Source organism: Grampus griseus (assembly GCF_964374135.1).
Source record: "Grampus griseus genome assembly, chromosome: 3".
NCBI lineage: Eukaryota > Metazoa > Chordata > Mammalia > Artiodactyla > Delphinidae > Grampus > Grampus griseus.
The window spans coordinates 12,349,129-12,637,486 of NC_139019.1; the positions used below are offsets into that span (position 1 = coordinate 12,349,129).

General features: G+C 43.0%; 1 protein-coding gene across 1 annotated transcript; it reads right to left on the reverse strand.

The window, feature by feature from the left end:
- Positions 1 to 1,124: 1,124 nt before the first annotated feature.
- On the reverse strand, positions 1,125 to 143,452 carry ANKH (ANKH inorganic pyrophosphate transport regulator). Its single transcript, XM_082652475.1, has 12 exons — positions 143,059 to 143,452; positions 65,653 to 65,869; positions 56,641 to 56,759; positions 53,314 to 53,397; positions 46,390 to 46,560; positions 44,046 to 44,180; positions 41,835 to 41,927; positions 38,091 to 38,186; positions 6,291 to 6,420; positions 4,397 to 4,520; positions 3,659 to 3,758; positions 1,125 to 3,206 (listed from the first exon to the last, which is right to left on the reverse strand). The coding sequence occupies exons 1-12, from the start codon at positions 143,152 to 143,154 to the stop codon at positions 3,093 to 3,095; spliced, it is 1,479 nt and encodes a 492-aa protein (XP_082508601.1). The 5' UTR covers positions 143,155 to 143,452; the 3' UTR covers positions 1,125 to 3,092.
- Between the last annotated feature and the right edge of the window lie 144,906 nt (positions 143,453 to 288,358).

Sequence of the window (288,358 nt, forward strand, 5' to 3'; positions counted from 1 at the left end):
CCTCCAGACGTTATTTGCTGGGAGGACTCGGGGAGTGAAAAACCAAGCGCTTTTACTACTGTCGTGAAGCCTGGCCCCATCCCATATACCCTAAACTATCACTATAAGTTTCCATTTCTGAGGGTACGGGCCACCCCTGGACAGTTTCAGAGCCAAACCAACTGCTGGTGCAAAACACATGTGCAAAACAAAGAAGATGGACTTTTGCACAAGACCAGCCTGAGGCAGGCAACGAGGGGGGCGTAAACCACAGTGACGTAAACCAGCGGCCTTTGTGCCCAAATGAAAGAGTCTCAAGTGAGGGCTTCCAGCTAACGTGCAAACCTCTGGACACGCCCTGAGCCGAGTGGCGGCCCTGGAGCAAGCCCAGCCTGCGTCCTCCGGCTCAGATCTTGGTGTCTCGCCCACGCCAGTGACACTGAGGTCCCGCTCAGAGCCCACAGCAGCTGCGTTGAGAATGACCTCGCCTGTGCCCCTCAGAAAGCAGAGAGGCCACGTGACAAGCCGCTCTTGACCTGAGCTGGCCCAGAGAAGGCCCTCGGGATGGAGAGACCACTCCGAGCAGCCCAGACTTCTCAGCATCTAAATACAAGCAGCTTGATGCCCCCGTGGTTTTGGATCCCGTGTGTCTACGAGGCATGGGTCCACACTGCAAAAGTCACGTCTGGTCTTTCCACGGTCCTTGACCTGAGACCCTCCAGGCACGGCTCCCTAAATACTTCTGTCAGCTGAGCGACTCGCATGGAAAAAGAAACCTGGGTTGGAGGCACATTTCTTTGGGCGGCGAAGTCAAAGGGGTGCCCCCCCTCACGCTGAAAAGTGGGAAGGAGACCCATTCCTCTTCCTCTCCTGTCTGTGTTGGTTAGAACAGCTGCAGAAGAACCTGCCAGCAGTGGGGTTTGCTCTGGAGGTTAAGGTGTGTGCTTGTCAGCCCAAGCTGTGAAGTGACTTTAGCAGCCCAAGCGAATGAAGGAACCTGGGAGGAGAGGGCATATGGCTGGAGGAGAAAGGTTTTGGACATGTGCACCCTGTACAATCGGCAGCCCCGTCACGGTGGCCTGGGTCGGGGCTTGTTTCCTGTGTTTTCTGAAACTCTTAACAAAACACCCTGGCCCGTGACTCTTATCACCGAAGGTGTCTCTGAGGTTGTAATGCTGTGTTCTAATCGCATAATGAAGAGCCTAGCTGGTCTTCCCCGATTCGGAGGGAAAGAATTTGCTTTTTCAATTTACTCTTTAAGCTCCAACCCCACAAGCATGAAATACTAGTCACACATGTTAAAAAATACTGCTGTTTAATTTTCTAGTCATGTACTTTAAAAAAGCCGATACAATTAGATTTTTTCCCCCATCTTCTCAGATCTGCCCCTGAAACCACCCCAAAGCGATGCATCTTAATTCTCAGCGGAAAACCCGCTCAGAGGAAGCACATGAGGATTTGTCCCCCAGGGGTCACTGGGTGTCCAGACATGTGAACGAACCCTGTGATATTCATGGCTGACTCCGAGCCTTTACATTCTTTTTTCTATGAGGAACAATATGATTACACGGCACTGAAAGCAATAAACGCAAAAGGCTTGACGACTTCTTTCTTTTTTGCCCTTCTAGCATATATTTCCATTCCCACTATTGTCTACATCAGCTGACCCATTTATACCCCTGTTGCTCATAATGAAAAATAGTTCTCTTGTCATTTGCTGACCCTTACATTTATGTACAAATGACAGACTGTAAAATTGCTGCAAACAAGACACACTGTTCATCGATACAGTACGTTTCAACTGCAGGTATGTTGAGCACACGAGCTGTCACCGTATTGTATTAGAGACATTTTATTGAAAATGCGAAAATAGGAAATGTATCATAGCCTAAAATAAATTACATAACATATACAGTATATATTTATATCTTTAAAATATTTTTGTGTTTAGGTTCTTTCAGTCTAGGAATTTTGACTAAATCAAGAATTTAGTGAACTGTGTCCATATTTTTTTTAAAGAAAAAACCCGCTTTCCAAAACTTAGAAAAATATACTGCACTGAATGGATTTCAAATGTGTCATTTCAGGGAATATCACATAGTGACTTTGCTGTCGTTTATAAAATGTCTTGCTTTCTCGTGTGGTGTGAGAGGGGAGTACAGAAGTACACTCGGAATTACCTGTGCCGCACGGTTAGGACCAGGTCATAACTCTACTTTCAAAGTGATGATACAGCAACCTGGCATTAGAATGCTAGATTATGACTTAAAGCTTCAGTTCACTTTAAAAACTAAAACGTAAAGTTAGAATGCTCCGTCCGTTTCCCTTGCTCTAGTGCCATCTTCAGGAAAGGTGAGTGGAAAAACAAGCCTTCAGGGAAAGTCATGCCCAAGGACGCGGCAACCCGGAGATGTGCTTCGGGACAACTTTAACAAGGCAGCCCACGTACGTACAGGACAGGGCCTGAAAGTGAGCGCGCACTCAAACCTAGGAAGAGGCGAGGTGAAGTGCTATCGTTTGCATGTGTCAGTTTCTGCCCCCAAGGAACCTCACACCTTCCCACGGGAGATTATTTCCGGCTGTCCACCTGTCCAGCGCGTTCACACGTCGCATCCACGGTGCGGTGCCTCTGAGCCACATCTCTTGACAGTCACGTTACTGGGAAGCCGACCAAAGAAAGCCGAGCTGTCACCTATTGGTTCTCAAGAGCGATGCAAGGGGACAGGGTCAGTCTGTGGCCCGCCGGGCGGTGGTGTCTGAGGGGCGATGGACGGCACAGCCGCGGTCCTTTGGTTCCAAGGGGAGACTGTCCGAGGGGGTGGGGAGGCAACGTGGGCTACGAGGCAGCTATGTCTTCGGGGTTCTCACGGAGCGGGGGCATGAAGTCAGTCGTTTGGTTTGTTTCCACAAAGCAACGGCGAGACCGTTCTGCAGGTCCTCACATCAGCGTGGGCATACCCAGTATGCCAGAGTGGCCGTGAAACCGTAAGATCAAGGCCTCTTTCATTACCCAAGCGAAAACCAAAGACGAAAGCGGAACAAAACACGACGGGAGACCGGATGACGCTGAAGTGTCATCTCGGCCGTCCCTGCAGCGCCCGGGCGCCCGCGCCTCATTCGCGCCCCTCCTGCATCTCCACGGCGTCCGTGCCCTCCTCTGCTGGAGGTACGTCCGTCATCGCCGAGTCCTCCCCGTCGGCGGCCGACTCGTTTTCCATCTTCTTTTTCTAGACCAAAGCAGACTCATCAGCGCGGGGCTGGGGCAGGGACGCAGCGCAGCAGAGCCAAGAGCAGGGGGAGGCCACGGGCTCTCCGGGGACCCCTCGCCGCGGACTGGGATCTCGTTTATGGCTGGGGCGACCTCGCCGAGGCTGCATCTTAGGCCAGCATGTTGCTTACAGGGGGGTTACTCGGGAGTGGACTGTGTGCCTGGCTCTTGCGTTAAGCATTCGGGGTGCGGGTGAGGGGTGGGCGGATCCTGTCTCCCACCTCCCGACCCGCCCATCAGCTGATGGAGACCTGCCTTTGCCCGAGGACGCCACTTCCCTGCAGCCCCTGCCAGCGGGGGGCTGTGCCCTCCCCTCCCCTCCCCTCCATGGCCGTACGCAGACTGTGCAGACTCTGTCTCCTACACCTGGGGAGTGCCAGGCAGGTGCGCGGTTCTGTCTCCATCTCTCACCTGTTTCCGATAGACGTAGCATGCTGCTATGGCGACCATGGTGGATTCTCCCACAAACCCCGCGAGGAGGGAGCCCACGCCCAGGGTGGCTCCGTGTACCCTGGGGATGAGCACACAAAGGCCATTTGTCTGTTAAAGCCCCGCTGAGGCACAAAGAGAGTCAAAACCCAGCCAAAACCCAGGAGAGGTGTAGCCAACAGGGGGACCTGACGATCGCGTCCGAGATCTGCTGGTTAGGGCTGCAGCTAGTAAACGGGCCACCTGCAGGGGGAGGGGCCTGGAACTCCGGCCCGGCAGCTCTCACTCCTGCGTCAGGTCTCAGCTCAGCATCTCCTGGGGGAGGCGCACGGCTCCCGCTGGTGAGCCCCCAGCATCCCGCCCGTCCTCTCTGCACGGTGAGGTTTCCCAAGCCGTGGGACGGACCATGCCCCTTCCCCAAGGGACCGGGAGCCCCTGAGGACCAGGGCGACGCCCTTGCTCCCTTGTGTTTTTCCCCTTCCTGTGCCTGCCACGCCGTGATAGACGCTCAATGCGGTTTGTGGACGGGCCTGACCCCGAAAGTACTTTTCTAGAATGGATCTCGACAGCCTCCCGCCTGGGCCTGGGCAGCGAACCAAGGCATCCCCCGGCATTTCTGACTCTAGACGTGCTTGGGGATTTCCCAGGCAAGAGCAGATGTCACCTTCTGGACAGAGCGCGTAAGCGGCAGCAGGACCAGCAGGACCCCCGACCACGTACCCCAGGTAGGGCAGGACCACGAGGCTGGTGATGAGCACGATGATCCGCAGCACCGAGCTGGGGGCCAGGACGAACGTCTTCTTCAGGGTCATCAGCCACCCGGTGAGATGGGCCCTCACGGTGACTGAGGGGAGAGCCGAGGACTCGTCAGCAACGCCCCGCTTCTCCCGTCCTGCTGCTTCCAACCCCCAGAGACCCCGCAGCGCATCCAGGGTCCCTCGCTGCCATTGCCCTGCGCTGGTCACCTCGTCTTCCCGCCGGGGCTGCAGAACCCCCGCCTCTGGGCCTGGGGGAGCCCCGTGCCCACCTCGGCTCCCTCGCTTCACAGCCTTAGTGTCCAGAGAGTGGGCTGTAGGCAGCCCCTTTCGCCGCCGTGACCTCCATCCCTGGGGCATAGGGCTGCTGCCGGTCCCTCCCCCCCCCCGCCCCCGCCTAGCCTCAAGCTCTGATCACACTGGTCTAGAAAACTCAGAGAGAAGCGGCAACTTGATGGTGATCCAGGTTGACTCTGGGAGGAGAGGAGCTGGACCAGAAGCTGGGTTTCCCAGCCCGCAGGCTGGGGGAGGAGCAGAGGCGGGAGGCATGGGTGAGGAAGAGGGACGGGCATCCCTTCCCTGTTTCCTCCCCAGCATCCTGACCACTGGTCCTCAGCTGGCTCCCTCGTTTTCATAAAGGCCTCACAACATGTTCCCGGTACCCTGTCTCCCCGGTACCCTGTCTCCCCACCCTGACTTGTGAGCTTCCGGAGGGCAGGCAGGGCACCAGCCCCAGCTCCAAGGAGGGGCTCCAAGGACAGTGCGTCAAGTATTGACAGGCTGGTTTGGGGCACAGACACCCTGGGCGACATTTAGGTTTGATCTGAAACTGGGTGGGGTTTGGGGAAGAGGGAGGCTTAGCCCTTCATCCCGTGTGGGCGGCAGCAGGCATAGGCCTATCGAGGGGGAGGAAGTGCTCAATTCCTGGGGTGAAAGCTCATGTCCAGGGTACCTCTGGAGGAAGAATCTGCAGTCTTCCTGGTCTGACGCCGGGCTCTGCCCGCCCCAGGTGGAAGCATTGAATTTTTGAGACACAGACACTCACTTGTGTCTGGCCAAGGGAGAGGGTGAGGCCGCACGGGCGGGATGCTAACCTGATTGGCCCAAACCCAGCAGGTGGCGAAGACAGGTGGGGCCGGCTGTCTGCACGCCCCGGGGTCTGACAGGTGAGGAAAGACGAAAGGCGAGTCCCACCCCAGTCCTAGCTCTGGGACCTCCAGCGCCCGCTCAAGTCCAGGCTGGGGAGTCAACGACACGTGCCTTGATCTCCACCAAGTGCAGCCTCTTCCAGGTGGCGCCAAAGCTTGGCTCCCCCGGTGACCCCCACCCCACCCCCAAGGACCAGAGGGCACCCCAACAGTCTCCAGGGATGCCTGGCATCTCAGAGCAGGGGCAGCTCGTGGCCTGACTTGGGAACAGGCGCAGGGTGGCAGGTGTGCCATCGGCCCCGGCTTCGACCAGCTCCACGGCCCATTTCTGGCCTCGGCTCTGACTGGATTCTTCTTTTCTCCAGCAGTCCTTTGAGCCTCAAGGCAGGCACAGATTTGTGTAGCCATCACCGCAGTGAAGACACAGAACTGTTCTGCTGCCCCTGGAACTTCTCATGCTCTCCCTTTGGGCTCTTTTGACTGAGTTTGCAACCACTGTCCTTTAAGAAACAAATGACACCTGTTCGACTGGTTTCTCAAACTTTCAACTGACTGGATAATGTCTTCGCATCTTTTTAATCTACTGTGAAATTTGAAAACTTAAAAAAAAATTTTTTTTGGGGGGGGGACAGGACTGCAAACGTTTGCCAACAAAGAAGACTGAATCAGGCATGAGGGGAAATAGGAATTTTTCTTTCATTCTCTGTTTACCTGGAACCGGGAAGAAGGAGAAGATTCGCAAGGGAACGACGCAGAGTTCTGCGAAGGCGAAGTCCACGCCGATGATGTCTATCAAAATTTTCTCGGAAACGTTGGGAGTCCAGAACATCACAAAACAGAGCTGGGGGGAAGAAAGGCGGGAAGCGAGGTTGTTAGAAAAAGGTGTACGTAAGTGAGATGGGAAGGCAGGTGTCACGTGATCCCCGAGGAGCTAGGAGAGAGGGTGAACCTGCCCGATCGGGGGACTGGCACATGGGTCCTCGAGCTGCCTCCACCTTGCTCTGTTCTCACCTGACAACAAAGGCCCTGGCCCATTCGCCACACCTGCCCCAAAGGGAGCCTGGCAGCGAGGCCCATGTGACAGGCAGGCATCTGAGCGGGTAGCCGGGCCAGTGTGGAAGGCTTATCTAGGCTGCTGGACAGCTCAGTTAGTTCAGGGTGAGCATGTCTATTCATGTAATTTTTACATTAATTTTAACCAAACAATAAAAAGTGACCTGAAAGCATTTGGACGCAGGCAGAATTGCATTGAACCGGATCTGGGAGTAGGAGAAAAGGCGAGGGCAGGTTGGGAGAAAGCTATTGCGGGGACCAGTTCTTAGAGGCCTGACTTTTTAAGCTTTGTGTGTGTATAACCGATTGAAAAGCTGAATTTAAAAATGTAACGCTATAACTTTGGAAGAGAATGTCAGAAAAATGCCAGTTGCATAAAACACTTCTCTCCCTTTCTTAAGATGTAAGTGATTCTTCTCTAAAATGAAAGTGAATGCATTATAAAATGAATTGCATTCGTGTAAAAACAGAACACTGAAGTTTTAGACTATAACGACCTTTAGGTTTGGGGTAAATTAAGTTTCATGGAATTAGGCTGGTCCTGTTTACTATGTCATGTTGAAATATGTTAAAAAAATACCTTGGAGGGTCTGTTATAAATATGTTTCACTTTTATAAATGCAATGGAACTTTTATTCTATCTTGTATTTTCAGCATCTGGGAAGAGTATCCCACTTGATTTTCGAAGATGACAGATGTACCATCATTTAACCCTACTGCCTGATGCAAGTACTTACACCCCATCTCTGACATGAAGGGAAAAATACTTCCTAAGATCTAGCAACTCGGAGCTCGGAGGCTGTATTACCTAGTGTCCTGGACAAGTAGCCCTGCCATCTTTTCTCACTGCAAAGCTGCCAGCCTGAAATGGTGAGCTGTCACTCACGCCTACGGCCCAGGAATAGTGGCAATTTCATGATACGTTCACAACGACACTGAGCACAGCACTGGGACACGGTTCATTTTCTTGACAAGTAGATTGATCATCCCTCCCTTCAAATATTTTCCACAGCAGTAAAGCTGTAAAGAATTAAGATAAGTGAGCATTGCCCCAACTCTGGACTTGATTGTGCATCAGGACTAATGGAGGATAAGCTATCCTGGGTTTCCTCTCTGGCTGGAGGGAGCTCTCTAGGCTGCGTTCTGCTAAAAAAAAAAATAAACAACTTAAGCTTCCAGGAAAACCATCGGCAGGCTTTCCTTATTTTGTAGCCAGTGATTATCTGAATGTGAGATAATGCCTCCTGTTGCAATCTCTCTGTGCCTTGCGAAATCGCCCTGAAGTGCCTTTTAAATGACCACAAACCAAGGAAAAGGGAGCGTGTAATTGCATGTCCGAGAGGAAGGTGCGAGCAGGCACCGGTGGCAAAGGTCAGTCCTCCCTCTGGCTTCTCTGCACAGATAATGGTCACCTGGAGGCTCTCCACTGCCCTGGAGGAGAAGGTCAGTAACCTTTGGAGGTGTCCAACCTGAGGACGCAAGATAGCAAGTGCACCCAAATTACCGGAGACACTGACATAAATATCGAGTAACCAGGGCGGGTGACTACAGTTCTGGTCCCTTGAAAGCAAAACAGTAAGGCTCAGTGGATCTCTAATAGAGCTTCCCAGGAGGGAGGCTTGATATGTCATTTCTAAAAGTCGACAGTATGATTTAACTTGACACCACTAAGCCCCTCTGTTCTCCATCTGGTATCTGTCTGTGCCAAAGACACCCTACAGGCTCCTATCAAGGCCACATGCCACCGAGGTGCTTCTTCTCAGGTTTTCAGCCCCACGCACCTACAGCCTAGATTGGGTCTTTCTAGACCGGTGTCACTGAATGCTCTCAGTCTAGTCCGGGGCTTCAGCAATCACAGGTTTAAAGGGAAGAGATGCCACATGGATCGACACTTCCTTTCTTCTTCTCCCTGAAGTCTCTGAATTCGACCCTTTGCCTTTGCTATACTTCCACTATGAAAATGCTCCTTACCTTCCAGCACATTCTTTAAAAAAAAGGGACTTATTTCCAGCATCGCCCAGAAAGAAATACATGCAACTCAGAAGTAGGATTGGTGTTGGTTAAAAGATGCAATCCCTACATGCAGATCAAATTTTTCCAAGAAACATACTGACCCCTAGCATCATCATCAGATGAGATTTAACCAGTCTGTTTCAGAAAACAAGACGCTCTAGAAGCTAACCTAACAGAGACTATTTCAGGAAAAGTGTCTTTCTGAGGAGTTCACCCGGAGTAGTCTTGACTTAGAACATGCCCTCCTAGTTGACCGGGACATGCCGTTTTCCTCAAATATTTGCAGAGCCTAATGACATTGACTTTTCCACACCAGAACGCAAACCTCATGAGCTACTGACAGTGAACATGACTTGTTCCTGGGAGTAGCTGCAGGCTTGGGTTTTCTGCCGCTGAGCTTGCTGTCAACATTATCTCATGAGGAAGCAGCCAGCGAAGCACAACCACCCACTCCGTGCCCCGATCTTGGTGCTTCTATTTATTCTCCAATAAAAGGAACCAGCGGTCCTTGGAGAAATGGCTCACTCTAGGACTAGGGTGGGAACTATACAAGACCGTCAGCTTGGAACGATACATCGAAGGACACGGGAGTCCAGAAGAGAGAGCTCCCGCTGGCAAAGCTGGAGGAATCTGAGCAACAAAAAATGATGTAGTATTGAATTATGAGCCACAGCACAGAGCAAATACCCATGAGTCTATACTGATATATATAAACAGATAGGAATAGAATACTCCCCCCTTAGGGAGGTGGAGGCATAGCTCCCCACTCCTGGAGTGTGGGCTGATCACAGTAACTTCCTTCCAAAGAAGGACAAGATGGAAAAGGGGAAAACAACCTTCACGGTGGAGAAACCTGGCAAACATAATGGGCCAGGTGATCAAGGTAACATCATCAGTGATGTCATGTTGAGAGCATGTTCTCTTGAGGAGATGTGATGAGAACGGCCCTTTAACTATGTGGTTTTCCTCCCGAAAGCCCATATGCCCAGTCTAACCATGAGAAAAACCCCAGACAAACCCAAATTGAGTGACATTCTACATAGTGCCTCACCAGTATTCCTCGAAACTGACAAGGCCACAAAGACAAGCAGAGTCTGAGAAACTCTCACAGACCAGAGGAGGCTAAGGAGACAAGATGACTAACGGTAACGTGGCAGCACGGATGGGATCCTAGAACAGAGAAAGGACACGAGGAAAACGCTCATGAAATCTGAATGAACTGTGGAGTTTAGTTCACAATAACGTACTGGGGTTGGTTCCTTATTTGTGACAAATGTACCACAGAGGGGTAAGATGGAGTGTGGGGTGAAGGGTCCGTGCTATCTTCACAATGCTTCTGTAAATCTAAAATAATTCTAAAACCAAAAGGTTAAAAAAAAAAAAAAAAAAGAAGACCCATGACCCACTCCTCTTTTATTTGACAGACTGTGACTCTTTTTCTGAGGTCCAGGCACTGATCATGAAATTTTTACTTTGAATTTTGAGATACTTATTTGTTTTTCTTTTCCTTTCTTTCTTTTTTTTAAGAATCAGTGACTTGTTTGCTTGCATCATTTTAATCCATTTCTTGGGAAGATTCGGCATCTATGTCTATGACAACAATGACGGGGATATTAAAATAGCAAACACTATGTAGCACTTCTTATGGGCCGGGAACCGGAAGAAATGCTTTGTACATACTAAATCATTTCATCTTTACTTTCCTATGAGAGCTGTACTATTACTACCCACTTTACAGATGAAGAGACCAGGCACATAAAGTCTTCTTCACCTGCTCAAGACCACACAGCTAGCAAGTGGCCCAAACAGGACCCCTGCCTCTCTGGTTAAGCCCCCAAACACGTGATTAGCATGTCAGTGTTGTGGGCATGATTCCAGAGTAATTTTCAGGACAGGATCACTGCCACCTACCATCACAGACAAATTACAAATGTACATGATGATGAATGCACGTTGATTCATTCACAACATTTATCTGCCCCAATGCAGCTGGAGAATACCTGAGCTCCCCTGTGTATCTTTGTGGGGATAGAGGTATGGGTCTTACACCTGCAGCAGATCACAGTTTCCAGGTTGGGAGAGACAAGCGTGGTTTCTCCAATCTCAGATTCTCATGCATCCCTCTAGGGGTCTCCCCATTTGAACCCCTACCCTAGCTACTGATGAAAACAGAATCTACTTGAACTATTTACGTTGTTTTTGAAAGTTTAGGTAAATGAGAGTATCACGTTATTTAATACATTTATTAATAACATTTCTCCATCTATTCTTATTTACCCAGTGCATTATTCACCTATCTAGTCTAGATGAATTTTTGTTTGCTCTTCTTTCTCTAGTTCCTTTAGGTGTAAGTTTAGGTTGTTTATTTGAGATGTTTCTTGTTTCTTGAGGTAGGCTTGTATTGCTATAAACTTCCCTTAGAACTGCTTTTGCTGCATCCCATAGGTTTTGGATCGTCGTGTTTTCGTTGTCATTTGTCTGCAGGCATTTTTTGATTTCCTCTTTGATTTCTTCAGTGATCTCTTGGTTATTTAGTAACGTATTGTTTAGCCTCCATATGTTTGTGTTTTTTACATTTTTTTCCTTGTAATTTATTTCTAATCTCATAGTGTTGTGGTCGGAAAAGATGCTTGATATGATTTCAATTTTCTTAAATTTACCAAGGCTTGATTTGTGACCCAAGATGTGATCTATCCTGGAGAATGTTCCGTGTGGACTTGAGAAGAAAGTGTAATCTGCTGTTTTCAGATGGAATGTCCTATAAATATCAATTAAATCTATCTGGTCTATTGTGTCATTTAAAGCTTCTGTTTCCTTATTTATTTTCATTTTGGATGATCTGTCCATTGGTGTAAGTGAGGTGTTAAAGTCCCCCACTATTATTGTGTTACTGTCGATTTCCTCTTTTATAGCTGTTAGCATTTGCCTTATGTATTGAGGTGCTCCTATGTTGGGTGCATATATATTTATAACTGTTATATCTTCTTCTTGAATTGATCCCTTGATCATTATGTAGTGGCCTTCCTTGTAACATTCTTTATTTTAAAGTCTATTTTACCTGATATGAGTATTGCTACTCCAGCTTTCTTTTGATTTCCATTTGCATGGAATATCTTTTTCCATCCCCTCCCTTTCAGTCTATGTGTGTCCCTAGGTTTGTAGTGGGTCTCTTGTAGACAGCATATATATGGGTCTTGTTTTTGTATCCATTCAGCAAGCCTGTGTCTTTTGGTTGGAGCATTTAATAAATTCACGTTTTTTGTTTTTGTTTTTGTTTTTGCGGTACGCGGGCCTCTCACTGTTGTGGCCTCTCCCGTTGTGGAGCACAGGCTCCGGACATGCAGGCCCAGCAGCCATGGCTCACGGGCCCAGCCGCTCCGCAGCATGTGGGATCCTCCCGGACCGGGGCACGAACCCGTGTCCCTTGCATCGGCAGGCGGACTCTCAACCACTGTGCCACCAGGGAAGCCCAATAAATTCACGTTTAAGGTAATTATCGATATGCATGTTCCTAGGACCATTTTCTTAATTGTTTTGGGTTTGTTTTTGTAGGTCCGTTTCTTCTCTTGTGTTTCCCACTTAGAGAAGTTCCTTTAGCATTTGCTGTAGAGCTGGTTTGTTGGAGCTGAATTCTCTTAGCTTCTGCCTGTCTGTAAAGCTTTTGATTTCTCCGTCAAATCTGAATGAGACACTTGACAGGTAGAGTAATCTTGGTTGTAGGTTGTTCCCTTTCATCACTTTAAGTATATCATGCCACTCCCTTCTGGCTTGTAGAGTTTCTGCTGAGAAATCAGCTGTTAACCTTATGGAAGTTCCCTTGTATGTTATTTGTCGTTTTTCCCTTGTTGCTTTTAATAAATTTTCTTTGTCTTTAACTTTTGTCAATTTGATTACTATGTGTCCCGGCATGTTTCTCCTTGGGTTTATCCTGCCTGGGACTCTCTGTGCTTCCTGGACTTGGGTAGCTACTTCCTTTCCCATGTTAGGGAAGTTTTCGACTATAATCTCTTCAAATATTTTCTCTGGTCCTTTCTCTCTCTCTTCTTCTGGGACCCCTATAATGCGAATGTTGGTGCATTTCATGTTGCCCCAGAGGTCTCTTATGCTGTCTTCGTTTCTTTTCATTCTTTTTTCTTTATTCTGTTCCACAGCAGTGAATTCCACCATTCTGTCTTCCAGGTCACTTATCTGTTCTTCTGCCTCACTTATTCTGCTATTGATTCCTTCTAGCGTAGTCTTCATTTCAGTTATTGTATTGTTCATCTCTGTTTGTTCTTTAATTCTTCTAGGTCTTTGGTAAACATTTCTTGCATCTTCTTGATCTTTGCCTCCATTCTTTTTCTGAGGTCCTGGATCGTCTTCACTATCAATATTCTGAATTCTTTTTCTGGAAGATTGCCTATCTCCACTTCACTTATTTTTCTAAGGTTTCATCTTGTTCCTTCATCTGGTACACAGTCCTCTGCCTTTTCATTTTGTCTTTCTGTGAATGTTGTTTTCGTTCCACAGTCTGCAGGATTGTAGTTCTTCTTGCTTCTGCTGTCTCGAGATACCTATTTGTATTTCAAGATACATTCATCTCGAGTAGAGTGCAGACCACTCCAGACAAACCTTCTGTCTCCATGATCATTGGCTTCTTTTTTTAAAAAAAAAAAATCACGTTAGCCTGTGTAGAAACTAACCAAAGGGCTGCAGCCCTTTTATTCACAAGCTTAACATGAAGTTTCTGGTCAGCATATGTGTCACGGTCACATTTCTAATGAGGGTTTGGTTGGGCAAATCAATGAGTCATCTAACAGCTCCCTTAGAAGCAATCTGGTAGCAGGCTTCGGCTGTATGTAGTTGTTCTATATTGGGGGCAGTATTTAACCCTTCACTTCTAAATCCATGCAGTAGTCAGCTAAGTTCCGACACAGTTTTACCATGTACTGAGATTCCCAAATAGGATTAGAGTGTACAGCAAGGATGAAGGAAGCCCCAAAACTTACAGAAATAACACTTCGGGGCCTAAGATGTTACAGTCTGAATCACTGTGACTAGAACCACACCACAGGCATCTTTCCCAAGACCTTCCTCATCCACAGAGTCAGTCCCTGACTTGCCCTGGGACTGAGTCTCTTTCCCAAGGACTTGGGATTGGAATTTGAAGAAGCTAATTGTCTCCGTCAGCATCTGAACTCAGAGAACTTAGAAACCCAGCCACAGTGAGACAGCCGTTCCCGTGCATCCTGAGAGGACTCCGTTCCACGGAGGAACACTGCCAAGAACTCTGGTTTTGACTTAATTTCCAGAAGCTGTTGACCACACTTTTGAGGAACTCACAAATAATCAGCATTAGCATCAAGTCAAACATTCTGAACCCCTGCATTTAGAAGAAGTGAAATACATGCAGCTGTTCTGAATTAAAATAGCCAGCCCTGGGCATCAGTCTTATTTGGAGGTTTAACTTAGAAAGAAGGGATCAACTTATGTTTAATTAGTGTTAAGTCTCCACTGGGTAAACCAGTGGTAACCCTCAACAAGGCCGCCCACAAAGCGGTGGGTACAGGCTAGGCTCTGGACTGTGTGCTTGATGAGTGAGTTGACTTACATTCTGGTGCCAGCTCCTCAGTGCACCTCAGATGACCAGACCGCCAGCACACCTGGGGACCCAGGCTGAGGAGCCCAGGATCTGCACAAAATGCTCCCACCAGTGCCGGCCACGGCGAATGTGATCAACCTCAGCTATCATCACTGTAAAAGGTTTCCTGGAACCGCAATAAAATACCAACGGTGGGGTCATCTGCAGGTGTTGAGATTAGGGTTGATTTTATTTCCTCTTTGTACTTTTCCCTGTTTTACCACAAAGAGCGGGTCTTCTTTCTTCTGGTTCAGAAAATAATTTAGAATAAAAAGGGCCCCGTGAGTCTGTCTTCACAGATAAAGTCAACCTTCGTACGTGCCGATGACAGGGATGAAGCAGTCTTGCTTCAGAACGAGGGGCGGCTTTCAGAGGTGTCCGCCGGCTCGGTTTTCAAACCGCATCTAATGTCACTCCAGGCAGAGGGCACCCTGATTCGATTTACTTGAGGGTTGAGGTTGGAGGCAAAAGAAGGTGGACTCGATAGGATGCACACACGCCTGCCTCGCTTGAGTTTTCAGAGACCCGGGAATGCCATTTGGCCTTTTGGTTCTTAGCATCACGATATTGCGCTGTCTGCACATGTGTGGTGGGAGTGGAGGAGGGTAGGGATGGGGCAGGGGCATTTCCTGAAGGGTTTTGCAGGTCATGGTTGTGACTCTGGGAGCCTCGGGACTTTGTGGACTGGAGGAGTGACGCTATCGGACTGCTGTTTTGACAGGCTCTCCCAGGGCCGTGTGAGAACAGACTGTGGAGGTCGGGGGAGCCCTGTGGAGGAGAGGCTGCTGTAACAATCCAGGTGAGAGATGGCCTCGGACCAGGAGGTGAGAAACGCTCAAACCTGGAGGCGCCTGGAGTTAGGGTTCCAAGAGTGTGCTGAGGTGTCCCTGTGCAGTGTGAGAGGGTGTGATGTGATATGACTGAGCAAGCATCACTCTCCTTCAGGCTGGAGGCCTGGCTGCCCACGGGGGGCAGCCCCTCCCGGCCTGCGCTCTCCACAGTTACTCTCCTTGCTGGCGGCTGCCTGAACTAGATGGGGCTGTTTCTAAGAGCTTTCCTAGTGCCATCGGTGAGCTCGTGAGAAGTCACCACATCCCCAGCAGAATGACAGCATTTCATCAGGACTGACTCTTCAGAACCAGGGTGAGTCCCAGTGTTGAGGGAAAAAAAGTGCTGTTTTACTAGTGTGGAAATGCTCAAGCAGACCATGTGTGAAAAGGCTGACAAACCCAATTTCTGGGGAGCAGCATTAAAGGGGGTGACAGGAGCAAGCCTGTAGTAACCTCCAGAGGGAACGGGCTGCTGCCCCTCGGAGCTGCCGATCGGGGACCGCTGACCCATCCTCTGAAGGGGTGAACAGCCACGCGGGCATGAAAGCGAAGGGGCAGCACGGGAGGAGGCGACAGAGAAAAGCACTTCCGGGCGGGACAGAGTCATGGGTAGCACAGTGAGAATTACAACAGTGTACAGTGAAGAGATACATAAAAAGGGTGACTTCTGATGTAAGGTCAGGCAGAAGTTTCAGTAGGCTGAGACAGATGGAGTAAACCACCTCTGTTACTGAGAGAAACAGAGCTCGGTTTTCGGTTAAGCTAGGGAGCGTGGCAAAGCCTGGTACCGAGTGTTTAGGTACCACCTAATGTTCTCCGCGTGGCTTGCTGACAGTTACAATTATTATAAACATCTACCTGGAATATTTTCATAGGGGAGTTGACGTAACCATGAACGGTTACAGCACATTTTTGATAAAATATTATATTAACATTTTCAGATGTAATTTTAAAAATCAGCTTAAGAATATGAAAACTAAGTCATCCCTGTTATCATTTAGATTCAATGAAATTGCCGTATACACACTTAAGAGCAGTTGGTGCATTTTTCCCATGTAAGATGACTGAATTCTTGGTAAGAAACAAAGGGTTGATTGAAAGAAACAACACACTTCAAACAGCAGGGGGCGCCGTGCACCAAGGCCGCAGGTGGCACTCCAGTTGTGAACTCCCGCCCATCCCATCTATATCTGCAGAATGGTAATTCTTTCCTTACCTGATCTGAAGAATATTTAGAAAGTTCCAACCTTAGCTTATGTTTAGCCTTTACTTTTTTTGACTGCTAGTAGTCAAACTGGAACTTGCTAGAGGCTGCGTGTGTTGGGCGGGGTATAGAGAGTGATTATTTAATGGGTAGAGAGTTTCCGTTTCGCAAGTTGAAGAGTTCTGGGGATGGATGGTGAGGACAGGAGCACAACAATATAAATGTGCTGAACTGTACACTTACACACGGTTCAGGTGCTAAGTTATATGTGAGGTGTATTTTAGCACAATTTAAAAAAATAAAAAAAATTGGGGCTTCCCTGGTGGCCCAGCGGTTGAGAGTCCGCCTGCCGATGCAGGGGACGCGGGTTCGTGCCCTGGTCCGGGAAGATCCCACATGCCGCGGAGCGGCTGGGCCCGTGAGCCATGGCCGCTGAGCCTGCGCATCTGGAGCCTGTGCTCCGCAATGGGAGAGGCTGCAGCAGTGACAGGCCCACGTACCGCAAAAAAAAAAGAAAGGAACCTGCTTATAACAACACAATATGCACGTGCATTTGCTAATTGCTTTAAGAATTGCACGTGTGCACTGTTGGTGGGAATGTAAATTGGTGCAGCTACTATGGAGAACAGTATGGAGATTCCTCAAGAAACTAAAAATAGAGTTGCCACATGATCCAGCAATCCCACTCCTGGGCACATATCCAGACAAAACTATAATTTGAAAAGATACATGCACCCCAATGTTCATAACAGCAGTATTTGCAATAGCCAGGTCATGGAAACAACCTAAATGTCCATCGACAGATGAATGGATAAAGAAGATGTGGCACATATATACAATGGAATATTACTCAGCTATAAAAAAGAATGAAGTAATGCCATTTGCAGCAACATGGATGGACCTAGAGATGATCAGACTAAGTGAAGTAAGTCAGAAAGAGAAAGACAAATACCTTATGATATCACGTATATGTGGAATCTAAAGTATGACACAAATGCACTTATCTACGAAACAGAATCAGACTCACAGACGTAGAGAACAGGCTTGTGGTTGCCAAGCCAGGGCCAGCGGGAGGAGGGATGGATTGGGAGTTTGGGATTAGCAGATGCAAATGATTAACATCATTTATAGAATGGATAAGCAACAAGGTCCTACTGTGTAGCACAGGGAACTATATTCAATATCCTGTGATAAACCATAATGGAAAAGAACATAAAAAAGAATGTATATATAGGTATAACTGAATCACTTTGCTATAGAGTAGAAATCAACACATTATAAATCAACTATACTTCAATAAAATAACTTAAAAAAAGGAACGCACCTGTGGATTTGTACTGTCACTCTGTTATGAGGTAGAGAGTTGGGGGCCAGTCTCAATTGTTTTAATCTGCCCTGAACAAACCAATCGAACCCTCAAATCTACAACATATGATGACTTAAAACGCAAATGCTGGATGACTGAAGCTTTGGGGAGAAGTGTGAAGGGGGGCAGAGGCTCAGTGGGAAGGAACTAACTCTTATCAGTTATTTACTATATGCCAAGAGCCTTCCATAGGCTATGTCGTTTAATCCTTAACCCAGTCCCAGGGTCGTGGCTTTGCTTTGGGTCCTCTACTGAGGACAGCAGGACCCAGGGGGGCTGTGTGACTTTCCCCAGGTCAGCCCATTTGCAAAGGGCAGGGCCAGGATTTCAACCCCGGCCTTGGGGACTCAGAAGCCTTGCTCCCCCATGTCTCTGGGAAGCCTAAATGCGCCCAGCTGGCCCAGTGGCTCACGGTACACAGACAGCGTGAGGGACGCCAAATGAGAACGTCTTAAATTCAGCATCCTTGGTCCTTTTCCTTCCCCCACGCACAAGAGGTCCTTTTCTTCTCCCGGATAATGCGAACAATGAGAAGGCAGTCTCGGGGCATGGGGGTAGGGCAGCCCAGCAGAAACAAAGGCTCAAACAGGCCGTCCTTGCGGGAGACACAGGGCCAGCGTGGTACCACGCTCAGCGAAAGTCCGGTGGTGTCCGCCACCCTGATGGCTGAGGGACAGCTTGTGGGTCAGTTTAGCCACAGGAAGTGAGACTGGGTCACCCTCCTGAGCTGAGCTTCTAACTCTGAGCACAGGCTGAGGTCCTGTGGGATGGTGGGTTTCGCTGTTTCTCAGCTCAGATTTTGCCGCTGTCCAGCACACGACTGAAGGGCTCAGGGCTGAACGCTTTACTGAGATGCAGCTCTGACTGGTGGGACGTAACGAAGAAAAAGGGATTCTTGATGTGCTTGTTGGATGTTGACATATGTTGGACGCTGACATATGCTATACCATGAAGCAGCAACAGAGGAGAATCAGTGTGCCGACCAGATCACTCGAGATTGTCCATTATACACGGAAATGCAAGTAGGGGAGCTCATCCTGAACTGCAAGATGCAAAACTGATCCTTAAATGATGAAAAAGTCCTCTAACTGGGGGGAAACTGAGGCTGTGACAGGCAAGACTGGACGAGACTCCAGGCCTGTGACCTGCGCGCAGGGCGTTTTCTGGTGTTTTCTACCGGCAGTGCCTTAGCCAAGCTGCCCAGACCTCGCGGGGAGCAGGTGACCAGTGCTGACCTGGCAGGATTAGGGGCGCTATAAATACTGCCACTGTCAGTGACCTCGCTGTTTTTCAGAGGTGGTGGCCGTTCTGCGGGGAGGGGCAGAGTGGAGTCCCTCTGTTTGTATCTGTGGGATTTGTGCCTCCCGAGGACATACCTAGTGTGAGCCGCAGAAGAAGTGTTTTAAGATTAGCTGAACCTCCCCGAAAGGGATTATTTCAGTGTGTCACGGAGAAAGAAGCTGATGGTGCAGATTTTGTCGACTGCTTCTTTCTCTGATGGAAAGCCTTTTTGCTTTCTTTCCCTCTGGGAGGGCCCCTGTGAGGCCCTGAAGTTCTGAAGCTTTAGCACTAAAATGTTTTAAATACGAAACATCATCACCTTAACTTTTACGGTGGCCTCCACCCCTCGGATGACACGTATTTTCGCGCTGGCTTTGGCAAGATGGGACAGGCACCCGGGGGTGTTGCAATTCCGTGCCTGGCTTCTGGAGAGCACACACTCACCCCGTCCCTCTCCAGCCACCTGCAAGCTAGCCCCCCAGACGAGGATTAGCTCAGGAAGCTGGGGACCAAGACGAAGAACAGCCTCATTGGACGGAACTGTGACCGTCAAGGAGGAGATGGCCGTTCACGTGGGAGAGAGTGACCACGTTCTTGTTAAGCTCACAATGACCAGGGAAATTTAAAAAATGAAGTAAAGAAAAGAGATTTCAAAATTTACGGGAAAGAGGCAAGTAAGATCTGATAACACCAGAGATTCTGAAAGGAGCTGGAAACCTCTCAAAAGAGAAGGTTTCTCCCCCAACCCCTGCAACAAGCAGAAAAGAGAACAGAAGGCACCTGAAGACGTCAGGTGGTCCCCAGGCTGCTCTCGGGGGGAGGGAACACGGCAGCTGGGGAAGGGGGTACCGGCCATCCCCCTGCCTTCATTTGCTGGCTCACAGGCTCTCTCTTCCCCAGTTCCCGGGAGGTAAGCCTAGATAAAGTCTAAGAACTACCACCTTCAAGGGCTCACCATCTCGTGGATGAATAAGGACAGGAAGGCAAAAGCCCAGATAACGCTGAATGGCTGCGGGCGCTGAGATCCAGAGAAAGGGCTCTACAGAAATACACTCGAGGTAAGAAGAGGAAGAGGAAAGAACCAGTGGGGTCGAGGGTACATTCCAAGCCCCTCCTTTGAGTCTACCTTTTCCACGAAGGAGGGTCATCTTAAAATAAATGGGCAAACATGGTTAAAAGGAATTTGAAGACCGAAACTGATAAGAGGGAGTGAAGCATTTTGCCTGTGCAAGTCCCAGATCACTAACATCATCTGAAGTGAAAACACTCATTGGCGTGGCTGAGAAAGCCACGAAGTGGGGAGATACCAGGAACCTCGAGGTTGGCAAATCCCCAGAAGGTGGATTCGAGAAGGGGCCAGCCCCCGACTGTCATGAGAATATGGCCAACGGGGTCTCACTGTTGGCTAACAGTGCCATGTGGCTAAATGAAAAAGCCCATGTAGGCTCAGGCTGCATTAATAAAAACTATAAAGTCAAAACTGGACAATTCTAGTCCATTAGCCGAGGTCAGACCTGATTTGGCGTTTGTGTTCCACATTCTCAGAGGACGCTCACAAGCTGGAACAATTTCAAGGAGCACAACCTAAACCCCGCAGGGTCTGGAAGCCAAGCCTGTTAAAAAGGTCTGGAAACGGGCTTTGGCTGTTTGAAGGGCTGCCACGTGGAAGAGGGATCAGACGGACACTAAGGGCAGAGATGAGGATGACGCCTCACCAGCCCTTCGTCTGGGGACACTGCAGTCCATCTTCACAGCCTCCTTCCCGCCTCTCAGGGAGTCGGATCTTAGTTACTTCTAGAGTTCTGATTCTACAGTGACCTACTGATTCCCGCAGCAATCAGTTTGTTATTACGACAATGGGCTTCATACATGAATTCACTCGGAAAATAATTCCCGGGCGCCTGTCCTGGGCCAGCCACTGTGCCGGATGCTGGGCGTTTACAACGGCGAACACGGCAGAGATGACGCCAGCGCTCACGGAGACCCCGCTGGCTACAGAGCGCTGAGTCATGGTGGGGGATTTGGGGCATGACGGGGACAGCGGGGGCCTCAGGGGGTGGGAAGCGGCTGACAGTCCAAGTCACATACGCTGAACAAGGAGGCAGGGAGAGGGTTTCAGGCCAAAGGGACAACGTGAGCAGAGGCCTGGGCCGCGAGAACACACAACGGCCCCTCAGCTCTAAGTGCTCTGTGTGGCTGGAACGGGGGGCAGGACGTTGAGATGCGCCTTGCACTGCGCGTTTAGGGTTTGGGTTTCTGTCGCACAGAGAGCCCCTGGAAGGTCTCTATACCAGCCGCTCCATGAGGACTGGTTTGGAGGGGAAGTGTGTAGAGCCCCACTGGGGGCTATGGTCCCTGCTGAGCGGGAGCTGTAGAAGCAGAAACAGGGATGCGATGTGGGGAATGGAGGAGAGGGAGGTCCGAGGGGTATTCAGGGGGAGGCTAAGACCCGGCTCTGTCCCCAAGGGGAGGTCAGGGTGAGGAAGAAAGCCGAGCTGGGGTTGAGCCCAGGCTTCTGTCTCTGGCAACACCAAGCAGGCAGGAGTCCTTGCTAGTCACTGAAATAGGGAACAGAGAGGAGAAAAAGCCCAGGGCCACGAGCAGACCATTGAGTCCGCTTTGGGACAGGAGGAGCTGTCAGCGCCCGTGGGAAACCAGAGCGCATCTCTGGGCAGGAGGCAGTTAGATGTTTGCGCCTGAAGCTCAGGAGGGAGATGGGAGTCAAAGACGCTGATCTGGGAACCAGCCAGACACGGCGCCTGAAGCCACGACCTGCAGAGAGAGGGCTTAGGAGGGAGATGGACAGAGCGGGATGCTCACTCAGAGTGAGGAAGAGGGACGTTCTGCCAAGGAGCCTGTGCGGGAACACTCAGAAAGGAAGAGGGAAAAGTAGCCGGGGAGAGGGTCGCAGAAGCCACGGGAAATGAGCAAAGGATGCACACAACGGCAGCATCGAACACGGCAGGTGAGAACCGGACGGCGCCCGGGGGAGCTGCCACGTGAGCCCGCAGGGACCGGGGCAGGCTCTCTAGGGAGACAACAGGGAGTGGTGACAAGAACGCAGCCCACAGGAACGATCTAGGAAGGAAGTGGGGCCCTTCGCCCCTGAAGAAGGAGGCGGGGGGCTGCGGTGGGAACAGCAGATGGCACAGGTGGGGAGCACAGATGTGGCCAACAGCAGCGGGAAGGGTGGGCTTGAGGTGCTTTTGCGTAATTCTCTCAAGGAGCTTGGATGCCAAGGGGAGGAGAAACGTAGGGGGGCTGCTGGATAAAGCCATGATTTTTATGCTTTCTTTCTATTTTTTTTTGTTTTAATAAAGTTGGGAGATGAGCATATTGAAACATAGATAGGAAGGAGAGATTTGGGAGAAGTTGGCAGTGGGGACAGGGAGACACTGAGCACAAAGGATGGCTGAAGTCGTGCAGGCGAGTGCATGGAGGTACCACTCAGCCGGGGGCCGGGGGCTGGGGGGGATGTCCCTGCCTCCACGGCCGCGAGCGCACAGAGGACATCCTGCTTACTGTAAATGTGACCCCTCAATCCAAAGTAGCATCTCCCTCCTCCTCTTTCCTTTGACTTCATTTTTTTCTCCCAAGCAGCTGTGTTTCCCTGCAGAAGGCTGCATTACGGCCACCCAGAGGGATATCCCTTCCTAATGCCCAGAACGAGTATTCATTCCTTTATACGGTGGACAGAGGTGATTAAATTAAGGATCTTGAGATAAGATTGCTTGGGAATGTCTGGGTGGGCCCTAAATACCGTCACAAATGTCCTTATTATAGAAAAGGGAGGCACACAGAGGAGAAGGCGATGTGAAGACAGATTGGCGTGATTCGGCCAAGGAATGCCGGCCGCCACCAGCAGCTGGAAGAGGCAAGGAGTGGATTCTTTTCTAAAGCCACTGGAGAGAGTATGCCCCGCTAGCACCTCGATTTCAGCCCAGTGAACTGTATTTCGACTTCTGGCCTCCAGAACTAGGAGGGAATACATTTCTGATGTTCTAAGCCGTCAGGTTTGTGGTCATTTGTTACGGGAGCCACAGGAAACTAACGCACCGTCCAACACCATAGTGTATGTTAATTGCCTGTCTTCTCCGTGAGGTTATGAACCCCCCCTTAGAAAAGAGACTCCGTGTGTTAGTTTCACCATGGTAGCCCTGGGACCTGGTATGCAGCAGGGGCGCAAGCATTTGTTGAATGACTGCATGAACAAATATGCACGTGCCCCTTCTCTGGGGAGCTGTGCTGTAAACAGAGAAACCCTAGGCATCACCCGTCCCACTGAGAGTGTTCCATCGCCCACGCCCTAGACAAGTCTGGCAACGCATCCAAGCGTGCTTGAAAATCTTTCCTCACTGGCATTTCTAATATCTGGTTGGTGTGTACTGATGTATCAGATGTCTAAGCCAGAGGACTAAACATATCAATTTCTCTCTTTCAGCGCTCACTGAAGCTTGTGGGTAACGGACATTTCTGAATTAACAAGACGAACAAAGGCTGGAACGAACACTGTCAGCACCGGGGATTGGAGGCTTTAAACAGGAAGGGGTGATGGGACATCCAAAGAACTTTCCCAAGTTCTCGGGGGGGAAAACGCGCAATATGTGTCTCGTGTGTGGGTGGGGTCTGTCTAGAGAAGGTATGTATAAATCTATCAAGAAGCTGAATTTATTTTAAACACCAAAAGAAAAGAAATCCCACAGAAATTTGGAAGGGTATTATAGATATCACTAGAAAAAATCATAAAATTATTCACTGGCATCGAAAATACCAGTAGCCACCTATTTACAGATACAGCCATCCTTTCCTTACATGGAATCCCACGTGTCTGGGGACCAAGGAGGAAAGAGCCGGCATTCTTTGCTTCCAGCGTGCCAGGCGCTATATGCTAAGTTATTACCCCATTGCAAAGTCTTATAAGGTGGGTATTCTTCTCATGCCCACATGGCAGCTGGGGAAGCCCAGGCTTATAGTTTTCAGAGACCACCCAGCTGGTGAGTGGTAGGGTCAGGGTTTGAACCCAGGCCCTGGGGCCTCCAGGCCCACATCCACGAACACTGTGTTATGTGGCCCTGAATTCAAGCCTAAGCTACTCCCTCTCCTTTGGTTCTCTGATCCTTCCCAACCGACCCCTTTTAAATCAAAATCCGCAAACAGGGCAGGCAAGTGTCACTGAGAGCCCAGGGCCCTTGGCACCATGCCCAGCCCTGCATCTGAATCCATCTCCGGTTCACAGGGGCCGGCTCTCCCAACCTTCTTGTTTTTGTTTGTTCGGGTAAGGGCCGATTCATTCCTCGAGCCACATTGGTTAAGAGCCATCTCTGAGGGCGGATTAAAGGCGGGCCTTCAAAAACTGGCTGGTACCTGACGAATGATGAGCAAGTTTCCCGGGCACTATTATTTGCCACACGTGCTTTTTCTCAGTGTCACACGGTGGTTCTTTGAGGCTGGCCCTGGGCTCAGAAGGTTCAAAAAGACTCCGGAAATAATCTCACGGCACAACTCAAATCGTGTTTCCTTCACTGCCTGAACAAGTGGGCACTCCCATCCAGAGCTGGAAATGCAGTAAAACGCTTTAAGATAACATAAAGAACATTTTCAGTACAGGCCATGTATCAGTTAGCTAAGACTGACATTACTTCCCCGTTCACTCTCTTAGTCTGCCTACAGGTGCAGAAGACACCTAAGCGCTGGGAGAAGTAAAGCAGATATTAAATTCTCCACTTGCTGTTTCCGTAAGACATCTCTGTTCTTGTATTTCCAGCTTCTCCAGGTGAGAATCTGAACGTGGGGTTTGCTTAGAAATACTGTTCATGCAGGTCAGCACTGTCCCCGGATTTATGTGCTTAATGATGTCTTTGCTGATGGGGCTTTTAGCGGGTGAGGGTAGAGGGTGGTTGGTATCACAGCATCCAATAGAAGTACCAGTGTTTGATTTATGTTACCTTAATGTTTGGGGGAAATACCTCTGTGTAACCAGAATAATCCTTGATTGTTTTCTCTCTTGTTTCTGGGTCCAATGTTCTCTGGCTTCACTAAACACAAAATGATCACTTAGCGCACCTAACGGCGTTTTATGTCCTCACGTGCTGATTTCACTATGTCTATTCAGTGTTTCCTGAGATAATTTACAAAAAAAGTTTTAAGATATTTTACATGGGCTTTGCTGACTCCTTCATGTCTTATCAGCATAAATCAACAGGATATCAAAGTTCACCAGGAAGTTGCTTGTGTTCAGAGCCCAAAGCACCTGGGAGTGAGAGCAGACGCTGAAATCAGAAAACCAAGCGGCCACGAATATCACGGCCTCGTTTTCTCTACACGTCTCATCATGATTATTGTTGGGAGAGTCTGGACCACACATCTGACCATTACATACTGTAATGTACCCACCGGATAAGAAGAAAAATGCTCCCCTACTGCTTCTGTCTTTAAGCTGAGATGAATAAAAGTGATTTTTTAAAAAGCCATAGAGAGTCATAAAATACAGCTCCTGGAACTCTATGAATTGATCCCCACTGGGTTATCTTGAATATTGTGTGGAATGATTCCTGACTGCCTTCTCCCTCTGATAAATCTGCTTTTGCACCAGAAAACCCTTGGAGTGGAGCCTGTGAACCACATCCTCGATGTGAGGCTGGGGTCCGGCAGGCAGCACGGGGAATGTGTAGGACCCACGGGCCAATCGAGACTCTTCTGCAGGAGCTGGGGGAGAACACAGTTGTCTTCTCCCTGGTTCCCAAACCCCTTCAGGTGGCGGCTCTGCACCTGTTCTTTATAGAATACAGGTGTGTACTGACAGGTGCTGCTGAAACTAAGTAATTTTTATGGTTTTGTGCCAAATCAGATACTACCGTTGATGCAAGAAGCAGCAGAAGGGATCAAGGTTTTGAGACAGTTTGGGGGTATAAGTACAACTGGATAAAATACTAGCAACTTAATTGGTTCCTTGAAAATTGCGAACATGTTTCGGCTTTTCAGTGCTCGTGATGGTGGTTCTGCAGGGCCGGGGTGAGACGCATTGGATTGTTCAACTAATGGAAAGCAGAATAAAACCAAAAAGCAAAACAACCTAAATAGAAGGCTGGTACTTCTACTGGATGCTATGATGCCAACAACCACCCCCCCTCAAAAAAAAGCCCCATCAGCACGGACATAGCTAAGCACATAAATTTGGGGACAGTGCTGACCTGCACGAACAATATTTCTAAGCAAATCCTACACTCAGATTCTCACCTGGAGAAGCTGGAAACACAAGAATACAAATGTGTTATGGAAACGGTAAGTGGAGAATTTAAAAAGGAAGCAGATCAGTTGATTAGTTAGTTCTGGTCAATCAATCCACGTGGCCTTAAATGACAAGAGGACTCCGTTCTTTCGGGAACGTCAGTGTATGAGTTTGCTAGGGCTGCTGTAACAAAGTACAACAAACCGGGCAGCCTAACAATTTACTGTCTCACAGTCCTGGAGTGACAACAACATCAAGGTGTGGCAGGGCCACGCTCCCTCTGAAGGCGCCAGGGAAGAAGCTGCTCCAGGCCTCCCGGCTTCCGGCAGCATCACTCCAGTCTCCACGTACCGCCCCCCAACCCCCCGTGTGCGTGTCTGTGTCCACACCCCCCTCCTCTAAGAGCACCAGTCAGACTGGATAAGGGGTCCACCTGACTCACCCACCAGGACCTCATCAGAACCCTATTTCCAAATAAGGCCTCATTCTGAGGCACTGGGGCTAGAATGTCAATATAGGAATTTGGGGTGGACATAATTCACCCCATAATCATCAGAATAGAAGATTCGGGGTCGAGTGCAGAGTCGCACTTCCCCTTTTTACCACGCATTGACGTCAAAAGGCAAGGCTCAGGGTGGATCCAGATAAACACCTATTTTAATTCTTTTTTTAAAAGAAAGAGATCCTTAAGTAGTAACAGCCACTGGCCTCAGATACCCTTGCATCCTATTGTGTGAGGCACTGTGGTTGAATGGCAAGTCTCCCTTCTCTCACTACCTTAAATGACGGCAACACGCGCACACACACACACACACACACACACACACACACACCGCCGCCGCCGCTGCTGCCGCTGGGGCCATCACCACGTAGCCTCCATTTGCTGAAGCTGAGGGAGGCCAGTGGGACACAGCCTGGAGACCCTGGCACAGTCCCATGACCTCAGCATAATTCGAATCTGGGGTCATGAAGCCCACCCTGGAGCAGCCTGTTAAGAATCACTCTTCACGAGTCCCTCCCACCAGGCAACTTCCACAAGCCTCTTAGATAGCCTCATCCACCAGACGACAGACGGCAGAAGCAAGAACTACAATCCTGCAGCCTGTGGAACAAAAACCACATTCACAGACAGACAGAGAAAATGAAAAGGCAGAGGGTTACTAACCAGATGAAGGGACAAGATAAAACCCCAGAAAAACAACTATATGAAGTGGAGATAGGCAACCTTCCAGAAAAAGAATTCAGAATAATAATAGTGAAGATGATCCAGGACCTCGGAAAAAGAATGGAGGCAAAGCTCGAGAACATGCAAGAAATGTTTAACAAAGACCTAGAAGAATTAAAGAACAAACAAGCAGAGATGAACAATACAATAACTGAAATGAAAACTACGCTAGAAGGAATCAATAGCAGAATAAGTGAGGCAGAAGAATGGATAAGTGACCTGGAAGACAGAATGGTGGAATTCACTGCTGCGGAATAGAATAAAGAAAAAACAATGAAAAGAAATGAAGACAGCCTAAGAGACCTCTGTGACAACATTAAACGCAACAACATTCGCATTATAGGGGTCCCAGAAGCAGAAGAGAGAGAGAAAGGACCTGAGAAAATATTTGAAGAGATTATAGTCGAAAACTTCCCTAACATGGGAAAGGAAATAGCCACCCAAGTCCAGGAAGCCCAGCGAGTCCCATAAAGGATAAACCCAAGGAGAAACACGCTGAGACACATAGTAATCAAATTGGCAAAAATTAAAGACAAAGAAAAATTATCGAAAGCAGCAAGGGAAAAATGACAAATAACATAAAAGGAACTCCAATAAGGATAATAGCTGATTTCTCAGGAGAAACTCTACAAGCCAGAAGGGAGTGGCATGATATACTTAAAGTGATGAAAGGGAAGAACCTACAACCAAAATTACTCTCTGGCAAGGACCTCATTCAGATTTGATGGTGAAATCAAAAGCTTTACAGACAAGCAAAAGCTAAGAGAACTCAGCACCACCAAACCAGTTCTACAACAAATGCTAAAGGAACTTCTCTAAGTGAGAAACACAAGAGAAGAAAAGGACCTACAAAAACAAATCCAAAACAATTAAGAAAATGGTCCTAGGAACATACATATCGATAATTACCTTAAACGTGAATGGATTAAATGCTCCAACCAAAAGACACAGGCTTGCTGAATGGATACCAAAACAAGACCCATATATATGCTGTCTACAAGAGACCCACTTCAGACCTAGGGACACACACAGACTGAAAGGGAGGGGATGGAAAAAGATATTCCATGCAAATGGAAATCAAAAGAAAGCTGGAGTAGCAATACTCATATCAGATAAAATAGACTTTAAAATAAAGAATGTTACAAGAGACAAGGAAGGACACTACATAATGATCAAGGGATCAATCCAAGAAGACTATGACAATTATAAATATATATGCACCCAACATGGGAGCAACACAAAACATAAGGCAACTGCTAACAGCTCTAAAAGAGGAAATCGACAGTAACACAATAATAGTGGGGGACTTTAACACCTCACTTACACCAATGGACAGATCATCCAAAATGAAAATAAATAAGGAAACAGAAGCTTTAAATGACACAATAGACCAGATAGATTTTATTGATATTTATAGGACATTCCATCCAAAAACAGCAGATTACACTTTCTTCTCAAGTGTGCACGGAACATTCTCCAGGATAGAGCACATCTTGGGTCACAAATCAAGCCTCAGTAAATTTAAGAAAATTGAAATCATATCAAGCATGTTTTCTGACCACAATGGTATGAGATTAGAAATGAATTACAGGGAAAAAAAAGTAAAAAACACAAACACATGGAGGCTAAACAATAAGTTACTAAATATCCAAGAGATCACTAAAGAAATCAAAGAGGAAATCAAAAAAAACCTAGAGCCAAAGGACAATGAAAACACAATGATCCAAAACCTATGGGAGGCAGCAAAAGCAGTTCTAAGAGGGAAGTTTATAGCTATACAAGCCTACCTCAAGAAACAAGAAGAATCTCAAATAAACAATCTAACGTTACACCTAAGGAACTAGAGGAAGAAGAACAAACAAAACCCAAAGTTAGCAGAAGGAAAGAAATCATAAAGATCAGAGCAGAAATAAATGATATAGAAACAAAGAAAACAATAGCAAAGATCAATAAAACTAAAAGCTGGTTCTTTGAGAAGATAAACAAAATCGATACAGTATTAGCCAGACTCATCAAGAAAAAGAGGGAGAGGACTCAAATCAATAATATTAGAAATGAAAAAGGAGAGGTTACGACAGACACCGCAGAAATACAAAGCATCCTGAGAGGCTACTACAAGCAACTCTATGCCAATAAAATGGACAACCTGGAAGAAATGGACAAATTCTTAGACAGGTATAATCTTCCAAGAATGAAGAATGAGGAAGAAATAGAAAATACAAACAGACCAATCACAAGTAATGAAATTGAAACTGTGATTAAAAATCTTCCCACAAACAAAGGTCCAGGACCAGACAGCTTCACAGGTGAAATCTATCAAACATTTAGAGAAGAGATAACACCCATCCTTCTCAAACTCTTCCAAAAAATTGCAGAGGAAGGAACACTCCCAAACTCATTCTATGAGGACACCATCACCCTGATACCAAAACCAGACAAAGATACTAGAAAAAAAGGAAATTATAGACTGATGAATCACTGATGAATATAGATGCAAAAATCCTCAACAAAATACTAGCAAACAGAATCCAACAACACATTAAAACACAACAATACACCACGATCAAGTGGGATTTATCCCAGTGATGCAAGGTTCTTCAATATATGCAAATCAGTCAATGTGATACACCATGTTAACAAATTGAAGAAGAAAAACCATATGATCATGTCAATAGATGCAGAAAAAGCTTTTGACAAAATTCAACACCCATTTATGATAAAAACTCTCCAGAAAGTGGGCATAGAGGGAACCTACCTCAACATAATAAAGGCCACATACGACAAACCTATAGCAAACATTATTCTCAATGGTGAAAAACTGAAAGCATTTCCTCTAAGATCAGGAACAAGACAAGGATGTCCACTCTCATCGCTATTATTCAACATAGTTTTGGAAGTTCTAGCCTCGGCAATCAGAGAAGAAAAAGAAATAAAAGGAATACAAATTGGAAAAGAAGACGTAAAACTGTCACTGTTTGCAGATGACATGATACTATACATAGAGAATCCTAAAGATGCCAACAGAAAACTACTAGAGCTAATCAATGAATTTGGTAAAGTAGCAGGATACAAAATTAATGCCCAGAAATCTCATGCATTCCTATACACTAATGATGAAAAATCTGAAAGAGAAATTAAGGAAACACTCCCATTTACCACTGCAACAAAAAGAATAAAACACCTAGGAATAAACCTACCTAGGGAGACAAAAGATCTGTATGCAGAAAACCATAAGACACTGATGAAAGAAATTAGAGATGATACCAACAGATGGATAGATATACCATGTTCTTGGATTGGAAGAACCAATATTGTGAAAATGACTCTACTACCCAAAGCAATCTACAGATTCAATGCAATCCCTATCAAATTACCAATGGCATTTTTTACAGAACTAGAACAAAAAAATCTTAAAATTTGTATGGAGACACAAAAGACCCCGAATAGCCAAAGCAGTCTTGAGGGAAAAAAACAGAGCTGGACGCATCAGACTTCCTGACTTCAGACTATACCACAAAGCTACAGTAATCAAGACAATATGGTACTGGCACAAAAACAGAACTATAGGTCAATGGAACAGGATAGAAAGCCCAGAGGTAAACCCACGCACCTATGGTCAACTAATCTATGACAAAGGAGGCAAGGATATACAATGGAGAAAAGACAGTCTCTTCAATAAGTGGTGCTGGGAAAACTGGACAGCTACATGTAAAAGAATGAAATTAGAACACTCCCTAACACCATACACAAAAATAAACTCAAAATGGATGACAGACCTAAATGTAAGACCGGGCACTATAAAACTCTTAGAGGAAAACATAGGAAGAACACTCTTTGACATAAATCACAGCAAGATCTTTTTTGATCCACCTCCTAGCGTAATGGAAATAAAAACAAAAATAAACAAATGGGAGCTAATGAAACTTCAAAGCTTTTGCACAGCAAAGGAAACCATAAACAAGACAAAAGGAGAACCCTCAGAATGGGAGAAAATATTTGCAAACGAATCAACGGACAAAGAATTAATCTCCAAAATATATAAGCAGCTCATGCAGCTCAATTTTAAAAAACAAACAACCCAGGGCTTCCCTGGTGGCGCAGTGGTTGAGAGTCCGCCTGCCGATGCAGAGGACACGGGTTCGTGCCCCGGTCTGGGAAGATCCCACATGGCACGGAGCGGCTGGGCCCGTGAGCCATGGCCACTAAGCCTGCACGTCCAGAGCCTGTGCTCCGCAGCAGGAGAGGCCACAACAGTGAGAGGCCCATGTACCGCAAACGAACAGAAAACTGCAAACAATCAAAAAAACCCAACCCAATACAAAAATGGGCAGAAGACCTAAATAGACATTTCTCCAAAGAAGACATACAGATGGCCAGGAAGCACATGAAAAGCTGCTCAATATCTCTAATTATTAGGGAAATGCAAATCAAAACTACAATGAGGTATCACCTCACACCAGTTAGAATGTGCATCATCAGAAAAATCTACAAACAACAAATGCTGGAGAGGGTGTGGAGAAAAGGGAACCCTCTTGCAGTGTTGGTGGGAATGTAAATTGATACAGCGACTATGGAGAACAGTATGGAGGTTCCTTAAAGAACTGAAAATAGAACTACCATATGACCCAGCAATCCCACTACTGGGCATATACCCAGAGAAAACCGTAATTCAAAAAGACACATGCACCCCAATGTTCACTGCAGCACTATTTACAATAGCCAGGACGTGGAAGCAACCTAAATGCCCGTCATCAGATGAATGGATAAAGAAGATGTGGTACAAATATACAATGGAATATTACTCAGCCATAAAAGGAACGAAATTGGGTCATTTGTAGAGACGTGGATGCATCTAGAGACTGTCATACAGATTGAAGTGAGTCAGAAAGAGGAAAACAAATATCATATATTACCGCATATATGTGGAACCTAGAAAATGGTACAGATGAACCGGTTTGCAGGGTAGAAATTGAGACACAGAAGTAGAGAAAAAACGTATGGACACCAAGGGGAGGAAGCGGTGGGGGGTGTGGGTGGTGGTGTGATGAACTGGGAGATTGGCATTGACATGTATACAGTGATGTGTATAAAATGGATGACTAATAAGAAAATAAATAAACATTAAAAAAAAAACAAAAGAATCCCTCTTCACACCTGCCATCCTGAAACAGTCCAGTTCACCCAAAATCAACCTGTGAAAATAGCCTATTTGGCCAACCAACAATTTGTCACAGCTACTGGTTTCTTAGAAAGCTGCCTCTTTTAAAGTTTTCTGAAGTTTACAGCAATATGTCTTGGAAGGATTGGCAGGGCCCTGGGGGGCTGTGAAGGCTCTAGGGGTCTCTGGGGCCTTCCCTCCTCCCCACTGTCTACTGTACCCACCTCTGTCATTCTGCTCCATTTCCTCTGACTCTCCACCTCTCCTTTCTTTCCTGATCCATGGTCTCTCTCCGCTTCTCCTTCTGACCTGCACCCTCCATCTCTCTGACATTGTCTCTCCCATCTCCTGCTCTTTGCACTTGCCCTCCTGCCCCTCCGGGTTCGGCATCTGGGGGTGCTCGGTGTGACCGTGTAGGCTGTTCGCTGCACAAAGCTGCCCTGCTGGCTCCGCCTACCAGCATCCATCTGGATGGACTCCCACTTCCATCTTGTAAAAAGGGGGTTGGGGAGGCCTCAGCAGCAGCCCAGCCTGTGCTTTGCAAGGATTCTTCCCCACCACTCTGGCCCCAGAGGGGCCCCCTCTCTTGGCAACAGCTCCCCCAAACTAGAGCAGTGGGGAGCTTAAGAAAACACCAAATGTTTAAAAAATGCCATTGTGAAGTCAAAATGGAAACTGGTTAACTAAAGTCATCTAAAGCTGTTAAAACTTCCCCATTTAATATGATTTGCTACGAACCTTAAAAAAATTAAAGTAAAAAATTAGAAAATTATTAAAAAATTAAAATTAAAAAAATTTAAAAAAAACAAACAAACACACGTTTGGGGTAAGTTGGCAAGTCTGGTAAATTTAGCAAGCCCACCCACTGGCTTCAGCAAACTGGCCTAACATCCCGGAATATGGAGGTCTGTTACCTTTTGAGGATGCTCCTCTGCACCAAAAAGGCTGTTGAAAGGACATATCCTACCTTGGTTCACGGTTACTATCTTCCCCCCAAATCTGGAATCCAGGAGGGAATCATGGCAAGTCCCAAGGGGTTTACAAGGGGCCATGTTTCTGTAAGTTTAGCATTACCAGTTCTTCTCCCCAAGAGGAAGGAACGATGTTCCTGCTTCCTTATATCACAAGCTCGTTGCCACCACCCTCTGTCTGTGATCACCATGACTGTCTACTAGAGAAACGCAGCCTTTCAGGACACACTAATTATCACGGGGCTTTATAGTCAGTCACATAAGCGATGGAGACCATGGCTCTACCAGAAGGTTCAGGGCAAAACTGGTTGTTCGCTTCTGGCCCCAACACCGTCTGCAGCCTTACTCTTTGTGGTCCTGCCTTCTCCTGTGCAGCTCTGATGGCTGGTCTGTGATGCTTTCCCCTCTGTGTGGCCACTACACCACAAGCTCCCACCAAGCAGCACACCATCTGAAGCTGTTCTTCCAAATCGATTTAAACTGTACGTATTTTTGAACTGTGTGTTCCTTTTGCCCCTAACAGCGGCGTGTCAGTCTGCAGTCACCTTGCTAACCCTGGTTTGCATCGTGCCCACTCCTTTGTTGCTACTGAGGGGATTAATTTTTATCTGACGGTTCTACCATGTTGAAGCTAATCTTCTGGATCAACTAAAGCTCCCCCTGTCCTCATTCGCATCAGGTGGTCTAAAGAAATCAACCAGCACCTCACTAAGCATTCCTAGAGGCAGCTCTGAAGGCAGGAGAGCACGATGCCACTTGAGAAATACTTCTATTTTCCTACTCTACTCGCTTCCTAAATCCACGTCCTCTTCCAACTGGGCAGAAGGCATTTGCTGCTTTTCTTGAAGCCCACTGGATCAGACAGACTCCTGGATAAGAAAATGAGGGAAGAACCAACTTTTAGAGTTGGATAGATACTCTAAATTTAAATGGAGAATCTATAGTAGGGAATAAACACATACATGCATTGTAGCATTCTGAACTATTAGTCTCTTACTAACTGTCGAAAGTATCTTTCACAGGCAAAGGAGGATGTTGAACCCAAAGTGTCAGGGCCTGAAGAGTGAACCCATTCTGACTGCAAGATGAGTTTTTGCTATAGACAGTACACCTTTTCGTTTGAAAAGCAGGTAGCATCACTGGGTCATTAAGTGTCTGCAGGATCTGTGGGGTCAGCTCTTCTCAAAGACCCCGGGAGAGAGCTGTTTATGCCCAAAGGATCAGAGCTCAGGAAAGTGCTCTAATCCTAGGCGATGCACAGAAAGCTGTGGAACCATCAGAAGGCTCGTACTTGGTACACCGTATCACCCACTGGAATATACATGACGTGCTGATCTTAATGCTCTGCTATGTTCATTTCCTGACACTGAGAAGTTTCAAAATTAAAAAAGGGAAGATAGACTTGGGAGTAAAGGGCATCTTCAAAGCTTTCAAAATAGGATAACCTGAGTATAAATGAGGAGGTTGTTGCTCATGAGGGGCGGGTGCCATCGGTGCCTTTCTGATCCTTATCTCACAGGTAAGTATTAGTTGAGTCATGTATTTGTGTTCTGCTTGCTGTGCCCCTTCTGTGTCGGGCAGGATGCTAAGCCCTGGGGATAAGAGGTGACTAAGCCACAGACCCTGCCTAGGGAAGTTCAGAGCCTCCAAGGAATCATAGATGTGAAGAAGGAATAAATACTGTAAAAAGGTGTATGCTTTACAGTGACAGTGAAACGCTGAATTTAGGGGGAAAAAGCCCTAACATTTTTTCTGTGTATCTTTTAATGGCAATTCCTCTAGCCAAGATGTTGGACCGACTGATTGAATCGTTATAAGGATAATGTATGTGAGACACACCATAAGCTGCAAACTCAGATACTGCTGTTTTTAGTGTTGGAGAAACCGCCGCTTCAAGCATGCCAGCAAGTGCCTCAGTCCAGAGCCTCAGGGCCAGATATCTGTTCCTGCCTGTTGGAAACAGTGCAATACAGAGGAAAGGGCCCCAGAGAATGAGCTGGGAAGTCTGGCTTCCAGCTGGAGTTGTTACAGGCAGAACTCTGAGATACTGCAGGTTTGGGTCCAGAGCACTGCAGTAAAGTGAATATCACGATAAAGCAAGGAAAACAACTTAAGTTTTATTATTTACAGGTATACCTTGGAGATATTTCAGGTTCAGTTTCAGGCCACCACCATAAAGCGCAGGTTGCAACAAAGCGAGTCACATGAATTTTTGGTTTCCCAGTGCATATAAAAGTTATGTTTACACTATACTGTAGTCTCTTAAGTGTACAATATAGCGTTATGTCTAGAGAACAAATGTACATGCCTTAATTTAAAAATGCTTCATTGCTAAAAGATGCTAACCATCATCTGACAACTCAGGGTTGCCACAAACCTTCAACTGGTAAAAAAAAAAAATGCATTATCTGCGAAGTGCAATAAAGCGAGGTCTGCCGGTCTGTACTGGTCTGTCCTGGGGCAAGTCACTTATCCTCTTATCCTCTCTGAGTCATTTCCTTTACTAAAAAATCATGGGATTTGATCAGTTCATCTTCAAGTTCCTTTCCAACACAGGATTCTGTGTCTCTGTTTCTACGGTGACAAATCTACCCTCAGATAGATCTGTAAGTTCTAGTTACAGATGGTAGGATTAGACTAATTGAACTTATTAAGTAAATAAAACCTCTACATGGGAAATCAAAGCATTTTTCTAGATCTTACTTGGTTATCATTTCAAAATACACTTGTTGCTCCTGTTTGAGAAGTACAGGTTATTGCCCGTGAACTGAAGGAGGAAAGGAATATCCTTAAACCCAGTCTGGTAAAGTTCTCCACTGGACTCAAGCACAGCTGCGGGAGGAGGTTTAAATGCAGAGAGAGGAGACCCGGCCGGACTCTGGATAGCAGAGCGAGGAACGACCGGAAGCTCCCAGCTCTCGGCAACGGACGAGGTTGCAGTCACAGAGCCTGGCACCCGAAACCAGCTGAGCTCTCAACTCCCGGTCACTTAACACAGTCTCCAAAAGCTGAGGTCTGTTCCTGGGACAGAAATCTTCTCTGTTTTTCCCCCAAATACTCTTTTGAACGGTTTCAAGGTTGTGCAGTGTTTCGCTAATATTTTAGGGAACTACGGAAAAACTTGCCCACCACAGGGAGAAATAATGCAGCCAGGAGAGCAGGGTTGCCGGGGGCAACCTGTCCTGACTCAGGCAGGCATGCTACCAGAGATCCCCCCCACCCCGGGGACGTGGCCTGGAATAGGCTTCTGACACCCTCCTTGCAGTTTCCCAGTTTCAGGAGGGAAGGACTGGAGGGAAGGGCTGGGCTGGAGTGACGGGACAGCTGAGAATGCAAGGTCATGACTCAGTGTCAGAGGTGTTAGGTGATGGGCTATATATCTTGTGTTGCCGTTGATACAATCTATTCAGGTGTTGGATCAATGGATCAAATATTAAGCTGTGGGTTTTGAAAAAAAAAATCCATAAAAGGCTTAAAATGTGTGTCGGGCTTGATTTCAAAGGACCACTATGAGGGCTTATCTAGCTAAGTGGTTCTTGTGATAATGGCCAGAGGGACCCTGGTCAGTGTGTTCCTGTCATCACCATGTCCCCAAACCTCTTATTGCCTTACGTCCTCCTTATCAGTCATTCATGATGGAGCTGCACACACCCAGGCATTTCTGCTACATCCTTACACTGCACTATAAAAATGGAGAACTGCTACAGGACTTAATAGGACACGTGTAGTCACAACAACAAAAAAGGAACTGAGTTCAAAAGACTCCTATTTCTTTTTATCCTCTTCTCATCTCCATCTTTAGAACCCAAAAGGCACAGTCTACGAGGTGAAGTTGATTATAAATGTTATTTTCTTACGACTGTTGATAAATGTCATAAACAACCTTAAATTATACACCACGTGCTTTGGATTACAGAGCACGTAGGAATCTTTTCCCTGTTTTTTTGAACGTTATGTCTCTTACATTTGAATTACCCAGGGGAGTTGACAAAGGAAGGATGTGTGCTGTTTATTTAAGGCTGTGCAGAGTCACTGACAGGCCCTGCCAACAGTGAGGTGTTATCCACACTTGTTCACACCAGTATCCCTGAAGATGGCAGGGCTTGGGATCCAGTAGGTGCTTGACAAGCAAGTGTTGAATGATAAATAAATGGGGAGGATATATCAGCGTGAACGTATGAGGAAAGGCACTTTTACCAGCGAAACAAACACCACCAATTAAATTTGGAAAAGGGACAGAGATGGTTATAGAGTTGACTCTGGGTATTTAAAAACGGGCTGGAAATTATTAGTAAGAGTATTAAAAATGAAAGGCAAGGCCTGCCTCTCTTCAGCACGTAAGAAGCCCTTAGAAACGCCAGAAGTTGACCTCTATTCTTAGACTCAACGCCCTCCTTGAACGACGATCGCTCATATTTTGAGATGAAAATGTCTCGAAGAGGCTGTTATCTAATCTAGCACAACATCGTATTATGGGCTACTGGAACTCTCCCTTGAAAATGGCGATTACCCCCCTTTCCAAAAACAAACACAGGTGGGGGCGGGGATGGGTCTCTCCTTACCGTCAGCGACAAGGCCATGCAGACGAACGTGAACTTCTTGATGTGTGCTGCAGTGACTGCGTTGCTCGTGCTCACCAGCTTATTGCTGGGGTTATTCTAGGGGGGCAAGAAAAGGCTCCACGTTATCCTTGGCTGACCACACGTGCACCTTACAGAGCATCTCGTTTCTGTTGTATTTGATGCGTCTCAAGTGTAGATGTCGAGTGACAGCTTGGCAGACAGCTGTCACTCTGAGTCTCTCTCAGACAGCTGTCATGTTTCTGGACATGAATGCTAACCAGAGGGGGTTCTGGACTGAACGTCTGGCAGTGTCTCCTGAATGAGTCCCCTCTCCTGGGCGCTGGGTGCCCACCCAGCTAGGCCAGAGCCCCAGCCCATCCTGCAGTTCCTGACTGCCCTGGAGCTCTGCAGACAGGCGTGGCATCTGGGCCCGTATTTGAGGGCACATGTCAAGGCCCTGTGAGGTGCGCGTTTGCTCTCCGAGATAAAGGACTGTGTGTCTCACCCATCTGTTTATTTTATTTTATTTTTTAAAGACCTTTTTTTTGATGTGGACCATTTTTTTAAAGTCGTTATTGAATCTGTTACAATATTGCTTCTTTTTTTTATGTTTTGGTTTTTTGGCAGCGAGGCGTGTGGGATCTTAGCTCCCCGACCAGGGATTGAACCCGTACCCCCTGCACTGGAAGGTGAAGTCTTAACCACTGGACCACCAGGGAAGTCCCTCACCCATCTCTTTAGCTCCTGCAACTTAGCACCATCTTTCCTGAGTAGAGAAGATGTTCAAACAGCCTTTGTTAGATTGAAATGTAAGCAAATGATGCAGACGGCCCAGAGGTCCTCTGACACGTGCCTGAGGGATTGCTGGGGCCATCCCAGGGTCACTGCTAGGCGTGCCCATCACCCAATCTAAACGAGCGTCCGGCCCTCAGCCTTGAAAGGCAGCAGAGGAAAAACAACGCCAGCCTCCTTACGGATCCCATTAGTCCCAGAGCCGACTCACAAAAACTAATAAGAACCTCCTGTATAAAAAAATAAATAAAATTCAAAAAAAGAAAAGAACAAATGGCGAGCCCCTGGCTCCCATATCCAGCCCAATGAAAGACACACAAGCAGAGGTGTTACAGGTCCCACTTGCAAAAGAGCTTTTGATGTTTGCTTCCCTTCAGAGGCTGAGGCAATCTCTCGAATCCCTTCCCCTTTATGCCACCTCTGGAGGGGTTGACATTTTCTTAACTCCGGTCTCTAAAGCACATCTGCTTTTCTGAAAAACAGCAGGTAGGATATCTCTCCATCTCCTCTCCCCCAAGGATCTGCGAGGGTGGTGCCCCGGTGGCCTGGGCGAGAAGGAGGCCAGGCCGGGAAGAATTAGGAACCTCCAAATGCACACGCCACCCATGGTGGCAGCCACGGGCCCCAGCTCCTTCAGGTGCGCTTTTATTTTTAAAATAGCAAATATTTCTGCAAGTACGGTTGGAATAAACTAGCACATATCATTAGATTAGCATCTGTGTCTCACCTTGTTTGCCCCATCTGCTCTTTCGCAGAAACATAGTCTTTTGCATATAATAACTGAACATTAGAGAGAATTTGGATGAGTGGAAAACTCTCCCAGCTCACTGTTTAGCTAGAAACAGCAGAAGTTATGCGAGAAATTTTAAATCTCTTATTCTGGAACGCACAAGGGGGCTAAGGATTTCAACTGTCAGTGCAGCAGATTCTGGAAGTCCACACAGAGGTGTCTTAAGATTCGGGTGAATAGACGGCATTCATGGGAATGGCTTGGAGTAGCGCAGTGGAATGCATGGCAACAATGGGGGAGGTTTCAAAAGGGTTCTGAGTAACTCCAGCATCTGGCTAGAGGTACGCTCCTCAAAAGAATTTTTTTGTTTTTAGGAATAAAGACACAGACCTACTAGAGAATGGACTTGAGGATATGGGGAGGGGGAAGGGTAAGCTGTGACAAAGCGAGAGAGTGGCATGGACATATATACACTAGCAAATGTAAAATAGATAGCTAGTGGGAAGCAGCCGCGTAGCACAGGGAGATCAGCTCCGTGCTTTGTGACCACCTAGAGGGGTGGGATAGGGAGGATGGGAGGGAGGGAGACGCAAGAGGGAAGAGATATGGGAACATATGTATATGTGTAACTGATTCACTTTGTTATAAAGCAGAAACTAACACACCACTGTAAAGCAATTATACTCCAATAAAGATGTAAAAAAAAAAAAAAGAATTTTTTTGTAGTGCCTAACCTCTGTGATGGTGAATAAAACAATGCTTATCTTGGACGCTCTTAGTGGAACTGTATAGCGCTGTATTGTTAAGCTTTACTATTTCAATGTAGCCAAAAACAATTTCAGATGAGACACTCACAGCTATGAGGTTCTAACACTTTAGAACCTGCTACTGAGTTTTATTATATAATCTTATATTCCAAGAGCAAGATGACTTATATCCATTTTGGTTTCTGAGGACTTACTTCTATACACATGTTCCTTGACATGAAAACACTGATTTCTATCAGTGGAGTGGATGAAACCCACTCAAACACAGCTCTCTCCTGCAAATGACTCAGGCCTTCGGAAGTCCACTCTCAAAGGCCTAGGAAGCAGGAATCAAAAGAATTTTTTCGGAAATGCTCTGCATCCTAACGTTGTGAATGAATGTTGGCAATCAGTGGAGGGTCCAGCTTACAGTTTACTGGGGAAGTTCCACACCCAGTAAAGAGTTCTGGGCCATAGCCTACCCTCTCTCACGTTAGGCTGCGTGGGGGCCATCCCTGAAGCACTTGGAGGTGAGTTGCTATTTGTGGGTGATTGACTATAGGTGTGGGAATAGAGGCACATAATCAGCTGGGGACCCTGGTGAAGAGGCTTCCTCTCCTCACCTCCTAGGGCTCTTTATGGGATCACATGAAATGATATCAGCAATGGCTCTGAGCTAGTTCTATAGAAATTCAAGGCCAAACAGTTGCTATTAAGAGTACCAGTGGCAGGTTCTGTGCTTCTTTCCTATTTTTTATTTTAAAACATTGTACACTATCTTGCTGGGAGTCTGTTTTTCTACTTCTTTGTTTCAGGATACAAGTCTACAGGTTCAAATAATTAAGCTTTAATGAAACAGGCATTTCTCAAATGATCTGCAGGCAGGTCAGTCCTGACCTGGCCTCAGGTTACAGGTCTGAAGGCTTATGTGCCTTCCTGGGCTGTGTCAACAGCTGTGGAAGGACACAGTGGCCGTCACCAGAAGCTTCCAGCTGGAATAACTGCGCTGCATCCCAACCAGCCTGGACCCATGGCTGCTGCATGGACAACTTCGGTGTGCATGTACCCCAGCACCCTGCAAGACAGCCTTAAGCTTATGAACTTAAGCACAGAACTTCCTGTACCTTCACATCTGCTATAAAGTATCGGTTTAACTAAAAAACAACAAAAGAGAAATGAAATACAATATACTAACATTTTTTGAGAGTATAATTTCCCTTTTGCAAATAATTTCTTGACAGGAATAACCTTGAAGTGAGTATCGGTTTGCAGAGGCATCATGGGAGTGGCATCAAGGCAAGTGTAAATTCGCCTCTGTTATTTTCTGAGTTTCCTCCGCCAGCCCCAAAGCCTCATTAATCTTGCAGAGCGAGGTGAGATTAGAAACATCACTGCGCCCGTCAACGGCAATCCCTGTCTATCAAACGCTAATTTTAAAGAGTGTGTTTCAGAAACCACGGCGCACGGGGTTCTCACCTTGTCAAAAGCAGGGTAGACAGCACGGATTTCCGTCAACCAGCCATATGGCATGTGACCCACGGGGTATGTGGCTGTCAAAATTGCCACGGCCTGCAAGAGGAAGAGCCGGCAGTTAGCAGGGCATCCGCAGAGCCTGTGTCCAGCCACTGCCTGCCGTCTGCCACGTGGCAGAGCAAGCCATCTCGGGTGTGGTCCCCACTGACAGGTCACTCCACCCTGGGTGACAGCAGGAGGAAGGGGCAGGGGCTCCCCTGCATCCCGGGAGCCAGCTGAGTGGACCCAGGGTGTGCACCTGAGACCAGGGGGATGAGTCTTGTTTTACATGAATCCAGTGAGGAAGGGGTCCCGATCACTGCCTGAGAAGCCAAGATTTCAACCCAGGTTCACCAAATTCTCACTGAGCTAAACCAAACCTTCTAGTCTAGCCCAATTCTTGAGTCTCCAAATGCGATTCTGAGCCCCACCCCTGCTCTCTGGAGACTCTGCACTTAGCGTCCACCGCTCTGCCTCCACGCCACCCCCCAGGGAAGCTGACGGTGTGCACTGGTCGATGGCTTTACGTTATCCTCCATCCAACTCAACTCACTTTCAATCTGTTCAGCCAGGAGAGCCCAATTTTGATGTTTAACTTAAGAAAACTAAATTAATACTTCTCATAGGAAGGCTCACAGGTTCTTCCATGAAAATGAGAGTTTCACTTCTTAGGTGAATGAAGAGGAAGAAAATTTAAAACAGAGCACCTAACCCTACACTTTTGGCAAAGTTCAACTCCCTCACTAGCTAGGACAGGAGGAATCAGGCTTCGTCTGTTCTAATGACCATAACAGTGATGCCAGGACCGTGAGCGAGGTGGGTCCCCAGCGGGTGAAGACACTGCTGTGAGGAGTGGGTGGTGGCATCAGGCGGCCCTGGATTCAAACCTCACTTCGTCACTTCCCAGCTGTGCGAAGCATGAACGCTCTCAGGCCCCGTTTCTGTTCCTCCGGCAGAACCATGAGAATAACGACACTCATCGTGCAGGGGTGTCGGGAGTCAGTGAAACGTCCATAAGTGCCGACATTATCAGAAGCAGACGATCAATTCATGTCAGTTCTGTCACCCTAATGCTAAGGTCTGTCTCTGTGCACTGAGGTCATTTAGAAATGGCTCAAGTGTATAATGTCTTGTTTTTCTTAGGGAAAGATGGAATTCTAGCACACAGGTGATGGGGGTCCCACACTTTTTACTGGGCAGCTGAAACTGAAGTATTGAAGTAAAAAAGCTGCTATGTTACAGAAGCCAGCCCAGATGGCATTCACGATTCAACAGACAAAATCCAGGAACCAATGGAGACAAGGGAAAGCCTTCTGCTTGTGATTTATGTGCTGCTTGTTCCAAGCCAACATGAGTTGCTTCCCAGGACATGGAAACTGGCAGCAGCCCTCAGCCTGGAAACATGCTGACAGTGCATTCAAGGGCAGTGTGTAAACAGGAGGCTCTCATGGGTAGCCACCAGCCTTCCTGAAGGATCAGCAGTTCTTGAGACAATTAATTCTCCAGAGGGCAGCGGAGGAGGAAACAAATGAAGTCATTCTACTTGTTCATACCATACTTGAAAGATGGAAAGAAGTGGAGCTGCCAGTTTCCAGATCAGTTTCTTGAGTTGAGTAAATAATGGAGACCCTCCTTTGGAGGAGGGCAGATTGCCAGAGTACATAAAGCCACGGTAGGCTCGGTACAGGAGGTGGAGAAAGGACAGGTGAGACGAGGTGGGCCAAAACGGAGGCAGCAGCCCTTCACCCCCTGGTGCTTTCACTTCTGCTGCTGCGCATGGCATATTTCGCTGTCCTCTGCAACTACTGTGAAGAGGTACCATGCTGACTCCATGGGAAAGTGGAGAGGCCGTTGAGTGGAGAGAGAAAATCTGGATTCTAACACTAGCCCAGCTTCTTGCTAGTTGTGTGTCCTTAATCTCGGTTTTCTCATGTGGTAAAAGAGAAGGACGAAGGAGATGTTTTCTCCCATACTCAGATAAATATAAAATCACATGATTCTAAGTCACTGATGGAGATCCTTATGGGTTCCTTGTGTGAAGGTGTCACATAATTTAATATCACAGAACTTCTTGAGCTCTCAAGAGGAATTGGAAACAAATTTGTAATCCACCTCCCCCGCACCCAGTTTTTACACGGCGACGGTGGGTACCCACATCCCCAGAAGCTGCCCTACCTCCGTAGCTGCAGAACTGCCACCAAGGTCCCGGGAAACAAAGAGGTTGACGATTGGCCTACTGATCCTCTGTGTAGCCAAGATGAGAGCCAAAGGCCACCAGAAGCTCAGCATCTTTCTTATTGTTGCATCTCCCTGCATCAAGAAAAGGGGATAAAAGTTCACTGAACTCTGGAAGCAGAATAGAAAAAAACAATTCAGAGTCAAAGCCTTTTCTTTCGATATCAATCATGAGTCAATTCACTAGACTTAAAAATAATATAGAAAAAGCCTCTGTAGACAAGCCAAGTTGAATTAAAGTAAAATGTACAGTCTTAATAGAAATGAACTCAGACAGCTGGCAAGCTACTGTGAAGTCAAAACACACATTGAAGCCTGATGGATCCAAACGCCTATTTTCCAAACAGGGCAACTTTAACCCAAGCAGAACCCAACTTCATAGCCCAAGAAACAGGCTGGAAATTAGTTTCTGTTTAAATTACCAAACTGACTGGCTAGAAGCCATGTCAGTAAGACGTAACTCTTAGAAGTAAAACATTGTTATACTTTATTTTGGAATCAGTCTGCTCACAAATGTGCCTAATTATTTGGGCACTATATAAATCTACTCAGAGGTTCCTATTTTCAAAGCTCTGACAGAAGTCATGTAAATGTTCAGAAGCACAAGCAAAACAAAAGCATGGTAACGAGAAGGCGACTTATTAAGAATTCTACAGCAAAGATGTGCGCCCCTTTTTTTTTTTTTTTTTTGCGGTACGCGGGCCTCTCACTGTTGTGGCCTCTCCCGTTGTGGAGCACAGGCTCCGGACGCGCAGGCTCAGCGGCCATGGCTCACGGGCCCAGCCGCTCCGCGGCATGTGGGACCTTCCCGGACCGGGGCACGAACCTGTGTCTCCTGCATCGGCAGGCGGACTCTCAACCACTGCGCCACCAGGGAAGCCCTAGATCTGATATTATTGATGGCCTGACCTCACATCAAGGTGGGTGGTCAATACAATTACTGGTTTTTTGGTTATTTTTGGCTGCGTTGGGTATTTGTTGCTGTGCACGGGTTTTCTCTAGTTGTGGTGAGCGGGGGCTACTCTTCGTTGCAGTGCACGGGCTTCTCATTGCGGTGGCTTCTCTTTGTTGTGGAGCATGGGCTCTAGGCACGTGGGCTTCAGTAGCTGCGGCACACGGGCTCAGTACTTGTGGCTCGTGGGCTCTAGAGCGCAGGCTCAGTAGTTGTGGCACACGGGCTTAGTTGCTCCGCGGCATGTGGGATCTTCCCGGACCAGGGTTCGAACCCATGTCATCTGCATTGGCAGGTGGATTCTTAACCACTGCACCACCAGGGAAGTCCCGCAATTACTGTTTTGACATGACAAAAGTAACATGTGGTCAAAGGTGGGATCAAGGGGTGGAGTGTGGTAATTTATTCAGGGCCATATTTATATAAATATATATATAAAAATATATATATATATATACATAATCATGCATATCTGCCTTATATATAGATGGATACCAACCCAAATGATACCTAAGGATAGAGAAATTAGCAAACATATAAATCAGATACTGTTTATAATGATGATGAAAAGAACGCTTTGGTCACTTGTATAAGATTGTATCTTGCTTGTACCATATTCGCCTTTCGAGGCACAGGCCAAGCTCTGCCTCCATCAGGGGGGCTTTTTAGACCTCATCCCTATCTACCGTCTCTCAGCCTCCGTGAGAGAAGTTCTTGAACTCCCATTGCAGTCTCTGTACTTTCTTGGGTTCATGTCTGAATGTTGCTGCTGTGCTGGATAAGCCAAATGGGACGTAAAGCTGCTTGAGGCCAGAGACCGTATTTAAAAACTTCCTGTGTTGCCCTGTGGTACCTAAATACTCTGCTCCCTCCGTAGAAGGCACCTGAATGAGTGATTGTGTTTGGCCAGTACAGAAAGTACAAACACAGCCTGGATCCCTGGTGTGAAATTAAAAATAATCAAATGTGAGTTCAGTGGTACCAGGGGTCCTAAAATCTCTGTCGAGAACAGAATGACTTCCTTTTGACAACAGAGAGTAAGGAGGACGTCAATGTTGTGTCTCCTCCTTGGCCTGACATGACTCACTGTGACTTGGTCTCCTCATATGGAGGTAAGGAGGCTGGAGAGTGACCTCTAAGGACTCTTTCATCTCCAGAGTTCATCAGTTCTCCAACTGTCTTTCCCTGTGGACACTATGAAGCACTTGGCCTTGAGATATAACATCCCAGAGCATGTGGCTGTTACACTGATGTCTCGTTTCATACGTGTGGGGTGAAACTATATTCCACTTGGATGTACAGAGAGCATGTCCTCGAGGTCTAAGGACCTACCCCCAGCTCCGGTCCACTCCTGTCCGGGATGATGTCGTGGATGTTCTTGTAGTAGCCCAGGCACAGGGTGGTGCAGCGCACAAGGGCACCCATGTACAAGGATAGGATGGGGATGAGTAGAGGCTCTCTGCATTCCAGATGACTGTGCAGCAAAATGGCGACAAAAACGACCTGAGAGATGGGGAAACAAGAACAAGTCAGTAGGGAGAAGACGGAACCAATCAATGGAAGTGCGGCCCCACCTCTTGCACCCAGGTGAGATGTATCTCTGAGCGAAAACCTTGACACTGATGAGAAGGAGAACAGAAACTGTATTGGGCTACAGCTCAATACTGCTCTCGGAGAATTCAGGGTCATGCATTTGGGATTCACTGGAAGAGCACACGATCATTCTGTTATATTCATCATTAAGATTCTTTTAAGGCAACTGCACATCTGGTTAAGGTTATCGATTAAAAAAAGTCTAGAAACTTTGGATTCCCTGACCCCAAAGGATGCAGAAGAGCTTTGCCCTATCGATGTACACATGTAATCCACACCAGAGGACCTAAGTGACCTTCCACAAAGGATAGAACAGTGACCAATGATGGTACACAGAAAAATGGACATTAACATTTATAACATGGAATCCACTAAAAATGCTGCAAAAGCACCAATGTTAATTATTATAAAACAAGATAATTAAAATTTAAGATATTAACTTACAAAAGTGGCAAAGGTCAAAGAATACAAAGTCAAGAGGGATTGAAATAATAGTAAAGTGTCAATCTCTATTGAACAGTACAGGCTCTAAAGCAAATTTATCAATGTATTTAACGCCCCATCCTGCAGAAATCAGAGAATCAGCCCCGCCTCCGTCCAGAGTCCTTCCTGGGATTCACATGTTTGGAAGACCACTGAGGCGTACTGAGTGCACAAATAGGGTAATGGGAGAGGGGAGAGATTGTCTGGGCTACATCAATTTTTTTGTTGTTGTTTGTTTAAAAAATTATTTGTTTAATTTATTTTGAAGAGGAACACAGTGATTAAATATCAAGATTTATAAAAAGTCTACCTAGTACCTTTGAACCCCATCCATCCATTTTCTATCCACTACAGCAATGAATCTGTTTGATTATTTTCAGGAATGATATTCTAAATATTTACCAACAGACTGAACAACTGAACAGAACAGACAACGGGCCTGGCTGTTATGGTAAGAACCAGCTGAATATCAGCCCTGCATTAGTTTTGTATTTGTCCTTAGAGAATTTTGTTAAGTAGTATCCATTTTTCCCTTCCTTCTTTTAGTTATTTATTTATTTTTCATTTTTAAATTTGGGGGGGGGTACATCAATCTTAGTAGCCAAATATCCAGGGAATGATAGGCTTGTGAAATCTACCACCACTAAATGATCCTGACCGAAGGAGGCGTACGCGGATCACTGCATTCTCAAGAAATCAGTGATGACACGAAGTTAAAAAAGAAGCTGGAGAACGAGCACAGTTCATCAAATGAGTGCGTTCAGTTGCCACAGGGGACAGAGAAAGGCAGGGTAATCCAGAGAAACTCTTCTGAACGAGATAATAGTATGAGACGTTGGAGGAGGTTTGCTGGTAGCACAAACTGACACTTGTGCCCGGGTTGCTGCTCTCAAACCGGTAAACGGGACAGAGAGGCCCTTAGGCGGATGCAGGGGACAGAGCTACCGCTTGGCTGCGTGGACATGACCAGGCTGCCCAGAGCATGGGCGCGTGAGTGTCCACTCAGGCTCATGATCACACACTCACATTCACTTTCACCGAGGATACAGTGGAGCCCATTGATGGAAATAAAGATGCCCGTGACTGTCTCCATGCCTGTTGCTTCCCAGTGGAACAAATGTACCGTATTAACTGAGGGATGCAAAGACCAGCTGGGGGAAACCTGGTGAAGGATCCATTGTGTTTGGAACAGAAGATTGCGTTCTGTAATGTGGCCAAGATGCCCATTTATTTCTCTAACTAATCAGAGGCCTTAAGGGGCCCTAATATGCAAACAGACTAGTCTGTCTGCCGCAAGCTTAAGATTCGACATACACAGACCTACAGTGTAAACGAAGATGGTCATGTTTAGAGACTGAAAACACACTGGAGGAAAAATGGATATGTGAAGACCAACCCCTCCTCTGCCCAGTCCAGAAAGGCTCCCGGTGACGCCATCAGGATGGCCATGCAAGATGAGTAGGACCAAGGAAGGGGATCTGGAAGTGAAGGAGAAGGGAGGGGGAGGTGTGGAGATGACAGGAAAGTGGCCCGAGGAGCACAGCAGGCTGGAGTGTGGCAGAGGGCGGGCAGGAGGCATTGGGCCGGTAGCGATCAAGGCCGAAGTGAAGATTTTCTCAGCCTCCCTCATGTCGTTAATAGCTTGATGCCAGATGGTCCAACACATACCATACATCTTACACCTTCGCTGGGCTGTATCATTTATCAACTTAAGATAACACCTGGGCCTTTTGCAATTCAATCCAGAATTAAGATTTTTGATTCTGATACCATCATCAAAACCTTGTCGGACTATTTTCTGCAGGTAACGTACTGCCTCGGTGGCGAGGATTTTCCCAGGGAAAGCCTGCTACGTGCTGGCCCCGTCCTGGGTGCTGGGGATTCAATGATAGATAAGATTGTCCCAGGCTCTGTTCTCCTGGAGCTGACAGCCTAGTGGGGAAGGCAGAGATGGTAATCAACCTGTGAAAAGGCCTGTGAAGGACAGAGGGCGGTGGTGCTGGGAGAGCCAGGCTGTGGGGTGAGGGAGGGCGCCCACGTGGGGTGCAACTGAGCCGAGAGCCAATGCCTTGGCAGGAGCCGGCAGGGGCCGACAGGAGCCAGGGTTAGGTGGGGCAAGCCGAGGCAGGGCATCTCCTTCCGGGCAGAAGCCAGGCAAAGCCCCCAGCGGGAGGCAGCTCGGCCACACTGAATTGGTCACAAGGGAGGACCAGTGGCTGGAGGGTAGAGAGCAAGGGGACAAGAGGAGAGTGACGGGGCTGGGGAAGAAGCAGAGCCTGTGGGGTTTCAGCACCTCGTAGACCATGATCAGGATTTTGGCTTTTTATCTCAAGGACACCAGGAGGTGATTCTAAAGCAGGTTCTAGGCAGGGGGTGAGATGGCCAGCATTTCACTGAGAATAGATCCCTGTGGCCGCAGTGGGGAAGGACGGAGGAGAGCCAGAGCAGAGGGGCAGGCCCGAGTCAGGAGGCATCGCTGAGAGTTCAGGTGGGAGGGGTGATCCCTCAGACCAGGGCGAGGGCAGCCGAGATGGGGAGAAGAGGGCAGATAAAGAAACATCTAGGATTAAAAATTTTAGACGGATGGTCCTGAAGAGGGACGCTCCTAGGGTGGCTCCCAGGTGTCTGAGCTGATGGTAGGGGCACAGATTCATTCAAAACCACCATCATCAAGATCATGAAGAGTATGAACTGAGGCTTACGATGCCTCTGAAGGATGTGAGTGGAAATAGCATAGAGATATCTAGATGGCTTGTCTAGAGCTCAGAGGAGAGGGCCTGGCCGCAGATATTTATCTGGTGATCATCAATCTTGTTACAGATGGTTTAAACGTAGGGCATGCAGTAGATTCTTCACGAATAGAATACACAGTAAGGAGAGAGATGGATCTGAGGAACATTTACACATCAGTAGATGAGCTCGGCCACCAGAAGTCGGAGAAAAACCAGGACGTGGTGGTGTGAGAGCCAATGGGAAGGGATGTTTCATGGACGAAGGTGCAGTCAACAGAGTGAGGAGTTGCTGAGACATCCATGAGGTCAACAAAAAGTGCCCGCTGGATTCAGTGGCAAGAGGGTCACTAGTGAGAACAGTGTGGGCGAAGTGATGGGAGTGGAGGTCAGCGTGGGGTAGGTAAAAGGAAGAAAGAGAAGTGCAAAAGTGGAGACAGTGAGAGGAAACTGGCCTTCCAAAAGGTGTGGCTGGGAAGTAATAGAGAATTGTAGCTAAAAACATACATGAGAAAAAGCCTCTTGTTGCTGTCGTTATGGTGTTAAGATGGCAGATGTCTGAGCATGTTTCCATGTCAAAGAGAAATGATCCAGGGGAGAGAGAAGGAGTCACTGATAACCAATCAAATAAGGTTCCTGAGAAAGCAGGACAGGATAGGCTTCAAGGCACAGGAGGAAGAAGTGGCCTTGGACAGAGGAGGGACACCTCCTCTCCTGGAATGGGAGAGGGAACGGAGATGAGGCAAGGGTCTGAAAGTAGGCATGTGGGTTTAAATTTCTCAGTGAGGTAGGCAATGAGGTCACCTGCCAGGGAGAGTGAAGTGGGCGGAGACCCTCTGACATGGTTACCAGAGTCCGCAGAGGTGAGTGATGAGAGGATGAATCTATACTTTGATCAGTTTGTCCCACTGTGTAACTTTTTGCTGGAGTGCTTGCTACCTGGGTGCAGGTGGTGCAAGGTGCACACCATTGGGTGGTTCAGGACGGGGATTTTGCCCGAAGGCTGAGATGGAAAGGCAGGAGACAAAGGGACCTAGAGTAGTGCAGCCAGATTACTCAGCTGGGATCCTGGAATCCCAGCCCTGGGATCTCAGCTGACTTCAGAAGGCCAGGGCTGATGACAGCACAAAGGGGAAAGGACTAGAGGTCCCACTGAGGCCCAACACCCCATGAGAATCCTCATTTGATACTGAGCAAGCTAAGAAAGTCTAGATGATCACAAAATAAATAAAAAACATATGACTATTACAATAATGATGACACAGAAAAGCATGGCATGTTGGAACCAAAGCAAGAGGGTTTTTTTGTATTATGATGGGAAATTAATTAGCTTAGTAAAGGTTTTCAAACTGGGAGTTGCCACTGAAATTCAAGGCATTATAAACTCTTTTCATTTTATCGTTGGTGATTGTTACTCCCTATCTATCTATGCCGAGGTGGTATTTCAAAGGACTTTGCCTAGGATCTATTTATTCATTACCAAGTCTGGTAATTAACAAATGCTTACAAGTAATGAGAGGACTGAAGCTGGGGGGTGGGAGGGGAAGCAGAAGACTTAAGAACAAACATTGAATTTCTTCCCCCAACCAAATTGTGGCAGGAACTCCAACTATAAGGTTTAAAACAGAAACTTCACCAGGAAAAGCCCAAGGCCAGATGGCACCTGAATCCAGCTTCCATCGCCCCTACCAACCAGTTATGTTTATTCCGAGCTTTTGAGCCCTCCCAACAGGCAGCGGCCAGGACCAGGTTTAAAATTAAGAAGGAAGGGCTTCCCTGGTGGCGCAGTGGTTGGGGGTCCGCCTGCCGATGCAGGGGACACGGGTTCGTGCCCCGGTCCGGGAGGATCCCACATGCCGCGGAGCGGCTGGGCCCGTGAGCCACGGCCGCTGAGCCTGCCGTGTCCGGTGCCTGTGCTCCGCAACGGGAGAGGCCACAACAGCGAGAGGCCCGCGTACCGCAAAAAAAAAAAAAAAAAAAAAAAAAAAATTAAGAAGGAAAATGGCTGTGGGGGCACTGGCAAAGAATTTTTCAGGGATGTGATTTCTTCCTCTATTTTGAGATAACACATCTACAAATGCTCACTGAGTTGCTGATGCTAATGCTAAAAATAAGAGCTGTTTCCTTAATTTCAAATTAAGTGATTAGAGTGAACAAGGCAGTTTAGTTCATCCCTCAGAGGATGAATTAAAAGTGAGACCAGGCCAAAAAATCTCTAATAACTCACCAAGAAAATTAACAAAGATATATCAAAGAATGACGTTAGCTAGTATTCACGCTTGTGCGCGTGCACACACACACACAAAATAATGTTAGCAGGAAGTAATTTAAATTACTTTTAATAGTGATCCATGGAGTAAATGCAATTAATTTGGAAATCTAATTCTTGGTCTTTAGGGAGGTACTAACAGTTGAACAGTAGATTATTTCAAAAAGGTGGCTGAAAGACTAGCGTGTACAAAAGGCAAAAACCAGAAAGAAATGTGTGGACATGTTCATAGAATGGAACTAAGAATTGGGAAGGGAGTTTAGAAATCAGTCCACCTCCTTCTCCGTGAAGAATTCGTTCTCCAAACCCCTGACTGTAGGAACTAAGTCTAACGTACAGACTATGGGAATTAAATCTAATTTGCTGCTAAAATTTTTCATGATATCTTTGGAGGAAGAAGACAGGAAGGAGAATGGAAACCAGGGCTGGTGCCAGACCTCAGGGAACTGGACAGAAGTATAATGTTCTCAGACAAAGCCGACTTCCTGATTCTTTCCAAATGTGGGAGAATGATGCGTGCGTGGCAGCCCCAGGTGACAACAACATTTAAGAATAATACCTAGGGCTTCCCTGGTGGCGCAGTGGTTGAGAGTCCGCCTGCTGATGCAGGGGACATGGGTTCGTGTCCCGGTCCGGGAAGATCCCACATGCCGCGGAGCGGCTGGGCCCGTGAGCCATGGCCACTGAGCCTGCGCATCTGGAGCCTGTGCTCCGCAACGGGAGAGGCCAAAACAGTGAGAGGCTCGCATACGGCAAAAAAAAAAAATTAAAAAAAAAAATAAAAAAATAAAGAATAATTCCTAGGAGCATTCTCTAGAAACTAGCATCTAGTGACTCAGCCACACAGAGGTCCATGTGTGCACAGTGACCCTGTGACCACCCACTAGCTTTGACTTCAGAGTCATTTCACGTGCAAGTGCCTTAACAATAAAGGGCAAAACCTCTGATAGTAAATTTAAATTCCTACAACACCCATTCCTGCAAGATCCTACACGCTTGTATCATGGGGGGGGGGTTCCATTTGCTCATTCACTTAACAAGCATTTATGGAAGTTCACGTTTGTTTTGAGTAATGCAGGGACGCTCGCGGAGCGGATAGTTGTAAATGAGGCAGCAGCCGGTTCTGTCCGTCACCTGAAAGGGGCTCTGAGCAGCTCTGATGGACACACGGATCACATTTACCTGAGCTATGACGTCTGAGATTGAGGCACATCCGACCAGGAAACTGTATTTGTGTTTTAAGAGAATGCCAGCATGGGTCCATGCCTGCCAGGAAGGAGAGAACAGGGTATGAGATACACCTGTGGGATTAGGTTATTTCTGGTCATTATGAGTCCCTGGGCATTCCTGAAACAGAATAGAAACGCACCCCCCAACCTTAGTAGCACAGGTTTCATAAATCTTTGATTGGTAAAATGACTGTAACTTAGCCTGGCGGCTAGGACCACATGAGACTTAAGTGGAACCAATGACTGCACAGTGTGTATTTGGTACCAGTTCTATGCAGACTAGTGTACTGGTTTGTGTGTCTGGCAGGAAACCTGGCTGCATACCAGGAATGGGGGGCCAGTGGGAGTCACAAAGCACAGCATTCTCCATCCGTGAAGCACGTTCTAATGAGGGCTCTAAACTGGATCTGAGTTACTACCGTCATTGCAGGCACTCACTGACTGATCAGGTTCTACTGTTTCCTTCTCTTTAAGTTTGGGCGGGATCCGACCTGTCACTTCGTGCCTTTGAGGAAAATTAAGAGGAAAGTCCTCCAAGGGTTACAGACAGTGAAAGTTCCAGGGGATGGCAGGTTTGGAGAAGGTTTGAAGTTCAAAGTAGGATCCGCTTAAGCATCATCCTTCTAACCAGTAACGGCGGACCTGAACTGACAAAGAAATAACACTTCACGTGAGCTAAACATAATCAGACAAGTGTGATTTATTTCCTAGGTCTGTGTCAAGACTTTATAGCCGCTGCTACATCTACTTCCTCCTCAGCTCGTAGGGCCAAAGGTGCTAAATGGGAAAAGAAACGCAAGGCGTAGATAACATTTGCAAATTGTGGCTTGTAGGCTACCTTTGTTGACCAAAAGCTGTCTGGACGATAAGCTTTGTGATTTGCAAATATTATCTCTCCAACAAATACATCAGGGCCATGCTGCAAGGTGTGTGCGTGTGCGTGTGCGTGTGTGTGTGTGTGTGTGTGTGTGTGTGTTTGGGGTGGTATGTATTATTTTGGTTTTTATTAGCAATCTCTTACTACTGGGCCTTTTGGGGGAGTTGAGAGATGAAACATGGAAGAAAAGGGTGTCCATCACAGATGTGCTGGGGTTAGACTGAGCTTTGGAAACTTCGGTGGCCAATAAACAAAGAAGGGAAGTGGAACACAGGGCACTGAAGAGTCTGTGAGTCACTTTTAGTCCTGAGTTCCCTGAGTTCACTGTATAATTGTGTTTACACAGTCCCAGTACAGACAGGAGGGCAGGCATTAGAGCAGAATCATGGACTCTGCTGAAGAAGCTGGGCTTTTACTCTCTCAGGTTGTGAAAAAGGCCACTCCATTCAATTCTCTCACTGCTTTGAAAGCACTGTGGTACCACCTCAGTCCAGCCTGGGCCCTGTGGGGAATCCGGTTCTACACACTCCAAACCCTTGGCTGTTTTCTTTTTGGGGTAGCGGGTATGGGAGCAGGGGGTATGCATCAACTACCAGAGTAAACACACCTGGTGATAAGCAAGAAAAAGAAAATCCAGGTACAAGTGTTCCAGTGGCCAAATTCTCCACCTAAAGTGATGTCACGACAACTAAAAATCAGGACCTCCGGTGGAAACTAAGGGTTTAATATCTAAGGCTCCCTGGCCCACCAGTAGGAAGCTGTCAGACTCAAGAAGGCTGCCCCCGTAACCCTGCTACAGGCACATTAAGACTTCTGATGACATCTGAGAGGATGGACCACGTACATTTTTACATTGCATCATTCCTCTGAGGACGGGGGGCTAATGCCATACCTCAATACCTCCATTCATCTCACACGTCTAATGTACATAGAACTGGAGGTAAGGAGTGGTAGAAAAACCTATATAGACTATCATATGTTAAAGTCTCCTTCCAAGGGTAATTTAAAATGGAGCCCAAAGAAAAGGTTTATTTTCTAGCATTAGACATTGTTGGAAATATAGAAATATACATATTTGGCTAAGTCTCTTTTATATCTATAACATAGATGAATAGGAAAAAAGCATTCTCTGAGAACTCTTCAGTATCAGAACAAAGAATTTAATCTATGGAAGTCAGCCACCCTTAGCTAATCTAGCAAAGCTGGCTATTGAAGTAATAAAATCCTATCAGTATATTCAAGCGAGTCTTATTCTAAAAAGCTTTGGGTGCTTATACCACACAAGTGGTAAGTTTATCTGAAAGTTATTCTGATCCCTTGATCCTGAATATATCAGAAAGGAATTTATATTTGAATCAATTTTTCAAACAAGCTCTCTTGCCTACTGCCAGAACTTGTGGCAAATATAGATAATTCTCATAAAATAAACTGAAAAGATGGACTGGTTAAAAGTCAGTGGTCAGTTGGAGCCCTTCTGCACTGCCGGCGGGGACGTAAAATGGTGCAGCTGCTGCTGAACTCAGTATGACAGGTCCTCAAAACATTAAAAACAGAATTACCATATGATCCAGCAATTCCACTTCTGGGTATATACCCAAAAGAATTAAAGCAAGGACTCAAAGGGCTATTGGCTCACTCATGTTCACAGTGGCATTATTCATAGTAGCCAAAAGGTGGCAGTAACCCCGGTGTGTCCACTGATGGATGAAAGGGTAAACCAATGTGGCTTTTACACATACAAGGAATACTATTCAGCCTTAAAAAGAGGGACATTCTGACACATGCTGCATACGACATGCACGAACCTTGAAGACATTCTGCTAAGTGAAATAAGCCCATCACAAAAAGACAAATATTGTAGGATTCCACTCACGAGGTACCGAGAACAGTCAAGTTCATAGAGACAGAAGTAGAGTGCTGGGAGCCAGGGGCTAGGGTAGGGGGTGGGAGTTAGTGTTCAATGGGGCAGAGACTCAGCTGGGAAGATGGAGAGGGCCGAGGGTGGATGGCGGTGATGGGAGCACCATGATGTGAATGCACCTAATGCCACTGAAGTGGGCGCTTCAAAATGGTTAAGATGGGAAGTTTTATGTTATATGTATATTATCACAATCGGAAAAAAATGTGGTGGGCAGTGAAGACAGCCTCGGATGTGTTGGTCATTTTCTGGGGGGAATAAGTGGATCCATTTCTGGGGCTGGGGGAGGGGAGGGTGGGGAGGCAGTGTTTAATGGGAACAGAGTCAGTATCCCAAGATGAAAAGAGTTCTGAAGAGTCACGGCAATGTGAATATACTCCATGCCATTGAACTGTATACATAAAAATGGTTAAGATGGTGAAGTTTAGGCTATGTATTTTTTACCGTAAGTTTTTTAAACAGTGCCAACGATCTTCTCTACTCACCATTGCATCCATAAAAGGGAAGGCAGCAAGATACAGGAAGGCCCTTCTCGTTTTGTTCCCCACTGACTCATCCACATGGTGCAATTTATTGATGATGTAGTAGCCTAAGTCACTATATGCTGCAGAAGGTAAAACAAAACAAAACAGAACATGGCAATATTTAGAAAACATTATCCTCATAAGCTTTTTATCTCAAAAGTTTTTTTTTAAATAAATGTATTTATCTTATTTTATTTATTTTTGGCTGCGTTGGGTCTTTGTTGATGCCCGCGGGTTTTTCTCTAGTTGCGGCGAGCGGGGGCTACTCCTCGGTGCGGTGCACGGGCCTCTCATTGCGGTGGCTTCTCCTGCTGCGGAGCACGGGCTCTAGGCGTGCAGGCTTCAGTAGTTGTGGCATGCGGGCTCAGTAGTTGTGGCTCATGGGCTCAGCAGTTGTGGCTCATGGGCTCTAGAGCGCAGGCTCAGTAGTTGTGGCACACAGGCTTAGTTGCTCCGTGGCATGCGGGATCTTCCCAGACCAGGGCTCGAACCCATGTCCCCTGCATTGGCAGGCGGATTCTTAATCACTGTGCCACCAGGGAAGCCCTCAAAAGTTTAAAAACAATTTTAAATATAATATTTGGGTTTTGGTACAAAAATTACAAAATTCAGATGAGCAAAAAGAAGAAAATCATCTACAGTCTCATTCATCCCTCTGCCCAGAAGGGGTCACAGTTGAAACTCTAGGTTCTAATTGCCCAGTTCTTTTACAGGTGTGTGTGGTGGATTATGCGTGAGTGTTTTAACATAACAATGGGATAACATACCTTTCAATAAAAATGTTAAAGCTAGCTTTTCACTGTTTGTCATTCCTTTTGTATCATTTTTTTGGGAGGAGGGTGGTAACTGTGGGTATAGTCTCCCCAGTGGAAAAATGCTATCTCTGTGCTTTCCAAGTCCCTCCAACATGAGGACCTGTGACCAGTGTGTGACTGGAACATAATGGGCCTTAACCAACACAGGCTGAATGAATGTGTTGGTGCCAAAGGGAGAGAAAGGAAGAAAGAGAAAGGTCTCCTAGTGTCTGCTAGGCGTTCTGGCAGACATTGTTAGTAAAGGTTAAATACAATATTCAGCTATTTGCTACCTCATTGATACAATGTTTAGACTATATAGGAAAACAATGATCTTTGTGTTTTCATAGTGCTCTAATAGTAGTGTTCCCGCTGTGTTCATTCTCTTGTAAATATGAATATCCATGTACTTGACAACTGCAGCAGAGGCTTTGAAATCAGAAAGGAGATAAAATTTAGTGTCTCACTTTGTGAAATAGTAAGAGTCCCTTCCCCCATCTCAAAGTTTGGGGGACGACTTATTACCATATAAACTGGTAAAAAGAAATAATCCTCCATCCTCTGTCGGGATTAGTCTGGAATTATGGGGATGTTGGATTAAGTGTGCTCTTCAGGATGATATCCAAGTTATTTAAATGTCTATAAGTAGAAATCTCAGCGAGGGTAGAGGTACAAGTAAGTGATTTCAAGGGGTAGGGGGCTGGAATGGCTAAGACATCCAGCATGCAATGCTGGTGGGACAGGCAAATGCAGGCGAGAAGGGCCCGGTCCTCCCAGGAAGGGCAGAGGTGGAAACCAAGAGGCGAGCTGCCAGGTGAGCCCAGGTGGCAGGTGTGGAGCGTGGCGGGACCAGCAAAACCACTGAGGCAGCAAGAAGAGAAATCCAGGAGGGAGGGTGGCACTTGGCAGAAAGAGAAAAGACTGGGGAAATGGGATTAGTTACGGCCAGGGACAAGGAAGGCAGCTGTGATGTCCTGCTTGGATCAGAAGGCACGTGGGTGACCTGATCCTGGAAAGCAGGAGGAAGCCCTCCAGCCCGACTTGGCAGCGAGGTGAGAAGTGCATTCAGACCTGAGATTAGCTGGTGAAACACAAAGCCGGGATAAAGATGTTGCTGGATCACACACACAGCTTACTTTGGGTGCCGAGATTTGGAAATCGTGGCTGCTGTTGATTTGTACACTCCTTTTCATTCAGTCAAGTTCACTGCGCTGAGACCTGCGCAGAGATGGTCCTGACCCTGCCCACCCCACTGCCCCTCCCAGCAGAGACCGCCGGCAATAGTAAAGGCGGCCACGCTGGGCGACCAGAGCAATGCTAAGTGCACGAGCCCGGGGCTGGCTCTGAAGAGCTCAGGAACTAACATTCCCTGGTAAAGGTTAGCGCCAATACAAACGCCAGGTGACTGGACTGGACTGGATGGCTAAAGCTGGGCCCTTGAGATTAGAAAAGGCTGAGATCTAGAGGGCAATGTACGGGTTGACCTGTGTCCCCGCACAATTCATTTGCTGAGTCCTTAGTCCCCAGGACCTCAGAAGGTGACCTTATTTGACAACCAGGTCATGGCAGGTATAATTAGCTGAGATGGGGTCACGCTGGAGAAGAGTGGGCTCTTGGTGTCCTTCTCAAAAGGGGGAATTTGGACACAGAGATAGACATGTACAAGGAGAAGCCCATGAAAACATGAAGGCCGAGATCGGGGAGATGCTTCCACAAGCCAAGGGACAGAGCACGTTGCAAACCACTGGAAGCTGGAGAGGGGCCTGGGACAGACTCTCCGTCACGGCCTCAGACGGAACCAACCTCACTGCCACCACCTCGACCTTCCAGCCTCCAGACCGTGAGACCACACACTTCTGCTGTCTGTGTTGCTCTGTTAGGACAGACCTAGCAAACTCATACAGGTGGCTTCTAGGAAGGGGAGAATTATTTTCCCGTGAGTCTCTGGGGTAATGGCAGGAAAAGAAGGGACGTGTGAATTTGAACAGCTGAGAGCAGGGCGTGCAGTTTGCTCATGTGGCCTGAGTGTATAGGGATCAGTATAAATAAGCTTCTCTGTTTCTGTGAATATACCTAAGTGTACCAACTTATTACACTATTTTAACTAAAACATCAAAAACAGTGCCTTTATGTAGAGCAATGAAGAGCTGACATCTACAGTTTAACAGGGTCTGAAGGACTGCTGGGTGCTGAGCTCGACCAAGCCTCTGACTCTGCCAGGATGTTTCCCCCCCCTCACCCCCCTGCTTTGTTCAGTCTGCAGCTCCAGGGTCCCCAGGTGCCAGGGGTACTTTGAGACCAATGGGCCCAAGGATGCTTTTGCTTCTTTTTACTTCTTGTCCTCCTTTAGCTACCAGAGAAAAACTTTGGAGGCCAAGGGAAGAAGCTTTCTTCCCGTCTTTCTTCCTTCCTTTTACTCCTCCCATATGTAGTAGAAGAAGAGTCTGGTTATAACTACAAAGGTTGTTTCCACCCTGTGAGCTGGGAGAGTAAAATCCCAGCGGCTGTTTTCCACCCAGTATCGCCTCACCCTCCCCTCCCGTGTCCCAGAGCTGTTTCTGGCTGGAGGTATAGGCTGGGGGTAATTTGTTTAAAGCACTTTGCATAGAGTCTATAATTACCAGGCTAGCTGCCTTAATGACATTTAGTAACCTTCAACTTCTATAAGCTGCCTTACCAAGACTCTTCTGAAATAGCTTAGAGTCCTTATGAAAAGTAGGACATTAGAAAGAAAAATTAAGCAAGGTTTTTGAATAGATGTAAATGGAGTTCATGGCCTGGCTGCAGCAGGAGGACACGGACTTAACCTATTTACAGGTAGACAGCTTTGAGCTGCCCAAACAAGAAGCAGGAAGGGCCATTCAAATCCCTAGCTCCTCTGACCTCAGAATTATTTTCCCGTGAGACTCTGGGGTGATGGAGCGATGGACCTTTCCAGAATCACTGGTTCTCAAACTTGTTCATCCAGAGTCACCAGCACTTGTTGCAAAATGCCATGAAATTTAGTATTAATCAAAATAAGCCTCATTACCTATAATTTTCCCATGGGAATTGAAGAAAAAGCCCTCTTTCCATTTTTAGTAAAAGAATAATATGTGCATTTCCAAGGGGCAAATTTGGGAGCCCTTATTCTAATTCTAATGCCTCAGTTCCCATGTTTAAAAGTCTCCCAAGTGCTACGGATTGACCCACTGTGTTCTGTTTACCAAGGCTCCTGCAACTCGGGTATCTTGAGCCAGGCTCCAGGTACACATAGAACAGATATCAACTTTCTGGCCAGTGGATCTCTAGATTTCAAGTCTGTCAGTCCAACACAATTCCAAGTGTCTACTCATTTGGCTAATTGCATAAGGTTTGGGTGGTACATTTTCTGGAGCATCTTCTCCTCACCATCTGCACCATACATTCCTGGGGAAGTGCCTGTGTGATCAGTGGGACCCACTCCGGCCATGTGCAAATGTCTGGGGAAACCCAGAACCATGTGCAAATCTCTCAAGGATGAGAGAATGCGTGGCTTACCAGTCTGGTCCAAAAAGAGAAAAAAATCAGAGAAAATGAATATGAAACACAAGAAAAAACATTATTTACAGCACATGTAATAAAAAGGACCTAGTGAAAGTTCTCTCCTTTATTGGGGCAAACACAATAACAGTTGACCCCACAAAGGAGTTCTTGGTCCTCTCTGACCTGAGTCTACCTCTAATGTCTCACTGTGATCAGTAAATGGATGCCCAGATGTGACACCAGGTTAGCGAAGGAAAGGAGCTACAGTTGAAACTGGTTTTTCAAAGCTGGTGACGCTTAGCTTTGAAGTCCCTTCTAAGTGAGAAGATCCTCCAGCAGTTGGTAGATTATCGGTAGATACTGAAAGTTTGAAATGTCAAAGTTCATCCAGATTGGGAAAAAAAAATCTAAGATAGAGATCATGCTGGGAATCGGGATTTCTCCAATGGCTGGAGGTACCATGGAATACACAAACTTAAAAAAAATATACCTTAAGAGTACCTCTGCCCCAGCACTAGTTCATAACCCAGGAGATTATGCAGACTGACAAAATATATTGAACTTTTCTAAATAGTAAAAATTTCTTTAGAGACCATAACGTTATCAAGCAGTAAATAAGAATATACAGATCTTCCTTGTTGTTAAAGCTGTATTAAACATACTTACATGAACACTAGACTCAATCTGCTTTATTCAATATAGCTGTCCCTGAGATGTCACAAAAAAATTTTCACTGGTGTCAAAGGCTCTCCAAGGGACCCAGCTACAGCCACAAAGCTCAATGCCTAACGCCCTCCCTGCGGGTCCTCTTTCTACTTTGCCCTTCCCTGCTCTCCTTCCCTTTCTCTCTTCCTCTCTCCCCCTTTTCCTGTCCCTGTTGCCTAACGGGCTCTTCCATAGTCTCAGGCTGCACACCTCCTTTACCCGGTTACCTGCACCCTAGCACTGGGCATCCATCCTGTTACCTGTGATATTCAACACCGAACTCATTTTCTTGCTTTATTCTCCCTGATCCATGAATGCGTGGTGGCTGTCTGCCTCCCACTTCTTTTCCTCCCCAAGGATGAGTATCTTCTATATTTATCTCACCTCTGTATCCAACTTTTGATTAGTAGGACCTGAATGACATGCACGTACTATTTGTTCAATAAGTAATTTGTTGGACCACGGATAGGACAGATGGGGATTGGACTACTTTAAAGGTGAGTTAAACAAAGGGCAATTCTTTCACTCTTGTTTAGTCAAAGGCCCCCACATTCAAAGCAGGAAGGTCAGCTCTACTAATACTAGTGGTGTGTCTGCTTAGAGTTAAACATTCATGTTAATAACATCGTAAGGGGAAATGGATGAATTTTATCAGTGTTTGAATATATCTAAAAAAAGAGAAATATTCATTAAATATACAGAAGGCATCTTGCTGGGAAAAGTAACTAATATTGTAAAGAATAAAATGAATAAACAGGTAAATTAGGAAACAAAGCAAAAAGAAACCAAGGAGCTGGCCATTAAACTGAAAAAGCATAGAACACGGTGATTTTGTTAAAACCACGAGCCTGAGGTTAGACAGAATTAACAGAAATGTAATAGACAAGAAGAGTCACCATTTGTAAACTTAAGTGGCTACAGCAAAATATTCATTTGGAGCACTGGGTCAAATTCTCCACTCCATCTTGTATCAAAGATAAGGGAAAAATTAGAAAGAGTCGTGCTGGAATACAACCAACACTTTCAGAGGCAGTTAAGAGATGACCCACCCCATGAGCCTTTCAGAACCAATCCCTAAGAGAAAGAACTTCTTCCTCCTCTATGCTCTTGGATGCCCTTATATAAATGCTATGGAAAAGTTAGAAGGTCTAGATAACAGAAATAAATCTATTAAGGAGATAGGGAAATAGCACCTAAAAAGGAAAGTTTCAGGCAATTAGACTAGTTTCGCCTAAACAAAATAATATAGAGAAATTTGGTTTTAAGCCTAGGTTACTCTGGTTCCTATCTCACTCTGTGGGCTAAGCTGGTGAACGTGTAACATGTGGCTTCTTGTACTTACTCTAAGCTCTACTGAGGAGCTGTTCATGTGGGGAATACATACCCATTTCAGTATCAGGCCAAGCAAATACAATTAGGAAGACTGCCTGAGAGTAGACAATGGCTTCTTAAGTCAAATTATTTGGAATAGCTGCTTTTTTGTTTATCTATGTCACTGTTCCCTTGTCCCAAGCATAGGTAGCCGAGAGCTGACTGTTAAGGTAGAAATGTCAGTGGCTGTTTCTAGCATTACTAAGATGGGAAAATGGGTTTTAGTGTCTAGTGTAGGTGACACATTGTAAAGTAGAAACTGAACGGGGGGATGTTTATGGATGGTAGGAAAATACTGTTGGAAAAGGTAAGGATGACAAAAGAGCAACATCCCACCTGGAGCTTGTGGTCAAGGTTATGGGGAAAAATCGGCAAGATCTGAGTATAGAAAAGCTTACGGGATTAGTGAAAAAAAGGAGAAAGGAAGGTGAGCAAAGATGCCTATGCAGCAGACAGTAGACGGCAAGAGAAGAATCAAACCATTAGGTGGAGAATTGAAATGAGGCCAACAAACTAGAAGAGGGAAAATCATTAAAATCTGAGTTTTAAGTCTTTGAAAGAAATTGATATTGCTTTCTTAGTAACTGTAGAAAGCATTTGTTTGTTGGAAGGAAAAGAAGTGATAATTGTAAAAATATCAACAGTGATAAAAGCAATTGTTAAATATACCTGGGATGTAGAACCATTTTGGTTCAAATGTAAGATTTTATGATTCCATTTTAAAATTGAAAAACTTGCATTTAACTTGGAAAATGATTTGATTTGATTTTTGTTTGATTTTTGATTTTTATTTCAGTGACCAAATGTCCCTCCCAACAGTGTCAATAATACAGTACACTCAAGTTTTCCTTAATTACTGACATCTAGTAATTAGCTATTAGCCCCAAAGTCTCATTTGAGCATGACTAAAACAGGGAATGTTGGGTTTATTTGGAAGTAAGTAGCTAAAAAGAAACTAATTTATCTTCCTTTTTAGGCAAAAATTTATTTAGACCCACTCATTGCACATATGGAATTTTCTCAAGTACGTATACCATCTATGAAAATGGCCCAGATCAAATGTAGCTGCAGAAGTTTTCTTTAAAACTCAGCGGATAAGTTAGTATTCAGGGTTTAAGTTAAGGGAAAGAAAAGCATCTCCTCTCTGTCCCATGCCCGGAAGCTCTGAGCCCCAGTGAAATGACCAATAGCAACACTTTGCCTGGATATTTGGCCCATGAGAAGCATCCTCTCGCCAACATTGTTCTTAGCACAAAATCCTATGTTGTATTAAAAAGGAAGACCACAGGGGCTCCCCTGGTGGCACTGCGGTTGGGAGTCCACCTGCCAATGCAGGGGACACGGGTTTGTGCCCCGGTCCGGGAAGATCCCACATGCCGCGGAGCGGCTTGGCCTGTGAGCCATGGCCGTTGAGTCTGCGCGTGGCGGGAGAGGCCACAACAGTGAGAGGCCTGCGTACCGCAAAAAAAAAAAGGAAGACCACAAAGGCCTCAGTCTATTTACTTTTAGATTCACAATTCTATGAGTAAACATGAGTTGACATCTGAGTACACTGTAAATGGTTTGGGTTAATCTCCCGGCTCTTCATTCACCACGGACATTCATGGTTCTCATACAACCAGTGCCAATTTGAAGACACACAATGGGTTTGTGAAGTGTTGTTCACAGGCTTTATGTAACTGGGTTCAGTAGGTGTGCCATTCAATTTTTATGCCAGGTAAGCTGAGCTGTTTTGAAGCCAAGGGGTTCTGAGATCATGCCCTTAGGGTTTTTTATCACCACCAAGAAGGCAGCAGAAGTAGAACTCCAGCTCTAAAGGAAGGGGCTTTCCTAGGTCTTGGTGAAACCGTAGGCCAGTCACTGTGTGTGATAAAATTTTCTTGTTGTTTCATGGAAAGAATGTTATGCCCAGAGTATTGAGTCTCATCTGAAATAGAAACATGGGGCCCTAAAAGGAGATAATTTTAATACATTAAACAATCTCATTTGTTTTCACTGCTGATAAGAATTAATCCTGAATAACACTCATTCTATTTTTATTCTTAAGATTGAGTCTGATAAGATAAACACCAAGGTCCTACTGTACAGCACAGGGAACTATATTCATTATCTTCTAATCAACTATAGTGGAAGAGAATCTGAAAAAGAACATATCTATATACTGCATATATATGATATGCATATACATATATGTATGTATATAGCTGAATCACTGTGCTGTACACCTGAAACTAACACATTATAAATCAACTATACTTCAATTAAAAAAGAAAAGAGTAAGTAATGTCTGTCGCTAACAAAAGCACCTGACATTTTTTTGACCTTACTGAAGGCTAATCCTAGATCTGCTCACCTGTTAATGAAACTCCTTCCTCACTGACACAGGGTTTGGGAACCAGGGACATACAGCTTGCCAGACAAAGGACATTTTCTTTTCTTGACCTAGGAGCACAAACTCCATGCCTTCCATCCCTTAAAATTGTCTTGATATTTAATAATTATGGAAGAAATCATTTACTACAATAAATACACGAAAATGAATTAAGAGGAAGAAGGAATTAGCAAAGCTAGATTCTTAAGGGACGGCCAACAGCCTTACCTATGAGGGTGTGGAAGACAGCAGCTATAGCGCCAGCCACCACCATGCACAGGACAGCTTTGGTCCTGTCCCGCTTGCTGTTCACAAACACCAGGCCCACATTCTTGAAGTCACTCATGGGCCCCGTGAAGAACTTCATTAAGGAGTAGGCCAGCCCGTAGCTGGCCAGCATCTCCACTGCATCTTCCTTGACAGCTGCAATGCCCCGGTTCAAGGCCTGTGGAGGGAAGAAACCCACAAACAGCGTTAGGAACGGTGTCTTGGGGCTTCCGTGGTGGCGCAGCAGTTAAGAATCCGCCTGCCAATGCAGGGGACACGGGTTCCAGCCCTGGTCCGGGAAGATCCCACATGCCACGGAGCAGCTAAGCCCGTGTACCACAACTACTGAGCCTGCGCTCTAGAGCCCGCAAGCCACAACTACTGAGCCTGCGCTCTAGGGCCCGTGCTCCACGACAAGAGAAGCCACCACGATGAGAAGCCACTGCAGTGAGAAGCCCACGCACCACAACGAAGACCCAACACAGCCAAAATAAATAAATAAATAAGAAACGCTGTCTTATATCTCCTACAATAAAACTCAGCAGGTCATGTTTCCATAGGCACTCTAAGCAGCTTATAGGGCAGATCTCACTGTAATTTGATAAAGGTTATTAGTTTTCATTTTCGTCCATATTAGCTTCATTTTGAAATATCTTCCTGTGGGGGAGATAGCTGTCCACTGGGTTGAAAGTGATAGAAAAAAACCCAACAAGCATTTTATGTTAATATCAGAAAATAATTCGGAGAAGTTCTGGTTAAAAGGTTAACATGTTAAATTTTATTTGTAGGCTGAACCTACATAATAGCAACAGGCATTCTGGAAATGGGTCAGCCACTTTATATGGAGTAGGTGATGGTTTCTCTTTTCCTTTAAGGAAGGGGTGTGTGTGTGTGTGTGAAATACTAGGTATCTGTTATGTATGTAACCTTCACAGCATAAAGTAAGTTCTATGCTACGAAAACAGGTATTGAAGGAAATTATTATACAATACAATGGATGCCATTCACTTGATTCTTACTGTATCTTAACTTGAAATAGATTCATGATCTCTGTGCAGACAAACAGGAAAAGAAAATCTTTAAACCAAATACACCGTTTTGAATAATAAGATGTGGTCATAGAATATTCTGTTTTAATCATCCTCCATGAGGGACCCTCTGAGGTACTGGTGACCTTGTCAGGATGGCATTTCCAAACTAACTTTCCCACCTAGTAGACAATAAAGGAGACTGGAGGTAGTGGGAATGGATGTCCAGGAAGAAGAACTTTATTTTAAAAATGTCCCCAGTACATCGCCTCTGTCTTTAGGCACAGGCAACTGACTGGGCAGGAGAGTCAGCTTTCTGTATAGTAATACACTTTTAATTAGTTAATTTATTTTTATTGAAGTATAGGTGATTTACAGTGTTGTGTTAGTTTCTGGTGTACAGCAAAGTGATTCAGTTGTACATATGTGTGTATATATATATATTTTTCAGATTCTTTTTCATTATAGGTTATTACAAGGTATTGAATATAGTTCCCTGTGCTATACAGTAGGACCTTGTTGGTTATCTATTTTATATATAGTGGTGTGTATCTACTAATCCCAAATGCCTTAGTTATCTCTCTTCCCCCTGCCTTTCCCCTTTGGTAACCATGTTTGTTTTCTAAGTCTGTGAGTCTGTTTCTGTTTTGTGAGTAAGTTCATTTGTGTTATTTTTTTAGATTCCACATAGAAGTGATATCATACGGTACTTGTCTTTCTCTGTCTTACTTCACTTGGTATGATCATCTCTAGGTCCACCCATGTTGCTGCAAATGGCATTATTTCATTCTTTTTTGTGAAGCCAAGCTAGCTGACACAGGGGTATAAAAGGTCACCTCCCCTGCCTCACTGTGGGACTGATCACTCTGGTACAATTCATGCTCCAGAGCTCCCCATGGGATCAGGTGGAAGCTAGTCTCCAGTGAAGACCACATCCTTGTTTAATTTTTCCCCACTGCCCACTGCTTCCCTCTCCCCTTCTCCGGAGAGCACACACTCAATAAATCACTTGCACAAGAATTTCCCAACGCAGGTTCTGCTTCCAGAATCCCCAGCTCAATACAACTTCTAATTACGTTTCTCTCAGACATAGAGAACAGTGTATGGTTTGTTCTTTTTCCTTCTCATCTTTCCCCAATCTATGACTGAAAACTGTTTACTTTTTATTGCTAAAATACGTGTTCGAACTTAAATGATAAAATTGTATATTAGCACAAGTTTTAAAACTATATAGGAGGGCCCCTAAATAATGTAGGATTAGTCTTTTTATATGTCTTGTTGGCAAAATTTTATTCTTTGCTAGAAAGACATTAGCTCTGGCTGGGGCATCAACGGCAATGTTTTCTATTTCCACCAACTGTTCCTTGATGAAGTCCTAAACCCAGCGCTGAGGCATGAGAGCAGAAAGAAGGGCACAGGGAAGAACAGCTCTGTCAGCAAGACTGGGTGTGAAAACTCCACTGAGCTCAACAATTATGGTAATTTGAGGAAAGAGCACAGGGTTTAGAGACAGGCAGACTCGACTAGATCCACTTCTACCACTTAACTACTGAGTGGCCTTGGCCATGGTACTTATTCTCGCTGAAATAATGGATCTTAGATTGTCTATAAGTAGTGTACAGGGCACCACCCATGACTGGCCTAGAAAAGGCACTTGAAAGCAAGGATTTATGTCTATGTTGTTTACCACTGTACACCTACCACCTTGCTACCTTATAAACACTCAAATATTTGTTGGATGAATGAATGAATTAGGTATTTTCTGCCAGGAATTTCAATGTTGATACTAATTTGTATGCACTTTAAGGAAATCACATTTTGATTGTAAGATGAAGATGTTATTACTTGTAAGATTTACTATTGACTTAACATTTTTTATTGGCCAAATTAAATGTACATCGTGATGGGAAAACATATCCTGATTTCAAGAAGCATTCAAATGCAAGGAAAAAGGGCTTTAGAATTGAGGAGATATGCTATATTAATATTATTAGCCTTTTTATTATTTCCATTTTCAGTACTGCCCCCAATTTGTTCACTTCCTAATTTTATAATTTTCTTTTGATACCAGAAATATTAAGTTATTATGTAGTTGATCCTTCATTTCACGGAGTTTCTTTCCATAGTTTTGGACTCTGTCATTCTTACCCATCTTTAGCTAAGGTAATTTTGTCTAGTTTATAGTTTCATTTGCGCATTTAGCTTTTCACTCCTCCTGGAACTTATGCTGTGAGATATGGCTTAAAATTCATTTTCTCATAATAGTTTACTCCTTCAACACCAGTTTGAATAAAACACCCATTGCCCACTTATTTGTGATGTTTTCTTATCAGCCATTAGTTCTTATACTTCCTTCCATCACCTATTGTTTGCTTTACCTGTCTGTCTCAATTTGCTTACCCTGTTTTTCTTCATAGCATGTTCATTACTTGACATTATACTGTCTATTTACTTGTTATTTGTCTTCCTGTCTATCTTCTCCACTTGACTGTAAGCTCCAGGGCACAAAGAGAACTTTGTCTGGTTCACACCACATCTCCAGACCTAAACATGATAGGGGATCACATGATAGGTGAACGATAAGGATGAAAGAATGAAGTGAAATACACACGAACAGGATAAATATTTCCTGTGATGGGTACTGAAGAAATGAAATTAATGAGCTGGGGTTTCCTTGGAGGAGCTTATTCAGATGAACTAGACAAGGAAACCCCTTCAAAGAGGTGATATCTGAGCTGAGAGATGAAGAATGAACAGCTGTATAGAGTTGGAGGAAGGCACAGGCCTGCAGGAGGGCTTAGTGTTCTTAAGGAACAGAAAGGCGGCCAGTGAGAATAGAGGGGAATAGGTGAACTTGGAAGAGAAGACAATGCTGAGGTAATTCCAGGTCACAGCGGTGCTTTGCTCTAAGAGCAGTGGGAAGCCATCAAATGGTCCACGCAGAGGTGGGATAGAGGCTCCTGTTGGCTGCAGGGATGGACGTGGCCTGGAGAGGGACAGGCAGAGCAGGAAGCCAGGAGTTCTGGTAAGAGAAGGCGATGGCTTGGACTAGGGGACGTAGGGAAGACGGAGAGGAGTAGATTGACTTGAGAGCTTTTTGGAGGTAAAATAAATGGACCTGGTGATGGACTATGTGGTGGGTGTGAGGAAAAGGGAGAAATCAAAGCTGGCTGTTGACTTTTTTGGCTTGAGTCATTGGTCAAATGGTGTTGCTACTTACTGAGATGAAGGGACTGGGGGAGGGAAGGTTTGGGAGGAAAAGGCAAGACCTCCACTGAGGAGTCCCCTGCTGGGTGTGAGACACCCATGGCATTCCAAACACAGAAGTCAGGTAAGATAGTTGACTCAGTGAGCCTGGTGTCCAGGGGACATCTCGGCTGTGGATATTTGAAGGTCGTCAGCATACAGACAGCATTTAAAGGCAGGAGACTAAACGAGATTATCTAGACAAGGTATAGATAGAAGGGAGTCTGAGATTCAGCCCTGTAGCACCCTAGAAATAAACTTAAACATTAAGTATGTGGCAAGCCTTCCATGTTACCTGGGGGTTATAAGGATGCTGTAGTTCAGCATCCATCAGGTAGCTACTACTGTTCTGGCCACGTCACTCACAAACCCTGCTGCATCTCTAGCCAACACCAGGAAGAACAGCCACTGTGGCTGGGAAAGAGGAAGAGCTATGGCCTTGAAATTCAGCTAAGAAAGTGTCTGAGAAGTCTTTGGAATGAATTAGGCCTGGAGTCACAATTCTGTCCCAAGATTGTTGTAAGTACAGAGGTTCACCGGCTGTTCAGAGGCAAGTGTCTATCAGAGGCAAGTGTCTAAACATTCACGGGCTTTCCAGAGTAAAGACACTTTAAATTAGGGCCACATCTACCGAGACTCCAACCACTGTAAACATGAAGCTGACCTTCAAGCCCAGCCTGGTTCTGGTTCCAGATGGCATGGCACGGGGGCCTCGTCACACTCCAAATCAGCATTCTCTGTGCTGTGGGTAGTCGTCAATATGTAATGTCTGACTTACAAACTTATCTGGCTCCAGAAGGCTTTTCTTGGGTCCTACCTGCCTTAGTAAATCCCAGTATCTGCCAGGTTCATGGTGTTCTAATGCCTAATTTTTTCCCCCAGAAAGTCAGCAAAACTACAGGATATTAAAAAGTGAAACAACACAAAACCAAAAAACCACAGCCTCCAGGGAAATGGCTAACAAATCCCATGTGATCTCCCTGGTATGAACTGTCTTAGATCTTTAAACCCTAAAAGGGATCCTGACATTTTAAACTTGGGCTCTAGAGACCAGAAACATCTCTAACTGCCAACTGAGCGTCTTTAAACCAAGAGTCACCACCTCCGTCCTGCCAATCATTTCACGCCAATGTTAACAGCGAGTGTTCCTTAACAGCTGGGTGCTGGGTGGAGTGTTGTACCTGCTCCCCTCCCCCGGCCCCAGGAGCTGGAGCGGGACCAGAAGGTGATACCCTGTCCCGGAGGGCAGGTCTGGTGTCCAGGCAGCACCGTTGATCTCCTGTCCGGGAGATCTGTGAGGCTTTCTCTGCACCTCCCCCTCTAGCTACTCTAAACGCCATTAAACTCGTCACCCTCTTGACCGCCCCATCTTCTCCCTCCTGCTGCCTGTCCTTCCTCACTCTACCCCACATTTCATAGTCATCACCTTAACCTCACCCTTGTCAGTACCCACAACTCACTGTCCGCAAACCTCTGACCTTGGATTCATCTCATTATTTACCTATTCGACCCTTATCTAGATTTGCAGACTTCTACTTGGGCTTTGGGAGCGGCTGGAATCAAATGTACAACGCAGGGTGCTGCCACTACACACTCATTGTCTCCATCCTCAACCGGGCTGTTCACTGCTCAGTTATCGGTCCATCTTTCCCACCACCGCTCTCTGTATTCCTGGGCTGCCTCGTTCCCTCTTTCTCAGCCTCTTACTTTCTCACCTCTTACTTCATCTGCAATATGGAATCCATCAGGTAGAAACTAAATTTCTTGTTGCTTCTCTCCCTAAAACGATCCTCCACAAAACATATCTGCCCCAAACCCTTTTTCACCTCCTCTCTCTCGTTATGCTGGAAAGGCCAGTCTGAGCAGGGCGAGTCTAGGGCTATCTCCCTGGGTCTCTGCATTTCTGTTTCTCTGACCTTGGCAGGAGCCGCCATCTTCCTCTCCTGCTCGTCTGATCTTGGCTACTTGACGGGCTCTTTCCCATCCTCATTCTCACATGCTTAAGTCTCTTCCACGTGAAAAATAAACCTTCTCTGGCCTCCTCTCCTCCTCTTGTTCCCGCCCTCTTTCTCACCTCCCTTTCACAGATGACTTCTATAAAGTGGTACCTGTGCTCCTTATTCCCACTTTTGTTTTTCCCATCTACTCCTCCGCCTGTTAGAACAGCAGCTCCCGAAGTGCAGGAACCCCATCTGTGGCCCCAGAACCACAGCTCTAGCATGCTCTGGCCACATGACAGGAAGCCAGCGCATAATGCTGTGTTGAACGCACCCACTGGGTTCTGGCTTCTCTGTCCGCGGCCCTCACACATGCTCTTCCTGTTAAAGCAAACGGGCACTTGCTGTCGTCGTCTTTCTGACCCCTGGGCGGATCCACCCTGTGGGCCGCTCCCTCTGTGAAACGCTGTTTCCTCCTTGGCTTCAGTGACACTGAAGTTTCTAGGTTCTCCTCCTGGCTCTTCTGCTCCAGCTCTTTCTCCTTGATGCCTCCTCTTCCTTTGTCTCAAATATCGGTGTCCCCAGGGTTCTACCTGGGGCCCTCGCCTCTGCTCCCTCTCCTCTCTGGCTCAGCAATCCCTCCCCCTCCCACAGCTTCAATTATTCCCTGTCTGCTCAGGAGTCCCTGATCCATCTCTCCAGATTTCTCAGGCTTCTCTTAAGCTCCAGACCCACCCATCTCCATCTGAGTGCCCCTGTGGCACCTCACACTCCACGTTTCCAAAACTGGGTTCACCATCTACTAGGCTACCTGGGTTCCCACAGACCCAGCCTTCCTCTTGGGTTCCCTTTGAATGAATGCATCCCACCCAGAAGCCTGAGGATCTCCCTGGATCCCTCTCAGTCCTCATACGCACAGATTTCCTGGTCCCAAACATACTCTTTCCCTAGTCATTGTTTTTTTTGTTTGTTTGTTTTTTTAATAAATTTTATTTATTTATTTTTGGCTGTGTTGGGTCTTTGTTGCTGCGTGCGGGTTTCCTCTAGTTGCGGAGAGTGGGGGCTACTCTTCGTTGAGGTGCACAGGCTTCTCGTGGTGGCTTCTCTTGCTGTGGAGCACGGGCTCTAGAGCGCAGGCTCAGTAGTTGTGGCGCGCGGGCTTAGTTGCTCCGTGGCATGAGGGATCTTCCCTGACCAGGGCTCGAACCCGTGTCCCCTGCATTGGCAGGCAGATTCTTAACCACTGTGCCACCAGGGAAGTCCGCCTAGTCACTCTTAATCTGTCCAGTTCTCTCCAGCCCCACCACCATGCCTTGGGTCAGGTCACTCGTGGTCTTCTTGTCTCCAAGCCCTCCTTCCCTCCACACTACGGTCAGATCACAAAAATCCAAATTCCTACAAGGGTATCCGAGGTGCTTCAGGGCTGCATCCTGTTCACAGACCGTGGACCCCACAGATGTTGCTCTAAGTGTCTGCGACAGTGTCCGGCACACGGGTAGACGGCATCCAGTAAGTATTTGTTCAATGAGTGACCACTCACAGAGGCCACTCACGATCTGACCCTGCTTGTCTGTCTGGTCTCTACACTTGCCCTTGCGCTATGTTTTATGAGGCTTAAACTGTTTGTAGCTTTCTGGATACGCCATGCTCCCTTTCGGCTGAAGGTCTCTGCTCAAGCTCTTTTCTCTACATAGGATTGCCTCTACCCCTGTCCCCACTCCCACTCACCTGGTAAACTCATCATCAGTTCAGTTCCCAGGAATCACATTTCTGTGAAGCCGTCCCCTAGGCCTAGTCTACTCTGTGCTCCCTGGCACCCTATACCCCGGGTCCCAGTGCTGCACTCATTGGGCTGTACTGTGGTTGCCTGGTTACCAGACTGCCCTTCTTGCCAGATTACTTTGAGGCAGGGTTTGGGCTTACTTGTCACCAGCTTTCCTGCATCTACTCAGCACAATGCCTGACACATAGTTAAGATTCAATATGTGAATGAAGAGATGTGTTAACTGACATCCAGCTGATTTATCTGGTCCTTCATAAAAATCTTCCAACTGCAGGTTTGGTTTTTCTGGGTAAATAAACTCATTTTTGATAGAATCTATATATTTAAAATATGCAAAGAGAGGGCAGTGACACTATACACCTTCCTGTACCTCTGATATTTTCTCATGGGATAGACAGGGATATCCACTGCTATTTCTACTATGTCACATGGGCACCCAGTAAGTACTGGATAAAGGTGACTCCTTAACTGCAGACACACAGACATAGATAGGATGCAACAGGGGGACACATGATTAGCCTCTTAAGTACAAAGCTTAAACAAAGATTTTTTCCGACTTTTTTTTTTCATGTCGTTTGGATGTCAACTGGCATATAGGACAAGCTGTTCCCCTATGAAGTCAAATCCTATAACAGAAGTCAGCTGCCGTGAAAAGAAAATCAGAAGTTTAGATTCAAAGGAGAACCTTCTCTGGAGAAGCTGAGAGAACCCTGCTGAGAGCTAAGTGTGCCGACAGGTAACCAGGGTGATAATCTCCAAATCTGAGAAGATGGGTGCCTGTAAGGGCAACAAGGCTTGGAGAGAGATGGCCACACAGTTCAGGAAGTGCCAAGGGCAGTTGGACTCGGATCTTGTAACTGACATTCATGGCCATACGGTAAAAAAATGATCACGTTGCTCATATAGAAATGGCTCTTCAAATTCTTCCACAAAAAAGGTGCTGAGTGGACAGAAACGAACATATCTACGAAACAGAAACAGACTCATAGACAGTAGAGAACAGACTTGTGGTTGCCAAGGGGGAGGGAGCATGGGGGAGGGATGGGCTCTGAGTTTGGGATTAATAGATGCAAACTATTACATACAGAATGGATAAGCAACAAGGTCCTACTGTGTAGCACAGGGAACTATATTCAATATCCTGAGATAAATCATAATGGAAAAGAAAATAAAAAAGAATGTATACATGTGTAGAACTGGTTCACTTTGCTGTACAGCAGAAATTAACACAGCATTGTAAATCAACTATACTTCAATTTAAAAAACCCATATTGCTGTCAGAAAAAGGTGTTGAGTTGGAAACTGGTATTGTTCCCTAAAATAGCAGTGAGATTATTATATGAAAGGCTGAAAGTCCCTTATTTTACTTTTAGTAAGATGAATACTTCCTTTACTTGCCTCATCCTGGATTAGGAAAACCAATGGGACACAGGGCTGGGTAATCTTCTGTCTTTGATAAAAGACCACTCCTCTGTCTACAGCTTCAACACTCCCGTTACACCTTCTAGGACATGAAGCACACTCAACCATTACTGTGGCAAAAGAATACAGTTTAAAAATCTTTCTCAAACCCAAGGTCCTCAGAAAATTTGCATTTGTGAAAGTGTGGGAAATTCAGAAGTACACGTGGAGGCAAAGCTACCTGTGGGAACAGCGTCTTCCAATGGCATAGCTAATCAGCAACGTTTGGATTTCAGTCCCCTCAAAGAGACTGGGTTCCTATAATTTCCCACTGTTACTGTTCTGTTCGTTTGTATTTTAAAAAGTGGTTTGGGTTAAATTAGATCATTTGTCTTCCCGGTAGTTTTCCAGCCATGTTTTATTTTCTCAAGGATCTATACACCCCTCTAAAGGACACACCTCGCTCTGTCTAGCTGGAGCTCTGGCCAAGAACTTGACACCCACACATGAGGTTGTGGTTTACAGGGAGTGGCAGTAAAATGAAGCCTGGTCTCTTTGGTCGTCAGAGTCCTTGCTCTGGGCAGTGCTATCCATATCTAGTGCTTCCTGGAAACTCAGAGACAACACAAGGCAAGTCCAAAATATACCACTGCTTTTCTATGTCACTTCTCACACCTGGACAGGAGTTTCTACAAAGAACAAACTACTGAACAGGTTCCACATTTGGCTAACTCAGTTTTCTCCTGTTGGTTTCTTCAATACTTCAGGGAAAACAAAAAGCATTTCACGCTTGATGTTTTAATCTAGAAATGTGTTAGTTCGTTCAAGGATATATTTTAGTGTCATAGGTCCCTCCTCAGATCCTCTTGACCTTTCATTTAAACATGAAGCTTATATACCTAAATTTAACTTTAATTCAAGACGGTAGGAGGCTTGACAAGGAAGAAATATTACTATGAAAATTCTAGTGTACTTTTAAAAAACCAAAGCTTCCCACGTCATTTAAGATTCCTTACTTATTTCTCACCTTGATCTCATATCTTTACTGTTGTGAAAATCTCCATTTCCTACTAATTTTTTAATACTTATAAGGTTATATGGTCCCCAAATGATGCTATCTCTTGGTTAATATCTTAAGACTATGTCTATTCCACTGTAGAATCGAGTTTAAAATGCTTCTTTATTAACAGAACAAAACTAAACAGCTCACACAACAACTCCATAAACAACAGTCTGGAATAGATCGACTCTGGGATCGAGGGAGTTTTTTTTACTAACTTTCTATGCTTTCTCTCTGCCTACGTACTTACGCACCCTGCTTACGTACATACTCTCTCCATGATTAGGAGTAGATTCTTTTTCTTGATTTCTCTAGCACCTTAAATTTGGCTGTAGATCTCTGAGCAAGCAGCTCCGAGGCTCTGTTCCTTTTTCTGACTCAACTGCAACATTCTGAAATGTCATCTATGAACTTCTATTGACATTTACAAATGCATTTATTCTACGAGAAGAAGAAGCAAATGCCTATTTGCATTTGGAGCTTATGAAACCCAATGACCACCATAATAATGACGATGAAACCATCTCGGCTAACATTTCCTGAGCGCTAGCTCTCTGACGGACACTGTTCTGAGATCTTTACGTCTCCCGACCACTCTGTGAGGGACGTACGATTATTTCCCAGCTTACTGGTGAGAACACTGGTACGCGGAGAGGCTAAGCCACTTGTCCAGGGTGACACAGACCTGGGAGAAGAATCCAGAACTTCTTGACCTCTGGGCTTGAGATCCTAACCATCACTCTATTATCCTGAACCAAGCCCTCTTTCCACTTTGAATTAGATATCGCAGTTGGGGCCAAATGCTTACTTTAAACAGAGAGGATTAGCCGAGCAGAGCAAAGAGAACTTTTGGATAAAGATGGATTTTTATGGAAAATTCCAAAGACCCTGAAGCAAAGATTATTTTTGAAACTATAGTGTGTAGCAAGCACTACAAGCGTAAATGTGGAGGATGAACAGAGTGAGGCTGAAGTCATCATATATCTGAGCCACGCCAAGAAAATGAGGATAAGAGAAATCAGGTCACTAATGCTCTGGCATCAGCACCACACAGCATGGCGAAGGTACAGACGGAACCTGGGAACACAGCACCACGTGGGCTGTCTTCCCAAGCTCATGCACCAGTCCCCCATCACTAGCGTGGTAGAAATGCTAAGAGGCTCTCCACGGCGGCCTTCTGGAGACGTGGACAAGAGTGTTTATGAGCTTCTTTTCTACCTGGGATAATGCACCATCCTAGTATCTTTAACTTGTGCAAAATTTTTACTTGCTTCTCAACTGTGGGATTCATTTATTTCTGCTTGAGGTTCAGCTATGACTCACTGCTGGTATTTATATAACCGGGTACATGTCAAGTTTTGTGAAAGATTTCTAAGGGCCTGGGGCGTTTGATCTGATTGTTTTTAGGAGGCTAGTGAGAGTCAAAATTAGTCATTAAACAGGTTAGTCCATCCAGCCCATGGATGTTACAAACCAGTGTTGCACACACACGTGCACACATGCACAGACACGTACACATGCTGAGAGAGGAACCCCGACAAAATTCAAATGGACCATATTTAATGTGACAAAGCTGTCTTCAGTGGTTGCTTTGCTGTGTGCAAGTAGGTTTGTCATGGCCTCCCCATGACGCCATTGCTATTATTGGCCTAAATTACTGATCCGACTTATGAGATTCTAGGTAAAGTAAAATCATCTCACTGAATAAACTGTTTAGAACACAAAACAAGAAAGGACAAAGAATGTCACTGCAGCACAAGCAAATCGGGAAAGTCCAATGGTGTCAATAGTGGTAGCAAGGATTTAAGAATTATATATCCTGAACTTACTTTGTCTTTACAACTATAACCATGCTTTGTGCCAAATATTTTTCACCAAGAAAAGTGATATGATCAAGGAATAAGCTACAGAACAGTGCGGGTAAAATTGAAGTGCTCTGAAAATTTCTAGACTAAAGAGAGAATGAATACATTTTTGTCACTTACTATTTCACGTACGTAATAATGAGCTGGTAAACACACATGCTGAACTTCATTCTGTAAATCCAGATTTACTGTAATTCAGATTTTGGATCTCTGAAAATCAGAGTAGCCTGAAGTGCTGTCTTGCTCTAGCCCTTTGGCCTACGTGAACGAGGGGACGCAGGTGACCCAGTGAAAGGAGACATCTGCGTCCCTGTCCACTTGGCCCCTGGAGCCCCAAAGGATGCTGCAGCCATAGAAGCATACTTGTTGAGGGTGTAAATAATTCATTCAAGGAATCTGATTTATGGATCACATGAAGGACACCAACCTCTTCCATATGCAGTATGGCCGAGTTTTGAACGTACCTTCACACGTTATCTTATTGGCTGTATCTAACAGTGCTTCAACAACAGGGTAGGTATTGAAAATTCCTGTTTTTTTTAAAATTTTCTTTACATCTTTATTGGAGTATAATTGCTTTACAATGGTGTGTTAGCTTCTGCTTTATAACTAAGCGAATCAGCTATACATATATCCCCATATCCCCTCCCTCTTGCGTCTCCATCCCACCCTCCCTATCCCACCCCTCTAGGTGGTCACAAAGCACCAAGCTGATCTCCCTGTACTATGCAGCTGCTTCCCACTAGCTATCTATTTTACATTTGGTAGTGTATGTATGTCCATGCTGCTCTCTCACTTCGTCCCAGCTTCCCCTTCCCCCTCCCCATGTCCTCAAGTCCATTCTCTTGTAGGGCTGCGTCTTTATTCCCATCCTGCCCCTAGGTTCTTCATGACCATTTTTTTTTTTTTTTAGATTCCACATATATGTGTTAGCATACGGTATTTGTTTTTCTCTTTCTGACTTACTTCACTCTGTATGACAGACTCTAGGTCCATCCACCTCACTACTAATAACTCAATTTTGTTTCTTTTTATGGCTAATATTCCATTGTATATATGTGCCTCATCTTCTTTATCCAAAAATTCCCGTTTTGTAAAAAAGGAAACAAGGTTCAAAGAGACTCCCTGACTTGCCCAAGGCTTTTGGTTAATATATGGTATAGCCCAAACCGGAAGGCTGGGAGACCGTTAGTCCGATGCTCTTCCCTCCTTCAACACTAGACTGAAGACGGTGGGTGAAGGGGTGGCGTTGGGATGAACATCCCCCCACTGTCAACAAGGCAGGGGGAGGGGAGTGCATGTCCTCACACAGAAATGTCCTTACCCATCCAGACGGTTATTATTAGAGATAATTATTACTAAAGGAAATTGTTACTTTTACCTGATGGCAATGTAGTTTGGGAAATTGGAGAGCCCTTATAAGGAAGGTAGGATAGGCTGAGTTAAAACTTCCTTGAGGTCTTTCCCTTTGAGAGGAGCCAAGGGCAGGCTCCTGGCTTTGAGTGATGATGCCGTTGGTGGCAGAGCGTGGTCTGGTCAGCCTCGACCCTGCAGTCTGGGCAAAGAGGTCCTACAGGATGAGCAGTGGGGAATGCTCCTTGGACCCAAGCTTCCCGTGACCACCCGAGAAGGGCGTCTGTTAAAGCAGTACAGCTCCATTCAAGGCCCCAGTGATTCCAGACGGTAGGGTGGTGTCCCGGCTGACAGTGCGACAGGAGCTCGGGCACAACCTGGGTCCAGACAGGCCTACTGGTCACACTCAGTGCTCCTTCTGTGACTCCAGGATATGGTCGACAGCTAATGTATCTCTCCTGGTACAAAATAAGAACGCACAGTGAAGCTTCCCCCGAATACCCACTGCCCACATGGGGTTATTTAAGCCTTTCCAAGTCCTGTGACATTCCCACAGACTCGAGACCCCACAGGAAAAACGACTGATGCGTAGGACCAGCCCTACGTCTCACCAGTTGACACTGACATTGTTTTAAAGCATCATTTAAGAAAATGTTAATATAAATGGACAGGAGGAGCGCGCCCTAGTAAAACTCCTCATCATGTGTTTGTTATTTAAGAGTAATGTGTTGAGGAAACAAGGAAAAGCCAATTTGTCTTTGTTTCTGATGGCACAGTCTGTCTTATGAGACTAATAAACTGCCTCACTCCCATTATAAAAGAGCGATAACTACACAACCCTTGGGAATGAATTCAACAAGGAGTACGGTTCTTAAATAAAGAAAACCATAGAATTTTCTTGAAGTTCATAAGACGGAAAGAAAAAGACAAGCTATGTTCCTTGATGAGAAGACAGTGTTACGAATATAACAGAAATCTTTCTGAATTCACCTATAAGTTTAATGGAGCTTCAGTAAAAATTCCAGCAACTCGGGTGTTCATTTGCACCTGGGTAAAATGATGTTCCACCTTGTATGGGAGGATAACCAAGAAACCATGATAAAGAAGTCTAGTGAAGGGGAGCTTCGTTCACCAGGTAGTAAAGTCCCCAAGAACAGGCGACTCACAGAAGGAAAAGTACCAATGAAACGTAGGCACCTGAAACGATGCTCTACTCTGAGAGTAAAGCAGTTAGGGAAGTAAAAATGGAAACAAGACTGCCATCAGATTAAACACGAAAACGACGGATAAAATCCAGGGCTGGTGAAGATACGGCAGAAAAGGAAATTTCATACAGTATTGGCTGGAGTGAACGGTTATAGTCTTGTGGCAAAGGAATATGTCAAAAAGTATTAAAATTTAAAGTGTACTAACTCCTTGATCCAGCAATGCCCCTTTAGAATCTATCCAAACAAAATAAAGCCCTAATACGTGATGCCACCCATACAAAGGCATTCATTAAAGCATTCTTTGTAATAGCAGACAGTTGACAACAATCTGTCTGCCAACATGGGAAAGGCTAAGTAATTACGGTTATTATTTGGTGCCTGCACGGTCCATGCACATAGGGGCATGCTGACCAGCAATCACAGCGCATGAGGTGCAACTAAACGTATCCAACTAGAAAGAAGCCCGTGACACAGTGCTAAGTAGAAGAAGGTTGTACTGTAAGCAATACAGTATATTCTCACTCCATTAAAAAAATTAAAAAGACACTCAAAATGTGTAAGTATATGGGTGTGAGCAGAGAGAAGGTTGGAGAGTGACATATACCACACTCTTAATACTGGTTATTTTAGGAGAGGTGGGATGAAGGGGGGCAGGAAGAGGAAAATTCGCAACTTTACACTCATATCTGTATGGTTTTACTTATGACAAAGAACACGTTACTTTCATAGTTTAAAACAACAACAAAGAATACACACAAAATAGATGAAATGTCTAATTCTTAGGGGCAAAGCCAGAGGGCCACCCCACAAAGCAAAGGGTGATAGGTTATTGGCGTGCTTTTTGTGATCACCTGGCATGATGCCTCTTAAAAGGAATCCTCCATTCATCTCGCTTGAAAAACGTCCTGATTTCTGACAGTTTAAACACAAGGCTGAATTCTAGAAGCCGTGTGCTGTCCAAAAGAAAGGTGCAAGTCTCCAAAACCTAGACCTCTGAGCATGAGAAAAGAGGAACCTTCTCTTGTTTAACTCACCCTCCTGCTGCCACTTGTTTAAGCCCTTTGTTACCTACCTCTGCCTTTGGTGACTTTAACACCTAAGTCATGATATACTTACGAATAAGTAACACAACAATTATAACACAGTCTGACTACAGCAGAAGGGCATTTAATCTAGTCTGCAGGGGCAGAGAAGGCTTCTTGGAGTTCTGTGAACTTAACGGGGCTATCAGTGCTCGCCTTGGGAAGACTCCAACATCTGAATTTCTTTGCTGTGCTAGCTCTTAATCCTAGCTGAAATGCCAGCATCTGCCCATCCTCTGAGCTTGAAGTTAAGCCTTTCTTTCCCCAGGAACCCCTCTCTAACCAGTTTCAGCCACATGATCGCTCCTGTCATGGGAATTACTGTCATCGTTTCTTTATTCGTGGAACAATTTCATTCATTCATATATACTTAATGAGTATAGAAGATATGCCTGGAACTGTGCCCTTTATTGACCAATAAACATGACACGATGGTCAGACTGTTAACCTTTTATGGGCACCATGTCACGCGCACTGATCAACAGAGAGCACAGGGCCAGGCAAACATGCTGTACTCGTTAAGTGATTTTGAATATTTCTTTATATTCGCCACAAACCTTAGAATTAAGGGCTTGTATGAATCGTTAATTAGTGAAAGACTGTCCTGAGGATTAGGGCAGTTTTGTATGACAAGGAGGAGGACAGACTCAAAGAGCTGAAGATGGAAAAAGCAGTGGGGAGGGGGCAACACAAAGGCTGAGAGAGTACACATAGAAGGATTACTGCTACAACCAGTGCTAAGACATGAACATAGCGGTCCAGCTGTAAAAGCAGTATAGATAGTATGATAATTCTAACTGCTCAGAATGAGTGGAAAAGGGAACTTTAGAACGCAGGTGTATGGAATGAGCCCTACATAGCTGTGCAAAAGGAAATGTATAAGAAAAGGTCTACTCTTTGGGTACAACTACATCTAAACTCATTTGGCATTACATATAACAGCATTTACAGAAGAATTTAAGAATCATTCCAACCTCAGTGTTAGAATTGTTTTACCCAGTCTCACTCATGAGCTTCCTTGTGGCTTAAATGCATGTTGTTGAAACCAACTTTAACATCCCCACTATACATTTAGGTCCACTTCAATTACTCTAAACTCGTGTGTCCCAGAGTGTTGGTGGCAAAAACGCTAAGCTCCTTTGCTAGATATTCTTTGAAGTCCTCAGGATTTTGGCTTGATAACCTCTCCTTAACACTTAGGAATAAAGCAAAGTAAACTTTTCTTCCTGTTGCACTGACAGTAAAAGGGAATTTCCCAAGGCTGTCTGTTAAGTTTCTAAATGGTAAAGTGCAGATTTTTTTTAATGGCACGTTAAGGAGAAGACCAATGGTAATTCTGGATTTTGAGTAGTAAATAGATTTTCTCATTGCATAAAATAACTCTGACAGTAGATCTGAATCTGTGCTAAAGAAAGCTTTATAATCCCTTTCAGTTGCTCGATATAGAATATGATGCTTCCTCACAAGTTAAAATGCGTTAAGATTTCTCCCTTGGTGTTACTAAAAGACCGTTTCTACATGAAATGAAAGCAAGCTCTTTCTCTACACTTACTTCTACGTGAAGATGAAAGGACACTAAACAGATAAAAGATGACATAAACTATTATATCACCTCATTTCTAATGCACATATGAAAGTAAGACTAGTCCCACATGACCATACCACATGTTTTCTTGACTGATGCAAAAATTGAAGAATTCAAAGAGAAAAACACTGATCAGGGAAAAACAGGAAGTTCCAACTTTGAAAAACACTCAATCCACCTTCCCTGCAAACCACAAAAAGATTAGGCAAACCAAGTATTTGCTGACATTGGCTGTAAATCTTGAAAGGGAACAGAACCTTAAAATATACCTGGAGTGAGACTCAAATCCCATTTTCACTGGTTCTTTTTCTTTCTTTTTGGAAAATGTATTTTAAGGGAACTGCTAGGTATAAATCTAAACTTACATATTCATCCCTGTAGAGATCAACAGCTTTGTATGAAGCGCTGACTGTTTTCAAGTGCTCCTAAATGTGTACAGGTGTCTGTGCTGGCCATCTTCTCATGAGTTTGTCACAGCTCATTTAATCCTTCTGAAAACCCAGCAAGGTAGGGAGTCTTAGTTCTTGTGAGAGATGGAGGGGCTGACACTCATAGGCAAAAATAATTTACCCAAAGTCAGAAAGCTATTAGTGGCAGAACTGGGACTTTGGCCTCTAAACCCAGCAGAGTAAGCTGGGGAGCATGTGGCCCATCATGTCAGATCTGAGTTTCCCCCATACTAGCTGTGTTCTCTTGGGCACACAACCTTACTTCTCTGAGATGCAGTATGCTTAGGAAAATAGGAATGCTCGTCCAAACTGGTCTCCTATAGGACAGATTTTAGGATTAACTGAGATTATGTCCATGAAAGTGCTTACTACCAAAGGAGGCTAATCACCGACGCTTTCTCCCTCCCCCAAATAAGAATTCTGGACACACGATGGATGTCTGTTCTGACCTAAGCCAGAGCACATCAGGGATCTTCAGGATCCCCATGGGATCTCAGGATGAAATTTTGGTTCGGGGTAGATTGAAAATTACTCCTGAAGACCTGTGGCAGGTCTAAATATCTTCTGGAATTTACTTGCTTTTTAGGGTAGCCACAGTCTGTGGAGAGGTTCAGGCCAAAAATTCCATCCTGATGCACTGGGTCACACACACATGGCCCTCAGCGTGGTCACACGGGGTTGGTGCAGGACCCTACTTCTGGCTGATGGATGAGTTTAGCCCTCCAGCAGTGACCGTGTTGACTCAAACTGCCTGAAATTTAAAGCTCCCCTGTCAGTGGGGAGGAGAGGGACAGCAAGAAGATAACAGTGATAGGTGCTTTGTGATTTCCATCAAAATCTTACAGATAAATGAAGGAATTCCCAAAGCACCTTCTATACCAAGTCCCTGTGCTGCCAGCCAGGCTCCTCCAGCTTTAATAACCCCTTCCTGCCTCTTTTTTTTTTTTTTTTCTCTTAATAAACTTGGTTCCCTTGCTTAAAAGATGAGTGGAAATTGGTTTTCAATACATTCAGCCATGCAGTCAAAATTAGTAGTAGCTAAGCAAAACCAAGCAAACTTCTCATTACTCAAAATATATCCTCATTAATCTGACAGCTTTAGAAGGAAATGTGCACAGTGTGTGTAATGCAGTACTGGTTTTTACATGTTCAAAAACAGCTTTCAGCGATAGCTCATTAAGTCAAACGTAATACACAGGTATCTACCTCGCAGCCCTCCCAGCTCTTACTCTCCACCCAGGAAATCTCGGCCACGCAGGTGCCACATGGACCTGGCCTGTCTGGCAATCACTTGATTAGGAAGACTGGTTCAGTAGCTATTATGTGTCCAGTGCCATGGAGCATACAAAAGAGATGAAGATGAGGTCCCTGCCTTCAAAGAGGCTACGGTGGGAATGTGGAACCAGTAAAGCGTGATTAAAATGCTCCGTGGTGGTAACATAAGGACTAGCAGTGAGACAAGTCCAACAGCGACAGCCACTGTGTGCCCAAGAAGACCTGAACGGTCCTGGGCTGGCTGGGAGGAAGGGGGACGGCTCTGGTTGGGGGATGGGAGTGATGGAGTAGAGCCTGCTCTGGGCTCAAGGAGAAGAGGCTGGGCCTGGGGGAGTGGAGGGATCTGAGGTCAGGTGGGGTCAGGTGGCCCCAGGCAGGGGAGTTTAGATTGGACATGACTGGCCACAGGAAAGACCAAAAGCTTGTGAGTGTAGAGTTTAGAAGACTGACCTGGTGGGAGTGTGTGTAATGGACTAAAACGGGAAGGAAACAGCCAGAGAACCACCTCTTATCACAATACCACAAGGAACAGGTGTTCAGTCCGGGACCCATGGCGCTGGTAGTAGAAGAGGATGGGGGCCACCATTTATTCTGATGCAGGAAGTAAGATCTGCTTCTCATCTGCCTTGAGCACCCCGCTCCCGGGTCAGTCTCCCTGAGGGCAGGGCCTTATCTAGGTTGTCAATCAACACTGGTGAAAGGAAAGAATGATGTCAGGGTTTCTAGCTGAGGTACAGCAGGGGTGCCACTGCCTGAAGCTGGGTGCCAGAGAACGCAAGCTGAAAATGCTACCTGGGACTGTCCATCCTCCAAGTTATGTAAAAAAAAAAAAAAAAACAATACTTAGCTACAACAGAGCCTTAAAAAAAGAGAGGCAGACATTCTTACCAAGTTTAAAGAGGGATGTAATCTTTAGGGAGGGACGTTTGACCAGAGCCAGGCTTCCTTGACCTTGATGTCTAAGGATCTTGGACTTGAAAAATGCCCACGGGGATACTGTGAGCTGCTGCACCCTCAACTGATTCCACACCGTGTGCAGTGACAGCTCATGGGACCCTGTTTATCTCTGGACCACGCATGGCCACAGACCTCACCCTAAGTGTCCTGCCCCCCTCGTATCTTTGCTCACAGGAATTTCCCACAACCCCGAGGGGTTGTGTCCATGCAGCGCTCGCAGCCCGGCGAGGCCTGCAGGGATCGGGGCCAGTGAGATCCCCTGACATCCACCAGCACAGTTTGCTGGAAGGTACCCAGGCTACGTGGTCTGGGATGCACAGGGCATGAAGAGGCAGCATACACAGGCCAAGGGCCGGGCAGCCAGAAGCAGGAGATCTACAGGGCCCCGGAACACAGAGTAAGACGGCCGGACGGAAGACAGGCAAGAAGGGGCCCCTGTGCTGCTCAGCTTTACTGCCTCTGCTCCTCGCTTGAGAAACCCTATCCCAAGTGAGTTTGCCGTGGACATTTGCAGGTGACACCTAGTGGCCTAGCTAGCTAGGTGGCCTCAGAAAGGGCAGCAAGCAAGGTCCTGGCAGGAGCTGTTTCCTGCCTCGTTTGCTCTCTCCTGGGGCAGTAAGTCCTCTCCCTCTTCATTTGCCATCACTGATTTTCTTTGTTGGTGACTGTTGAGCGATGAATGGGGTGACTGCCTACGGGGGGGGGAGGATGTGTTTCTCTAAGTGTTAGAAGTCGTGCTAACCAGGGATGCATTCGAGTCTGCAAAGTAAATGTGTTTGCTAAGCTAACGCTTATCTGATGGCAAACTTCTGTTGGGATAAACAGAAATATCACTGGGATCTGTTGACACTGGTGAGAACGAAATCCCATGGGCTGCAGACGGAGTCCATGCAGCTGCTCTGTTCTCTCAAGCAAAGGGTAACACGGTGTGTGCACCCTGGGAGGTCCTCACAGTTTCAGACAGGGAAGCATAGTCGGGAAGTGTGCTGGGAACACCAGCTGTCCTGGGGCAGCAGAACCCCTTTTCAAAGGACACTTATTTTAGCCACAGTGGAGGCCTGGGAAAAAGCTGAATTACTCAAGCTGGAAGGGTAACGCGCAGCTTCCTGTATGCCCAACCCTGCCTCTGCATCTATGGCGAACCCAAGAAAGGAGGAAGAGGGGCTGCAGAAAAAAAGCCCTGACCGTGACCTGAAGGCAGCTGGTGCAGCACCGGAGCTTTGGGGATGTTCCAATGAAATCCCCTTCTTCTCTCTCCTTTCTTCATTGTCACCCTAATTTGTTAATAGTTCTCCTTCCGCAGAAAATCCTTTTGCTTGCTGTTAGATCAGTTTCAAGATAAGTCTTCTCAGGTTTACTAACTGCTGTAATTTGTGGTTAAAAGCTGAACCCACAGACAGAGCACTTTTAAAGGCACTGCTGAATTCTTCCCATGGAGGTGATATACCTAATATGCAAATTACAGCTTAAGATAAATCATAACAGTAAGCCTGCTTTTTAACAGACATGGTCTTAAGATCTGTACACCAAGGTTTGGAACAGACCGGTCTTCTTTTCTTGGAATTGGATTGTGGTTGCACTTAGCACTACCTTTTCCTAAAACTTCAAAGAAACCCATATTGCGTTCGCCTCAGCACCAGGTGAGGCAATGGAAATAGAATTCCTTTTGTGCTTTGGGAGGTATGCTTTTGTGTTTCCCTTTGCTGTGTTGTATGTTTCCGGAGGCCATGGAACTAGAAGGCACAGAAACAGTGTGTACTCTCTGCTACTTGACCGAGGGACAGCAAATGCCTGGACCCAGGTGTGGTGCAAAGCTTAGCCACCGCACCTCACTCATCACACGCTGCTGCAAACAGCTGCTCTTTTCTGAAGCTGGATTTTTCACGTTCCTGCACAGAAACATTTGCCATTTTCTCTATGGCGTGCTACTGGCCGCGCAGAATTTGGTCACTGATTTGGAGCCCCTATCACCAAACATAAAAATCAATCAAGAAGAGGGTGGAAACAATCGACCTTCTAGCATAGTAAAATCCAGTCATGACCTACTAAGCATCGTTGTTTGCTATTTGAACAGGCAGCATTTTTTTGCGTTTGGGAAAAAAAAAAAAGAAGATGCAGCTTTTCTTCTAAACTAGACAATTCCCTTAACAATACTTTGTGGTTCTTAAGCTCACTTTAAGTGAAAGTAAGTCCAAAATCATGTGAAATTGACTAATGAGGTAGGAAAAAATGAAGAAGGAAGATGCTGGATTCTTTAAGCAAACCCTCACCCTTTCAAATAAGAACTTAATAAGACATAGTGCAAAAGCAGGTTGTAGCCCAAAATATATAAAAGCAAATATCCTGAGATGAGCCCAGAGACTGTGAGTCTGGTTAATTATTCCTCTTGCAATGTAACACCTTATTAGTGTTCTGTTCCTTCGAGCCTGGTAGAGTTAAAATTATATTGGACACATTTTCCTTTCAGATTGTCAGAGTGAATCATGGCTGAAAAAATTCTTTTTCCTGTGATATTTTTTACCAAGGAATTTGTATCTGGGCCTTTTGAGTATAATTTGATGTATATATTTTAGAAGGTTTAACAGAATCACTGGACTAAAATGTTTCTTTTTACCAGGCTGTTTCATTTACCTCTTCTCTTTACATAGGACCCTACTAGATGCCTCTAAGTCTTTGAATTCTCCTGAAAACAAATTCCACTATTTCCACTCTGTCCCTAACGCCTAACCTGGTGATTATCAACATCACTCTGAAATAGTCTAGGTTTTGAAAGCTAGTGTTTCTGAAAGTATATTCCAGGAACAGTTTCCTGCATGTTAATAAGTGCTGTATATAAAAAAAGCACAAGGGGGAGAGGGGAGAGATAAATTGGGAGATTGGGATTGACATATACACACTACTATATATAAAATAGATAACTAGTAAGGACCTACTGTAGAGCACAGGGAATTCTATTCAATACTCTGTAATGGCCTATATGGGAAAAGAATCTAAAAAAGACGGGATATATGTGCATGTATAACTGATTCACCTTGCTGTACACCAGAAACTAACACAACGTTGTAAATCAACTACACTCCAATAAAAATTTTTTAAAAAGGCTAGATGAGCAAGAAATAAATAAACAAATAAATAAATAAATAAAAAATTTAAAGAAAGCACAAGGCAGGCAAATAACTTTAGGATAAAAGTTAAACTTTTTTTTTTTTTAAGAACATCTCAAAGCCTTTATATGCCAACGTGTGTTATCAACCTCTAAGGGGACAATGGTATTAGAGAGTTTCCCAAATGCTTTTGCTTACAGAATCCCAGTTTTGAGGCACACGTCACATTGCTGACTTTTCTAAATAAGATATGGTCTTGCTAGGTGTGCACACACAGCTCAGGAAATGGATACAGAGTAGAGGATATTTTTTGAACAGGAGAATAAAGACGAGTTATCAGTGCTCACTGACGGCTCCAACAGGGTGATGCTGTAAGGAGCTGCAGGCTCTTTAGGATCTAGTTCCTGCTCTGGGACAAGTGGCTTCGGAATCTTGAGGCAGTCACTGGGTCACCTGGCACGATCTGGATGGCCTCTAAGTTTCTCTGATTGTGTGATTCTCAGTATATTTATATGACAGCTAGAGGTTATCCAGGACTCTTCTGAAAGTTAGTTTAGCCTTTCTTGCTTTAGGAATTTATTCTGAGGTATCTAGTTTGCATGGAATCTGCCTCATCATTCTTAATTACCTTTTAGGTACCTATAGACCTAATCTATACACTTCTTTTCTGTACTAGATAGTAATTCACATTGATTAGTTGACATATGTTATCAAGGCTGGATGTATAGCAACTTTGTAGATGGTTCCATCCACTGCAAAAATATTCACCTTGCCTTCCCACACGAAGTTAAGACAACACTGTCACTGGGTAGCACATGATGCTAGCTGTTTACCCAGGGCTCCCAATCTAACCAGGTGTCAGTCAATAGGTAGTTTTGACAATCTTCCAGCTCCAGCGGTTTGTGCTTTTAAGTATTTTGATTAGCACCTGAGCTAGACGTTTTGAGGAGATACATATAAAATTAATAGGTAATTTCTGACTCGTTCACAGTCTAGGTGGAGAGATAAGATAAACTTATAAAACTTATACAAGTAGACATATAGTTATATGCAACGTGGGTGCAATTTTTTAACCATAATTTTCAATTCTTCCACACTTCTTCCATCTCAATACATTTGTGTCAAAAACGCTAAAGGAACAAGCTGCCTAATTCAATAGTTGTTGAATAAAATAAGACCATCAGTTAAAGAGAATTATCCCCATGTAGCACCTCTCCCGTCTCACTACCTGTCCCCAGCCCCCCCCAAAAAAACCAACAGAACTCTAAACATCCCGTCATAAAATATATTTGGGAGGGGAGAAACAATCTATGTAAGCTTGCAGCTTGAACAGAGTTAAAACAAGGGATTTTAATGTTTTAAATGGAACGTTCATCACAACTTTACTAATTACCATTTAATAATTATCTCGGAATCCAACAGAACACTCCCCTTTCGGCAGTGTCTGATGAGCATTTGCTATTTTCCCTTCACGCACTAAGAACCTTCTTCTCAGGAAGTCAGGGGAGTGACGCTCGCTGTGGCTGCAGCAGGAGGTCACCCTCATGCTAGGGGGGCAGGGATGACTCCATAGAGCACCAGGAACCACCAGGGCGAGTTCCTGTGTGTGTTGATCTTGGAGACCCTTCTAATGGGAACGGGCCGCGGCTGCTCTTCCATCAGATGTGATCCATCTTCAAGACAGTTTTAACTGTCCCCTTGTGACCTCTTGTAAGTATTATAAGGAAATGTGGAAAAGGCAGTGAATACCTGAACTGATACCTGATGAAGCAGCAAAGGACAAAGACAGCGGGCATGCAGTACCTTTGCACTGCAGAATTATTTTAGATACAAAATCACAGTACTGCTTGTCGTGAACTCAAGAGAATATGGTTCTATTTTTAAAAACTCATCTTTTAAAAAAATTCCATGTGATGAAATGTTTCTTATGCCTCTTCCTTACTAGCCCAGCCTTAAACCAACTATCACAGAGTCACAGCTACACAGGTATCCTTCCTATCTTATCGAGTCCACACATTGAGTTCATGAGAGCTAAGGATTTGAATACTTCTTGGTGGTTCAGGTACCAATTTTCTTAACCTGAATCAGTTACGAGAAAGGAAGGCCTATTGAAATATTTTCCATTTCTGTGTGTACATCTTTACATGTACCTTCACTAGGGTCATCTATTTAGGTTATAAATCTCTAAAAATCAGGCACTGTGTCCCCTACAGTAAGTCTGTAAGCCAGCAAAGTGGCACAGGTAAGGGGAGTGTTTAAATGCTTTGATGAGATATGTATCCACCACAGCAGAAAGCTCTGATTTCCCCCCTCCACCCAGTTTTCTATTTCTTCTTGAAACCAACTGTTCATGGGATGAAATGATGCCTTTCTATAGAGATGCAAGGCAGAAGTATGTCCTACAGATGTTCAATTCTTATTCTTCTGAGTTTCCCAGGCTTTTCAGGCTAAGGCCAGGGACCACTTGGATGAGAAGCCTCCAAAGAAAACTCTGGACCCACAGGAAGTGGAGTGGATGACTCAACAGGACAGCTCCTTCCTCTGAGTCAGCCCGGTTGGTCTCAATGTGACCCTGGAGTGGGCACCAGGCTCCTGACGCCAAAACAGAATTAAGATCTGAAACCAAGCTTTTGCTCACAAAGGAGCCTAAACAGGAAGTGAGGTTTTGGATGCCAACTGAATTGCAGCCACAGACACCAACTCTGTTTTCAGTCTCTGGTGGTGTTGCTGCCCATTACTCTGACGTTTCAGGGGCTGTGTACCACCAACGGTTTCTGAATCCCATCCAAGGGAGGGAAGATGCAAGATGCAATTCTGAGTTGCATGGGAGAGGGGAATAACACTTATGAAAGCAAGCAAATTATTAACTTTTTAAGATGAAAAGGAGAATAATGAAGGGCATGTTTGTACCTGATTGCTCTGATAAGTTTGCCCAGGATTAACTTTCATTGATTTTAGGTACCCAAGTGACAAGACTAATTACATTAACCATGAATTCAGTGCCTGGCCATTCACTCCCATATTTTCAGGATTCAGGAATCTCTTGCAACACTAAGAAACTAAAGAGACAAGTGCATGTTTAACTTCCACTTCTATGGCCTGAGGAGCCATTACTTGTCCTTGGCTCCCAACTTATCATTCCACGGTGGACTTTTTGTTTCTAAATTAAAAAGTCAGCAAAAGAACAAAAGATTCAGTATGAGATCAAACCTTGTGAATCACTGTCAAGGTCATTTTTTTTTTTTTTTTTTACCTCTTCTACACCTAGACCACTGCATGGTATAGTGCATTCATAAAATTCCAGATTCAATGCTCTCATTTCCATGTGACAAAATGTCATTTGACAGAGAATTATGACTTCAATAGGCACCATGGGGTGAAGAAGGGAGGTGGGAAATAAATGGACTATTAAAAGCAGAAGATAAATTATGTTCCCACAAGTATAGCTCACGATCCCTCCGGCACAAGCCCACACAGCCTCCTAAATAAGGGAACCTCTGTCCCCAGCAGCATGCTGCATTCCCAACACTTTCCTTCGGCTGTAATGAAATAGTTACTTGGCTCTGCCAATGAAACAAACTCAGCCACTTCATGACTTGACTCACACAGAAGAAAAAGACAGGGCTGACAAAGATGGACAGCCCAGAGACAGGGGAGGTGGAAGAGGTGAAACCAGGAGTCTGGGCGCCTGGACTCTCTTCTCTGATGACTCCACTGGACATCCAGACTAGATACATTATTCTTTTCCAGATGAAGAAGCTCCCATGCACAACTGTGCAAAGTCAGTGGGAGGCAGGGCTGCTGGTTTCAGCTCATAAAAACCCCAGTACACTGTAGAGCCCTTTGAGCTGCCTCATGGGCGTGCACTGCTAGAACTAACAGTGTAACAGCATTCTGATGACGTTACTCATTGTCTCCAAGTGCAAGCCAACAATTAACCTTGTGTGACACCACACGAATAAAAAGAATACTGAAACTTCTATCGTCAACCCACTGGATTTCTAGTTTACTAACATTTGAACACATATCTGTTTCAGAGGAAACCCCTTTCCTTATAGTTCTAGGGTCTAACGCAAAGAGAAACTTTGACCGCTTTCTGTTAAGTTCCTGTTTTCTGCTGAACAAATTCTTGACTGCTACAAACCCTTTTCCAAGTTAAACAATCACATCCACCATGGCAGCGAGGTCCCAGAGCTGGTATATCTCACCCACTTTTTCATAAAAAGTCATGCTTGGTATTATCCATCTTTTTTTTTTTTTTTTTTTTTTTTGTGGTATGCGGGCCTCTCACTGTCGTGGCCTCTCCCGTTGCGGAGCACAGGCTCCGGACGCGCAGGCTCAGCGGCCATGGCTCACGGGCCCAGCCGCTCCGCGGCATGTGGGATCCTCCCGGACCGGGGCACGAACCCGTGTCCCCTGCATCGGCAGGCGGACTGTCAACCACTGCGCCACCGGAAGCCCCCAGTATTATCCATCTTTATTCAATTGTCTTCTCAATTCTTCAAGGTCTGAAGACCAACAGGAAAATACATGGCGCCACTGTGGCTCATTAGAAATCCTTCCTCACGTTTGAACATAGAAAATAATGTATTTTTCTACTTTAATTCATGGCACCATCAGAGTCCTTTCTTCCCTCTCCCCCTCCATATCTCCCGCTATAAAATTCTTGATCGGATACTTTAAATCATTTGACCCTGAAGTTAGCTTTTTTGTTTGTTTTTATTGTTTTTACTGTTAAGAGTATTTATTTTTAAAAATAAACCAAACAGGGCACTGAGAAGTATGAAAGCTACCAAGGGAAAACTGATTTTTCTTTAAGGGTTAATGCTTCCTCAAGTTAAAATCAAAAAGTCATTTTCTACCAAAATGTAAGTAAATTGGGTAGCCAACTTTTGGGTAAATGTTTCTGGCTTGGACCACGTTCTCAAAATGCCCCTTCCCTCTGCCCACGTTAATATACTGGCCACCTCCTTCCCCCTTTGACTGTTAGGGCATTACAGGTCCTACACACACACACACACACACACACACACACACACACACACCACGTTTTCCAGGTTTAAAACATCGAACAAGCAATTCTGGGCCTTGTAGCTGATAAGACTCTCTCACTGACCCAACATCAGTTGGGCCCTTCTGAGCCCTCCTTTCCATTATGTCTCATTGACCTTGGGCCCTGTTTTCAGCCTGCTTAGTCTATTTGTAGTGAGAATCCTGCCACGTCAGTTTAGCAAGAATTCTCCTACCCTCGATATCAGATCACCCTCATTTCTGATCAAACGCCTCATCCCCCATGCTTGGCCTGCCCTGAGCAAGAATTCCGTTAGGTCAGGTTAGCTGGGATCCTCCAATCCTTGATGTCTCCTCTTAGTAATTTTCCATCCCTGACCCCCTCCCTCTGCTCATTGGCTATAAATCCCCACTTGTCCTGCTGAATTCAGAACTGGACTTGATCTCTCTCCCTTATTACAATAGTGTTAACCCCTATTGCAATAGTCCTGAATAAAATCTTCCTTATCATTTTAACAAATATCAGACTAATTTTTTCTTTGACACGGGGGGCAATCAAATGATGAATAAAGTATATACGCTCTCAAGCAACTGACTGTCTAGATGGGGAAAGAGACCTGCAGTACAACCAACATAAATACAAGGCGTCATGAACTGAGTGCTGTGAACAGTTAACAATACAAGCAAAGTGCTGTGTTTTAATTTTATTCTGTGTAATCATCCTTGTCATAGTTATATATGGTTGAATAGGTTCTTCTGAGCATAACCCATTTTTCAGTGCACATAAAGGTTTTAGGACGTTACAAGGTGGTGCTAAAATAGGCTTCACAGATACTCCTGAGAGTACGAATTTCAGCAAAAATACTGTGCAGATTCACAGTGCCAACTGAAGCCTGAATTCCCTAGGGAAATGTTAAGTTCAGGTGACTACTACAGAGTTATTTTGGCCAAAATATAAATAAAGAACAGTCACAGGAAGAAAGGAGAATTAAATTTAATCAAAATGTGTAACAGTATCCTCAGCTTTGTAGTGCTAAGGTGATCACAAAGTTCCGTATCATTCTGGAAACTACCCGTGTGAAGAGGATCTATATTTGTGTGCACCAGGATACCCGTCCATGCCTGGACTCTCCCTGTGGACCCCTGTGTGGGGCATCACTCAGAGGCTGAGCTTTACCGGCACTTGGTTCCCAATCAGTATACCTGCCACAGCTTATCAACTCCACCTCGAATTTCTTAGCTCTCTTATTGCTTCTCTATACTGCTCCAGGGTCATCTTCTTAAGACATGGATAAAATCATGCCATTTTCATCTTCAAAACCCAATAAGAACTCCCACTGGCTACAACCATAAGTCTAAACTCCTACCTGTGGATGATTTGTGCCAGGTCCTTTTCCAGCTTCTTCTCCTCCTGTCTTTCCCTGCATCCCATGTTCCAGGTCCCCCCCAACCCCTCACCAGTTCCTGAGCATCACTCCCCTCCTACTTCGCTTGGATGAGTTCCTCAGGTCATGCACACCTCTCTCCTGATGCCCCCCTTATCCTTCAAGGTACAGCTCAGGTGCTAAGGTCTTTGAGATGGCATTCCCACCTCTCACATCAGAATCAATCATTCCTTTTTTCAATATAGTTTCGATAGACAATTGTCAATCTCTGCATGACATTTACTTCATTTACATACAGCTTTATAAAGTTAGTTATTTGTATGTTTGCCTGCTCCACTAGATCATAAGTCATGGCAGGGCGGAAGACTGTGTGTGTGTGTGTGTGTATGAGAGAGAGAGGGAGGGATATTAATGTACTAGCCCAGCTTCTGGAAGATATCAAGTATCTAAACATATAAACAAATGGACCCCAAAGTGGATGGATTAAGCCAGATCTTTTCTTTTTTAAGTTCAATCGTCTGTTTCTGACACCAAGGTGCATTTTATAGCATTCTTTGACTCCGACTCAAGGATACACCTTGGCTCTATCCATTTAAGAATTTGTCTCAACAGCTCATACTTCCAACCTACAGCATCTCCTGGGGTCATTAAGTTGACTCATAGTCTCCCAATCCAGTTCTTTCTCTCCCTCCCTCCCTCTCCTCCCTAAATAAAATTTTACTTCCTTCAAATTTCATGGGGGGTGCTAGGGGCAGTGGAGCCCTAAATCCAGAAAGCCAATATTTATTAAACAAGGTCATTTTTACTCACTCTATACTTGAAAATAGAATTGGAATACTTAACAGAGTTTTCATCTTTCCGGTCTGAAGAGTCCTAACCTCTGAAGTGCGTTCTTATACACCAGCATCTTATCTCTGTCCTTTTGAACATTTCACTTGGCCCCTTCTGGAAATTCTGTCCTTCTACATAGACAAACTATGCTCAATATTTTAGGTCTGTGGCTATTTAGAAAAATAAGGGAAATTTTTCCGTTTCATTTTCAATACCCTCCACTTAATGATACAAGGCTCTAGCGGGACCTCTGGGCTGATGTGTTCAAGAGAGATTAACAAGTCTCCTGGGTTGTACCACAGGTGAAGATTTAACAATTGATGCCCATTGTGCTGTAATCAAAGGGATTCCCTTCCCCCATAAATTCACTAGTTAATAGTGTGCACGTATGTGAATGGGTGTGTTCATGCAAGTAAGTGCATGTGTTGCGACGGCACGAAGCCACAGCCTTGACATTTCTCATTGATAGCCATTCTTATCATTTGTAGGCTTAGCTATTTCACCATTTACTTTCTCCCACAGATTATTATAAAAACAAGAGAGGTCTTGATTTTCCATATAATTCCAAATCCATATGATTTCCAGGGAACTCCATGGGTTCTACATTTCCCTGGAGATGTGCCGTTTCTTTGGTCAAAGTCAGTTCTCATGGATGACAAAGTCTTCATTAGCTCTTACCAAGGAGTATTCTTGATTTATAAGATGATAACCACAGCTTGGCCATTTCTAGACAAATACAACAAGGAACCCCAGGGGTCCATACAGAGACAGGGGCTACAAGGCAGACAGAAACAATGACCAGAGTGTCGAAGAGCACAGAGGCACCAAACACAGGGACCAAAACCGCTAAAAACAACTTAGAAAGGGTTTCGAATGTTGCCCTGTTGCGTCTAGCCATTCTAAAAGTCAGCTTGCTCAGACTCTTCAGGTAAAGATCAAGGGCTCCAGCCAGTAAGCTAGGTGGATGGATTATTGTTATACATGGCCAAGTCTGAGCTCCAGTCCCTATATTTTTCTGTTTGCAGGTCCCATTCACTGGACTGCCCAATCCAGCTAAAGATATTGTTGGTAAATCAACTGACAAAGCACTGAAGACAAGCTGGTGAGAAAGTATTCCTGACCTAAAAATGCCCCCCAGTGTTATTCTCATGTGGAGACATATTAGGCTGAAGTTTCCTTTTCCCAACCTAAAAACCTTCTACTTTGTTAACCTAAAGCAGTTGAAGGAAGGAGGTGGTTGTCTTAGGACACATTCTACTTCTGGATCTGCCATATCTGAGTGTGTTACTTTCAACAAATAACCTCTCTGGGGCTCAGTTTCCTTATATAAAATAAAAGAGGGTTGATTTAGAAGCTATAAGAAAAGAGAGAGGAGCTACTTTAAATGAATCTCAGTTTAGTTTCTTCTAAACCTCAAATAACTGGACTGGTGATTAATTTCTCACTGTGCTTTTCACTCCCAAATGATCGAATTTAGCACCAGAGAGTGATTCGGAGCATACGAAAGGAACAGGACCGAGCATGAGAGGGAAGAGAATGGTTCAGATTGGAAAGTGTTAAGTTTAGAAGTGGGAATAAATCATGACCGCCTTATAAAGGATGTAGAAGTCTTGCTGATTTCTTGTTCTCTGGCTCTATTCTCTCACAAAAGGTTTTTATTCAGGCATCAATATTTTCATGAGGCCCATGAGTTTCTTGGAACATTCAAGTACACCTAACTGTTCCTCAGTGGAGCCTCTGTAATAGCCTGGTCTGGAACCAAGAAAAGCTTCTACAAAATTCACCCGACCAAGAGGCAGGGCAGTTAACACGACAAGCCACGAGCTTTAGCTGCTCTGCAACATGACGGCAAAACAAACTCTCCCACAGGGAAAAGAAAAACACTCATTTGGGATGGGAAGAAAGAAAGGGAAACATGAGCTTTTACCTAATTCTATGGATTTTGGCTTTCCTACATGTATTGCCACGAGTTTCTGTTGGATACATTTTTTTAAACTAAAAAATAATATAAAATCTGCTTTGATGATTCCGTGGCATGGTATTTTCTAAATTCAGATATTTCACTGGATAAAGTGCTTCAGTTCCTTTAGGACATGGGTTCTCATTTTTCTGTTGTTTTTGCCAAACAGACAGATGGAAAGGATGTATTGTGTAAGAGTCTAGGATTGGACACCGTGGGGTAGAAACGATGAATCAAAGCTTACAGATTCTGTTTGGCTTTCCGTGGCGTACTTTGGCAGCCTTGGGGTACATGTGTCAGAGGCTGTCTGACCCTGCATGCCGGTCAATGGGGGTAGAATTCGGCATGTGCCGCTAAAACACAGGGAAGAAGACAATGGAAACTGTTAAACATGAGTGGAAATGAGTGAAGTGCAAGAATGGAGATAGGAAGTGCCAAAAGGGAATGAAAGAAAAAACGAGGAGCTCACGTGAATGTAAGCAAGAACACACGTATTTCTCAAATACCATGAAATGAAATACATTTGTAGTGTTGAATTAATCCTCTGCCAATTATACACTGTGCATCCACCAGAGATTGTCCAACCAGTTTCCTTCTTTCTCCTCTGCCCTCCTTCTGTATTTATCTTATATAGAAAGAGTCAAGAGGTGAGACTTGGCTTCAGAAAGTGTGACCCCTGCCATCACTTTACATGTCTACCCCTCCTTGAGCTGTCCAGCTTTATAAAAAAATTTTTTTTTAATGAAGCAAAAGAGGAAAAAGGATCATAAGCATGTCAGTAAGCACATCTATGCAAACTGGCCTCCATACTACCCCCAGTATCGTGGCTGTCACTTTCCTAATGTGAATATAGTGATTCTGCCCTGGCTTCTTTCAGAAAGAAATAAAAAGTGACACTGAAATACTATCACTCCAGTCTACGGCTTGTTGAAATGTACACAGAATACACACTTAGTAGACGATCCTACAGCAAAGGCCTTGACAAAGAACTTATATTTAACTGCTTCTGTGCAGCTACTTTTGAAAGAGCTAATTTTAAAAAAAATCATTAAATATTTTATTCTAAAAACAAACAGTAATTTATTGAGGTTTTAACACAGAGATTGAAAGTGGCTTCACTATAAGGCTCAACTCTGAATAGGGAATTAATGATCAGGCCACTGGCACAAGCTGGCCCTTGTCTGTCACAAATGGGCACGGCCGGCCAGTGTCCAGAAAGAGCTGATCTAGTTCTGGAAGGTGACTCTCTGGGACGTTTCCATAATTATCTTTGGAAAAATGAAATACCAAAACTACATATTATTCTGCTGGCTTTCGCTCTTTCTTTTGCGTAACTTGTAAAATAACTAAACCCTGAAGGAAGACATTCTGGCAGGAAACAGACTGATACACAAATCTACGTACCCATATCTTAATCTAGGACGATTTTTGTGTAACGCCGTCATGACGGTGGGCAACGTGGGGCAGGGCTGTCTAAAGAAATAAGCCCTCCTAACCAGCCCAGCATTTAGACAAGGAGGTCCTCTCTGCAGTGAAAGCTGTCCCAAGGTTAAATGGAATTCTTTCTCACCTTCATTTTAGTCTTATTTTTGCCATAGAGAGACCACTTTCCAAGCCAAGTCCTATGGACTTCCTGCAAGTGGGTTAAAACAAATTAGGCCTCATCTCAAACGACCTTTGCAGCTCACTAGAGAACATCACAGGGAGATATACATGCTCACATATTTTGGACCAAACACTGTGCTAGAAATTAAAAACACCTTATTCCTGCAGAAACAGTTAAAACTAGGGAAATCCAGTATTTTATAAATAAGCTTTTTATTGTTTTAGGCCAGCTTCTACACATTGGTGGCAAGTATAATAAAATGTCTACATAAAATGAGAGTAATAGATGAGAGAACTTTCTAAGAATGAGCTTCGATTCTAACCATAGGCTTGACTTTAGCCTGCTAAAGTAGTGTTTTTAGTTGGAATGAAATAAGAACTTACTGTGTACCATTATACAATAAAATTATCCTAAAGTTTTAATACGTGGGATTCCTATGCAACTTATTATTTTGTTAGTGGGAAAGTTATTCTTGTTTATTTTTTATTGAAGTATAGTTGATAGGAAAAGTTATTCCTACACGTGTTAAGACAGTAAAGATTTTATTCAGGACTATTGCACTAGGGGGTCAGCACTGCTGTAATGGGGCTCAGCTCTGGAAACAGCCAGACAAGTGGGGATTTACAGCCAATGAGCAGAGTGAGGGGGTCAGTGGATGGAAAATTACATCAAGGATGGGGGATTCTTGCTAAGAGCAGGCCAAGAGCTTATTCATCAAAGTTGGGGGATGTGGAACTTGATCAGATATTGAGGGTGACGAGACAGCAAAGGTGGGGCATTCTCTCTAAACTGACATAGCGGGACTCTTGCTAAAGGCACAGACCCTGAAGGTCAAGGTCGAGGCCTAGTTCAGAAGAAGGCTAGCCAAGACTTGGTTAAGGAGAGAATCTTTGTCAGTTTCTACCATGAGTTTAAGTTATTAAACTTCAAAAACATGCGAAGACTTTATGAGAGCCTGACAGCACAAGGATGATAAATCTGTGGGTTTGTAGAGACATTCCAAGTTAATTCAGAGAACATGCCTCTATTAGTCATCCCTGGAGGGTAATAATCTAGCAAAACCTCTGCCTCCAATGAACAGTAATAAGCTCAAGGGTCTTAGCTTCTTCAGAGTGAGGGTCCTCTGGTTGGCAACAACTCTTAATTGGCCAGAAAGACAGAGCCTCTTATCACCTTACTTAGAATTACAGTAAGAGCTCTTGGACTCCAAAAACTGAATGACATGGAATAGCCTATATTCCAGAGGAAGGACTGAGGGAGGAAAATCGTCACAAATAAACACTCCGTGACAGGTTCTGACTAGGAGTTAACACTAATTGTTTTTGTTAATTATGGCTTATACTTGCTGTAAGTGAGGGCTTCAAAGCATTTGAAATGGCATTAATGTGCAATTTTCCCACTGACCGTACTAAATAAAAACATAAGCCTTCATTAACCAAAACTTCCATATTTTCAGTGGGAAAAAAGTCCAATACAAGAAAAACAACCGTTAGTTGAAAAGGAATATGATAACTAAAGAAAGTTTTGGAACTATAATTGGAGACTGTAATTTCTACTGGATCTCTTCCATGTAGCTATGGCAACGGCAGACCCAGATAAAGGAGTGAAAAAAGGAATCTTTTAAGGTTCTCTGATGTTGATTTTTAATTTCCTTTAAGTAACGACTAACATTAAATCAGTGTTTGTTTGCTTTTCCATAAAAATAAAGTCAGTTCTGCTATGGAGCAGCATTTGACCTGTACAAATAAACAATTCAAAAATCAAGTTGTATTTTCCAGAAAGTCCTGTCAACATTTTCCTTTTCAAGAACTGACATTTAGTTGTCTGCAAATGAGCACACGTTTCACATGATTCCTCTCTTCTTCCTATCTGAAGCTGCAAGCGAGCCGTTAATGGATTTACTCTGTGAAAACATTAGACCTGGGCTGTTCACTGCAGCAACCACTGGCCACGCGTAGCTACTGAGCGTTTGCAATGTGACTGGTCTGAACTGAGTTGTGCTGTGAGTGTAAAATACACACTGGCTATCAAAGACTTAGTACAAAAAAAAGACTAAATGTCTCCTTAATAATTTTATTTTGATTACAAGTTGAAACGATAGCATGAAATATTAGGTTAAAGAAAATATAGCACAATTTCTTTTTTCACCTTTTAAATGGGGCTACTAGAAAATTTTTAGTTACATCTGTGGCTCACGTGACATTTGCGTTGGGCAGTGCTGCACCAGGATAGTGCTTTGGGGTAGGCTGTTTTCCTAGCCATCTGAACAGAATGAAGAGTTCACACTTCAGAAATAGCACACCAGCAGAATCACATAATGACCCTATAATGGGCCCATCTGCTCAGATACTGATTTAACTCTGTTACATAATCTTTGGACTGCATATTTAAAGGTAGTGGCCTTCATTTTTCACGATATACAGCACGCATTCAGAAGCAGTGTGGACTGCGATAGTAAAAACTCTGCCAATAAACAACAGAAATTTCATGACCACAAATCTACAAATCCAAGAAATACATGAAAACCACTTTGCCCTTTTCTTCTGCCCTAAGTACCTGCCATTAAATATTACTATACTGTAATAATTTGAGGTTATCTGGGCTTGGCGAAATTAAGTATACCATGATGAAATTTTACAACCCTAAATGAAACCAAACTTTCAACTATACATCTGATATTGATAATATTTGTTGCAAAGGGCAAAGTCTGAACTTCAGTTTACTGCTAACAGTTGCTTGGGCCATCAGAAAACTGAATCCATACTATTTTACACCTATAATGGAAGAAAATAACTTTAGTTCATTTGTTTTATTGGTCCTAAGTGCTTTGAACTGTGATTCATTTAAATGTCAGTGTGTCTATCTCCCAGAATATCAGGAATAACAGTAGCAATAATTTAAAAATAAAAAATAATTTTAAAAAAGGAGAGAGATCTTGGTTATGAAATCAACAATTGTGGAAATGAACAATTTACAACGTTATATGGCAAGAAAGCGTGGTGTACGAGTGGGAGGTCCTCTTACAAATAATTAAATAATTGAGAGACTGAGAGAGGGAAAGTGGGTTATTTTCAAGCAAACGGGGGAGCAGAATTACCAAATGACTTGCAAGTTCACAGCCTCTGACGCATAAGAAGTCATTTCCACATTTAAACTTTCCTTTCTTCCTGTGGTGCCGTTGCCCAGATAAACAGGCAGCAGACAGAAACCCACTGAACAAGTAGGTGGTAGCAAGAATATCTTATACTGACGAAGAGTCTGCAGGATCTTCAGACAGCCTTGACTGAAGACAAACACCATCTCTGTTACATTTTGTCTCCACAAATATAAAGGCTGAAATGATCTACCTCCAGCAGGACTACATCCTTCCTTGTAAGAGGGGAAAAAAATAGGTTCTGATGAAACGTGAATAGGAAAAAATTAAAAAGTTATGGAAAGCTGATTTTTCCTCCCAGATCTCTGGGGGTCGGAGAGGGGGTTAGACTTGCGCAGACCTAGCCTAGAAATTGTCTGCTGCACGCACCCTATTCTTGATTAGAAATCAAAACCCAAACTGGACTAGAAGCCTAAAGGGCAATAATGACAGCGATTTGTCCTAGAGCACAGATAGAGAAAAGTGCATTCTTTCTTAATGTTAAAATTGAGCTGCGGCTTCCCTGGTGGAGCAGTGGTTAAGAATCCGCCTGCCAATGCAGGGGACACGGGTTCAAGCCTTGGTCCGGGAAGATCCCACATGCCACGGAGCAACTAAGCCCATGCGCCACAACTACTGAACCTGCGCTCTAGAGCCCGCAAGCCACAACTACTGAGCCCACGTGCCACAACTACTGAAGCCCGCGCGCCTAGAGCCCGTGCTCCGCAACAAGAGAAGCCATGACAATGAGAAGCCCGTGCACCGCAATGAAGAGTAGCCCCCGCTCACCACAACTAGAGAAAGCCCACACACAGCAACGAAGACCCAACACAGCCAAAAATAAATAAATTAATTAATTAAAAAAAAATTGAGCTGCATTTGAATTAGAAAAGGAATGAAATGCATGTCCATGGTCATGAAGTCTAAAACACAGTAACCCAATGTGCCATAAGAACCCAAAATACCCTCAATTTAACTCATGGAATGAGAATTACCATATTAGGTTATTCATCATAAATATAAACAGTCATTTCCAAACAATGCCAGCTAATAAATACAGTGAAAAGTCCTCCTGCAGTTTGTGCAATCATTTAACCACCTGATATGAGTGATTACTCCTGGTTCCTAATGTGTTATGAGTATCCCTGGCTCTCAAGAATGAGGTCCCAAGTCCCAAGTCCTTACTTAATTACGTATGTCACAGCCCAAGAAGTTGGCCCTGGATACTTCCATTTTCTGCCTGGCCCCAGCCTTGAGCCTGGCCTCCGAGCTCACCTCAGTGCCCCAGGGCTCTGGTTACACACCCTCTAAGGCAAGCAGTGTCACTTTCTCAATTCAATGAAAATTACTTTGAAGAACAAATATGATAAGGAAAATTATAACTTCACACAGTGGAAAATACTCTGAGATCTAGAGGTGAAAAGCATAGGATTATCACCTGTTGGTAATGGACAGCTCTGATGGTTAGCCTAAATTCTCCTCATGTTTTTATAAAACAAGGCAGCATGGAAAAGAAAAAACCCACGGCCATAAAGCCAAATATTCTGAAGTAGGTGCTTTCCTTATTCAGCTGCCACACTGAGACTTTTCAAAGGCAGATGAGGCCGCAAACAACTGGGCACATGCCCTTGAGGCTTGGCCAAATGTTTAGATACGCCGGCACACAGAAATTCTACTTACTCAGCTATTCCATGGCCTATCAAAACCCTCTGTACTGTTACACATCTGCTGCTTCCATCCGACATCTGTTTAAATCTCAGCCTTTTCAGTACTTTAAGCTTATCGTAGTTTCAAAGAGGGACTTGCAGTCTATGGAATTAATAAAGATGGCAATGAGCTGACTCATTTTAACTGACCATGCAGAGTCTCTTAAGAAAATAAACTCCTCATTCAACGATCAGTCTTTCCACTGTCCACCTGTGAGGGCTCACAGAATTGTGCTTTTATCTCTTTTCTTTATAATGTTATAATTCAAAAGATTAAAGCACACATACTAGTGACATCAGATTATTTAGCCCTGTGATTAAAATGCTAAGATCTGATACAAGTTAGGAAACTGATTTTTCAAGGAATATCTAAACAGATATCAGGTTAAGACAGTAAAGCTACTTTTCCAGACTAATGCAACGTATGCATGGTTCACCTGGTAATAAACACAGCATGTTTAGCTAAGCAAATAAACTAAAATAAACCAAAGGATAAAGTACACACCAATGTGTGTTTTTCCATGCGCATGTGTATCAGGTTTCCTTGACAAACCACCCAGCTCATGACAAATTAATGAGTGCTGTGTCAGGTAGGGTGAACACCCCATACTGTATTAAGTCTCTTCTGCTGTATATCTAGATTTGGTCTCCGAAGAAGAAAAGAGTTGATGACTTTAATTTGTTCTCTACCAAATTTTGTTAACCTCTGTTAATCCTGTGATTCTTCATCAATTCATATATATATTTTTTTCATTTGAATTAAGAGCTTCTCTGTAATTCAGTTTCTTCATCCATCAAGTGCAGACAATTGTGGTAGCTACCTCATAAGGGCTGTGGTGGAGATTGAATAAATTAATTTCAGCTTGTTAAATAAGATAAAGTAAGCATGTAAATTGTTTCGTATGATGGTATACAGTACATGTTCCATAAATGTTAGCTTTTATGATTATTTTACTCTGAAATGATAATGGAGCTAAAGTTCTACATAAACATTAGAATTTGAGTGTTGTGTACCAAAACGAGGGAGTGGATTTCCCCATTAATTCTTAAAATTAAACTGAGAAATGCTTATGCTTCATAGTGAAACCATAAACCAAAGTCAAAATCATCTATTTGCTATTGGTTTATCCATGCTCTAACCAATATCCACCTTCTTCTCTGCTTCCTGGGCACACAGCTAAACTACATTTCCCAGTCTCCTCTGCAGTTAGGTGGGGCCATGTGACCAGTTTTGGCCAATGAAACATGGGAGAAGTAACGAATGTGAAATCAAGTCACTAGAATGTGGGCAAAGTAATGAAGCCAATGAAACATGGGAGTGTGGGAGAAAGTCTGGTCCCTAAGAATTCCTGAGCAAACAAACCTCTTTCCTCACCTGCCAGCTGGATGCTGAAAATCAGTGAACTCAGAATATGCCCTAGAATATGGCACAACTATTGTATACAAGGGACCTAGATTCCAGATGTCTGCATGGAGCACAGCCACCTTATTGACCAAAAGGCACCAAAAAGAAAAAAACTTTTAACATGCTAAGTGACAGATGTCAGTATTTTTTGCTCAGGGAGTTGTCAGACCATTATCCATGGTTTTTCCTTTCTGCAGGCATGAATATAACATCTTTAGTAACAGTAACAGCTAATACTTTTACCATGTGTCAAACACTGTTCTAAGTGCTTTCCATATATTAGCTCTTTTAATTCTCTCCACAATCCTAAGAGCCAGGTCTTTTTTTCAGACAAGGAAAATGAACACAAAGAGTTCAGTAACTCACCTAAGGTATCCAGTCAAAGTAAGTTGATGAGCTGGGGTGCAAACTGCAGTCTAGCCCTAGAGCCAGCATTCTCAACCACTAGAATGCACTGCCTCTTAAATATAAATGCACACACACCTTTGGGATTATTCGCTTTGGTATTACAGAGGGTCCAGGCACAGCTGAGAAGAAGGCTGGTTGTCAATAAAGGATCCCCAAAGCAACCTTTCATAGCCCACCCCACTTCCTCTGGTAAGTGGGTATCGCTCCATTCCTTTGCCTTCCTGGGGCTCCTAATTTAAGGGTCCTGTCTGGGCACATTCCATAAGTTTATGGAATTTATCTCTCCTTTATCAAAACTTCTATCTTAAATCCTATTTTTCTTGGGATCCTGCTCATAAACTGATACATTATGTCAAGGTTCTCCTTCTCTCAGATTCTCCATTTCAACGGAGATTTTAACAGAGGCCTTCGACAGACAAGGCCATCATCTGAAATGGTAATTTGATTTCCGACAGTTTCCAACATCTCTGGGTAGGTATAGGAGCCACATTTGTTTGGAGAAAGGGGAGTATTCGGCACACCTCAGATCACACCATGTGGGCACCTATTCTAGAACGGGGTAAAGCACAGTAACTACAGACAAACTGTAAAACACGTCTCCTCATTTCTAGGCTGTGGCTGCAGCACCCTACTTCAAGCACTGCCTCTATTTTATGCCAGTTAGAAAAAGGAGCCACGGTAATCCCACCACACAACCGGACATGAAGCTGTACATGACAGGTCGGCTTGGGTACCACCCAATGATTCTTCTATCATAAAAACAAGTTTGTCTTTAGTGTAATGTAGTTCTTTGGGTCCATACCATGGAATAAAAACCATTGGCTGGGCTTCCCTGGTGGCGCAGTGGTTGAGAGTCCGCCTGCCAATGCAGGGGACGCGGGTTCGTGCCCCGGTCCGAGAAGATCCCACATGCCACGGAGCGGCTGGGCCCGTGAGCCATGGCCACTGAGCCTGCGCGTCCGGAGCCTGTGCTCCGCAACAGGAGAGGCCACAACAATGAGAGGCCTGGGTACCGCAAAACAAAACAAAACAAAACAAAACAAAACAAAACATTGGTAATATGCTCTCTAGCGAGGATCTCATTATATGGCAAATTTACTTGTGAAAATGTTTCATGGCCTAGACTCTAGCCGTGCTACAGGAAAATATCACCTTACCCAAATAAGGGCATTACATCCAAATCAGAGATAAAAGAACAAACTAGCAAATGACTTCGTCCAAGTCAAATGTCCTTATTTTTAAGGTCTGAATTAATCAAGGGAATTCCTTATGGGGCAGTGACTCGAAGAAGCAATTTCAAAGCATGAACCTCTACTGCAGTTTTAGTTAATTGATGACTTTTGTTGTATATTATAATGAAGAGGAATGACAGAATCCAGAAGGACTGGTCAAACATTCACTACCACCCTATGAAACATGTTTTCTATTATCTTTTTACCAGCGCTTTACAGAGGAGGAAGCAGGCTGAGACAAGTTAAGTGACTTCATCAAGATCACACTGTGAGTGAGTGGCAAAGCCTGTACTTGAACTCGGGTGAATTCATCGGTATTTTCAACCACTACCATACTGTGTATAACCAGAAACACTTATTTTGATATACAGATGCCTTCTGTTCTCCTTCCTCATCTTGGTGGTCAGATTTCTAGAAGTAATCCAATCAAACAATCAAAAGCTGAACATACTATACAGTTAAGAGTCAGCTTCTATTGGAAAATATCAGAGTTCTACAAATAACTCAGCCTCTCTCTGAGATACAAGAAGTGTCAAATTCCTACTTTATAAATAAACTACCAAATGCTTATGAAAAATGCATTTGGGCAAGTTGCCTGTCCTGTGCAAATCAACAGGAATGCTTGATATATGATCTGGAATCCACTTCAGCCAGACTAGTACTACCCAAATATCACACATTATGTGTGTCTTACGACTCAGTCTTTGAAACCACCTCCCCTCAAAAAAAAAAAAAATCAAATCAAATAAAAAGAGTTATTAGACTTGTTTTAGGCAAGGGACCTGAGACAAATATAAGGTGTTTTCCCCATCCTCAAGATCTATAAAAGACGAAATACATGAGCAAGTTCCGTGTCTGCATCAAAGCTTGTCAGTTCTCTTCTAACCGACCAATAATTTCAGCCAAGAAAATGTCCACCTGGCCTCTAAAATGATCCTTTGCAATATTAGTACCCTGTTCTATAAGTTGGGGAATTATTAATGCTCAATTTCTGATCCTGGTTTTGCAATTTTTGGATAGGGGGGAAGAAGCCACCTATCTATTCTTTATCTGTAAGGTGGAGGGAGGGATGAATTAATGACAGGAAAGTACAGTGGTTTAAGTTGAAAAGCACCTCTTTAAATGTCACCAAGACAGACTGAATACATACTTAAGGATAACCACTAAACAGGTTTTTAAAAAATGGGTGTAGTAAGCAAGACTGTTAGGCAGAAGTCTTCTTGGGTATTTGAGGCTGCCCTTCAAAACAATCCTCTTTTGTGCCTGGGCTTGTTGGGCAAGTGTGTTTTCCTACAGCAGGGCCCAATCATGCAGAGAACACATTACTTGTGGCCAGACCCCAGTGCTGGCACTGCCTCGCCCCTTACACACACCCACGCAGGCAGAACACCTGAAGGTGGGGATGGCACCAATAGGAACGCTGTCCCTGTGCTGAGTGAAAAGGCCAAACCAAACACACTCCGGGGCCTGGGGGAAGGGGTGGGGGGAGACATGCCCGGAAAGATACCCCCGATGGCTTGGGATATTTACAAGTTGTGGGCTGGGAAGGGTGAGAGTGTGTGAGTGTGTGTGTGTGTGTGTGTGTGTGTGTGTGTGTGTGTGTGTGTGTTGTGGAATGGGGATGGGAGTGTGATGCTTTGCAGGTAAAAAGCAACATTTCTAACTCAGAAAAATAATTTGGTCATAACCGAAAGATTACAGAAACAGCAAACACAAACACCTTAGCAAAGAACTACTTAAGAGCCCGAGGTCTTGTTTGTTTCCCAGAGTGCCTTCCCACTGGCCATCCTCCCAAGCACTGCCCAGGAAGGCCAGCCCTGGAGTTGGCCCTGCCCGTGAAGCACTGAATTTGATTCCCACTTTCCGTCACATCTAGCCTGGTGCCTGGCATTCCGAAGGTTTGCCTGGGACTTGTCTGGCTTTAGAACTGAGTGTCTCGGACCCCCGGAAACCCCTCTGTTCTGGGCAGACTGGGCCTGTTGGTCACTGGAAAGGTATCTCACGTTCTTGGTAAGCCTTCACGGAGAGGTAGTTCAACGGTCCTTTTTTATTTTTCCTTTTAAAGGACACACTTTTAGATGACTTTTTTGATCAATAGAATATAATTTGAGGAAAACTATAATTTTGAATATTCCCAGTGCTGGACCACATACAAGGTGACATATCCAAACACATTTAAAGCTGTTTTAAAAGTCATATAAGGCAACCTCTCATGTATTTTGTTTTTACATTAAGATATGTTATTTATAGTACTATTGCTGGTGCGTTTAAAAGCAATATACTTGCAACCCAAACGTGCACAAAGTTTTACAAATTTTATAACCCCCAGAAGCCCCTGAGCTGGGCTGCGGCTTCCCCTGTTGAACTCCGCCCCTGGGGGGGGGGCGAGGCAGGAGCAAAGGGGACCCATGGTTAATCCCTGATCTCCAGCCTCCCCTGACTGATACTTAGCTCCACCCCTTCTCCACTGCCATTCCTAAAATGCCAGCTTCCCATCCTAGAGTCCTTCACTCACACTCTCAAGGCAGAGTGGGCAGGAAAAGGCTGAGGACGCAAGGAAGGACCCCAGCAAGGAAGGGCTGCAGGATTTCCTCATTCTGCCATGACCATGATTTGGCCCTTGTTGCAGCAAATCCCCTGGGGCCACTTCATCCGACATTTGATTGCCCCTACAGGGTCCTGTATGACCCCAGGCTGCCTGCCTGATGGCATCTTTTCACTCAATTTACTGCTCTGGGATTCTGGACACAAAGCGTGAGGCTGCCTCGGTTTTCTTGTTGATTATTTGTTGGTTTTGAAGTAGTCATAGAACCCCATTTCTTTCAATGGGTGTTTAAGTATATGCTAATCATTTGCAAAGATCAGGTATCAGGAAAAAAAATCTTTGAAAATGATTGTACTGTAGTCAACCCAACTTTGCCCAAACTTACTTGATCACAGGGTCCAATTTTCACCAAAGGTTTCTTATTATCCTGCAGTATATTCTGGGAAACGTACTCAACTAAGGGATTCACAGAACTGAAAACAAGCAGTATTTTTTCCTCAACTAGCATATTAATCTTGCTAATTGAGGAAAGGCAGTTACCAAATCGTAGGCTATTTCCCATAGATTAATCTTTCTCATCACCAAGTTAAATTAAGAAAGATAAGGAAGAGAGACAAAGTTTAAGGAACAAATATTAACCATTTATGAAAGATGTTCTGCTTTTAAAACTTAACCTAAAAAAAAGGAAAACTTAACCTAAATTTTGAGGGTAAAAATTCCCTGCCCAGCGAAATACCCAATTCTCCCCCAGTATTTCCTAAGAGCTCTTAACACCAACAGTGCACAGCTCTACTCAATATTACAGTGAAATTTCCTGGTAGCGTCCTACCAAGAAAAGCAATTTTTAGATCAATAACCTCCAAATACAAGTTTTAAAAAATATTTTCTGGCCCGAAAATCATGTGAATAAATTAGTCTTTAAGCAGTTACCTTTCCAAAATAGAATGCAATTCAAAAACTTAAAAACATAACAAAAAGTATTTTAAAGTTATTAAAAGGTTGCTGTCACAGACATAAATTTTATTGTCTCACTGGAAATTCTGACAGCTTTCCATGTGTAAATAAATATTACTTCCACTATTGGGCTTTGTTATAAGGTCCCTAAATAGTTGCAATGAGGGAAAAAAATTTTCTAGATTATAAACAAGTGGCATCCTTTCCAAAAAAATTCGATAACCAAAGCTGATGATCCAATTGCTAGTTAATGGTCCTAGGGGTAACACAGGGGGAAAAAGCAAAATAAACAGATTACATTTAGTAGATAAGCAGACTTATAGAGCTGTTCAAGTCATCTAGAAAACATAGCATGAGAATTAAAAACAAATTCTAATAGGTTTATTTAAAACTGCTTCAAGAGGAATCAGAGTAGGTAAGTTCCCCAAAAGTTGAAGTAAGTTTTAATTACTATTTGTCTTTTAGTTTTCTAGGGACTGTGGCTATCTGTTCTACCTTAAAAGCAATGAAAAAGTAGGTAAGACTATGACTATCGAGACAGTGGGAAACGCATCAACACCTAACCTTTCTGAAAAGGAGAAATTGGACTAGTTCACAAAACTTACTTCCAGCTACCTTCCAACTGACAATTAAAACATATCTAACTACAGCTGAATGCCTGCATGGCCAGAGACAATTTCTGGTGCTTAATACGTTTTTAACTTCTTGATGTAATCACACAGTTGCTTTGGTGGGCCCCAAGCTCGGCCAACTTGCTTCTTATTCCCTGTGTCTCAGATGGAGCAGTCGGGCAGCAAACATAACCATGCTGAGGTCAGTGGCTTTTCTGCACTCATGTTAAGGCTCTCGATAGATCATATGTCCCCAAGGCAGGTGAATACTCATTCCATTCTTAAATCAGACTGCAGCCAGACATTTTGGAAGTTCTACCAGAGAAGACTGGAAAGAAGAATTGACACGCTCATTAAAAATGAGGGGTCTGTCTTGATATGCTGATGCCTCCTCTCTGTAGAGCTCAGGTCCTGGGGTGGGGATGAGGTTCATTCACTGACGCTCACTGACCAGAGTGTTAGCTAATTGCACGGTAATTGGTAACAGGCTGGCCAAAGCTCTCACCTACTAAAAACAAAGAAAGGAAAACTGCACAACGCAGAAGCGGTGAGTCGAGTTTATGCAGTATCTTACCGAGGACTATAGCCCAGGAGACAGCCTCTCAGAGAGCTCTGAGCTCTGTCCTGAAGAGGAGGGGTGGGGAGGGCAGTGTATATAAGATTTGGTGAAGGGGTACGTGCAACCAAGCACACGTCTCGGTAGAAGGTTGCTGCTGGTCACGAGGAGCAGATGTCTCCATTAACAATTTCAGTGCTTTTCTAGGTATGAGAAGATGCAAGAAATTAGGTTCATCAAATTCTTCTGAAACGAACTCTCCGAAGGCCTGTTCTGCCAGTATTTCCCAGAGCACAGTGCCTCATTCCTAATCTCCACTCTGAATTCCTTTCGGGATGTGCTGGAGGTCAGCGGCTGCAGTGATTAATGACCTAATTATTATTATTATTATTTTTTGCAGTACGCGGGCCTCTCACTGTTGTGGCCTCTCCCGCTGCGGAGCACAGGCTCCCGGACGCGCAGACTCAGCGGCCATGGCTCACGGGCCCAGCCGCTCCGTGGCATGTGGGATCTTCCCGGACCGGGGCACGAACCCGTGTCCCCTGCATCGGCAGGCGGACTCTCAGCCACTGCGCCACCAGGGAAGCCCGCGAGCGGCATTCTTCAGTTGGCACCTGTAGAGCTTGTTGAGCTCTTAGCAATACAGGTTCCCCCCGGTATTCGAAAGCAGGGCGTGCCTATGAGAGCTTTCCTAAGCCAAAATGGTGCAAAGTGAAGACACGACTACCTTAAGACACATCTTGCTAATGGATGCACAAAATAAGTCAAGGTGAAGCACAGGTGCTCACAGACACAGTTCAAGGCTACGGCAGCTCGATGCTGAGGTGCTGAGCATGGATCCCAGGGAAGGAGCTTGGAGGTGCTACTCTCCCGTCTCTGGGTGTGAGCTGCCTCTAGAACGGTTCTCTGAGAAACTAATGCTGAATGCTATTTTGCTTTCTGACTTTTTTCTTAAATTTGGAAATCCTTTTCGGATTTCTTTCAGTTAGCGACAAGGTACTAATGTAGGTCTTTCGTAAAAGTGAAGTGGTGCAAAGCGAACTTTAGAAAAGTCGGGGATCCCTGTACCCATCCTTGTAACACTCTTTCCCTGGCCTGAGTGTAGGGTCATAGGGTTGATTCCCAAGGCTATGGAATAAAAACAAGGATGAGGGTCACATTAAGCCTTCAGGACTGAAAAGGCTGCTGCACAACCTTAAAAGCAAGTGATGATATTTGCCAGAGACATTTGAGAACAGCCAAGATGCTACCTTTGTGGACTGGCCTATGCTGGGCCCAAGGGAGATGAGTCAGGCTGACCTGATGAGGTCCCTGCCAGCTCATCAGATTCTGCAAGAAGAGAACGACCTGGTGCATAATTACATCCCCCTAGTGGGTCACTCCTTTGTTCACATAACAGAAATCTTTATGTGCAAAGGGACCGTCAGGGGCTCTGCCATCCTCCAACAACACGCTCCCTTCTCTCTCTTGGGTTAAAACTCTTCTCAGTAACACACCACCTCAGACTTGGCAGCAGGAAGGAATTAGGAAACCAAACAGCACCCCCGCGGGGCTCGCGTGCGGCTCACACTGACATGCATGCGTTGTGCACTGACCTGGCTTAAATTCAGCGCGTGGTTCCCCTTCCACAAAATGCACAAGCATCTTTAAAATACGGAGATGACTACGGCGATTTTACATACAATCTTAAAGTACAAGGAAAGAAGGACCGAGGACGTGGCAAAGAACACAAGCTCTGCTGTTGGCCTGTGGGCACAGAGGAGAGCGCTGCTGTCTGACCCTGGACAAGTTATCTGCCATCTTCAACTTCAGTTTCCCCGTCTGTAAAATGGAGATAATCACAGGAGCCGCTACAGGGGGAAACACCCATTAAAATACTCAGCCTTTGCATGGTCTAGAGTAATAAGCGTGCCTTAAATGGCGATGGCCATTATTATTACTGTTGTTAATTACAGTCAAGGCAAGCATGCTCAAAGAGTTAGGGAGAAAAGGGCAGTGTTAGGGCACATACACTGACGACTGACTAGGAAATTTCCTGAGACTCTTAAAAAAAATGTTAAGATCTATTGTGTGGTCTTGGGCAAGTCAGTTATGCTGTCTGAGCCTTATTTCCTCCTTTGGAGAAAGAGGATTCTAACTGCTTGGTCGGGTTATTTAGCAGATTAATGGATTAATATACATAAAGCACTTACAGCCATTACCTGGAACAGAGTCAGGGCTATTTAACCTTTTGTTATTATTACCATCATTAAGACAAAGCAAAGCACTGTTCTCAAATAGGTCAGCCAAGGTAGAGAAGAAAATGTTACTTATTTCACTAACATTTATGAATCACGCAGGTTTAAGCATGACTCCTGATACTAGTACAACTAATTTTTATGGTGGTATCCTTACAAGGTTTTGTTTTGTTTTTTTTTAAGTTATAATTCTGGATTTGGACAGAGATGGTTAAATTTTAAAGTGCTTCCATAAATATTTTTAATTCTGCTGAGACTTGTTGCTAAAAGAGATGGATGTGTGCCTCTAGTTAATCATTCAAATAATTTGTCTCTTGGAAGTCTGTCCTGTTGCAAAAGGAAGCCTTAGAACACCTGACAGTCTGTACCCACGGCCAGCTCTGTGCATGTTGAAATGTTTCTCAGCATCACTGACATTGCAAACCACGATTACAAATGGGCCGTTAATCCTTCTGATAGTTAGGTGTGCTGGTGATACAAAACAGCATGAGTCCTACCCTGTACCCTAGGAGGCACCTACCACATCCTGCTCTCCATCATTTAATTTCAAGCCATGGGAAGATCCAGAAACACCAGTGCAGTGTTACTATGAGTTTTGGGGTTGTGAGATTCTAGCAGATGCTCCTGCTGGCTGCAGATTACTTTTCCTGTTTGTCTTTCTGCTTAGCCAGGCACTGTCTGCTGACAGCATCATGCTCAGGAGGTAATCCTCTCTACCTTCAGAAAGCCACAAATATCTTTTACCCCAGAGCTATGCTCTTCTGCTGTGCAAGCCTGGGCTTACAAAGCCCTGGAAGGGGCCACTCCCTGGCCTGGGGTGACAGAGAGGGAGGAGACAGGAGGGGAAAAGCTCCAACACAAGCAACTGGTCCCTGAGGGGCTGTTTGCTTAATTCCACCGGGATTGTGTTCTTTGGCAGACGCTTCTTTGTACACTTTCTGATAAAGGCAAGCTTAGAAGCAGTGTTTTTTCAGTAAATCGCTTAATGAGCATAACAAAACACTCCGCGAGTGAAATTTTTCTGCCAGGGTATACAAACTGCAGGTGTGCCCAGGCAAAAATCCCACCAAATCCCTCCGGCCCCTAAGGTGCGCCTATGTTGGCCACGGAACAGAATCACTATCCACGTGAAGATGAAGAACATCCAGGGCCTGAGCGCCAGGGACTCCGGTGTTTGCTGATAACACGAGAATCTCTTTGAACAATAAGGCGAGTGAAAAGCTGTTCATAAACATCTCAGCAAAGTCCCTTAAAGTAATTTTGATCTAGTCATCCCAATGGATCTTTACTTCATTTTTAGCAAATTGAGCCTAGTCTCATGCTAGTTGAACACGGGGAAAGGTCTAGAAAGTAAAGCAAGAGATGTATAAGTGATCACCATAGTGACCATAACATCCAACATTTTTACTTCCTGACCTGCATCCTTAAGTTTAAACCCAAGTGAAGAGTAGTGAAGACAGGTAAAAAGAATGCTAACACAGGGAAGTAAAACTTCATAATTTGAAAGCGTGTGTGTGTGCGCGCGCGCACACACACACACACACACGCACACGGTTTTATCTTACTGGCTGACTTGGTCTTAAAGAATACCATACGAGCGAGCGTATTCCGTCAAGGTTAAGCGTCTAGACTCCATTCTTAGAGTTTTATCAGTTAAGAACAAAAAACAGAGAGAGTCCTTTTTTTTTTTTAATCCTTAGTTTTAAAAAAAGGCTTTTGTTTGGTTCCTTTTTCAACACTGGCTAGATTTTGATCAGTCTCCAAACTCCTATTACCTTTAGGCTGAAAACAAGACTAGAACATGCCAAGCCCTAGATTTTCCTTTTCCTAGAAGAAACTACCAGACACTGGATAACAGAATGCAAGTCCTAAGGACAGTCACTTTTGACCTTTCATGCTCAATATTCTAACTCTGCACCATAAATAAGACACTTTATGCATGTCATGGATGTCTGTGGGACCCAGCGTTTATTTTGACCTGTGAAGACAGAATATTCACCGCCAGAGGTAGGAACTCCCAGCCCTGACTGTCAAGTACCATGTAACCAATCACAAGTCAAACCTGCGAAAATGACCAATGTCTGACTTTTTTGTGACCTAACATATTATAATAAACATCCAGGCTGGCCTCATCTAAGACATTTAGCCATGCCCCTCTATGACTGTCCCAGAAACCTTCTGAGAATAAGCGAGAGAATATATGCAATGTTCTCACATGTCTTAAAAGGGGAGGGTGGTTCTTGCCACACAAGTGATGAATGGTAACATTTTGCTTCTGTCCTGACCACACCTCACACCTCCTGTAAACAGTTTGCTCATGAAGCGATCCCAACACTCTTTTAAATTCTCAACAAGTAGAGCAACTGGCCAAAGCAAGGAATTCCCCCAACACTTTTTAATAATAGTTTGCTTTTCCTCTTTCTGTATCCAAGTTATGGTTCCTAGATTTTAAAGAAGAAACATTATTCTAGCAGAGTATATGTGCCTACGATTTTCTATTTTGTGCTAGGACTAAAATATTAAGAACCACATTAAGAAAGTTCTTTCTGCTACAATTTTCTAGGAAGGAGGGGACTGCTGAAAAAAATCAGAAACATGGATTATTCTTTTCTGGATTCAGAACTCGACCGAATTTTGATTTTTTTTTAACTTGGTCTTTATCACGTTAAATTTGAAATCAAACAATCTATTTATAAGGTTAATTGATCTGTGCATTTTCTTGATTTGTGACAGCTACTCTTTTTTCATTGCATATCATTTCTTCTTCTCTTCAAATTTTTTTTAAAAAACAGCTTCATTGCGGTATATTTAACATACGTATCTGAGGTGTTCAATTTGATATTTTGACATACATATATGCCAGCGAAGCCATCACCACTATCAAAATAACTCAAACGTTTGCTTTAAAAAAACTTTTTTTTTTAAATTGAGATGTAATTGACATCTAACATTGTATTAGTTTTAGGTGTAAAACGTAATGATTTGATATATTTATATGTTGCTAAATGACCACCCCAATAAGTTTAGTTGACATCCATCACCACACATAGTTACAACCTCTTCTCTTGTGATGAGAACTTTTAGCAACACTCCAACATACAATATAGCATTATTAACTACAGTGTGACGATTATTCTAATGATTGGTTTAGTTGCCAGCTGTAAGCAAAGGTATATGTCTTTGAATTTGCTGTATAAGATGGCTTCTGGAAATGACAAATGATTTGATGTAGTAAATACTGCATTTTCAGATTTGCTTCCTAATTCTACTGATCTGTCAGCGCTCCCTCTGGCTCTCTAATGATGCCCAGGCAGCCTCACTCAGAGTCTGTCCAAAAGGAGAAGGTTTGCACCTAAAGACAGCCAAGGTGCAACCTGGAAGGTGATTCCAAGGGCATCTATGAAATAGAAAACGAATGGAAAACAGGGAAGTTCCCACTGAGTGAAGCCTCAGTAAGAGAACCCACAGCTGCTCCAGATCAGTGTGCCTGTTGGTTTTACATAACTTGACGGGCTAATACCTTAATCATGATTTTTTTCTTCACCCTGCAGCACATGTCTGGAACTGTCCTAAAAGTTTCGAGGGAGAATTTATATGACTAACATGCATAAAGGTACTAACTGTCACTACTGCTATTACATTCGTTAGGTAGAAATGGGCAAACAAGATGTTTGGAGAGACAAAGAGCTAACACACAAATTTTTGTTAAAAAACAAAAGAAAAAACAGGACCTCTTCAATCTGCACAAACGAGGGATCCATGGGAAAACAAAGCATAAAATAAGTGATAATCTTTTTCTTTCCTAAAATTTATTTTTTAATTGTGGTAAAAACACACAATGTAACATTTACCATTTTAACCATTTTTAAGGTGTGAAGTTCAGTGGCATGAAGTACGTTCACATTGTTGTACAAGCATAACTACCATCCACCTCCAGAACTCTGTTCACCTTGCAAAACTGAAACTCTGTACTCATCAGACACTAAGTCCCCATGCCCTGCCCTCAGCCCCTGGCCACCACCATTCTCCTTCTGCCTCTGTGACTTTGGCTACTCTAGGTATCTCTCTAGTGGAATCACACAGTATGTGTCCTCTTGTGCCTGGCTTCTTTCACTTTGCGTGATGTCTTCAAGGTTCATCCATGTTGTAGCACGTGTCAATATGTGATAATTGAGTTCTCCCCAAATCCTACAGTTCCAGAAGTACCTGTCAACTCTGAAGCTCTAAGGAGTTAGCTGGGTTTTTTCGTTTTTTTGGCTTTTTTTAAGAAAAATTAAATGGATCAGTGCTTTACAAAGGGATAATAAACGTTGAGTTATTTCTACCCCCAGAAGATAGTAAAAGGCTAACTAGATAAATGCTTTCACTAAAATTAGATGGATTCCTAGGTAACAGATGCATAGAAGGCTATGTATTGTGAGGAAATTTAGAATATCATTTCAGCATGCTCTGTTTAAGGTAGAGTTGGTAGAAATATTAGTTGGTATCCTCTATAACACTGATCTCACCTAAGAGCCACTTGAGGCTGGGGGGTGGCGGGTGGTTTCTTACCCGGAGGGAGGATGGCCTTGCCTATCATCTCCCACCTGCCAGGTCTGGAGACTGCTGGTATGTTTCAGGCAGGAGTGAACCACATCGAAAGCTCAGCTCACTGGCAGATCTGAAGGCCAAGGACAGAGACCAGCTCTGACCAAGCAACACCCCCAAAGCGCCTGGACTGCAGGGTCCACGCCAGTCCAGCAACATCTTCTGGAGCCTTGGGCCCGGCCAGTCATTCAGGTTTGACCAGCGTGGTTCAGCCTAGAGGACACACAGGTGGGTGAGCCCCACCTAGGTCTTCCTCGGGAACCAGCTCTGTCTCACTGTGCATAGATGTGGGGAAACAGAAGTGAGTTGACTATCCACGCGGCCTGTCGAGCCTGTAGCTTGCAGCATCCTGAGAAAACGTTCAGCTAAGTTTCTTGGGCTGGACTTGAATCAGACGGTGCTGGGGGTTGTGGGAGTGGGAGCTTCCTTCTGTCTCTCCCAAGTCCCCTCCATCCACTAACTGCTCAGGAGCCGTGACCGAGCAGTCATGTCACCCCTGAATGGTGGTGTTCCATCCCTCTTCCTCTCAGTGATAGAGCCTACAGCAGAATGTTCTGGACATTCTGGACACAAGGCAGAACACGTGAAGATGCCTAGAGAGGAAATCTGTCCTCCCCACCCTCTCCTCTGCTCCCACTGGGATTCCGCGGCAGGACAGAAGAGTCTTGAGAGCTCCCCGGTAAGGCGGGTGCTGAGCTGTGGTCAGAGCGCTGGGGTGATTAGAACATGCCAAGGATGTAACTGCCTGCCCTGCGGCAGTGGGAGCCCATCTCCTGGGCCATTCAGCTCCCCAACCAATGAGTGCCCTGCTTCTCATTTCTCTATAACACACTGGACCCCAACAGATAGGAACTTCTGCTGATGAGCATGGGGGCTGGCCAAAAAGGAAGGAAAAGAGCCCATCTCCTGGTAGCAGGAGAGGTGAAGCAGACATCCCTGAAGCAAGAGCGGGCGGCCAGGCCCTGGTCAGAAGCCTGAGCCTGAGCAGGCAGTGGGCGGAAGGGAGGAAACTCAGCTAACGTGTGTTCTTCAGCCGCCTCTATGTGCCCTGGCTCTGGCCATAAGATCTGAGGTTATGGCCCTTCACCAAAGGAAAACTACGCGACAGAAGCAGTAAGGAGAACCTTCCAGGCTCCACGAAATCCCGGCTTCCAAGCTGACAGTCAGGCAGCACCACTCACACAGCGCGCACACGTTTTGCACACTCAGGTAAGTAAAGACACCTGGGATCTATTTTAGACACCCGAATGTGACCTTTCCATAACGGACATGATGCTTTTCTCGTCCTCCTGTGAATCCATGAAGCGGGGGTAAAGGGGAAGAGTAGGGTGTTCCTGCATCATCCCCGAGATCCTGACCTGCAGTCAAGGTGACACTCACAGTACAGCAAATGAGTCCCTTGGCCGCAGAGCAGGACGACCTCATTAGCTAGGCTGCGGGGTTTGTCTTCCTCTGCCTCATGCCTTACACTTCCCCTGAGTTCAAGCCTTTTAAAATTTTTTAATATCCCCAAGGTTGGCAGTCTTGGGACAACTGTGATGTCTTATGTTTCTCCCTGCAGCCCATTCTTCCTCTGAACGATAAGCGAACAGGTTCACTTACTTCCTAAACACACAATTATGTTTCACTTGCCAAGTTTCCCTGACCTTACGTTTGGCCTAACGTGTTTCTAGCTACATGTACTATTTCAGCGTTTTCACCAAACTTCCTGACTGTCGGCTCAAAAGCAGCAGTCAGACTTTAATTTAGAAGAGGTCCTTAACCTAAAGAAAGACATTAATGCCGTTTTCATCTCCACTGTAGCCTTCTAACTCTTTAGGTTTGCCCTCACTTGGGTGAGCTTTCTCGGTGACTACTTAGATTTTATTAAGGCATGTAGCTGTAACTCAGAGATGTGGGGACACACAGGAAGTCAGAGATAACTAGATTTTCCATATTTCCCACCGCACGCGGGAGCCAGGCCACCTGGACTCAGATGAGCCTCGTCCACTGTGTGTAGCATCCCGCTTCACGGCGGCACAGGAAGAGCCTGCAGGTTTGGGATTTGTTTATTTGCACGCTCTCCACACTTTAGGGATTTTTTACATTTGCTTTGAGTTTGAGACTTATTTCTGTCTTTCTGGGCCCCCTGCCCCCCGCCTTTCCTTTGTGTATAACAAGCTCTTTGTCTGGGTCCGAGAATGCAGGCGCTTCTAGGACCGTCTTTTAGGGAGGATTGGAGCCATCAGGTTGGTATCCATTTTCTACTTAAAAATGTGTGCTTCGGGGGAGAAATGACTTACCAGCCTATCATATTATCAACGTTTTCCTGTTCTTCTATTCCTGTTTAGCTAAGCATGCAAGGGGAAAACAGCTCTTTCTCTACCACTGAACTTTCAGAGTAGACTTTAATACGATATCTGATCATTTAACATCCAGATTAATGGTGTTGACAGAAATGTGCTTTCCAATAAATCCTCCCTTTTGTTACTTTGGCAAAGAACAAAAATGAGTATCGTTTTACCTGTTTGTCTAATAGTGAATCTGGTGAAAGTCTAGTTTGGGTGAATAAATGAGTCCAGAGCTGTCTTTCTTCCCTCTATCCTGCACGTGAAGCCACCACCCTGAGGTTTAAAGGCTTCGTTCGCTGCTGGCAGAAGAAAATGGGGTGGTTTTTGTTTGTTTTGTTTTAACCCTCCTGGTTTCATTAAGAAAGGACAAGGAAAGCAGACGGTATAAAGTAATCAAACAAAACCGGTGTGTATGTGTGTTTAGGGGCTAGTGTCCAGGAAGAGCTATCTCAGGAGTCCCTCATAAGACTTCAGTACTTGCCACTTTTACCATATGGGGCCATAAACTCACAGGGTCTTCTGTAAGACCCTACCCAAAGACTTGGGTTGACAATGACTTGAGAGGAAGTTACTCTGGGTCCAGCCCTAGGAGAAGCCACACAGGGTTGCTGGAGTTCCCCTTGGATTCCAATCCATCAAGGGAGAAGGCAGAGCTTAATCTGACTCTCCCCACACTGGGCTCTGTGGGGTACCTTTAATGTCCTACGACACTGGTCAATGACCAGAGGTACAAGGGGACCCAGGGTATGTTTGACCAGCAACGTGCCAAAGGTAACAGGTTAATCACCCCAGGACTGCAAACTGGCCACTGGAAACTCTCCTTGTGGGCTTTTCACCATCTAAGAGATCCCAGTAAAACTCTTATTTGGACACAGCCAAATTCTAACCTCATGAGTACCTTTTGGTAAATCATGCTCAAAGCACCAGGTCAAACTGCTAGGCGGTGGCTGTGATGCTTAACGTTTAAAGGCTGTTACCAAAGTGTCTACGATGACTATTTCCATGAGTCAAGGGTTGAAGAAGGCATTGCTATCATTTACATGTATTTAGTGTTAACAGTCAGTGGAGTTTGGACTATGATAAGAAGTGGGCAAGATTTATTTAATAACCACTTTTAAGTGCTTTTTAGCCATTCAGCTTTTCAGAGGATTTCTTTTTCAGCTATTTCATATGTGGGCGACGGAATGGTAGCTCAAGCGTAAATGATGAAGCCATAGCTAAGCAACTGATTCTCGTTTCTTGGGCTGTTTCTATGAGAGACCTAGTTTACATCATCCAGCACAACTCCTATGAGAGAGAACACACCCATCTCACACACTGGGAAATGGACTGAGAATGAACCTCAAGTTTGGAGCTTTTCAAACTGTGGTCTTGCAGGTTGTCTTATGAGATGAAGGGCTCTTCCTCAAAAGCAGTGCATTGCTCTTAGGGAGAGGAAGGGGGCCGATAAACCACTGCAGGCACAGGGTTAGCTGACAAGAGCAAAACCTTGATTATTTTTATCCATACTGCTGGGGGGAGAAAAAGATGTAAAAGTAGGCATCTCAAAATGAGCGATTATGCGGCCAGTAAAGAAAACAGAGATCACTGAGGGAAAAACGAGATGTTACCGGTTTTGAAATGAAGTCTTTGCTATGGAGGCTGCACTGCAGTGCTCTGGATAACAGCTGTGTACGAGGATGCCCTGACTGTGGAAGGACGGAAGGTAACTTTCTTCCTGCGGGACCGGCGGGCTTCAGCCAAGAGAAGCAGCAAGCTCACAGCACTAAGTGAACAAAAGGGTCGTAATCAAGAAGGATGGTGTGTATCAGGGACTTCATCTGTACTCCTGTGAAGCAGCTCTGCATAGGGCTGATGCTTTCAGCTTAGCTGTCCTCTGGGACTGCCAGGGCCACATCAGCCGAGGACCATCTACTGCTCAGGCTGCCCAAACCTATGGGTGGGCAGAGGGACAGGCCATTTGTCCTGTGCCTGCACACATGGACCACGGACCCAGCCTTTCCGACAAGCTTAGGATAGAGAGAAAGGGAGGACCGTGTGCTTCCAAGTAACCACGGCTTGTTAGGAGACTCCCATGGAAAACTACAAGTGAAAATTCAAGAAGGAATTTTAGTTTGTTTTTTTTAAGTTTTACACTGTTCTATGACGATGAGAAACTTCAAATGTCTAGGGGCTTCCCTGGTGGCGCAGTGGTTGAGAATCTGCCTGCTAATGCAAGGGACACAGGTTCGAGCCCTGGTCTGGGAAGATCTCACATGCCGCGGAGCAACTAGGCCCGTGAGCCACAACTACTGAGCCTGCGCGTCTGGAGCCTGTGCTCCGCAACAAGAGAGGCCGCCATAGTGAGAGGCCCGCGCACCGCGATGAAGAATGGCCCCCACTTGCTGCAACTAGAGAAAGCCCTCGCACAGAAACGAAGACCCAACACAGCAAACAATAATAAATTAATATATAAAACTCACTCCAAATTTCATACACAATAAAAACTACTATTTAAAAAAATGTCACAATTGCACCTTTCTATGATAAAGCAGTAGTAATTATTAGGAAGAAGATGACATCTTATTATCAGGAAAAGTAAGGTATACATTGTTTTTAATGCTCTGTTGAAAGAAAAAGAGTGATTTATCTCCCTCCATCCTCCCCCTCCCCTCACTCCCCTCCCCACCAAAACAAAACAAAACAAAACAGAAAAAGCAAAAAAACAAACAAAAACACACCTCAGAAGAGGTAAAAGAAGAAAAATGCTTTCATGCCTAGGAGCTGTCCACCCTTAAAAAGGACAATAGCACGTGTATAAAATGGTTATTTCTATCGTACATTTTTGGAAACCACAGCAACATGCAGACTAGAGGAGCGACAGTCACCAAGAGGTTCACTGTACTGTGTTCTCATCCAGTCTGGGTTGCAGGCTTTATTTTTTGAAGCCCCACCATCAGCTTTACAGGAAATCCATGCTTTGCTTTCTAAGGTTTTCCTTTTTTTTTTTCCTTTTTCTAAATTGACTCCATCCCATTAAAAAGAAAATCTAGCTTATTTCAAACAACCTATAAATATTTTACATCATTCTGAGGGAAACCTCAAACAACAGAAAACTATCAAAATGTTGCCGAGGTTACGTACTCAATGATTGAATAACCTCAAAAGGGAAATACATGTAAACAAGTACATATCACAGTTCTGGGTTAAGGAGGACAGGGTTTAGTTTACCAAACAGTGTGTGTTTTAAAAACATATCACTCTTATTTCCACTGTTGCACGTCAGCCTCAGTTGTTAAGGAACTGGCATATACTGGAGATCAGATTTCTTCTTTATAAACTTGTTACAGCAGGTAAGTCCCAAATGCATTCCCTGTCTCATCTGGATTTTGGGGAGGGAAAGCAGTCTAGTTCTATTCTTGACCATATTTTCTCCCTTTGTGTAATGGTAAATGATGTAATAAAATCAGAATCCCTACGGCAAAGGACTTTCCCCTCTTGCAGTTAAATACACAGAGATAGCTCATAAACTCTGATTGCTAAACTTTATTTGTATAGAAATCCTTGCAGGTCATTAGGCTATATATTGGATAGACAGAGGGAGGGAAGGCAGGCTTATTAGCAATAGTGCTTGCAAGCTATCAGATTACTATTACTTCAGTGTTACTCTGTTTGGATCCCATGCTATAACATGTAATATACTATTGCATTGCTATGACATATAATATTGTCACATTCAAAGCATTTTGGTTTGGCCACGGCCCACACTGATGACCAAAAGTGCAAAGTACAGAATACTCTTTACTAGGAGACAACAGCTAATATCATACTGCTGTTCGTCACATCCGGGTCTACTCAGTCTAATTCCAGCCATGGTTGTGCAGGATGATTCCTCTGTCCTGGATGAAGGTACCTGGCAATCAAACAAGATCGCCATGCACTAACACACTGCTCTAATGTCACCTGCTCTGCACCCCTAAAGAGAAGCTGGTCTTTGTGTGCTCTCAGGACTGAGGGCTGGGAGTGGACAGGGGTCTCCCCAGCACGCTCCTCCACGTCCCTGGGATGTGCCCTGCAGGGTTAAGGCCATCTCCACAACAGGGAGCGCCTCAGTGGTCGCAAATCACCCTGACTCTTTCCCCTTGAGTGAAATCACCTCCCACAAAGGCATCGTTTTGCATGGGTTTTTTTCACCAGAAGATGATTTCTCACCCAAACACAAGAATAACTGTTTTTCAAGGTAGGTAGTCTCCCTGGTGTCTACATTATGACCGGCTGACAAACCCGAATACCAAGCCTGTGCTGCTAGTAAGCCCTCCAGATTCAGCACTGGAGGCGAGCTGCTTCCTGGCTGGCGGGGAGGGAGGCCACCTTGGCTGCACACTGATGCGCTGTCCCCTTCTGGCCGCACACCCTCAGCGAAGCAAGCTCGGGGTACTGTGCTTAGGAAGACATTGAGTGGACTCGGATAGCTGTCCCTCCATTTAGGGGGACAGATGTGCTTCAGCTGATAGAAGACGGGGGATGTACACGCTAACCCTGAGCAAATCACATTTGTCATGTGGCTTATATTTTCAGGCACGGGGTCACCTCACCCAGTGATTTCACTCAAGCCCTTCTGAGGTTCCATCTGTGCCCAGTGCTGTAGGAAGGGGAGCTGGAAGGCAGGCACAGTAGGTGACATCACACACCAGCCCTGCCCCGGGAAGGGGGGTGGTTCGTAGGGAGATGGGGAGACAGATGGGTAACTATGGAGACGCTGTGGGCTGTGAAGACAGAGGGGTGAGGCACAGAGGGCAGTAGCCTGGCATCTCCACCACTCCAGGAAGGGTGGAACGAAGGCCACTCTCCCTGCCTCTCTGGAGACCACTGCCGTGAAAAAGCAACAAACTCAGCAAGGCAGAAACCCGTGGAAACCAATCTGAAATTAATGAATGCTTGGAAGGAAAAATATAAAAAAATGAAAAGACACCTGATTTATGAAAAGGTGCCGAAAAGCAAGGAAACTCAACACGTCGGCCAGAAGACACAGCCAATGAGAGCCCCCATGGGGTGGTTTTTTTTTCACCTGATGATTAGATTTGAAGAAAGTAATACTCTGTAGCGTAAATAAGGAGAAGGAACGCAAGGCCCTCAGGTTCAGAGGAGGGAAGGTGGAGGGGGGGGGGACTTCCGGTGGTCAGGCTGTGATATTGAAGGAACAGAGCCAGGGATAAATATGAAGATGGAATTCCAGGAGGACCCAGCTGGAGCCTGCACGTGACTCTGAACTGCTGGGCCTGTGCCGTGACCCCCGCTCCGTGCTGAAAGGGAAGTACCCCCAACCTCTTCCTGAGGACAGAGCAGACCCTCACACAGAATGGGGAGGAGGGTTAGGTCAGGGAGACACACAGGAAAGGAAGGCCGTCCTCCGGCTGTGGTCCTCTGATCGGAGCACAGATCACGGCCTCTCAGGGGCTCCCTACAGGTCACGCCGATGTCTGTGACTCCAAGACTGGACTCCATACTCCTCCGTGCTCAGGAGGACCCCTGCTAAGGAGCACCATCCCGGGCATGGAAGGAAGACGGAGCTCACCTCAGAGAAGGGTATGTGGGCTTTGGGGTGAGTGGGCTCTCACGTCCAGGCTCATCTCGTACAGACACCCGCTGCGGGTGGCCTCCAGGCAGGGTTCCCCTGCGTGCCCGTGGGTCGTGGAACAACTGTTGCATTCAGTGAGAATACATTTTACAAACTGTGAAGTACTCTACAAAGGTGAACTGTGCACCAGGCAAAGCAAAGGGCGATGTTTATTTTGTTGCGTTAAAACTGAATCCCCCTGCGACTGAGCTCCCTTGCTGAGTTTATGATTAATCTCTCTATCCAAAACTTTATTTCCTTTCTTGTCCCCTCTGACGACCTCAATCCCTTTCTTGTCCCCTCCGACCTCAATTCTCTGCTAACTGAACACCAATCAACCAGAGTCAGAGGACTAAAATTGCTGGTGTTAACATCGTTATTGTATTATAATTGCTATTATACGTATAATCATTAACGTACAGACTCAGGTTGTTCCTCCAGGTCAAGATGAGCTAACAGACCCGCAAGCCATGGACCACCTGGCCAGAGAATGCACACTGGGGACATCCTGACCCCCTGAAACGCTGATGAAGAAATGTCAAGACAGGTCACAAGAGGATGACTAGCCCCAGCTTCTTTGCTCTTCCCCTTTAAACACTGCCCCCCCGCCCCCCCAGCCCCCCCGCAACTCAAAGACCAAATAGGAGTGGATCTGAGGCTTATCTCCCACTCCCTTGCCTAGCACCCTGCAATAAACCCTTACTTTGTTGCAGACACCTGCTCTCAGAGCTGGCTTCCTGAGCCTTGGGGCTCACCAGCCCTTTCTCAGTTACAGCCTCCTGAAAAAAGACTGTCCACTTCTGCTGAATGTAAAAGAAAAAACTGGGTTAAATGTTTGTTTTCCACCTGCTTAATTTAAGGTATTTGTATTAATACTGGTCGATTCTTAAAAAAAGGAAGAAATGTACAAATATATTTATTTATTTATTTAGAGGTGTTCCTTTTACAATATGGATATGGTCCAATTACAGAAAATATTTTCATTTCCACAAATTTTCACCTCAGTTCTGAGCTTCCTAGTAGCTTTTTGGTTTCTTACTGTTAAATGCTGCATTTTGACTATTTTTCAAGAGGGTATCAAGATATCAATGGAATGAGGGCACAGGTAAGCCTACATCAATAGATACAGGTAGATGTTTTAATATTTTGTTCTCACTAGAAAACTTAGCAATAACACTAGAAAACTTAGTGATAACACGTTTAAAATTAGAATTTGAATGCCACTTATGGACTAATCAGGGAAAAGGAAACATGATATAGAAGTGGCAGGCCCCTTGGAAATTAGCTAGGCACGTAAGACATGATTAGGTCACAACAAATTACGGGGCAGGGAGCATGCATTTTAAAGTCCAGGGAGCTACTGATTGTGAACAGTAGAACAAGTCTTTCTCTAGTCATAAAGAAATCAGAGTTATTTTGCATGTGAAAACATTCAAAACTGCCTTCCATGTCGCACTAGCAGGGGACAGCTCACTACTACAGACTTTAGATGACATCAGCTTACAGGCAATGGTTTCCCATGGAAATAGCTGAAGGTACGTGACCTTCCTCTTGCCATCGCCATCACCACCCCCGCCTCCCCGGCTGTCCTGGGTCCGGGACGCCAGCGGGAAGCGCGGCTCCCACAGCAGCCTGAAGTGGCGTCCAGCCTCAGGCTCCCCTGTTCTTCCGTCTCCCACAGTCCACCCAGGAGAATCTGCCCAGTCTCACCTGTTAATTCCACCCCAGGGGTTCTGTTTCACATCCACCCATCTCTCTTCCAAGTCTTGTCAATTCATCCTCCGAGGACTGTTGGACACTCCCATTTATGTGTTCTCAAATGACCACAGTCACAGCCAATGAGGCACGTGGCTCGAGAAGACATTTTGATTTTAAATTCACCCAGTTTCGAAGGCCCGTGGCACCAACCTCCTCCCCTCCCACGTGCCAGCACCTTCCCTACGCTGTTATTAAGCCAACTGTTCATACAGGTAATTAGGACAAATGGTATTTTTCAACATTACTGCTTTTTCCAATGACTAGTATTCTAACATAATGGTTTTCTACTGCTGCTTGTTGCAAATAGATAATATTTTAATAACATTAGGGGTAATGTAACTTTGGTCAAGTGGCCTGGAAACCTAACCACAATTTATAATATTATTTCTACAGCAAAATGTATTCTAAATGATTTTATGAATTACAACCAGGCTGTAAGCTGTAGACAACACCAAAATACAAACACACAAACATAAAGCCATAAAAAGACCCCTCTAAGGTTGGTCCACTCCCTGCTGTTTACACAGTAAACATTTAATATACAGAGAGAGGGAGCAAAACCAAGGAGCCTCATCAAATTTAATTCCAGATGACATCTCTGCTGTCACCAGGCCCTGGTCTAAACTGTAATATTATCCTAAGCACAGCACAATGATGATGAGGATAAACTTGCTTCCCCCAGAGTCCTAATGTAGTCCAATGCCAAATATTCTGAAGTATTTTGAATTTTCCAATCACTATTGCATTAAAGCAAATGGCTGAGCACTGACTGTATTATAATAAAGCATTTTTAAAGCTTGAGGGAAAAAATGAATATTCATAGTATTTGCATTTAGGTGAAAATGCAAAGAGCTCCCATTCCGGATAATGTAATGCAGTGGCCCCTTGGAGAGGAGGGCAAGAAGAGAGAAACAGAGCAGCAGTGCTATCCAGATACTAAGCATTTCTTGTTGTTCCCACGGTTATGCATAATGTGTATTCTCTCTCAGGCAAGCAATGTAAAACATCTCACTAGATCTATTAACGCATTACCGTGACTGAAATGGAACTCATTCTCTTCACCAGCTCACTCCAAACCAGGTCTTTTAAAGTTGGGTAACATCACTGTCAGCTGCATCCTCTCCCGGTGGCCAAGTCCATTTGATTCTAGACAGCTTTTCTCTTTTAGTGCTCCCTCCTCGCCCCCAGCCCTACTCTAGGCCTCCTGCAGCTCGCTGGTGGTGGCCACAAGAGCCTCTTAATTGGTTTCCCCACCTCTGCTCTCACCTCCCTCTAATTCATTAGCCACACGGAAACCAAAGTTATCTTTCGAATATGCAAATCCAAGCACATCACACCCCCGCTGAGAACCCTTCAGCATTCCCCAGTGGCCTAATGATCAAGGCCAAACTCCTTACCCTGACTGATGGGGTACTGGCCCACTCACAGTGAGCGTCTGCCATTTTCCACCTGGAACTCTCTTGCTTTCCAGAATAGCAGATACGCCACTCTCTTGATCTGATCTCAGGTCTCAGCTGGAACCAAAGCTTCCCTGACCCTTAGGATGGGTTATAGGATCCTGGGATAAACACCGTATTCTTCCCCCATCTCAGACCTGAGCACATTCTTTGGCAGGTGCCTGCCTGTCTGTTTGCCCTTCTAGATTCATCGCTGCACAGCTAAAAGTCAGTCCTTTTTCCTGTTCCTCTTTAGTGACTAGCACTGGACCTGCCACGCTGTAGGTGTTCAAGAAACATCTGTTGAATGAACACATTCATGAAGATACTCTTGCCCCCTGCATTCCATATTCTCCATTAATAGTGAAACTATTCTCCATTTAATAGGGAAAACACTCCAAAACAGTATAGTAAGCACCTGAGAAAGAGGGTTACAACTTTCAGCTCATTAAGCAGCCCCCATAATTTGTTTCAAACACCTTGGTGTTTTACTGCCATAATTGTCAACAAATTTGAAAAAGGCTTGGTCCCATTTGTATGTCTAGATTAGAGAAGGGGCCAGTGGTACATGTAGCTACCCTCCCCCAAATTTGTGTCAAACAGCAGCCTATGATAAAGAGAAAATGAAATTTAACCTATCATTTCAAAAAGTGCATGTTACCTAAATCCTAGTAATTCAACTAAAACCGACCAAACAATCAAAACAACAACAACAACAAAAAACCCACTACTGAGCAAATCCAGCCTTAAACATCTTTTCCCCAAAGTAGGAAAAAACAAAACAAAACAAAAAACCCAGCGAAAGTATTGCTGACACACATGTAAAATCCAAGTGTTTCCAGCATCTGTCCTCCAGCACGCTTCTGCCCCTGCTCGCCCCTAACCCAGCTGGCTCTGGTTTAGCAAGTCTCCTTAACGCGAGTCACGGATTCAATACACAGCAAGAACAGTCAGTCGGCTCTAGTCAAGGATGAGTGACAATAAACAGGTGTAGCGGCTGCATGCGTGGCTCAAAGTCTTAGTAATACTGCTTTACATAGGGGCAGCACTTCAGACTTTTCAAAGCTCTTCTGTGTCTAGTCTCTGTGTGGTCTGCCCTTCCAGAAGAAGGTACAGAAACCCTTTATACCTGTTTAACAGCTCGGAAAGCTGAAGCCCCCAGAAGTCGAGTTCTTTGCTCAAGGTCATAGAGCCAGTGGGTGCAGGATGGAGGAGGTCAAGTCCAGGGGGGCCTATCAGGAGTGGACATTCTTCCTCTCAACCATGTTGTAGTCAGCTTGCAGCACTACTAGAAACTACAGACAAGCCACAGGGACTCAGGGCCTCTCTCAATAAGCATGAACTATTTCCCCTCTCTGTTTGCTCTGCTGCTTTTCTCCAAGGAGGGCTCTAAATAGCAAGAAGACCAGTTTAAACTGAAGAACCCAGGGGCAGAGTGGTAGAAAAGAGAGAAGAACACTTTCTGTTCTATTTCCCCTAAATATCACTAGCTCCACATTTCCCTAGAACAGTCAACTCCAAATACTCTCCTCTGAGACCCTAAGCGTGAACTATTGGTCAGAGAAGACTGGCTGCTCTGCAGAGAGACTGAACGACCCGGCACAGCTGTTCAATCTGCTCATCTTTAAAGTGGGGAAGGTGACGACCCTACCGTACATGCCAGGAGCCTCAGGCAGGACCTGGCACCTTGGAAGGTTGGTTAATTTTTTCCTCCTCTCCCACGAGTTCACCCAGGAAGTTTGGGGACGCAAACTTCTTGAGCATCACTGAACTCATCAAAAAAAAGCACTTTTCTCTGCCGTGAAACCTGCAGGGACAGATATCCCCCCAGATGTATGAGTAAAACCCACTCACTCCTTTTCCTTCCTGTGCTTCTGCCCAGTCCCAAGTGGAGTACGTATTCGGTCCAAAATGTGCTTACTGAAAAGAATGAAAGTCCTGAAAGAGTTTAAAAGTATGACATGATGAAAAATGGAATTGATGTCTCAGCATTTTAAAAAATGCTTTTAATAAAAGAAATCATTTGAAGGAGTTCAGTACCACGTGGCTTTGAAAGAACTAGAACGCAGTTTCCGGGGGCAGAACTCACTGGACAGTAAAATGGCATCCTGGTTGGGAATGTCCACTGCGGGCCGGGGCCACATTCAACAGGCGCCTGCAGGGGAGACTGGAACAACTTTCTACAGCCATGTGGTGTCGCACACAGTGGAAGGCGTGAAAAGGTGCGCACGTGCACAAGTATTTCTAGTGTTAACCCAAAGAAATAATCAGAAGCAAAGATCTCTGAACAAAAATGTTTCAGAGCACTATTTGTAATAGAACGAAACAGGAAAAACTGAACGCCTAGCTACAGAGTATTGTTAAGTAAATTATGGTGTGTCCTTGTGAAAGAATGCCACTAATCATATTTGAGATGAGTACTTAAAATCGAGGGAAACTTCCTGTGATTAAAGTGGAAAGAGGTTACAATTTTGTTTGAAAATACATGGATAGAAAAGAGATGGGAAAGACATGCACTAAAATAATAAATAGCAATAGCTCTAGGTCGTGGGCCTAGACATAATGCTATATATCCTCATTTGCTTCTTGATACTTTAATTTATTTTTCTTCTTTATACAATGACTATAACCAGAATAAAATTAACAAAAATTTTTTTAAAGAGAGATCCTCTTCAAAAGCCACCAGCTTTCTGAGTAGCTTATGAAGTTAATGAAAATTTTTAAAATGTTGATAAACTATGCATAACATAAAATTTATTATTTTAACCATTTAAAGTATACAGTTCAGGGCTTCCCTGGTGGTGCAGTGGTTGAGAGTCCGCCTGCCGATGCAGGGGACACGGGTTCGTGCCCCGGTCCGGGAAGATCCCACATGCCACGGAGCGGCTGGGCCCGTGACCCATGGCCGCTGAGCCTGCGCGTCCGGAGCCTGTGCTCCGCAACGGGAGAGGCCACAGCAGTGAGAGACACGCGTACCGCAAAAAAAAAAAACAAAAAAACCCCAATAACTCCCATTTCTCCCCCACCGTAAACCCTGGTAGCTGCTATTCCACTTTCTGTCTCCATGACTTAGACTACTTAAGGTACCTCATATAAGTGGAAGCATACTTCCACATACACAAAAGCATGTCCTTCTGTGTCTGGCTTATTTCACTTAGCATAATGTCCTCAAGGTTCATCTATGTTGTAGCATACATCAAAATTTCATTCCCTTTTTAAGGCTGAATAAATAGCCCGTAGTATGTACGTACCACATTTCATTTTATGATGCTAGCTTTACATTTTACGATATGAAGCAGCCTTTAATTTTTAAGCATGTCTGAAAATCAAAATGATCAGCAGTCCATATAACTGAAGGATGTATATCAACTGAAGAACTAAAAACACCAAATCGTACAAAATAAGGGGAAAAGTTATTTTACACAGAAAGTCAAGTTTTCTACCTGCCTTAAATCCACAACATTGAGCCATAGTTTGCAACAGGAAAGAGTAGCAGCGCTACGCACTGTAGTAACGGTGAGTGGCCGAGAACTCAGTTATCTGGGACCAAAGGCATGTGTGTCACTTTGTCTTGGCAATTAAAAAGGCTCCCACAGCACTCAGAACAGCTGTGGCCTCGGAGGGAGGGGCCCCAGAAACCTTCTGGGCTGATGGAAACCCTCCATATCTTGCCTGGTGTGTGGGTTATGTCAGTGTGCATTTGTCATTTGTCAGAACTCATGGACCTGTTCATGTAAGATCTGTGTACCTCACTGTAGGTAAACGATACTGTGATTTTTAAAAAGGAAAGAAAAACAGGTTCACCAGCCTCCTCCCCTGACAGAAGACATATTAAACCTAAAAGCAATTAGAGTAAATAAGAATTTTAGAAAAACAAAAGTGGTTCCGCAGCTCAGCTACTGATGCGCGCTGCCACCGACAGCTTAAGGCCCTTTAGTGGATCTTCGGAACTCAGTCCAAGCTCCTTTCTCCTCGCTGCTGAAACACTGGTTCATCCGGGGAAGACTGGTAAACACTTGGACTAACTACCAACAGTGTCAGGGAACTGCCCAGGTTTGGTAAGCAGCCTGATAGGTGTGAGGCCCAGGTGGTGTTGGCACATAAAGGTGTGGGCCTCAGTGTGGGAGGAGGGGAGGTACGCCCTGACCTCAGGTGGGGCTCCAGGTGATGCAACGCTGTGTCGGAAAAGGGAGGGGGTGGGAACCATAACCCATCCCAAGGAAAAACCACAGTTGAATGTGAGTCCGGAGCAGAGAAAAGACCCTTCACTTCCTATTTTGGATCGGGCTGGTGGCAAGGGTCTTTCCAGTTGCTTCTGCGCTGGTCTTGGCTAGGATCATGAAGAGGTGAAAGTTACCTCTTTCTTATGAAGCGTGGTTACTTGTTACTCTGCTCTGCGCTGTCTGTCTTTATAAAATGTCAAGTTTAGGCCACACATCGTGGGAGACCGCCGTGTCCCAGCGCAGTAACTTTCCTGCCAAACCATTTAGAGCACTCAGACAATTTGTTTTTCTTTTTTGTAATCTGCTATTTTAGATTCTCCACACTACCATTCCCCTGTACTGAAATGCATGACCCAGTGGCCAACAGATCTCGGGGCTGTTTATGGAGCAGCGGTAAGAGCATAGCTACTTCTTATCATTACAAAGACAGCTTTGAAAACACGAAGCAGCCACACCTAAGACAACGGGCACATGAGAAAACGACAGTCCGGGACTCAAAACCTTCCCTAGACTTGATGTTATATTTCTAAAAAAACTGAGCAGGGATTCTGACTAGCTTACTGATGTGGACTCATTATTATTTAGTTAAGAGAACAACCAGGAGTGACCAGCTTTCACCATGTAAATGCTCTTGCTGGACCACAACCCGGAAAGCTTCCTGACCCAAACTAATCCTTTCTGTCTCTCTCACAAAATAAGCTACTTTTAGTTCTCACATCCTGGGAGGATTACGGCCACAAAGCTAACTTCTGCCCTCTCTCATTCTTGCCTCAGCTTTCTCCCTAGAAAGCCTCGTTAATCTGCTTTTAAAAACATTCAGCTTTTCAGCCATTTAATTCCAACCGAATGTCCTGAGGAGCCTCAGCCTCACCTTTCTAGTCTCCCTTGAAAGTTCTTATCCAGGGAGTCCCACTTTTGCTTTTAACTTCCTCCCAGCCTGAAGTCACAGGTCCCCACGGCCAGCCGCAGTCCCCAGCCAGGTGGGATGTGCCCAGACAAGGTACAGGAAGTGCACTGGGAACGTGGGCTTGGAGGTGCCTCTTGCCTCCTTGTGCTGGAGAAGAAGGAGCCATACACACAGCCCCTCCCCCCGCCCTGAGGCTGGGGACAGAGATGTGGACCCACATTAGTAAGCGGACTGCCTATTCATACTGACAAACCCATCTACAGAAAGGCAACCCTGTAACAGTGCTGGGTGTCAGACTCATGGAAAGCCTCGCTGATCTTGTGATATCAAAACCCCATAAATAATGTAAAAGCCAGCTAGGGCCCGTGAGCTAACTTAGACCAAAATGTACTCTTCCCACAAGAAATGAAGCTGGTCCATCTGTCCCTTGGGACCACGTGGCATTCCTGGACCAGCTGTCCAGGCTGTTTTCTGATAACTCATTATCTAGGAGAATAAATACCACCTTTGCCCTGACAAATAACTAAGTTCTTTCCCTTGCCAAGGTGGACTTGGAAAACATTTTTGGCATGGAGAAGCAGCCATATAGAACCAGAAAGCTGTGATGTATAAGTCTTCACTTGACTAACTGTAGTCTTGGTCATTTTAAGCTCATTTGTTCTCAGCATGGTGAGCGGTACTTCGTTTTTGGCATAGCCACTGAAAGAGTCCCAAACCACAGAAATAGCAAAATTAAAACAAAACAGAAACAAACCTGGGGTTTGTATGGCTTGATATGAAGTCTGCTAATTTCCCTATCCTGTGACTCTATTCTCATCTTTGCAGACGGGTGGTATCCACTTTGGGGACAGGAGACTTTACAGAGAATGAGGCAGGGGTGACAACCTCCAGATAAGAACTGCCTCTATGTGGTTTACTGTTCATCGCCACAACCACAGACTCACCGCGCTACTGCAGGTACTGAGTACCCTGCCGTACGTTATCACAAACTGCAGTGTGCAATCAGGCATCTCGCTCTGTGATGGTCTGACTGCAAAAGTGTTTCATGTATGTTTTCTCAAATAGGACCTGATTTGAGAGCAGGGCCTGTGTCAAATCTGGCAACACTTCCCTTATACAAAGGTCACTTACCTGACATTGACTCTAGAATCTCTCTAGAACAGAAACCAAAATAGGGCAGGGCAGGAGAGCTAGTTTAACAAAGTGTATACACTTTTTTCGCAAGGGAGACCTCCAAAATTGTTTGTTCTTCATTTTTTCATGGATTTCTAATGGATTTTAGTTTGGGGGGCCCAGAGCGGATCCAAAGCAGAAAATTAAAAAGCAAGTATTCAACATGTATTAGCTATTTTTATTAATTATTATTTTTATTTTCTCGGTCGGTGCCAAACTCTTTGCTAAGTATTTTGAGTATCACCTGTCAGTGGATATCCTGTCAGCTGACTGCCAGTACAACCTTCACACGCCACCAAAAATATGCTCGTTGAGTTTTGCATATAGTATTTGTCTAATATGGTAGAGAAAGGTGCAATATAGATTTCTTGTACTACAAAAAGAAAAAGAAAACCAGTGATTTGCATTTTAAAGGATGAGCTTCAGGGACTTCCCTGGCGGTCCAGTGGTTAAGATTTGGCCCTCCAGTGCAGGGGGTGCGGGTTCAATCCCTGGTTGGGGAGCTAAGATACCACATGCCTCGCGGCCAAAAAACCAAAAGAGAAAACAGAAGCAATACTGTAACAAATTCAAGAAAGACTTTAAAATTGTCTGCATCAAAAAAAAAAACCTTTAAAAAATAAAAAGGATAAGCTTCAGTTATCAAGAAAATGCACTCACAGAGGTAGCTCATATCTAGATAATTCTGCAATAAAACAGGGTTTTCTATATTTCTATGACATTGCCACATCAACTAATAAAGTCATAGGTGTTAAAAAAACACTGGATTTAATTTTTTAAATGTAGATACAACCCAAGTCACTCTGGTGTAAGTTTAAAGAGGTTTATTTATTTCACAGCAACAAGACATGGGAACCAATTACTGGCCACTAATATAAAACTGGGCTTGTCACATCAAAAAAGTGAGATGATGCTATAAACGATATTACTTGGTACGCTTTTAAAACTGCTTTTAAAGAATCAGATGTATAACTAGAAAGAGATTTAGACATCGTCTTGACGTAAGAAGTATTTGATTATCTTTTGAAGGAGATGCTTGGGAAGACGTATTCTGACAAAGTAGTAGTTAGGCTGGTCATCAAACCACCTCAATAAATAAATGAGTAAAGAAACAAACCGCAGAATTATACCTCTGTGGCTCTAGAAAGAATCTACTTACCTAAGTGCAGTGAAAGAGAGGTACTTTAAACACAGATGTACATCTAAAGAAAACTGGGAAACACAGTGGAGAAGTGAGTATCAGTTGGACTAAGGAGGTCACGGTGTCCTTGACTAAATACGGACTGCCAGTGACCTCATTTTCTATGTATGAATGAGAAGCTGAAACAGGCATCAAATTATGCTAGGCATAAAGCCCAAGGCAGTCAGAGAAAACACATTATCTACTTATTACACAGAGATGCTCACTGAAACTTTATGTTGGAAAAAACAAACAAAAAACCTCAGCATTTAAACAACAGGGGAATATACAGCAAAGGAAATTACTGTATGCTCATGCAATCACATATTATACTGCTATTTAAAATCACAGTTAAATACTTTTAAGTGATATGGGAAAAATGCCTCTGTGTTCTGTGAAATACACACATATGTATATCCTCATTTATGTAAAAAAAAAAAAAAAAATTGGCAGGAGATACCCAAAACATTAAAGGGGTTTTTTCTTCAGAGTCAAATTAGAGGTATTTTTACTTTTTTCCTCCATTTTTTAATATGTAACCAAACTTTAAATGGTATATGTTACTTTAATAATTCGAAAAAAATAAATGTTGTTTTGAGATTTAGTCCATTAATATAGAATAGATTGGAAGAGAAAAAAGTCTCTCACCGACCGTTACTTAGAAACTTAACCTGGGATTTACTTTTCTGTCTGTAAGTACTTTGGAAAGTGGAACATACAATGGACACTTTTGTTATTACTTAGGGCAAGCTCTGCCTGGGGAGGTCTCTTCCATCACTTAGTGACCTTGGATGACGAGTCCCTGCCCAGTAGTGGCCAGTGCCATGCACAACATTCACTTAAAAAAAAAAAATTCCTGTACCTCCTGGAGACCTTTCTTTAAAGGGGGGTGAGGTGGGGGGCATTTCTCTACTTAGTAGATGAGGAGAACATTTATTAAGCTACTTTTCCTGGGCTTCTCTCTCTCTCTTTTTTTTTCCCCCATTTTGTGATGTTAGTAACTTGAAACCCTCTTATACTGTGGAAGCCTAACTCTAGGTTTCTTAAGTTAGAAAGGAGGGCTGGGGAAACATGAAACATTCCTATTATACATCTTACTCTAGTAATCAACAATCCATATGCAAAACTCTTCGTTCACAGATAAATCCCTTGGGTCTTTGATCTAGTATATTGGACCCAACCAAATTCAGTGATTCACTCAGGGTTACCTGAAAGAACTCAATCTCGTGAGTGTCAAAGAGTAGACTGCCTGGCACTGAGCAGAACACATTTCTTCTAAAGTGAGAACAACTTCAACTTTTTCTCTTTCAAGTCTTCACAAGAGCTGTCCTTAACATTTTAAGTGTCATTAGGTACCTTATAAAAAAAAGATCACTGATTTATTCTATATAATTTGGTGAACTTGGCTTTTAAGGAATTCAGGTACCAAGTTTAATTTTAAACAGAAATCACAGTCCTTTGAATATGGTGAGATCAAATGGACATTTGCAGACCCTTCTGAAGAAATACATTGTATTTCTTCAACGTATCTTCATATCTTCCATCTTTCTTTAGCAATCTATATTGCTCTAATGATAAAGACTAAGTGATTTCTAAATAATTTTGTGAAGTGTCAGTTGTTTCTTATCTTTTTTCCTCTCTTTTAACCAAAGGCTATGCCAACCTTGCCAAAATAAGACACAGCATTGATTTAATTAATTATCTGGATAATTTGGCCCTTCTTACATGACCCTCTTGGTCACAATCTCCCTTTTCTGAGAAGCCTCGTTATGATTGGCTTACATCTGTTGAGTCTTTAAAATTCAAACTATGACAGCTAAGATTACATTTAAGCCAAGGCTGGAACTCCGAAAAGCCAGAGCTTACTTCTAAATGTCTAAGAACTGCTGGGGGTGGCTCTCAGTGTGCAAGCAGAGAGCAGAGTGGCTAAGGGCCAGGAGGATATGGCTGGAGCCCCGGCTCTGGCCTGCACTGCCTATGTGAACTTGGACAAGGGCTTTAACATGCCTAGGCCTCTTATTCTTTCCTCATATATAACACGTGCTGAGATGTTACAAGCACATACTAAGTGCTCGATGAATGGAAGCAATGAATACTTTTGCTTCTCAATCTGTAAAAATAGAAATAAAATGCTAATTCCACATATACTGCAACTACCATCAAGTGTTCTACACACCTAAAGGGTTCTACAAACATTGTTTTAGTTTCTGCAATAAGGGTGTATTCTCATTTCTTCCATGGTGCCTATGCTTAATATTAAAAAGCAGGTCATTTTATTCCATACAGCTTTTTTTTTTTCTTTTTTTCAGTGTAGAATTCAACACTTGCCTCCACCCCCAAATTACCACCACCATCAAAATTGAAAAATGTGATGATAGATTTCATTAGAGTAAATATTCCATAATATTTGGGTTTCTTCCCTAACTGGCCTATAACATTACAGGGAAAGCTCTACATAACGGATAACGTTCATGGAAAACATGAGGAGGCCCTGGACGGGCTGTTACAGGCTTCTTCACAGCAGCCCCACACGTGACACTAATAGCTCTGAGATAATGTGTAATGCCTTCACACAGTCACATGTGCTGCTTATTCAAATTTCAGTGGAATCTTGCCTATAGCTGGGTTTTCATTTTAAAGGTTCTGTCCACATTTCCGACAGAAACCACAAACTGAGATGTTTATTATCATTAAAAAAAACCTCATCTAGGGAACATTTACAATGATTTCAGTATCCTTCTGTTCTTGACAAGTTAGAGACTTAAAAGTTAATGAGCTATTTTATTTTTTAATTTGGGGTTTCTTCATCATCTCGAACACCCGTCAACCAGGGACTGTTTTGACCTTTGGACTCCCATGTCACCTAACCTACTTTAGAATTAGTAAATTACTGAAATGTGAATCATTGTTCACTCATAGCAAGGTATAATATACACCTGCCCACTCTGAAAGAAGAACGGTAGAAACCTACGTGTGTCCATCTGTCCATAGAACATGACAAGACTCCACATCAAGAGCTGCATACTTCCAGAAGTCTACCGTAGACCCGTATTTGTATATAGTAGGTTCACTGTTCCTCCTCTTTACTGTGCCTCAAAGCAGTTGGGGTAAAATGTTCTTTTATTCATGACCCACCTATGACCAGGTCACTCTTTAGCTTACATTGCAATTCTTTCCCTCCAGTTTAACAGTAAGAAAAAGTAAGTTCTGTTCTTTGCACCCTGCCCCATTTTGCGAAATTATCATCTGATACTGGAAGGCAAAGCAAGGTTTTGGAAACATATCAATTTCTTCCCTCCATCTCCCCACCCCTAACTCTGATAAAATATCTCTACCACCAGGCAGCGTGTAGGCTCATAAATACACTGGTGCTTAAGGGATAAGGACCTCAAAGGACACTTACTGATAAAACTTGCTTCGGTGCAACAAGACAACTCTTCCAGCACTTTGCTTATGTCACCTATGACAAGGAGCTTAGCAACGTCTCAAGGATGAGTGTGAATTACTAGACCCACTAGGATAGACCACCTGTGTAGTCGTCTTTTATGTCTACTTCCCTTTTGTGACCTCAGGGAGATCCCTTTCTTTACACTCAAATCAAATCCTTAGTTATATCACCTTGCATTAAATCAAGGCAAATGTGAGGCAATACTGTGGTATGTTTCAGGCCATTTAATTATGGCAAAGAATAGTCATTTCTTCCAGTTATCCCTATAATACACACACACACACACACACACACACACACACACACACAACTGCTACATTTCAGGGAGAAGCGATCAGGTGAGCAGCCTGGGCTTTCTGACAACCTTTGGGGCAGCTCCAATTAGATAAGCTTTAAAACAGTAAAAGGTTGAAGTGAATACACAGCACTTGACTCATCTAAAATGTGCAGTGTAATAAATTCAGGCCTAAAAACCTTTCCAAAGATTAGAGGAAATGCCCAAAGTCACCAGTTAATTATGCAAAAAGGGAAGGTTTTGGGGGGTGGGGGTGGCGGTGGAGCAACAGAGGAGCCCTTGGGGGACCCTGGGGAGGTGCTGGCAGAGCAAAGTGGCAACAGAAAAGATATAATATTTCATCGAAGGAAATAAATTGGCTTACTAGCTAGACAAAGGTCTTCAGAGGCTATGCTGCAATACATTGTGAACACTTGTCAGCAATAAAATTCGAACTAAAAAGTAGCTTACAAGGTGGGCTAAGTATTTGGGAGCTAAACAGTTCCAATCAATCAAAAGTTCTGAGCACAGAGAGACAAATGCAAGCAGATATTCATCAAAAGGAGGAGTCAAATGAACCCCCTTCCGAAAAACTGTTTGGTTTTTGAAAACTAAAGGTGCATCAAGATAGGTGCCTTTTCTATACAAACATCCTTTGAGGTCTCTTGACTTCAGGGAAAAGAAATAAGAGTACTACAACGTCAGGAGCTGCTCAATCACATGCTGGGGCCAGTTCCGACCCCTGCCCATCAAGGTGACAGGCTGCTGCCCTCTTCCCCCAATCCTCTTCCCGGCCTTAAAAATGCAACTGCATCCCGCCGCAGGCCTGCGAAAACGGGCCGCACAGGCAAAGTGCGGAGTACCAGTGCCCCGCTGCTGGAGAGGCTGCAGCGCTCGATTTGCAATGACGCCACATGGAAAGAAATGGGGGAAAACATGAAGAAGAAACAAGGATGAGAAGACAACAAACAAAAATGTGCTCCCCTTCTCTAGTGGTGCAAGACGGAAAGAAAGGAAAAAAAAAAACCCAAACTAGAGATGGCCAATGGTCGGCTTATCAGGACACATATGGGACGCCTCTAATCCATACATGAGCTTAAAAAAAAGTACCTGGGAAATCAACTTGGACACTTTCTAATACAAAATTCTCCCCATGATCCCATCACCGCAAACTCGGGATAAATAAAAACCCCAGCACTCAAGCTATTAGAGACTACAATTTACTTACAAACCAGATGTTTACATAATCACAAATTACATAATACTCCTGTGCACTAAAAATCCTTCTGTAAGTGAAGCTCCAAACCCTCCGGTCTTTTAACGTTTTCCAGGGAGAGCTGGAGAAGTCTGCGGAAGAACTGGGGGGAGGGGGAAATGGAATGCTGGAAAGTCATTGACAAGCTGTCAACCCAACCAAATGTTCCAGGATAAAAAGAGACTCGGAGCAGGTGACTCTCCTCTGTCCCCATCCCCTGCCGCACGGGCGTCTAAGGCCAAGGCAGAGGGAGCAGGGCGCAGGGTGCGGGGCGCGGCCGGGGCTTACCTGCTCCCCGAAGTCGATGGCTATGTTGGTGATGCCCAGGGGCACCAGGAACCGGATCAGGGGCCAGTAGTGCGTGAGCGCCGGGAATTTCACCATAGTCCCCGCCGTGGGCGGACCCCACACACATCTGCCGCCGGGAGGAGACTCTGCCGGGAGGCGCGGGCCGAGCAGGCCGGGCGGGGGCGCGGGCGGACTGAGGCCGGGACCGGCCGGGTCTCAGGGCGGCGGCGGCGGCTCCTCGTCGCGGCTGCGGCGCCCTCTCCGAGCGCAGCTGCTCTAGCAGGAGATCCGCAAGCTCAAGTCCATCCCTGCTGCCCTCCCACACAACAAAGATCTGTCGGGAAAAAAAAGAGGAGGGACGGCGGCGGCGGCAGCGGCGGCAGAAGGTTCCGCTGACAGCGGCTCCATTATAAGCGCTCTGGGGCCCGGAAATAAATAACCGCGCGCACGAGGCGCCGCCGCCGCCGCCGCCGCCGCCGCCGCCGCCGCCGCCGCCGCGGCGCAGAGGAAATCAGGGGCGGGCGCGGAGGCGCGGACAACGCCGGCGGCCAGGGGGCGGGCGACGGGCTGGGGAAGGGGCCGGGCCGGGCGGGCGGCGCCCTCCTTCCCTCTTTCCCTCCGCCGCCGCCTGCTCTCGGCGCGGCCGCGGGGGGCGCTGCGCACGCACAGGCCGCGGAGCCGCCGCCTCCGCCGCGTCCCGGCGGCGCTGGGTGGGACTCGCCGCGGTGCCCCTTGTCGACCGAGGGGCGGCGGCGCGAGGCTGATGGGGAAGCGGGCCGGGGGCGGCGCGTGGCCCGAAGCCCGAGGGCACCGCGCGGGGAGCCTGAGGGGCGGGCGCACCCAGAGATCCGAAGGCCCCGGGGCAGCCCGGGCTCCCTGGCCGGGCCCTGTCGCCCGAGCCCCGCGGGGCTTGGGCCTGGGGTCCCCGCGCTGTCCGGGCACCGGCCGGGGTGTGTGGGAGACTGGCCGCCAGGGCCGGCGAAGTGAACGCGGATGCGCGAGGAGGGATCGGGGCGCGCTGGGGTCGGGAGGGAGCGGGTTTGGGAAGCTCCCACTGCCCGCCTGGCGGGCACCGCGCCATACCCCATCCCCGGGTGGCCGCCTCGAGGCAGGCGGGGACGTGAGGAGGAGACCGCTCCGGGAGGGGACCTGCTTGGGGCCCACCTAGACAGCTGGGGGCCCGGGAGAGATGGAGGCGTCGCTCTTGGCGGGCGCGAGAGACCGAGAAAAGGAGCATCTCTCTCAGGGTGTCCAGGGGCGACGGGGACCGCATCCCGGAGGTAAATGCGAGGAGAGCCGCGGGGACCGTCCCCTCAGGCGCCCAGGCTGGGCCGGCCGGCCTTCGGGGTACCCAGACGAGCCTCCAGCGGACTCTGCCTACTGTGAACTGAGATTCTTCTCAATGCACCGCTATTGTAAGCAAGAACAACCAAACTCGAAAAGTCTCTTTTCAATATAGAAGGAGAAAGAAAAATCTGTTTTACAATACTTGCCCCAGTGATTTCAGGGTTAATAATAGCCATGCTGAGTGTTTTACCTAAACTGAAGAACAGTACGGCAGGCAGCAAAGCCAGCATCCATCTCTGCCCCAGCGCGCTGTGACCAGAGGGTCGAGGCCGCGAATGAAAAGCGCCTCAAGAAGGGAGAGAGTGCGTGAACATCATTGTACCTAAAAGGAGGGTAAAAGAAGGCCTCGTGTGCAGGTCTGAATTCACTGATGTGTGACCTGGAGGCTCGCAAAGGTCCCAGGACTTAGAAGGAGCTGTGCCCGGTTTAATGTTCTGCCTCTGGAAATTAATGATTTTTGAAGGAGAGGTCGGCAAGTTATGTAGCCTGTCCTACTTATATTATTTTGAACTGCCCCCTCACAATGCATCTTTTAAAGTTTACTGAGCATAATAAATTAGTTTATTATTAAAAGTAATAAAGTGTGCACCCAGGAACGAGCCTATTACCTCACATTTCGCAGTGTAAAAGTTGTGTTCATAGTAAGCATGAGATCTCCACCTCCTGGGTTCAGGTATTTCACAATTATTAGAAAATATTAAATGTTTTCCATATTTTATGCCTTTAAAAGACCTTTTAAAATTCCAAACAGAGCAAGGCCTTGAGAAATAGGAAGCTAATTTACCTCGTAGCTCAAATTACATGCCCTATAATTAAAATGAAATTCTGGTAATTATTTATTGTGTTAGATTTGTCAAATAGTATTATTTAAGCGATGTCCCAGCAAAACAGGAAGTTCTTGGGTACAGGACTCTGCTCAATAGCAAGTTCCTGAAAGGTGTGTTTTAATATAGTTGGATCTTGTTTTAAATATACCGAGACAACCTATTTAAAGGAATTCTCAGGGAAGGAGTTTTCTTCTAGAGCAAATATCACCTTATGGTTTATCCATTCTGTCGACTAGCAATTTTACTCAAAGCAATCTCATTACACTGACCTTTGTCTTGAATGTGGGGTTGATGAGGTTCTCAGTAGACCTTCAGGAAGCCCGGTTTGCTTTGGTTGGTCCCTGAACAAGCGCCAGCCTCATTGCTGGTGCTGATACAAACGCACACCTTGGTCTTAAGAAGGAACGGTGAGAAAGTTCCAGTGAATCAATGAGAGGTCATCATCCTTGTTTGAGTATTCTAAGTGTGGTTTTGTAAAATAAATGATTTAATAGTGTCATCTTTGATTCTGGCAAAAAGCACTTTTTAGGTTTGAAAGGGCTTTGCATTTCAATCACACGATGGCAATGTGGAACTGAATGGAACAATTAATTACTTTTTTTTCTGTCAAAGTTTAAAAATCTGATAGATTTCAAAGGGAGTTTTGGACCTTTCTCTCTCTCTCTTCCTCTTTTTAACTTAGCAGTTGTTTGAAAAGATAACTCCATAATACAGGTGATGGTAATGAATAGGAAGTTTTCTAAATTACCCGGAAGCCAAGAAGAGATCACAAAGTCATTTAAATTAGATTCAGAGAGTGTTATCTTTCAGAGGGTACAGCTTTACTTTCAATGTACAAAGTTTTTAGTTTAGGTTTGATTGCTTTCAGCCAAAGACCATTACAAGATCTACAGACTTTATATTCAACAGTGTGAGAAAAAATTATGTACCTACAGGAAAAAATGCTGGAAAATAATATGGTCAACTATTAACAGTGGTTAGTTACAGCTGCATAGTGTTATTTTCATTTATACTTTTCAGTATTTAACACAATGGGCCTATATAAGTTTATAAAAAGAAAAAGAGAGTTTTAAAAAAATATTTACAAAACTTCCTTAGAAGTACAAGTTAGCATTGATTTCAGAGCATGGAAAAAAATTACTCTTCCCAAAACAATTTCATAGATGACTAGCAATATTCTATGATTTTGTTGCCTAAAATTATTAATGCTAAGTTTTGAACACGCTAATGTGAAAAGAGAAACTAAAAGTTACATATGTGTCTGATTTACTTTTTTCTGTAATTGATCATAAATGAATATGTTCAAGTTACCCTCAAGGAGCTTCTGCTTCAAAGGACAGAATGAAAGGTCATGTTTAAGATCATCCAATTCTACAACTCTACAACTCAGTGTTCTTGATTTGAGGAGCCCAATGGGATCAAATTGGAAACATAGCAGTGGACTTGGTCTGGAAGCAGTTGCCATAAAGATTTGTGTAAGATTGACTTCATAGAATTATCTACACTGGTCACACAGAATTATCCCATATCATGTATTTAGTATAACCAACTTATTTAACAGATAGTTTTTTTTGTTTGTTTGTTTTTTGCAGTACGCGGGCCTCTCACTGCTGTGGCCTCTCCCGTTGTGGAGCACAGGCTCCGGATGCGCAGGCTCAGCGGCCATGGCTCACGGGCCCAGCCGCTCCGCGGCATGTGGGATCTTCCCGGACTGGGGCACGAACCCGTATCCCCTGCATTGGCAGGAGGACTCTCAACCACTGCACCACCAGGGAAGCCCTAACAGATAGTTTTTATGGAAGATTTAGTCCCAGATGTTGGTGTCCAGTTTTGAAATGATCAGTAAGATAGAGTAGAGTAGACTCTACTCCAAAATAGAGTAGACTAGATATAAATTCAAGCCTTGTGGTCCTACATCTGGGCCTAGTGAACTGTTCCTACATGGCTCACTGTGAATGCAGTGAGGGGGAGCTTCTGATTCTAGATTACTTAATTGTGTTCATATAAATATTGTCCTATTTCATGAAGTCATGATTTCTGCCCATATCCAGGCTTCCAGAGAACAGAAAGAGAAGTTGTTTCCTTCCCCAAAACTGCAAGTTTTACTTTTGCCATCTCTGTGTCATTCCAGCCCAAAGCCTAGTTATAATTTGCTTGGCCTAATTATCAAACCCAATTTTATACTCTCAGCATATCTCAACAGTTGGAGGTAGGAGGTGAGTGGCATGGGTAAATTATCCTGAAATCGAACATTTGCTGTAGATAAGCTAGAATTTGCTAGTTCAATTCTGTCAAGAGTTCTAGTTCTCCAGACTTGTGGTTGCCAAGAGGACGGGGGGTGGGGGAGGGATGGATTAGGAGTTTGGGATTAGCAGATAAAAACTATTATATGCAGAATGGATAAACAACAAGGTCCTACTGTAGAGCACAGGGAGCTATAATCAATATCCTGTGATAAACCACAATGGAAAAGAATATGAAAAAGAATATATATATATATATATAACTGAGTCACTTTGCTGTACAGCAGAAATTAAACACAACATTGTAAATCAACTATACTTCAATAAAGTTTTTAAAAAAGAGTAATAGTTCTCAATTTTAATAAATTCTTTAATAATATTTTTAAAGGGACCACACAGATGCTTCAAAATGTTGTGCTGTAAAGAGGAATGGAGAAGATTTCTACATACTAGTATGGAGTGATCTGCAGAATATTTTGAAAAAAGCAAGGTGGCAAACCATGAAATGGTATGCTATTTGGGGGGTAAAAAGAGAGAGAAATATGACTATGGCTCTGTGTGCCTGTGTGTATTTACTTATATTTGTGAAAAGACCACTGGAAGTATAAATAAAAATTATTCAAATGTTTATCTATGGGGGAAGAAGAAAGAGACCAGCGTGGAATAGGGACAGAAGAAGAATTTCTCTGAATGTACCTTATTATCTAATTTTGGCTTTGGAAACATTTATGTTTTACATGTTGAAACATAAAATTAAAAGAAAATAATTATGGACAGCAGATAGATAAATCTCATGCATTTTTTTGTTTGTTTATTCCTCTTTTATTCTGAGAAGAGGATTTGAGGCAGATTTAATCAGAGTACAGGTGTATGCCTTATGCATTTTATAAATTTTGATTTTTCTATAATTGCTAGGGAATAAAACATTCGGGGAGCCCCTTGCCAGGTCAGTTATGTAACCTGATGGCATTGTGTATTGGTAACTGGTAACTTACTCCTACATCTGAAAAGTGACCTGAAAAACAAAAGTAAGTTTTGGGATGGATTCTGCTCTTGCCACTCAAAACACCATCACCACCACCACCACCTGACTTTCAGGATTCTATAGGGATTCTTCATATAGGTGAGCATCTGATGATTTGCTGACTTATATTTGGCTCCTTATGGTGAAACATACAAGGTAAGTGTGTATGTAATTCACCCTGACTCCTCAAACCTTAGGTCTGGCAAATCTTAATGAATAGAATGGAATGGAGGATGGAACCGATGAAAATGTAGCTACTTTTCATTTCCCTTTTTTCTCTTTCTCCAACTTCTGCTCTTGCTTTTTTTTTTTTTTAATGACCAGGATAACATAAAATGTCTGTAATTATAAGCATTCCTCATTTTATTGCCCTTCGCTTTATTGTGCTTGACAGATATTGCGTTTTTTTTTTTACAAACTGAAGATTTATGGCAACCCTGTGTTGAGCAAGTCTATCAGTGCCATTTTTCCCCATTTTTTCAACAGCATTTGCTCACTTCCTGTCTCTGTGTCACATTTTGGTAATTCCCCAAATATTTCAGACTTTTTCGTTCTTATTATATTTGTTATGGTGACCTGTGATCAGTGATCTTTGATGTTACCACTACAGCTAGCTGAAGACTCAGATGATAGCATATTTTAGCAATGAAGTATTTTTCAATTAAGGTATGTACATTGTTCTTTTAGCCATAATGCTATTGCACACTTAATAGACTACAGTGTAGTGTAAACACAACTTTTTTTTTTTTTTTTTTTTTTTGCGGTACGCGGGCCTCTCACTGTTGTGGCCTCTCCCGTTGTGGAGCACAGGCTCCGGACGCGCGGGCTCAGCGGCCATGGCTCACGGGCCCAGCCGCTCCGCGGCATGTGGGATCTTCCCGGACCGGGGTACGAACCTGAGTCCGCTGCATCGGCAGGCGGACTCTCAACCACTGCGCCACCAGGGAAGCCCTAAACATAACTTTTATATGTCCTTGGAAACCAAAAAATTTGTGTGACTCACTTTATTGCAATATTCGCTTTATGGTGGTGGCCTGAAACCTAACCGAAATTATCTCCAAAGTATGCCTATAAATACAATTAATAAAGCTTAACTTTTTATTCTCGCTACCTATCCAAGGTCTATTTACTTTTACAAGCACTTTTAAAATATCATTAAAATATCTCACAAAGATATCCTGTGTAATTCTAGCTCATTTGATAATTTCTCTTCTGTTTTATATTTTGACAATCGGAATGAGAACTGCATTAGTCTTTACTTCTAGTTTGTAAGTCTGACATCGGCCACAAAATATTAAATTTCCTGAGGCTGGGAACTATTTAAGATATTATTTCATCTGGTTTCACCCTCTTATTTCTCACCTCCACCCCAGAACAATAATAGACATTAAATAACACATTTTGAATTGAGTTTTCCATAAGCTTTTTTTATGTTTAACCTCCAAGTTGACAAGTGTATTATCCTTTCTGTTATATAGTTAATACTGACTGGACATCCTTAGCATTTGGGTGATAGAAGTAGAAATCAGATTTTCCAGCTTCTCAGACTTTACCATCCAAGAGAAGAGGTAGGCAAACAACACTCCTTTAATTGTTATTGCATTTTAATAAAATCTATTTTTCCTTTGCAGTGTTACTAATTATGGTAGAGTAGGTATTATTTGATTAATTAATCAGGCAAACAAGTAGTGCACAGTCATCTTCACATTAAGTACATAGGTTATCCCTAAGTTCCTCTACCTCCACCAGAGCATTTTTATCCTAGAAAATGTTCCTGATTTCAAAATGGTATCCTACTACTTATTTACATGATTTTTCTTGTGACTCAGTAGATAGACTGGTTGGACAAGGGGTTAACATAACTGATGTCATTTTAATCTCTATATAGATCAATTAACTTTGTTTTAATTCATTCAGCAACTTCTTTGGAGTGTCTGCTGTGTGCTAGACATGGTGCAAGGTGCTAGGTATATAGTATTGAACAAAACAAACATGATCCCCCTAAGACTGGGAATAATGCAAGATGTGCTCTCTCACTCCTATTCAACACCACGCTGGAGGACCTAGCCAATGCAATCAGGCAAGTAAAAGAAATAAAAGAAAAGAAAAATTGGAAAGAAAAAATAATTTTTTATTCACAAAAGATGAGATAGTTTATGTAGAAAATACCAGAGATTCTGTAAGAAAGCTGCCAGAAAGAATACGTGAGCTTGCTTAGCAAGGTCACAGAACACAAAGTCAATATACAATAATGAATTGTATTTATGTATACTAGCAGTGAAAAATTGGAAATAGAAATTTAAAAAACTGTCATTTAAAATCCACGAAATACTTAGGGATAGAGCTAACAAAACACATGCATGTTTTTATTTATTTCTTTATTTGGCTGCATTGGATCTTCATTTCTCCACGTGGACTTTCTCTAGCTGTGTCAAGCAGGGGCTACTCTTCATTGCAGTACGTGGGCTTCTCATTGCCATGGCTTCTCTTGTTGTGGAGCACAGGTTCTAGGCATGCAGGCTTCAGTGGTTGTGGCACGCAGGCTCAGTAGTTGTGGCTCTCGAGCTCTAGAGTGCAGGCTCAGTAGTTGTGGCACATAGGCTTAGTTGGTCTGTGGCATGTGGGATCTTCCTGGACCAGGGATGGAACCCATGTCCCCTGCATTGGAAGGCAGATTCCCAACCACTGCACCACAAGGGAAATCCCAAAATGTGCATGTTCTGCTGAAAACTACAAAACATTAGGAATTCAGAGGTGACCTAAATAAATGGAGAGCTGTGATGTGTGAATGGATCAGAAGCCTCAATATTATTAAGATATCAGTTCTCCCTAAATTGGTCTATAGACTAAACAGAATTGCAATCAAAATCCTTTGGAAAAAGAAAAAGCACAGAACTGAGAGTAGACAAAACAATTTTGAAAAAGAAGAAAAAAGCTGGAAGACTTGCCTGGCCCTGAACCAAGATGGCGGAGTAGAAGGACATGCTCTCACTCCCTCTTGTGAGAACACCAGAATCACAACTAGCTGCTGGAAAATCATTGACAGGAAGACACTGGAATTCACCAAAAAAGATACCCCACATCGAAAGACAAAGGATAAGCCACAATGAGATAGTAGGAGGGGCGCAATCACAGTGAAATCAAATCCAGTAACTGCTGGGTGGGTGACTCATAGACTGGAGAATGCTTATACCACAGAAGTCCACCCACTGGAGTGAAGGTTCTGAGCCCCACGTCAGGCTTCCCAACCTGTGGTTCTGGCAACAGAAGGAGGAATTCCTAGAGAATCAGACTTTGAAGACTAGTGGGATTTGATTGCAGGACTTTGACAGGACTGTGGGAAACAGAGACTCCACTCTTGGAGGGCACACACAAAGTAGTGTGCGCATTGGGACCCAGGGGAGGAACAGTGACCACAGGGGAGACTGAGCCAGACCTACCTGCTAGTGTCGGAGGGTCTCCTGAAGAGGCAGGGGTTGGCTGTGGCTCACCATGGGGACAAGGACACTGGCAGCAGAAGTTCTGAGAAGTACTCCTTGGCGTGAGCCCTCCCAGAGTCTGCCATTAGCCCCACCAAAGAGCCCAGGTAGGCTCCAGTGTTGGGTTGCCTCAGGCCAAACAACCAACAGGGAGGGAACCCAGGCCCACCCATCAGCAGTCAAGCAGATTAAAGTTTTACTGAGCCCTGCCCACCAGAGCAACAGTCAGCTCTACCCACCACCAGTCCCTCCCATCAGGAAACTTGCACAAACTTCTTAGATAGCCTCATCCACCAGAGGGCAGACAGCAGAAGCAAGAACTACAATCCTGCAGCCTGTGGAACAAGAAAACATATTCACAGATAGATAGACAAGACGAAAAGGCAGAGGACTATGAACCAGATGAAGGAACAAGATAAAACCCCAGAAAAACAACTAAATGAAGTGGAGATAGGCAACCTTCCAGAAAAAGAATTCAGAATAATGATAGTGACGATGATCCAGGCCCTTGGAAAAAGAATGGAGACAAATATCGACAAGATGCAAGAAATGTTTAACAAAGACCTAGAAGAATTGAAGAAGAAACAGAGATGAACAATTCAATAACTGAAATGAAAACTACACTAGAAGGAATCAATAGCAGAATAACTGAGGCAGAAGAATGGATAAGTGACCTGGAAGACAGAATGGTGGAATTCACTGCTGTGGAACAGAATAAAGAAAAAAGAATGAAAAGAAATGAAGACAGCCTAAGAGACTTCTGGGACAACATTAAACGCAACAACATTCACATTATAGGGGTCCTAGAAGGAGAAGAGAGAGAGAAAGGACCCAAGAAAATATTTGAAGAGATTATAGTCGAAAACTTCTCAACGTGGGAAAGGAAATAGCCACCCAAGTCCGGGAAACCAGCGAGTCCCATACAGGATAAACCCGAGGAGAAACATGCCAAGACACATAGTAATCAAATTGGCAAAAATTAAAGACAAAGAAAAATTATTGAAAGCAGCAAGTGAAAATGACAAATAACATACAAGGGAACTTCCATAAGGTTAACAGCTGACTTCTCAGCAGAAACTCTACAAGCCAGAAGAGAGTGGTATTATATACTTAAAGTGGTGAAAGGGAAGAACCTACAATCAAATTACTCTACCCAGCAAGGAACTCATTCACATTCGATGGAGAAATCAAAAGCTTTACAGACAAGCAAAAGCTAAGAGAATTCAGCACCACCAAACCAGTTCTACAACAAATGCTAAAGGAACTTGTCTAAGTGAGAAACACAAGAGAAGAAGAGGACCTACAAAAACAAACCAAAAACAATTAAGAAAACAGTCATAGGAATATACATATCAATAATTACCTTAAATGTGAATGGGTTAAATGCTCCAACCAAAAGACAGAGGCTTGCTGCATGGATACAAAAACAAGACCCATATATATGCTGTCTAAAAGAGACCCACTTCAGACCTAGGGACACATACAGACTGAAAGTGAGGGGATGGAAAAAGATATTCCATGCCAATGGAAATCAAAAGAAAGCTGGAGTAGCAATACTCATATCAGATAAAATGACTTTAAAATAAAGAATGTTACAAGAGACAAGGAAGAACACTACATAATGATCAAGGGATCAATCCAAGAAGAATATATAACAATTATAAATATATATGCACCCAACATAGGAGCACCTCAATACATAAGGCAAATGCTAACAGCTATAGAAGAGGAAATTGACAGTAACACAATAATAGTGGGGGCCTTTAACACTTCACTTACACCAATAGACAGATCATCCAAAATGAAAATAAATAAGGAAACAGAAGTTTTAAATGACACAATAGACCAGATAGTTTTAATTGATATTTATACGACATTCCATCCAAAAACAGCAGATTACACTTTCTCCTCAAGTGCGCACGGAACATTCTCCAGGAGAGATCACATCTTGGGTCACAAATCAAGCCACAGTAAATTAAAGAAAATATAAATCATATCCAGCATCTTTTCTGACCACAACGCTATGAGATTAGAAATCAATTACAGGGAAAAAAACGTTAAACACATGGAGGCTAAACAATACGTTACTAAATAACCAAGAGATCACTGAAGAAATCAAAGAGGAAATCAAAAAATACCTAGAGACAAATGACAATGAAAACACAACGATCCAAAACCTATGGGATGCAGCAAAACAGTTCTAAGAGGGAAGTTTATAGCTATACAAGCCTACCTCAAGAAACAAGAAAAATCTCAAATAAAGAATCTAACCTTACACCTAAAGGAACTAGAGAAAGAAGAACCAACAAAACCGAAAGTTAGCAGAAGGAAAGAAATCATAAAGATCAGAGCAGAAATAAATGAAATAGAAACAAAACAGTAGCAAAGATCAATAAAACTAAAAGCTGGTTCTTTGAGAAGATAAAATTGATAAACCATTAGCCAGACTCATCAAGAAAAAGAGGGAGAGGACTCAAATCAATAATATTAGAAATGAAAAAGGAGAAGTTACAACAGACGCCTCAGAAATACAAAGCATCCTAAGAGACTACTACAAGCAACTCTATGCTAATAAAATGGACAACCTGGAAGAAATGGACAAATTCTTAGAAAGGTATAACCTTCCAAGACTAACCAGGAAGAAATAGAAAATATGATGAGACCAATCACAAGTAATGAAATTGAAACTGTGATTAAAAATCTTCCCACAAACAAAAGTCCAGGACCAAATGGCTTCACAGATGAATTCTATCAAACATTCAGAGAAGAGCTAACACCCATCCTTCTCAAACTCTTCCAGAAATTTGCAGAGGAAGGAACACTCCCAAGCTCATTCTATGAGGCCACCATCACCCCGATACCAAGACCAGACAAAGATACTACAAAAAAAGAAAATTACAGACCAATGTCACTGATGAATATAGATGCAAAAAATCCTCAGCAAAGTACTAGCAAACAGAATCCAACAACACATTAAAAGAATCATACACCATGATCAAGTGGGATTTATTCCAGGGATGCAAGGATTCTTCAATATATGCAAATCAATCAATGTGATACACCATAATAACAAATTAAAGAAGGAAAACCATATGATCATGTCAATAGATGCAGAAAAAGCTTTTGACAAAATTCAACACCCATTTATGATAAAAACTCTCCAGAAAGTGGGCATAGAGGGAACCTACCTCAACATAATAAAGGCCATATATGACAAACCCACAGCAAACATCATTTTCAGTGTTGAAAAACTGAAAGCATTTCCTCTAAAATCAGGTACAAGACAAGGATCTCCACTCTCACCACTGTTATTCAACATAGTTTTGGAAGTCCTAGCCACAGCCATCAGAGAAGAAAAAGAAATAAAAAGAATCCAAATTGGAAAAGAAGAAGTAAAACTGTCACTGTTTGCAGATGACATGATACTATACATAGAGAATCCTAAAGATGCCACCAGAAAACTGCTAGAGCTAATCAATGAATTTGGTAACGTTGCAGGATACAAAATTAATGCCCAGAAATCTCTTGCATTCCTATACACTAATGATGAAAAATCTGAAAGAGAAATTAAGGAAACACTCCCATTTACCATTGCAACAGAAAGAATAAAACACCTAGGAATAAACCTACCTAGGGAGAAAAAAGACCTGTATGCAGAAAACTATAAGCCATTGATGAAAGAAATTAAAGATGATACCAACAGATGGAGAGATATACCATGTTCCTGAATTGGAAGAATCAATATTGTGAAAATGACTATAGTTCCCAAAACAATCTACAGATTCAATGGAATCCCTATCAAATTACCAATGGTGTTTTTTTATGGAACTAGAAAAAAAAATCTTAAAATTTGTATGGAGACACAAAAGACCCCGAATAGCCAAAGCAGTCTTGAGGGAAATAAATGGAGCTGGAGGAATCAGGCTCCCTGACTCCAGACTATACTATAAAGCTACAGTAATTAAGCCAATATGGTACTGGCACAAAAACAGAAACATAGATCAATGGAACAAGATAGAAAGCCCAGAGGTAAACCCCAGCACCTATGGTCAACTAATCTATGACAAAGGAGGCAAGGATATACAATGGAGAAAAGACAGTCTCTTCAATAAGTGGTGCTGGGAAAACTTGACAGCTACATGTAAAAGAATGAAATTAGAACACTCCCTAACACCATACACACAAAAACTCAAAATGTATTAGAGACCTAAATGTAAGACCAGGCACTATAATACTCTTAGAGGAAAACATGGGAAGAACACTCTTTGACATAAATCAGAGCAAGATCTTTTTTGATCCACCTCCTAGAATAATGGAAATAAAAACAAAAATAAACAAATGGGACCTAATGAAACTTCAAAGCTTTTGCACAGCAAAGGAAACCATAAATAAGATGAAAAAACAACCCTCTGAATGGGAGAAAATATTTGCAAATGAATCAATGGACAAAGGATTAATCTCCCAAATATATAAACAGCTCATGCAGCTCAATATTAAAGAAACAAACAACCCAATCCAAAAATAGGCAGAAGACCTAAATAGACATTTCTCTAAAGAAGACATACAGATGGGCAAGAAGCACGTGAAAAGCTGCTCAACATCACTAATTATTAGAGAAATGCAAATCAAAACTACAATCAGGTATCACCCCACACCAGTTAGAATGGGCATCATCAGAAAATCTACAAGCAACAAATGCTGGAGAGGGTGTGGAGGAAAGGGAACCCTCTTGCTCTGTTGGTGGGAATGTAAATTGATACAGCCACTATGGAGAACAGTATGGAGGTTCCTTAAAAAAACAAAAAATAGAATTACCATATGATCCAGCAATCCCACTACTGGGCATATACCCAGAGAAAACCATAATTCAAAGAGACACATGCACCCCAATATTCATTGCAGCACTATTTACAATAACCAGGTCATGGAAGCAACCTAAATGCCCATCAACAGATGAATGGATAAAGAAGATGTGGTACATATATACAATGGAATATTACTCAGCCATATAATGGAACGAAATTGGGTCATTTGTTGAGACGTGGATGGATCTAGAGACTGTCTTACAGAATGAAGTAAGTTAGAAGGAGAAAAACAAATATATATTAACACATATATGTGGAAACTAGAAGAGGGGTACAGATGAACTGGTTTGCAGGGCAGAAATTGAGACACAGTTGCAGAGAACAAAGGTAGGGACACCAAGGTGGGAAAGTGGCGGGGGGTGGTGAATTGGGCGAATGGGATTGCCATGTATACACTGATGTGTATAATATGGATGACTAATAAGAACTTGCTGTATAAAAAAAATAAAATTAAATTTAAAAATTAAAACAACAACAACAACAAAACAATACTGGAAGACTCATTTTACCTGATTTCAAGACTTACTATAAAGCTACCGTATCATCACAGTGTGGCTCTGGTGAAATAGATATACAAGTCAATAGAATAGAATAGAGAGTCAGAAATAGGACCTCACATATACAGTCAATTGATTTTTCACAAAAAATTGCCAAGGCAATTATATGGAGAAAGAGTAGTATTTTCATCAAATATTGGGACAATCGGACATCCATTGGCAAAACAATAACCCTTCATTCTTTTGTATATGCTTCATATCATATATACAAATTAACTAAAAATAGATTACAGATTAAAGTAATAACTACAATAGTTCTAGAAAAAACATAAGAGAAAATCTCTGTGACCTTAGGTTAGGCCAGGATTTCTTAGATACATATCAAAAGCACAAACCTTATGCAAAAAATGTCCTAAATTGGACTTCACAATTTAAAACTTCTCTTCAAAAGCTATGGTTAAGAAAATTAATACTAACCACAGATTGGGAAAAAATATTTACAAAACATATATCTGATAAAGGGCTTGTATCCAGAATGAACATATATACACATATATATATGAATATAATATTATATATATACTTTCAAAACACAATAATAGAAATTCATATAACCCAATTAAACAATTCAAGAATGGGCAAAGATTTGAAAAACTGCCTCATTAAGGAAGATGTAAGGAAGGCAAATAAACACATGAAAAGACTCTCCATTAACCACTAGAGAAATGCACATTAAAACTGCAAAATACCTATAAGAATGACTAAAACTAAGAACAAACAAACACCTAATGTCACCAAGTGCTGGTGAGGATACAGAGCAGATGGGACTCTCATACATTGCACTGCTGGTGGGAATGCAAAAAGGTACAACCGCTTTGGAAAACAGTTTGAGAGTTTCTTATGAACTTAAATATACACTTATTAAACACCCCAACAATCCCACTTCTAGGTATTTACCCAAGAGAAATGAAAGTATATGTCCAGAAAAAGACCTGCATGTGAATGTTTATAACAGTCTTTATTCATAATTACCAACAACTGCACAAAACCCAAATGACCATCAGCTGAGGACTGGATAAATTGTGATATAGCCATATGTGGAATACTACTCAGCAAATAAAAGAACAAAGCACTGATACATGCTACAATATGGATGAATCTCAAATGCATTATTAGAAGCAAAAGAAGCCAGAGTCTGTATAATACAATTTAAATGACATCATGGAAAACACAAAATTGTAGGGACAAAAATCGGACCAGTTGTTGTCAGTAACTGGGGAGCTGAAGGGATTGTCTACAAGCTGGTACTATAAGGGAACTTTTTGGGGTGATGGAAAGAGTCTATATTTTGACTGTGGTTGTGGTTCCATAACTCAGAAAACTGTCCACCTAAAAAGCGTGAATTTTATTTATATAAATTATGTCTTGATAAACCTACTTTAAGTAAAGTATATGTCTACATTAAAACAAACTAGGGCTTCCCTAGTGGTGCAGGGGTTGAGAGTCCGCCTGCCAATGCAGGGGACACGGGTTCATGCCCCGGTCCGGGAAGATCCCACATGCCGTGGAGCTGCTGGGCCCGTGAGCCATGGCCGCTGAGCCTGCGCATCCGGAGCCTGTGCTCCGCAACGGGAGAGGCCATAGCAGTGAGAGGCACGCGCACCACACAAAAAAATAATAATAAAAAAAAAAACCAAAAAAACAAAAAACAAAATAAAACGTAATCCCTTCTTTCCTGGAGCAGCTATTAAATAAGCATGCAAATAGATATGCAGTTACATACTGCATTCAATAATACAGCTGGCCATCTCATAAAGAAGGGCTGGATAAGGAAGTTTGCAATTTATGCTTGAATATTAAATCAATCCAATTAATTTGCTTTAGAATTTGGTAGAGTCTTCTGTTTGCTATATTACAAGTCATAGCTAAAGTATAATCTTTCTGTAGGTCAGCCACTATACTAGATTCTTTACATACATCATCTTATTATTATTATTTTTTAACATCTTTATTGGAGTATAATTGCTCTACAATGGTGTGTTAGTTTCTGCTTTATAACAAAGTGAATCAGCCATACATATACATATATCCCCATATCTCCTCCCTCTTGCATCTCCCTCCCACCCTCCCTATCCCACCCCTCTAGGTGGTCACAAAGCACTGATCTGATCTCCCTGTGCTATGCGGCTGCTTCCCACTAGCTATCTATTTTACATTTGGTAGTGTATATATGTCCATGCCACTCTCACTTCGTCCCATCTTACCCTTCCCCCTCCCCGTGTCCTCAAGTCCATTCTCGACGTCTGCGTCTTTATTTCTATCCTGCCCCTAAGTTTTTCAGAACCTTTTTCTCTTTTTTTGGTTCCATATATATGTGTTAGCATACAGTATTTGTTTTTCTCTTTCTGACTTACTTCACTCTGTATGACAGACTTTAGGTCCATCCACCTCACTACAAATAACTCAATTTCGTTTCTTTTTATGGCTGAGTAATATTCCATTGTATATATGTGCCACATCTTCTTTATCCATTCATCTGTCGATGGACACTTAGGTTGCTTCCGTGTCCTGGCTATTGTAAATAGTGCTGCAATGAACATTGTGGTACATGAGTCTTTTTGAAACCATAGTTTTCAAAAAGTTTGAGAAACCATAGTTTTCTCAGGGTATATGCCCAGTAGTGGGATTGCTGGGTCATATGGTAGTTCTATTTTTAGTTTTTTAAGGAACCTACATCACCTTATTTAATCCTCAAAATAATTCTATACATTTGCTACTATTACTCCCTCCTTCTTATGCAATGGAAGCATGAACACAAAAGTTCATCAAATTGTCTAAGTTCTCACAACTAATAAGCAGCAAGGCTGGTACTCAATCCAGACATGCATGACTTAAAAGATATTGATCCCCATGTCCTGGCCTTTTAAATGTTGTATGCTTACAATCAGAATCTCAGTCCTCACCTAGAGCTTGGCATTCAGACTGAAGAACAGGGGTAGTCCTGCCTTTTTTACAAGCAAACCATGAGATTCTGAAAAGATCTCCTGATTCAGACTGTTTACACTAGTTTGTAGTCTGAATGGTCAGTATAGTTGTGTGGATTGTTAAAGTAAATCAGAATCACACGATAGCAAAACTGCAAGGGATTTTACAGATTATTTAGTCCAGTTTTGTACTACCCCCGTGCTTTAGGTTAAAAAGAGAAAAGGCAATGAACGGACCCCTGGAGGTAGAGCAGCAGTGCTGCTGGTTTCTCAGAAACAGGGAAATGAGGGATGACTTGGGAGCAAGGCCTGTGTCTTGGGCTTGTGAGAAGAGACAGTAGGAAGTCAGGGTTTCCCAAAGCTGGAGGCAAGGTCATCAGCTAGAGCAGTGACAGGAGCTGCCTTGATAATAATTGCACAAGTAGCCTCCCTATTTGCTGCGTCCTTTGCAAACTATTGTACTTATCGTATGAATTACATTACTTGTTCATAGCTGATCTATGAGAATGTATATTGGTTGAATTCTTTTGGTTGAATGCAAGAAAAATCAGCTTAAACTAGCCAAAGTTGAAAAGAAGGATTTATTATGAAGATATAGGTATATCCCGGCAGAACCCAGCCGCAGGAAGGACCTGGAACCAGGGACTGAACATCATTAGGATTCTCTCTGCATCTCTAACCACGATATATCTGTCTTCTCTCCCTGCCTCTCTCCTTCCCTCCTTCCCTCCGTCCCCTCTCTCCCCTCTCATCCTCTGCCTTTCTGGTCCATGTAGTGATTAGAAAGTGTACAACCACAGCTCTTGAGCTCAGTCATCAGGTTCTTTTTGCTCCCAGTCCTAAAAGGGATTCAGGACCCCTTTTGCTGCTGTTATTTCAACAGAAGGGACCCTGAGTGGGCCAGCTTGGGTCAGGTGCTTACCCTGCTTTAATCAGGGGAGTCAGGGGATGGGATCCTGTTGTCCCCAGCGACTACTGGGAACCCCAGAGAGGAGGAGCTAGCAGGCAAATCAACAGGCATCCAGCACATGGCCCCCTGCCCCCTGGCTATGTAACACCTATACGCATCATCCCGTACTTAGGATTCTTCAAAGATGCCTCTGCCTAACAAGGCCCACTCTTCTGGTTACAACTGCAAATGTATACTCTCCTTCCCCAACAGAAGACGGCTCAAGGTCCTGTCCAGCTGCTCTCTGTAGAATTGTGGTCTACGATTCGTAGACAATCTCACCTTTGCCATAGAAAGCAATAGCCACCCTTTTGCCATAGTAGGTGTTGTTCTCAGGTTCCAGGCAGTAGGTATCCTTGGATACAATTATGTAGCCTATCACAAGTCTTTCTTTTTGTAGGACGGGCCTTGCCCAGTAGATAAGCATCCATGAAGCTACAGTGCCCGCTGACTAGGATAGGGCTGGGAAAGACCAGCTGTCTGGACCCCGGAGACCCTGAGAGCTCCTTGGGCATGGGAAGGAGAATTCAGGGGTGTCCCCTCTCTACCAGGGAGCTGGCCTGGTAGGACTGAGTCCTTGGACCCATCACCTTGTTGCCAGGAAATTAAAACACAGAAAAACACCCATAGCTATTCACGGGGTGGTCCTGCTTTATCTGCACAGCTGAAAATGGTGGATATCGGACTTTAGGTCTCTGATTTTCTCCCAGCTACTGTTCTCTTTTGCTTCTAGTTTGACCACTTCCATGGAGGGTTTGAGCCAGGATTGCCGCCTGAGGTGGACTGAGTTAAGGATTGTTTATGAAGCAGGACCCTGTTGGCCTGAGGTAGGGCATCATGCAGGCAGGGCCCCGTCTGTGGCAGGTCAGGAAGCAGGACACGCCAGGGTGAGATCCCTGCGGCTGAAGGAAAGACTGCAGCTTCGGGAGCAGCTCGAGGGCCCGGCCCGAGGTTAGAGGCAGTGACTGGGGCAATTCACAGAGGCCCTTGTTTTGGGTGGAGGAGAACTGCTAAGTTGTTTATTTGGGGGGTGCACTGCCCCACCCAAGAATGTTCCAGTCGTGTCTTCAAGGAGGTAGCTCATCCAGAGAGGGTCTGGTTTTCCCAAGTCAGTGGTTTTTTCTCCTTCTATCTAAGAATCCTGCCAGTTTGTCTCCAAAAGAGTGTTTTGCCCTCAGGGAGGATGGGGACTCTGGTGGCCCTGGACCTAGACAGAGTCCTCTTGGCCTTTGGGTTAGTAATTTTCCAATTCCATCCAGAGCTGGGGCCACAGGTGAGTGTTTGATGTGAGCTTGATGCTCTAACTAGCCCCAACAGCTGCAGGCGCCGGGGCGTCTGCACGGAACAGGCGTCCCTGACAGGCCTTATCTCAGGTGGGTCGGCTGCCTACCAGGCCAGGGGAGCTGCTCACCCAAGGCCTCAGCCCAGCAGTAAAGAAAAGCATCTTGCCTTTGCCCCAAGCGTTCCCAAGGACCCTGCTAAGCCTTTTTTCAGGTGTGTTTACAAGGATGTGTTTGTTGCGTGTGTGCTCACTTCTCCTTGACATGTCCACACAGAATATGTGGCCCAAAGCTCAAAAATATGTATAGATGAATAACAAGTCAGATTGGATGTAGATCTGTGTATATAACAGTTGCCATATAAACTGTTATACACAGTTTATATGCAAACCATACAAACTCGAGGACGAGTTTATATGGTTTGCATTTCCCAGGGTTTACCTAACTTTTCCCCACAAAATTCCCCATATTTAAATTTGTACAATCTCCAAAACAACACAAGAGTGATTAAAGGTAAGATTGGCTGTGTTTTCTGAATGCCAAGTACTATTTTGGGCTGCTTTTCAAAGTCGGTCTGGGAGGTGTAATTTGGAGGCAGAAATATTTACGTTTTAGCTGGTATGTGAAAAGGACAGAACACATTATTGGAACTGAGGCTGTCCAAAAATGCATCCAGGGCATTTGATGGCTCTACCTGAAGACAATTTAGTCCAACCATCCTCCTTATCTGTGTATCTGGCAGAACCAAACTCAGTGACCATAGAAGAGGGTTGGCCATTGACAATTTTTCTCACTATGGTGGTAATCTCCATCACTGTCTTCTGACTCTTCTTAGGTTCCAATGGAGAGGTTTGGACATGGCAGGGGGGGGGGAGTCTAAAAAGTCGAAGGGCCAGGAGGAAAGGCAGGGTGTGTAAAGCACCTAAACAAATAATAATTAAAAATAAAATAACAAGCACAGCAGGAGGTAGTATTTATGAATTACATACAACACACTGTGCTATGCTTAGGGCTTTACATGTAGAACCTCGTTCATTGATTCATTCATGCATTCACTTATTCACTTCTTTATTCAGTTGTTCAGAAGTTATTAATGTGCCCAGTAGCATTCTAGGTACCAAGCGTACAGCAATGGATGCAACAAAGTCCTTACTCTCCTACAGCTTACATTCAGGTAGGGAGACAGCTGACCAACAAATACATATATAATGCAAAGTAGATGAGTCCTAAGAAGAAAAATAAACCTGAGCACAGGATGAAGTGTGACAGAGGGTGACCAGGGAAGTTGCTCTGTCAAGTAGGTATCTGTCTGCATCCCAGGCAGAGGGAACAGCAGTACCCTGATCCTGGGAAGGGCATGGCTTGCCAGGAGGGAAGGAAGGGGAAGAGAGGTTGGGGATGAGATCCATGGGGCAGCTCGGGATTCAAGTGGAATGGGGAAACCCTTGGAGATTATTGAGCAGGGACATGTTTCGACATAGGTTTGAAAGGAATTACACTGCTTGTTTAGTGGAGAAAAGGCTGTGCTGGGGGTAGGGATGGGAGCAGGAAACCCAGTTAGGAAGCTACTGCAATTATCTAGGAGGGAGATGGTGATGGCTTGCAGCCATGACCTAAAATTGGAGGAGGTGAGAAGTGGTAGATTCTAGAAATACTCTGAAGTTACGATGGACATATTTGCTGATGGATTGAGATGTGTGGTGAGAACAAGAGAAGAGGCATGTTTTGCCTTGAGCCAAACTAGCAGTACCACTTACCAACATGGGCAGCTTGGAAAGAGGAGCCGCTCCAGAGATGCAGATTAAGAGTTTGGTGCAGACACAAAGCACCAAACTTTGTGATGCTTCTGCACATCCGGTGACATCAGAGAGAGCCCTGAGTGACGAAGTTAGTCAGGGGCTCAGAGGGGAGGCTGGACCTTTAGATTTGGGTGTCATCAGCAAAAAAGGGCTTTGTGAAGTCACGGTCCTGGATGAGGCCAATGAGGGAGTGAGAAGATAAGAGGTCCAAGGTACTCCAGCATTCATGCATAAAAAATGGCTTCCCTGGTGGCTCAGCGGTTAGGAATCTTCCTGCCAATGCAGGGGACATGGGTTCGAGCCCTGGTCCAGGAAGATCCCCCATGCCGCAGAGCAACTAAGGCCATGCGCCACAACTACTGAGCGTCCGCTCTAGAGCCCGCGAACCACAACTATTGAGCCCACGTGTCACAACTACTGAAGCCCACACGCCTAGAGACCATGCTCCGCAACAAGAAAAGCTGCCGCAATGAGTAGCCCGCGCACCACAACAAAGAGTAGCCCCTGCTCACTGCAACTAGAGAAAGTCCACGTACAGCAACGAAGACCCAACACAGCCAAAAATAAATAAATAAATTAGAAAAACAAAAGGGGTACATACTGGGGGTAGTCCAGACAGGAAGGAGGAAAACCAGGAGTGCTTATTATTGTGACAGTAAATCAAGAAAGTGACCCCCTATGTCAAGTGCACGAATCAGTTGAATGAGATGGAAACAGAATTGATCACAGGGTTGAGCAACTTGTATTTCATTCATCACGAAATCTTAGGCAGTGGGCACTGTTTTTATTCACACTTTACCAATGAGGAAGCCAAGGCTCAGAGAGGCCTAGTAACTTGCCGGGGGCCACACAGTCAGAGATGGAGCCAGGGCACATTAAACCCACTAAACCCAGAGGCTCCCTAGGGCTACCCTGGAGACACACATTCCCTTCTCTACTTCCAGATTATGAGTCCTGGGCTTTTTAACCTCACCTCCCAGGTAAACAGTGCTCCAGGGAGGAAGCCTTTCTCAACTCCATTTGGAGGATGACAGATTATTACAGGATCTTCAGAGAGAATGACTCAAAATGAGGACAGAGGGAGGATAACGTAGAGCATTTGAGAGAAGCCTGTCTAGGTTTGGGGCTCATGATTGCTTTAAAAATTTATTAGCGTGAAAGTGAAGGGGAAAAGAGGCTCAAAATAGAAAGTGTTTATACCAAAAAACCCATGGGGGATTTGCAGCCTTTTCTGACAGATTGCAGGCTACATAACAGATTTGTGGGTGAAGTCTAGTCTCTTTGTGTTTGTTCCTTTTTCATGTCCTGTATTTTATGCTTAATGCCCATTTAAGAAAAGTTAATTAAGATACTATAGAAACAGCATAAGTAACCCTCATCCCTACATAATGTTATCTATCGACTACAAAATATTTTGCATGAGAGGCCATTTTCGTCTTTTGAGAAAAAAGTGGCTGATGCACTGCCCTACTTTACATATATTATTTTCTGACTCTATATTCTTAAAATCAGGAATGCTCTGAACCTAGATTTTCAAATCTGGGTCTTCCCATCCCAAATCGCATAGATTTAGAGTAGGTACGTTTTCAAAGGCTCTATGCAGCAGTACAGTTTGTGGACGACAGTCGCAAAATGAAAGATCCTTCGTTTCAGTGTGAATTAGTTTCCTGTGGCTGCCATAACGAACCAGCACAAACCGGGGGGCTGAAAACGACAGGAATTTACTCTCTCGCAGTTCCAGAGGCCTGACGTTGGAAATCTAGGTGTTGGCCGGGCCCTGCTCTAGGGGAGACTCCTCCCTTACCTCTTCCCCCTGCTGGAGGCTGAGGCATTCCCTGGCACGTGGCAGCACGAATCTCATCTCTGCTTTTGTCTTCACGTGGCTTCTCCTTCGAGACTCCTGTGTCTCAAATCTCCCTCTGACTTTTTCTCATAAGGACACTGTCCTTGGATTTAGGGCCCAGCAAAGACCCGTTTCTCCAAACAAGGTCACAGTCACAGGTTCTGGGGCTTAGGATTTGGACGTATATTTTTGGAGGCTCTCCAAAACCCTCTACACAGTGTTAGACCCTAAAGTGGTGGGAAGGAATCAGAGGCCTAGGATGTAGTCTTCTTGTAAGTTTGCGCACAACACCACATTCAAGAGAATATAACAGATATGTGCAAGAAGTTTCCAGAAGCACTAGAGAGAGAGAGGAGAGGATGCTCACTTTGCAATCCTTCCTTGCAAGGATCCAAATCCCACAGAAAGAGAATGTGCTCTGGATCAGACCCAGCTGGGCTGAAACTCATTCTGCCACTTGCTGGCTGTGTGACCTTGGCAGTTTATTTAGCTTGGTTTCTGTCTCTTCATTTGTGAAATGTGAGTTGTAATACTGACTTCAGCGTACCACTGAGGATATCAAAAGAGCTGTTAAGTTTCAAGTCCCCAGCACAAGCCTAGATGATTCTATGAGTGGCCACACCCCACTTCTCTCCAAGCCAAGCCATGCTGCCTGTTTGCCCTTCCTGATGCATTCAGCATTCAGCTTGTATCCTTGGAGCCCCCAGCTATGGGGCGAGGTGAGAGCCCTGGTCTGGTTCCTTGTATCCTGCCTCGGCCAGCTGGTCTGTTCAGGATCTCTGTTCCCACAAGATGTTTCCGATTCACTGACTCAGTCCTTGCCCAGAGGTCATGGGAGATTTTCTCATCTGTTCCTTAGGAAACCTTTGGTAGTCACTCTTATCTACCCAGTTCAACTCTTTGAAGCATCAGGTTGGCTTGTGAGGAATACAAAGAGGAATGCACTAGTCCTGGCCCACAGGACTAGGAGACTACTTCAGATGTTTCCAAGCTAGCTAATTAGGGGACCCAGAGCTAGGCTTCCGGTGGCTGTCCATGAACTGAAAGCAGCAAACAGTGGACTTGGTTGGCAGCTCAGAGCTGTGGACTGAACGGGGCTGCTGGTCATGGGACTGGAAATGAAAGGCATAGCGATTGGTCCAGGTGGGACCATCTTCTCAGCTGGAGCAGATGATGGGCTGCCGGGCTTCAGGGAGGAGCCCTGGTCTTGAAACCTGAGGACCAGGTGTGTGTGGACCCAGTAAGCTGTCTAATGTCTCTGAGCTCTAGTTTTCTCCTGTGTAAAAAATAAAACAAGGGCTTCCCTGGTGGCGCAGTGGTTGAGAGTCCGCCTGCTGATGCAGGGGACATGGGTTCGTGCCCCGTTCTGGGAGGATCCCACATGCCGCGGAGCGGCTGGGCCCGTGAGCCATGGCTGCTGAGCCTGCGTGTCCAGAGCCTGTGCTCTGCAACGGGAGAGACCACAACAGTGAGAGGCCCGCAAAATTTAAAAAATTAAAAATATTAAAAAAATTAAAAAATTAAAAAAACCCCCCAAAAAGTTGTAAGTTGTTTGAGAATATAAATAAGACCATAGGCATACATTCAAGTAAATGTTATTAAACTTCAACGTATCTTCAATTATCTTACATTTAAGATAATTGGGCAGTTATAAGTCACACGCCTCTGGGGTAGCCCTACTCTTTGATCCACAACTATTATTTATTCTTTAATGCATAGAGGTGAGAAATGAATGCCAAGAAATGAAAGCAAAGTCAATCCAAGTCAGCAGAGGGGTTTTAATGCTGGTCACTTCCGGTCCAGTGATCATCTTTTTTTCACCAAGAATTAGGCTAGGGTAGCGCATCTCAAACCTTCATGTACAATAGTTACCCATCCCCTGGGGAGCTTGTGGAAATGCAGTCTTTTTTTTTTTTAATTTTTATTGGAGTATAGATGATTTACAATGCTGTGTTAATTTCTGCTGTACAGCAAAGTGAATCAGTTATACATATACATATATCCACTCTTTTTTATATTCTTTTCCCATATAGGCCATTACAGAGTATTGAGTAGAGTTCCCTATGCTATACAGTAGGTCCTTATTAGTTATCTATTTTATATATAGTAGTGTGTATACGTCAATCCCAATCTTCCAATTCAACAGAGGAATGGATAAAGAAGATGTGGTACATATATACAATGAAATGCAGTCTTTCATTCAGCTGCTCTTGGCTGGGGCCTGAAATTCTGCATTTCCAGCAAGTTCCCAGGTGATGCAGATACTGCTGGGTGGAGGACCACACTTAGAGTAGCAAGGGGTGAGGCAACACCCTGGGATTCAGACACTCAAATACTCTGGTCTTCTCAAAAGATCTACGCTCAAGATTTCCCCAAAACTAGCAGCTGTAACTTCTCTTTCCTTTTTCACTGAAAATTCATCTTCTTCAGGTCCGAATTGGCAGAGAACAATCTTCTTAGGGCAACCCAAACAGGATGGAGACAGTAAGACAGAGGGAAATTACTGTTTTGATGAGCCAGTTCTTCAACCAATAAACATGCTGAATAATAAACACGCTATTTTGTCCCCTGGGCTTTAATTTGCACATTTCAGGTCTAGCACTACAGGTCGGTCTAGTTCTCAAGCAAGAGCCTAATAATTCTTTCGCTTTGTTTTAATTGTATATGCCTTAAGATTTTGCTCTGACTCCACCTTCTCTTTTCTTTGTTCTCTCAAACCTCTACAAGCCCCCGTGGCTTCCAAGCTTTGGTCTCCATTTTAGCACTGGTTTAATTGAATCTGGCCCTCCTTTTGTGGGTCCCCCTCCTTTAACCTATAAACTCCTTGAAGGAAGAGATGGTGACTTTTGACTCTGTGTCTTAGAGGTCTTGGACAATGTCTGGCATGTTAGACAACTCCAGTTCTAGCAAATGACTGGTTTTGTTGAAACAAAGAACCTTTGCTAATCCTCACTTAATCCTCTTAACAACTCGGTGAATTTTGCTGTCTCTGCCTTTTGTAGACATGGCAATGGAAGCTTAGAAAGGTTAAGTGACACACCTAAAGTCACCTAGTTGGCAAGTGGTGGAGTTGGGCCTTGGTTGAAGGTATGTGGCGCCATGGTCCAAGTTCTTTCTAACTGCTTTGGAATGACTGAACGAATAAATGCACCCACAGTGAACTTTATGTTTACCATGACCTGCAAAGTTTAGGTGGCTAATCATAGCTTTGACCAGACATGTCAACATCCAGAGTGATGGCTTCCGAGTGCTGGTCTATGGGCCAGTTCCAGCTCAGGACCAAAGATTCACCAGTTTTTGATAGTAGGAAAATATGAACATAAAATTAAATTTATTAATTGAAGAACTGCCTTCATGATGGGACCATGTCCGTTCTTTTCCGATATTCAAGTGATCTTCCTTTCACATGATAATGGCAAGAAGAATCGGTAGTTATTATTATTTTTTAACATTTTACTTGGAAAAATAGACCGATCATACTGAGTTGAAATCCTATTTTTTAAAAAAAGTTATTTCTGTGAAATCCCCAAATCTGGGAATGACTGCTCTAGAGGAGGTTAAGAAACAATCAACAACAGAGCTTCTACTTGAGGGCAAATAGTCACGTACCTTTAATGGATGATTTTGAGATTGTAATAAAATTTCCTGCTCATGAATATCCTTTTTCCCACCATGCCTCACTGACTCTGGGCAGCTGTTAATAAGACTACAAATCCATGAGAGGAACATCCCTTTAATTTGAACAAAATGATTGCAGGCTTTATCTTTTAGAGTTCCATTCAGGGACTTCGCTGGTGGCGCAGTGGTTAAGAATCCTCCTGCCAATGCAGGGGACACGGGTTTGAGCCCTGGTCCGGGAAGATCCCACATGCCGCAGAGCAACTAAGCCTGTGAGCCACAACTACTGAGCCTGCACTCTAGAGCCCGCGAGCCACAACTACTGAGCCTGCGTGCTGCAACTACTGACGCCTGCATGCCTAGAGCCTGTGCTCTGCAACGAGGTAAGCCACTGCAATGAGAAGCCTGCACACCACAATGAAGAGTAGCCCCGACTTGCCACAACTAGAGAAAGCCCACGCTCAGCAATGAATACCCAACGCAGCCTTAAGAAAAAAGAGTTCTTTTTAAATGGGCAGCCTTTTTTTCTTTTTTTTTGGCCGCGCAGCAAGGCATGAGGGATCTTAGTTCCCAAACCAGGGATCGAACCACTGCAGGGGAAGTGCAGGGTCTTAACCACTGGACTGCCAGGGAAGTCCCTAAGTGGGCACTCTTTGAGGTGCTTGGAGAGCACACATTTCTATAGACTGAGAGTCAGGCAACCAGAATTTCTAGCGAGGCGGGTGAGGAGAGGGATGGGAACAGGGACTGCCCAGGAAGGCCAGGGGTGTTTGGTTGAGGGATCAGGGCTAGAGAGAGCAGGTCTCGAATAATGGGCACACCCAGAAAAATGTTGAACAAACACACAGAGAGAAGATAAAAGAATGGGGAGTTCGGATTTTACTTATTAATCTATCTTAAAGCAAAATCCCAAATCGCAATAAACACAGCCAGCAAAACTCCCATGATATCATCAGAAATGGTCCAGTTTCTACACGGAAGTGTCAGACGAGCTGCTAGAATTCTTATAGTTTCTCTAATTCATGCAGGATCATGTGTTCAAATTTTATTACAATCTCACTGTGTTCATATCATCGTCTGGTGATTAGAATGACTGACAGGATCAATACAGGTAATTACAATCCTTTCCTTACCCACACTTCACAATATCCAGCCCTACCTAACAGAATTGATCTGGTACCCACGACTACAAAAAGAATATCCATGTGTAAAGCAGTAGATCACAGAATACAAGATACAGTTAGGCATGCACCACAACTCCAGAAAGGGCTTGGTGTGTGGTGGGCCTCATTTTCATTGTCCCCTCAGTGAGTCATGACCCAATAAACTCTTGACACACTTTCCAGGTGAGTAGAATTCACTATCCTGATAGTAAAACTACCCCTCATCGCTAGGTAGCTTAAAAGTTAAAAAGCCACCGTTATGAGGTAACAAGCATCAGAGCAACGTCAGACAGACTGTATATGATGAGAACACCTGGAGCTATCTTGCTGTAGAATGGGTTTATTATGTCTGTTGTATTATATATTATATAATGTTGTATTATGTATCAATATTATATTTATTATATTTGTCGTATACTTGATTTTTTTCTGATCCAGCCATTGTTGACATTAGCAATGATTAAGAATCATATCTGGTGGCATTTCACATCTGTGAAATTTTCAATAATTATAAGGACACAGAGACTTCTGGCTAGCAAAGGAGGGAATGGTCCTGGAATACTCCTTCCCCATGAGAGACCTGACCCCAAAATTGAGCCAAAACGTATCTGATGTCTTTATTGATTTGTTGGTGAGGGTGGGATTGAAGTGTCCATAGATTTTGCATGTGGGTGGATCTCTCTGTTGAGTAAACCAAGCCAATACCCTCAGCGTCTGTCTCCCAGGAAAGTGTTTGAGATTTGGCAACATGATGACAAGTAAGATGGAGTCTCTATTCTTAAGGTGCTTACAATCTAGATGGGAATGTAAGATGTGTGTGTGCATAAAGATAGAAAATGGTGATGTGCTGGAGGGAGATACAGAGGAAGTGAGAAGGGGAAGTTTCTCTGAGCAGGGGCTTGAAGGGCAGCTTCATGGAATGTGTGCTATTTGCACGGAGCCTTCAGGGATGGGGTCTAGGAAGAGGAAGGGCAAACATTTACTACCTTAGTAGTTAAGGCATGTCAAGATATAGAGGAGTGCATAGCACAGGGAGATCAGCTCGGTGCTTTGTGACCACTTAGAGGGGTGGGATAGGGAGGGTGGCAGGGAGACGCAGGAGAGAAGAGATATGGGAACATATGTATATGTATAGCTGATTCACTTTGTTATAAAGCAGAAACTAACACGCCATTGTAAAGCAATTATACTCCAATAAAGATGTTTTAAAAAAAAATAGATATAGAGGAGTGCATTCCTGAACAATGAAGCAGCATGAGCCTGAAAGCCCAGGCTTTTTCCACGGGGGTCACGTGGGCAGATGGGATGGAGGGATCCTAGTGATGGGCCTTGGAGAGCTAGGTTGAAGACAAGGTGGTGGTGGGGGGGGCTTTGAAAACCAGACCAAAGTGTTTGACTTTTATTCTGTATGTGATTATTGCAGACAGATACTGTTGTTTGCCTAAGCAGCAGATATGACTTACTCACCTTTTTCCTTTGCTAACAGAGCCACAATGATCATAAACTTCCCACTTTATAGACCGTCTGTAAAATGGTTTTGTAGGTGTTTGATCAGAGGAATAGTGCTTGAGCTGATTGGTCCTTTATATGGACAACACTGGTGAGGGGGCTGGAGAGTTGCGGGCAGGGAGAAAAACTTGACCAGCCAAAAAGATTAAAATGAAGGTCATGGAGCATAGTAGCAGTAGGACACACCTGAAAACCCAGAGACAGAGGTTTTTTTTTTTTTTCTTTTTTCTTTCTGTACAAAAAATGCCAACAGAGGCAAAGCTTGGCATTATTCTGCCACAAGCCAAGGAACAGCAAGAATTATCGCAACCCTAAGAAGATAGAACAGACGAAGAAGGGTTCTTCCCTAGAGCCTCCCAAGGAAGTGTGGCCCTGCTGACACCTTGATTTTGGACTTCTAGTATCCATGCCTTTGAGAGAATAAATTTCTGTTGTTTTAAGTCATTTTGTTTGTGGTGATTTGTTATGGTAATCTTAGGAAGCTAACACCTAGACCAATCACTGCAATGAAAAGATAAAGACTGGCATGCTGAATGAGAAGCAACCTATATGCTGTTTATAAGAGACACACTTTATTTATTTATTTATTTTTTGCAGTACGTGGGCCTCTCGTTGTGGCCTCTCCCGTTGCAGAGCACAGGCTCCGGACGCGCAGGCTCAGCGGCCATGGCTCACGGGCCCAGCCGCTCCGCAGCATGTGGGATCTTCCCGGACCGGGGCACGAACCCGTGTCCCCTGCAGCGGCAGGCGGACTCTCAACCCCTGCGTCACCAGGGAAGCCCAAGAGACACGCTTTAAATAAAAAGACACAGGCTGAATGTAAAAAAAAAAAAAAAAAAAATGGAGAAAAATATACTTGGCAAACTCCAGCCAACAGAGGCTGCTGTGGCTTTATTAGTGTCAAACCAGGTAGACTCAGACCTAAGGACTATTACATGAAAAGATGGAGCGCTCTTACGGATAAAATAAGCTGTTCAACAGAAACACATAACAATCTTCAATTGTATACACCTAATAACATGGCTTTAAACCATATGAAGCAAATACTAGCAGAACTAAAAGGAGAAATACCAATCCATATCATAATTATGGACGTTGACAGCACACATCTCTCAGTAACTGACAGAATAAGCAGGAAAAAAAAATCAGTACACATAAGAAAATATTTGAGCAATACAATTTACCAACTGGACTTGAGCCATGGGCCCAAAAAAGGCAGAAAATTCACTCCACGCCACTGACAGATGGATGTCCATGGTGTGGGGTCATTCCCAAGTGTTGACAGGGCTTTGATTTATTTACTGTTAGCAAGTTTCCTCCTTGTACCAGTTACACAGACATTGTATAAAGACAGAGGGGGGAATAGCTTGCAGCTTTACTACTTTATTTCCTGCCCCTCAATGCTTTGGCAGCAGGATATTAGTGCCAGACAAGAGGAAGAAAGGGATCAGGGCACTCAGGATTTGAGTGGCTCAAGAAATATATAAATGATGACAAGATCAGAATCATAAATACAAAGATTGATTTGGGGGGGCGGTGGTTAAGAAGCCATAGCAGTGTGAGCAGAGGAGCCAGTGTGGTTGATGAGCATGGACTGAGAAGCAGAGCAGTCTTGTGTCTCTCCCTCGTAGCAGGTGAGAGGCCGGCTGTAAAAAGGGAAATGAGATAAGGAGTAGGCTAGTGGAAAATTACGGGAGGCCTTGGGCACAGAGGTTAAGAGTGTGGACTTTCGAGTCACACTGTCTAAGTTTGAATCCATTTGCCTATGTGACCTCAGGCAAGTTACTTAGCCTCTCTGTGCCTCATTCTCCAACTGAGAAAATCTGAGGCTTAAACAAGTTGATAAGATTCATGTTGTTTGCTACTTCTGGGAAGAGGCATGTCAGGCATATAGTTGTAGGTGTCCAAGCATTAGAAGGTATTAATGCCAAGGTCCAGGGCAGGGCAGAGGGTGCCTGGTTAAGGACCTCTGGGCCTTCAGATGTCTTCATAGCACAAGAGAGCCCCAAGGCCGGTGGCCTCCGGAGGGCCTGGGACAATGCGTAAAAAACCCGAGTCTGGGAAGCAGAAGCGTTCCTTTCTCTAGACTTAGCATTAGCCTCCATCACTTTTCTCCTTCTTTTATACTTAGCGACTTTTTTCTGATTATGAAGGCTCTGCATTGCAGCATTATTTGTAATAGCTAAAAATTGGAAACAAATGTCTGTGAATAAGGGAATGGAATAATTAATTGTGGTATATTTGATGAATACTCTACAGCAGTTAAAATAAATGAATTAGTTCAATACACAGCAACCTGAATGGCTATCAAAAATCTGAAGTTAGTGAAAAAAGTAAGTGGCAGGGCTTCCCTGGTGGCGCAGTGGTTGAGAGTCCACCTGCCGATACAGGGGACACGGGTTCGTGCCCTGGTCCGGGAGGATCCCACATGCCGCGGAGTGGCTGGGCCCATGAGCCATGGCCGCTGAGCCTGCGCGTCCGGAGCCTGTGCTCCGCAGCGGGAGAGGCCACAACGGTGAGAGGCCCGCGTACCGCAAAAAAAAAAAAAAAAAAAGTAAGTGGCAGTGTGATAAAATTTATATAAATAAACATATTACATGATGTTTATGAAAGCATAATGTGTAGAAAAGTATACAAACACAGATTAGATGGATGCATTCTCAGGAAGAGAGGGGTCTGGAACTAGGAATAAAGTGGACTCAAACTTCATCTAGAACATTCTATTCCTTCATTAAATATTTGAAGCAAAAACAACAGTTAATTTTGGGTCCATTATTTTCCTGTACTTTCTTCTGTTTTTAAAAACTTTTCCTGGCCATTGTAGAAAATAAAGTATAGAAAAAGCAAGTAACTAGCATTTAGATATAATCACTATTATCATTTTGTCCTATTACAATGTGTGTGTATTTAAAATTATACTGTATATACAGTTTTGTAAAATGCTTTTTAAACTTGATGGATTATGTTTTCCTATGTCATCAAATGTACTTTAAAGATATGATTTTCAGTGGCTACAAAATAGTTCACCCTCTGCACATGCTATAGTCGTTCTATCATTTTTCCATGACTGGGTCTATAAACTATTTCTGACTTTTTGGCACTGTAAATAATGAGACTGTGAACATTGTATATTGCTGATGATTCCATTAAGATACATTTCTAGGAATAGAATTATGGGTTCAAAATGCATGGGCATTTTTAAGGCTATTGATACATGTTGACACATTGTTTTCCAAAAGATATAAACGGTTGATATTCCCACTAGTTCTGCACGAGATAACTGCTGATTTTAAGGTCCATTAATTGGATAAAATTTCTAACTCACTCCACCTCTACTGCAAATTTATTTATCCTGGTCCTCCAGTCATGGTTTAGACCTCAGGAAGAGAGTGGCTTCTGGCTGGAAGATAGGCATGGTGGGTGATTCCCCTAATATTTGCTCAGGTGGGAGCCTCAGAGCCAGCCTCCTCCCTCTGATGGATTTTGTCACTTCCAGTCATTAGGTTGAGGACCAGTCTTATTACTGCTCAGCACCTCCTACTCTGTGGCTGACACCTACACTGCAGTCTGCCTTCATAGAGGAAAGACAGCCTGTTATTTTGTAGTTGTTGTTGTCTTATATCAATAGGAAGGCAGTGACACTATTCTCAGCAAAAACACAGATTCACCCTAAGTGGCTGTCCCTTTCTAAATGGGATAATCCAGACCTGAAGTTCACTATGACTGTTCTCTTACATATGGGAACACCTCTCTGTACCTGAAATTGAGTCTGGTCACGGGGCTACTGATGAGTATCAAATGGTTCAATAGAAGAATTAATGGTTTAGTCCTGGCCTATAAATTGACATGTAACATATATTTGTTACAGACCACGTATTTACTTCTAGGACATCTGTAGAGATAAGCCCTGACTATTTTGAAAGAGCCTCCCACCTGGTGATACTGTGTCGCATTTAAATTTACATTGATATAAAACAGAAATTATTTCCACATTCAACTGTCACCATACGACTTCAGACATTTTAAAGTAAAAAAAGTAGCTGCCTCCTACTGTTCTTAGTATAAATAGCCACATCCTCACCATGATCCGCAAGCCTGTCTGGTCTCATTACGTGCAGACTCTCCCCTTCAAACCTGCTTGACTTTCTCTCTAGATCTCAAACTCAGCATGAGCAAACGCTCGCCTCAGGGCCTTTGCACGTGCAATTTCCATGGTATGGAATAGTCTGCTTCCTCCTGTATTATTCCAGCAGATTCTAGCAGATCCCAGTCCAGGGGGCTCCTTTGCCCAGTATTAGTGGAATCCCTGAGAAGAACTAAAAAAAAAACATCTTCAGGAAAGGCAGTCCGTGATACCCCAGACGACATCTGGACTCTCTGATGAATGGTATCGTAACATGTTGTGTTTTTGCTTGTGATGCTTTATAGTTTTCCATTCAATGTTTATGTCATTATTGTTTAATGTCTGTGTCTCTCATTGGTTTTTTGTGCTTCATGGGCAAGGAGGCAGCTTTTCTTGCTACCAGAAGCATGATGGCCCGCACAATGTGGGGCAGACAGGTGCTGAATCACTGCTCGTCAAATGAATAAATGGATACCGACATAGTATGGCTGATGGCTTGGTCGGGTTAGTGCGATGGCTGAGTATCCTTGCATGCAGTTTCCTTGCAAGGGGATAAACTATTTCTTATGCCATAGAAGAGCGTCATTCATTGTACAGCCTTTCAGACAGCTGGCAGGTTTTCTCATCTGCTTTCTCACCTACTAGTGCTGAGAACTCGTCACTACCTTTGCCTCAGTCTCATTTAAAAAATGAAGACAATATCTTCACTTTTCCTTCATCCTAAGACATCATTATTAAGTGACATCATTTAATAATAACTTTTCAGTGGAACAAACCAAATATACCAAAAAGAGCAGCATTGTTCTCACATTAAATATATATATTGATTGTAAAACACCCCCTCCTGGACATGTTAACATGTGAAAAACATGAACATCTTAGAATTTAGACAAAATTTGGCTGTCCTGCCACAAAGACTGGTTATGAATATTAAAACAGCATGTTAAGTGTACAGAGCACCGGCACACAGTGCTCAATAAAATGATACTTATTATTAAGCTTATTACTATTATTACCATCATTTTACTTTGAGAGGATTAACCTGATTTTAGCCTGTGGGTTGTATATTCCCAGTGATATTAAAGGGCCCATGTCTCTGTCTGGGAGGAAGAAATTTTCCTCCACCCTTCTGGCTTCTTCTGACAGGTCTAAGAATTAAATTGACAGGAGACAGATTAACAGAAGATCAAACAAATGTGTAATAACATGTATACATGGGAGAGGCCTAGGAAAAATGAGTAACTCACCAAAATAGCCAAATCCCTCACCTTAAACACCATTCTCAGCTAAATACGAAAAAGGGTGTCAAGGGTGGGGACAGCCAGTCGTAGGAGGTGACGAGGAAAAGCACAGTATACAAGGGTAAGGCCAGGGTAAGGCCGTTAGCAGATTTAAGTCTCTAGAGACCTGATCATCCTTCTTCTCCCGGTACAGTGAGGGAGACTCACTTACAAGTGGAGATTTCCCTTATAAATGTAAATACTTCTTATAAAAGGGTAACTTCTATTTGATTTTCAGAGCTTTCCCCCTTGTCTGCTGTTTCTTAGAAAATAACCAGCTTAAACTCATTCATACGCCTAAGAGACATATTTAAGTGTGGCAAATTCTGCTCCCCTCCACCTTCTATGTCTTGATGAATGCAATCTCCCCTAGCATTTAGCAAGCTTCAGAGAACACACAGGAGATAGGCATCACAGTGTAGATAGTGAGGAATACAAACCATGAAGACCAAGCTGTTTTGGACCCTGCCTCCTGCGTGATCTTGAATGAAGGAAAAGAAGCCAAGAGGGTGGGTCTCTGGTGTTCCTAAGAGGGTGGGTCTCTGGTCTTCCTCAGACTGTAGGCACTCAGTATCCAGCTCCTTTTCTAAAGAAAAGCCCCCTTTTATTGGGCCTGCATTTGCTGTCCCTCTGTTGTGGTCAGGATGTTATTGTTGTCTTTTCTGTGTTTTCACAAAATAACATGGGAGCTTATATATTCCAAGAGATCACTGTTGGGCATTTCCGGTCCCACTGCCACCCCTTGGCCCACACCTTCATTGCTCACCCCCATGCAGTCACTTCCCACGTCCACACTTTCCTGCCTTTAACCCGCCCAGTTTGATTCAATTCAGTACAAACAAGCAACTTGCTGTCCCTGGAGTCATGCATCTAAGTTATAGACGGGCTCTTCTCACTCCCCTTCAGTGTCTGGTTAAGCAGAAAAACTCATAGTCATGGAAAGCATTATTCTTCTTCACATGTAGGGAATAAAGTCCCTCCCCTTGGTTAATATGGTATCTGAAGCTTTCCCAAGTCAGAGCCCATTCTAACCTCCCAGCCTCTCTTCTGCTCAATCCTGTTTTGTTCCTGACTCCCTGCCAATCCCATCTCTCAGTCTCCTCTGCTGTCTGGAATAATCTCCCTCACTCTGACCTCCCTTAGCACTGTCTGGGCTTATCCTGCAGCAGTTGATTCCACGTTTCTAGCTTGCAGTGCAGTCAGACATGTGCACAGCTGGTGTACCTTCTAGACTGTAAACTCCTTGAAAGCAGAAACTCCACCTTCCTTCTCCTTATATTGTAGTTTTTACCTATAGTACATGCAGAATGAGTAAGTTACTTTTTGGTTACTGAAACATCAAAAGGAACAGTAATTAGGTATCCTTTATGTGTCACAGAAATTAAATCTGCAAGAGAATAAAGGTGCCCAGTGAAGGGATCTTTCTTTTGCAAGTCATTTCTTCTTTTGTGTGTTCTCCCTTTGAACTAATTTAATGGTGCAAAGGGGCTTTCCCTGTCTTTGATGGACAGAGGAGGGAGGTAAACGCTGACAGATGACGCTATTTCAGCCATGCGTCCATTCATGCGTGGATCCCATGGTCGGAATGCAGCCAGTATACATTGTTAGATCAATACCAGTGCTTCACCATATGAAGGGTGGGTTGAATTCAGATGTGAGTGTTACCGAAACAAACTTGAGTCTGCTTGCTCTCCTGTAGCGCAGTAAAGCCACTCTACTGACAACTGGGTTGTGAGGATGGAGAGGGCAGCATTTATTGTAAGCCTCCAGACAAGGAGTCTGGGCAGCATCAATGCTCGAACACTTGGAGTCTCCAATAGTTTTCAGGAAAGCATTTTTAAAGGCCAGGTGAGTAAGGGGGGGTCACGGGGTATGTGATCAGCCCTTGCACAATTCTCTGATTGGTTGATAGTGAGGTAACAGGGCAGTGTCCCAGGGGTTAACATTATCACTCCTCAGGCTCCAGGAGGTCTGGGGGCTACGTGCTTTTGATCCTCAAGCGGTTAACATCTTCCATTTGGTGGGGGGTTTGGCATGTGTAAAATGGCTCAGGCCATTTGCATCAGATACTGTTATCTAGGTAATTCAGAGAGGAGTTAAGGCAGAGGACATGGGGGGAGGGGTCTGTCCTGGGAAGGCCCCGTAGGGTCCTGCTTGGTTACAAGAGGGCCAGGAGCTGAAGATGGGATCAGCCGCCTGGATTTAGGGCACAGCTGGGCAAGGTCCTGGCTCCTCCAGCTGCCCCCTTCTCAGCTGCAGTTCCTAGGGGAAAGAGTAGCCACTGAACATTTTATCCTTAAGAGCTAAGCTGACTCTACCAACTTTCAAAGAAACAGGTGCCACAGACAATTCTTCTAAGCCAACGACCCTGGGATATCTGCAATTGGAAGTTCTTGGTGTTTTAGGGCACGTGAAAAAAATAATTCTGTAAGCAACATAGCCTACTGGGTTTTCCGTATTGTGTTTTATGGCTCCCTCGAGTTTTAGGTGTTCTTTCGAAAGTAATGACTTACTAAATTTGTCTCCTGAAAAAAATAAACCGCGCAACGTAAGAGCAGTGAGTTTCAGTTTTATTCGGGGACCTTACTGAGGACTGTAGCGTAGGAGACAGCCTCTCAGATAGCTCTGAGAAACTGCTCCAAAGAAGTAAGGAAGACCTAGTATATATATGATTTTTTTTTTGGCTGGGAAATACATGTAGTTAAGCATAAAAAGATTACTGCTAGTCACAAAGAACAGACACCTCAATTAATGAATCTGGGGTCACTAAAATGCCTCCTTAGACATGCAACTTGACTATCTAGGGGCCCATTTATCCAAAGCACAGAATGCTCCATCCTGTTTTTTTTCCATTCTGAATTCCCCTCAGGGTGCATTGTCCCGGGTGATGCAGTGGGTTGTGACTTAACATTTTGCATAAAGACATGATGGGTGACACTCTGTTCTTTCTGTTTACACATATTTTAAAATTGTGCATGGGATATAATTTCTAAATCCAATCTCTTTTCTTTTGCAGTGACCAAATTACATTCATGTCTTTATCTTGTGGCAGACGTGTTTCCAAGTATCAACAGGCTCTGAACAATTAAGTCAACAATTTGATTTTCCTGATTGACAGATGATTTTCAGATTTCTTTTAATTATCGCAAAGTCAAAATAGCAATTCTGAATTAACCAAAAAAAGCTGAAAAGCCCTGGTAAATGTTAGAACAGGCTCAGGGGTTAGGGGACGTGAATTCCAACCTCAGTCTGGAGATGATTGAACTTGGTGATATTGAGCACATTATTTTTTCCTCTCACTACTGGCCTCTCCAGCTGTAGAGCAGAGACAGTGGTGACAGTCCCCCCTCCTCCCGAAGTTGTGAAGTATGTGGAAATATATCCTCAGACTAAAAGGTCACACATATGTTTGAATTAAGTAGAGAGTGCTCTTATTTCTAGGTAGATCCCTTATAAAAAATTTCCATCTCAGTGACAAGTTGCTCATCTGTCATAAACTAGTCCATAGAAATCATTTATCTTTCCCTCCTTCTCTGCATTAGCATCTTCATTTTCAGCACTGCAAAAATGGCAGACGTAATCTGAGTGGTCATTCTGTCTGTGTGCTCCATGTCACCCTATCCCTTTTGAGCCATGTGCCAGTTCCCGGTGATGGGAACAAGCTTCCCGCCGCGGTGCTGGCCTCTGGGGTAATGATCAACCATAGAACTGTTCCAGGACATGAGGTTTTAGGGCAAGGTACTCCTGAATCTAATTTTTCTTGCATTATTTTAACCAGATGCTAATAGAAATCTATAGGAGAGTGACCTTTCATTAATCTTTGGGAAATTTCTTAGGTAGAAGCCGTGCAACGAGAAATGTCATCCTCTAGCAATTTCAGAGTCTTGTGATTTTTATCAGAATAGAGTTGTTTGCCTTAAGGATTTTTCTAAACCTATTACTTTCCTATAAAAGACTTTCAATTGAAATAATACATTTCTCATTATGTAGTTGCTTTCATTGCTGGAGACTCTAAATACTTGAACAATATTTTAAACTCCTATTCAAGGACCATTTTCACCATTGCAAAATTCACATAGGGCGATATACCGGTTTAATACCTTGCTGCCATATTAATAAAATCCAACTGTAATCAGAAAGGAAAGGATCCTATATCCTAATAATATCATAGTGCTCTTTCAGAAATGCTGAATAATCACTCTGGCTGGACTTGGGGAGGCAAGGGCATCCCATTATTTGAAGAGCATCCTATGGTGCCTAATGACTTAGAGAAACTATGACCACACTTTCTATCTTATCCGAAAGGCAGCCCTCCTTCAGATCATCTTTGTGGGGATAATTCTTCTCAAGCCCACACTTTCTCATACGCCTTTTTCTTTCAATTCCATGAAAGACACTAGCTTTAAGGTGGATCTCACATTATCACTGATGGCGTGTTTCATCTCAACCCTTTTCCCCTAGATTGCAAAGCACATCTTTGAAGGGCTGCAACCTTATCTACTCACAGGTCTGCTTAATCCATTAGAACTGCCAACCTTGGCAGTGACCCGAAAGCTTATATAGCCTTGTGCTTTGCAAACCACTCTAGTCTGGCTAAAATGCTACCATTATTCAAAACAATATTGTAGAATTTCAGCAACTTTTACTTAAAATGTTTAAAATTGTTTTGTAAGAAGGTGATTTTTCAGTCTTACTTGTAAAGTGAGAAAACTCTCGATGAGAGTATCAGCTGTAAGGTTAGAAAAGGAAACTCCTTAGAAGCCTGTGCTAGAAAAATGGGATTTTCTAGAGCTGATATATTTTTACTTAAAAATAGTTGGTAAGCCAATATTTAATTTCCCCCCCCCCTTCACGGGAAGGACTTCCTGAGTATTAGTAATATTTTAGGCACAAGTTATTTTATTCCTAAGATGTCAGTGCCTGAAATCATTCATTTTCATACATAAGGAAACATTCCCCCAACTATAGCAAAAAAGGGTTAAGTTGTGTGCTTAAGACTGTAATAAAGTGCATGGTAATCGTGCCACAGAAATGCTTGGAGTCCTTTGTGCTTTTATCTTATATTTTAGCAAAGGATTCACATTTGTCTTAGTGTTATTGCCCAGCTGGTACTTGTTTTGCCCTTGTCAGTTGTCTTTCAGTGTGTGGGGGGATAGGAGTGCAGAAGGCTCTCATCGCAGGAAGCACACCAGTCCTCTGCAACCGAGATGGAATGTCCATCAGCATCAATTGCGTCATAGACGGTGCTGTTGCCACACCTGAAAATTAACGGGCAAAGAAAAACTGTGACACAACATAGAATGGAATATAGGTGCGTCAGGTGGCAAGACACCTTCTAAAGATTCCTGAGATCATATTTCTATTTGTGTTAACTTATTTTTTTGAGATATGTGAATGAACAGCTATTGAGTGGTAGAAAAATTATCCTGTGAATGATGTCATGAATATGAAAGCTTACTAACCCCTGGTGATGATTGCTTTAGGTTTCTTCACTTTTTTCAGATCTCTTTCTTACCAATATTCTGCATTTGTGAGACAGCAGATCTTCTAGAAGGCTATGGTCTATGGTGGCATTTCCCTAACCGACTAGTCTTCTTGGAACTCTAGTGTCTCACAAAATTTAATAGATGTTTCATGGAAAAAGGATTTTCCTGGCTGTATTCGTCAGGGTTTTGCAGAGAAACAGAAGTGATGCATGTGTATATAATTAGAAAGGGATTCATTGTAAGGAATATGCTCATGTGATTATGGAGGCTGACAAGTCCAAAATCTGTAGTGTGGGCCTGCAGGCTCAAGACCCAGGAGAGCCAATGGTGCAATGAAGCCTGAAGGCATTTTGCTGGATAATTCCTTCTTACTTGAGGAAAGCTGGTCTTTTTTGTTCTATTCAGGCCTTCAACTGATTGGATGACGCCCACCCACATTGTGGAGGTGAATTTGCTTTGTTCAAGATTTACCATTTTAAATATTAACCTCTTCCAAAAACACCCTCTAAGTTGACAAATACTATTAACCATCACAGGTCCATCCCTTGTCAACATGGCACCCGTATGCATCTCTTTAAAACATAGATAAGGAACTAAGAGGGGAGAAACCAGACATTTGCTTAATACACACACATGCACACACACATATTCATAACAAAGTAACATGAAACAATCATGACATTCTCAGTACTCACTTCTGTAGCTAGTCATGGTAGTTGTTGGTATTCATAACTACCTTCTTCCACTCCCCTTCTGTATTCCCTTTGCCTCCAGCAAGCACCTCTGGTCATGGTTCTTTACCTGGTGGGGTGAACCAGAACTCCATTCCTGAGGCATCTAGGTCATTAGTAGTTCTACCTTGATTGCGTTGTTATAGGTTTTCAGCGACCTTAATCATAGGGTGTGGTAATACTTAGAGACACCCTAAGAAATCCCCTGTATTCAAGGCATATTCTTGCTTGGCACCCCCATTTCTCCTGGTGGTCATGGCCAATCATTCCAGCCAGCAGAGTAACTTCTTTGTTTGCCTGTTGATTCAGAGGCATGAAAAGCCCAAAGTGGATGGTGGCAGTCTTAACTTCCAGTGCAATGGAATCATTGCTGTGTCTCCTGGTAGAAGCATTCTTCTCTTTGGAACTAAGACCTCCAGACCTGCTAGCCTAGAGTATAAGGTCATGAGGGCAGGAAGCAAAAATTTTGCAAGTGGGTTACTAGGGGTAACCCTCATTCCTACCCCTTGATTCCTGGACCCATGAATCCTATCAGGGAAATAGCACCATTTGTTGGACACTGATTCAGACCATATATAGCCTCCTGGAGAACCCTGCCCCAGCCCTGCAAGGTATTGTCAACTAGTTGGCACTGTAACTGAGTCTTTTTTTTTTTAAATTGAGGTATAGTTGATTTACATTATTAATTTCAGGTATCCAACATAGTGTTTCAAAATTTTTAATGATTATACTTCATTTAAAGTTATAAAATATTAGCTCTATTCCCTGTACTTTACAATATATCCTTGTGGCTTACTTTGTATATAGTAGCTTGTGCTTCTTAATCCCCTACTCCTATCTTGCCCCTCCCCCTTCCCTCTCCCCACTAGTAATCACTAGTTTGTTTGTTCTCTTGTAACTGAGTCTTCAAAAGGTCCGTCCACCATTCTATTAATCCAGGCTCTTCAGGATGATGGGGAACCAGTGAATTCCATGAGCATGGGCCCATTGTCATGCTTCATTTGCGGTGAAGTGAGTTCCTTGATCAGAAGCAATGCTGTGTGGATATCATGATGATGTATAAGGCATTCTGTAAGTTCATGATGATGGGGTTAAATTGATGATATCAACTTCATTCACTGGTTTCATTAACTGAATCTAGTAGCCTAAGTGGCTGTTTATGCATTTGATTTGTTGGACGCTTATTATCAGTTCTTGTACCAATTGATGGGAAGTGAGGTATAGACATGGGGATGGGATGGGACTTCCCTGGCGTTGTAGTGGTAAAGAATCCACCTTCCAATGCAGGGGACGTGGGTTTGATCCCTGGTCGGGAAACTAAGATCCCACATGCTGCGGGGCAACTAAGCCCACAGGCTGCAACTGCAGAGCCCACACGCCCTGGAGCCTGTGCACCACAAGTAGAGAGAGAAAACCCACACGCCACAACTAGAGAGAAGCCTGCACACCACAACGAAGAGCCCACTCACTGCAACTAAGACCCAACGCAGCCAAAGAAACAAATTAAATAAATAAATTAAATAAATATTAAAAAAAAGAAATGGGGGTGGGAGTGTGTACTGTCAAGATCATGGACATAAATGGTAATGTCTAACTGGGGAGGGGGGCAATACTGCCAGTTGTGTCTCATTCCTGATGAAAAGCCCCGCTGAAGCAAGGAGCAGTGGCAGAGAGGGCATGATGGCTGCCACCAACTCAGTGTGTAGAGAGGGTCCCCAGCACAGGATTCCACACACAGCTGGTGAGATGTGAAACGCCAGGTACGCTTATCATTATTGTCAGCACTAACACAGAATCACCACCTGAGAAAGACACAAAAAGAAAAGGAATCATAAGCAAAAGAAAACATAGCCATTATTTTTTTCCACTTGCATATTCATAGGCTTATGATTTCTTTTTCAACTCAAGGAAGGAATGAAACCTCTTTAATCCTATCATCCTGGAAAACTTGATGAGTAAGTGTCTGAGTGCCAAAAGGCGTGGAAATGTAATATTTGATAAAAAGTTCCTGAAGTCTGCATTCAGGAATGTGACAGTCCTACGTGGATCACAGGAAACTGTCATGCTGTATAATTTACATGAAACCAAATACGAAGTTTGTCCAGTTAATCCATAGATGATTATCATATTGAGATAGCAATGTCTTCATCACAGGTGTTGTCCCCTTTCTCTATTGGCCGAAACTCAGGCACCATCCCTGGTCCTCAGCGGCAGAAGGAGGCATTGAAAAGAGGCAGGTAGAGTGGAGAGGTGGGGGGCAGAAGACTGAGGGCTCAGAAAAGATGCTCTTGCAAAGGACAATCTCTGAAAAGGTGACTTGTGTGCTAAATTACGAAGCATGGAAGATGCAGAGAAGCGCTGAAGAATTTTAGACAGGGCGTGATATGAATAAAATATGCATAAAATGATTCCAATATCCACTGAAGCATAGATTAGTGGGTGTGGGGTGATTACGGGGATGCTGGTGAGAGCAAGTCTTGGTATGCTTTGTGGGTACCAATCTTCGGTATTTAATAAGAACATAGCTTCCAGAGCACAGGTACATGTCCTTGTTTAGAGTCCAGTCTATTTTGCTGTATTGTGGGCTTCTAGGACGTGAACATACTCACGTGCAATTTGTTAATAAAAGAATAAGGTCAGGGCTTCCCTGGTGGCGCAGTGGTTGAGAATCTGCCTGCCAATGCAGGGGACACGGGTTCGAGCCCTGGTCTGGGAAGATCCCACATGCCGCGGAGCAACTGGGCCCGTGAGCCACAACTACTGAGCCTGCGCGTCTGGAGCTTGTGCTCCACAACGGGAGAGGCCGCGACAGTGAGAGGCCCGCGCACTGCGGTGAACAGTGGACCCCACTCGCCACAACTAGAGAAAGCCCTCGCACAGAAACGAAGACCCAACACAGACAAAAAGAAAGAAAGAAAGAAAGAAAGAAAGAAAGAAAGAAAGAAAGAAAGAAAGAAAGAAAGAAAGAAAGAAACTTTCATTAAAAAAAAAAGAATAAGGTCAGTATTGAACGCAGGTTTGGCATCTTTCCAAATTGCTTGGCCCTACGCTCTGCATTCCCTTCTACCCAGCCAGAGAAGCCTCCTGATGTCTTGGGCTGCTAGCTGGTTTCCAGAGAGTTGTCTGTCTTCCCTAAATGTGATGGCCAGGTTTGGGGCAGCTGCAGTGCTCATTCTGCCCAACCGTTCCCTGCTGCTACCTGGGTTGGGGTGGGAGGTGTGAAACAACATGGAAGGCAGCAGAATTCACGCACCTTGGGGTCAACTTTACCAAAGAAGGATAGGAGACAAAAAGAAGAGCTGGCAGAGAAATTCCCTCCCCTCCCCCCGCACCCTCACGCCGGCATCTTTCCTGTGTTGCCATGGTTCCCAATGACCCGGAGTCAGGGGTGTCCTTGTGACGCTGTGGCCATCTTGGCAACAACTTTAAATCTGTTCCCTCCTTCCCTGCCTCATTTTCCTTTTCCTTTCACTCCCGCAACCTCTAGCCTGGGTGAGGTTTGCCTCAGGGCTCTATTTTCCAGGGAAGTCAGCCAAGACAATGCCCGTGTACTAACACAGAAGTCATTTTGGTTCAGATGTGGGTCTTCCTTCACGAGGGGGGCCAGCATACATAACGGGAGTGGAATTATAGCCTTCATCACGAGAACCCTCAGCCCAGCTGCTGAGGAGTCCTTCGCTTGCATTTTAAGAGAATTAAGATGAATGCCTGTGTCTGGAGCTCCTTCCTTCGAGAGACACAGGCTGGCTGCATGTGGCTCTGGGCCGGGTCAGGTTGCCACGCCTCTGGGCCCATCTTCACAGGTCTCCCCCAGCTCAGCACTCTCCTCCCATCTTCACTGTTCACATCTCCAGCTCAGCTCTAACTAGCACGTTGCTAACGTTTTCACCCTGTTGTTTCTGGGCATTTTTAACAGGCCGAGCTGCCTGTCTGCTGCTGTGTTCAAGTTATCTCCCCTGGAACCAGTTAGACTGTTTTTTTGTAAGGACTCAGGTTACAAAGTTGCGTAGGTTTGGCCCAACCCCATTTTTCTTGTAAACTGTCATTTTAGTGCCTGATTTTTGAGAATGTGAGATATGTTCAGGTATGCTTATGTTGCAATCCAGCAGAAGTGTCAGTGTCTCTTTTCAGGTAGACAGGAACTAAAGACTTGTTGAATGAATAAAATGCATTAAAAATATTTCTAGGGTTATGGAAAGTAACTTTCCATATAATAGAATAATTTTTTCCCCTGTTTATGTCAGGGAATATTTAAAGCTCTCACACTGTAGCTGACTCAAAAAAAGTTTCCTCACGGCAACACTGTGTCTCCGGATAAGGAGGCTGAATATCTTTGCCCCTCTGAATCCACTCTCCCCCCTTCTCCTTATGTTCTGTGCTTGGGAGGCTGGACTTACTGGGCCACACAAATTGTGACTCTCCTGCTATCTGGATCCTATTGGATCCAGCCAGTGGGATGCAAAGGAGGGGAAAGGTGGATGGGAAAAAAGTGAGTTGGGGCACCCACACCTTTGTTAATACAGGTGCCCCCTAGTTCCTGCTGTGATCCTGATGGCTAAACAACTTTCTTTGAAGGTGTGTGTATTTTCCAACCTTCGGTAGGTGAATGAGTAAAGCAACTTATTAACACTTTGTTATATTCAACCCTGACTAATAAGAATTTCACAAGAAATGGGGGGAGCTATTTTACTATGTCTTTAAATAAGAGTGAAGAGTATCTCCTCCTTGGCAAATGTGTATCTGAAAAGAAACAACACTATAAAATATGTTTGGAAAAGTGCCATTTAGCACATAATGCCATCTGTCTTTTAATGATTCAGAAGGTATTTCAGTAGACAGCAGTGTGTCAAGAGCGATGGTCATGTAACAATTACAATAGTACTAAAGAGGTATGGAAAGTCTGGTTAGTGGAAAGCCAGAGACTAGAGTTTCCTACACTTTGGGTATAATAATCCTGTGTCTGCTATAAAAATTCCCTGTGAACACTGCTAAGTTACTAATAAAACAGAGACCCAGAAAAAGGACCCCATGATATGTTTTACTCTTTTTGAATAATGTCAGAAATATTTGTTGATTCTCTCCTACATTCCAGACACCATTATGGTATGTTTATCAAATTTCCATTCATCTTTAGGGCAGCCCAACATATTGGGTTTTATTATCTCTGTTTTATAGATGAGGAAACAGGCTCAGAAGAATTAAGTTACCAGCCCAAGGTCACATACCTGGGAAGGGGCAAAGCCTGGCTAAGAGGCCAGGTCGGTTTGATTCCAAAGTCCAAACTCTTACACTAGACCAACTGCTATTTCAAAGAATGGGAATTTAAGAATTCACAACTTGCTTTTTCTGAGCTTGCATGGAGGAGGTTAATCCCAACTGGTGATGACAACTAGTGCTTTACTTTCTTGTTTTTTCCTTCTGGGTGGAACAGATTCTTATGACTTGGGCATCGCTGTGTGTCACTACCCACTGCAACGGCATAAGGCGCCAACATTAGCCAGCAAGACAATCCTTCATGGTAATGGCAGCAGTCGTTGTGCTGGGAGACCCTAGGATTGAACTTTTCACCTGAGGAAATGGTAGGAAGCCATTCTTTCAGGCAATCACTTACAATGCCGTGCATTAAATCATAGCATTTTAGAGCTGGAAGGGAGTACTTATAATGAAAGCAATAATTTTTACTTACTCTTGAAAACCTGTCTGAAGATAGTAGACTACACTTGGCAGGCAAAAAGTGCAATCTTTATTTTCCATGTCCCATGAACAAGGCAACAAACTCTGAGTGAGAAAGTAAAGTAAAGCCTTCTCTTTCGATACTTTATGTTCCTCAGACTTATATCTGAGTATGTGTTAAATCCTGATGGGGGACCCAGACCTGGAAAGTTACTTCGGGCTAGTCCGGTGGCCGTGGCGGCAGTGGTAGCAGAGTAGGATGGCACAGCAGAGGGAGCTGTGCTGGTGGGTAGCTGCATGCCCTTTGCCTGGAGCCTGCTCTTGGTTGACAAGCCAACGAGGCAGTAGAGTTTTTAAGAGCCAGGGTTCTGAAGAGAGACTGCCTGGGTTCCTATCCTGAACCTGACACTTACCCCTCGGTGTCTCAGTTTCTCTGCCTGCAAAATGTCAATAACAAGCACGTGCACCTCAAGGGGTTTCTCTGAGCCTTGAGTCACGCATGTGAGGAACCCAGATCAGTGCTTTGCACAGGGTAAAACTTATATGTGTTAGTGGCAATGATTACAGTTCTCAGTTTGCAGAGGCTCAGAGAAGTGAATCAATTTGTCTAAGGCCACACAGCTAGCAAGTGAATGAATTGGGACCAGAACCCAGGTCTCTCCAAATGCAAAGCCCGTTCCTCTCTTCTGGGCCAAGAAGAGTGACCCAGGAGAGTTGCTGTAAAAACTAATGAAGCTCGGATGATATCCTTGGGCTGATACGTTGTGTCTAAAGTGGGGATGCTCTGACTAGGCAACCCCAGGGGCTGCCCAGGATAGGTGGAGGTTGTGGAGCCCCCCCTTCTTGGAACTGCCTAGGAGACCCTGAGTTTAGACCAGGGGAAACCAGGGATGAGTTTGCGGTGCCAAAGGCAAGAGTCAACACTGAAAACCAGACCCTTCTGAGATCCCACTCGAGTGTTCTGCAGCTTCAGTGCTCTGCGGAGAAACATGTGGGTCCCGGCAGTGGGCTATGAAGGATAGAGACATTCATATCTCTTTGATATGACATTTGCTCAGTGTTCTATCTCTAGTTCCTAGAATAGTGCCTGGAGCATAACATGGTGCTCCCTGAGTACTTATTAAATGAATGGATGAATAGATGGAGGGAAGGAAGAAGGGAGAGACAAATTATTGAATAAACTGTTTGCGTGCTGAAGGAAGGCAGAGAGTGAACCTTACGCCGTGTCCTCCAGGCTGGGGCCAAATGTGAGTCCCAGGGCAGCTGGCCGGGAGATCAAAGCAGGGGGTGTGAAAGGGCGGGGCCTCCACATGCCTCTGCACACTTCCCCTTTGCCTTCTCCCCGAGCGTGGGCAGAAGTGCTTGCACATGGATCTACCCACAGGAGACAGTGGGCGCTTTCAGGACACAGAGTGAACCGCAGGCATGTCCAGTTTTCACTTCCTAGGTCAGAATGACTCCTGGAGCGTTAAAGAAAAGCACATTGTGCGTCCATCAGGAGATGGGGGTGGAGGAGTGAGCTTGGCACCAGGAGGTTGGGAGGCTGTTGCAGTAATCCAGGTGACAACCATGAGGGCTCGCATTCAAACACAGGTGGTGAGGGTGGCCTGGAGGTGATGTGTTCTGGAAGTATTTGTACTTCCATCGGTACTTATTGACTCATCATATCCTGCCCTGAGGCCTTAGATGTCCCCAGTAATGTGAGTTTATAGCTTCCAGCTGAGAATGTTGGCCAGCTAGAAGTGATTGCTAGGAACTGGCTTTTTTAGAATGACCACTATATTCATTGTTTTTGAAGTTCTGAGTACCATCTGTTTGGTTCTGCAGTGTTTCTTTCCATACTTAATAAAGACCCGTTGAAACAGCATTTAATTCAGAATTTTTGTACCTATGAAGTCACTGGGGCTTTCCCCACTACCCTAGCATCGCAGCCCCTCTCTGTCTCTGTCTGTCTCTTCTCCCTTCCTATCCCCCCCACCGTCTCCCTCTCCCATCTTTCTGCTTTAGCCATGACTGGCTCCACACATTGCAGGAGCATCCTGACCTATAACTTTGATCCTAATCCCAGGAAGGCATAATTTATGTAGCTCAGAGGCACCCTGAAAATGCATTCATGATTCCCCTGGCCCCGATCTGCAGGGTCGAAAGAGGAGGCACCAGCAGGGAAAGGGCGCATCTGGTGTCAGGGCCCCTGTCCTTCTAAAGGCTGGTTCTCACTCGTTCCTACGCCCTCCCATGAATCCTCCAGTTCTTTACTCAACCGGGGAAGACTCTCCAGATTTGTGCTGCAATCGCTAACAGCTTCAGGGTCCACCCTTGTTCTGGTGAGTGACACCTGCCGCCAGCCCTCATCTGCCCATCCCAGGAACGTTGCTTAGAACATGGCAGAGGGCAGACCATGCTCAGTCCACTTCGAAGATCTGTTTTGTGCCGTCCTCTGCAGACCTGCACCATTGCTCTTACCAGTTTTCTGTGCTTGGTTCCAACCTTGTGGCTCTTCTGATCTGCACTTCCCTGCTTACCTGGATACCTGGGTGCTGGCTTCCTGGACTCAACTTTACCCAAGTTCCAACCTACCGCTCACTGCCCAGCTTGGACCTCTGGTTGCCATGCTCCGACTTGGAACCTTCTCTGTGCTCTCTGGTTTGGTCTGGGGACCCGGGCGTTCATCTTGCCACTGCCCTTTCCCTGTTGGTCCTGTCGTGTGGTGCTTCATGTCCCCTGGGGGGCAGGAAGCTGTTGGCCTCGCTGCTCCCACTTGAGTCCGTTTTGCTAAAAGAATTTGTGCCGCCCTAGTTCCCGGCATTGTTACGTGGGACACCCCTTCTGGGCACCTTTCAGTCATTCCATATTTGGACTTGAGATTTCTAAGTTTCTACCTCTCCCATCATTCACCCAAACTTGAAACTCTAGCTTCTTATACAGAAATTTCATTCAATGAACCCAACTGCTTTGATTACACCTTTTAGATTTAAGTTGTGCTCATTGGTCTGTGTATAAGGAGTGCATCTGCTTATTGGGTACCTTCTGTTTTCTCTCTTGGAGGGCAGGCATTACCTTTCTGCTTAAATTACTTGGTAATGTAACCAAAGCCACTCATTATGTTATAATGCAACCAAGAATCAGTTTAGAGAACATTAATGCTATTACTAAAAGATGATTTCTTCGTGATATGGAAGTAATATCACGGAAGGTATCAATGTGCTTTATCTTCTGCACTTTCGCGTATGTTAACCTTATCCCTGATCACCCCGAGGACTCCATCTGCCTCCTGGGTGTGGTGATGGGGTAACTAATAGGGATTTGTTGACATTACAACAGAAATGTCAAGGGAAATTAAAAAATTAATACTCAACTTGTGACATTCAAAGTAAGCTTTTACCTCCAAACAGGAGGCTTGAGGTTTTTGCTGCGAGAAGATTCCCACGTTGGCGTATCGATTTCTGAAACCCAGCCCTTCTGTTTCTGAAGCAATAAGACATGTAGTCTTTCTCCCACCCCTGCTTTATTGAGAAATAATTGACAATTAAAAATTGTATATATTTAAGGTGTACAGCTGATGATTTGATATACGTAGACATTGTGAAATGATCACCATAATCAAGGTAATTAACATATCCGTTACCTCACATAATTACTTTTTTCTGTGTGTGATGAGAACATTTAAGACCTACCCTCCTAACAAATCCCAAGGTACAATACAGTTTTGTTAACTATAGTCTGTACATCAGATCTCTGGGATTTACTCATCTCGCATAACTAAAACTTTGTATCCCTTGACCAGCACCTCCCGTTTCTCCCTCCCCCCAGCTCCTGGTAACTACCATTCTACTCTCTATTTTAGATTCCATGTATAAATGAGTTTACGCAATATTTGTCTTTCTACATCTGGCTTATTTCACTTAGCAAAATGTTTTCTAGGTTTACTTATGTTCTCACAAATGGCAGGATTTCCTCCTCTTTTTGAAGGCTGAATAGTATTCCACTGGACATACACACCACATTTTCTTTATCCATTCATCTGTCAATGGACACTTAGGTTGTTTCCTTATCATGACTATCATGAACAATGCTGGCAATGAATATGAGGGTGCAGCTATCTCTTCAAGATCCTGATTTCAATTGCTTTGGGTATGTGCCCAGAAGTGGGATTGCTGGGTCATATGGTAGTTCTATTGTTAATTTTGAGGGGAACCTCCATACAGTTTCCATAGTGGCTGCACCAATTTACATTCCCACCAACAGGGCACAAGGGTTCCCTTTTCTCTACTTCGTCTTGATCACGTCTTTCTGGGAGAGAATCTGGAGAAAGGAGGGGTGTCGTATTAATTGGTGAGATGCTGAAAGTGTAGAACCTTGACTCCAAGTTTATGTTTGGAGCTCTGGGAGCAGACTGCCTTGTAGGCTTCTCGCTCGTGAACCTGGGGACAACTAGGAAACACGGAGTGGGCTGGGATTTCACTGGTCTGAGTTGCTCTTGCCTCTGGAGGGGCGTGAATGGGGCCTAGACTTTCCTTCATGTTTCTGATGTTTAGAGTGGGACAGGAGACACAGAAGGTAGCTGGGTTTTAGGCCAGCTGATCAGCCCAGGTCTCCCTGTGGTGAGGGGGAAGGTGGACCTTTAGCAGAGGCCGGGATGGACCACTTAGGCTAAAAACTAAAGGAAGATGTGCCGGCAACTCGGACGCTCCAGTGACAGGGAGGCAGGTCAGTGAGGAGGGAACACCTGCCCAGGTGTTATTAATTATTCATTTTGACCTGATAAAGGAAGATGATCGTATAGTACACACGGTCACATTGTCCTTAATAACATGACCTGGAAGGTTGTGCTTCCAGGCTTGGTGGTGGCTGCACCGTTGTTAGCATTATAATCTTTTCCCCTTCTACCTCTCTAATTTTATACAAAGAAAAAAAGCGATCTTTAAAAATAAAAAGCAAAAGAGAATCTTCTTGGACGCATTACTCTGCAACTTTTTTTTTTTTTTCCGGTACGCGGACCTTTCACTGTTGTGGTCTCTCCCGCTGCGGAGCACAGGCTCCGGACGCGCAGGCCCAGCGGCCATGGCTCACGGGCCCAGCCGCTCCGCGGCATGTGGGATCTTCCCGGACCAGAGCACGAACCCGTGTCCCCTGCATCGGCAGGCGGACTCTCAACCACTGCACCACCAGGGAAGCCCCTTTGCAACTTTTAATATTCCAAAGCCATCCCTATAAGTCTATAGACCTAAATCTCTCTTTTCAAAATAATTTCTTGAACACACACATATAACAGAATCATATTGTTTTTGGTTCAGTCTCCTTTTTCCTGTTCCTTCTAACCCTTCCCCTCCCCCTGTACCACTGCCACCACCTACTCCCCCAGGTAGTGTTGGCGACATAATACGTGTGCTTTTGTACTTTTTTCTATGTAGATATATACAAATACATATGAATATGTATAGATATGTATACATCATATACATGCATACAAACATTTAGACACATACTTATGTAAATACATTTATAGGAGCTTCATCTCTGCATTTTGTCTTTTGTGCTTACTCCACCTGCTGGAAAGCCTTGCCTGTCAACTGGCATAACTCCAATTCATTTTCTAAATGGCTCTATAATATTCTACGGTGCTGTCATATGATAATTCTTTCATCCATCTGTGAGAGTTTTGAACATTTCTTTTTCTTGTTTCCTGGAGATGGTGGCTATTTGGCTACTAAGCTTATTATATGTTCTATATTTCATTAAGTTTGATTAATCTGATGATGTTAATACACCTAGATGTTTATCAACTTACTTCTAATGACATTCAAATGTTTTACTGTATTTTAGGACCAAGGGAATAGTCCTTGGTTAATATGAGAGCTATTGAGTAAAATTATAGGACAATTAATGAATAAATATTTGTGAATATTATGTAAGTTACCAATTTCACTTTCATTAGTGGTTTCCTGCCAAACTCTTTAATAGGACGTGTGTGAGGGATTTCTGGTGAGAGATTAAAGCTGGGCCAAAATCAAGAAGGTAGTGACTTCAATTTGAATTAATCAGTTGTTGAAAAGTGGGCTTGATCTTCAGAAGGCAATAAGGTTTTTACAGTTTTATTGGAACTTTCCTTGCAATTATTGCATATAGTATTTTGCATTCAGATGTAGGTCGTATCTGATTTTTTAGAGGTTAGTAAGATACAATTAGCTTCTTACTGTCAAATTCTCCTTGATCTTTCTAGCAATTAGCTTATGCCCAAAAGATCTGAGTTACAGATCACCAATACTTAACCAAGATAACTCTTCTATATATATCTAAGTCCAACTTTTGGAAAGGTTACATACATATAAACCCTCATTTAATTTTTTTTTTTTTTTGCCTCTTTTGGGTTGTGAATCTCATTGTTTGACAGTGGGTGAAGATGATACTTTTCATTTTGTTTGCTAAGAGTTTTAAATCATGCCAACTAAATGAGAGAAAAACCAACATCACTTAGCTGAGTTAACTCTCTGATAACAGTTTATAAATCACTTCTTATTATTTTAACTGCAGGAAGGAGAGGTTTTTAGCCTGTTATACTTGTTTTAAATGTCTAACCCTGGCTTCTATTACAAACAGAGTCTGTGAAACATACCCACTGCCATAAACGTTTGACTATTAAAAACATGTCGGGCTTCCCTGGTGGCGCAGTGGTTGAGAATCTGCCTGCCAATGCAGGGGACATGGGTTCGAGCCCTGGTCTGGGAAGATCCCACATGCCGCGGAGCAACTGGGCCCGTGAGCCACAACTACTGAGCCTGTGCGTCTGGAGCCTGTGCTCCGCAACGGGAGAAGCTGCGATAGTGAGAGGCCCGCGCACCGTGATGAAGAGTGGCCCCCACTTGCGGCAACTGCAGAAAGCCCTCGCACAGAAACGAAGACCCAACACAGCCATAAAATAAATAAATAAAGAATTATTAGGGAAAAAAAAAAGAATACTGTGTAGATAATTAAAAAAAAAAAAAAAGAAGCCAAACATGTCATACAACTTTTTGCTCTTAAGTTTAAAACCGGGTGTGAAGGCAAAGAGGTTTGTTAACACTGAACATGGGTCTTCAGTCACATGGACAGTTTGTAGTGTATGATGGATAAAGTTGATTTTTTAAAAAAATTACATTCTTTTTTGTAGGAAATAGAACCAGAATTACCTGAGAATCTGCCCCACGTTCTTTTAACTGTGTCAGTCGTTTGACTCTGGATGGAAGTCAGGGCATCCTTAATACACAGCCCAGAGAAAAGGGAAATTGAAGGTCACATAAAGCTAATGGCTTGTAGAGAGTGCCAGGGTCCCCTTTGCAATAACAGCGCTTAATCACCACCTTTGCCTTCTGGGTGTTTTTCTACTATTGCGTCTCATCTCCAAGGCTGGCCAGAGAAGGTGGGATGCAGGCAGCTGTGGTGAGAGATTTGGTGTGAGAGAGCTCGCTCTACCACCCACACATCCCTACCCAGCGTGGGCCGAGTTCCGGCCAGCCAGCCTTTCCTAACCTCCAGGCTGACTCACCCAGTGCTGGTAACCTAGTCATATCCCCTGTCTCTGTATTTTGTTCCACAGGCTGGGCTGGCCCCGGCTCAGCAATATTGGGCCAGGCACCACTGTCCTCTCGGGGGCTTCAGGTGTTAGATAGAAGAGACCTTGTACCACCTCCTGATTCCCCTTGCTTTGCTGCTAATGGGACCGAGGCCCAAGGAAGTTGAGTGTCTTGTGGTCAAGTCCTAAGTGGGTCCACGTTCTTATCCTCTGGATCTGTGGGGCTCTCTCCACTACTTGGCTACAGTTCTCCCTACTGGAGACCGCCCCTCTGGAATGACCAGAGTCCTCGTCAAGCCAGTTACCCTTGGAAAACGTAGTCTTGACCAAGCTGAGTGCAGAATTGCCAGACACCTATCTTGGTAGGGAAGATGGTTGTATGTCAGGGTGCCGAGGGCATGGGACTGCTTTGAATGAGATGACAAGATGTCCTCTGAGGCATGAAGCACTGGCCTGGGATGCTGCTGGGAGCACAGGGGCTCAGCTGAAAGCAGTCCTTTTGCTTACATCACTGTTTCTTCTATGGCATCCCTCGCTCCAAATCTGTCCTAACACCAGCACTCACAGTCAGCTTTCTCCACCTGGAATGCTGGTCTGTGCATCTCAAGAACCTTTAGGGGGTGCTAATATCTCTGACTTCATTCAGCTTTGAGCTTCTTGCCTGAGAGCAGTTCCACAGAGAGAAAATATTACTATTGATACTTTTGGATCATTAAGACTTCCAGCTGTATTAGCCTCTCTTGTCCTGCAATATGTTCATTATCCGAATGAAGGAAAATTGACCTCTAATTCTGGATCATGTCAAATTGTGACAAGTCCATCAGGATGTAGGTAGAATTAAATTCTTTATAAATATTGTTTATATTTTTATAGTTTAAATACTGAATGGGCCTAAATGACTTCCCCATGCTTTTTCTTTACTTCAAAAAAATCAGAAATTGAGCTACAATTTTTACCTTCTTTTCCTGGAGCTTCCCAGAGAAAACTACTAGAGGAGACCACCAGGTACCAGTAGTGAATGACATAAAAGGCTCTTTTGGAAATATACAGCCATTATTGTGAGAATTAATCACTATGTTTTAAATGAATGATGTAAGCAAACCTTAGCTAGAGGCAGCATCTGAACTGCATTTTCATCAGTGTTGTTCACTGAAGGTTTCTCATCAAAGAGAATCTTTTTTTTTTTAAACATCTTTATTGGAGTATAATTGCTTTACAATGGCGTGTTAGTTTCTGCTTTATAACAAAGTGAATCAGCTATACATATACATATATCCCCATATCTCCTCCCTCTTGCGTCTCCCTCCCTCCCACCCTATCCCACCCCTCTAGGTGGTCACAAAACATTGAGCTGATCTCCTTGTGCTATGCAGCTGCTTCCCACTAGCTATCTTACATTTGGTAGTGTATATATGTCCATGCCACTCTCTCACTTCATCCCAGCTTACCCTTCCCCTTCCCCATGTCCTCAAGTCCATTCTCTATATCTGCATCTTTATTCCTGTCCTGCCCCTAGGTTCTTCAGAACCTTTTTTTTTTTTTTTGAGATTGCATATATATATGTGTTAGCATACGGTATTTGTTTTTCTCTTTCTGACTTACTTCACTCTGTATGACAGACTCTAGGTCCATCCACCTCACTACAAATAACTCAATTTCATTCTTTTTATGGCTGAGTAATATTCCATTGTATATATGTGCCACATCTTCTTTATCCATTCATCTGTCGATGGACACTTACGTTGCTTCCATGTCCCGGCTACTGTAAATAGTGCTGCAATGAACATTGTGGTACATGACTCTTTTTGAATTATAGTTTTCTCAGGGTATATGCCCAGTAATGGGATTGCTGGGTCGTATTGTTGTTCTATTTTTAGTTTTTTAAGGAACCTCCATACTGTTCTCCATAGTGGCTGTACCAATTTACATTCCCACCAACAGTGCAAGAGGGTTCCCTTTTCTCAAAGAGAATCTTAATTCAAATTACTTTCAAAATTTCCCTGTTGGATTCCACGAGATGCCATAGGTTATTTTCCAAAAGGAAACACTAGCTACAGAGTTTTTACCCTCTAAATTGTATTTAAAAATTAGATGTGAGGGCTTACCTGGTGGCGCAGTGGTTGAGAGTCCGCCTGCCGATGCAGGGCACACGGGTTCGTGCCCCGGTCTGGGAAGATCCCACATGCCGCGGAGCGGCTGGGCCCGTGAGCCATGGCAGCTGAGCCTCCGCGTCCGTAGCCTGTGCTCCGCAACGGGAGAGGCCACAGCACTGAGAGGCCCGCGTACCGCAAAAAAAAAAAAAAAAAAAAAAAAAATTAGATGTGAGAAGACTGTTTAATGCCTATGACATTCCATCCATCACTGACATGGAGACAGCCCTTTATTGACTTACTGTCAAACTGACGAGTGCTCTTTGAAGATCACTCGTCTGTGCTCTGTGTCCTGTCTCTCAGTTTCAATATATATTAGTCGTGTTATTCCAGGCGTTAAGGGTACCAACCAGTTACATTACTCAAATTCACTTCCCAAGATCTACCACTGACAGAGGAACTTTAAACAGAAAAGTGAGATATTGTGGTACTCAGACTGTGTCTACTGTAAACGAGCTGAAACATGACTACTTTAAAGAGATTATAATCACAGTCTTTGGCTTCTATAAAAATTACTCAAGATAAGCTACACATCTAAAAACAGCCCAATTCATGATTACCCAAATATTATAACACCAGCACTTCACATCTCTGCCTTTGCTACAGTGTACTCATAAGAAATAGGATTTTTCATATTACAGCACCGCAGTGAGAACAAAATATGCAAACTTGGAGTATTGCATAGTTGCTGAGGTCCTGGGATTTAGTGTAACAAAATGAGTTCAAATCCAGACTCCAGCTATTTACTCTTTATTTTATTTTTATTTATTTTTCTGCTGTATGCGGGCCTCTCACTGCTGTGGCCTCTCCCGTTGCGGAGCACAGGCTCCGGACGCACAGACTCAGCGGCCATGGCTCACGGGCCAAGCCGCTCCGCGGCATGTGGGATCTTCCCAGACCGGGGCACGAACCCGTGTCCTCTGCATCAGCAGGTGGACTCTCAACTACTGCGCCACCAGGGAAGCCCTATTTACTCTTACTTTGAGTATTATTTAACCTCACTAAACTTTTGTTTTCTCATTTACAGAATGAAAAAATCAGTAGCAGATAGACGAAAGAGTTATTTTGAGGGTGAATGTAAAATGTTTCAGGCATTACGTAGTAATGGCCAGAGCAGATCGGCTATTTTTATTAGTTATTATTCACGCTGCCTCTTACATCAAGATTGGATTTAGCAACATCATTCTTCCTTCTAGCAGCATATTAAAAATTTTTAAAAAATTTTATTTCTCAATTTATTGTTTGTTCTATTACAAAGTTTACAAATCTCAGGTAAATTTGGGATCATTTCTTGTAGCAACTCAAGCTAGTATTTTATCTTAACTCCTGTTAGGATTTAAGAGTGTTTCTTGGTCAAATGACCTTGGGAAGTGGCGACATAAGCTATAATTTATCTATATTAAGATTTAAAAATTACTAAATGCAGTCAGAAGATTGGAAAATGGCTTTACTAAGCTACTATATATCATATGTGATTTAAACGGTCTCATACAGTTGGACATTCAAGTTGTTTCTCGCATTTTGCTGCTGTAAATAGTGAAGAACATGCATAATCGGTAGAAAACAAAATTAAAAAAATCATACTGGTTGAAAACGCTTTCTAAATGACTATAAAATAGACCCCAAAACTTAGAGACATAAAAAGTGTGACTCATACATAACCAGTGGGAACGTAAAATGGTTCAGCCACTGTGGAAAGCAGTGTGGCAGTTCCTCAATAAGTTAAACATAGAATTATTACATGACCCAGCAATTGCACTGCAAGGTATATACTACCCCAGATTGGAAACAGATGTTGAAACAAAAACTTGTATAAGAAACTTGTGCTTGTTCATCACAGCACTATTCACAATAGCCAAAAGGTATAAACAACCCAAATGTTCAGAAAGGGATCAATGGATAAACAAATTGTGGTGTATCTATACAGTGGCGTATTATTTAGCCTTAAAAAGGAATGAAGTACTGAGACATGCTACAGCAGTGATGCACCTTGAAAACTTGATGCTACGTAAAAGAAGCCAGACACAAACATTCATATTTGTATGGTTACATTTATAAGAAATATCCAAAATAGATACATCTACAGAGACAGAAAGCAGATTAGTGGTTTCTTGGGGCTGAGGGGGAACATAAGGGGTGTCACTGCTTAATGAGTAGGGGGTTGAAATGATGAAAATATTCAGGAACTTGATAGTGGTGATGGTTGCACAGCATTGCTAATGTCCTAAATGACACTGAATTGTATACTTTAAAATGGTTTAATTGGTAAATTTTTATGTTAGATGTGTTAATCTCAATTAAAAATGGAAGGTTGCTCTATGGTGCCCCCCAAAATACCGGTATGTGAAAAACCTGTAACTGGAGATGTGCTTTCAAATAATTTGTCCTCTTGATCCAGTGCTCATCTCACCCAAATTGCTTCTGGCCTAATTATTTCCTTCTAAACTATGAAGAGTCCCTTTTCAGTGAATGGTGTTAGGCATTTTTTCCCTGTCCTCCTGGACTGAACTTGATTGAACGACATTTTGATCAACATAGGAAATTTGTTTAGATGAGGGACTGTCAAGGGTTAGAATCACCTCTTGTTCATATTCTTCTTTTCATCCCCTCTTTTCATTTTTTTCTTCTTCCCATCCCTCTTTGCATCTTCCCCTTAACTGTCGCTTATATTTCAGGCTTTCCAGGCATACAGAAGAACATTCTCTTGGTGATACTCAGAGGTGGAGGTGGGTGGTCTTGTTTTTTGTTAGATTGAGACAATCAGGTCCTTAAAAACATTCACTAGACTTTTTGGACCCTGCTAAAGAATCTCCCATGCTTGGATTCATGTCAATTTGTATACTGTAACATAACTGTCTTTTCAAAACAACAGCAGGGAATTGCTTCTATTCGTCATCTATTTTTGGTTAATTCTTTTTACAATTTACTGTCAAATAGCTTTAAAAGAGACAGGTTTATCATTTTTTTAAACTTTTTGTCCCTAAGAGTGATTTTTTTTTAAAGCCAATGTGATTGATATTTAATGTGAAAAAGTATGAGAACCACGAACATTGGACTGGAATTTCAGAAATACAGTATTATTTACCAAAAAAGTAATGGCTTTTTTTTTCAATTGAAGTGAAACCCACAAACCATACAATTAACCATTTTAAAGTACACAATTCAGTGGCATTTAGTACATTCACAATGTCATGCAATTACCACTTCTTTCTAGTTTCAAAACTTTTCATCCCTCCAGAAGAACAGCCTGAATGTTAAGTATTCACTCCCCATTACTCTCTCCCCCAGCCCCCCGGGAACCATTTATCTGTTTCTATGGATTTGCCTTTTTTAGATATTTCATATAAAAGAATCATGTAATATGTAACCTTTTGTGCCTGACTTTTTTTAATGGAGCATAATGTTTTCAAGGAGCATCAATGTCGTAGCAAAAGTGTGTCATTCTCTTTTTACGGTTGAATACTATTTCATTATATGGATACACCACACTTTGTTTATCCATTGATCTCTTTATGGACATTTGGGTTGTGTCTGCTTTTTGACTATTGTCAATAGTCCTGCTATGGACGTTGGAGAACACATTTTTGTTTGAACATTTGTTTTCAATTCTTTGGGGTATATACCTAGGGGGAGAATTGATGGATCATGTGGAAATTTTGTGTTTTAACTTTTTGAGGAATCACCAAATTGTTTTCCACAGTGGCTGCAGCATTTTAAATTCCCATAAAATATGTACAAGTATTCTTATTTCTCTACGTCCTTGCCAGCACTGATTTTTTTGTTGTTGTTATAGCCTTCCTAGTAGATGGCAAGTTGTAGCTCATTGCGGTTTAATTTTTATTTCCTTAATGACCAATGATGTTGAAAATCTTTTCATGTGCTTGTTGGCCATTTGTATATCTTGTCTGGAGAGATGTCTATTCAAATTCTTTGCCCAGTTTTTAATTGGGTTGTTTGTCTTTTTGTTGTTGATTTGTAATAGTTGTATATAATCTAGATACTAAGTTTTTGTCAGATATATAATTTGCAAATATTTTGTCCCATTCTGTAAGTTGTCTTTTTGTTCTCTGGATAACATTCTCTGATGCACAAAATATTCTAATGTTTACAAAATTCAATTTATCTATTTTTTTCTTTCACTGCTCATGCTTTCAGTGTCATATCTAAGGAACCATCACCAAATCCAAGGTCATAAAGATTTACCCCTGTGGTTCTTCCAATAGTTTTTATTTTTATATCTTATGTTTGTTTACATCATTGATCAGTTTTGAGTTAATTTTTTATTATGGAGTGATAGGGGTCTGACTTTATTATTTTGTGTGTGTTTATACACTTTTCCCATAACTATTTGTTGAAGAGACTATTCTTTTCCCATTTATTGATCTTGGCACCCTTGTCAAAAGCAATTGGCTATAGATTTTTGGATTTATTTCTGGACTATCAGTTCTGTTCCTTTGGTCTGTAAGTCTCTTGTTATGCTAGTAGTACACTGTTTTGATTACTGTAGCTTTGTAGTTAGGTTTGAAATCAGGAAGTGTGAGTCTTTCAACTCTTTTTTCCTTTTTCAATATTGTTTTGGCTACTCAGAGCCACTAGCAATTCTATATAGATTTGAGAATAATGTTTCCATTTCTCAAAAAAAGACCATCGGAATTTTATAGGGATTGCATTTAATCTGTAGAATGCTTTGGGGGTATACTGCCACTTTAGCAATATTATGTCTTCCTATCCATGAACAGTGGATGGCTTTTTATTTATTTAGGTCTTTAACTTCTTTCAATAATATTTTATAGTTTTCAAATGTACAAATTTTTCAGCTTTGTGGTTAATTTCATTGGTAGGTTTTTATCCTATTAGATATTATTGTAAATAGAATTGTTTTCTTAATTTCTTTTTTGGATTGTTCATTGCTGATGTATAGAGACACAGCTGATTTTTATGTGTTGGTTTTCTATCCTGAACTTTGCTGAATTTGTTTATTAGCTCTTGCAGTTTTTTTTTTTTTTTTTGGATTCATTGGGATTTTCTATATATAGAATCATGCCATCTGCAAATAAATATAGTTTTAATTCTTACTTTCCAATTTGGTTGGCTTTTATTGTTAACTTTTCTTGCCAAATTACTCTGGCTAGGATTTCCAGTACAATACTGAATAACTGAAAATGTGAATAAAACAAAGATGCCCATTTTCACCAGTGCTATTCAACATACTACTGACAGTAATGGATTTTGCAGAACATTTTTCATTTATTCCAATTCACGAACTAAAGCCAGTGGTTTAATAATGGCCCAATTTTTCTGAGGTTAGGTGTTGGCAAATTTGCTATTAGAATATATCTAAGAACATAGAAATATTGGAATAGTCCTCTTAGGAGGAAGACAGTGACTATCACACAGCTATGTGTCTTACTTGACTACCTACTTTGTGATGAAAGCCTACCCACTGAAGATCACTTCTAAAATTAGGACTACTGATTTAGCAAGGTTGGTGTTTTCCTTAGTAACCTGTGGTTCTTTCTAGTTTATTATAACACATAATGAATTAAAAGCAGTGGGGAGAGTAGGGAACTGCCAATAGCTGACACTTGGAGAAATGACAGTTAACAAAGGAGAATGGAAGAAAAGCAGAGATAGAAAAAATTTGGGGAAAGGGCAAACTAAATGCTAACTACTTCAGTGACCATATCACCCCACTATGCAATCAACAACGTATGTACCTTGAGTTAGCAATGAGAGACCATATTATGTTTAGTATAACCCATTCAGTATGTTTAACAAAAAGTTTTATAAACGTGAAATTTAAATATCTTCAGAAGGGAAAGGTTCAATTTCATGGATTTTATATTTACATTGCGTGTCGCATCCCTAGTCAATGCCAGGGAAAAGAGTCATTATTTGAAATGAAACTAACACACCATTGTAAAGCAATTATACTCCAATAAAGATGTTTAAAAAATATATAATATTTTTTAAAAGTCTTATATATATATTTTAATTGAAGTATAGCTGATTTATAATATTATATTAGTTTCAGGTATATAATATAATGGTTCAATATTTTATAGATTATACTCCATTTAAAGTTATTATAAAATATTGGCTATATTCCTTGTGCTGTACAGTATATCCTTGTAGCTTATTTATTTTATACACAGTAGTTTGTACCTCTTAATCCCATACTCCTATCTTGCCCCTCTCTCCTCCTCTCTCCCCACTGGTGACCACTACTTTGTTCTCTGTATCTGTGAGGAGCCTGTTTCTGTTTTGTTATACACATTCATTTGTTTCATTTTTTAGGTTCCACATGCAAGTGATATCATACAGTATTCGTCTTTCTCTGTCTGACATTTCACTAAGCATAATACCCCCCAGGTCCATCCATGGTGCTGCAAATGGCAAAATTTTATTCTTAAAACAGTCTTTTAAAACAGAGTTCTCTGACATATTTCTGATGAAGGGGCTAGGGAAAGGACATGAAACATCACAGTAACTCCTCCTTGTGAAAACATATTGGTAATTTTCTTCTACAAGAGCCTTCATGGGGGTAATTTGAGTATGACTCTACCAGTAAGTATTTAGACCAATGAACAGATGGTCATTTCCTAAGCAACTAAATCTTTGGGGACCACATAATTTATTATCCAAACCAGGACTCTTTTGAGAAAAGGATGCACTATTAATTATACCAGGATAAAAGGTGTAAATCATTAGTGTCTTGGGAAATCAGAGATGATTGGTCATTCTAATGAAAACCACTTGAATTTTTATTCTCAATGTTAGTGTTGATTTATCATGGAAAAAATGAGTAACAAGAGAAATTTTTATTCTTCAAAGCTATAAGCAGATTTTCAGTGGAGAGGAAAATGAGTTGAGTCTATTGTTACGGTGGTTGCCCTTCTAGTTTTCCTATGTGCTTTTCTAGAGTGGCCTGTTCTGATGATGTGAGCCTAGACGGAAGTCAACCCAAATCAGTTTGATACTGAGTGTGGCCAAGACAGAGCTGCCTGGTGGGTTTGGGCCCAGGCAAAGACCACAGTGAAGGGGAGCTTGCTTCAGCCAAGATCTTTTGGGCCATTCTCATGCCCCTTTTAGACTTCGTATCAAAACAAAGCAGCCTGGGACCACCTCCATTTCACCAGGGCCCATACAATGAGGAGAAGCCATAAAATTTGGCTTAACTGGATTCATTCCCAGGGATTAGCAGGAAATGAGCAAGAAAACTCTTCTCATTAGGAATAGTTTTACTCCCTGCCATTCCCTCGATAAGTAAATTTCACAGCAAAGCAATCACCATGTAATAAAAACTATTACATGGACATACTTAATCGTGTAGATGTCATTTATGATTCCAAGGGCTAAAGGTAGAGAGGGTTAAAAACCAGAAATGAGTTAGTTTAGGTAAACATGGTAAAAGTTACTTGTCTGATTTTACATTTAATAATCACTCTGTGATATATGATTGTGTTTCTGTATCCCTGTGTTGAAGACTTAGAGGAAAAAGGCTGTTGGAACAATGATAAAAGTAATGAGGATCATCTGTGAGCATCTATAATGTACTAGGCACAAGTAGTTTGCCTAAAGTAACATGGTTAGTTAGTAGTAGTGAGAAACAGAGCTGGAATTAAAATCTCATACCCTTTTCACTCTGCTGTCCTGATCCCTAATTGCAGACAATGGAAAAAGCATTGAGGTGCAGATCAGGGGGCCTGGGTCCTAGTCATACATGTGTCTTTAATAAGGGCAAGTCATATGATTTCTCTGAGTCATAGTTTCCTTATTCTTTAAAGGAAGTTAATAGAGGACCTTTCTGAATCCCAGGGTGATGGTGCACATCAAATGTGATGCACAGAAAGTACTTTGAAAATCTTTTTCATCGTATAAAGCACTGTGAAAGGAGTTATTAAGATTCTGTCTTAATCACAGTTATAGAGTGACCTGTATGAAATGTTTTTTAGCTTTTTTGATTTTCTTCTCTGTACATAGAGATGCAAAAGATAGGGAGAGAAAGAATCCACCCCCCAACCCCCACTTCATCCCAGGCATTCCTTGTAAATACTTTTCAAAATGATTTCTATGGAAGTGCCTTTGCTGGCTACTTTATGAGTTGTTTGCAGGTAAAAATTTCTACATAGATAAGGACAATTCTGAGTGCCTCCTATACCCTTAGTGATTGTTAAGAATTCCTGAGATTTTAAATGTTAAAAGAAGCTATTAGGACAACTTAAGTTATACCAAACAGAAGTCGCCAACTCAAATTGATTTAAACGTAAGGAAACATAGGGATTTTTAAATCTCTCTTAACAAGAATTGCATAGGTAAGGCAGCTCCTGTTGTGGTATCTCAGACCCTTAGCTTTGTTTTCTGGAAATTCTGTTTACTTTGACCTTCATCATGCGTTGACGTCATGGCTGTGATTCCAGGTATTAAAGCATACAGGGCATCATCCCAAGGGAAAAAATGAAACTTTATCCCAAAGTTTTTTGGCCAGGATTGTACCAAATGCCTCCTCTAAGCTAATTACCAGCAAGAGGAATGGGGTCACCACAGCTAACCATTTGGAGTGGGATGGGTTTTAGGGAATCAACCACCAGTCCTACTGTATAATAAGACAGATTGGAAGGGTTGAGCCATTTGACACTTTGTAACTTTCAGGCAAACTCTTCAGAGTAGACTTCTTACAAGGCTGTTTTGTTGATGGAGGTGGCAACGTTTCTGCCATTTTGCACACATTGTTACCCACACAGACCATGACCAGTGTGAAGAAACTGAGAGTCCCATCCCTATTCCGTTGCCACACTAATTGGTTTATTCTGAGATGTCTATGTAGCTTTTCTGGGGAGGTACGTGAAGGATGGAGTGTACCTCTCTCCTTTTTCCATTCAGTGTACCCACCCCAATGCAAATATATTCATTACAACGATTTTGCACACAAATTTAAGGAAGGCCTTTTGGGAAATTATTTCTTAGCTTCCAGAACTGTAGGTGAGATTATAATATGTTTCCAAGTGTTAGTATTCACAATATCTTGTTAATGTTGGCATCCTGGAAACTCAAAGAACATTGATAACAACAAGCGAGGCCACTGGAATGGCCTTTTATAGGTTCCTCTTTTTCCGCATTTATTGACTTGCTCAAAGTAGTGCATTGAAACTGTTAAAAGTGGGGTGCTCTGGACTTAGTGTGCTTGGATTCAAAGCTTGGTGTTCCATCACTTACCAGCTGTGTGACCGTGAGCAAGTTAATTAGCTTCTCCATACCTCAGTTTCCTCTTTGGAAAAATAAGTGTAACAGTAATGCCTACCTCACAGGGCTGTTGTGAAGATTCAGTTAGATAATATATGTAAGGTGCTTAGCCTGGTGTCTAGAAACCAGAAGTGAATTGCTCTTTCTGATGAATCTTTCCAATTCATGTTCATTCCTGCTACTACAACTACTGCTCTTACTACTGCTACTGCCACAACTATCACTACGCACCCATGGGTGTGTTGTTCTGAATAACAAAAAAGCACAGCGTGAGATCAGTGTATTCTCATACTGTAATTTGATGGGCCAGATGTTGGAGAGAGAAAAGTGCTAATTAGCTCTGCATCACTATCAAATTTCTTATTTCTTTGAGGAAATAAGAACAAGAAAGTGAGGCGGAGTCAGGGGATGTGAGCCTTATTTTCCTCTGTGGATTGGACAAAGTACTGTAGTGATAAATTTTAAACGATGCACCCATTTTGTTTTTCAATTAGACTGAGTCTACAATTCCAACTGAAGACACTGTGATGAAAGAAAATTTCTACTCTTTTTGGAATGGCAGGGGAAAGCCACAGCTGAAGTATTCCAAGAAGAATTTGGTTAGATATTAAGATGACTTTTGCATAAAAAAACAAGCCTCGGGGTCTTGGCAGGAGAGAAATGTTACCTCTGAATCCTGACATCTCTTTCCTGGGCAATTTGTTGCCTTAGTTTTAGTCATGATGTTTGGATTAGCCTGTAGTCAGTCTGGCTAGAATACTATGACCCAGTGCCAAAAGGACGACTAACTAGTTGGAGACATTCCTATCTGTTCCTTGATAAAAGAAACAGTTCTCGTCTGATGAACAAGAAATAATTAGCAAGAAGTTATGTATGTTTTGATGGAATGAAAAGTGCTCTTCTTGATGAAAGCTTGTTGGAATAAGGTACTGCATCCTTATTTATTTTGTGCCTTCATCTACCAATCCGCAACGGCAGCTGTTTATCGTGTTTATAATTAGAGTCATGCCAGTATGAAGAACCATTTCTATTTTTCCATTCCCTGAAGGAAATACTTGAGAACCCCAAGCTTCTGATATCAATTGAGATAATCTGCTGGTAAATTCCTGGCCTGGACAATTTACCTAAACTGTTCTGTAACTTGTTTCCCTGGATGACTGACATCTTTAAAATATCATGTGCGGCTTAGCCTCTGCATTTTTGCTTTTCTGTCTTCTGTTGCTTTTCTTACATTCGAATGAACATTTGATGTTATGGCAGGAACAACCCATTATGCTTATGATGAAGCACAAAAACCATCTAGAAAAATATCTACTGATCATTTACCCATGAACCATGACTAATGGAATTAAGGGTAATGACTCCAAGAAGTTCATAGGAAAACAGTGTTCAGTGTTTCATAGCAGTAACAACTGAAGAGTAATTTCCCCTTTCTTTTACAGAAACTTTTACCCTTTAATCTCAAAATGCTTAGCAAAAACTTTTATATACCCTGGAATAATTCTTCTTTTAAAAAGTTATTTATCGGACTTCCCTGGTGGCACAGTGGTTGGCAATCCACCTGCCAATGCAGGGGACATAGGTTCAATCCCTGGTCCAGGAAGATCCCCCATGTCACAGAGCCACTAAACCCATGCACCACAGCTACTGAGCCTGCTCTCTACAGCCTGCGAGCCACAACTACTGAGCCCGAGAGCCAGAACTACTGAAACCCATGCGCCCTAGAGCCCGTGCGCCACAGCTGCTGAGCCCACGTGCCACAACTATTGAAGTACGTGAGCCTAGAGCCCATGCACCACAACAAGAGAAGTCACTGCAACAGCAGCCCGTGCACTGCAACAAAGAGTAGCCCCCATTTGCCACAGCTAGAGAAAGCCCATGCGCAGCAACAAAGACCCAACACAGCCACACACAAAAAAGTTATTTATTATTTATTTATTTTTATTGAAGTATAGTTGATTTACAATGTTAGTTTCAGGTATATAGCAAAATGATTCCGTTATACATACATCTCTCTCTCTCTCTCTATCTATCTACTCTTTTTCAGATTCTTTTCCCTTATAGATTTTTACAAGGCGTTGAGTATAGTTCTCTGTGCTATACAATAGGTCCTTGTTGCTTATCTATTTTATATATAGTTGGACTAATTCCTTTTGAAAAGCCTTACAATACTGTCCTCGGGAACATTATATTATAGAGAAGTGACAAGAATAATCTTGAGGTTGACCAAATTCGTCAAAAGAGACAATTTTTAAATGCTCTTAACTCAAGTCAGTGATGTCATCAACTCCCCCCACCCTCTTTTGGGAATGGCACCTGTACTATATGCTTTTATATTCAGAAAAGATATTTTCTGAAGGTTCAACCTCAGGGCATTTCTTGCCTTTGATTTTAGTTTTTAATATAGCTAGAGAAGGCAGAGACTTCTGATAGAGGATGTCCTTCCATTATGCTTTGGAATTAAAAGAGATAAAAGTGGTAGATATTTCTTTCCTTGATTGCAGTGATCTCTTGAGCTGAATATTTGGCGTCAGGGGAAAATTAATTCCTCAGAGAGCGCATTTTGGCTTGAAGGTACAAAGAAGCGAAGCACCTGGTGTAATATCCTGACACAGGGACCCTAACGCTCAGCTTTTCCCAGCATCTCAGTGGATAGTTGAAGGGACTTCGTCTAGCTGAAAATCCTACCTCCTATGGTTACAGACCTAGGGGACCTAGAGCCATGGAGTGTGTTTCCTTCATTTTTCGTGGAAAACTAACCTATCAAACCAAATCAAATCAAATCAAGTGTACTTTTCATCTTAGACATATTTCTGGGTTATCTTTTCACTTCTCAGCGTATAGGATGGCTCTGCAGGTTTGAAACTGTGACCTTAGCTTGGTTCAAATGTAACTCTCTGAATTCATTATCCCGCTTTTATTTAACAAGTAGGATTTGAGAAGAATGTCACTTGATGTATTTTTGTTCTATGTTTTTAAGTCTATTAAGCACCAAACAAAAATAAAAATAAACGGAAGTTAAGACAAAAAACCCTGAAGTCTATTTGATAGTACACATCAAAATCCTTGTATTCATAGAATGCTTTCCTCCAAATTTCATTGTCTCAGGAGAACTGCTTGATCTCCAGATATTCACAGAGACAGGAGTTAAAGGATTACCCGACTTCCAATCCCAAACCTGACAGCTACTTACATATGTCACGTTAAATATAGTTTGATTTCTTTACCTTACTCACCGCTGTGACATTTATCAAAGCCTCACACAAAGGTGTAGGTGGTGGAGAATGACAAGATCATATTATTTAATAGACTTCTAAATTCAACTAAAAATAATGAAGTTTCACTTTAGATATCATTCTTTTTTTTCTGTTTAGGGTTCAAATGAGTGTTGGCCAATATGCATATAAGCCACTTGGGCTGGGCCTACATTTCAGGAAAGGGGCTAATTATCTGAAGTGACTTGTACTTTGAAATATTGGTACGAGAGGGAATTGTGTAGATGCTCAACTTTTTCATAGAGATGACAAGATATCCTGTTTAATCAACTGTAAATGATATACCTGAAGAGAAACATTATAGCCTTAAAAACACATGCATTAGACCCTACAGTTATAGCGTATAATGCATTGTTCAGAATTCTCATTTTCACCAGTCCTGTCTTATTTTACGGTATCATGCATCAAATGAATAAAAAGCTATATCAGGATCCTGGAACCAAGAAGGGACTTCTTCGGGAAAATGTCTCAGGTGTCTTTGATTATTCTTGCTGCCCCTACTGTTAGCTTTCATCTGATGTCATACAAAGCATACCTGCTATTTCCAGAGTTGTTTAACTTTTCATCTCTCCTTCGGTAGTTTTTTCTTCCAAAAGTCAAAACTTCCCTTTTACTTAAACACTGGCTGACTTTAAGGTACACAGGCTTGAACGTGATCTTACATCTCCAAAGCAAGGCTTTCTGTCCCACTCAAAGGCCAGGATTGTACCTTTGCAAAAGCACAGCTGTCATTAGAGCTGTTTTTTTTCTATTGTTGTTTATGATTAGAGATATATGACTTAAGTCGTGGGATTGGTTTTAAACAGTCATAACAATAAATGCATCCATCCTCAAAGTGGGCGAAATTGTATTTGCTCAAATAATGGAACATTTTTAGAATTCCCTTGAGAGGGTTTATCGCCCACATAAGGGAATGAGTCATTACTTCACATTGAAGGTTCAGTCTCTGGTTGTCTCACCCTCCTTCCCGTGTCACTCACCTGACCTTCACCCAGGCTTACCCTGCTTTCTCAGCCACATTAGTTGACTGTTCATGAGTCTGTGAGCAAACCTAGCCTCTCTCTGGACCCCGCTAGAATCTACAAACAAAAACTGCCTGAGAACTAAAGCAAACTTTCCCTACAACTCAGCCCAAATCAAAGATCCAACAGAACGATTCTTCTCCATCAGTCAAATTATCTTCTGAACTCAGTTTGTCTAAATGTCTCCCGGTTTCCTAAATATCACAGGTTTCTTTCCAGCAGCTTCCTTTCCCATGGTTCACCCACCCAGAGAGGTGATATAGAGTCATGCCTCTATTTACACCTCCTCTTGTCTTCTTCAGGAAAATAGGAGAGTTTCTAAATCTCAATTATCATTACTTGATTAACAGCCAAACTAAGAGTACTTACACTTTATACTGGACTGCTTTTCTGCTGTAGGTTGAGTTTTCATTGCCATCCTTAAATATTATATAGTAGTTATAGTATATAGTATAGTATATACTATATAGTATATATAGTATATATATATAATATAGTATATAGTATATAGTATATATAGTATATAGTATATATATATAGTATACTATATATATACTATATATACTATATATATAGTATATAGTATATAGTATATAGTATATATAGTATATATATATAATATATAGTAACGTTAAATAATAATAATAATTGCGATTCTTGGAGTGATCCTTCCCCATCCCAAATCCCTTATATACAGAGTTACTGAGTTTTTTTTAAAACTAAAAGTATTTGAAGGGCTTTGACGTAGTTAAACTTCAGGGGGAACTTCTGCTTAGCTTGCACGTTTAAAGATTGGCCTAGAGTGTCATTTCGTTGAAGTTGACAGCTGTGTCTACTTTCGTACACCATTGCATTTCCCATGCTTAGAACAGTGTTCGGCACACAGTTTCTCAAGGACTGTGCAGTCTGCCCTTTAGCTACTTTGAGAAGTTTGAAGACCAGCAGCGTTGGTTTGTGAATCCAAGCAGGGGACAGTAGGCGTTCCATACCTGGTCCCGAGTAACTTGGAACTTAGAATTATGTCAGCTACATCACGCTCCAGATGATGAAGATTGGAAGCTGTCTAACACGTTCATACAGTGAGAAGTAAATAGGGCGATTTTGATTTCTAGAACATGGTAATTGGATGCAGGTTTAAAATTTTGCCCAGAACAACTTTAAATGCCTCTGATTGGCAATCACATCCTGGCCAAACATTTGGCAAAATAGAAGTAAAATTTTTCTTCCTGTTTATGACCATCTAGCTGGTTAGAGTAAAAGAACGATGCTGGGTTTTGGCTCCATTTTAAGAATTATTTTTGTTACAGTGCACTGTTGTAGTCCCTGATATGTGAAAAGCAAGGGCTTAAACAGCAAAATCGCCAGGTTGAGGCTCAGCACAGGGAGTGTAACCTTAGGTTCTCAGGATGCAAGTTCCTGGCTGGGAATGGATGAAAAATGGCTGCCTTACAAAATGCCCAGTGAATATCCCAGTATGTGTAATAAAGCACTGGCATATGTGCCACATCTTCTTTATCCATTCATCTGTTGATGGACTTAGATTGCTTCCATGTCCTGGCTATTGTAAACAGAGCTGCAACGAACATTGTGGTACATGTCTCTTTTTGAATTATGGTTTTCTCAGGGTATATGCCCAGTAGTGAGATTGCTTAGTCATATGGTAGTTCTGTTTTTAGTTTTTTAAGGAACCTGCATACTGTTCTACATAGTGGCTGTATCAGTTTACATTCCCACCAACAGTGTAAGAGGGTTCCCTTTTCTCCACACCCTCTCCAGCATTTATCGTTTCTAGATTTTTTAATATTACTCAGCCATAAAAATGAACGAAATTGAGTTATTCATAATGAGGTGGATGGACCTAGAATCTGTCGTACAGAGTGAAGTAAGTCAGACAGAGAAAAACGAATACCGTATGCTAACGCATATATATGGAATTTTAAAAAGCTGTACTGATGAACCTAGTGGCAGGGTAGAAATAAAGATGCAGACGTAGAGAACAGACTTGAGGACACAGTGGAGTAAGGGGAAGCTGGGACGAAGTGAGAGAGTAGCATTGACATATATACACTAGCAAATGTAAAATGGATGGCTAGTGGGAAGCTGCTGCATAGCACAGGGAGATCAGCTCGGTGCTTTGTGAGGACCTAGAGGGGTGGGATAGGGAGGATGCGAGGGAGGCTCTAGAGGGAGGGGATATGGGAATATATGTATACGTATAGCTGATTCACTTTGTTGTACAGCAGAAACCAACACAACATTGTAAAGCATTTATACTCCAATAAAGATGTTTAATAAAGAAAAAAGCACTAGCATATGCCAACCAGTGGAGGGCACCAGGACTGAGTTGAGCAGTAGAGCCACAGTACCAAGACAGGCTCTGTTTTGCTTTTTAACCAGTTTAAAAGGTTCATCAGAGTATCAGTGTTCACACTTTGAAGGGGCGTAGTAACCATCCATTCATATACAGTATCCATTTTGCAAAGACATTAAATGCTGATAAGTTCCATAAGCTGGCTAGCACCAAACAGCTCATTAGAAACAGAGCCAGAGTTTAAATTCAGCAGCGTTTCCCCACTTTACCATTACCTATTTCTTTCTTTACTCTCTCCTCTGTGAGCATTATTCATCCAGACTCTAACAGGAAGAACTTATTGCTGCAGTGCAATCTACATAAGCTCTGTTGGGACAACCAGGGTGAGGCAAAATTCTTCCTGTTGAGGGATTCTGCCCTGGAAGCCTTGCCCTTTACAATGCCACAATGAGCCTTTGTGGCATTCCTCAGGGAAATGGTCAGGATGCTCGTTTCCATTTCTGGGCTGTTGTGGTGCTTTGGGCGGCACTGATACAGTGAGGGGGAGATTTGGGTTTAAGAGTCTAATTTTTTTTCTCAAGCCTTGACGTGGTATCAATAGTCCAGGAACAAACAGGCACAATTTGTTGACTGTATTATGAAGATTTCTTTAGGGCATTCAGAAAATGGATAGGAAAAAAATGGAATGAGACATAAAGCAACAAAAGGTCATTTCAATGTGCAAGGAAATTGTGTAATGCTTTTGGAAGTAATTTTTTTGAGCTTCTGTGTGGTCCTCTAGCCTTGTAAAGCTTCCAATTCAAATTCCAGGCAGAATCAATCCCTTACACAATGCTACACCTATATATATATATATTTTAACATCTTTATTGGGGTATAATTGCTTTACAATGGTGTGTTAGTTTCTGCTTTATAACAAAGTGAATCAGTTATACCCTATATATTTTTTAAGAAATAAATGTCCCCCAATCCAAAAACAACGGTCGTGTTGTTTATATACAATAGTAAATGTATATTTTTTGTACCTTATAAAATAAACTTTTTTGATTGAAGTATAGTTGATTTACAATGTTTCAGCTGTACAGCAAAGTGATTCAGTTATATATATATATATACACATATATATATATGCACACACACATATATATTCAGTTATATATATATATATATTCTTTTTCAGATTCTTTCCCATTATAGGTTATTACAAGATATTGAATATAGTTCCCTGTGCTATACAGTAGGTCCCTCTTGTTTATCTACTTTGTATATAGTAGTGTGTACCTGTTAATCCCAACTTTCCAATTTATCCCTCCCACCTTTCCAAAACATAAACTTTTAAGTAAAGAATTACAAAAATAGAAAAATATTAATTTTCATAAAGTGAACAGAAGTTATAAATGCCATCCAAGCCAAGATACAGAACATTACTGATAACTCAGAAGCCCTCCTCAAGACTCACCCCAAAAGGTAACCAATATCCTTATTTAAATCACTGATTGTTGGTTTTGCAAGTTTTTGAACTTTCTGTAAATGAAATCGTATGGTAGGTATAATTTACCTTTAGTGTCATTTCTTTCACTCAACATTTGCCTGTGAGATTCATTTTTTGTTACCTGTAGCCAGTTTGTTCATTCTCATTGCCAAGAGTACTCCGCTACTGAATATATCGCCATCCATTTACTGTTGATGGACTTTTGAGTCGTTTCCGGTTTCCGGTTACTAAGCCGAGTGCTTCTATGAGCATGTGTGCGTCTTTCAGTACACAAATGTCCTCACTTTCTTTGGGGGGATAAACTTAGGAGTAGAATCGCCTGGTCATAGGGGAAGCCTATGTTCAGCTTTAGTGGGTATGGCCAAACTGCTTTCAATTGGTTGTGCTAATTTACATTAGCAATAAGCCTTCTGTTGGTGAATCCTTTTTTTTTTTTTTTTTTTTTGCAGTACGAGGGCCTCTCACTGCTGTGGCCCCTCCCATTGTGGAGCACAGGCTCCGGATGCGCAGGCTCAGCGGCCATGGCTCAGGTGCCCCGCTGCTCCGCGGCATGTGGGATCTTCGCGGACCGGGGCACGAACCCATGTCCCCTGCATCGGCAGGCGGACTCTCAACCACTGCGCCACCAGGCAGGGAAGCCCCCGTTAGTGAATCCTTTTGCTTAATATCCTCACCTGAAGCTGTGTTCTGGTGGATGCATACTGGCATTTCATTGTGGTTTTGATTTGCATTTTCCTGATGCCTAAAAATGAGCACCTTTTCTTTGCTTCATGGCCATTTGGATGTTCTTTCTGCAAAGTACCTGTCCAAATCTATTGCTTGTTTTCCTACTGGATGGCCTTTTGGTTTTTTTCATTGACTTGAGGGAACTTATGTATTCTGGATATGAGTCCTTCATTGGATATCTGTATTGCAAATAGTTTCTCCCAGTTTGTTGTTTGCCTTTTCACTTTCTTAATGGTGTCTTTTGATGAACTGAAATACTTTTAAATTTAGTCAAATTTATCTGTCATTTTATTTATGGTTATTGCTGTTGTGTCTTCTTAAAAATTATATATTTTTAACCTACCCTACAGTCATAAAGATATTCTCCTTTCCCCACCCCCCCGAATCTTTATTTTATTTCCACCTCCTTTTACAGCTACAATCCACCTGGAATTTATTATTATGTATGGTGTGAGGTAGGAGTTTAAGATTTTTTCTTTTTATATAAGTTTCCAGTTGCTTCAATGCAATTGATTAAAAAGTCCATTCTTTCCTCCTGGACTGAAGTGTCGCCTTTATTAAAAATCAAGTGACAGTATTTTCACTCTCTGTTCTGTGACATAGGTCTATTGGTTTATCCTTGAACCTTCTAGATTGTCTTGGCTGTTCTTGGACCTTTGCATTTCCACATAAATTTTAAGTCAGATTATAATTTTCATAAAAATTCCTGCTGGGATATAGATTTGTTTGGGAATCACTGACACCTTTACAACATTGAGCTGAGTTTTTCAATCCATGGTCATGGTATAGTTTTCCACTAAATTAGATTTTAAAAGATTTCTCTCAATTTTGGTAATTTTTGGAGTAGAAGTCTTATAAATCTTTTTCAGATTTATTCCTTTTTTTTCCTTTAGTATTCTAGCTGAAACTTCCTGTTGTTTGAATAGAAGTGATCATAGTGGCATAGTTATTTTATTCTCTACCTCAGAGGAAGGTCTTTTCATATTTCACCATTAAATATGTTGTTTGCTGTATAGTTTTTGTAGATACACCACATCAGGATAAAGAAAATTTTTTTCTATGTTTGCTGAAAGCTTTCATTTTTGTTAACATGAGTAAGTGTTGAATTTTACCAAATGTATTTTGTGCATTTATTGATGTGATTATATGTCATTTCTTTCTTTTTTCCTGTTACAGGATGAATTACATCAATTGATTTTTTTAAATGTTAAACTAATATTGCATTCCATTCCTGGAATCAAGCCAATTGGTTGTGTGTATTGTTATTTTTAATATAGTGTTGGATTTGATATGTGAACGTTTGATGAGTAATTTCCATCTGTCAATACCCTCCAGCCAAAGACCACCAGGAACACACATGAAGTTGAACAATTTGGGTTTATTGCTCACTGGAACAAGGGAAACTGCACACTGTGGGAATCATGGTATCCCAGTAAGGGGGAGTTAAGAAGAATTTATTATAAGATTTGGTGTTTTTAGGGAGGGTTTTAGGAAGTAGAACTTTGCTCCAATCATGCTGTCAAGAAGCTGGGGCTATTCTATAATTGCGGGGGGGGGGGTCTTTATAAATCTTATCTATTAGGCAGGAGGAATGTGTGGAGGCTATAAGCCAGGACAGAGGTGGGGTAGTATTTAGTCATTTTTATGGTTTGAACAATGAACTTGGTTTAGTTGCGTTCAGACACGATAATCTCAGTTTGTCTTGATGCATTCATGATTAGAGGGGAAGCTTAGCTGATGCTGGTGTTTTGTGGAATGGTTTATATTCAACAGGATAACACAAGGCCTGGCTGATAGTAGCAGTCAGCTCCCAGCCAGATGCCAGGGTCTGCTTTTCTCTTTCTCACATCTATGCTTATAAGGGAGATTGGTGTAAGGTTTTTCTTGTTTGTAATATTCTTTTCAGATTTTGGTATCAAGTGTATGCTAGCTTCATAATATGAGTCAGGAAATGTGGTCTCTTGCTATTCTGTAGAAAAGTATGTTTAATATTGGTATTAATTATTCTGTAAACATCTGGAGAAACTCCACTGATGAAGTTGCCTGAGCCTTGACAAATACCCTCTCCTTGAGCAAACTGTCGTCAGGCTCCACTGAGCCCTTTCTCAACCAGGCCTTCACCTTGGTGATCAGCTTTGCTTTCCTGCATGGCCCAGTTATAGCAAGAATCCTGCTAAGTTAGAGGGACTCTCCCCCCATTGATATCTGCTCACTCTGGTGTGATGTCAGCAAGAATCTTGTTAAGCTGGTTTAGCAGGAATCTCTGCCTTCCCCCCACTTTCCATCCACTGAATCCTACATGCTATTTGTTGGCTAAAATCCCCTGCTGTCTTTACTGTATTAGGAATTGAGCCCAGTTCTAAACTGAGGTGTCTAAACTGCTGTGTGACTCTTATTTTCTCCAACAGCCTGGAGATATCTTCATAGAGTTAATATCATGATTACACTTTCAATTTCTTTATTAGATATCTCACTATTCAGATTTTCTATTTATTTTAGTGTCACTTTCAGGGATTTTAAAAAAGGAATCTGTCCTTTCATCTGCATTTTCAAAATATAGTTTTGGAATACATTTTATAAAATCTCCTTAAGATCTTTTATATACCTGTAGGATTGGCAATGATATCCCCCTTTCTACTCCTTATCTTTATATTTTGCAGAATTTCTTTTTCTTTTAATCAGTCTTGTTAGATGTTTGATTCTGCTGATAGTATAATGTTTAAATCTCCACAAGACATTAATATTTTATTACTGTTTTGTATAATGAATACTTATTTAGATTTACATAAATATACATTGCTCATTATTCCTACATATTGTCGTGCTGTAGTCTTCTGCCTGCCATACTGGGGAAAACCACTGCAGAGTGTTGTATTCATTCTTGGTGTCGTCCTTCTTTTTGCTACCTTGGGCTCTCAAGGCCTCTTCTGCAGCCTCAAAGCCCACTGTGTCTTCCTGGCTCTTTGTAAAACTGCTTAAAGCTCAGTTCACTTGTCTGCCTCACCAAGCCCAGCCTGCTGTGGATGCCAGAAATCCCTCAATAAGGAACAGATTCTGTAGGTAGAGGCCGTTTAAACTTTTCAAAACTCTGAGAGCATGGGATAACATGCTGACTCTGGTGAATGACAGACAGCAGATTCTCCCTTCAGAGCAGGACTCAGGCATGGGAGAGACACGTTATGACAGAGAGAAAGAGGCAGAAGAGAGGAAGACAGTGTGCCAACATTTTGATCATGTGTCCGACAGTGTCTGGACAGAGGCAAGTGGTCCTTGCATTGTCATAATAACCAGAGGGGCCCGGAGGCTTGATCGTCTTAGTCTCCCACTGGGACGCATAGCTCTTTGGTAGATGGGTAACAGAGGGTTTACCTTTACCCCTGTGCCGCTGCCTCCCAGGTTGCAGTTGTGGCCCAGGAGAACTCAGGTGGCAGGAAAAATGACCCCATTGTATGTTCTTCCGCTCTCTGGGATTTTATTTTGCTCATAATCTGTTGGGGGTACAGCCCTTCTGAGAAATTGATTATCGCGGAAGTGTGGTGTGCTTCTCGTGTATAAATATTCTCTCCTCATCTGTTGTCTGTTTGCACATGGGGTTCTATAAATACATTAGTTGGTGCCACTTTTCATTTAACTGTCACTGCTGTCTCTTTCTTTGACAAGCTTATATTAAACTCTCTTACGATGGAACAAAATAAAACCACCCAGCCGTAGGGGTCTATTTTGGCAGAAGAGGAATGTAATGGGAAGAAAATTTGTAGTCTTTTGTGGTGGGGAAAGGACTGTTAAACTCATCAGTGATAGTTGGCATGAAAAATTCAGAATACAATTCTTTCTTAGATATGGATTAAAGAAAAAAAAAAACCCAAAAACAAACAAAAAAAAAACAAAGCTGCAGGAAACTACTGAAATAAGGCAGGTATAGTGGAATTATCAGAACAGCTGCAACTTAGAAAATGGGCTGAAACCAATTTCAACTTCATTTTGACATTCATCAAGTCATACTTATTTTAGATGACTTTGGTTGTGGTAGTGTTTCTGAAACATATTCCATATGTGTTCCTTTCTGCCTTGAAATGCTGTAGCTATTTAACAATGAAAACCCAACTAGCATAAATGTCAATTTCTTTTTTTAATATGTGTTTTTAATTTATTATTATTATTTTTGGGCACGCCATGCAGCAGGCGGGATCTTAGTTCCCCAGCCAGGGATCGAACCCGTGTCCCCTGCAGTGGAGGCATAGAGTCCTAACCACTGGACCACCAGGGAATTCCACAAACATCAATTTTTAAAATTTTTTTATTTTTTACATCTTTATTGGAGTATAATTGCTTTACAATGGTGTGTTTCTGCTTTATAACAAAGTGAATCAGTTTTACATACACATATGTTCCCATATCTCTTCCCTCTTGCGTCTCCCTCCCTCCCACCTTCCCTATCCCACCCTTCTAGGTGAATTTTTTTTTTAACATCTTTATTGGAGTATAATTGCTTTACAATGATGTGTTAGTTTCTGCTGTATAACAAAATGAATCAGCTATACGTATACATATATCCCCATATCCCCTCCATCTTGCGTCTCCCTCCCACCCTCCCTATCCCACCCCTCTAGGTGAATTTTTTCTTTTAACATCTTTATTGGAGTATAATTGCTTCACAATGGTGTATTACTTTCTGCTGTATAACAAAGTGAATCAGCTATACATATACATACATCCCCATATCCCCTCCCTCTTGCGTCTCCCTCCCACCCTCCCTATCCCACCCCTCGAGGTGGTCACAAAGCTCTGAGCTGATCTCCCTGTGCTATGCGGCTGCTTCCCACTAGCTATCTATTTTACATTTGATAGTGTATATATGTCCATGCCACTCTCTCACTTCGTCCCAGCTTACACTTCCCCCTCCCTGTGTCCTCAAGTCCATTCTCTACGTCTGCATCTTTATTCCTGTCCTGCCCCTATGTTCTTCAGAACCTTTTTTTTTTTTTTTTAGATTCCATATATATGTGTTGGCATACATATATATGTGTTGGCATGTGTTGGTATTTGTTTTTCTCTTTCTGACTTACTTCACTCTGTATGACAGTCTCTAGGTCCATCCACCTCATTACAAATAACTCAATTTCATTTCTTTTTATGGCTGAGTAATATTCCATTGTATATATGTGCCACATCTTCTTTATCCATTCATCTGTCGATGGACACTTACGTTGCTTCCATGTCCTGGCAATTGTAAATAGTGCTGCAGTGAACATTGTGGTACATGACTCTTTTTGAATTATGGTTTTCTCAGGGTATATGCCCAGTAGTGGGATTGTGGGGTCATACGGTAGCTCTATCTTTAGTTTTTTAAGAAACCTCCATAGTGTTCTCCATAGTGGCTGTATCAGTTTACATTCCCACTAACAGTGGAGGAGGGTTCCCTTTTCTCCACACCTTCTCCAGCATTTACTGTTTGTAGATTTTTTTGATGATGGCTATTCTGACTGGTGTGAGGTAATACCTCATTGTGGTTTTGATTTGCATTTCTCTAATGATTAGCGAAGTTGAGCATCCTTTCATGTGTTTGTTGGCAATCTGTATATCTTCTCTGGAGATATGTCTATTTAGGTCTTCTGCCCATTTTGGGATTGGGTTGTTTGTTGTTTTGATATTGAGCTGCATGAGCTGCTTGTATATTTTGGAGATTAACCCTTTGTCCGTTGATTCATTTGCAAATATCTTCTCCTATTCTGAGGGTTGTCTTTTGGTCTTATTTATGTTTCCTTTGCTGTGCAAAAGCTTTTAAGTTTCATTAGGTCTCACTGGTTTATTTTTGTTTTTATTTCCATTTCTCTAGGAGGTGGGTCAAAAAGGATCTTGCTGTGTTTTATGTCACAGAGTGTTCTGCCTATGTTTTCCCCTAAGAACAAACATCAGTTTCAAGTGTCTTTTCAGCTTGATGGAAATTGGGATTGTACAATAGAGTATATTCTTACCTACTTCCATCTACACAACATTTAAGGACACAGTAGCAAATCATTTTAAAGGTCTGCTACTCTGTGTTCTAAAGATTACAAAACCAATGTTTTGGGATTTGTCAACTGACTAAAATTTAGGATATAACGGGGGCCTTTATTTCCCGATGAACTTAGATTGATGCCATCCCAGACCAGTTGACTGGTATATCAGTCAGTGTTCTACCAGACAAACAGAACCAGTAACTAGGGGAGCTGGCAAGTCTGGCATCACTAGGGCAGGCATCAGGAAGAACTGTCTGGAAACTCTCAGGCAGGAACTAATGTTTCAATCTGCAGGTGAAATTTCTTCTTCCACCAAGAAACCTCAGTTTTCCACTTAAGGCCTTCAATGGATTGAATGAGGTCCAATCACATGATCAAGGATAATCTCCTTTCTTTAAACTCAATTGGTTATAGATGTTAATCACATCTACAAAATACTTTCACTTAGACTAGTGTTTGAGCAGCTGGGTACCGTAGCCTTGCCATGTTGACACATGAGACTAACCATCACAACTGGTCATGAAAAACTCTCCTCTGTTTTGAAAGGAATTATCTGGAACTGCCATGCAGTGTAGTCATTAGAAGCAGCATCAACTGTGAGAGGCCTGCTCTGTGTGGTCTGCTTTCCAACTCCTAAGGGAGTCCTTCTTGTGGTGTGAGAGAAAGCCCAGATCATGCTGTCCTGCTCTCAGGGTTCCTAATATTTTGACAGGGGATGTGTGCTCAGGACACTAGACTTGAAGGCAAAACTTTTTTATTTTTCATGAAATAGGCACAGAATGAATAGCCACACTCAGTCACCATCTCTTTGCCTCTTCCCCTTTGCTTCTGGAGAATGGCGTAAAGGGAAAGGCCTTTGAGAATTTGTAATCAGTGTTTAGTTCTGAAGGATGCTTCACTGGAAAGATATAAAAATGAATACATTTCTGTAGGTATGGATTCTATACATATGGGTAATGTTTCCTTTTGGGAAAAAACATGCGCTTGGGGCTTCCCTGGTGGCTCAGTGGTTGAGAGTCCGCCTGCCGATGCAGGGGACGTGGGTTCGTGCCCCAGTCCGGGAAGATCCCACGTGCCACGGAGCGGCTGGGCCCATAAGCCATGGCCGCTGAGCCTGCGCATCCGGAGCCTGTGTGAGAGGCCCACGTACCGCAAAAACAACAACAACAAAAAAACCCAAAAAACAAAAAAAAAAAACCATGCACTTGGTCAATCAGTATTCATTCATAGTAACTTTCATTGTGGCTTCATATTTTTAGTAGCTGGAGTAATGTTTATTGTGGCTCATATAATTTCTTTAGTTTGTTCAGTCTTTTATACTTTTCAGTACGTGTTACGCTGGATCGTACAAAATGAATGCTCTGAGAATGAATGTAACACGCATCCAATGAGAAAGAAAAATGACTTTGAACTTAGGTCTAGATTCTATTCATTGGTCACTAACTACTGACCCAGCAAAAGTGGTGTACAAAGGGGAATAATTCCTCAACTTATTTGTTAAGTGTAGTTTGTCATGGGATTGTAGAAATTATCCTTCCACCGAAAGCTCTTTTGATCCTCTTATTTCTTGGGTAGCCTGCATTTCATCAAATGTAACTTTAAAATTCAAGTTCTGTTGATAAGAACATATTAAACACATACTAAGATGCTTTGATGTTTCTGGAGCATGACAGATATTCCTTATGAAAACTTGGCTTTTTAGTTTTTAAGACCTCCAAATTCTATTACTATACATGAAGAGGAAAAGGGAAGTTTAAATATTTTGATTTTGATTTTCACAATTATCTCAAGAATTCTAAGGGGAACAAAAACCCCAAGCAACACTGCACTATTATTTATTGCCTGAATAAAAAGCAACATTGTTCTCATTTTGTGCAAATGGGAGGTGACTCCAGGTGTCCCCAGCGGACAGCCAGCCAGCCAACAAGAGCAGGACCCACAGGGAAGCCATCTGGGCTCAGTGAGGGCGGTCACGCTGGTGGCCCAGGGCATCCTTTCAACTTGTGGTGGTGAGACTCAGGGATTGAAACCTGCTGCGTGGAAAGGAAAATTTTTATCACAATCCTTTTCATCTAGATTGAAGCAAAAATATAAATGGGAGTGTTCGTGTTAGAGGCTCTTGCAACAGATTTCTTGGAAAGTGTTTCTTCTTAAGTGTTTTCTTAAATCTTTGAAATTGAAAATGCAGACTGTGGGATTCATTGGTTTGTCCATGGATGGTCTTCAAAGTCTGGACCAAGACTTGGTGTTTGCCCATGTGGGGTGAGTGAGGTGTGGGTAGGCCTGGGCACATTATTTCTGAGAAATTTTGAGAATAAGCCACATGATTTTTCTGCTTTCCCCATCCTGCAGCCCCAGAACACTGGTCCCACGGTATCCCAGCGAGGCCGTGCTTCAGAGATTCACAGAGCCGGAAGGACCCTGTTCAGTATGGAGGGGCCTACTCTCGCCTCTGAACACTGCTTGGTAAAATGTTTTGCTGATGTGCTAAGCCAATAAGAGCAGTTCTTTATTTATAGGTGAAAACCCGGCAATCACTGGGATTTAGGTAGAGAAGTCCCATTTCTATTATAATAGTGCACAAACTTTTTGATTATGAAAGATACATCTTACATTGTGACTTAGAACACAACTGCATTTGTATATGTGCACACACACTTACATACAAAACTTAAATAGAAGTTTCACAGACCAGTTCCCAACCTTGTTACCTATGTTACCTTGTTACCTTGTTACCTATGATTGGTTCTGATATTTTCTATCCTAACCTATCTATCCTATCTTATCCATCCTATTCTATGCTATCCCATCCATCTTATCTTATCCCATCCCATCCCATCCCATCCCATCCCATCCCATCCACTCCATTCCATCCCATCCTATCCTGTCTATATCCAAAATGCTAGTCATGACTCATTAAACTGATTTTATGACACGTTAATGCCAGGTAGAAAACACTGGATCTACTCCTAGAAAATAAAATCAGTGGTGGTGCAGCTTCGTGAGCAATGACAATGAAAGAAGCTCTTCTGGACTGAACAGTCTGGGTCCCACAGATACACTGATTTCTGCCCAGCCCTTCTCCTCCTCAAGGTGAGAAGGAAAAAGAGGAGAAAAGGTAAAGGTGTGCTCTTTCAGTGTGATACAGATACACACAGGGATGTGCTACTCTTTACCATTCACAGTCCCCAAACTTGACTTTCCTCTTCCTGAAGTGGCATGGGGAAGAAGAAAATCAGTGTCAGTTGAAACTGAACTGGGCATGGTTTAGTGCTTGGAACGGGAACTCTCTTTTCAACTCTCAAACCTCATCCGAGCTAGTAGTAAACGGAAGTTACTACCAGACAGGATTTCAAGTAGACCAGTTGGTAATCTGGATTAATGTCTTGATGTGGCATTGGTTTGCTCTCTGTGGTCAATTCTGGCAGACATTCTCAAAGCCCCTAAAAGGGGAAATTAATTGCCTACATTTTCTGTGATGTTAATGGTGCTGCCTTTGGTTTTCAAAAGCAAATATCAAAGGAGAATGCGGACTTGGCCCATAGTTGTGTTTATGTTTTGGTTTTTCCAGTGTCTGGACTTCTTTATTAAAGGCTGTCAACCTAGGGTTTTAACCACAAAGATTTAGCACCATGTTTTTAAGAAAAAGGGGTTAATGAAAGTTAAAAATCTTTGAATCTCTTGTTAGGTCTCCTTTACCGACACTTGTTTTGCCACCCTCTGTTGTCTGGGTACACCAGGTCACTGCAGACCAGCAGGACCAGAGGAATAACAAAGCAAACATTACCAATGGTAGCTGTCAGCCTCCTTTTCATTTCCCTACCAGACAAACCTCTTTTTTTTCTTCCCTTTAAAATTTTGTCTGTATTTGACATTTTGAATCGCCTCAGAAGGTGGAATATTTTGTTTTCTCATTTTTTGTGGGTTTTTTTGGAAGCCACTGAGTGAGCAGCTCCTACCTACTTTGTCTGGAAAAAGCCCCAGACATCCCTTTTCATTTGCCTCTGGCCTAGGAAAATACTCCTCCTCCCGGCCTCGCTGGATCTGACTCTCAGACTGTGGCTCGTGTGGCTTCAAGCATGGAGGAGATCCAGTGTGGAGACAAATACCAGAGCCAGGGTACCTGAGCACCACGGAATTCAGCTCCCACGTTACACGTGGCCCTGAGCCCTAGTCTAGGAGGACCATTAACCCGCAGTGGGCCTGCCGCTCAGATGGAGTGAAATGCTTCCACCCCTCAACATGCTAGTGACACAGGGAGTGAAAATACTGAGGTTCTTAGAGGAGGCATTGGTTGAAGCAATAGAAGCAGGATTATCATAGTAAAAATATCTGTCGTCACTTTGCCTAATGGACAGATGGGTCCTGACACTGGGATATAATTTCTCAGGCTTAGTCTCTGTCTCTGTATCTCAAAATAGTCACCATCTACTTTCTTGTTCTCCTAAGAGCCAGCTCCAACCCAGATCTTCTATTTCCCTATCTAGCCAGTCCCTTCTTTTAAAATGTGAGTTCTTTTCCCCATAGCAGGCAAATACGTTAAAAATCTCTCCCATTTTGGAAAACAAAGTCCTCCCTTGACCGTCCTCCTCTACCTTCCACCAATGGTTTCTTCTCCTTCTCTCCAGGTGTAAGCTTCTCTAGGTCTGGCATCTCAAACGTTGGCATGCACCAGGATTGTCTAGAGAGCTTATTAAAGCATCAGTGACTGGGCTTCATCCCCAGGGTTTCTGATTCAGTAGGTTTGAGGTAGGGTCCCAAATATGCATTTCTAACAAGTTCCCAGGTGATGCTGACACCTGGGGACCCAGTGTGGGACCCGTCCCTCCAAAGAACACTCTACATTTGCTGGCTGCATATGAGCTTTTTTCATTCGCTCCCCAACATGCTGCAACCTGACCTCTGCTCCAACACCACTGACATCCACATGCTGCATTCCATGGACACTTTGTGTCTTATTGAGCCCCCTGTGACATCAGTCACCCAACCATGTCTCTCTCTTTCCTCATTTGCCTTCCATGACATCACTCTCTCCCCAGTCATCTCCTTCCTTTCCACTTGCTCTGTCTGAGATGCTCTTTCTGAGATGCCTTTTCAGGAGGCTCTTCCGCTCACGGTGTTTCACTCTTCTCAGAGCACTGTCCTTGGCCGCGGCTCTTCTCACTTCATATTCTTCCTGAGATGCCTCACCCATGCCTGGAGCTTCGAGTGGCATGTCAATAATCCCAACAGACTCATCTATCACAGGCCTCTCTTCCAGCACCACATCTGTATATCCAGATTCTTGACGTTTAGCGTATTCCCAAACAGGCTTACGGTATCTACCCCAAGTTTTCTCCTCTTGTTTTTCTTTTCTCCTTAACTGAAACTCATTTTTCCTGAACCAGAAATCTGCGTGCCATTCTTTTTTTTTTTCTCCCTCATTCTTAATCCTGAAGTCCAATTCATCATCAAGATCTCTCTTAAGTTTGCCCTTCTTTCATCTCCCATCGCTAATGCTTTAGTTTACTACTGTTTGCCGATATTACTGAAGCAGCCTCTTAACTGTTGACTCTGTTTCCAGGCTGGGAGGAATATAGGGGTAGCTCATGGGATCAAAGGAGCAAAGGCAAGGATATTAGCTTTATGGTGTCTCTGGGAGCATTTTTTTTTAAGTCTTTATTGAATTTGTTACAATACTGCTTTTGCTTTTTTTAATGTTGCTTCTGGGGTTTGGTCTGCGAGGCATGTGGGATCTTAGTTCCCTGACCAGGGATTGAACCCGCAGCCCTTGCCTTGGGAGCACGGAGTCTTAACCACTGGACTGCCAGGGAAGTCCCTGTCATTCTTGATCTGGCTGTTGCCATCTTTTCTTTTTCTCTTCATGAAAGACCACTGCTGAGGCCTCCCTCGCTTTGGATTCAGTGCTAGGAAAGAACTTTAAATACAACAATGCAGGTGGTCTGTATTCTCAGCTCCATTTCACAGATGACACAGAGGCTCTGAGAGGGTAACAGAGTTAGAAACCAGTGGAGCTAGAGACACAAACCGGGTCTACAACCAAGCACACTGTAGCAAATGAGAAACGCCTAGCTCTTTCTGGGTAGAATCTGTAGCATATAGATTCATCCTTTTGTTGAAGTGCTGTAAATTTTAATAAACTCAGGCATCCTTATAAAAAAGCACAAGTGAGAAAAGTACTAAAGCCAAATATAATCTGGTGACCGTTTTCTATATATAATTTTGTTCTTTTATGTGTGTGTGTGTGTGTGTGTGTGTGTGTGTGTGTATGTGTGTGTAGTTCTATGACAATTTAAAACTTTTTATTTGGAAATACTTTTAGATCCTCAGGAACTTGCAAAGATTGTACAGAGATTCTGGGCACCTTTCATCCGGTTTCCCCCAGCATCTTACATAACTATACATCTTACATAACAATAATGTGATATCAAAAAGCCAGCAAATTGACCTTGGTACAATGTGTGTGTGTATATATATATTTTTGGCATTTTGTCTCATGTGCAGATTCACATTAGCACCACTGCAATAAAGATACTGAACCATCCCATCACCAAGGAGATGGCCCTCGTGCTCCCTTTATAATCACCTTGCCTTCCCACACCATTGCTAACCCCTGGCAACCACCAGTGTTCTCCATCTTTATAAATTTGTCATATTGGGAGTGAGCAAGTGTGGAAATCCTGACTGCTGCTTGGCCTTTGGTGATGGAAGGGAGGGTGGAGCCATGTGTTTTTCCATGGTGTTTGGCTGGGGTAGGGTGGTTATGGTTGAAAGTGTTTCAGTCTTGCTAGGTTATCTCTTTCCTGGTCCTTCAGATGGCGGGAGCCGCTTTTTCTTGGGGCTTTTTGGTCTGTTCCTGTTGTGGTTTTTGCATTGCTGGCCTCTCTGGCCCCCTGTATGGGATTCATGAGGCAAAAGGAAAACCAGGGAACTTAGCAGAGCACTGTCCTGGGGTCTCAAGGCCCCTAGTAGGTTGGCCTTTCCTCTCCACCTTCCAGACTCTTCTTGTGTTTGTTTTGTACACAATGTCCAGGGTTTTTGGCTGTACTTCAACTTCATTTCTTTAAATAAGCTGTGGTTGTGCTTTCTTAGGAATGTTTCCCAAACGCCTACTAATGATCAGTGTGTGCTAAAATTGATGACCTCTTCTCCAGACTTGCGACCTTCCTAAGCATCGATTCCTGAATGTCCTCCAGGCACTTAATCTCCACAGGTTGCCCTCAAATTCCTTCTTCTGTTTTCACTATTTCAAATGGTGATACTACCATCAGCTCAGTCATCTGAGGCCAAAATTTGGAAGTCCGTTTAGACCCCTTCTTTACATAGGCAATCATTCATCATGTCTGTCTGATTCTACTTCTTAAATATCTTCTGAACTTAACGGCTGCTGTCCATTCCCTTGTCTTTATACAAGACTTCATCATCTCTTGCCTGGACTGTTGTTGCTATAAATTTCTAACCTATCTATCTTTTTGCCTCCACTTTGCTCCCTCTGACCCATTCCCCCACTCTTCTGAAATGCAACTTTCCAAAATGAGCATTTGGTTCCTACTTCCCGTTCAAGTCCTTCCGCGGATTACCCAAGCCTGTTAGCCGGTGGGCTGGGCTCTTGTGATTGGGTCTCGATCTCCAGTCTCACCCTATTCATGCCCTTGTGGGATGTCCCATCGCTGTACCACTTGACCCTCCTCTAACCTGCCAAGCTACCTCATGTCTCTGTACTTTCCCCTGGGTCATTGCACACCCTTTTTCTTCTCTTGGGAATGGTTCTCCCACTCTTTCCTCCCTTGTCTATCAATCAGATCCTCAAAATTTAGCAAATGAATCACTGTCTTCGTGAAGCTCTCCTAGATACTTAATTCTATAAGTGTACTTAGTACAAGGTATTGCAGTTATTCTAGTTTATGCCTCTGCCTCTCCTAGAGACTATAAATACCTTTCTGGGATAGGATCTTATCTGACCACATGGCAGCACAAGAGAGCGCTTAAAAACAAGGACCCTGGAATCCTGAGTTTCAATCCAGACCTCTGTGAATTAGTTCTGGGATCTCAGGTAAGTTTCTTTACATCTTTGATAAGACGTTTGTCATATGTAAAAATTTGTCGAATGTGAAGTAAGGATTATTAGTGACGATTGGCCAAGATAACCTGAATTGAACAGCATAGTGCCAGGAGCAAAGTAAGCTCTCAAAGTTGTTAGTTATTATGATTATTCTTACTGTAATTTACTAAACCATCCTCCTCATTGTTGAATACTTGCGTTGCTTCCATTTTTTCCCTCTTATTGCAAATCAGCCCCAAAGCCTCAAAATCAGCATGAATAGGCACTTTCCAGCTGTATGTACATCCTGGGTGGGCTATCTTTCTTTGTCCATGAATTACACTGGGAAAAGTTCTAGCTGTTTCCCAGAGCAAAGACCCCGAGATAAGAGCATTCATCTGGGGCTCAGGAACAGTGAGTGGGGAGGTAGTGCACCTGGGGCAGACGTGGATCACCTTGATAAAAGCAGTCAATATGGTTAGTATATAAGTGTAAGTCACCAAACTCCAAAATGTGGGGTATATTTGATATCATTTACACGTGGACTGTGTTTTTACTCCTTGTTAATTCTTTTTTTTTTTTTTTTTTGGCGGTAGGCGGGCCTCTCACTGTTGTGGCCTCTCCTGTCGCGGAGCACAGGCTCCGGACGCGCAGGCTCAGCGGCGATAGCTCACGGGCCCAGCCGCTCCGCGGAATGTGGGATCTTCCGGGACTGGAGCACGAACCCGCGTCCCCTGCATCGGCAGGCGGACTCTCAACCACTGCGCCACCAGGGAAGCCCCACTCCTTGTTAATTCTTAATTACGGTTTAGCTCATCTATCGAAAACCCAAAATCTTTATTCACTTTTGTTTTTGGCAAATGGTTAACTCAGCCTATAATTCTCCCCTTGACTGTGATCTTCTTTATATAACATCTATTGCCTCACTTAAAAACAAACATGGGAAATGATTCCTGATGACTTCGTGTTTAGATCATATGCTAATGCTTTTCAGAATTCCATACCTTAGTATGAGGAGAAATGGATAAAAATCCATTGATTTAAACAACGTGAGTGAAGTGCTAATTTGTTTCTATAAAACCTCTCAACACTTCAAGCAGATTTCACAGCTCTATGACAGAGTGACTTTCCTTGCTAAGTGCCTATGGCCAAGGCACTCCCAGACTCCTTTGCAGTTAAATATAGTCATGTGACTGAGTTCTAATCAATAGAACATGAGTGGAGGTGAAGGGTGCCATTTCCAAGCCTGAGCCGTAAAATCTCCGAGCTGTTTCCCTTTCAAAGTCAACCTTGGAGGGAAAATGTGGAATATAGTGGAACCACAAGAGAGAAGGAGCATGGATCCCTGAATAATTGCTTGAAGGAGAATCTTGATTAGAAACATCCATTTCAGAATTTTCATGAGCAAAACTAAAGCTCAGCTATATTAATCTGCTGAGGTTTGGGTGTTTATCCATTTTATTTTGAAAACTTTTTAATTTTTCTACAATTTTTAGAGGTTACTTTCCACTTACAGTTACTACAAAATATTGGCTATGTTCCCCATGCTTTACAATACATCCTTGAGCTTACATTACACCCAATAGTTTATATCTCCCACTCCCTTACCCCTGTATTCCCCCTCACTCTCCCTACTGGTAACCACTGCTTTGTGCTCTATATCTGTGAGTCTGCTTCTTTTATGTTATATTCACTAGTTTGTTGTATGTTTTAGATTCCACATATAAGATTTCATACATTATTTGTCTTTCTCTGTCTTATTTCACTTAACATAATGCCTTCCAAGTCCATCCACATTGCTTCAAATGTCAAAATTTCATTCTTTTTTATGGCTGAGTAGTATTCCAATGCATATGTATACCATAGCTTTTTTTTTTTTTTTTTTTTCGGTACGCGGTCCTCTCACTGCTGTGGCCTCTCCTGTTGCAGAGCACAGGCTCCGGACGTGCAGGCTCAGCGGCCATGGCTCACGGGCCCAGCCGCTCGGTGGCATGTGGGATCTTCCCGGACCGGGGCACGAACCCATGTCCCCTGCATCAGCAGGCGGACTCTCAACCACTGCGTCACCAGGGAAGCCCAGCTTTTTTTTTTTTTAACATCTTTATTGGAGTATAATTGCTTTACAGTGGTGTGTTAGTTTCTGCTTTATAACGAAGTGAATCAGTTATACATATACATATATCTCCATATCTCTTCCCTCTTGCATCTCCCTCCCTCCCACCCTCTACCACAGCTTCTTTATCCATTCATATGTTGGTGGACACAGGTTGTATCAATGTCTTGGCTCTAGTGAATAATGCTGCTATGAACATTGGGGTGTGCATATCTTTCCACATTAGTGTTATTGTTTTTTTCAGATATATACCTAGGAGTTGTTTATCTGTTTATCAGCTGGCAATTCCTTAATCAATATGATAAGCCTAGGTTTTGGGTTCAAATCTAGTTCTCATTTTTCAGTTTTTAGAATAATACTGTTGTTAAGACCGTGAGATCTGGAATCATGGATGGAATGATTCCATCCAGCTGGGATGGAATTCCCTTACTAGCTCTGCAGATATTTTAACTTTTCAGAACTTCACTGTTTCCCCATCAGGTGGTGGACAGGATTTTGTGGTTGTGTCAATGAACAGAATGTGGCAAAGTTGATGCTGTGTGACTTCTGAGGCTAGGTCATAGGTCATGTGGCTCCCGCTGACTAGCTCTCTCCCTTTTCCAGGAAATTCACCCTTCCAACAAGCCACCATGTTGTAAGGGAGCCCAGGTAACATGGAGTTGCTGCATATAGGTGTTCTAGCGCATAGGACCAGGTAAGGCCCCAGGGAAGAGTCAGCATCCGTCTCCAGAAATGTGAATGAATGAGCTTTCAAGCAGCCTCAGCTGACCCTGAGTGAAGCAGAGATGAGCTGTCCCCACTGAGTCCTGAGCAAATCGCAGATTCAAAAGGAAAATAAATGTCATCATTGTTTTAAGCTTCTAAATTCTGGGGTAGTTTGTTAAACAACAATAAAGAGCAGAAGCACCTCCTCTATGAAGCCACCCTTACAACCTCTTGGTTTTCTCTCTTGCCCGGAACTAATTGCTTTTTTCTCTGTTTCCTTAGTATTTAATTTATTTTACTAACACTTAACAGTTTGCTAAAATTTATAAAATCTTTGAGGGCAAGGATCAAAGCTTATCCTTTTTTTTTTTTTGTACTCTTTGTAGCATCTAATACAGTACATAGTATAGTGTAGGTACAGAGCAAGTGTTTATTAAATGACGGTTGAGTTTATGTTGCCTTGCTTTGTCAGAGCTATTATGCCCCATATAGGAATTTCCACTCTATATTAACTTCTGGGGTCAAATGCATCAAGCAAGTTGCATGAAGTTCAAGGATGGTGATGACTATCCCAGGTTTGGTAACGAGAGTAGATGGGAAAAACCACCAGAATGACATGAGAGGATGTCCAGTAGTTATTAAGCAATACTTGCTATCTTCTCTGGTACTCTGTATAGCAATTTTAGCATGTGCTGTCAGGTGATTTAAACATTATGGAACCCTTGATTACTCTTACCAGAATATCTTTTGTATAAAGAAATATTAAAAATGTTACAAGTTCACTGTGACTCTCAGTGATGCTCTCTTCAACTAGATCGCAAAACTGTGTCACAAAACGTTCTGATGTACTTAGGAAGCACAATTCTCACTTTCTATATCCATTTTCCACATTCTATCATTAGCAACTTTGGTACAGGGAGATACATGTTAATTCCAAGAGCTTCAAGGTCACTTATTTCTCAGAAACGGAAAGAGCTTTCAGCTGAAAATCTAGGGACCTGATTTTTCATCCTTGCTCTGCAATTGGCTGGGTGTGTGATCCTTGGGAAAATCCTTTCTTTTCTTCAGGTTTCCATTTCCTCACTTATGAGATGGGATGAAGATTGATGGTCTCTGGGGCCATGTCAAAGTCTAGCTCTAACCATTCAATGAGCAAAGAGATAGCACAACGTTTTTACAGAGATACGGATGGAAACTCCGTGTCCTTAGAACTTCCTGACCCATAAACAAAATTGAGGGTGTAGGGAGCATTAGGATTTTGAAATTATGACTAGCTTCTCAGTGGCTGCACAAAACTAGCCTGTTCATCAGCTCTTCTTTTTGCAGATTGGAGCAATACATTTTAACCACTAAGCAATGATTATAGAGAGACACTGTTCTGAAGACAGAATCACAACAGTGCTAGTGGAGGCAAGTCTTTGCTCTGCCTTATCAGATTCCTCTAACTGTGTACATTCACTGTGCTGTAAGATTAAAGAAGTTTCTATGACCCCTTTAAAGCTAAATCCATTTGAGATTTGCCCTGAAGAGAGACTGAGCAAAGGTTAAAAAAAATCACCCTAGGGTTGCATTCTGAGACAATCAGAATATCCACCAATATGATATAGATAACAACTGGCAAGCAGGGCTACATTTTTTCCCCTGGTCTGTTCTTTGAAGGTATTCTCTAATAAAACAGAATGGAACTTGTCTCTCTACAGCATTTTCCCATTTTTCTGGGTAGTCAATAAAAGATAACATCGCCACCATCATTTTTTCTCACCTGATCTAGGAGATTTTTCTTTTTGTTATTTTTAATGCTTTATCCTAAATTATAAAAGTGTTTCCAGCTCTTGCATTGTGCCATAACTAATAATAGGAAATGAAAAGACAATTTGTTTACAAGCCTTATAATAACAGGAAACTAAGTGATTAAATAGATGGCAGGTTGCATGGCATCTATTTTGTGACATGAGAGCATTTCAGGTTTCATCTCATACCTTCAAAATCGGGCCATCTTTGCCCCATTTGTATTTCCTCATTGCTCCATGCTCATACATGTTTACGGAACGTTTGTGGGTATTGTAGCAGTGACAAAGATTCAAATAGTTCAGGCTCCAAGAGCAAAGTTGAAACGATGTTTCCCAGGGGGCAGGACACACACCTAGTGTGACAATAGCTCTGCAACCACAATGGGCTTTTGGTGCTGGGAATCAGGGCCAGGCTTATTTTGCTACTTCTCCCCATTTTATGATCTTGTTAAGGTTGGCCTCTACCTATCTGGTGGTATTTTTTCTACAAAAATAAAATTCTTAGTTGGGCTCATTTTCATGAGTGACTGTAAAATTTTTACTTTCAACCCCACCTGTTAACAGAAGGAAACAGCCCTTCCTTCTCCTCTATACTTGGAACAAATGGAATAAAAACAACAAACAGAATAGCTACTAGAAATATTGGACTAACTGAAAAAACGGTATTGAGTTTAGACTTAAATGGTGTAAGATTCTCTAATAGTCCTCAAATGTAGTCTTTCATTTAATTTAAAAATGCTGTGTTACTCTAAAACACGTCTCCCTTTTCCTCGCCCCCTCTACCACTACTCCAGAAATTCTTTTACAACGGAGAGCTTTCCATGGTAGAATTGTCACAGTATTCATTTTAGATATGGGTTATTTCTGGGACGATGGCAGATTAATTGACAGGAAGCCGGGGCAATCTTTATTATCGAGTATTGCTGTCCTTAAATACTTAATAGATAATTTTCTTGATTAAATTTGTTAAACACAGTGGCTTTGATAAACATTGCATGAGGATACAGTAATGCAACCTTTCTTATAGTACTATAATATTTTATTTGAGTGGGTTTTTTAATCAATAGAGATTTATTTGGTCCTCAGAGATGCATGGGCAATTCCCATTGTGTGTGTGTGTGTGTGTGTGTGTGAGAGAGAGAGAGAGAGAGAGAGAGAGAGAGAGAGAGAGTGAAAGAGAGAGAAAGAGAGAGGTGGGGGGAGAGGCAGTGTGGACCCCTGGATCCAGCTGTACCTAAAGCCATATATACCTCCAAGGTTTTCAATTTCAGGAACGAATACCTTCCTTTTTTAACCTGAACTAGTTTGAATTGGGTTTCTGTTACTACTATGAAAAAAGAAAAGAATATAAGCTTAAAAGAATTATACTTAGAAGGCTGAAGAAAAGTTAAAGAGTAGGTAATAAAAGCCTACAGAGACAAATCCAAGAAGGGGGGAGACTAACAAAGACGAGGGGGGCAATAACATGTCATGTGGTCACACGTCAGGGAGCAAGGGCTGTGTCAGGAAAAACCCCGAGGGATGCTCTCGGCAGCAGAGGGGCAGAGAGGAAGGGGCGCTGCCGGGTGCTGGGGAAAGAGTGGGCGGTCTCCTTTGTCCATAAGAGGGCTCCCTGTCACTTGGGCTTGAAGCCTCGGCATCAGCTCTGCCGCCTCTCCTGCTACAGCCCGCACTTCCAAACAGTCATCTTGTCCTGTAAACTCTCCCTCCGCAATTCCTCTTGGACTCATACCTTCCTTTGCCTTCCTACTGCCAGCTGCTGGGTCCAGGTGCCCAGTAGTCCTTTCCTGGAACCTGTAAAGGCCTCTGTGCAGCTCTCATGCCCACCGTCTTCACCCCTGTCATCTGTTTTTTATTTTGCTGCCAGATTATTAGCCCTAAGTCTCGGTTGTGATTATAAAACGGCCACACATGGTGAGGGGGCCTTGGATTGGGAACCCTGAGCCAGCTCTGACTTGCTATGGGACCTTGGGAAAGGCTTGGAACCTCTCTAGGTAATGGGGCTCTAATCTTTGAGGAGAGGGGTGAGACCAGGTGCTCTGACATCCATTGCCTCCACCTTGTCTGTAAAAAAAATCCTAGGGCTTCCCTGGTGGCGCAGTGGTTGAGAGTCCGCCTGCCGATGCACGGGACACGGGTTCGTGCCCCGGTCCGGGAAGATCCCACGTGCCACGGAGCGGCTGGGCCCGTGAGCCATGGCCGCTGAGCCTGCGCGTCCGGAGCCTGTGCTCCGCAACGGGAGAGGCCACAACAGTGAGAGGCCCGCGTACCGAAAAAAAAATATCCTAACCCTAATCTAACTCTTTCAGCTGTTAACTCCTTTAACATACGTATACCTTTGCCACAATGAAATACTTGTTGTCCCTTACTGGCCTCCACCCCCTCCCCCAACTTGTACATTCCTGCCCTTGTTCATTTCACCTGCAAACCTTTGTCTGTCCATATGGAAATCCTATCCACCCTCCCAGGCCAAGTTCAAGTGCTGTCTGTGAAGCTTTCCTGAACTCCCAGCTGAGAGCCAAGTCACCGCATCTTGTCTGTCAGGATGCTTTGCCATGTCCTATTGTTTTCTGAGCACACATCACACTTCCTGCCAAATTATTAACAACTTGAGGATAGAACCTGGGGGGTATTCATCATTTTAGCTGTCAAGGCATCCAGCGCAGCAATTAATTCTCAGTAAATGGTCGAGTGAATGAAAACGCATCCTTTACTCCTGCGTGGCCAACTCAGTCACCTTGCAAAGCCCCCAGGAACAGTCTGATGTTATAGGTCTGCTTAATCGGATTGTGGAATAATGAAAAAAGGGCCTTTGAATTTCTTGGTGAGTGTCACTGGAGCAAGCGCTGACCTCATTCCAACCTGGGCTAGGCAGGTGTCAGCCCTGCTGAGTGTTGGATGAAAGTCTCATCCAGAATCCTTCTATAGCTCCACGTTGAGACCAGTTTAGCCAACCTTCTCCTTACTCTTTGCAAGATAAGGGTAAGCCTGTTCTGGGCAGAAAAGAGTGGTCTCCTTCTGGTACAACTCTTGACAATGGAGAGGAAGGTGGAAAGACTAGTCCAGAAGAATAAAGAAGAGATAAAGGGAAGGAAGAAAAGTCCAGGGGAAAAGGGCAGGTAAAGAGTACTATGGAGATGACAACGGTCCCGTAATCCTTTTCCTAGCAAGATGACTGACTCCAGATCTGTCCACTTGTTGACATGCTGTGGCGAGACTGAGGATTGACAAAACCAGTACCCAGAGCCAGGAGCTAGAATTATGTGGCTCTCTCCCACCTTACGCAATGAACCTGGAGACCTTCCTCTGGAATGCTGGCTTTTCTTCAGGGCTGAGGGGAAACGGGCAGCTGGAATTGCGTCAACCTTTGCTCCTTCCTTATTGGCTTCCCCTCTCTACCCACAACAACTTAAATCATTAAAGTCCTGTATAATTAAGATTTCATCCAAGTTCTAGCAGTTATGTTTGCTGGCCACAGTGAAGCATATAAATATCTTAGAAAGACATAAAGACAGAGGCTGCTTCCTGCCCGCGGTTTGCCCCTCACACAAGATGCTGTCTGCTACTGTCTGCTATCGACAGCCCGGGGAAGCCTGAACTCCCTGCTCCCACTAGCCCTGCTCTCACCCGGCCTTTGTTCCCTAGGTTTATTTACAAAGCCTGGGTCTAAGGGCCCTTGTCTGGGGTGGCTGGCTTTGTTCTGCTCATTACAGGACGTGGGCTCTCGTTCTCTCTCTCTCTCTCTCTCTATCAATTTCTCTCTCTCCATCTCTTTCTCTCTCCTCTCCTCTCTCTCTCCATTTAGATTTTGATCTCTTGCTTTTGCATATATTTACATTAAAATATCTAAATAAATGCTTCTTTCTTTCATTTAACTGGAAAACTGGAGTTTATCTCCTTTCTTCCCCATCCTCTATATCAATATCAGATTACTTTCTCTGGTATTGGTGTTTCATTGCTCAAAACCCCACAGTGGTTTTGCATTACTTACAAGATGATGTTGAAAGTTTACTGCGCGTTCATTCACTGAATAACTAGTTATGAGCACACATCTCATGCCAGACACTGTCACGGGCTCTCTTGTCATAGATTTCCCAGCAGCTCCAGAAGATTGTGAAAGGATTAGCCTGCAGATTGGTCCCTAGTGTGGGGTTCTGGAGACCTTGCGTTGTGGGCAATGTGTGTATCTCTAAGTCCGTGGTGTGGGGTATCATTGAACTGGTGATGACTCTGCTGTGGCATCACCTTAACTGAGATGCCTGTGACACCTCTGTAATCAGAGTGTGTCTTGGTTTGGGTTCCCACGTAGCTGACCTTGAGATAGGGATTTGAGTGCAAGTAGTAGAGAGATGGTCCCATGCACGTGAGACAAGAAGGGGACGAAGCCACTAAATATGGCATAATTAGATCAGTGACCTGTAGGCACCTGGAGCCCAACTCCTCCGGGGAAATCTGGGAAGCAGTGCAGAGCAGGCCTTGGACTTATCCCAGCTGAGGCTCCAGGAGGCTGGCTGTCGTCTGACCCGTGTCCCCAGACATAATCGTTGATATGACAGCGGTTCCAGGGTCCTGGATGTGATTGAACGTCTTGCTTACCTGCACGTCCTGTGGTCAGTAAGACGGGGTCGGGGTCGCCAGCCTTGCTCTAGACAGAGGGACAAGGGCTGTGGGGATACGGCAGATTGACTGATGGATTCGCTGTAGCAGGGAAACCCCTGTTTCTGCTTGTAGAGCCCCTTGTACCGTTGATTCTCATTATTTGCAGTAATGTTTGATAAAGTCACTGTGGATACCAAAGGATAGAACACAACTATTGCTCCAGGAGGAAAACACAGGGTTACGTACCTGCCAGCCATTAGTCAACAGATCAACACATAACCTTGTTTTATACGTTTCTGTTTAAAGACACCTTATTTAATATACACAGTTCACTAACATTGGACTCAAGACCAACTGCACTTTGGTTCACACCTGATGAAGCTTGTCTAACACACGTTTTCTCACATAAGGCCCATCACAGCCTTTTTGCTCTGTGGCACTAGACACTAGACAGCACTATGCTTGGGGGCAATTTTAAACAACAAAATCACCAAAAATAAACACAAAAAAATGTGAAAACTGTGGCACTAAATAGACCACAGAAAGGATGCTTGTGTACAGTGTGAGAGCTAAAACAAGAAGGCAGCGTGTTGCCTTGTTAGACCTCGCGGGGAATGTGTGCATTGAGCAGCTCGAATTTTTTGCTGTTCTGCCTGTGTCCGTGAAAGATCATGAAAGTGCCTGGAGTTTCACTGATTTGGGGGTTACAAATTAATTTTATAGAGTAGGTGAATTCACAAATACGGAATCTGTGAATAATGAGGATTGACTGTCTTTCACCTTAAGATAAATACGGTAAAAGCCTACCATAAGATATGAGAATATATGTATATGTATAGCTGATTCACTTTGTTATACAGCAGAAGCTAACACACCATTGCAAAGCAATTATACTCCAATAAAGATATTAAAAAAAAAAAGGCTTAGTGGGGGTCTATCCAGCTCCATCCTGGTGTTATTGGGAGGCTAGAGAAGTGACTAGGGCAGGCCTGTGCAACCGGTCGAAGTCTGTTAAATAGCTATCCGCCCTTAAACAGTCATTTAAAAACACCAGGAGGTTATGCTCCTTAATAAAGAAATCTCTTTGAATCAGAACAACATGTCTCTGGCAAATTTGGATTTTCTTGGAGACACCAGTATCTTTATTTGTAGTGATACAGAGAGGTCAGTACCTGAATTAGATGAATATCCCTAGAATTATTACATGAGTACGTTTCAGGTCACCTTTTAAATGTATTGTACATGAAGGAAGGGGCTTAGAAGTATGAACTGGTTTGGGAATGAGAAAGGGAAGCAAGACATATTAATTTGTATAAGTAAGAGAGGAAATAAGATAACATTTGCGTGTGTGTGTGCATATATTATATATAAAAATACAATTTTTATATAAAATATATATTAGAAAATATATATTTTAAATGAAAGACAAACCAATTAGGGCTGATGCTATATTTTCTGGAAGCAATGGAAAGCGCTGGGCAAAAGGAATTAGATTTTGTGACTGATCTTGGCCATTTCTAAATGGCATATAGTTGGGTAAAGTTGGTTAGAAAATTAGAGAAATGAAAGTGCTAAAAATGTTTCCGTTTTCTTCTGAAGGATTTTTGTGTTGCTTTTGTCTGCTGTCTCTGGGTTTAATTATGGCCAGTGCTTGGTTATGGCATGGAAAAAATTTGAAGAATTATTTCTGGATAAATTTTGAGGATAGCATGATAATGTGTGATAATGAACATCGTCTGAGAGTTTCTGTTCATTAAATCCCACTAAGATGCAGTCTTTCACAGTATTTCAAAATGAATGCTTGCCTTCATTCATTCGTTCATTCACTTGTAGGTCATACACTGAGTGTTCACTCTGCCAGACACCCTTCCGGGTATGGTGGATACAGTAGTGAACTAAACTTAATTCCTTCCCTCATGGAGCTTCCTCAGTAGCTGGGAGAGACAATCACTGAATAAATATATACGTGAAACAGAACTTCAGATGCCGGTAAGAGCAACGAAGGAACACAGAGCAGGGAAGGGAATGGGGCTCCTCTTGTGGGCTGCTTCATGGTCCTCCCTTTGACCCCAACTTCTGCCACCAAGACCAGTCTTGGCAGACTTTGGCCACCTGTGCCGGAGCTGCACAGAGCTCTGGGGCTTCCCTGCTACTGAGCCTGGGACACTCCATGGAAACCAGCTTTACATTCAGATGTGCGTGACCCCAAAGTACAGGCAGGAGGGGGTCAATAAATGCTTCTTGTTTTTGTCCCCCAGAGGCGTAGTTCTGATGTGCATTTCCTAAGCTTCCTTCCAAGGCACCAGAAGGATCAGTCGCCACAGGGAGACTGCCAGCTGGATTGCACATCCTTGGGAGCCCTTCCCTCCTTGCCTCTTTCACTCACCTGGCCCTGCCCTTCTGCTCCCTGGGGATTGAATTCTCAAATAAGTCCCTGCATGTAAGCCTTTGTCTGGGCTCTGTTTTGGGGGATCCCAGGTCGAGATGGAGAACACAGCGATTGGGATGGTGTTGCAAATATAAATGGGGTTTCCAGGGAAGGTATCACTGAGACAGTGTATTTAAGAAAAGACCTGAAGAAGAGAGGTAGTAATCACGCAGATAATTGGGGTGAGAGTCTTCCAGATACAGGAGATGATAGCAGAGACAGAGGCCCTTTACCAGTGTGGTTGCAGTGGAGAGAGAGGGGAGGAGTGAAAGGAGATGCAGACAGAGAGACGAGGGAGACCCAGACCCCATCCCGTGGCGCCATTATTAGGACCTGGGTTTCATTCCAAGTGAGTTAACCAATTTATTCTCAGAAATTCTGCCTGCTCTGCCCACTTTATATTTTACTTCATTATTTTATGTTTACATGACACACTTGGATCCCCACTTAATAAGCGGGTAAGTTCAGTCTTTAATAAATATTGTTTACTTGGTGAGAGCTGTGTATTCTTATTCTCAGCTTTCTTGGGTTGCTAACTAAGTGGTCACTTCTTTGAGGAGTGCACTACAGATATGATTGTACTATATTGATGCATGTTGATCCTGGAGTCCCATTTCTAACTTCATTTATTGAGCAAATATTGACTGAGTGCTACTATGTGCAGAACACTGTGAAGCAACAGAAAGACACAAGACCCCAAGTGCCTGAGAATGTGGTAATGCACGATGGCTTCTAAACCAGCCAGAACACAATTCCTGGAAGTTTTCTAATTAAACGTGCCGTATTCACTTTGTCTCTTATACACTATTTTCTTTCCTTTTGCTTCTATTTCTCCCCATTTGCGTTTATGGGAAGAAATTTCATACATCAAACCACATTCCTGCTTACTTCAAATTTCATAAATCCTATCGCTGTTTTTAGCTGCCTTATACCTCTTCTCTAATTTGTCCCTACTAACTGCAAATGTAATTCTTCTTGGGAATATTTTGAGAGAGAAAGAGAGAGGACTAACTACGTAGGGTGCATATATATTTATAATTGTTATTTTTTTTTCTTCGATTGATAGAGAGGACTAACCACAGAGTGGGAATTCTTCAGTGGAAATAAATGAATGACCTGAGATAGCTTGAAGAATTTGGAAGTTAAAGGAATAATGTAGATTAATGCTCAACTCTTCTACTTCCTGTGTTGCTTCAACGTGATGGGAGTTCTCTAAGGGGTGGACATGTCCCATGAATGTCTCCTTCTTGCTCCAAAGAGAGTTTCCTTCGTAGCTTTAGATGTTTTCTTTGGCCTCACCTTGTCTTGGCGTTGGCACCTCTGGCTTTATGTTTACAGGGCTTTTTAGTATCGTGCCCTTTATTGTGCAGAGATCGTTTGTGACTGTGTTGCGTGATTTTCTTATTCATGGGCTTCCCTTCCTTCTTGAACCATCTCAGTGTGCGGGATCCTACCTCTATTTCCCTGGAAACTGTTAGGATCGGCAGCAGGACTCCTAAGCATGCGTTGGATTTCACATCTCCTGGAAGTTCCTCATAATTAAGGAGAATCACATGCAAAGTAGCAGTTCCTTTGTCACTTCCTTTACTTTCTGAGAAGTGAAATTGTAAGTGAGGCAGGTTAAATCCAGACATTTATCAGATGACCTGATTTTCAGATGGAAAGTTCCAAAATTTCTAGGTCACTGAAGTCTCTCCTTACTTCCATAACTTGCCAATATGCCAATTTTTTGATCAGTGTCAAGATTAACCAATTTCTTCAGCATACTTCCATTACAGTACCTCCTTGGTTCTTCTCTCTCTCTATTATACACAACTATATGTGTATCTACGTGTGTATATATTCTACCATTACCTAGATTTCTCTACTAAAATTTTATTCTTGTATTTATAGATTTCCCCAAAGGTTAGAGTGACCATATGTCCCAGTCTGCCTGAGACAGTCCTAGTTTACCTGTTCTTCCTGGGGGAACTAATAATTAGTACCTCCCCTTTTGTTTTCAAAAGTGTGCTAGTTTGCACTCTAAATTAGATGAGTACTCTGTCAAGGTTTGTTTTTTTTTTCTCCTCTCACATTCTGTATCCTCTCTCAAAGGCTGAATCCTAAGCTGGAAATAAAGATAAAAAGCAACATCTGTGCTTCCTGGACCTTTAATTTCCTGACCAGAACTTCTAGCCTTTGGGCATTTTTCCAGTCACATGCTCCTGGCTATGTCAAGTCCACATCTGGCTGGACTGTGCCATCCACCCTGATGGGTTATTTTCCTCTTGGGTCTCTGACCCTTTAGTTTCAATGTGCCGTTTCCTCTGATTCTTTCCTGCAGGATGTGTCGTTTTGACCAATCCTCATCAGGTCATTGTTCAGAGTCTGTGGGAAGATGGGCTCCCCCTTTTGTACAGGTGAACAGGTTCTGAGTCTCTTCTTTTCCTCTTCCTCTTCTTTTGCACCAACCCATAGCCTGAGAATCTTTGATATCTGGAATTGTTATTTTCCTCCGGGACCACTTTGCTGTGTGTAACCAGCAGGCACATAGATGGGAGTTGGTTCCACCTTCTCTACCTGTTCTTCAAGCAGGGAGACCAGCTTGGACAAAGGTGGTCTCCAGCAGAAAAAAAAAAACCCTAGCAAGTTCCCACAGGCCATAGAAGCAATCTACTCTGTTTCTCTACTTCTTGGAAAATAAGGTTTATTGAGTGTCAATCCCTTTGCTTCTCCCCTAACGCCTCCTGGAGACAGCTCCTCTTTGACCTGTTCCAGTTGGAAGGAAGCATCCTGTCTCAGCGGTCAAGATCATGACCTTGGAGTCAGACAGCTTTGGGTTTCGTCCTTCACGCTGTGACCTCAGGCAAGTTACTTTATTTCTAAGTTTCCTCATTTGTAAAATGAGAATATCAATTCTTACCTTATTGGATTTAGGAGAGAGTTAAAGGAGGTCATGTACAGAGCATGCTAACCATTGTGCCTGCCAATTAGGACACACTTAGAAGAGTTGTTATTCTTATAATCTCAGCTATTAGTATTAGTTTTAGTGTCAGAATTATACTGAATGATCAGTTCATCAGATTCCATCTTACGAAGGTGACAGCAACCCCTAACACAATGACAACAATCACTGAGCCAACGGTGAGTTTCTGAAGGCAGCCCTGTCCTGTTCTCTAGGGTGGCTATTGATGGCTAAGAATGCCAGAGCCAATGAACCAGGCTGGAGATCATGTGATGGAATAAAAATGATTCTCTCTGTGTGAGTAATTGGGTGACTCTGATTTTTCGTTTTGCAGATTCCTCCCTTTTTAACTCAATATGGGATAACATCCGCTGTAGCTTTTCTTCTTGGAGAAGGATAATGTGGTGTGAATGAAGGGTAGAGAGAAACCAAGATCTCAAGTAGATCTTGAATTTATAGCCTGACCAGATGGGAGTTCCGGAGAAGAGTCATTAGTGTGTCAAAGAGTGTGACCCTCAAGTGAAATTTGAGTGCCTCTGTTGAGTTACTTTTTCCTTCTGGAGGCCAGGGGTAAATTCCTGACACCCTCTCCTATAGGTTCTTGGTTCTTTGATTATTTTTGTCCTTCATAAATTGCTTTCCAGATACTATCTCAGTTGATACTAATACCCAGCTGAACCAACGCTTCCCGGAAGAGTTTTTGATAACTCCTTTCAGCTGGTAGAGTTAATTAGAGGATCCTGTTTTTCTTCTAGAGCCAATATTACCCATTTCACGAAGCCTTGTATTCAGACGGTATTATTTCTTTTTAGAGCCAAACTTATTTCTTATTTCACATTGTCAGATGATCTGATTATTTCTGAGCACCATCTCTAGGTGGGAAAAGAGTGGATAAACTGAAGCTCATGATGTTTAAGTGACTCTCCTAAGATCTTATGATGAGTCAGGGGATAAGACAAGAATAGAAACCACGACTCTAGTCTCCTAAACTGTTTTTCTGACCACTAGACCACACTTCCTCCCCAGACTATGAAACACTGGAAAATGGGAGTCAGGCAGAGAGTAAATATGGAGGCGAACCCACAGAAACACAATTTTCCTTGTACCCAAATCACGTCATTTAGCAAAGGAAAACAGAAAAACACCCTAGTCTCTTTGCTGTCATCAAAATTATAACCTAAACCCATAAGGGATATAGAATAGGAAATGAGTCTGCCCTGAATTGACATACTTTTTTCATTTAAAATGAACTTGAAAAAAGTGTCCACTTTTCAGTCCTGATATCTTTTTCCCTTATACAAAAGGAGAACATAACCATTCAGTTTTATTTAGATTTAAGGGTATTGTGTTACTCTCATCCTTCACACAATAAAGACCAACTAATAATTATTTATTGTGCGTTTAAGGCTTTGTGGGAACAATAGGTTTATTAGACATAGTCTCTGTCGTTAAACTTAACATTTAGCTGGGCAGAGACTACATACACCCATGAAGAACTGAAGGCAATTGATGATGAATATCAGATGAGCAGGAGTGATTAAGAAACAGTGTCTGATGTATAAAGACTTGGGTTTGAGTCCCAGCTGTACCACTAGCTAACTTTCAATCTTGGACAAATCAGATTCTATGCGTCAACAGGAGGCAATAGCAATTGTTTACTTATCTTCCAACAGCCTTGGTGCAGAGACCAACGTGAGAAAATGCATGTAAAATGGGCTATGAGCTGGAAGATAAAATGTGGGAGGGATTCAAATCCTGGAAGGTATCAGAATCAGGCCAGGGTTGCACAGGCAAGCCTTTCTCCTTTGTATCTAGAATCCCCCATGATCCAGCTTTCGAGAGTTATTCAGCATGCCCAGATGGAAACTAAAACAAGAAATTAAAAGCAGGCTCCCTTTGAAATTATTTTTGGTCGTGAGAACAGAAAATAGCATGATATTTTCCATTTGGCAAATAGCTCCTTGCCTTATCCTTTGGAATAAGGGTGAGCGAGAGAGAGCTGAACACCTTGTGTGAAATCTGCTGATAAGGGGTATGAAGGGAAGACTTTTCCATTGGTGCTCAGAAATAATCAGGCATGCAACTCAGGGAAGCCGGGTCCTCTGTTGACTGGGACACAGAACACCCAAAGCCCTGCCCACCTGTGGTTCCCAGGAAGCAACAGCAGGAGCATTTCATCACACAGGCGATGTGGCAACCAACGGGAATCCTTGAATGACCCTTTCATGGAAACAAGCCTGAAACTGTGATCAGGGTTTCCATCTGTGGGTGAAACTGGGTACTGTTGATACGGGAAACCTGAGAAAAGGCAGGAATTTACTTTTAAAATTAGGCAGGGAAAATTTACCATAATCACTGTTCAGTTAGAGTCTGTGAGGGACATTTTAATTCCAGGAGGTCATGTGATTTTTCTTAGTCGAGGAAACAACTAACTGGAACACTTTTGTCTAAGATGCTTTCATTCATCTCTGTATCAAGTCACTCTTTCACTGCAATAATTCATTACATTTAGCAAAAAATGTAGATTCTTGCATTGACTGGGTGACCCTGATTGTGATATCAAAAGGAAACTATTTAAAGTTGTCCTCTATCTAAAGTAAAGCAATTGGAATACAATCCCTGTCTTTTTCTTGGGGTAGTGCATGGCCTAATGTAAGTAGCACTGTGGAGTCTTTGTGCCGGACATAGAATAATAGGCCACATTTAGAAAATAATACTCTGGCGCCTGCCAGCCCTCAAGCATATTTTTGATTGTGAAATGTATATGAAAAGCATTGTGGGTGGTTGTAACATATTAGCACCACCTAGTGGTGCTGGGCAAAGCTGCCTTTCTTCACTCCCACGACCCTAATCAAACAAATTACCGCCAAAGCACAGCTGATTGAACTCTATTTATAGTCTTTTATCTAAATTTGTTGCCACTTTCCACTTTGAAAGTTAAAGGTACTGCGCAATTGGGGTAAAAAGATGGAGAAGCGTGCAAACCATTGTAATAAGAGCAATACTAATAATTGCTAATATTTCTTAAGCACTAACATTTGCACTAACTGCTTTTTATCATCTGAGGTTGATATTATTCTTATTTTTCCTATTTTGCAGGTGAGGAAACTGAGGCCCAGAGTGCTCAGATAACTGGCCTGGGTTACACATCTGGTATTTAGAGGACAAAAACCTTCCTTGTTTTACTGACATTAAATCTTCAGGCCTTTTCATGTTGGTACCATCAGGAGCACCTCTGCTAGGATATTATGAGTAGGTGGGGCTAAGGATTTTTCCCAAACTGATAAAGGACCTGCAGCTAGGGAAGCAGTGGGGAGTACTGATTGAGAATGGAAACTCCAGGGTCAGACTAGAACTGGATTCAAGTCACAGCCAGTCAGGTATTCCCCCTGTATCCTTGGCAAATTATGGTATCTACTTAGAACCTCTTTTTCTTCTGTAAAATGGAAATAATACTACCCTACTCATGGAGGAGTTGGCAGTCTTGGGTGAGATAGGTGTGCTTAGATTCTGCCTCATAGAGAATATTGAAGGGCTATTACTAGATTACTATTTAAAAATCTTTTTAAACATTCTGTGGATTTCTATTTTAATTTCTTTGAATGCTGAAATCATACAATGCTTGGAGTTCTCTACCTCTGCCCAAGCTATCAAAAGACTCATTCTGTAGATGGAAAATAATGAGACAAGAAGCCTTTGTTTTAGGGTTCAACAACAAATCTGGAGTAGAACAGAAAGTAGTGTAACCCCGTTTCTAATTTGTCACCTATCGTGGAAGGAAGGAGTGGCTCCTTCACATCGCAGCGTTGCTGTTGTTGGCAAGTTTGCTCACACGAGGCGTCCAGAGAAGGTCCACACGGTGGCCCATGGCTCTTCCTGCCTGGATAGCGCTGTGGGGGGTGGAGATTTGGGAACAGGCCTCTGCCCTCTCAAGGGCACACCCTCCAGCCCTGGCAGAAGGCACTTGGCTTTCTTTCTCGATTCTCAGGGCCCTGTGGGGATCACCATGGGTGAGCAGAGAAAACTCCTGCCTCAGGGCTCTTTCTTCTCTATGACTTTGTCTCCGCTCATGCAGCACGGTCTGGGGTGGCTGCCGGAGGGGTTGAGAGTATGGAATGAGTGAAGAATTTAAGTCTAGAGGATGGAAGACAGAGGACAGTGTATGGGAGGGAGTTGGACCCGATGTGGCTTATATAAAAGAAAATCAGACACTTCCCATTGCCCAGGATCAGCTCAGAGAACACGACTCTTTTCTCCTTTGCTTTGACACGACCGTGACCCCGTTCCTCCTCTCTCTACAGCTCTGATCTACTGGAACATAGAGAGAGTCTTGGTTCATATCATGATGTCATATCACCTCTAATACACTCTCTGCCCAGCAGCCAGAGATGCCTTTTATAAACACAAGCCTGATGATTTCACTTCCTTGTCTACAGCCGTACAGTGGCTTCTATTGTTCTTACTAAAACGTGTGAAAACTGTAGCTTAACTTACCAAGGCCATATGTGATCCAGCTCCTGCCAGCTTCTGCATACTCATCCTCAGAATCATCTCCTGACCCTCTAGGCCTCCTCCTGACACTCCAGATGCTGTTTCCAGATGTGCTGAGCTCCTTCAGACTGCAGGGCCTTTGTACATGCTGTTCCCTCCACTAGGACCATCTTCACTGGACTCACTCTTACTTATCCTTAGACTTGTGGTCCCAAACTTTGCTGCACATTAGAATTGCTTCGGGAGTTTTAAAATTTCTGATGCCCAGACTTCACCCCATACCAGTTTAATCAGAATCTCTGGAGGTGAGACCCACGATGAAGTATTTTTTCAAAGCTCCCCAGGTGATTACAGTCTGCAGCCAAGTTTGAGAAAAATTGCTTAGATTAAATATTTTCCACAAAGATGCCTAATTTCCTAATTTCCCAGTCTACTTTGATTCTTCCATTACCTGTTCTTATAGCTCTCTGTACATTTCAGCATTGGTTGATCACCTCTCCCGCTAGACTGTGTCTGTTATAGCCACCTCTCTACTCCAAGAGTGTAGCACAGAGCCTGACACTTAGGAGGGAAGAATGAAAGCTGGAATGTGGATTTGTTAGTTTTCCCACCACCTGTAGCTGGCACTCTCCAAAGGAGGGGCTGCTGCAGCTTCATGTGGCTTAGATACCTGCACCCACATGGTGAATCAATGGAAAAACTGCTAAGAAGAGGATGACTCCCTGCTGGGATACAGACACAAGTCCATCATCTGGGGAGAAGTGTTTCCCTGCCCTTGGGAATGCATCGATTGCTGGGCCTTGGCAAGAACCAGAATTACCAAGGATTACCTTTGATCACTGGGCAGCCCTCCCACAAAGCATTGGCCTATTAACTTATTTTTAATTAATTGTCTTCAGCAGTGAACATTTACCAAGAAAAACATTCTCAATACTCAATAGACAGAGGATAGTTCCACTTGACTGTTACTGATTTTTTTTTAATTGAGGTGTAGTTGATTCACAATATTATATTAGTTTCAGGTGTACAACATGGTGATACAAAATTTTCATAGATTATGCTCCATTTATAGTTGTTATAAAATATTGGCTATATTCCCCAGGCTGTATAATATATTCTTATTTAGCATATTTATTTTATTAATAGTAGTTTGTACCTCTTAATCCCCTACCCCTGGCTTGCCCCTCTCCCTTCCATCTCCCCACTGGCAACCGCTAGTTTGTTCTCTATATCTGTGAGTCTGTTTCTTTTGTTTTATATTCACTAGTTTGTTTTATTTTTTAGATTCCACATATAAGTGATAACATACGGTAGTTGTCTTCCTCTGTCTGACTTATTTCACTAAGCATGATGTCCTCCAGGTCAATTCATGTTGTTGCAGATGGCAAGATTTCATTCTTTTCTATTGCTGAGCACTATTTCATTATATATGTGTGTGTGTGTGTGTGTGCGTGCGCGCGTGTGTGTGTGCGTGTGTGTGTATATATATATATGTTGCTTAGGCTGCAACTTACTTGGCTATTGTAAATAATGGTGCTATGAACATCAGGGTGCAAACTGCTTTATTGACAGTGTATTTCTCAGTAAATATTCACTGGTATGGACTATTAACTAAAAATAAGTTAATAGAGCAATAGATTTACATGAAAGCAACCTAACACTATCAAGATAGCTTTAGAATGTACTTTATGGAGACCAGAAATAGGCTTGTTTATGGCCCCCAATATGCTATCTTGAGGGGTAGCATAAATATGATATCAGAAGGATAAAAAAATTAAAGGCATGCTGTTCATGTATCTTGCACTGTATAATCAAAGCTCAGTAACAGGACAATCCTGGCATCAGTCTCAATAGTTTGCCTTTTTTTTTTCCCCTGCATTCACTTCTACAGATTTGTTGTATTATACCACAAACATGGAAAAATATCTTATGGAAGGGAAATGTAAGAAGTAGTTACAGCTAATGAATAGATATCTGAACTAGTATCTACCAATAGATTTTGCATCTAACTCTTTCTGCAACTGAGGATGATTCATTTTAGTCTCTCTGTTTCTCCACCCTTAGAATGAGTGTAATAAAATTTGCCTTTAATTAAAGTCTCTATTTTTTTTTAAAAACTCTTGGGAAGTTGGGGCCAATGTAAAAACGAAATACTCAAGGATATGACTTAGCCTGTACTAGAAATTTTATAGGCAGTTTACCAAGGATTTTGTTTTTTCAAGTGATTTGCACAATATGCAAAATGTATTTTAAGCTGAATGTCTTGGACTGAGAGCCGCGCACAATAACCTGTACCAAAAGGAATGATCACATCAGGACACACCCGTTGGGATTCAATGCTCCTATTTAAAGTCTGTCCAAACACCACAGCCCACGTGTATAATGGCTTTGGCAGGAGGGTGAGAACCAGCATCTGCGAGAGCCTTATTTAACTGAGCAGGAAATGGATGTTTTCCGAACCAAGGTTTTGAATGTCGAGAAATACCTATTTTGTGAACAGGATTTATGGTTTCATTCCTCCAAGAAGGAGAAGTAAAAGCAAATGGACAAAATTTAATTCTATAAGGAAATCACAGCCCTGGAGCCCATTTTGCAAGGGGAATTGAGGGTGTTTGTGGAACAAGTTGGCTTGAGAGTTAATCTCCTTGAAACACAGGGACTTTCCTGAGCGTGAAAAAATATTTTGATCTCTGTAGATCTTTGACGTTTCAAGTATAGCATTCAGTGCAGACTTTGCCTTTTCCAGGAGGTCTTTGCTTCCTCCACCTGTTCTCTGAGTTAGAAGCTCCTTTCATTTATTTATTTTTTTATGCTGCATGTCTCTCACTGGGTTTCCATATTGTTTTGGAATTGTCCTCTTCTCCGTTAGATTGTGAGTTATTGATGGATGACCATGGTTGCCACTTCATTCAACTTTGTTCCTGCTGTAACTAGCATGGTTTGAACAAGAATCAATCTTGGGAGATTGGGATTGACATATATACACTATTGACACTATGTATAAAATAGATAACTAATGAGAACATACTGTATAGCACAAGGAACTCTACTCAGTGCTCTGTGGTGACCTAAATGGGAAGGAAATCCAAAAAAAGAGGGGATATATGTATATGTATAGCTGATTCACTTTGCTGTATGGTAGAAACTAACACAGCACTGTAAAGCAACTATACTCTGATAAAAATTTTAAAAAGATATTTACTAAGAGATAAACCAAAAAAAAAAAAAAAAGAATCAATCTTGTTGAAGAGATGATTGCTGTATCAATGGAGAAAGGAATTAGTACTATCGTTACTGTTATAGGCTTGCTACAGTGTAGGTGGTGATACTTGGAATCCAAGCCACTAAAGCTAGTCAAGGGCTACTCTTGTTTGCACATGACGAACGGTACCAGTATCTTGCGTCATCCAAAGGCTGAGGGACCAGCATGTCAGGAAGCACTGTGGTTCCATTCAGCCAGTGTATTTTGGCAGTACTGGGTGCTTGGAGTTGCCTGCCACAGTGATACAGGGAGCAGGGAGGAAGGCGGTGGGAAGCCAAAAGTAATCTCTCAACAGTAAAAGCCTATCTTCTTCAAGGGCCTCTCTTTCCTTAACTCTAAGAGAAAGTACTACCTTAACACATCATTCCTTAAATCACCTTCAAAGAGGAGAGAGACATAGAAAATCACTTAACAAAGAGGGTCAAGAATTATTCTGCTTCATGGTACTTGGTGACCACCTAGAGGGGTTGGATAGGGAGGGTGGGAGGGAGATGCAAGAGGGAGGGGATATGGGGATATATGTATACATATAGCTAATGCACTTTGTTATACAGCAGAAACTAACACACCATTGGAAGGCAATTATACTCCAATAAAGATGTTAAAAAAAATTATTATTCTACTTCAGTGTGATTCCAGGGGAAAAGCTGCTTTGGCTCAAGGCCCGGGTGGCCTTTGGTTTTCTGTGGAAGATGCTTTTCGGAAGTCTCAGAACTATGGGTGGAATGTTTAGACCAACCAGGCATATCGGCAGGTAGTTCAGGGGATTCTGGGTCAGAGCTAGGCACTTGATGTGATAATTAAAGACGTTTGCTGAGGGGCAGAAGAAAGGGGCGGAATCCTGCACCAACCATGGTGTGAACTTGAGAAAAGGTATCCAAGTTAAAATAAAAAAGCAACAAAGATGACTCGGTTTTTTGAGCAAAGGACGTGTGATGTGTAGTTTTTTTCCTCAAGGAAAGCTCAAATTAACTAAGAAATACGGCTGATTTACACTGCAGTGGTGCATAAAATTCTTCCAATTCTTTAAATACTAAGGTAAAATTTTGTGAGAGAAAAGTGCCTGTATTTAAAACTGTCCCCCCCCCCAATTATACAGAAATAGGTGACTTTACATACTTGTGGTAAGAATGCCCACTCTGGGGGACTGAACCAAGATGGCGGAAAAGAAGGTCGTGCTCTCACTCCCACTTGTGAGAACACTAGAATCACAACTAGCTGCTGGACAATCATTGACAGGAAGACACTGGAACTCACCGAAAAAGATACCCCACATCCAAAGACAAAGGTGAAGCCACAATGAGACAGTAGGAGGGGCACAATCACAGCAAAATCAAATCCCATAACTGCTGGGAGGGTGACTCACAGACTGGAGAACACTTACACCACAGAAGTCCACCCACTGAAGTGAAGGTTCTGAGCCCCACGTCAGGCTTCCCAACCTGGGGGTCTGGCAACAGAAGGAGGAATTCCTAGAGAATCAGACTTTGAAGGCTAGTGGGATTTGATTGCAGGACTTCGACAGGACTGGGGGAAACAGAGACTCCACTCATGGAGGGCCCACATAAAGTAGTGTGTGCATCAGGACCCAGGGGAAGGAGCAGTGACCACAGGGGAGACTGAACCAGACCTACCTGCTAGTGTTGGAGGGTCTCCTGCAGAGGCGGGGGGTGGCTGTGGCTCACCGTGAGGACAAGGACACTGGCAGCAGAAGTTCTGGGAAGTACTGCTTGGCGTGAGCCCTCCCAGAGTCTGCCATTAGCCCCACCAAAGAACCCAGGTAGGCTCAAGTATTGGGTTGCCTCAGGCCAAACAACCAACAGGGAGGGAACCCAGGCCCACCCATCAGCAGTCAAGCAGATTAAAGTTTTACTGAGCTCTGCCCACCAGAGCAACAGCCAGCTCTACCCACCACCAATCTCTCCCATCAGGAAACTTGCACAAGCCTCTTAGATAGCCTCATCCACCAGAGACCTGACAGCAGAAGCAAGAAGAACTACAATCCTGCAGCCTGTAGAACAAAACCACATTCACAGAAAGACAGACAAGATGAAAAGGCAGAGGGCTATGTACCAGATGAAGGAACAAGATAAAACCCCAGAAAAACAACTAAATGAAGTGGAGATAGGCAACTTTCCAGGAAAAGAATTCAGAATAATGATAGTGAAGATGATCCAGGACCTTGGAAAAAGAATGGAGGCAAAGATCGAGAAGATGCAAGAAATGTTTAACAAAGACTAGAAGATTTAAAGAACAAACAAACAGAGGTGAACAATACAATAACTGAAATGAAAAATACACTAGAAGGAATCAATAGCAGAATAACTGAGGCAGAAGAATGGATAAGTGAACTGGAAGACAGAATGGTGGAAATCACAGCTGCAGAACAGACTAAAGAAAAAAGAATGAAAAGAAATGAAGACAGCCTACGAGACCTCTGGGACAACATTAAATGCAACAGCATTCACATTATAGGGGTCCCAGAAGGTGAAGAGAGAGAGAAAGGACAGGAGAAAATATTTGAAGAGATTATAGTCGAAAACTTCCCTAACATGGGAAAGGAAATACCCACCCAAGTACAGGAAGCGCAGCGAGTCCTGTACAGGATAAACCCAAGGAGAAACACACTGAGACACATAGTAATCAAATTGGCCAAAATTAAAGACAAAGAAAAATTATTGAAAGTAGCAAGGGAAAAACGACAAATAACATAGAAGGGAACTCCCATAGGGTTAAGAGCTGATTTCTCAGCAGAAACTCTACAAGCCAGAAGGTAGTGGCATGATATACTTAAAGTGATGAAAGGGAAGAACCTACAACCAAAATTACTCTACCCAGAAAGGATCTCATTCAGATTCAATGGAGAAATCAAAAGCTTTACAGACAAGCAAAAGCTAAGAGAATTCAGCACCACCAAACCAGTTCTACAACAAATGCTAAAGGAACTTCTCTAAGTGGGAAACAGAAGAAAAGAAAAGGACCTACAAAAACAAACCGAAAACAATTAAGAAAATGGTCATAGGAACATACATATCAATAATTACCTTAAACGTGAATGGATTAAATGCTCCAACCAAAAGACACCGGATTGCTGAATGGATACAAAAACAAGACCCATATATACGCTGTCTACAAGAGACCCACTTCAGACCTAGGAAACATACAGACTGAAAGGGAGGGGATGGAAAAAGATATTCCATGCAAATGGAAATCAAAAGAAAGCTGGAGTAGCAATACTCATATCAGATAAAACAGACTTTAAAATAAAAAATGTTACAAGAGACAAGGAAGGACACTACATAATGATAAGGGATTAATCCAAGAAGAAGATATAACAATTATAAATATATATGCGCCCAACATAGGAGCACCCCAATACATAAGGCAACTGCTAACAGCTGTAAAAGAGGAAATTGACAGTAACACAATAATAGTGGGGGACTTTAACACCTCACTTACACCAATGGACAGATCATCCAAAATGAAAATAAATAAGGAAACAGAAGCTTTAAATGACACAATAGACCAGATAGATTTAATTGATATTTATAGGATATTCCATCCAAAAACTGCAGATTACACTTTCTTTTCAAGTGTGCAAGGAACATTCTCCAGGATAGATCACATCTTGGGCCACAAATCAAGCCTCAGTAAATTTAAGAAAATTGAAATCACATCAAGCATCTTTTCTGACCACAATGCTATGAGATTAGAAATCAATTACAGGGAAAAAAACACAAACACATGGAGGGTAAACAATACGTTACTAAATAACCAAGATACCACTGAAGAAATCAAAGAGGAAATCAAAAAATACCCAGAGACAAATAACAATGAATACACAACAATCCAAAACCTATGAGATGCAGCAAAACAGTTCTACGAAGGAGTTTATAGCCATACAAGCCTACCTCAAGAAACAAGAAAAATCTCTAATAAATAATCTAACCTTACACCTAAAGGAACTAGAGAGAGAAGAACAAACAAAACCTAAAGTTAGCAGAGGGAAAGAAATCATAAAGATCAGAGCAGAAATAAATGAAATAGCAACAAAGAAAACAATAGCAAAGATCAATAAAACTAAAAGCTGGTTCTTTCAGAAGATAAACAAAATTGATAAACTATTAGCCAGACTCATCAAGAAAAAGAGGGAAGAAAAAAACGGAGTAGACTCAAATCAATAGAATTAGAAATGAAAAAGGAGAAGTAACAACTGACACTGCAGAAATACAAAGGATCATGAGAGATTACTACAAGCAACTCTATGCCAATAAAATGGACAACCTGGAAGAAATGGACAAATTCTTAGAAATGCACAACCTTCCAAGACTGAACCAGAAAGAAATAGAAAATATGAACAGACCAATCACAAGCACTGAAATTGAAACTGTGATGAAAAATCTTCCAACAAACAAAAGCCCAGGACCAGATGGCTTCACAGGTGAATTCTATCAAACATTTAGAGAAGAGCTAACACCCATTCTTCTCAAACTCTTCCAAAATATAACAGAGGCGGGAACACTCCCAAACTCATTCTACGAGGCCACCATCACCCTGATACCAAAACAGGAGGAATGAGGGAAAGGGAGGAGACTAGAATGTATTCAGTGACATTTATCTAGTCAAGATTTATTAAACTCCCACTGCATGACAGATATGGTGCCAGACTGTTGAGTACATGATGGCGGGGACAATAAAGCAGGTTCCTGCTCTTCCTAAACTCAAGTCAGGTGAAGATGGAAAACAACTAAACACATATTTAGAGTGAAGTGAGATACGCATGAGTATGGGGGAATGTCTTTCAGATTGCTGTCTTGGTGTTTGCTAGTACTTCCTACCGACCAAGTCAGAAAGTCCAGAAGACAGAAAAGATAATGAATCTGGTTTTGGACATGTTGAGTTTAAGGTGGAATATACAAAAAATAAGACATTATTTCCTAGTGCCATCGAAAAATAGGAATATTTTTTCTAAAAGTGCGTCTCCTTCATATATATATATATATGTATGTACACACATACATATATACACATGAATATTATATATATACACATATATATTATATGGTAGTCACTATTCTAATCCTGGTTTAGTAAAAGAGCGAATTTTCCTAGTTTAGTATGAAGTGAATGAAGCAGACAAAGTTACTGGCATGCGTGGAGCATATTTCCTACCAGAAAAAAATAGTTTATAAGAAAAGCAAGAAGATAGGCAAAAACAATATAATGTATGGAGGAGAAATATGGATTGTGGATGTAATTTTTACCAGAGTGATGAGGGAAGGCCTTTAAAAAAAAAAAAAGGTGATTTTCTTAAAGAGCTGAAGGAATGTCTGGACACACGAGAGGATGTGGGAAGTGAGAGATGACTAGAGGGTTTGGCCATTGCTAGGAACTGAGGCTGGAAAAAGTGACTGTAGAAAACAATATGGAGTTTCCTCAAAAAATTAAACATTGAATCATATGATCCAGTGATTCCCCCTTCTGGGTACCTTCCCAAAAGAATTAAAATCAGAATCTCAAAGAGATATCTGTATTCCCATGTTCACTGCAGCATTATTCACCATAGACAAGGTGTGGAAACAGCCTAAATGTCCAATGACGGATGAATGGATAAAGAAAATGTGGTGTATACATACAGGGAAATATTTCTCAGGCTTAAAAAAAGAGAAATCTTGCCATTTGAGATGGCATGGATGCACCTGGAGGACATTATACTAGTAAAAGAAGCCCATCACAGCAAATGCTGCCTGATTCCACTTACAGGAGGTATGGAGAACAGTCAACTCATAGAAACAGATAGTAAAACAGTGATTGAGGTTGAGGGGCTGGTAGGGGAGGGAACTGGGAGTTTTGTTCAACAGATATAAAGTTTCAGTTGCACAGGGTGAGCAGGTTCTAGAGATCTGCTGTACAACATAGACTGTACAGCTAACAAAACTGTATCGTACACTTGGAAACTTGTTTAGAGCGTAGACCTCGTGCTAAGTGTTCTTGACACGGAAAATGAGGGGGCTGTGAGGGGGAGGGCAGGAGGGAGCTTTTGGAGGTGATAGTCTCATGGGTATATGCATACCTCCGAAGTCATCAAATTGAATATATTGAAAGGGAGGCTTCTTAAAGGGAAGACAAAAATATTAAGGAATTTTATACATCCCTAGTTTTTCCTTTGTGTGTATATTTGAGGAACAATGTTGCCCTCTAGTGGTCAAGCTCGTTTCTTTTTATTTCATGCTGGAAGGGGTGGCAGACGGTCCAAGCGTGACTGCAAAGACAAATCCATCTTGTTATTTCAGGTCTCTGTGGCATTTGGGGTTAAGGTTTTCAATTTGAACAAAGCTGAAAATGTCACTCGTGCTTTCTTTTGCTTACTAGAAATAGTCCATTAAAAAAGACCAGTTTGAATAGTGGTGTAAAGGTTGTGAAGTACGTAGCAGACCCTGATATGGAGTCTTAATGCATCTAAGATTCAATGAGAGCCAAACAGTTTACATTGTTTTCAGGTGTTTGTAAAATGTTCAGGGTTTCCCTTAGCGTGACATGGTAGGTATACAATACATACACGTGTGTGCAAGTATGTACACATACACATACACGTGGCAAAATTTTATACTCGGTGTGTATAGTTTGGATTTTTATTAAAACCATTTTTTCAAAACAAATCTTTTGAAATAAAATAAATTTTAACCTTCCCCCCCCATCTTGCTCTGAGTATAATCAAATAAATTTTTATTTTGAACTCACAGGGATGCTGTCTTTTGGGAAACCAAAGTCAAGAGAATGATCAGGATAGTGATGTTATTTTCCATTTATAAATGGAGGAAAAAAAAGCATGTGAATTAAAAAATGACAACGTGCAGGTAAGTTTGGTCTGCAGTGTGTAGCTCCCGTCCCCTCTTAAAATTTTTCTCTAGAAGCTGTGAACATCCAGGGCCTCTCTAGCTTGTGAGAAACTGTAACACAAAATTGACACCACGGGCAGGCAGACACAACTGAGTGAGTCCAGACTTGCTAGATTTCCCTGAGATGCAAATGACCTTTGAATAGCAATTTCTGTAAAATGGGAAAAGTAATCTAATTTATCTCTTAGAGACATAAAATTAAATGGGCTAACGCATGTGAAGGCATGTAGCACAGCGCCAAGGACAGTATACATTAGCAGTAACAAAGGAGACCATGACATAAAAAACACATCACAGATTCTTTGCAATAGTGAGTTTTGCTATCAAATAAAAAAGGTACTCTGGAACCAAATAAGAATAGATTTTTGCCTTTGGAATTATTTTCAGCGATGATGTATCAATATACAGTCTAAATCCCAAAGCAAATGTTATAACCCAAACTGTAAAGCCCTCTCTCAAACTCTTGTAGGCAAAGCAGTCATAATTTTTGTTCTCTGGACTGAGCCACTTACTCTTTTCTGTTGTTTTCAAAATTGCCTTGACACTATTGCCAACAATTGTGAATCATTTATAAAATTCAAAGAAAGAGTGAACCCTTTCATAAGAGTAGATCTCCTCTTCCCATAAATATTATCACTAAAAGGACGATTTAGAAACTCCTTTTGCCTTTAATTTCTGGTTAATCAATTGTTTAAGATTATCTTCCTTTCAGAATTGGCCTCCTGTCTTGTCTATTTTTATTATTCTTAATGGACTTTGGAACAAACTTTCCATTAACTTAAAGTTTTCTTTGAGGATGGTCTTCAGTCAATGTGGGACAGGATTCCAGGGTATCAGCGTGATCTGATGTGATGGGCATATCCCGTAGCAAGCCCCATTCCAGCATGTGAGGAATGAGATTGGAAATCACCCTTCCCAGCAACCACCAACCTCAGAACTCTGTACAGCTCAGGACTCTTTCAATTGAAAGTTACAGGAGCCCGACTCAAATTTGTTTAAGCAACAAAGAGAATTTATTGGTTTGAGAGACTTAAGCATCTAGAGTAGATATCCTCTTGGGGAGACCTCAGAAATACTATCAGGATTTTATCTTGGGCTTGGCAGTTTGTTTTACGAGTGTTGTATGGAGGACAAAGTCAGAATTTTGTCTTAATTAGGATGTTTCAAGATTCAGTCTCAGGGAGAGCCGTGAATCTACTACTGGGTCCCTTCCAGCTTTAAGCATGGACAGTTCATCTCCCAGAAATCCCTTGAACACTGATCACTGTCTATGGGGGACCTTTAGCTTTCGAATATTCTAGGCAAGGCTGGCTACATAATCGGCTGGGCTCAGCGCTAAATGAAAATGCAGAATCCCCTTTACAAAAAGAAGGAAAAAGTGCCATTAAAATACTAAAATATAAACCTCTTCATTTCTTCTGTGGTCTCTCTCCACTGTTCACAGTGTTTTTTATTTTCTGTTTAACAGCATGCTCCATTGGGCATGAGGATACTGGCCAGGGGAGGCTGGACATTCAAAGACACTGGCACCCCTAGTGCATTCTGTAAGGCAAGTGGGAAATGAAAAACATTTATCAACCATTTTGACATTCTCTTTTTATTGGCATTCCATTTTGTTTCTTAACAGGGGGTTCGTGCATGTTTTCTAAGCCATGTTGATGAGTCATTTGATTTGTATTTTCTAAGTCATACCGGTAAGTTTTTGAAAATGTCATGTCTTGTTTCCCTAGCTTCTCCTTTGACCTTATTTGACCTGACCTGTTGAAAGGCATTTTTATTACTGTTTAGTTCAACATCTTCTTACTCATCATTCTTGAGTCAGGACTTTGGGAATGAAGGACATGAGAGGGAAATTATTTCTGTGTTTTGTGCCAATATTGCCATCTCTTGGCAACACTGAGTTCAAGACAAATGATGTGGTGACCCAGTAACTTTCCCATTTTTGAGCCCAGTGCCTTGTGTTTAATGTCTTACTATATCTAACTTTTGAGATTTCAAGCGTGAGTATTTGTGGCTCTGCTCTGAGTTCCCAACCTGTGAAGAGAGCAATAAATATAGTAAAAACTCAAAGCATCTTTTCTTCCACTCACTTGAAAGGCAATGTGATAATTTGAGCATTTTTTCTTTATGGGTGGAATCATTCCCAGACCTATACGGTGGAGCTGAAGGGATCAGGCAAGTTAGATCTCTATCTACTATGCACCTGGTGTCAGAATGACTCAAATAGCCCATATTCTTACCCAGAAAGAATTCCACTCCCTCTTGAGTCTTTGTGTAGATTCCTACTATTCAGTTCACTGCTGATTGCATGCACACATTTATATCTCTGTAGGTTCCTCATGTACCAATAAATGCTCTGACAAAAGCCAGACCTATCTGATGGGCTATAAAGTAGGACAGTTTTAACCCACTTTTGTCCTAAGCTCCCAAATAATCTTCCACTGAAGACCAATTTTCCTTAGATAGATTTTACAAGGCCTTCACGGAAAAATTACATTTATATTTCACCACTTTTCCCTCTTGTAATCACATATTTTAACTTAACAGTCATCTATTTATTTAACTTATTGGATAGCAGACAAGGTCATTTGTATTTTTAGTTTTTATCTATTAAACCTTTTATATTTCTTTTAGATAAAGATTTACAATGATGAACGTTTTTTATCTTTGTCAAAGAATAATCCTTGAAGTCTTGTTTCCAGTGTATGCCCTTCATTTTGAAAATACAGCCATTCAGAAAACACATGTGATGGTTAATAATGGTGCTATCACAACATTGAGAGTGACAGATTGTATGAATCACATGAGGAGAACCCTGGGTGAAAAAGTTTGGAGAACTGAGATATAGTTAGACTTACACCCTCGATAGAGACCTTTAAAAAGTTTCCTTTCTTGTAAAACAGAAAAATTAACAGCAATGTCAACTTCCCCACATTGGACCATGCTATAGAAAGGGCACAGAAAAGAAAGGTAAACATGAGTTTGATTTTTAAAAAGCCATAGCAGCAGAGTAATCTTCAGATGAGTTTAATGGAATGAGCTCAGTAGCTTTTTTAGCAAAAGGTCTTGAAAAATATATCTAATACATGTATTGTTGCTTTATTTTCTAGATTACTAGGTACAAGCCATTTTCGTGGGAAAAAGCCTGATGAATGTGAAGATGTACAGGAAGGTCCCTTTAGTGGAGTGAGGCTCTGACACTTCTTCTGCCATACGCTATCCCTCAGTTTTTCCTTTCATATTCATTAGGCAGATTCCTTCGTTTCCCCAAGGAAAAGTGGGCTTCCTCAAGGTTGAAGCAGAAGCAAAACCTAAAAACAGAAGCAGAATGTAAAGGAACCCAGGGACCAAGTGCACCATGCCAGAGCTGCACACATTCTTGGCAATGAAAAAGATATATGCAGATTTTCTAGGTGGAAGTAATTTCCATGGAGTGGGCAGAGGTTCTTTGGCAGCTGTCCTCACAAATGGATTTTAGTTTTACTTTTGGACTTTTGGGTCACAGATATTTTCAACAATAGATCCAGTTGGAATTAAATTTAATAAACTCTTGATACACAAAGAGGTCAGCCCTTGAAGTTCAGGTGAACAATTAGCATTCCCTTAGGTCAGCTCTCGTCTCGCTAAAGAGGAGTTTCAGATGCCACCTAAGATGCCAAGCATGTCAGCACTTCCAGCCAATGTTGTGAAAGCCAGGAAAATGATTCTCGACTCAGAGATGACTGCAGATAAGGCTGCTGTTTGAAGCATTTTGAAAGTAATAGTGTGAAAAAGGCCTTATCTACTATAATTTCTGGCATGTGGGGAAGAAAAATGTAAGCGCTCTTCCAAGTGCCTTAAGGAATGGAATTTAGATTCAAATCCAAGAATATTAAGAGGCTCCAGAAAAAGCAGATTTTCCCACACCTTTGCTTCGTTTCAGTTAAAAACAACTCTTGCAACGTTGAGGATGGGTTCCATTTTATTGCTGGCAATCGCTCTACAGCAGAATTTATTCTCTTTTTGAAATGACAGAAGGGTCAAACTAGAATATTTATCTACTTTTAAAAGACATTAGCTTCTGGGTCTCCTGTCTTCTGTGTTCTATTGTCTCTACTATGATGGTTTTATCCCCCAGGGGACATTTGGCCATGTCTGGAGACACTTTTGGCTGTGTCGGGGTAGGAGGTACTGCTGGCATCTAGTGGGTAGAGGCCAGGGAGGCTGCTAGATATCCTATGTTGCACAGGACAGTCTCCACCACAAAGAATCCACCCCAAATGTCAGTAGTGCTGCTGTTGAGAAACCCTGGTCTCTTGGACACATCTTCTTTCATCCCCTACATTCTCCTCCAGCAGCCAACTCTGTACCCATGTATGGAAATGGATGATGCCAACTGTGTTTTGTCACTGCTAGTGGGCTTACTACTTATTATCAGTTTGCCTAAAATTAATGTTAGGCAATAATATATGTTTTAACAGCTTATCCTTTCTTTTTGAATAGTCTTTAAAAAACATAATCAGAAATAACAAAACATAATTTCAAATCTTGTTTAAAATCCAAATGATCCTCACAAACATATGTACCAAAGCCTAATTAAAATAAGATCTGAGATGCTATCCAGAATTCTAGAGAGCACTGGAGATGATTATGTCGTGTTGATCATTATTGCGGATAATGCCACGGAGAGTAATTTGGCGGCCAGTGGCATCCCTGGTTGTGTATGGTTGCCTTGTTTGTGGGTGAAGGGCAGGGCTGGAGCATGGGGGTGGGATGAAACATAGCCATAGTGGGACATTTTATTTCTGGTCTCATGTTACTTAAAATATTCAGGTGACTGTTGCATTTTATTTCCCAATGTAAAGATAACACTTTAAATTGCTTATCGTTGGAAAAAAATGATGCTCAAGGAAGGTGAATCCTGTTTGTGTCAGGGTTTAGAGCACCCGAGCATATTCACATGTACTCCTGAGGGTAAACTCATCTCAGTTTGAGAAGCACAATTATAAGGGGTGGGGGGAACGATACAAGAAAAGACAGAAGACTTGGATTCCAGTCTCAGCTTCCACATTTACTCGCTCTAGGACTGTAAGGAAGATTTCATCCATTCATTTATCTGTTCATTCAACAAATACTTGTTGCCTGTCTATGAGGCACCAGGTACTGTGAATCAGAGGTGAACAGGGTCCCCACTTTTTGTGGTGATCTCCCAGGGAGGACAAAGCAGTAACAATGGAAACACCAATGATTGAGCATTTGCTGTGATTTGATTGTTATAAGGGCTTTATGTATATTATTAGTTCACTTAATTTTTACACCAACTTTTTACCATTGTTGGTACAATTTACCAGAGGTCACAAAGCTGGTAAAAGGCAGAGCTGAGATTCAAATCCAGGCTGGCAGACTCAGAACCCAGACTCTTAAAACTCTATACTTCACTACTTCTCAATAAATAATTAAGTGAGGAATTGCAGGAAAGGATGGTGATGGTGATAATATGAAAAACAGAGGGCGCTATGGGGCCATTACAATGAGGGAAGGTTTAGGAAAGGTCTTCTGGAAAAAGTGAAATCCGTTCTGAGACTTGAGGACAAAGAGAAGCGAGCTAAAGGGGTTAGGTGGAGAGAGGGTTCCAGTCTGGGGGGAAATATGTGGCGAGGCCTCCAGGATGGAGTGCGGTGTGGTCTGAGGAACAGAAGGAAGTTTAGTATGCCTGGAGTCTGGAGGTGCTCTAAATTGAGGAGGGGAGGGAGTCAGTGGGGTGGGATGTATCACAAAGTGCATATGAAGCTTTTTACATGAAGGGTAAAGGGGAGTTAGGGGAGCCTTTATAAAGAAGAGTGACACATTCAGGTTTTATTCAAGGAACGTCATTTCTGTTGCAATGTGGAGAATAAGCGGGAGAATAAACATGAGATCAGTTAGTAGTGGTTGCTGTGTCCATGTGGGATTTGATGGTGACCTGCATAGGGTAGTGCGAACAGAGAGAAGTAAACTTCATGTGCAAGTGACTGTGATAAATGTGAAGAAGAAAGGAAATCAATCAGGATAAGGAATCAGAGGATGAAGGGATAAGGCTGAGAAGGTGACATGTGAACAGAAATATGAATGACTGTGCGTCTGAGGAAGGGGACTGACTGACTTCCACAGAGCAAGTCATTTTGTCCACCTGCTTATTGAGTCTCCTCTGCAGTGGATGCCCTTTGGTGGACATTGACCTGAGGCAAAAGTATCTCACAGTCCGAGAGGTTCACACACATACCTTTCCCCCAGATTTCCTTGCCACCCATCTTCCAAACTTGGAAGTTCCCAGAACTTTCAACTTCCAAGTCCCAGACCATCCAGCCAAACCATCTGTGACACCCGTGAATCAGTGTAGAGCCACGCCTCCGGCCATCTTTCACTCAGCACAGTGGACATGTGCTGCTCAGTCGGCTGCCCACTGGAGGATTTTCGTTCACCTTGAACTTCAGTGTTGTCCCTGGGTGGCGCTTTAGCGCTGCAGCTTTCCACTTCCTGGTGGCACCAGCACGTCATCCTGAAGTTCTTCTTCCTTAGTCAGTTGGCCATAGGAACATCCCAGGAGGCCACTGGCATAGGTTGAGGGACAGGAGACAATTCCGAGAGTCAGCTGCTCATCATTGGCAAGTAACTTATTTGTACCCTCTGGATTTCCTTGAGCTCTTCTGATGCTTACGCAATGTGGGGCTGGCTAAGCAATCTGTGTAAGGCTGTTGTCCCTGCAGATCCACAGAGCGTGTAGTCAGGAAGGGCAGATCGTAAGTAGACTGAAACCTGGTGAGCATGAGCTGGGGCCCCATGAGGACAAACCGAAACCTCTGACTTTGATGACCCCTTATCGTGGAAGGAAAACACACACATACCTGGCCCAGAACTCAGGAAATCTAAAGGAAGATATAGTATAAGAGAGTATTTGCAGGCCTAGATGCTGCTTCATGTTAACGAGGTGGGTCAACAGAGGAGCAACAACTGTATGTGCATGACACACAGCTGCTGCTTCTTTTCAGCCTTCTAAATGTCTCAAGAATCCCCCTTGGGACCCATCATAACCGGAAACATATGAGAAAGGGAATTCTGGGAAGTGTAGTTCAGCCTAGTCCAGTTGACACATTATAAAGCTATCATAATACCATTTATATTTGACGATAGATCACTGCACACCCAATCTAATGGCTGGGTGGGTCAGACCACACTTGGTTCATGATGGGAAACTCAGGATCCATGGTCACGTGATGACCCAAGATTAGGTAGGTCTTCAGTCTTTTCCACGGTGCACCATCAAGCCAGAAGCTGTTTCTCAAAAGAAGAGTTTAAATCTCTGATTTATCACATTAACATTTCGAATGAAATCTCTCTCAATGTAGGCTTTCTATTTTTTTAATATTTATCCATGTTTGTTCATGTATTAAGACCAATACAACATCACCATATTGTATTAGCTGATAGAACTTTATAGCTTTTTTCAGCATTTGGTAGGTCAAGTTCCTATCATTGTTCTTTTTTATTCAACATTTTCTCTCTCATTTTATAATTAACTTGTCAGGTTCGATAAAAGGTCTGTTGGAATTTTCATTTACATCTCACTGAATTTTTCTAATTGGATTTAAAATTTTTTCTAACTGGACTTTTGAACTCTCACAAGTAGGCTTCATATTTTAGACTTTACTTCATGCCTTCTTTTCATCCTCCTGTACAGAATTTTGAAAGAATTTTTCAGATCCATCCTCCCACTTAGTAATTTATTCCTCAGGGGTGCCTATTTTGATATTGGTATATTTGAGACTTTTATTTTAATAATCATGTTCTTTTATTTCCAAGATATCTAATTGGCTGTTTGTCAAAATAACTCATTTTAATTTCATAAATGGGATAGCCTCTCTTGTAACTCTGAGGTTATTAATTATACATCGATTAAAGTTCCCTCTTTTTTGTTCTATTGTGCATGTTTTTCTACTTGTGGCCTTTGTGCCTCTCTGTCAAAGTATTAGTTTTCCTTAAATATTTTCTGTTTCTTGCTCACATACTCATTTAAAAAATCTGAGATTCCCTGTTGACTCATGTGACTGTGTTTCTGTTTGCAGCAGCCCGCCTCGAGTGATTTTGGAGGAGATTGGAAGTTCTCCCTGGTGGAGCATTTGATTACTCTGTCTTTTGGGCTTGGGGGCTTCCTTTTTCTCCTATTTGTCAGAAGTTACTGTTGGTGCCAACTGTACCACCTTGAGCATTCAAACTAACTGGCACAGTCTAGGAGAAACTGCTCTCTCCTGATTGAAGTGGAGGTGGAGAGTGAAGGGTCAGTGTAGGCAGGAAGGACCTGCCAGGATGCTCTATACGCTCCAGATGTGATCCCATAACCCTGAAGGCTCACCAGCTCCCTGTAGGAGCCAGTCCACACTTAGAGCACACCCAGCTCTGCTTTGATTTTTCGTGGCTTCCCTCTTGTGGGCTGAGTTTTGGGCTCCTGTTTACTCCATCAAACCAACCTCATTTGCCTTCTATCTTTTGGGAATCAGCCACATTTCTGGCATACTGATAGATCTTTCTTTCTAATGGTGGTAAGCAATTATTCCCTTGTACACACACATGCACACACACTTTTTCCCAGTTTTCCATATTTATGGGGATTTGGGATCGAGAGGAGGTAGTCTATCTTGATCTTATTTGATCTGATGTTCTTCATGTGATCTAGGTTGTTGCCTTTTGTGATTGTATAATGCCTCAAACCCCCAGTTATCCCAGGCCTGTTCATGTCAGGTGAAATATTCAGTCTTGCAGCTTGAAAGCACTAGAGATAAAGCTACTGGAACATAATGACTCATAGTAATGAGGTTTCATTTGAGGGTAATATGAACAACTGGGGACTCTGGTCTCTGCTGTCTGAATTTTGGAATGCTTTCACATTGGGAAACAGGAGGCAATGGCTATTTCCTTGGCTTTTGTTCACAGCCTCTCTAGCACACTGTCTGCTTGATGGATGTATTTTTTCATTGCTGGTGAGAATTCCATAGGGGGTGATTCGCTAGCAAACGGAGGCTAAAGCAGTGCATTTCCCTCCTTCTACACACTCAGGCTCATTCACTTTGCTATTGGTTCCCAATGTCCATTTCCTCTACTCGATAAATCACCTTTTGATGAGAAAAAAGTACCAAATATTATACACATGAGAATTTGGATCATGTTTAATTTAGCACCAATGAAAGTTTTTTCCTTAATCCAGTAGCTGTCTGGAGCCAGCGCCTGCGATTGCCAATGGTTCTGTGCATGCGCCATCTGAAGCCCAGACAGCTAGCTCCCAGACCAGCCCGGGGCTCAGGGGATTCGTGCAAAATTCCTGTTATGGTCTGAGACACTAAGCCCGGGGGTTAAACTGTAAATTAGCAATGACTCTAAGTGACAACTTTGCTAAATCCAATCTTACTCTTCTTTCTATGGAGATTTCTATTCTTTCCCTTTTCTATTCTTCTATTACTGTGCCGGCCACCTTGGGTTCCACTTTACCCTCATACCTCAGATTAAGAGGCACAGGGGAACTGTGAGAGTACCCAGCTGCACCACCATCTCCATGGAGAAAAGATGGACGGACACTTCTCTGGGTATAAATTCGATCCTTGCATATCAGTAACCAAGTAGCAGACTATGGGCTCATCTCTGTCTTAGGTCTGACCTACATACACAATTAGAGAGCAGGTTGATCACAATGGTTAGATTGGTGTGTGTGTGTGTGTGTGTGTGTGTGTGTGTGTGTATGTGTGTTTACTCCCAGACTTAAGTTAAGGATGTGAGAGGTGAAGCTGTGAACTGAGACTGTATCCATACTTATGTTGACCAGTCTGTCATCTGTAGGGAAAACACCCTGGGGCCAATAGGCAGACTCTGAGATTCAGTCACATTCTCCAGAAGCGGTAGCTGACACGCAGCTTGGGGTGCAAGATTTTATTAGGAATCAGCAGCTGCAAAAGTAAGGGGGAAAACTGTGCAGAGGAAAGAGTGAGATAGTACTGTCAGCCTGAGAAATCTTGGCCAAACTTGTGGGGACCTCTAAGGGGAGCACCCCCATCAATGTTGTCCTCATGGGCCAAAATGGCGGCATCTTCATACCCCTGCTTTGCTCAGTTGCGGGGCAAGGGCTGACCCCAAAAGGGTAGGACCTGGGGTATGGAGGCTCTGAGCAGCTGAGTCAGAACCTGAAAGAGCTGACAGCGGAGGCTGTCTGCTGACTGTACTTCCTTGAAGGGCCATCTGGCCAGCACATCTCTGTGTCTGCCTCAAGTACAGTAGCTAAAGAGAAGAACATTTACCTTGGAAAGAGAGAAAGTATAGGTCCCCAAACTTCTTCTGGGGGCAGTGGAAGGGGGTCACAGGGGTGGGACAACTATGAGATCTTGATATTTATTTCTTAGTCCTCTTTTCTGATAAGGTTACAAGAAAGAAAAAAGTTATACTAGGAAGCAAGTCACAGGAAAGAATTGCATTGTTCTAAGCCTCATTAAAAAAACAGATAAGAGGCAGCTCTGATTTTGGCCTAAGAGCAGAATTCAGAAGAGGGGTAAGAGACTGAATATACAAATGGACTATGGCCATATTATACATACATGTAAAAATAGAACTCTGACCCAACCAACCCAGGAAACCAACCCATTATCGATGGGTACCCAGCCCAGGAAGCCAGCGTGCTATCTATGTCAGACTTGTAGCGAGTCAAACCACTATCTTTAGCACCAGCTCAGGAAGCCAAACAATAACTCCTGTAACAATCAACCCTAAATGGCCAGGACTTGATTAATAAGTGATAGCTTTCCTAATTTTGGTCCCTGCTTCCAACTTAGGACTAACCAGAGAAAGTCAAATGTGTACCCCAAGCAGTCACATAGGGTGTCCTGCTTTTCCCTAGACCTCTTCCAGCTTCTCCAGGACAACAGCCTCCAATCAGGACACACCTGAAGTCTGTTTTCCACTAGGAAGCTTTCCCACTTCTCTACCTGCCTTTGAGTCTCTGCCAATGTGCTAACAGAGTGTCAGGAGATGAGGGGAGGTCTGAGAAGCAGTGGGACCAGCATCTACCTGTAGGAGTCAGGGTTCGGAGGGAGGGTCCTTGGGAACCATGTGGGAAGCACCTTTGAACCAGAGCAGAGGGCTTAGGGATGGTCAGTCTAGCAATTATTGTATAGGAACTGAGTCCAAGAATCTACTCTTATTTTAAATCTCCTGTTGACCCCCAAAAGGCTTCCATCTGGGAAAACGTGGACATACCTAGCAACTAATTGAACACTGAATACATGCCAGGCTCAGTGCTAAGTACAGGGGACAAAATAATGAATGAAAGAGAAATCTCACAGGCTTTATTTTCTCCACATACAGCACTCAGCACTAGTAAGCATTTAATACTATTTTTATAATGTAAAAAATCGAATTGATAGGAATGTGCATTAGTATGGCTTTGAGAAGAAGGTTCCTGACTGACAGTCCTAAACCATATGAGTAGATGCCCGAGGGAAGGAATACTTTCAGAATCTAGTCCTAACTCTGTTGCGTGTGTGTGTGTGTGTGTGTGTGTGTGAAGACACACTTGGATGTTGCCTTGGGCTATTTATCGTCTCTAAACCTCAATGTCTTCATATAAAAATGTGATTAATAATAGGTCTCTTTTCCCTCAAAGATTTGAATAAAATGATAAAATAAATATAGATGTGCAAAAGAATTTGCAGGTACTGTTATTTCCCTCCCTCCCATCACCAACTGTAGAGCTTGGAAAGAGTGTATACACATAAATCTTTCCAGGGTGGTCAATTCTCCTCAGATTTCAGTGGATGACATTCATCACCCTATGATGGGGTCCAGTTCAGGTCTATCTCTGCCATGAAGTTTTCTCACCTTATTGGCCTCTTTCTTTGCTGAATTCTTATTACTCTTAGGTTTGATGCCCAGTGGTCAGGAGCGTGATACGATTGAGACAGGATCACTGGACTGGTGTGGTTGGCTGGCTGGGTTCTGCTTCCCCTCTAATTCCATGTGTCTCCCTCCACAGATTGGCCCTGAGTGGAGAAAGGCAGAGATTCCCAGGGAGGAGGGTTATTCTTGGGTCAAGGGTAGAGAAGTTGATGCAACCAACCCCCAGCTTGAATCACAAAGCAATCTCTTGCCCGCAAGACTGCAAGGGCTTTGAACTCTGAATCCCCTCTGCATTCTTCTAACTCATTTTGCCCAGAGTTGCCAGAGTAATACTTTGAAAATATAAAACTGTTCATATCACAGCCCTGCTCAAAGTTGTTTAATGACTTCTTGCTGCTCTTGTCAGACAAAGACATGAGGACATTCCAAAATTCAATCTGATGTTATTTTAATATCAGTTAAAAATTGTGGTTCTAAAAAACAGGAAGAATAGGACAAGAATTGAGGACAGACTGAAGCAGTATATAGACTTGTTAAATGCGATCAAGTGGAGAAAGCCACTTGGATGGGGATTAGAGATTAAACTGACATGCAAATTCAATGACAATTCCTAGCTATAAAAAGGACTACTAAACAGGACTTGGCTTGGTAGTCAGAGTGGGAAGTAGAATTGCCCTGGATGTCTGCGGCGCTGGATATTCTAATGCCCAAGATTTGGTCTGGTTATTAAGCAGTCTCAGCATGCCAAGAAATCCTAACTATTCCCTGGGGAAAACAAGCTCAAAATTATTTGTAGTGGCAGGATTTCCTTCTTCTTTATGGCTGAATACATTTGTGACAACATGGATGAAGCTGGAGGACATTGTGCTAAGTGAAATAAGCCAGAAGAGAAAGGTAAATACTGTACGATCTCACTCAGACATGGAATCTAAAAAAAAAAAATTCAAACTCATGGAATCAGAGAGTAGAATGGTGGTTACCAGGGGCTTGGGGATGGGGGAAATAGGAAGATGTACCCAAACTTCCAGTTGTAAGATGAATGAGTTCTGGGGATCAAATGTTCAGACTGGTGACTATAGTTAACAACCGTGTAATGTATTGAACTTTGCTAAGAGAGTAGATCTCAAGCATTCTCACCACACATACAAAAAGCTAACTATATAAGATGATGGATAGGTATACTATCTTGTTTGTGGTGATCATTCCACAACGTATACCAAATCATTACATACATTTTAAGTATATACAGTTTTATTTGCCAATAATATCTCAGTCAAGCTGGCAAAAAATTGTTTGAAGTGACATAGTTTTCCTTTAGTGGATAAGCCCCTTTAACTCCAGGAAGGCTTAGAATGAAGTATAGATATGAAGAAAATAAAAGTTCATAGTAGGGCTTCCCTGGTGCGCAGTGGTTGAGAGTCTGCCTGCTAATGCAGGGGACACGGGTTCGAGCCCTGGTCTGGGCAGATCCCACATGCCGCGGAGCAACTGGGCCCGTGAGCCACAACTACTGAGCCTGCACATCTGGAGCCTGTGCTCCGCAACGGGAGAGGCTGCGATAGTGAGAGGCCCGTGCACCGCGATGAAGAGTGGCCCCCGCTCGCCGCAACCAGAGAAAGCCCTCGCACAGAAACAAAGACCCAACACAGCCAAAAATAAATAAATAAACAAATGTGGGTTTAAAAAAAAAAAGTTCATAATAGTTAGTACATTTGTTAGACTAAGTATTTGTAATATTTAAGAATAGTTGACATATTAGAGGGTCAATAGCTTAATCTTGTGATTTCAGTTTAAAGATATAAAAATGAATAGTTATTTTAGATTTGTGATTAATTTGAAATCATACTAAGCTTATACATATTATAGGGACATTTAAGAGAGTTTAAGAATCATTGTATTTCAATGTACCTATACTAATTACTTAATTGCTTAAGTACTTAGGAAAATTTGTCAGACAAATGTAAAATTAGAAAAAAATCAAATATTAAATTTGTTTTTATCATTCTCCCGAGTAGAATGTACTCATCTACTCAGAGTGGGATGTTTGTCTTTTTTACAGCTGACTTTGGCAGTTAGTAGGTGCTAAATAAAATTTTTTTCAATAAATGATTGAAGTGTATATTTACGCTTAAAGCAAATATGGGGTCACACTATCCTGTCTCTTCAGGAACTACTTTTTTTTAGTCTAACAATGACTGAATAATTTTTTCCAAGTTAAATATATCTCTGTTCCTCATAATTACTAAAGACATAATATACCATCATAAATGGCTACATTGTAGTTGGAAGAATGAAGAGCACAAGATTTAAATTTTAATGTTTTACCATTTAAAAAATAGAGAAATAGAGGGAAAAAATCATATATTTAAAATAATTGATCCTCAAGGAAGAAGAAATACCTGAAAATCACTTATTTTAAGAATCAGAAAAAAAATGTTAGAAAATCCTTTAACAATAGAGGAACTCATTGTTATGTAACAGAGACAGTAATTGTAAGGGAAAAAAACAGGTTAAGTTTAAGACACAAACAGGATAATATGAAAGCAGATATAAAAGAGATATGGAAACTTTAGTGAAAAATTAAATTAAATCTATAATACCAGAGTTAAAATTCAAATTGACATAAACTAGGCAGTACAGAAGATAAACTTCAGAAACCCTTAAGGAAAAAGATCAAGCTGAGAAAATAATGACATAGAAAATTACAAATAGAGACATCCAACATAAAATCTGTAGATGTAAATCAAAATAACTGGAGCATAGCTTCCATATAAGAGAGAGAACACAGAATTGATTATTTCCCTTAAATGTTTTCACACTGTTTCAGATTAAATAACCAAAGAGAAATACATACCCAGAGAAATCCTAGTTAAAATTTTGAACTGGGATGACAGAGAAGAAAATTACCCAAAATTCCAACAGAAAAGTAATACTCTTCTGCAGAATCTAAAGACCATGAACCATGGAGAGAAATCTAAAGAGGTTATAGGGAAAACTGTGTGATCAAATGATCTTATGTATGGAGAAGTTGTCTCTTATAGGAAAAGTATCAGAAATAAGCTATCAGGTATGCAAGTTTTCGAAATATAAATGAAGAACTCAAGAATGTGGATGTTGTATATTCTTTTTTTTCAATTGAAATATAATCGATGTATAATATTATGTTAGCTTCAGGTGTACTACACAGTGATTGAACATTTGCATACATTATGAAATGATCACCACGGTAAGTCTAGTAACCATCTGTCCCCATACAAAGTCATTACAGTATTACTGACTATATTCCTTATGCTGTATGTCACATCCCTGTGGCTTATTTATTTTATAAGTGGAGGATTGTACCTCTTAACCCCCTTCACCTATTTCGTATATTCTTGTGTTGAAAGTTGGAATGTTAAATCAAGAACCCTTTGTATCACTTGCTGTCCTTTTAATTCAGGAGCTCACTGTGAAACTTGATACTTCCTTGCTTTCCTCTTCGCTCTTCTTTGCCTTCTTTTTCTACATCAGGAAACGTGTTTTATGTACCTCTCTTTCAACGCAGTGTTCAGATTGACTTCTTGACATATTTGATAACTATGTAAAAAAAATTACTGTGCTTTTCAATTTCCAGCACTTGCTAAGAATACCCCAACTAATAATACAGCAGGACATAGTGTAAGGAGAATTGTTAAACAAAAAACCTTTTTTTTTGCTCTCACAAAAGCAGAATTGCAGAGAATTCCACAATGGCCATTTAGTTTCCAAGGAATTTAACCATTTTGAACATATTATAGTAAATGAACTGAGCCATTTTCTTAAACTATTCAAATAGCAGATATTTTTAGTCCCTAAACTCTTGTTCAAATGATACTCAATCCTGCATCTGTGTGTATTACTGAGTTAACTATCTTTAAATATCTCTCTATATATTCCTTGAGCTATAATCTCAACCATGTAAAAACGGCATAGAAAGCACTTTAAGGCAATTCACTGAACAAGTTATCTTGGCAGAAGGAGGTATAAAAAATTAACAAAAAATTTTTGTACACCATTCCAGCAATTTTCCCTCTCTCTTAATATATTTCTTGGTGCTGTCTTGATCATTCCCATCAACATCTAAGGATGCTGCTGGAGTTCCTCCTGTCTGAAAAGCCTTGTCCTAACCTTACTTCCTACCTAGCTGTCACCTCATTTTTCTGCTTCCTTTTGCAGCAAAACCTTGAGAGAGTTGTCTAGATACTTGCAGTCTCTGATTTCTCCAGTTCGGCCTTAAATCCACCCTAATCAGGTTTTGCTTCACTGAATTTTTCTTGTCGAGGTCTCCCACAACCTCCAGGTCGCCAAGTCCACCAATCAGCTCTCCTTATCCTACTTGACCAAAGAGCAGCATTTGACACATTAGCCAACACTCCTTCACATACTTCCAGAACCACCCTCCATAGCTTCCTCCTGCATCACTGTCCTTTTCTAGATTCTCCTTCTCCTCAGCCTTTTGCAGTAAAAGAGCCTTCAAGCTCAGTCCTACATCTTCTTCTCTATCAATATCTACTCTTTTGGTGGTTGCATACAGTATCCATGTTTTAAAAGATACTGTGTTCTTAAATTCCATATATATGTGTTAGCATATGGTATTTGTCTTTCTCTTTCTGACTTACTTCACTCTGTATGACAGACTCTAGGTCTATCCACCTCATTACAAATAGCTCAATTTCGTTTCTTTTTATGGTTGAGTAATATTCCATTGTATATATGTGCCACATCTTCTTTATCCATTCATCTGATGATGGACACTTAGGTTGTTTCCATCTCCAGGCTATTGTAAATAGAGCTGCAATGAACATTTTGGTACATGACTCTTTTTGAATTTTGGTTTTCTCAGGGTATATGCCCAGTAGTGGGATTGCTGGGTCATATGGTAGTTCTATTTGTAGTTTTTTAAGGAACCTCCATACTGTTCTCCATAGTGGCTGTACCAATTCACATTCCCACCAGCAGTGCAAGAAGGGTAAGCTGTGACAAAGCGAGAGAGAGGCATGGACATATATACACTACCAAACGTAAGGTAGGTAGCTAGTGAGAAGGAGCCGCATAGCACAGGGAGATCAGCTTGGTGCTTTGTGACCACCTGGAGGGGTGGGATAGGGAGGGTGGGAAGGAGGGAGACGCAAGAGGGAAGAGGTATGGGAACATATGTATATGTATAACTGATTCACTTTGTTATAAAGCAGAAACTAACACACCATTGTAAAGCAATTATACTCCAATAAAGATGTAAAAATAAAAAAAGATACTGTGTTATTTGTAGCAAATTATCACAAACTTAAAATCATGATTTTCTCTCAGTTCTGGAGGCTAGAAGTCCAAAATCCAGTAGAACTGGAGACAATAACTCTCTAGAGGAAAACACTTTTAGCTAATGATCAGGAAGAAATAAAATCCTCTTCTGAGGAACCCTCCCACTGTTGGTAGGAATGTAAATTGATGCAGCCATTATGGAAAACAGTATGGAGGTTCCTTAAAAAACTATATCTAGAGCTACCATATGATCCAGCAATCCCACCCCTTGGCATATATCCAGAAAGGATAAAAACTCTAATTCTAAAAGATACATGCACCCCAATGTTCACAGGGGCACTATATGCAATAGCTGAGACATGGAAGCAACCTAAGTGCCCATCAACAGACGATTGCTTTAAGATGTGGTGTGTGTATAGAATGGAATATTAACCACAAAGAATGAATATTGCCATTTGCAGTAACACAGATGGACCTAGAGAATATCTCAGTGAAGTAAGTCGGACAGAGAAAGACAAATATTATATGTTATCACTCACATGTGGAATCTAAAAAATAATACAGATGAGTCCATATATAAAATGGAAGCAGATTTACAGACATGGAAACAAACTTATGGTTACCAAAGGGGAAAGGGGGTCAGCGGAGGGAGAAATTAGGAGTTTGGGATTCATAGGTACAAAATACTATACATACAATAGGTAAACAACAGGATTTGCTATGTAGCACAGGGAACTATATTCAATATCTTGTAATAACCTATAATGGAAAAGAATCTGAGGGAGAAAAAAATATATAACAGAATCACTTTGCTGTACACCTGACACTAACACAATATTGTAAATCAACTCTACTTCAAAAAAAGATCCCCCTTTGAGAGCAACTCTAAACTCTGATTCCAAGGGTCTTCCGAAAAGTACACATCATCAAAAGCAATTGGCTCCCATTTTTTCCCCCTTGCTTTGGCAAGAACAGAAGAAACTGGAGTGTGAGCTATGAAGTCAGGACAAGTTTATCTGCTGGGAGAGATTCTTAGACTCTGTTGCCCCCAGCATCTAATTCTCTCAGAGTTTTCCCACCAGATAATCCATTAGTATTTTCACTATGTTTACTGTTTAAAACTTTTTCATTTGCATTATTTTCTTTGAGTCTTATGACAGCTTTACCTTGCAGTTGGTAAGACTGAGGACTTCTATGGCATTTTCCAGATGGAAAATCTGAACTTCAGAGAGGTTAAGACCTGTCCAGTACAATGCTAACAGGTAGAGCAGGGCCTCAAGTTCTGACACAAGCCTTCTGATCTGCCCTCTCGTACGATGCTTATTTGTTTTATGTTGAATCTGAACTCCGTGAGTACTATTTCTGTGTTTGAATTGCGTTTATAGTAAATGTTTGCAAAAGGTTGGGGGAATTTTCTTCTTTCTTCACCCGTCAATATTTAAAGTTGGCAAAAATGCATCGGTGACACATTTTACTCTTTATTTTCTGCTTAAATCAAAATAAGAGTTCATCAAGTGGGTCTACAATAAGCATGTGGTAAATAGTTGTAAAATGAAGATATATTGAGTTGAGAACAATGGGGAATTTGTCTGACTATATTTTATGAATTCTGTTAAAATTTTCAGCGTGGATCACAGAAGTGATTTGCAATTTCTTACACATCGGTATAGAATAAGTCATTGAAGCAGGTTATTTCCTTCGATTTGCAAAAGGGTAATATTTCACTCCCTTGAGGGCTCAGAAACTAGGGACATCATGATTAAATTTTCTAGTGGTGAAGGGCATAGACTTTGGAGTAAGACAACTGAACTTGAAGCTCAGCTGTACCATGAACAAACTATGACTCTTAAATACTTTACTTAATCCTCAGTTTCTCCATCTGTAAGATGAGGATAATACCAGTACTTATAGGATTTTGTTAGTATATACAAAGAGAGTTTTTGGTGCAGTTAAATGGTATTGTGGCCATGGACCTAGGATGCTGAATTCTGTCCTGGTTGGGATCCTTCCTTGCCCACATGTTCCCAAGAGGTTTGTAAACACCTAGAACAGTAGCAGACTGGTGATTTTTTTATGTTTGGCCAGATTTTGTTTTGTTTTCATTAAGGTAATTAGTCCAAATAACTTAGCCTGCAATTAGCTGAACGGTGTCTTAGTTGTGGTAGTTGCTTTGTTGTTGTTTTTAATTATACTACCTTTTTCTGAAGATGGAGAGTAAAGCCAATGAGGCCCACGTGTATCAACCTGCAGCTTTATTTTTTTTGGGGGCTGCGTTGGGTCTTCGTTGCTGTTTGAGGGCTTTCTCTAGTTGTGGCGAGCAGGGACTACTCTTTGTTGCAGTGTGCAGGCTTCTCATTGTGGTATCTTCTCTTGTTGTGGAGCACGGGCTCTAGGTGTGTGAGCTTCAGTAGTTGCAGCACGTGGGCTCAGTAGTTGTGGCACGCAGGCTTAGTTGCTCCGTGGCATGTGGGATCTTCCCGGACCAGGGATCGAACCCATGTCCTCTGCATTGGCGGGCGCATTCTTAACCACTGTGTCACTAGGGAAGTCCCCAGCCTGCAACTTTGTTTCCTTAGCTTTGAGATGAATTCCTTGGCCAGAGACAACGTTGTGTGGAATACCACATGATGGACAAAGCCTCAGTAAGCCCTCAGAGGATGATACCAAGACATAGGAGATAAGAAAGGCCAACCCAAGTGGTTCTCCCCTCCATGGCCTTCCATTGTTTGACCTGCCACAAGGACTTGACACTTTGAGGTATAGTGCCTTATTCCAGGACTGAGTAGGTCAGTGGTGCTGGAAAATCAGGAACTTAATAGTCATTGTAGCCAGGTTGGCATTTGAGAGGAGTCTTTGTTATTATCAAGGCCATGCAAAGTCCACTCTGCCATCATAGTTGCTTTGTTCATAAGTCCGTTGAGGAAGAAAATGACCAACATTTATGGAGTTGTTCACCTTGGCAAATGATGGCAGGTCTCCTTGCAGTAGACTAATGGGGTAAAGGGTTATCACAGCCTTGTTCAAAGATTTCTTAAACCTTCCTATTTAAGAGGTTCCAGTTAATAATATGACTCACTGTGAAAAATATCAACTCTTCAGTTTTGGAAACTGGGAAGAATATCTCTCTTTGGTTTTAGTCCAGCTTCTGTCCTTCAGGCCTGGGGTTCTGTTGATATAAATTATGGCAGGTTTCACTATGGGTTCCTGTGGTTCATCCTTCCCTGCATCCCTCGTTCGTCATGGTGGAGTGTATCTCCTTCCCTCTTGGCTTTCAGGCTGCCCACATCATTTTCTCTGGCCAATGATATATGGGTGGAAATGAAAGTGTGCCAGTGTGAGCCTAGGCTTCACGAGGCCTCATGCCTTTCCACTTTCCCTCCTGCACCTCCGCCATGTTTTGGGGAGAGCATGCTCTGGCTAGTCTGCTGGTGTGGAGAGCAGAGCCATTCTAGCCGTGGGATCCTGACACAGAGCCACCCGACCGAGCCCAGCTTCTCTCAGTAGACCCCCAACCGGCAGGGCGATGGTTGAGTGATACTACGTGATTGTTTTAAGTTGCTGACTTTTGCAGAAATAGCAAAGTAATACAAAAATTAAGCAGACTTTTAGTGGGCTGCCTGTATTTCATTCTCACAAACCTCATGTGCTTGGGTGGGGTTCCTTTAGGCATCTTAGGGATTCCCGTCCCACCTGACTGCCTTCACAAAGGAGTACATGTATGTATGTATGTGTTTCCTTTTGACCAAAGTCTTATTTTCAACTCTCTTTTGCTTTTAATCATTGGGATTAGTCAGCTCTGGCACCATCTCCATTGCTATCAATAATCTCATTTTGATTACTTTCTGTTGTTGTCATGTCCAAGTCGTGTCCAGAGGGGGTGCCCACGACCCACAGTCGCTTAACAACTGGGAAGATGAATGGGTGGCAGGGTTGGGTGGCATCCTGTCTTCCACAGGCTTTGCTTTCTGTCTTCCACATGGCATCAGTGTCAGCCACGATCAACCAGGGTTTGATTCAGCCCCCAGTTGCTAAATAGGTAAGCTCGCCCCACTGCAATGAATTTGGCTTGGTCTAAAATTGTACTTGGTTCTTTTTGGATGAGCTCCTGTAAATTGCTTAGTAACATGTTCTCTCTCTGGTCTTCAACAATCTTCCCTATGCAATGCCTGTGATTTCTTCTGAGTATAATTCTTCTCTGTTCAATTTTTTAGAATGGCTAAGCCTCATGCTGTGTTCCTATCCTCTTGAGCATGTAGGAGCCACAATAAAGCAGACTGATCCACTTGCTGATTCATTGGAAATGTCTGGGCAATCCCATGATTTGGGGTTCTCCCATTCTGAGACTATAGGTTTTGCAAGTTTCGTTTCAAGTGAAACACTGGCCGTGTGCGAATCCAAAAGGCCGTGATCTTCAGTAGCGCTTGACGATTGTCATCAGTCTTCGGCCCTGGTTTGCTTCCCAACTGAAGCAACCTTTTCCTGCAGAAACCTTTTCCTGCAGCAGAGTTCCTCAGTGGCCAGCTCTGGGTCCTTTTATGCCTCTGCTGGGCAACCTGGGACCAGCTTTCTTTTTTGCAAACAGTCTGATGCTGTGGGAAGGTGTGTTCTAGCTCTTTTGGCTTGTGTTTCTTATTCCTTTTGAGTTGCCCCTTAACACAAGGGATCGGAGGCAACAGCCATGAATTGCTTTGTGTAGTAAGGCATGGACTGTCTGCTTTGCAAGTAGCTGCGGGGAGAACCTCACAGCCCTCTCCCATTTCAGGTGCTAATTTTCATTCTATATCCTCTTTGAAAAGTTGTTTAGAGTCTGCCATCTCATCAGTTTCTTCTGTGTCTCAAGGAACTGAAAATGACATACATAAGCTACTTTCAGAAAAAGCTGTTTACTTTAAGGATCTAAGCAGCATAAAGCTGGAATAGGAAATTCATCGGGAACCGTAACCCTCTTGGGCCCCTGCCGGTCTTCTTCATCTCTCTTGTGGTCCACACGATCTCTTTTTCTTGTGGCATCTCTATTTTATGCTGTGAATTTGCTATGTTTTCCATCTGCTACCAGCTAACCAATCTTCTCCTTAATCTCTAATGAAAGTACAGTTGACTTGGTTAATTACTGTTGTAATTGTTCCCTTATACGACGCCTTGGTCTCTGGCCTGCCTTGTGTCAGATGCTCATACCTGCTCCAAGCAGTGTCTCCCAAGCAGGGGCCAATGTAACCTGGAATAGGACAGGAGGAGTGGGGAAGCTTGGTGGGCATCACAGGGACATGACCAGGACCTCTATGTCCCAACATGTTCCCAGGGCCCTTATATTCCCCAAATGAAGAATACGAGTGAAGAATACTTTTCACATGTGTGCGTGGCCTGAACAGTCTCCTCTGAGCATGTCTACTGAGGCAGTTGGGTCCATCCTTCACTGGCCTAGTGGTCAGCAGGGCACTCTGACCACTTTTCCTGGGCACTTCAAGGCCATCACTTCTGACGTTGCCCTGCTTTTTCTGACTTGATCGGACCATTGATTCTAGCATCCTTAATCCTCTTAGCTAGTGATCTGACAACACTTATCAATCTGAGACTTTTTCTTATCTACCTTTATTGCCCAAGGCTGAGAGTCAAATCTGTCATCAGGGTGGATCCTGTGAGTAATCAAAGTAGACGGTTCATTCATTCCATTTCACTCAGTGCATATTTAAAGAACACTTTGAAAGGCATTGAGGGTTTACAGCAGTGAATGGAAGCCACCGTAATCTATCAGAGAATAAAAATGCTAAGTAATTAGAAGGGCTATGAGTGTTGTAAAGGGAAAATACTGGGTCCTCTTATGAGAGGGAGAAGCGTTTGAATGCTGGAGCTCATTCATTCACTCATTTGTGCATTTATGAAAACCTATTCACTGAACAACTACTCTGTGCTGGGCACTGATCTGGCTACTGGCCTATAGCAATGAACAAGATAAAATCTTTGTCTCAGTGGATTTATATTAAAACATGAAAAACAATAACATTTTAAGGTTTGGATAAGTCCCACTAGGAAAGCAAGGTGAAGGGCAGGAAAGTGATGGAAGGGAGGTGCTACTTTTCACATGTGCTTACAGCAAGCTTCTCTGAAGAGGGGACAATCGACCTGAGCCCTGGTTGAAGTGAGGAAGGAAACCCTGTGAATATCTGGGGGGAAGTATTCCAGACAGAGGGACCAGCAAGTACACAATCCTGAGTCAGGAGTGTGCTCAGCACATTCAAAGAACAGCAAGGAGTCAGGTGCAGACAGGGGGAGGATCAGAGGCAAGGTGTTCACCTGGAGACATCGTCTGGGACCAGGTCCTGCAGGGCTTCCGAAGCATGGAAAGGATGCGATTCTAGTGAGGTGGCTTTGAGCTAGGGAGTGGGGAGTGACATGATCTGAGGTCTGTTTAAAAAGATAATCACAGCTACCCTGTGGACAACAGATTATATTCTTGAGCCAACTTATGGCTGTTTGCTTGAAGAAACTCTATGAATGTTCTGGTTGGCTTGCAAATACTAATTATGATCTGTGGAGTGTAGAGTAGGTTTAGTTCCACTTTTCTCTTAACCAGAAATTTTCTGAATTGCTATGCCGAGGTGAAGGCAGATTTATTAGTGTGAAATAACGAAATCATGATAATTCCATTAGGAGGACCTGATAGTATTTTTATAATGGCTGGGACTTTCTAAACATAGAAGAACAATATGCTATTACCCTCCTTTTTATAATATCTCATATCTGTTTGGCTCCCACTGTTAACAATTTATTGGTTCCCTTGCTTATGAGTGTATCAAAGCAAGTCAAGTTCAGTCCTCATTGTTCGTCATAGCCATATTCCATCCAGCAGGTCATGAAAAAATGAGACAATGGACCCGGAGAAAGGAAAACTTCTACTGCCTCTGCCCAAAGAGCTTATGATCTAGTGCAATGTGAAAAGTGGCTGGGGTTAAGGGTCAAGAGTCTAGAGTGGGTCTTGACCACGTACTAGGTGAAGAATTAGCAAAATAAAAAGAGCATTTTGTTCACTGAGCAAATATTTTGTCAAAACAAAAGTGCCTTATGAAAAGCAGCTATGTTTTTTGAAAGAGCTGCAAATGATGTTTTGGGCAGAAGCCTAAACTTCTTTTTAATAAGTCACTAAGGGAAGAGTCTTACTGCCCTCAGCAGAGTGGCAAGTTAATGAAATCACGAGCAGCAAAGCCATGAACAACTAAGACCTATGGTTCTATAATTGTTGTTGATTTAACAGCTCCTTAGGTTTGGTACTTTCTTTGGGTTCGGTAGTATCCTGGAGGCATGGCTAAGTTCTAATGACGTTTTCTAGCATGGGCTAGCCTGCATTTTGGTAGAGTTCTTGAAGGGACAATGGCAAACATGGGAAGGATGATTGGATCAGATGACTTCTGAGGTCGATTTCAACCCTGAGATTCAATGATTATAGGATAGAATCTTTGAAGTCCAGAGGTCTTGAGCTCTGCTTTCTATAATCTAATCTCCTGTGGTTCAGAATTGATCTGTGGACACGTAGGTGTCCATCATCGGATGAATGGATAAAGAAGATGTGGCACATATATACAATGGAATATTACTCAGCCAAAAAAAGAAACGAAATTGAGCTATTTGTAATGAGGTGGATAGACCTAGAGTCTGTCATACAGAGTGAAGTAAGTCAGAAAGAGAGAGACAAATACCATATGCTAACACATATATATGGAATTTAAGAAAAAAAAATGTCATGAAAAACCTAGGGGTGAAACAGAAGTAAAGACACAGACTTACTAGAGAATGGACTTGAGGCTATGGGGAGGGGGAAGGGTAAACGGTGACAAAGCGAGAGAGAGGCATGGACATATATACACTACCAAACGTAAGGTAGATAGCTAGTGGGAAGCAGCCGCGTAGCACAGAGAGATCAGCTCGGTGCTTTGTGACCACCTGGAGGGGTGGGATAGGGAGGCTGGGAGGGAGGGAGACGCAAGCGGGAAGAGATATGGGAACATATGTATATATATAACTGATTCATTTTGTTGTGAAGCTGAAACTAACATACCATTGTAAAGCAATTATACTCCAATAAAATCAATAAAATTGATCTGTGGAACATCTTTTGAGTTTCTGCATGAGTTTGAGAAAAGCAATTTTCCTTCTGAGAAAAGAACGCTTCAGCCCTTGAACGTCCATTTAAACCTTTTTTTTTAATGATAGAAAAATATGTGTGTGAAAAAATTGCAAGACAGCCGCTGTCCAAGAGAACTGCAGCGACAAATGTTCTATATGTCTGCTGTCGCATTCAGTTGCCACTAGACTCCTAGAGATATTGAGCATTTGAAATGTATCTTGTGCAACTGAGAAGCTGAATTTTAATTTTATATAATTTAGTTCATTTAAATGTACATAGGCACATGTAGTTGGTGGCCAACCTATTGGCCAGTAGAATTCCAAGATAACCTGATGAATTATTCAATACTAAATAACAAGGAAGATTGAATATTCAAATATTTCTATTTTACCCTAAGTCAAGTAAGCATGGTTATTTACCCGCATTTTATCTCCAGTCCTGGTATATATGTGTGCATGTACATATACATTACTCTCTGTCTCTCTCATCTCTCTCTTTCTCTGTCTCAATCATCTATCTATCTATCAATCTATCTATCTATCTATCTATCTATCATCTCTCTATCTATGTACCTATCTATTCCTCTGTCTCTCTATCTATCTAATGTCTTCAATAGCACACTTTTCAACATGTGGAGGGAAATTTGAGGGACTGGAGAACAGAAGGAATATGATGAAGTTTCTCTGCATGCATTCCAAAGATAAAATTATCATTTTTTAAAAGGAGAATAGAAAAACAAACAAACAAACAAAATGGGCGCAGAGAAGTGTAAGCAACCTATCTGTTTAGTTTTTAACACTTCATTAGGGCAAGTCAGTTTCAATGGTGCCTGGAAATTCATTTGGGGGATTAAAATCATATACTTCCTGGAAGGAATTCAAGATTTCAAAAGAATACTTTCTAAGTCGTTTGAACTTTGTAACACTTTGTGCTTTACAACATAGAGACAAAGGTCAGGAAAAAAAGGGTTAGGACCACTGAGTCCTGTGTTTACTTTTCATAACTTTGATGCTTTTTTGTAATGACTTTGAAGAATGAGAACTTTTAAATAGAGGGTAGTAGGAAAGGGTGGAGTGGAGTTTGATAAGAGCTTGGACGAAAGTATTAGCTTAGTGGGCATAGAGTAGAAATAAGATGATTAGAAATTTTAATAACCTATAATGGAAAAGAATCTAAAAAAGGTTATATGTAAATGTATAACTGAAGCAGTTTGTTGTACACCTGAAACGAACACAACATTGTAAATCAACTAGACATCAATAAAAATGATAAAAAATAAATTTTAATAAATAAGTTCTTCCTTTATCTCTGCTGAACATGCAGTTATGCAAGGAATATTAATCTTAAAGCCCAATCGTTGCAGATCCAGTATTTTTCGTCTCCAGTTGATTCTCCTCTTAGTTGATAACATTCATCTACTTTGAACTTGAAATGGCTTCTCGTTGCTTGCAGAATCAGGACACATTCTATAAATATCTGCTCCTCTCAATTTTTCACTGACGTGTATCTAATGGGAAGGACCAGAACTTGAACCCTGGGAAATCTGGGGAGTGGCTTGAAGCCACTGCAAACGGAACACTCTTTAGAAGTTTCATGTTTAACCTTAAAAATTCATGTGTGTTTGTCACATCCAAACAGTTCTGTATTTCTCTGGTTATAAAAATAATATTTTAAAATACTTATCTCAGGAAAAAAAAATATGGACAAAAAGGTGAACTTCCTGAAACCCTATTTCACTGGGTGGTTGGTTTACGAGTAAAATATTATTGTATTGAATTTATCAGTTGTAGAAACTTGAAGAGCAATGAACTAATACCTTAGATTTGAATTTCTTCTTGGTGTCACAATATTTCAATAACTCAGACTAAAAGAAATATGTAAATATATATTGTATTTTTTCCCCTTCATTCTTATAGGAATTTTGTCTGTAATCTCTGGAGAGAGAGGTCCAAAAGTTGCCAGAAAGGTGAAGAGTGACAATTTCAGGCTGCTGAAACTGGTGGACATTTTGATGAGTCCCTCTTCAAGAGGCAAGAGAGTTGAATAACATGCACACTGGAAGCATTTCTGATTCATGGGTCGTATCTCTTCTATTGCCTCAAGAAAACACTCCTCAGAAGAGATTTTTTCAGAAGAAATTCGATGTTTTGATTTTTTTTACCACTGATCATTTTAATCAGATTAAAATGAACCAACAGTTGGTTTTTTTATTATTAATTTATTTATCTTTGGCTGTGTTGTGTCTTCGTTTCTGTG

Coding starts and splice junctions, on each gene's coding strand:
- ANKH (XM_082652475.1), bottom strand. CDS start 143,154: ATGGTGAAATTCCCGGCGCTCACGCACTACTGGCCCCTGATCCGGTTC. Junction 56,760..65,652: donor TGTCTTCCACACCCTCATAG/GTAAGGCTGTTG, acceptor TACCTTCTGCAG/CATATAGTGACTTAGGCTAC. Junction 3,759..4,396: donor GTGGTCCTGCCCTACCTGGG/GTACGTGGTCGG, acceptor GCTCATCCCCAG/GGTACACGGAGCCACCCTGG.